This window comes from Pantherophis guttatus, chromosome 3, assembly GCF_059756535.1.
Source record: "Pantherophis guttatus breed Tessera chromosome 3, ASM5975653v1, whole genome shotgun sequence".
NCBI classification, from domain to species: domain Eukaryota; kingdom Metazoa; phylum Chordata; class Lepidosauria; order Squamata; family Colubridae; genus Pantherophis; species Pantherophis guttatus.
In genome coordinates this window covers 101,302,091-101,574,678 of record NC_142065.1, presented here as the reverse complement: position 1 = coordinate 101,574,678, position 272,588 = coordinate 101,302,091, and the positions used below count along the sequence as shown (strand labels likewise).

Sequence of the window (272,588 nt, the reverse complement as noted above, 5' to 3'; positions counted from 1 at the left end):
TTCGAAGGTCAAGGCGAAGGAGAAAGTGATCCGACCATGACAAGGGCTCGGTGACTATATCCCCTATCTCAAGATTACTCAACCACTCTCCAGAGACAAAAACCAGGTCCAGCGTGTTCCCCCCTGTGTGGGTAGGGCCATGAATTAACTGGGTCAGGTCCATAGCTGTCATGGAAGCCATGAACTCCGGAGCCACCTCAGATGTCTCACCCACGGACGGCAGGTTGAAATCCCCCATGGCCATAAGTCTAGGGGTGTCAACTGCCACCGTGGCGATGACGTTGAGTAGCTCGGGTAGGGCTGCTGCCACGTGGCAGGGAGCCAGGTATGTGATCAGCAAACCCATCTGTACCCCATGACCCCACTTCACAAGGAGGGACTGACAGCTGGCCATCTGAGGAACAGTGGCCTCCCTCGGTCTAAGACCTTCTTTAATAATAACCGCTACCCCCCCTCCCCTCCCCTGTGACCTCGGCTGATGAAATGCTAATTCTCCACGAGCTGCACTGGCTCCCTATTGGTCTCCAGTCACAATTCAAGGTGTTGGTTATTACCTTTAAAGCCCTACATGGCTCAGGGCCAGGTTATCTTCGAGACCGCCTTCTGCCGCATAGCTCCCAGTGAACAGTAAGATCCCACAGAGTTGGTCTCCTCCGGGTCCCGTCAGCTAAACAATGCCAGCTGGCGGGCCCGTAGGGGAGGGCCTTCTCTGTGGCTACCCCAGCTCTCTGGAACCAGTTACCTCCTGAGGTCCGGACCATCCCCACCCTATTGGCCTTCCGAAAAGCGGTGAAGACCTGGTTTTTCCAGCAGGCCTTGGGCCGTTGATCTCGCTCTTGTGATCTGGCAAGATCCGGCCATGAATGGTGTGAATGAGTTTTTAATGTTTTTAATGTTTTAATTTTTCAATGTTTTTTTTATAATTATTTTTTTAAATGTATTGTGAGCCGCCCTGAGTTTTCAGAGAGGGGCAGCATATAAATTATTAAATTAAATTAAATTAAATTAAATTAAATTAAATTAAATTAAATTAAATTAAATTAAATTAAATTAAATTAAATTAAATTAAATTAAATTAAATTAAATTAAATTAAATTAAATTAAATTAAATTAAATTTGGAAATGCTTTCTGAACAGGTGTCATTTCCACTAGATAGACTAGTCCAGTAAATCAACTCTACTGGAAGGCTAACACTAATTTTATTGATGTTGGATATAATAATAAAAACTTGCAAGTTCTGAACCTCCTCCTTCTTCTTATACAGGTAGACTTCAACTTACAACCATTCATTTAGTGACCTTTCAAAGTTACAACAACACTGAATAATATTATTTATCCTCACACTTAAATTTTTTGCAGCATCCCCATTGTCCATCATCAAAATTTGGTCTCTTGGCAACCAGCATGTATTTATGATGCTTGCAGCATCCCAGGGTCATTTGATTGCCATTTTCAACTTTCCCCATCAGCTTCTGATAAGCAAAATTAATGAGGAAAGACAGATTCACTTAATGAACACATAATTCATTTAACAACTACAGTAATTCATTTAACAATCAGGGCAAAAAAGGTTGTAAAATTGGGTATGGCTAACTTAACAAGTGCCTTGCTTAACAATGGAAATTCTGGTCCCAGTTGTGGTCATAAGGTAAGGACTACTTGTAGATCAATGAATTAAGGAGGCATCTGTCTGATCCACTTCTGAATGTTACCTCTTTTTGGACTTTAACAATGTTTCAGCCCCTTTTGCCTAGGTAATGCATCATGCATATCTCTATCAAGTTCATCTTCCTTATTCCTTACAACAGGCAATATTCTGAGTTCTGAGGCCACAATATTTGGTTTGTGGTGTGTGCCTGTGTTTGTGCAAGTGTGAATGAAAAAAATCCAGGGGTGGGTTCTACTTACCTTTACTATCGGTTCGCAATGGGGCCACACACACACGCTCACTTCGCTCGTGTGCGCAGAAGCGTTCTGATGACGTCAGGCTTGGTGGGCGGAGCCTCCCTCCGGTTTTATTACCAGTTCTATAGAACCGGTCCGAACCGGGGGCAACCCACCACTGAAAAAATCTATTAATTCTCTATGTACAAATGAAGAGAAGGAAGCTGATAGCATTCCCACTGTAGCAGGAAAGAACTAAGATTTAATTTTGCATGTGAAACAGAGTTTCCATTTTGCAGTTAGTTGTCCACTATATTTCAGCCAAAATAAAACTAAAATCTATAGCTTCTCACTTCTCTGGGAAAGAACAAACTTTTCTAACTTAAAGGTACTTTCATATGGAAATAAAGTCACTTTACAAGAGTCTAACTAGATTGCACATAAAGTCTTTAGTAGATTTGGGCTGATAAACCTAGTCTTTTCAGTTCATAGGTAATACTTCATGGCTTCAGACAAAAAATATCCTTCAGACAATAACCAGAATAATACAGGAACTCAGTCACCATGATAATTGGATCCCTGTCACCATTTGAACTAACTTGGGGTTGAATTGAACCTAGGTTACCAAAAGTGGCTTCCATATTTACCACAGTTCCTGCAGTTCTGTATACTCTATATCCCTCACCTACTTCAAAATTATGTTTGTACCACAGCTTTCATCTAAGAAGCACAAGATGTCTTTCAAATTTTGTTCCTTCTTCCCCCCTCCCCCACCTCCTCAAATCAACTAAGTGAGATAGGGTAAGGCAGACCAGTGAGTTTTAGATCAGAGAATGAATTTGAACCTAATCTACTGCATCCCTCATTAATCCTTAAACAACCCTTTCAAGCAGGCCAATATTGCCATCCTAGTGAGTTCACAGCAAATTTGAATCGGGGGGGATGGGCTTTTCTACTTACAGTTTAAATTCATCTCCTCTGTTCTATACCAATACACACATACAGTATCTATACAACTTGTGGTTCTGACAGCAAGGACTGAAACATGCACTAAATGCAGAACCATAAACCCCTCAATTTCAAGCAATCCTTTCTCATAAAGTAATAACTCTGCCTTCTCTTTTCTTCCTTTATTGATTGCTTCTACAAGCAGCACAAACCCTGTGTGACTGACGCCAGCTAAGTGACACATTTCTTTTCCAAAAGCTCTGTGCCACTGAAAAGAGGAAAACCTGTCATGGAATTGTCGAAGGAGGTTTCTGTGCCAAAGCTATTTAGGGATGATCCAACGGTTCATTTTTAATTTAGAAAGATGAAGCTAAATGAAATTAGTATGTAGTTAGGTTTTGTCTCTTCTGTGAAGCAAATTTTCTGGCATTTTAGTTGCGCAAACCTCCAATACATTTAAGAAATAGTGGGTTGTCTCCCTATATAGTATAGTTGCAAACCAGAGATATTGTGCGGTAGATAATAATGCTACTCTATTTGAAAAAAATAAGGCCTTGCTAATATTCAGTTAACAAGAGATGAAGACAAAAAACTATCATTACCTGCATGGAATAGAAGTGCCAATCATCTTATTCTTCACATGTTAAAATTCTACAAAATAGCCATGCAGATAATTCTCAACTTACGACCACAACTAAGCCCAGCAAAGGCTGTAGTTGTATATAGATTCAGCTAATACCGTGTTTCCCCAAAAATAAGACCCTGTCTTATATTTTTTTGAACCCTGAAATAAGTGCTTGGCCCTATAGCCACGCGCTCAAAAGCCCGACTGGGCTTATTATCAGAGGATGTCTTATTTGGGGGGAAATAGGGTACTACCCATCAAATTTACCTATACAAATTCATGTAGAACTTTGCAAATGTTCTGCCCCAGCTACGGACCCCAAAGAACGCAGCACACACAAAAACTGTACAAACCTTAGTTTACTAAATAAACCAGTTTTTTACAACAACGGCTGTTAATTAACTGCATTAACAGCCACCAAGAATTCAAAGAATAATACTGAAAGCTTACTGTGGTTGGCAGAATGCCCAGAAGCAATTTGCAGGAAGCTGATAAGATAAGCAAGACAAGACACGAAGGTATGTCAATGAAGTTGTTCCCTGCAAATTGCTTCAGTCGGTGTTCCTCCTTAAATAGGCTAAGGGAGTAGCCAATTAGCCCCAAGTCTTACTCTCAAGGAAACTTCCTCCTGAGGAGCCACTCCTGCCTTTTGACAGCTCTGCTCGCCCGTGCATCGAGAAGAGGCTCCTCCTCTTCGTCCTCCACTTAAGGGAGCTTCTGGAGGTTCTGAAGGCCCTGGCTGAATCCCCGCCTCTGGCACCACATCTTCTCCAGCCTCCTCATTGTCTGACTTGAGTGACAGCTGCACAGGCTGCTGGCGCAGCACCACACCAGCCTCCTCGCTGTCGAAATCAGCTACTAGCTGCACAGGTCACTGACGGGCCACAACAGCGAAGCATAACTACTAGAACACCATTGGCATTGACAAAATTAGATCAGTGAATTGCAAAATTCTTGGAACTGCTTACATCCAGTGACAATACAGGTAATCCTCAACATAGAACAACCATTGAGTCCAAAATTTATATTGCTAGGTGAGAAATGTGTTAAGTGAGCTTTGCCCCATTTTATGACTTTTCTCGCCACATTTGTTAAGTGAATCACTGCAGTTGTTAAATTAGTAACACAGTTGTTAAGTGAATCTGGCTTCCCCATTGACTTTGCTTGTCAGAAGGTCACAAAAGGGAGTCACATGACCTTGGGATACTGCCAAGTATTTATGCAACCATCATAAATATGAGTCAGTTGTCAAGCATCCGAATGTAAATCATGTGACCATGAAGATGCTGCAATGGCCATAAGTGTGAGAAATGGTCATAAATCACTTTGTTCAGTGCCGTTGTAACTTTGAATGGTCACTAAGTGAACTGTTGTAAGTCGAGAACTACCTGTACCTTTAACATGATGAAACATTTGCCCCTGTCCTTGAGAAGAACTTGATAGATGGATAAGAATGCCAATCCAGTCTAAACATCTGGCTAATTTTATCACCAACCGTAATAATTCTGTGATGATATCTTTAACATCATGAAACAATATCTGCCCATCCCAGATGCTTGGGAAGGACTCAATAGTTGGATAAAAATGCCAAATCCAGACTAAACACCTGGATGATTGTGCAATTAACCATAAATAAGCCAGACATGACTGTAGAAAAAATAAATATGGATAACTGACCTTAGAAGGTGAGAAAGAATATACAGAATTTCAAATAAAGATAGAGTGAATGTGCAAAAAGAAAGTAATAGTAGTGCCAATAGTGGAAGATGCATTTGGTGCCATACCAAAATATCTGAAAAAGCATTTGAATCAAGGGTGAAATGCTCCCGGTTTGAACAGGATCGCCCGATCTGGTAGCGATGGCAGCGGGTGGTTCGGAGAACCAGTAGCAAAAATCCCTGCGCGGCCCCCTCCCCACATGCCCACCTGAGCCGCGCGATCACCAGAGGCTGTTTTTTTTACTTTTAAAAGCATTTTAAAATGCTTTTAAAAGTAAAAAAAGAAGTCTCTGATGATTGTGCGGCTCAGCTGGGATAGTCAGAGGCTTTTTAAAGCATTTTTTTCTGCAACCTCTTTGGCCAAGGAGGTTGTAGAAAAAAAAAAAGCTTTTAAATGCCTCTAACGATCCCAGCTGGGTTGCCTGATCGTCAGAGGTTTTTAAAAGCATTTTTATAACCTCTTTGGCTGAAGAGGTTGCAGAAAAAAATGCTTTTAAAAGTAAAAAAAAAAAAAAGTTGGCCACCCCTACCCAGTCACATTACCCCCTCCCCCACCAAGGGGAAATAGAACTGGTAGGAACAAATTTTACATTTCACCACTGATTTGAATGCTATAGGAATGGGCAGAATCTCAATTCATCAATTACAAAAAGTTGCATTATCTAGAATAGCACATATGATGATGAGATCTTTAGCCATCCTAAATCTTTAGGAAGGAACCAATAATTAAAGTACCAAATCCAATCAGAACTAGCTGATGGTGATAACAACAATACTTGTATGCCGCCCTGAGTCTTCGGAGAGGGACAGCATACAAATTGAATTAATAAATAATAAATAAATAAATACTTCCATCTTCCTTTTCTCTCTCTCTGAAGTAAGGCTAGTCCTACTGGGAGAATGAATATTCCTGTTTTAAAAACAGCAATTTTTGGAAGACACCATAAACTGAACATATTATTTCATGGATGGTTCAAGGGTGGGCAAATCCTTAACCATCGTTCTTTCACCTTACTTTTCAAGAAAAAAAGATGGTAACCTCTTGCCCACAAGGCAGATACATCCTTACAACCCCTCACACACACACCCAAAAAATCGGAAGTTCTTTATTTAGAAAAATTGGTTCTGTATAGTGATGTCTTTCTCCGCAATGGAGAAGATGAAGAATTATGACTCATCACATTCTCCTGAACAGAGACAAATGCTCTTTTATCTGTACAGAGAAAACTTTAAAAATGAAGCAACGCTTTCTTCCTTCCTTCCTCTTTCTGAGTTATGCAGGGTCACAGGGTAAAGCTTTCGGCTAAAGTAAGGAACTTTGGCTTAAAGTACGGACAACTCCAGTGTATAGAAAGCCATTTTTTCCTGTGATGCAAAGCATTTTTTTTCTTCACTAAGATGTGTAATGCATCATTACCTCCCCCAGCAAGATGCAATTTCTCATGTGTTCTGTCAGTGTCTCATTATAAACAGTCAGTTCTGAATCTATCTAGCAAATGAGTCACAAGCTTTCTTCTCCAAGATTGCTACAGAAGCTTTGAGCAACTCAAAGGGAACTGCAGGTTTGCAAACTCATGTGGCTGTTGAAAATGCAACACCGAGTATGAATGGAGCAACTGAAGGAAGAGGGGGATTAAAGGAAAATCATATGAATATGACCTTTGCTTCACAGAGCTCTGCTGTCATCTGTATGATACAAGAAAACCAATATACGGATGGATAGTCCTCAAATTATGACCAGTCACTTAGTGACCATTCAAAGTTACAAGGCCCACCTTAAAAGTAATTACAACTCAATTCCAGTGGTTGGGCCTATGCACCATAGTCATGTGACCACATTTCAGGTGCTCAGCAACTGGTTTGCATTTATATTCATTTGCTGTATCCTTCAGTTAATGACTGTGTTTTATGATTTTGCTGAAAACTGGAGTTTGCTTTCAATTTTTGGCAAAAATACCCCATAGCAAGTGAGCATTAAGGACCCTAGCATCCCACTGTAATGAGGAACACCTAATTATCAACTATGATAAATCCAAAGTTTTATTATATCATATCATCAGTTTTCCAACAAATGACAAAGGCACAAGTGAAAAACTGATTCCTGGGAAACAGAGCAAATCAAATGGTTTAAATCTTGGATATCGTTATTTCAGGTTTTTGGGAAATTAACAGTCCAAGTAAATTATGTCACTTCTACTGTCCAAAAGAGTACATTAGCAATAACTAAATTTTATAGGCAACGGGGTTAATAACATTCCAGTGGCAATCCAATACTTTCTGGCTAAAACAGTTGCCCAACTATTATATGGATGCCATACTTGGGCCATACAAAAACCTAAGGATTTAGGAAATCATTTTCTTAGGGCTTATTTAGCACCCTAAATTGCACCCCTAATGTAGTCTTGAGGTTTGAAGTGAGTGTGCCAAGCATTAACGGTCAGGCCTGGACCAGGATGCTAATCTCAGGACTCAGAATCATTTTTGACACTACTGACCTGATGCCTCTGCTGTCATCAGACAGCTACCAATCTCACTGGCACCGTACTTATGGAAAGAGTTTTGCAGTCTTGGCCTCTCTCCAGAATATTTAAGCCAGTTAACTCTTGGGAGAAGCCAAATCAATAGCATAGAAAGAATTAGGGGCATTGATTGCCAAAATATTATCACTATTATTCCTGAATTCTATTGCAAAATGTTAGAGAGCTGTAAACTCTCTTCTGCGGGATATCTATACAATCTAATTCTAAGTAAATATAGATGGGCCTTTTCCAGAGTCTACTTTGACGGACTACATTGCTGGCAGGAAGCTTTGGTGGGATTCCTTATAGACAGTGACTTTGCCCATGTGGATCCAGGGAGATAAATCCTCTTGACCATATCTTCATATGGTGTCCTTTTTATGATGCCCCAGGAAGTGCTCTGATTGCCCCGGTCATCTTTACATTTTATATATAATAGTTTATGTTCCTTATTTCTTAACTGCCCATCTCCCTCAGAGAGGAGCTCCGATCATACTGATATTCATACTGATAAATTGTCTATGTATTATTTTTTTAAGAGATGCTAATTCTATACTCACATACCAGGTAGCCAAATATCTTTGTAAGGTCATGCAACCGATTTGTTGTGGAATGGAAGGACTAAAAAACATTCCCAGGTCAGTCAGAGACAGCTTTATTGCGCAAGGTTCAGAGCCAGATTTGTACCTGAAGCTTTGAACAAAGAAAGAACTCTGATACGATGGTTTTTATACATTTCTAAGAAAAGGATTCAGTGAGATCATACATTTTCCATATATGGTTAATCATGAGATCATACATCCGATTTTCCTTATATGGTTACATACACTGGATAATAAGTTCATCTAATTACTTAAAGCATTAATCTTAGTTTACAAAATTATCTTAGCCGCACAACTTTTCTTAAGTACTCAGAGTTGCTAATGGGAGAGTTACTACTGTCCTTGGGTAAATTTATTGGATTAAGTAACTCTTTGTAACATATAGGTCTTTGTGTCATTCACAGTTAGGTCACTCAGATGTTTTTCCATATGGCAGTCCTTTCCGTGACATCTAGGTCTCAGAAGATATATTACCACTTAAAGGGATTTAATTGTTTGTTAATGTAATTTCCAACAAGCACTTTCCTCTCTTATAATAATGTGAATAGATAGGGTCTCTCAGAGTTCATGTATCCAAGCACGTCTTCCCCTTATAATAATGTGAATAGAGAGGGTCCCCCAGAGCCCATATATCTGACTCTGTATGATTCCTATTTTATTCACATTATTTCTTTTATCTACATTATTCTTTATTTGCTATATTTACCTCAGATAGCACATGGTGTGTTTTTGTCTTATTGTTTTCTTCCCCACCCACCCCCGATAATGAATTCCTATGCCAAATCTTTTCCTATCGTAAAGGCTGATCAAAGTCCATAATAAAAATATTTGACTTGATTTAAAAATTGCAATACTAGAAAACAGCTGTTACGCTATTATAAAATGAAACTTTAGACCAAACATCAGCAATACGGGTAATCCTCAATTTATGGCGACAACATAGCCTAAAATTTATGCTGCTAAGTGAGACATTTGTTAAGTGAGTTTTGCCCCATTTTGTGACCTTTCTTGCCAACGTTGTTAGCGAATCACTGCAGTTGTTAAATTAGTAACCCGATTGTTAAATGAATGTGGCTTCCCCATTGATTTTGCTTGTCAGAAGGCTGCAAAAGATGATCACATGACCTTGGAACATTGTAATCGTCATAAATATGAGCCAGTTGACAAGCTGGCTCTGAATTTTAATCCCAGGTCGTGCTGTAAAGGTCGTGTGAAAAATGGTCACAAGTCACTTTTTCAGTGTAATTTTAATGGTTTTTAGTAACTTTTAATAGTTAGTAAATGAATGGTTGTAAGTCAAGGACTACCAGTATTGTCTGAAAGCTACCTGTAGAAACACAAGCAGCATATATTTATTTTCATGCTTCTTCACTGGATTCCAATTTACTTCTATGCCCAATTCAAGATTTAAAGATTTTAATATTTAAAGCTCTACATAGTTTGGCACTCATGTACCTCTGTGATCATTTCTCCCATCTAGAATCAGCCTATGCAGATTCATCCCAGGAAGAGTTCTTGAGGGCCTTTACTGCCCAAGGAGAATCAAGGTAGCCCTTTCTTACTGTTGGCCCCATGCTATGGAATATCCTCGCCCCTGAATCACAGGGCAACCCCATTTTATTTGTCTTTGACGAAGCTGTGAAAACCACCCTATTCAAGCAGAGTTTCAATGTGAGTGGTGGATTGGGCTATTTTGTAATTTTTTGTGGTATCTATGGTGGAGTGATTTATGGATTATTGTAATGGTCTGTGAGCATAAACTTGGGATATTGGAGGAAGAACCACAGTCTAGACAACCGTCTGAAAAGAGGAATCTGAATCTAAATAAGGGATGGAGATGGAGGAAGCATCTCAGAAAAGAACCATCCTAATTCTTCAGACTTGCAAATTTCTGTTACTGTATAACCTTATAAGAAAAGTACTGTTAGTATTCATGGTTCTGGTTTCCTGTCTGCGTTATCTCAAGGCACTAACATCAATCTGGTTGAAATACAGTGGTGTTGAAATGTTGTAATAAATACATATATACACGTGTTGTCGGTTCACATTAAAAATAGTATCAACATCTTCTAGTCATAATCTGGAGCACATAAATGATATTGCTTTGGCATCAGAGGTTCCAATTAGCTATTACGGTAAATAATACTGCTGGATATTTAACTTTAATATTAAAGTTAAAACCAGATTGTAAAATCAGTGGTAGTTTATCCATACAACAGTAGGGAAGTTAGACAACAAATCTAACCGCTCTTTAAAAAATCCAAAATTCAAAGTTTATTATATGTTAAAACAAATATTAAAACTGAAAGCTTGCTTGTAATGTTATGCTTTTTGTCTAACCAGGCACTTTCTATATCCTTGCATATCTTTATCCTTGCATATTTTATTGGCTGTTATATATAAAATTGTATTCACACAATTTGGATGTTGTTCATCTTTCTGCTTTCCCATGAAGAAAAAAAAAATCCATGGATAACAAGTGTAGTATAGAGCGACAAGATCTTGTCTGTTCTGAAAAAAGCAGCATGGAATAGAAATAACTGTTTGATATTTACAGACCTTATGAAACTGTGCATATGCAGTTACTTTCTTGTCAGAAAGAAAATGTAGATTTTCCCAGATAAATGTATTTTCTATTGACTAAGAAAAGGTGAAAGGTAAACCTTGAGTTATCTTTTTATAAAGCTATTTCACATTTGTAAGGCATTTATGTTAATCTGTTGATGGTAAAGATATATAGAATTGTGACATTTTCCAATAGCTATTTCAACCCATCAACCTCATTGGGTAGGCCAGTAATGGCTAACCTTTTCTGGACCAAGTGGCCAAAGCGTGTGTGTGTGTGAGAATGCACATGTGCATGCCCAACCCCCCAAAATGCAATGTGCGCACAGCCCTGTGCACATGCCCCACTCCCTGCGCATGCGCACATGTCCCCCCGCAGCACCCCGCCCCACGCAGCAGAGAGCCGAAGACCAGTTGGCCAACGGGAGGCGCGCACACATGCACAGTAGAGCTGAACTGGGGCGATGGCTCGCATGCCATCAGAAAGGGTGCTATGTGCTACCTCTGGCATGCGTGCCATAAATTTGCCATCATGGGGAAGGCCATTGCCCATAAGTGCTGTGGTGGCGCAGTGGTTAGAATGTAGTGCTGCAGACTACTTCTGCTAACTGCTGGCTGCCTGCAATTTGGTAGATTGAATCTCACCAGGCTCAAGGTTGACTCAGCCTTCCATCCTTCTAAGGTGGGTAAAACAAGGACCCAGATTGTTGGGAGCAATATGCTCTCTGTAAACCACTTAGAGAGGACTGTAAAGCACTGTGAAGCGATATATAAGTCTAAGTGCTATTGCTATCTCATCCTCTGTCATCCCCTTCTCCTTTTGTCTTCAGTTGTTTCCAACATCAGGGTCTTTTCCAGTGAGTCCTCTTTTCTCATTTGGTGGCCAAAGTATTTTTACATACATTGTTACTACCGTATTTACAGTATGTTTTAATGATGTAGTTTCACCAACTTACTTGTATCTCAGCTAGATTATTTCCAAGTCTAACCTGTGGTCCAGTGTATGCACATCACTTAGAATGATTGTATTTTACATTAATTTAGGGATCAACCTACCAATTTGTCATTGCTGCCAAATCCCCTCCCAAAGTTGCACTGATGTTGTAATTTTTAATGTGTAAGAAGAAAAAAGTTGTTAACACATGGGAAATAATTGTATGAACAGTACTAATTACATTTAATTTAAATGTAAATTAAATGTAGTTTGTGATAGCTTCATCCACCTTTGGGAATGAAAGGCAAAATGCAGTCTCCCACCTGGCAAATGAGGCATATTAAACACAATGAAGCCTAATCAGTCTTTCAAATTATAACTTCTAGTTCACCAAGTATTTTAAGCCAATGGATGTGTCCTATTTGCATGCCAGAATAATACATCCATATTACATCCAATTTGTTATCTGCCATGATTTACTGTATACATTCTGCATATTCTCCTTCAAAGCAGTAATAAAAAATCACCAGAATTTCGTAGTGGTACTTTTCTCATACAGACGGCTATTAAATCTTGTCATTTCTTAGAGCTGCTGAAAAGTGCTTTGTGAAGATTAGAGGGGCAGTTGCCCAGGGATGTATAAAACTTGTTTGAATTCTGTAGAAGAAAGAAGCATCTATTAACAAGTCAGGATGTAACAGTTAAAAGCTGCCCAGACTTCAACTTACAAGTGTTCCTGACAATAAAAATCATTACAACTTAAGAAATAATTCTGTGACAAGGCGTTCCATAGTTTAGGGGCACCATATAAGGGACAAACTGTTAAAAGAAAAATGTATCTGTGGCATTTTTTAAAAAACTCAATTCAAAATTCTGAGAAACAGGATACGTTCAATTTGATTAAATCTTATTTTGTAAAGCAATAGAACAGTAATCTTAGGGTCTTTTTTTCTCACTACGTGAAGCTGTATAACTGCAGCATGGTATCCATGGGAATCAATATTCTTCAGGATACTTGACTAATGCCTATCTGGCTCTGTGTTCTACTTCTGGTTGACAATTTGATTTAAACATTTTTAATGGGAATCTAGCATAGTGCAAAGCATTAGCATCCATCCTTATTTTTAGTTCCTAAAATACAACCGGATCCCACAAATGCCTTAAATGCATTATTAGAAAATAAAGAATAGTTAAGTGGTGCAGCCTAATACTTTCTTTTGATATTGTACCACAAGGGAATTCTCTGATAAAGTTCTGAAGTTTGCAGACAATATAACGATTTTAGGACTCATTTGAGACGCTGATGAATCTGCATATAGATGGGAGGTTAAACAAAAACTGGCCCTATAGTACATACATTATTTGCCTGTACATACATTATTTGTTTCCTAGTACAATTTGATAGCTTATTAGTAACCTTGACTATCACTAAGTGTTGTATCTTTTTATTCTTGATGAATGTATTTTATTCTCCTTATGTATACTGAGAGCGTATACACCAAAGACAAACTCCTTGTGTGTCCAATCACACTTGACCAATAAAGAATTAAATTCTATTCTACATAACAATCTGGAGCTGACCATACTTAAAACTGTTGAGGAGAGTGGATTTTAGGAGCCCTTCTATTTTACTGCCTCCTACTATATTCGACAGCACAGTAACAGAGTTTTTCCGTTGTATAATATCCCAGGACTTGAAATAGATGCTCAACATTAGAACCTTAATTAAAAAGAATGCATACAACAAAGAATGTTCTTCCTGCAGGAAGTTCAGACTGCCCCAGGATCTGTTTTACAGAGGAATTATTGAGTCTGTTATTTGTACTTCTATAACTGTTTGGTTAGGTACAGGTACAGACCCCAGCAGTTAAGATTGCGGAAACAATTGCAACCAGCCTGTCTTCCATAGACCTGTACATTGTTCGAGTCAGGAGAGCTGAGTAAATATCCACAGACCCCTCACATCTTGGACATAAACTGTTTTAACTCCTTCCCTCAGGACAGTGCTATAGGGCAGGGGTCTCCAACCTGGGCCACTTTAAGCCTGGCGGACTTCAACTCCCAGAATTCCCCAACCAGCAAAGCTGAAATCCGCCAGGCTTAAAGTAGCTCAGATTGGAGACCTCTGGGTCACCAACCTTTCGGATCTCAGGGACCACTAAATTCATAATTTTAAATGATGCAGACCACTAATATGATCTGCCTAATGACCGGCTGTGTGGGCATGGCAAGGTGGTCATGTGACTGGGTGGGCGTGGCCAACTCAATGTCACTCACGTCGAGGGGCACCTTGCCAGCCTCTACTTGCTACTCCTCGCCTGCCCGCCTGGGCTCTTTAGAGCCCCAACAGGAAGCAGTTGCTGGAGCTAAGCAGCCACCACGAGAAAGTTGGCAAAACAGCTGGCTCAATTCAAATTGGATATGACCGAGAAGGAGGCTTAGCAGAAGCACCTCACTGAGGACTACGAGCATAAGCTTTCCAAAGAGGGAAGACCTGCAGGAGTGCAAGGCCAGGTACTGGTGCCTGGAGGCTCAGCGTGCTGAGATGGTCAGCCAGTTTCAGGCCATGATGCAGTCCCACTGGAACAAGGTCCTCCAGCTCTTCGCCAGCAGCGACACTTCCCTCCAGCCTTCGTCCAAAGCCCCATACCAGGAGGCTGAAGCAGACCCCAAGTCGGAATTTCTGCCCCCCTCCGACCCACACAAAAAGACCCCAAAGGGGGAGACTCTCTGCAGCAGCATAAACATTCATTGTACGTATCCGGCCCAGGGGCCGTAGTTTGAGGACCCCTGATTTAGTGCAATATAAAAAATGCAAATAATTTTTCTGGAGACCACCAAAATTTTCTCATGGACCACCAGTGATCCACGGACCACCTGTTGGTGACCACTGCTATAGAGCATTGTATGCCAAAACTAGACACCAGGACAGTTTTTTCCCTTTATGCCATCACTCTCACTGTGGTATTGTTTATCTTTCTTGTCTTCTTTATTCCCGCTTTTATCGGATTATTCTGTTGCTTTGCATGTACACAGAATATTTTTGTACCAAATTCCTTGTGAGACTAATCACACTTGGCCAAATAAAGTATTCTATTCAATTCAATAATGTATCAATTACTCAGAAAAAGGAGAAAGATAAACCAGTAGTGAGACACCCCTTTAGGTGTACATGGACCGATATACATGTACTTTGTGACTGGCTGTGAGAAAACCACCTTTTGTGGTTAACACTTTGCAAGACCTTAATTGACTTTCCTTGAAAGTTCATTGAATAGAGCTTTGCAGCAATCTGTATTCAAGCAGCAATATCTGATCTCCAGGGTATGTGAGCAGGCACCAAGCATATGTGGGGAACATTTTAAAACACTGGCATTTTTTGACTCTGCAGCTCCTGCACAGTCTCTGGAAGGATGCATGTTAAGGTGTCTCTTATAAGTGCCAGATACTGGCAACACACACTGAATCATATTTTGCTCTCTGAATCTGGATTACTGCACGTTCCTATCACTTATTAGTCTTTCATGATTCTTATTGTTCTCTTTTCATTACTCTTTCTCTAAGTATACATTAGTAACAGGCAAGAAAACCACACTTTGAAAATTAATATTTAACAGTGACCATTTTATTATTTTTCATTTTACAAAAAAAGCAAGATATAAAAATGAGCAAAATCTTCCTAATTCCATTAAATGTAAATGGAATATATTAGCGATCTTTGCTCCAAAGTCACATTCAAGCTGCTTTCATTCTGGAATGCTCTACATCTTTTAGGAAACTCATGCCTTACTGTGTTATAGGTGATTTTTTTTTTCTCCCTGATCGACATCATCTTATTTAATACAACTTGGAATATGACCATAATAAGAGCAAAATTCAAGATCCTCTAGGTCACAGTACCTGAATACTGATCAAGGAATGTCTGCATTTTCAGATAAAACTATACATTAAATTGCTAGGGGGACAATATCAACTTAGCATCCCTGTGTGACATTTCTCTCATTGCTCCAGTATAACGTATAGAATCTGTGGTCCCACATTCTGGTATCATGAGTAATTTTTATGTTAATTGCACATTTTATGAGTTATGTACACAGGAAAACAGTTATCAAAGAGTGGTGCAAGAGGTAACTGGAAGTTAGAAATTAAGGGAAAATGTCATCCCAAAGAAAAGTTCTTTGGCAGCAGCCCCAGTCAAATGCAGTGTGTAGTTTTGCACTAATCCTTCTTTACACATATTACATTATCAAGAGGCAACTGTTAAACTGAATTCCCTCAAATGATCTCTGTTCCTTTCCTTAAATAATTCATTGCAACAGCAAGCGATTGTAATGAATTCATTACAAATGGTTGCATTCAATTGTTATAAAAACATTTACACAACAATGCACAAACCTTTCCATAGACCTTTGCTAGGTGGCATAACTTTTACCGTTTGATTAAAAAAAAAAAAAAAAGCAAGGTCCTGCTTTCCCCCCCCCCAATTTTAAAAAGCGATCCCACCTGCGACAGATTACATGGAATGCTGCCTGACTAGCTAAGGAATTTAAAATATTGATGTCAATCCCCGCTCAGAAAATCTATCTGAAGAGGGAAAGGCAGTGTCTTGTCATGATTTTCTGAAAATGTAGCTCCAATGCAAAAATTTGCATTTGTTATTAAAATCTTCTGTAGGTATCTTCTTAAAAACAAATTTTCATTTTTTTTTTTTTTACATTTATCCAACATTTCACAAAAAGTTTGATATGTCTATTAAGCCACAGATTATGAAAAAGCAAAAAGGCAAGCCAAGAGAGACAGATGCTACCCACAGGGCAGTGATGGCAATTGGTTTTTTTGGTCTTGTACCCAGCATTTCCCACACCCATGGCAGAAGGGGATTTTTCGCTGGACTTAAACTGTTTTCCTGGCAGTTAAGACGCGGACAATGGAACCTACACCTCCAGCAGCGAGAGCCTGCAAAACAGAAGAACAATCATACACACAGAGTAAATTTAATTATGGATGTTTATGAAATTTTTAATACAAAGAGGTTTAGAAAATTAGAAATACCAGCATTCCACACAAGAAACCTAGTATCATGGGGGTGGGGAAGAGAGATGGCTACACAAACAGCTTTACAATACAAATCACTGGCAGAATCGTGTCTGCTTTGTTTATATTTGCAGCTAAATCTCTTGCTGTAATGTACACTTAGTTCACTGTATAAATTGCTAATTGGACATATGCCAGCAATATTTAAAGAGCACAGAACATGCTCAATGGCATAATCGAAAAGTTTCTTCTACTTTCTTTAGATAGCAGTTCCTGTCACTTTTATTCAAATCATTCTTAATGTCGTACCAATGAATATGAAACTTTTTAACAACTGGGGGAAGCATTTCCATTCTCCTTGAATTCCCCCTCTCCTTCATTTTCTAAAAGCTGAAAATTAATTATCTGTAATAAATGTACATTATTTTACATTTCTTTTCATTGGTAATCTAGGACTGTTCTTGATTGGACATTATTTTCCAGCCTATGTATAATTTTATTTTTTACAGCTCTCCAACTCTTACATATATTTTCTTTTTGAAGTTCTGGGCACCGGTCTTTTTAGTTCTTTTATGTGACTTTTCCAGCTGTTTCCTATGTGAGGTTGGAAATGAGGTTTTCATCTCTTTGTTGGTTGTTTTTTTCTAAGTCCTCACATTATAAGACATTGTCATGTCTTAGTTCTGTTACTTCAGATTTCCCTAAAGCGTGTGTGTGTGTGTATGCCAGTGGTGAAATCCCAATTTTTTTACTACCGGTTCTGTGGGCATGGCTTAATGGGCATGGCAGGGGAAGGATAGTGCAAAATCTCCATTCCCACCCCACTTCAGGGGGAAGGATATTGCAAAATCTCCATTCCCACCCCACTCTGGGGCCGGCCAGAGGTGGTATTTTCTGGTTCTCCAAACCACTCAAAATTTCCACTACCGGTTCTCCAGAACCTGTCAGAACCTGCTAGATTTCACCCCTGGTGTGTGTATGTGCGCGCGCACACACACACACACACTTTAGGGAAATCTGAAGTAACAGAACTATGATATGACAATGTCTTATAATGTGAGGACTTAGAAACAAAACAGCAAACAATGAGTGAAAACCTCATTTCCAATCTCACATATTCAAATTCCGTTTATCCAATGTTGAGTAGAAGTCTTTCTGAATATGAAGAAGCTGAAAATGTATACTACACTTACCAACTCAAGAAAGTAATTTAGGGAGCTCATTAATAAGAATAAAGAAATCTGTCATCTGTGTTAACGTACCTTTTCATGCCACTGCAGCAAGACAGCGCTGCTGTTGTCAGAGGGACTCTCAAAACCTTTGTAGATATATTTCATTAATAGATCAACTCCATTTTTATCCAAAGATTGCACAGCTTTTTCAATATCATTGGCTTTGAAAGAGATGAGCACTTTCAGGACAATGCTCTCTGCACGATCCTGGAGACAGAAAGAAAGAGTCATACAGAAGACACCAAAAGCTAAAACTGACTGTCTGGAGATGTAGATTACAAACCAGTACACATTTATTTGAAATTAAGATACACTGAGCTCAAATACAGGAATGCATTAAGATATACTATTAATGTTTATCCTAAAATGTCAAATATATTCAATAAGCAGCAAGCAAAAAATATGGCTTATTGATGCAGAAATAACTAATATTTAGGAATCATTCAAGAACATATATTGCTAGACTTCTGATTATGACTTGTGGATGGCAGAAAAAGAAATAAAGGCATCCCATGGTATATTGAACAACAACCCAAATTAGACCATTCAATAATCTAATATTAAAAAATAAGATTAATATTCTCTTTCTTTCAAGCAACACTTCTTTGTACTAGGTATTACTTTTGTGTTAGATATCATTATTTGATTGTATGTACTAATTTCATTTTTAGTGCCGTTCTGGCCGAATATGTCCTTGAATCAGTCATTTGCTCTGATTTAGGAGTATGACTTATAAGTCTCACTGAAATCAACAATGCAGACTTTCACGAAGTACATATAGGATTGCAGTATGAAATCTCATGTTCGTAGATTGCATATAGGCCAGAAAGGTCCTTCCTTCTTTAAGATGGGCCTTGCAGCAAGAATTGGAAAGCAGTTATTCCCTACTTCTTGAGAAGAAAAGGCAATGAACAGTGCAATAACATTTATATTTCCAATGGAAATATATGGAAGCATATATTTATCATGCAATACCTTCACTGCACTTAGCTATGGCACTTATATTTTTAATGTGCTATTATTATACATTATTTATAATGCTAAAAACGTTCACATCCCCACTGAAAGTATTGTCAGCAACATCACCCTTTCTTGTGTAATTCTAGGAAAATGACACATTCAATTCAAAATTCATATTACTGTCATTTATATCAGCAAGATTACGATCCTTCCATATATAGTATCAACTCAGAAAGCTGAAAGTTATTTTTAAATGAAGCAAAACAAGCTTAGATTAACTTAAAGAATACAGAATTTAAAGCTGTTTAAATTTATTTTATTTAAATATGCTTAAATTTAATAAAGATATTTAAAGATTAAAAATACAGACCCTCAACACACAATTAAGAAACAGACAAACGAGAAATGATATCTGTTCTCTGCTCATGCTAAAATATTTTTTTAAATGGTCATGTTACATTAAGTCAGATTCAAGTAAGATTACTTAATACAGGTGGTCCACTTACTATCATTTTTAGCAACCATTTAAAGTTACAACAGTGCCAAAAAAAGTGACTTACAACTGCGACAGCATCCTACAGTCACGTAACTGTGATCTGCGTATTCAGCAACCATTGTGAATTTACAAAAGTTGCAAGCATCCCATGATCGCCATTCCCAACCTTCCCAGCCAGCTTCTAACAAGCAAAGTCAATGGGGAAGCCGGAAAGGAAGATTGCAACCTCAAGATGCTGTTGCAAGATGTCTCATTAATGTAAAAGGCCATATAATCGGCTGTGGTCATGTGATGCTTCACTTAATAATCATACTGTTTAACAACTAATTTTCTAGTTCCTATTGTGCTTTTAAATCAAGGGTTTAATTAAATCTGCTTGTTATTCTGTTTCTTCTTAAAATTAAGGCTACAAAACCACAAGTAAACCATGTTTACTTTAGATGCTTTATGGAAAATATTCTGAACTGCAGAATTGGTTTACCAATGGCTATTTTTGTAGTTTAAAAAATATCCAGTTACCATACCTTTACAGCTTGACTCTTTGTGTTAATTGGAGGATTCTTCAGAGCTGCCTGTAGGGCTGCCATCATGTTTCCTGTGAAGAGCAGTTAAGGCAAACTTGCCAGTTTTTAGAATCAATGTTATTACTAATAATGTATCACATTTCAAGTATTAGAAGTGCTTCAGACATATTAACTGGAATTTTTGTAAAAGCCATGTAAGGTGAGTGATTACAAGAGTTTTCTAGAAAATGTAAATCCTGTTCCAATTCTTGCACAAATTATATTAATTTCCTAAAAAAATATTATCATTTCACACTAAAGTCAAGCCAATATTACTTGTCAGCAATCATGAATTGCATTTTCCTTTATTGGAAAGACAGAAGATAAATATAACAAATTATCTTATATTTATTATTAAAAACCTCAAGAAACAAGAATTTGTTATAGAAAAGCAGCTTGCCAAATGCTTTTTTGTGAATTTGTGGCTTTCGGTTCAAATCTCAAGTTGATATATTTTGAAAAATGCCCCACTGTCCATTCTAAAAGTAGCATTAATTTACCATCATATCTTTAGGCAAGTATCTCTGAACAATTAAACAATCAACAGTATATTACTGAGATGTCAAAACAAATGTTGGCAGCTTATCAGTTTTCAACTGAAAATCCACAGTGCAACAAGATCCATAGATCTGAACCAGCAAAATACCACTGAACTGCAACTCAGCTATTAAACCATGAAACAACAGGAATACATTTTTCCAATACCTTTTGTTGCCTAGACTTACAAAACCATGTAATATGTACAAAGATAAGAATAGTTATTAGTATGATTAAAAACTAAACTTAATAAGCAAAGAAAATAACTGTGAACAAGAGATACAAAATATAAGAACCATACTTTTCAAATAACATATCAATGGGTTCTATTCCTATAACTTCTCTTATAGAATTAAGCAGCACTGTAAATGTAACTGTTTCTATAAAAAGAAAACCCCTGCAGAAGCCATATACTTCCTTTTCTGAGAAGAGGAAATGGGGAGACTATAATCAGGACTCCTCTCAATTTCATTACCTTGAAATCTATTAAATGTGTGCAAAAGTAAACTCCAAGAAAAATCCAAATGTAATAATTTGAAATCAGATTTGAAAATTCATGTCATATTAAGCAATTATTTTTTTCTCAAGCAGTAGGGAAGCTTATTAGAAAATGAAAAGCAAAATTTCACACAAATATTTAGACAAACATCTACATTATTTAAAAATGGCAATACTTCCAAATAACAGCATGATTTTTCATTTTAAGAAGTCAAGAATCAGGAATTACTTTACTTCAGTATTTCTTGGTGGGATATTAGAAACAACCCACATCTAATTTGAATTACTGCAACCTTATTTACACTAAACCTGTAGTTAAAATTGGACGCTGTAGTAGCATAAAACACAGTAACAGCTTTTTTGACTTTATAACCATAGCTTTCTTTCTTCTTTGAAAAACCTATGATGATGAACCAAAACATTTACAGGCGACTGAAGTTGGGTTAAATAACGAATTGCTCTAACCCAGACGCAGCATCTCCAGAGCAATAACAGGCAGAGTATCCAAAAGATTTTGCAATTCCCAAGCTACTAACGCGTATGCACCAAGACATATTCCTTGTGTGTCCAATCACACTTGGCCAATAAAAAATTCGATTCTATTTTATTCTAATCCCAAGTAAAAATAGCGTACTGTTTAAGTACCCTCTAAATTAAAAGCTCCAAGCAGCGATCCTTGCTCTGCTAATTCATAGGCCCCGTTCACATTGCAATTTAGATGGGGCGAGGCAAGGAGTGAACGAACTTTTCAAGTCCGTTTTGAGAGTTTGGACTTCAGGAGCAAAATCGAAATTAATTGAATAAGGAACTCTTTAGAAAAAACAACCCAACAATCATAGTGACACTATTGGGACGACCTCAATCAGGCTGCAAAAATCCGGACGGTCCCTGGAGCGCAGCGAAGACCCATTTCTGCGCTTCTTTGCTGCTCTCCAGAGATCGTGCACATGGGTCGGTAGATGTGGTCGCCGTAACCCAGGACGCTACTGCCCGTGCTGAGAGCGGGGGGGGGGGGGAATCTGCACTCGCAGTCCGTGATCGCCCTCCTGCTCCTTCGGACCCCACCGAGAATGACGTGCCCCGCCTGCCCGCCCAGGCAGCAGAAGGATATTGCCTTAGGCACGAGTCCACCTCGCCCTCGTCCGGCCCCACCTGCCCATCCCCGCCGTCCTCCTCATCCACGAACTTGTTCTCGTCGTACTCGTCCACATCGACGCGGCGGAAGCGCGCGGAGGAGACCGTGTGCTTCGCCATCGCCGCCTCCACCTCCGTCCGGCAAAGAAGCGGCACCAGCACCCTCCCAACCCAAAGCGGAAGAAGGAAGTAGCGGAACCGCGGACGCCGGTAACGCGCATGCGCAACGCCCGCCTGGGCCATTCTCGCCTTGTACGGCAAGCGGAGAACGCAACTTAAAGAGGGTTGGCTGGTTTGTTTTTTTTTTGGCCGCCTTATTGGTTACTCCATTTTTTGCTTCGTTTACTATTTTTTTTTTAATTTTTCCCTTGTTAGGGTAGCAGTTGCGCACGCGCAGTACCGCTTTGGGTTATGGGTGAACAGTACTGGGCGCGCCTTGAGAGCCATTTCAACCCCACCCTGATAGGGTCCCCGTGGCTCATGCGCAGAACTCTTGGGCGAAGTCGTGGGCGCGCGTGTCTTCGTACAGTGGCGCGATGGGGGGGGGGGGGAAGGTCGTTCGGTTTCCATAGAAACTGGGTCCGAGGGTGGGGAACGGTTCAGGTCCGCCGTGGTTAAATGAAATAGAATTGTAGCTGAGCGATGTTCCTGTCGGTGAACAGGAACAACGTCAACATTTTTGACATTGAAGAAATGTCAAAAAAAAGAGAAAAACCTTCCCGTCCCTCACTTCTGACGAAATTTGAAGTGAGTGGTCCAGCTACAGGGCCTGCTATAAAGAGAGACTTTTTAGGTAGTTAGATATCGCTCTTCAATGCAAACCTCAGATTATAATTACTGGAATATCCCCCCCCCAAAAAAAATATTCGTAAAGAACTACAGCTCTTCATATTGTTAGGGTTCACATGCTGCCTATGTTAGTTACAGTTCAATGAAAGATGGTGAAAATCTAATTTTATTATAAGGACAACAGAAAGCTGCCACAATTGTAATAGGAAAACAGCCTCCTTGAGTGATGGAAGTTCACAGCATGTCTTATTTCTTTTGCAACAGCATCCTTTCATGTTGTACATCCTATGGGGGGAAGAAGTTACCTTATAATCCACCCACCCCATTATTTGTCAAATGTATACAGCTGCCTCTCACAGATGGGTAATTATCAATACTGGTTACAAAAATTAAAATATTAACATTTTAAAAAAAGCTGTTATACTGTCATACAAATGAAAAACAAATACTACAGTCCTCAGTTTACATCATTTGTTTAGCAGCCGTTTGAAGTTATAATGGCACTGAAAAAAGTGACTTGCAACTAGTCCTTACACTTCTAATCGTTAGGACATCCCAATTGTCACATGTTCAGAATTCAGGCACTTGGCAACCAACATATATTTACAATGGCTGCAGCATCCCAGGATTATGGGTTTGCCATTTGCGACCTTCCTAGCTGCCTTCCGAGAAGCAAAGTCAATGGCATAAGTCAGATTCGCTTAACAACTGCATTATTCATTTAACAACTGCAGTGTGATTAGCTTAACCTTGGAAAAAAGTTCACAAAATAGGGCATGACTCAACTGCTTTCTTAGCAATGGGAATTCTGGTACCAATTATGTTTGTATGTCGAGGACTACCTGTATTCTGGGAACTGGGGACTCTTCCTTCAGTAAAGCCTGGGCTGTATCTGAGGGAAGCAGCAGATCTTTGCTCGCCACAAAAGTTTTCCTTGGCATAGATGAACTTCTTGGCCACATATTTTCTAAACATCTAGTGACCTGTATCCTAGGAAGCTGGGGAACAAGCCAGTTTTTCCACAACAGTCTTCAATAAAATCATTGAAGTCATCCAAACTCTGCAGGAGGTAATTCACCAATGTTCAGTGTGGGGAAAATCCTAAAGAAATACTGTTGAATCTCTTAAGCAATAATAATAGGCGTTTTCATATATTTTTCATGGTTGGCCATCTTAGTTCAATGGCAGAGGGTCATGATGAAATGTTTCCACACTACATTTTGTTATTGCTATTAAAAATGTACATATGTATGTCTTTTTCATCAAATCATTCTGGTTTTAATCTGCCATTTAAAAAAGAATAGCAAAAATACATAGTGATTTAAGGCGATAACAAATGAATTAAATTTAATTGAACATATAAATAAATTGGGGATGTGGGATTTTGTATGATTTAAGAGCAGAGACATTCCCTCTATTTAAATTACTGGTTCATCTCTTCCTAAATTAAGATAATGTGACTGATTCAGCAAATTAAAAATATTGTAACATCTTAAAAAGATAATTTTCCTCCAACTGTTTGTTAAGAGTAGAGGTTTTTATGTACTGAATTAAACTAAACCAAACATAAATTGGCCTATTTTCTAAAGTTCAATGCATTTATAAAAAGACACTAAGACGAGCATGATTGCTAGCTTCACTGAGATTTTATTTAATCCATTTCTCAGTTGCCTTTCATTATGATCAAGATTAGTTCACAGCACAACAATGGAACAGTCTACAAGAGCAAAGAATAATTTATAAAAAATACTTTAAAAGAAAAGAGGTTAAGCTATCATGCTTTAATTCATCTGGTTTGTGGCTCAGTCTCATGGAACTTCATGGGCTTTTCTGCTGCTTGCAGAACAGCCATCTCTTGTTGCCAAAATTTGTTTCACCTAGGACCTTCCTCTCATTTTGTTTATTTCTGATCTAGAATGTTTGTATGGATTTCAGTTTTAGAGGAACTTTCACAAGCTATTTTATATGTTAACACTGATTAACAGAAGCTAGAAAGCCATTTTACTGTAACATTCTTTATCACCCAAAATGCATTTTGAAAAATAATTACACGAGTTTATGTAGGAATATGCCATGCACAATGTTTTTTTCCACAAAGATGTTCAGTTTTGAATTGTTTATTTATTGCAGTCCATGACCAGAAAACAAAAAACAATAGAAAAAATTATTACCCAGTTCATAATCAATTATAGCAGTACCACAAAGATGGCAAATTTACAACACACATAAAAAAAAACCACTTGAGCCATACTATTTTTTCTTGTCTTAGCTCCTTTTTTTGAGAGTTGCCCTCACCTCAGCTATGTTTTTGTCCTAATTCTGACCATTTTATTTTAATGCATCCATCAACGTAACATCAAATGGTATCTTTGGCCTGAAAGAAATTTTCTATTGAAATTGAAAACAGAAGGTTACTGTCTAAGCGGTGACAGCCGCCTGAACCAAAAGTAAAGATTTTTCCATGCAGAATTCTCATAGGCAAACTTAATTGAAAGTAAGAATGTTACAAGATTGAACCATATTAACTCTTCTTTTTAGAATAAAAATAAATATTTATACATTAGGAACTTCTGATTCATTTTTTCATAGCTTCGTTGTGGTATGGCAAAGTTGATTTCTCAGATTTGGGAGGGGGGACAAGGGATCTATACTCTGATTTTAGGTAAATAGTCACTTAAAAATTCTTATCAGTTTGAGAAACAATCCTCATAGTTGCCCGTTGCTTTGCTGCTGTTACTGTAAATGAATCTGGTGGAAAAACCAAAGCTTGCTTTGCCATCTTCTCTTCAGCTGCTGGCAGTTGATACTCCGTGTCTTTTTTCCAATATACAAATTACATATGGGGGAAAATGTTCTTCTCCATACTCAACTCACTGCTGTATCTATTCCTTCCTATGAATTGCCCAGTCTTTCACTCCCAATTTTTTCTTTCTATAGCCTTCAAGCTCTGCAAATTTGTTGTTTGAAAGTTGTTCAGTAATGATTTCTCCCCTGTGAAGAGATCTTTCCTTTGGTATTACCGGTAATTTGCTTAATGACTCATTTAGCATGTTTACATGTCTGACAATGTTTCTAGGTTTCTTGTATAAAGGTGGCAAAGTATTAATAGGAGGTGTGAAATGAAATGGTGGCATTCCCATTGGAGGCAATCTGCTACTTGTCACTTCTGCTGGGTAGTTTGAAGTGGATAAGTAATAGTTTTGCAAACTTGGTGCAGCACTTGAAGTTCCATAAATTGGCTGAGACAAGGTGTTAACAAAAGGCAATTTCATTCCTGTTATACTGCGAATTTGTGTTGCGTTTTTTTTATCAGCCAGGGTTCTTATAGGCAAAATGGGGTGGTAGAATCTTGCTTGTGGCATAGAACTCACAAAATTAGAGAGTAGGGAATGCCAAAGTCCACCACAGAGGGGATTCAGTGTCACCTGAGGCCACATGCTAGCAAGGCTCTGCAAGGCTTCACAATTCCAGGTAGACACGGGGAAATCCTCCTCTGTGTGATACAGCTGTGAGAAATAAATGCAGAGTGTGATGTCTTGATGCTTCATTAAAAAACTATAAATTTTGCTTATGCACCCATGCTCTGCCTCATTACAAGGAGAATAATTTGAATAAAGAATTATATATGCAATGTTCTCCCAATTGTGTACAACTGAGTCTAGATAACCATCCATTTCAAATAGCATTGATTCGGGATGGATGTTGTATTCTTCACAGTTTGTAACTTGGCCCTTTTGAATTAATTTACCTGATACATGTCTCAACTCATAAAAGAGAAGGTGTTTATTTTGGTAATCTGTTGGCCCATATGGGAATCCAAAAGCCTTTTGAAATTCTGTGTAGGGAACTCGTGCTGCTTCCCCTGTTTGTATATGATAAGGACATTTAGTACAGTTTTGGCTCATTGTTAGCCAGTAATATGGTTTCACTATTGTACCTCTTTGTGCTAGGTGTTCTTGGCAAAATGGTATTGTTTCTAGGTCCATTACGTGTGAGAACCTTGAAAGCTGATAGTCCTGAAATACAGAAAAGAAATCTCTGAGTAGTTATTTCCCTGTTTTAGAAGTTTTGAAATTAAAATCACATCTGCATTACAAATCCAACCCAAACAAATATTGAACTCTATATGAGAAGAAATTAAGAACAGTTTCTGTTTTTATATTAATGAAGGGGTTGTTAGAGAACCCTAGACTCTTTATGTAATTGACCATTTCCATGGAAGCTAAGAAATATAAATTACTATATTTTGTATTTTAACATATATCCTGGAGCTGCAAAGCATTTCACATTTGTTTACAAAACATTGTGACAAAAGCATAGCAGCCACTTGCAAGTCTTTAAATCAGCTGTGTACTTGTGCAGCATAGTACACCTGTCCAAATATATCTATCCCAATAAAACTCCAAAAACATCATGTTTAATTTTATCAGCCTATCCCGGCTATAATGTTATTCTTTAAAATGGTTAGATTTTGTGAGACTGTTATGTCAATAGAAAAGGAAGGATTTTTTCCCAATCTTTTCACCAGCTGTGGCCTTTAAGAAGCATTTATATTCTTTGTAGTGTAGTAGAGTGTGTGGGTGTTTCTGCTCCCTCCTTGTGTTGCACCTTTGGATATACATGCAAACTGGAAAGCACAGGATGGATTACATATTGTGGAGTCCTTGGTGCTCTCTGAGCTTGTTTTTTTGCAGATATTTCATTACCAACTAGGTTAAATCATCACTGCTAGTCTTGAGTGTGGGGTTTTCTCCCTGTTTATATACAGCAGATTGCCCTAGCAGTATTGTTAGGGATGTAATTTTTCTTTCTGGTGGTTCCTTGATTATGATATTGGTTCCTGCTTGATAGTTTGTCTGGTGTTAATCCCTGCTTATCTGGATATTGGTTGCTGGAGAGAATGTGTTCAAGTCTTGTTTCCTTCTTAGTTTTTTAGCTTAGTCTTTTTGAATAGTGTGTAAATGTGGTTTATTTCTATATGACTATTGGTGGCTGACAAACTATTCTGGAATCTTCCAGGAATTCCCTAGCATTTTTGTATTTAGTTTGGTCTAGAACACCCACAGTTTCCAAGCTGAAACTATAATTTGTCCTTGTGTTGTGAGATTAAGAATGTTTTAAATCATGTTTTATGACTGCTATTTGGTGGTCATGGATGCGTTCTACTAGTCTTCTGCCTGCCTATCATGCATGGTAGCTTAATGTTATAGTCTTTATATTGTATAGTATAAGCAACTGGGTCTTTTAGCTTATTTAAGATGTTTTGGAGGGATTTATTTGATTTGCTATGGTGATACTATGTAATAATGGTATGTAGGAAAGATCCTGGGACATAGGGCAAAGAGCTAGGGAACAATCAGATAGAGAGAACATAGCCCACAGCTAGATAGTGGATGGGGCAAGATCTCAAAAGGGACAGTCCCTAGTTTCTTGAACTGTAAAGGAGATGGCGAGAGATTTTGGATTTACAAGATTTTGTTAATGTAGGTTTACAATAGAATTAGCTTATCTAGTCAGATTTCCTGTCTGGTCAATTTACTAAGGCTGACATGCTGTATGGTTGTAATACATTGTTGTCAGCATAGCACTAACAAGTCTCCAGATAATAGGTTAAGATTTCCATCTCCACCTTAACCCACAGAAGATATATAAAACAGTGTATCATCAGAAATGTATCAGTGTATCATCTCCCATTTATTGATGAGTATATTACAGTGGAGGCTCTTTAATGCCTTTGATCCTGTTCCTATTCCTTGATACAGAAGAGATGTTGCTAACTATTTGCATTAGAAGCTGGGGGAATTCCAAAACCAGCAACAATGTCCAGGAGCTCAAGAATAGATCCTGCTAGGCAGCAGTGTGGTCAGCACATAAGCAAGATCCAAAGCTTGCCCCTGGTGCCCAACTTCTCACACACAGGCATTCACAGTCTATCACTCCAGGAATAGAGATCATAGTTATAGGTAATTTTTCTCATACAACTATTTCTATATCCCCAGAATCAAGGCTGTTGAAGAATCCAAATCTCCTGGATCCAGAATTGAGACATCTTGTCTAGAAGAGGAATCCAACATCAAATTTTTGGTTGCCTTTTTCCTATCACTGCTAGACCTACATTTTCTGCAAGATACATTTATTGAAACTGCCTAAATTTGGCGCGGTGTGTGGTGTGGTGTGGGGGATGGTGATTTCCTCATCTAGATCACCCCCCATCTCCTTTTTACTACAGTAATTACAGAAGCACTTTCAACCTAAATAAATTTGCTGAAAACAAACACAAGACATTTTGGTACCAATTAAGAAATACAATCTTTATCAAAAAGACATTTTATAATTTTTTGAGATATTTTGCCATTTAGATATTCTCTGAAGAATAAGAAAGAAAGGAACTCTACTTTCAGTGCCCAAAATTTTACTTTTTGTTTTGTTTTCAACCCATTAAGGGTTTGGGATAGCATGCTGCTCTTTTATATATGATGCTGCTTCTGGAATTACTTATGCTATTTTCTCAGCAACATTTCTGGCTCCATTAAGACATCCCCGGGCTTCCTTATTCTCTCAAATATACAGTATATTTATTAGAGTATGATGATGGGAAAGGAACTGTGACCTCTCTGCCCCACCTAGACTTCTGTAGTAACTCACTATGTAATATATCCCACCACTTGACTGTAACATCAATTTCTTGATAAGTTACATTTGTATGTTTTTCATTTGGTGGAAAAATATTGGAAATTTACAACTTTTCCTCCATGGACAGTTAAATTGAGCAGATAAAAGCTGGCAAAAAAATTAAGTAGCCCCTTCTTCCACCTCTGAATCCAATTAAATGGGAAATTACCTTCCCCCCACATACATTATTGTAACTATTTGAAAGATTTTTTAACCCTGAACTCACTTGTATTCTTAAAGAGTACAGAATGACAAAATGTATATAATAAAATCAAAGCTTCCGAGAAATAAGATATGCTTTGTTGTTCAGAAACTAAGGAGAGCCAATTATATATGTAATATTGAGCTTTACTTACCGTCAAAATTTCTTGAGGCCAGAATAACAGTAACAGTTAATCTCAGCCACAGCCTTACTTGAATTACTGAATCCTATTTTCAGTGTCCTGAGAAAGAGAGAGAATACCTTTCTAACTACTTATTTCAGAAGACCTTAACTTGTTTTTAATAAATTTTCTTATAGCTTGACAACTTACATGTGCAGTGAATACATGTGTTGTATTGACAATTTCAAGTGCTAGGTTACCTAGATAGAAACAGAAGGGTTGTTCTTGTTTTTTGCTTGAAAGACTTGCTAGATCAGTTCCTGTGCCTGTTAGAAATTTGATCACTGTTGCCAAATGTATTCAGTAACATCAGTTTACATGAAGAATCACAACTTGGTGGAACAGGGCATGCATCGAATCATACTGTGTATGTGGATCTTATGGAACCCCATAGTTTATCGAGTGGCTGAAAGAGTTGAGGAGACATAAGAGACGCCTAGAGCGGTGATGGAGGAAGACAGAGCAAGACTGACACCCAGTACTACCTTATGCCAATACCTGTATTAGGCTTAGCTTGTGGTAATAAAGTGGTGAAATAAAATTACTTTGCCTTATTATATTGCAGGTAGTTACCCAACAGGTCTTTTTGGGGTAACCTTTTCCATCCTAGTTAAGAAGGAGCAAGGATGCCCTTGCAGGATTGCTGTGAGAAATATTCTTGGCATCTGTCAGATGAAGCTGCTCAACTTTGCTTGGACATGGATTCTGGCTGGGGAGAGATGATGGATACACATCTGAACCTTGTTAATCTGGGAGGAGTTTGAGCCAGTTGCTCTTGAAAAAGTGGTCCTTGAGGCTGTGAACTTGTTCAGAACTTTGTTCTGGATCGATGACCCTCTTGGCTAGTTGGGAGTTGGTTGGGTTCAAGCTGTGAGTAATGCCTCTTCGCGGAAAGGGTTGGTACTAACTGCCCTGAAGGAAACTTTGGTGTGTCCCACCCCCTCCTTCTCACGAGGTCATCCTTGGACCACAGTATCTTTTATCTAGTGAAAGTTCCATTTTGTGAAAGTTCCGTCTATCCGTTTTTTATATTTCTTCTTTTTGTCTTTCAGTTTATCAGAGTGTTCTTTATGTAGCCATGCTGCTTTCTTCTTGGATTTCTTATTTTTCTTTTTCAGTAGCATTGTGGTGGACTGGGCTTTTATAACCACAGTTTTCAGAGTTCTCCAAGTTTTTTGAGTTGCTTTCCATTTTAAGATTTTCATCCATGGAATCCTTCTCTCTAAGTTTGTTGAATTCAACTCTTTTACAGGCTAAGAAACTGCAGGTAGTCCTTGACTTGCAACAGTTCATTTAGTGATCATTTGAAGTTACAACAGCATTGAAAGAAGTGACTTATGATAATTTTCCTTACGTATGACAGTTGCAGCATCCCCATGGTCATGTGATTTACCTTTGGATGCTTGACAGCTGGTTTATATTTATGATGGTTGCAGAATCCTGGGGTCATGTGATAACCTTTTATGACCTTCTGTGAAGCAAAATCAATGGGGAAGCCAGATCCACTTAACAACTGTGTTACTAATTTAACAAGTTCAGCAATTCACTTAACAAATGTGGCAAGAAAAGTTGTAAAATGGGGCAAAACTTACTTAACAAATTTATCACTTAACAACATAAATTTTGGGCTCAGTTGTGGTCATATGTTGAGGACTACCTGTAGTTTGATTTTGTTCTTTTGCTTGTGTCTGTATTATATTGAATTCTATTGAATGAGGAATGGGAGCAATCATAAAATTCTCTGACAGGCCTTTGGAGACCATTTTTGTCAAGTTTTAAGGACAGGAAAGTTGGGAGGGGGGGAATCTTGTTTTTGTCCCAAATTATTTCCATATCAATTCTTAACACAACCCCAAACTTCAACAAATAACAATTTCAGGCAGTTGGGAACCTGCATGTGAGACATGGACAACCTAACAATGGAGTGTTGAATCTTTTGAAACCAGATGGGTTCAGTTTTCATACACCAGTCAAACACAGCATGTCATGGCTCACCACCATACATAAATCCAGCCTGTATATGGTTTTTCAACATTCTCTTGGCTCTTGCCAATTACCTACTTTCAGCTTAATGTATTTTACAGGATTATTGCAAGGGAGCCATATAGATTATCTTAGAGTTCTTTGGTATATGGATTGGATTAAAATGTCTGCAAAATATTACACATTACTGAAATAAGATAGTACTGAAATATGACAGCATTCCTATTTTCAGAACAAGTGATAAACTATATAAATACCAGGAAATTTCGCTATTTTAATTCAATCCATCATTAAAGCCTTCAGAGCAGCATAATTGAGAAATATGCCTACAAAACAATCTTCTGACCATCCAGTGAAATGATATGACTGGATATAAATTTTCCAAGCCGAATCTGTATATAATTTGTTACTAAAAAGCCTCCACATTTAATATAGAAATAACTTCCTCTGCAGCCCCAAAGGTGCTTTTTTTCAAGAGGCAACTGGACTTTCTGATTTTTCTTTGAAGATGTTTCACTTCTCATTCAAGAAGCTTCTTCAGCTCTGAGCAGATGGTGGGAAAAAATAGCACCTTTGGGACAACCATGACCTGGATGACTGAGAATCTCAATAGACATCCTCTGCAGCTTCTTAGAAAGATCGGTTTACACTTACCGTATATACTCAAGTATAGGCCAACCTGAATATAAGCCGAGGCACCTAATTTTACCACAAAAAACTGGGGAAACTTATTGACTCGAGTATAAGCCAGATAGGGGTTAATAAGAAAATAAAATATAGCAGAATAAGTACTGTAAATAAACGTACTGTATATCCAAGACCAGAGATATACCAGTACTTGTATTCAGCAATGTTTGGGCAGAGCAAGGGGGCGTGACCAAGCACAGGTAAGACTGTAAAGGCTACATCATTGGTCACAGTCCTGGAGAAGAGCGGGAGAAGAAGAGCGGCCACATCCGACATTCATCTGACAAGGATGTGGTGCGCCCCAGGTACCAGCACACAGAAGCAAGGAGGTTCTTGCCCAGTATGACACGGACAACACAGAGGCCGGCGTGCAGGAGAAAAGAAGAGCGGTAATATCAGCAGTTATCGGACCACCCACAGAGGCTGCAGGTGCCTGCAGATGAACAGAGAGACCGGAGAACATCCACACTGCACTGGAGAACAGGTAAGTGGGACCCTCACTCGAGTATAAGCCAAGGGGGGCTTTTTCAGCATAAAAAATGCAGAAAAACTTGGCTTATACATGAGTATATACGGTAAATAATATACAGGTAATCCTCGCTTAACAACCATTTAAAAATTATGATGGCACTGAACGAAGCAACTTACAACCCATGCCCAAACTTATGACCAGCATTGGGTAGAGCCTCTCCGGCAACAGCATTTTTGCTGGCAAAAAGGTTGGGTGAAAATGATCCTCATTATGGGACTTTTTAACCAGTCTGTCTGAGAGCAAAAGTACTGTCTGACGATTTGAGTTTTTTCTCAGCATTGTAGTTCCCTTCTGTGTAGAGAGGGGGCGTTGCCTTCCCCCTTCAGCAGGCAGGGTTTTTTTTATTCAAAAAATTAAAATACAAAATACAAAAAAAAACAGACAAAACTAGACCAAAAATACTTTTAAAATGGGAATTAAAAAAATAAATTTATAAGCTTCTACATCTATTTGCAACCCAATTGATCTGTCATACATTACATATATGAAAAAAAAATAATTAACAGGTTAAATAACAGTGAAATTAGTTCAAAGCTCACTGTCAATAGTCTGTTTTTGTAATTTACTCATAGAAAGTGTACACAGATTCTTATTTACCACAAATCACTCTGATCATTATCTGTGATCAGTCTAGGATCAAATACTCTCCTTTGGTTCTTAATAATGAAACCTTTCAGCAGGCAGTTTTCTCTCTGTCCACTTAATGACCTGCATGGTTGCTTAATGATTATGCCTGGGAAAGCCAGGACGCTGTCATAACGTCCAGTCAGGGCATGTGGTGATCAGCTTAATGACTGCTTCGATTTAAGACTTAAATTCTGGGCTGAATTGTGTATTGATTACGTGCCATCAAATTGATGTTAACTAATAGTGATGACATAAAGGGATTTTTTTCCCCTTCAGGATGATCTGTCTCCAAGATGGTCCTTTTGGTTTTCTAATGGTATACCCTTTGCCACTCTAATCAAGTCTATCTGTCTTGGTTGCCTTCTTTTACTCTTTCCTTCCACTTTACTTAGCAGTATCACCTTCTCTAGAGAGCTAGGCATATTAGCACTGGGTTTACACTAATCTATCCCTTTAGCACCTCATCCTAAGCAATAAAATATATGAAATGCGGAGCAAACAGGGAATGTATCTGCAGCAGGAAACAGTCCCCAATCCATCTTAGCCAACCAGACTAACAGACATTGATGCCCTTTTGTACGGAAGTGATGCCCACACTCATTTGTGGTACAGTCTCATTCAAGCCATCCTCCAGCAACAGAATGAGGTCTTGACCCCCAAAGTCCCCAGAGCACTCTTATTCACACATTAACTCTCCCCAAACTGTCACTAGGCAGCAGATTACCAGGAGGCACATGATGGAAAGAGCTTCCCACTGGGTAAGTGCCCTCTTTGCTACTGTGATTCTCATTAAAGGATAATGTTAAAGACAGCACACAGTGGCAATATGTATTCTTTTACTTATTTTGAAATGTGATAAACCAGCCCTGGAGTATTTGTGGACACCCTGCCTGTTTTGCCCAGTGATGCTCTAGACATCTGTTCAAAGTTCTGCCCTTGTGGGCAATGTCAAGAGGCCCCACTTTTACAGACCAACGGCCCTTCAAATGATGTCATTAAGACCCTAATGACACCCTCCTCCCCAATTAAAGCCAGAAAATCTCAACTTTCATTGCAGCTGCAACAGCCTTAGAAAGTCTCTGAGGGTTAGGGCTAGATTAAGAAGATAGAAACATCCACTTATTGATGACAGTCAGGGTTATGTTTCTTCAGGCAGATATTACGAGCAACCTGAAGGGCTTGAGCATTTAATGGTGACATCAGTAAAATTATATTGCTTTTATTTAAATATAGAAATACAGAACTTTGATTTATCTGCCTCAGCGAAGCATTCCATTGTACCATGGGGAAACTCATTCAGGTTTGCTCATAATATTAGTGCTGGGGAAACATATTTCTAAGGAAAGAGAAATCGGATTTTTAATAAGTTGACCAAGAGAAAAGAATTCTTAGTTCTTTTGTTTAAAAAGTTGGGTGCCAGTTTCTCTTGAGAAATAATCTTCTTTGATGTTGATTAGCCCAATCCTAGCCTAGAATGAGACAGAGAAAATAGAGAATTTGCTTTTCATTTATTAATATTTTGACATTTATTATATTTCATTTTTTTAGATTAGATTCCACCTTTTGTTCCAGAGATCAAAGCACATAGGTATTGAGCCCACTGTCTATTACCAGAAAATGAAAATATTCTAATAATACTACATGGATGCATGTATTTGTAGCAAACATCAGTGCTATCCTCTCCAATGTATACTATATACACAAAACTAATTGCAAGAAAGAATTTCTATAAATAAGCAAGTAGTTTTGGGTGGCAGAGAAAAACTGGAAAATGAATACGGTGTGCACTGCCCTCATATCTCTATGTTCAAGAACTGATCTTAAAATGTTCTTGAATGCCTCTTTGTTGGAGATGTTTTTGGAGCTGATTTTAATAGATTTGTAATTTTATCTATACTGTTTTTTTATGACTACCTTAAGGAAGTGTCATATTTTCCTTTTATTTTATTTTCAATAAAATTGATTTGAATTATGGATTGTGCTCTGTGTAATTTCTAAAGGGAAAGGAGGTTGATTTCCCTAGTCATCTGTATATTACTAAAACTCATTATCATGACCTTTTAAGTGGACAAAACAGTGCATTATAGGGCAAGAATTTTTGAATCAGAGTATTTCAAATGGGCTAATTTATAGAAAGTGTCCAAAATCCAGAACCCATGACTCCTGAGGGAATGAAATCTGGGAATATTGTGGCTGCTTCAGTGTTACTGGCTGCTGCTGTGCTCCTGCTACAATCACGTGATCTTCATTTTTGACAATCTGTGACAATTTTCTGTTTAGATGAAGAAATATATCTGAAATAATGACCCAATGAGGTATAGGTTGTCTAGTAAGTTCTAAAAGTTGCAGGGCCAGGAGGCTGCAGAGATTATGACATGATAATTTTTTGTTTATGCATTTAAAAGATTTGTGTGGCCACCCATCTTAATTAATTTTGGGTGGCTCACAACAACAAGAATAACTGTAAGACAATCATCACTACAGATACAAGGGAAAACTGAAAACAAAACTTTGAAAATACAGCCTAAAATTTTAAATTCAGTATGTCAAGGAATTAAGACAGTATGAATTCTGATCTCTTGATGAAGGGATGGAAAATCTGCAGGCTGCTTGTGGATCCTTTTCTATTAGGATCAAGCCATCATTACTTTTTAATCAAGTATCTTTTTATGGGTCAGTGAGGGATTTTTTTTCTGTCACTGGTGTGCAGATATAGTGCCTTAGATATTTTTCTACATTTTCAAATTAAATATTGGACATACCTCAGCTGCTCTATATTTAGCCTCTATGACTGCAGTTGAAACACATCAGTGAGGAACTGCAGTAGATGCTCACTCCTTTGACATTGTTACTGTGGTAGAAAACATTAAGAAACCTTTGGCGTGTCAGCATTCTCCTTGGCTATTTTCATCATGGCGTTCTTTGGAAGAAAGCTGACCAACTGACAAGCTCCATTTTATACACAATTTATATCTTTTATTGTGCCCTGAATTGCTTGTCAAAATGGTCACCAATTGCACTGCTATTTAAATGATGCATTTTGCATTTTCTAGTTTACTTTATTAAAAAAAAGTACGTTGTACTCAATAGTTTTCTAAATTTGTCTGAAATGAGCTACAGGGTATTTTATTGGGCTTCTTTATTAAAATATACAAGGGGGTGTTATTTGAAAAAAGAATGTGCTTTTGTTGGAATGATAAGTGATTTGCTACATGGTTTGATATTGTCCTACTTCCAAGCCCAGTGTGATAATTGTACAGAGCAAAGACAGGAGAGAAATTTGCAATGCCTGGATCTATAATGGCATGTTCTTGTGATGTCCTTAAAGCTCTCTGAGCTGGGTTGTTTTCTTGCAGAAGTTTCATTAGCCAACTAGATCGGCAGTCACCAACTGGTGGTCCGTGGACCACTGGTGGTCCGCGAGAAAATTTTGGTGGTCTGCAGAAAAATTATTTGCATTTTTTTATATTGCACTAAATCAGGGGTCCTCAAACTACAGCTCCTGGGCTGGATACATGCAATGAATGTTTGTGTTGCTGCAGAGAGTCTCCCCCTTTGGGGTCTTTTTGTGTTGGGCAGAGGGGGGCAGAAATTCTAACTTGGTGTCTGCTTCAGCCTCCTGGTGCGGGGCTTTGGGCAAAGGCTGGAGGGAAGAGCCATTAGTGGCAAAGAGCCAGAGGACCTTGTTCTGACTGACCATCTCAGCCTGCTGAGCCTCCAGGCACCGGTACCTGGCCTTGCACTCCCACAGGTGTTCCCTCTGCTTGGAAAGCCTATGATCATAGTCCTCAGTGAGGTGCTTCTGCTGAGCCTCCTTCTCAGTCAGATCCAATTTGAACTGAGCTGTTTTGCCAACTCTTTCTCGTGGTAGCTGCTTAGCTCCAACAACTGCTTCCTGTTGGGGCCCTAAGGAGCCTGGGCGGGCAGGCAAGGAGTGGCTGGGAGAGGAGGAATGAATTTCGGGGAGCTCTACTCTCATCCACCGGCTCTCCTCTCCTTCTTTTCCCGAAGGGGAGGTTTTTCAGCCACCAGACAGCCGATTTGCGCTGTCAAAGCGGCTTTTACGAAGTCACGGGGCTGGCGGTCTAAGGAGACCATCCACGAAGCCTGCGGTGCCAACTGGAAGTCATGTTATTTAGAAAGGATTCTTAGATTCTTTCTGATTTAATTTAGTATTTCCATGTTGATTTATCAATAACAGTTATTTCACAGTTTTTATTATTTTACAAAAACAAAAAAGCATAAAGATAGTCAATATGCTACATTTTATTGACATAATTACAGACGATGACATATTTTTTTAAAAAAATAATTTAAAATTAATGAGAAATAAGAGTTTCTATAATATTGCATTTCAAATGAAAGTATGTAACATCTATGAAAAAGCTGTAAAAAAGAGTTTATGTATATAAATGTTGTATGTTTATGTTTCATTTTAATGTGTTTACAATAAAAAATTAAAAAAGAAAGAAAGTATGTAACATCTCTCTTGCACTGAACAGAATAACAGAGTTGGAAGGAACCTTGGAGGTCTTCTAGTCCAACCCCCTGCTCAAGGAGGACATTCTATACTATTTCAGACAAACAGTTGTCCAATCTCTTCTTAAAAACCTCCAGTGTTGGAGCATTCACAACTTCTGGAGGCAAGTTGTTCCACTGATTAATTGTCCTAACTGTCAGGAATTTCTCCTTAGTTCTAAATTGATTCTCTCCTTGATTAGTTTCTATCTGTTGCTTCTTGTCTTACCCTCAGATGCTTTGAAGAATAGGTTGACACACACGCATACCTTCTTCTATGTGGCAGCCTCAGATCCTGGTAACTATGCCTATAACCATAATTTTTCTTGGCAAAAAGTTTGTCTTTTGTCTTTTCTTGGAATTTCTTTGGGATTTTTTAATGATCTCTGATTTCTAACCTGGTTAACTTTTCTAAGAAGAACCAAAGTCATCCAGGTGTTGCCACCTGCTGCATTAAAGATGTTTTAAAATAAAAGAATAAATGATATTAATATTTTAAAGATTTCCCCAAAAGTGGTGCATAGATACATTGAAATTTGAAGTGGGTTCCATCAACGTACTGAATGTATTCAATGAATTCACTTCTGATATAACATACAAGACAGGTTAATAAATGAGTACAGTAGTCTTCGAATTATAACCATTCATTTAGTGACCCTTCAAAATTACAAAGGCACTGAAAAAAGTGATTTGTGACTGGGGGAAAAGTGAAGTGTGACTGATTTTCACACTTATGACCATTGTAGCATCCCCATGGTCACATGATCAAAATTTGAGCGCTTGGTAACTGGCATATAATTATGACAGTTGGGTTCTGCCCCAGCCACAAAGAACACAGCACACACAAAGTCCATACAAACCTTAGCTTACTAATTAAGGACTACTAATGAGCTTTCTTAGTAGTTGTTCAAACACAAGTACAGTTTAAATGAGTCTTTTCTGAACAAGGGCTGTTACTTTAACTTCATTAACAGCCGACAAGAGTCCAAGGAATAATAACTCAATTCTGAGGCCCAGTCTTTCAGATAACCGTAAGTTTACTGTGGTTGGCAGAATGCCCAGAAGCAATTTGCAGGAAAAATGACAAGAGAGAAGCAAGAGCCGATCAGACATTTCTGGAGTCAATACACGAAGGAATATGAACGAAGTTGTTTTCTGCAAATTGCCTCAGTCGTCGTCATTCCTTAAATAGGCTAGGGGAGTAGCCAATTAGCCCCAAGCCTTACTCTCGAGGAGACCTCCTCCTGAGGAGCCATTCCTGCCTTTTGGCAGCTCTGCACACCCGTGCATTGAGAAGAGGCTCCTCCTCTTCTTCCTCTTCACTTCTTATGGGAGCTTCTGGAAGTTCTGAAGGCCCTGGCTGAATCCCTGCCTCTGGCACCAAATCTTCTCCAGCCTCCTCATTGTCTGACTCGGGTGCCAGCTGCACAGGCTGCTGGCGAATCACCACACCAGCCTCCTCGCTGTCGGAATCAGCTGCCAGCTGCGCAGACCACTGGCAGGCCACAACAAGTTGCACTGTCCTTGGGTCACGTAATCATCATTTGTGACTCCAACAAGCAAAGTCAAGGGGGGAAGCCAAATTCACTTCAATTTTTCTGGATAGGAAGACAGTTCAGATGAGCAAGGATCTGACCAGTTAAAGTGTGACCATCCCATATTAACCTTATTGCAGTACTACAGTAATAAAATATAGCAAACCATGACTACAGCTAGATGGCCTTTTTGTGGAAAGAGACAGGTAGGTTTATTATGAAGAGCAAGACTTGTAACAGGCAAAATGCTCAAAGTAAATACAGAAAACAGACAATCAATACTGTGGTAAAACAAAGAAAAACCGATGAGCTCTGGATTTTTACATTTTTATTTATTTTATTTCTATCCCACCTGTATTGGTTTTATAAATAACTTAAGACAGCAAACATACCTAGTACTCCTTTATAGCTCTGCAGTATAAAACAGACATAGAAATCTGAAGAATAATTCCTGAGAGAATATAGAGAAGAAAACCAAGGGTCAGAATATATGTTTTGCAATGTGAAACAATATAGAATCATCCTCATGTTGTAATGGAGTAATATCCCTATATCCATTGTTTTTATTTAATCGATCTGATTCTTTATTTTTATGAGACTTATCTTTTCTACCTTTGCACTTGTTGTTATCTTATGGTTTAGTGTCAGTATTTCCAAACATAACTCAATTGACCCAATATTAACATTTGATATATAATTTTAAAAGGAAATGTTTAAATTTCTTGAATTGTTCTAGGTAATCTTATATATCTTGCTTTTAAAAAAACACAGAAGAAAAGGCATTGGGAAAAAGTACAGTTTTTGCAGTCTTTTAATGGGTTTTAACATTTTGAGTTAATAGTACATTTTAATGCTTCCCGCCTCCCCTAAATTGTGCACTTGATGTATCATGGGATTTAAATTGTTTCTCATTTGCTGCTGTTCATGATGAAATGGATTAAATTGGAAGATGTTTTTGATAAATTCTGTTTCAGAAATTTATTCTTCCCAGTTCTTAATGGAAACTTGTACCCATTTTCAACGCCATCTGTTCAGCTGACCCAAATAACAGCTCAACTTTCATTTCTGTTTCCAGGCACCATGATCAATTGTATCATCTTACTTTCAGTCAGCTTTCTATCAATTTGCCTTTAGGCAATGTGTGCATAAACTAAAATGGTTACCATGAAAATTTTTTCTTTTTTTTAAATATAGAAAACATTATTATTGGATTATCCATGAATACAGAACTTGCACAGAGGTCTAAGACTATTATTGTATAAGACTGGAGATGCACTTATGATTTGATGAAGAATTACCGCAGGGAAAACTGAGATTTATGACCAGCCTGTTTACTTTTTGCCAAAGGTTAAGTTGTAGACTTTAGATGACATTGGTGTTGGCTGTGGCAAGGTATACCTTTGTATTATTATGCTTGGTAAGCCACCTCTTCCCCTTCCTGAAATGGCTGAATTTGGTTATCATAATCGAAAGTTTACTTTCATCATACCTTGCTTGATCATTGTAATGTCCTCCATGCAAAGCCACCAATGAAAGGGCTGCTAATATTACAGGATACTGAATTTGTATGATACCTGTACTGAATTTTTTTTTAAATTAGCACAAATTTAAAGTGTTGGCATTGATGTTTAAAAGGCTTAGAGAACACCCACACACATTCTTATAGTCACAATGCCAAGATGAGCTGCTTATAATTTTTTAAAACCTTGTCTGCACAACAGTCTCCAATCTGTTGCTATCCAGCCGCTGAGGCAGGCTGAAGCCAGATTAAACAGATCCACCAGTAAACTATGTTTCTCCCTGGAAAATGGAACAAGCTCTTCTCTAGATGAACATAGGTGGTGTTCCTCAGTTAGACAACTGAGATGCTGGAGATGCTGGATGTTTAGAAATGCTGGATGAGGAAATGTACGTACAAAATGTGTTATGAAAATGATATATTTTTAAAAGAAATATTTCAGTGAGGATAATTCAGAAGCACATCTGGCATTTTTAAGATGTCTAATTGCTATATATGAATTTTTTTTACTGGGTTGGCTCTAAATTTCTCATTGGCTGTAAGTACTTTAGATGATTCACAGAAGCATTTTCAAAGGCAGCTCAGCATACTTTGTGGATGTCTGCTCTCTATCTGTGTTTGATCCGTGGTGAAAAAATTGACAGATGTGTACATGGACAGAAAGAGAATTAGCAAGAACGTCTCCACAGCTGCACTGCTATGAAAGGCAACAGTTGGGAAAAGCAAACAGCCAGGAAGTGCCTCTTAAATGTTTAATCTCTTGCTCAACCAATGCTTTCTCAGCATTATGGACAGAATACTGAGGTATCTGGCAGTCACCAGAAGGATTTTGGAAATAATGCATTTGCAGTGCTTTCAAATATTTCCTTACTTTTTTAAAACAATGTAAACTTAATTTAGGACTAATGCTGCAGTTTGCTGCTTCAAAGTGTGGGAAACAGCACTCTTGATTGTAGCAGCTGAGTTCCAGGGATTGCATGTGGATTAAGGAAGAAGATTAGCTAGGTAGCTCTGATTTAATGGGATGGTGAATATGCCTCTAAGAACATAATAAATAAATGGAGTTCATTTTCTATGAACCTAGTTATTATTAGCTATGTCAGACATTCCCACCAGACATTAAACTGCTGAGTTGTTATTATCTTGAATATTTCATGTACTAGACAAGAACAAAGTGGGGGGGGGGACATCACATGCATCACATAAGAAGGGAGTCTAATAGCTTGCCTCAACCAGAGTATCATGATTTCAGATCCAGATCTCCTGTGGTAAAAAATTAACCATTAAGCATGTGCTTATTTGCCATCGAGGGAAGTTTTTTCCCCTCTAGCTATCATGCCCATAACTCTTTCACGACCACATTCAATTTTTCTTGAATTTGTTTTATCATTGTCCTTTCCTGCCGTGTTCAACTTTAATAGCATTGAATAAAAATATTTTCTTTGGCTTGGTGAACGGCTAAAGTTTAAAACCTGGGTTTGATCGTGTCATTCAGACATCACATTTATCTCCATTTCATGGCATCAGAGTTTTAATTCTGCTGTGGGTCACCATGGTTGGATTGTGTTTAGGGCACTTGCAGGCCTTAATCTGTCCCTATGTGTATTTAGTGCAATCATGTTTAAAATGCTGAATCCACCAGGGTCATTCAGTCGTGCTTTCTTTACACACGATTTAAAAATACAGTTTTGGAAAATGTATTTCTAGTCAAAGGGGGACTATTTGCAGGATCTCTTCTCCCTAAGGCAGGCAGGAAAGTTACAGCCCCCAGGTCACATAAGGGCCTTTGCTTGTCTCTGTCTGGCTCATGTAAATTCAATCAGAAATTGGAAATAAAATGTAAATAAGCTCACAAAAGGGGACAAGAGAAGAAGCTGAGTTGGGACTGGCTCTGCGCAGTTGCCATGTGCTCCTTCAGTCAGCTGGCAATTGTGGAAGGCAAGGAGAGAAAGTGCTTTTCTACACCTGTGCAATGCTCAATCTTCTCCTGGAGCAGCCTGAGGAGATGATGGTGGCAGTCATTGCATGAGGGGACCTGCGCTCGGCCACCCAGCGCTGTCTTGGTTGAAATACAGCCTTGAAAGCAAGTGGGTAGAGCGCAACCAGAAGCTATTGGTTCAGCCCTCCACAACAGTCCCAGGTTCTCATGTGGCCCCTTGAGAAGATTAATTGCTCACTCCTGCCCTAAATACATCCTACCAAATCAGATAAGGTAGGCATATTTCTAGTCCCTTCCCTTAAATGTTGCCATCTTTGGAAATAGTAAGATTCTTCAGATTGGCAAACAAAATGTAACTTTTCTGTATCCTCTGAAGTTCAGCAAGCTTCCATCCTTTTAGCCTACTGTAAGACTTTAACACTGACTTTCCTCTCAAGCATTGAGAGAAGATTACATGCACCCCTGGAACTGATGGACACCAGGTTTTTGTTGTTTTTAATGTTTTAATTGGCTGAGTCTTATAGTTTTAAAATGATTGTGTATGTTTTTAAATTTTCAATTGGAACGTACTCTAAGTGCCATAAGCAAGCTGAAATCCTGCCACTAGTGGGACATTTATGAAGACAATCTCAGCTGGATGTTGAATCTAAAGCAGTGAATTCTCTTTGGAAAAAGGAGAGACGATTAAAATAACCCACATACATTACAGAAATCCAATCCTTCTGATTAGAGTTCAAAAGCACTAAAGTATGGTTTTGGGGTCACTTTAGAGTTGGATGGATGGGGAGTCAATGAGTATAATCTAAATTCATACTTACAATGCACCCTTTTAAGGACAGAAAGCTTGAATATCTCATTTTATAATTGCTTTTTTGATTGTATTTTTATTGCTTTGGAAATAGTAAGATTCTTCAGATTGACAAAGAAGTTTTAAATATGATTGGAAAAATATTTTTAGGATTACAGGAAAAGGGTGTTCCAAAATGTTGAGGGTGGAATGTTAGAAAAAGACTAAGGATCCAGAGGGATTTGGAATAAAAGTTGGAAATTCATTATAAAATCCTTTCCATGGGAAACTATGGACATTTACATTCTTGGGGGTGGAGGGGTTCAAGGTTTGACACTAGAGAGCACCAGTAACAAAATAATGGATTCATTGGGAGATAAGTGTGAAAAAATTATTCAGAAGATCTTTTGAAGATTTCTGCTATTACTGAACGATAAGATGATTTTGTGGAAGAGAAACAAGCTTCCCTGGACAAGAATTAAAAGCCACGCTTTAAATGATAGATTATAAGGATATAGAACAAGACAAATTGAACCTACAAACAAAGCTAGTGGAAGGTTTAATGATGAAAAGAAATTTCAAATAGTAAACCAGAACAGTGGCCTTTTCATATTGGGTTTACAAAAGGATTTGCAAATAATAAACCAGAATAATGGCTTGTATAATGTTTTATATTAGATTAATAAAAGGGAACTATTATGGGGTATTATATGAAGGGGCTTAAGATCAAGATTTTTGGGAATAAGGAGAAAGAATATAAAGTGGTTTTATTTGATCAAGTTAGAATAGAAAGGCTGTTTTCTATTTTTAGTGGGTCTTTTAGAAAGGCAATTTTTAGTGGGTCTTTTATGGCTAGGATTGGAAGATTATGTTTTAAGGTTTTAGTTTTATGAATGAGAGTTCTATTTCTGGCAACTTTTAATCTTTTTCTGATTATGCAAGATGATATTTTTGGGTTTTGTTTTAATCATAAAGAGTTCTATGGATTATTTCTTATTAGATTAAATTTAATCCAGATGTGATTGTTACTGATAACTTTAATGGACTTTTGTTGATTTGGATGGGAGAGGAGTGTTTATAGAAACGTTTATAGAGAATGAAGTGAGGTATGGGCTAAAGAGATTGAACTATTTTATTTGTTCTGTTTAAAACCTGGCTCAAAAACAGTAACTGTGAGAGTTGGAGTCCTAGTAGACGATCACCTAAACATGAGCCAGCAGTGTGCAGCAGCAGCTCAAAAAGTTAATACAATCCTTGATTGTGTAAACAGAGGCATAGAATCAAAATCTCGTGAAATATTACTACTGCTTTATAAATCCTTAGTAAGGCCACAGCTGGAATACTGCAGCCAGTTTTGGTCACCATATTATAAAAAAGGTTTTTAGACTTTGGAAAAAGTGCAAAGAAGAGCAACTAAGATGATTAAGGGCCTGGAGATAAAAACATATGAATAACGGTTGCAGGAATTGGAGGTATTTAAAAACAGACTGGACAGCCATCTTGTCTGAAATGGTATAGGCCAGGGTTTCCTGCTTGAGCAGGGAGCTGGACTTGAAGGTCCTTTTCAGCTCTGTTCTTATTGTAAGGGATGGTAATAAGCTTTTCCAATTGTAAGAACTTGCTCACAAGAAGGAAGAAGATCCTTTTTCCTTTTTTTCCTTTTCTATTTTTTTCTTTTTAATCTTTTGTAATTTGTATTAGTTTTATCTATATAATGTATTTTTAATAAAATTATTATACAAAGGACCAAATAGCTTGTATTTTCTCTTGCCTCTTCTTTTTTAATTTATTATTATATTTTATAAAGTAACATTTCATGAAGGCTTTCCTTGCATCCCAAACTATTCTTATGGTTGTACCTTTATTATTATTTTTTTAAAAAAAACTCTTGTTTTTTTATAGCCCTCCACTATTATTTCATTCTGTAACATTATTTCACTTAATCTTCATCTGAAAGAACCGGGTTTCTCTTTAGAAACCAGATTTAGATTATGTAGCTCTCATAGACCACAATCCATTGCTGCCTATGATTCCTCCTGCACCTACCCTCTCTCTCTATCTTTCAGGCCCAAATCCGTAAAAGTTGTCCTTGCTCTTGTGTTGCCCTACTGAAGCATTTGAGCCATTTATTGAGATTGCTCAACATCATGAACAATTACAGGGCATATCTGTCAAGACCTTAATTTTATGGTCCAGTTCCCAGCATTTGTGAAACTTCAGATTGTCTTAATTTTTGGTCTTGACTTTTTTAAAAAAAAAAAAATAATGACTGCAAGTTCAGAATAAAAGCCAAGTTGGTTGAGACATTGAGAGATTTGTGAAGAAATCTGATGTGACCTTTTAAAAGGAAACTAGGAGAACCTTCTAATTTGATTGCAGCAACATTGTAAACGCAAGGTTTTTTCCCAAAAAACTCCATTCCCCCCCACACCTTCTAACCTCCCTCTTCCATCCCACTTGTCTTTTATTCACACTGCCCTGCTGTGCACAATTGTTGAAACAGAAGTTGCTATTTCTCCTACTGGGGTAAAAACAAAACAAAACAGTGGATTTACACTCTTAACAGAATCACTAGGACCAAATGGTAAATGGGCAGTTACTGCAGTTGTTTTCTTTGTCCTGGAGCTTGATGTACAGTTGGAATGGCTCAGCAGTGGATTTAAATCCCCCCCAAAGATTTAATAGAGCACTGTACAATAGTCTGTTTCTATTCTTTAAATTTAATTCCAGTAACAAAAGATGGGTTGAGTGATGAAATACATGAAATCTCAGGAGAAGAATCTATCTTAGACAGCCATGGAATGGAAGATTCCTCTCATCCCACACTCCAATTTTTAAGTATTTAATTGCAAAGTCAGTAAAAGGTATGTACGTGCATGTACAAAGCAGATTTTTTTTGCACTGACTTTTATTTCTCAGTAGAGACCAAGTTGGAGAAGAATCAAGCAACACATGGTTTTGGAACAGCTGGTGGAACAAAACCCTAAGCAGAATTCCGTCTCTAAAACTGTTGCCAAACTGTTGATTTTATTATCAGGCCAAGCTTTGCTTTATTTGAAACTATTCCCCAAAGTCACTACTCCAGTGTATATCATCAGTCAGGCTGGTGCCGTTCCTACATCTTAGCAGCGTTAGCTATTTTGCTGTGCATTCAGAATAGTTTGTGGGGTTTTTACTCCCCTCTGTCCACACATGGAACCACTCCCAATAAATAAACTGGGGAACGGGAACATGGACGATTTAGAAGTTCAATATTTTTAGATATATAGATACAATATAACCAGTGGTGGGTTGCCCCCGGTTCGCACTGGTTCTATAGAACCGGTAGTAAAACTGGCGGGAGGCTCCGCCCACTGACCCCGACATCATCAAAACACTTCTGCGCATGCGGTCCCACTGCGAACCGGTAGTAGTAGTAGTAGTAAAGGTAAGTAGAACCCACCCATGAATATAACCCTCCAAATGGGTGTAAACATAGAGTTGCAAACTGTTCGACAATGTACTTTTTTCACACAGTGCTGAACAATGGCTGAGAAGCAGGGTCTTCTTCACTGTACTGTATGTCTTTCAGCTTCTCTGTCTATATTCCTGTCCAGAAAAATCTACTCAAATATGAGATTGCATTCCTTCTCCAATGTTACAGTTGACTTTCCAGCAGGCACCAAAAAAAAAAATAAAAAATAAGTGACTGTTAAACTGCTAGTATGAAATGAATGATGTCTTTAGGAATGTAATAGAACAGAATGGAATAGAATGGAACAGAATGGAATGGAACGGCATAGTATAGAACAGAATCTCTTTAGATATAGTTCATGTGTTCTCATTTGCACTGTAATCACAAATCAGAAGCTACTGTGGGATGAGTTCTGGAGAGGTTATATGTGATATTCTGAAGTTCTTTTTGTACGTCTGTCTTGGATGCATGGAATGGAAACTATTCAGATAATAAAAATTACCATCCAAAAGTATAACTGTTATGCATACAGTATAAAATAAAATTGCCCCTTGATTTATTCTGAAAAAAAATCAGTTTTCTACTGAAATGTTATAATTACTATTTATGAATAATATGTTATGTATAGTTATGAAAAATGTTTCCATTTTTTTGTCTTTCTTTCCAGCCTCCAACAGATATTAAATTGGCATCCAATTAGGAATTAGGTTTTTTCCACCAATTTTCCCCGATTCATTATAATTTTCCTACCACTTTCCCTTCTGTATTTAATCATGGCTTGGCTTTTAACACATACACAGCTACAAATGTATTACTAATTCTGAATTTTGCAATGGGGTGTTACAGCAATGTTGAGGAATGTTTTTGTCCTGAAAACCATATATCACAATTAACAATGAGGTCATGGGTTTTATTTCTCAACTGTATGGATGCAGGCAACTATACATACTGTATACACTGCCTGTATCTGATGATGAATGTTGTAGCTGAGCATTATCTAAACAGCTACAGATTCTCTACCCTCAATGTAAAGAATTAACTCAGCACTCCTACTAGGTAAATAATCAATGAAATAACATCATCTTTCCATGATCTGTTCAGTTTTTGAATTGTTGCATTACAGATTAACTTTTTCCATGTGTTCGTTCTTGAATAAAAATTCAACATTTAATCTTCATTCCAAATATCATAGCAAAATAGTACATGGCCTACTGCCATTAAAGCCTTTTCTTTAGTAAACACTATAATGGTAGGATATACCATTTCAAAAGATGTTGTAAAGTTCTTTTATTCTATTAGAACTTCTCTTCTCTTCTTTGACCAAGTATGGTTGACCTGTAAACTCAACCCACATGCAGCCACATGTTCCCATTTTTTACTCTTAATCGAATCCGATTAATGCGATTAACTATGCTGAAAACTGATAGCAAAATGTTCTATTCTCTTAAGGGTTTGGGGGGGGCATGAACCTGGAGAGAGGGGAAAAATCCTTAACTCTTCCCCAGAAATAACTCAGTGTGAGATTGCACCACTTATTTTTATGAGTTCAGTCTTCTCCACAAATGGTAAGGACACCTGTTGCCTGTTGAAAGTTTGCCTTCTCCTGTGCTACCTATGAATAGGGAAAAACAGGACAACATGCCCTGGCCCACTCACCCCAGCCAACTTGCCACATCGAGACAAGTTGCTGGAGCCAACTCGCCATGGGACAACTCACCATGAGATAATTCAACTACGGGATAACTCAAAAGAGGGTCAAATAGAATTGCAACTAACCCCAGCCTCAAGGACTTCCAACTTGAGATGGTTCAAATCTAAAGCAAGACAAGACCCGCTGCAATTCACTTGTCCCTCTCTCTCTTTAGTTATTCTTCTCTGAATTGTCCTGTGGCAAGTTGTCACGGGCAAGTTGGTTATAGCAAGTTGGCTGGGGTGAATTGGCCCGGGGTAAGTCAGTCAGGGCAAGTTGTCCTAGACCTTGAATTGGTGCTACTATTTCCATAGTAGATCTTTAATATCATTTTATTTGGGTTTTGTCATTTATATTGAACAAATTTTTAAATTAATTGACTATTTTTTTTTAGAAACTGCTTTAGTTTCACCTTATGAAAATCTGGGTTCTATTAATTTTATATATCTAGTCTAGTTCAAAAAATGCAAACACACCTTACAAATAGGGTGTTTCATAAGAACTTAATTGAGGTACAGCATGTTTTTATATAGATAGACTTGATACATGTATTTACAAATCTTTTCAGTGAGGACCACCATGATTTCTTCAAGGATTGTCTGAGCCAATTACTGACAAAGAACTATGATTATTTTCTTCTGTTCCTGAGATTGTTTAAAGAAAGCCTCCGACAAAAGCCAAACATTGCATCAGAACTGTTCTTGTGAAGCAAGATTTCTGCCTATTGAAAAACTGGAAGACTGCCCTATATTAATTTCATAGTGAGAGTTTTTATTAACTCATCCTCTAAAAGCAAAAAAAGTTAAACCTCTAATCGTTGTTTTATAAACATATCATTTCTGTTAAATTGTTCCCGAAGATAATAGTAAATAGAAATGTGGAAGATAGTATACAGACATCAGTTTTACAGAGTCAGGAATATCATTTGGTTTCAGAATAGGTTTGAGAGTTAAATTGAGGTCCTGTCTTGACTGTGCCAATGTACTTATGACTGTAGCAGACAGCAGACCCATTTGATCTGAAAATGGATCCCTGAGATTTTAGGGACTAGATTGTTACTGTTTCAAAATAAATGCTTGAATTTATCCCTTGCCAGCTTTATCTATGTTTTAGAATGACTTGCACTGGGAATGTTGCCTGCCTAGAATTGTTAGATGTGATCACAATTGACTTCATAGATAAAACTGTCCATTGGCCTGTTAGCAAGAAAACCGGGGGCTTTATTATATGATTCATTAATAATTCCAAAGTCACTAATCCTATAAATATATCCCTGGGCAGCTAACAATAATCAACCGATATACCACTATTTATTTAAAGCTACACATGCACCGTGTAATTATGGTGCTAAAGAATTTTTAAAACAATACAAAAGAGCAGAAATGAATATGTTTAAAATAGAATTCATGTCCATTTCTAGTGGAAATTAGATAGGACAGGTAGTCCCTGCCATAACAGGAACATACAAAGATAGTAAAACTCAAATATAGATGATTAGATGATTTAGATAAATATTTAGGTAGATATTATTTTGAAATATGCCTTCACATAAATTTTATGTTAGAGTCGCAGGAAACCCCTCCCCCCCAAATACTATATTGTGAGAAAGATGAGCAGTGCACATGAGAATATATATAATTGTCTTCTGCTGGACCTTACCTGAAGCAATGTCTCAAAACTTGAAAAAAGGAATCATTTGCCAGGTCAGGTCCTAGGCAGTAGATTAATCGTTTGAGGCACAACAAAAAATAATCAGGCCATCAGCCAAGTACCTGCTGTTGCAAAAGTGAGATTTGCACAGGGAGTGATGGCAGCCAATCTGTGTGTTCCACCATTCTAGTTTGTCCTAATCAGGAGTCATCACTGTTTAGCAGCAGCAAGTGCAAAATTAGCAGTAGTAAAGCTGGAGAATTGCCAGTTAATGGGAGGAAATTCTGGACTTTTAGATGTTCCTATGTAACACTAATGGAAAAAAGTGCTGAATTAAATTAAAAGCTTTTATAGTAAATGATCTGACTATAATATTGAAATTCTTAGGAAAAAAATAATAACATATTTTAGACCTTGTTAGCTGCACCTGTTTCAATTTTAAAAGCAATGAGAGAAAAAATGAAGATCCTGTCTTATCCAAGCTAATTACTGAAGGCAGAAGTAGAATTGACTTGCGTGTGTCTTTTTTTAAAATCATCTATGGCTGATGTATTTGGTTCCTTTCTCAGTTCCTCGGTGAGCACATTTGCATGAATAGAAAACGCAAACAAACCTCCCTCCCTATAAAAGTCTAGCATGGACCTCATATAGCAATAAACGTTAATTTCCATATAGATATTTTTGACGTTGAGCGGAAAATGGATTGATGAACAAAGCTATCCATGCTAAATGTATCCAAACAAATAGCAAAGTTTAATTCAAAGTTAGCTTGGGTATATGACCTTCTCCTATTTCCTCCCTCCCCTTCAAAATCCCACTCAGTGGGAAAAATGCTTAGTTAGTGAACTTGATGATTTGAGACCACTGGTCATTGAACATAAACTTTGCTGTTTTTCCAAATATTTTTTTAGTAATTTGGTTTGAGTTAATACTGTGGATTCAGTTTACTTGGATTAAGAATTGACTCTTGTTTCCTTCAATTATCTTTAATAACTTGCCACAGATGTCCCAGTTCCGTGGGATTAGATGGTTCTGTGGAAGTTTGCCCTGTTTGTCCATAGGTTTCCAACGACCAGTTCAGATCAGAAGTGTCCAGGGCCATGAAGAAGACTCCACAGCTCACATGCTCAGGCCACTCTTGGGAGGGCAATATAGCCATAGACAAAAAGGTTTTAGGATCAGAGGAATCATCTAAAAAATGTTACAGAGGACAGTCAACTTCTTCAAACTTTTTAAACATTGTTTTTCTAAGTAGCTTGATATTATACCATCTGAAAATAACTAACGCTATAGAGTTAGGAAGCTGTAGATGATTGCAAGTCAACACAGTTCTATTAAATTAATTTCTATTCTATTAAATTCAAACTAACACTAATATTTATCATTAATTTCTATTACTATAATCTCCCAAATCTGGATTTTGGACCCATAGTTAAAGGGGTATAGATAGGTTTCAGCATTAGACACCCAACATTGCTGAAACCTAAGCATACACAAACATTTTGTACTAGTTTTACAGCAAGCCTGGTTTTGTACTCTCACAATATTCCCTTTTTCATACTGACTGTAAATCTACTTTATAAAGCAGAGGTATGTCAGGTTTATGAATCTTACTGTGCTATTTTTTCCCCAGTGGCCATGTTTATATACGGTATATTATAAAAAGAATTCTCTGAAAGTCCTTAAGTACAAATGGGATTTGAAAATAACAATTTTCTCCCTTTTTTTTTTAAAAAAAAGAAAAAGTAACATTCACTCATGTGAAATAAATATAACTAAACTAAGTGAGATTTTCTGCAGAGTGAAAATCCCAGGATTCAATTTTAATAACCTATGTTCTTTCCAAATTTGCTGGTTACATCAGTTTAAATTGTTCTAATAGAGTCAGAGATGTGTTTTAAACATATATTTTTGTAAATCCCATATTGAAAAGCTCTTGAAGTATATACTTTATTAATATGGGGATATAGTTATTCCTCTTAACTATAATTATATAATTACAGTGAAGAGAAATTAGATCATCATAATTATGGAGGTATCATTAACTGTGGGAGGACAAAACCCAGGATTGTATAAATGCCGATATAAAAGTTTACCTGAGGAAACAAAATTTTGGTGTTAGTAACCAACACAGCTCTAGAATATAATGTTGTTCATTCAAGACTGTTAATAATTTATTGTTCTATTGAAGCTGTGATAATTTGAATAGAAAAGATGATGACTACAAATATATTTTCAATACCATATGTAATTTAGGAACAGAATTCTCTCAGTGGTGCAAAATAATAAAATATTAGAATCCAGTAGTACCAAAACCATAAAAAATATCATCTGAAACCTTGGAAATGTCACAGTTACCATTTTACATATGAGTGCATCTTTTAGTTTGGTCCATTCCTGAACTTTTGAGGGAGCAGCAAAGGCAATAAAATAACTGTCCAGATTATACCTACATATCATGCTTCTATCCCAGGAGCCCTCAATCCCTGGTCCGCGGCCCAATGCTGGGCCACTGCCCATTCGGAACTAGGCTGCAGAAGTGGTGTGTGAGCGTGCACATGCTTGAAGGTGAATTTGTGAAAGCGGCGCATGTGCGAAACCATCCCCTCTCCCCCCGCCACTTCCACCAGTCTGCTAAGCCAGAATGGTTGGAAACCTCGTCCTACCCCATAGTGTTTCTAGGCCAATCATGACCATCAGGATGCTTCACATGAAACCCAGGAGTTGCTTCAGTTACCCAAGACCTTGAAAGCTATCTTGAAAGAGATCTCCAGACTGCAATGCCCACTTGTAATTTGTCATGGAACATTTAATTCAGGGGTGAAATGCTCCCGGTTCGGACCGGATCACCCGATCCGGTAGCGATGGAGGCGGGTGGTTTGGAGAACTGGTAGCAAAAATCCCTCCCCCCCCCATTGCCCAGCTGAGCCACGCAATCATCAGAGGCTTTTTTTTTTATTTTTAAAAGAATTTTTTCTACAACCTCTTTGGCTGAAAAAATGCTTTAAAAAAAAAAGCCTCTGATGATCGTGCAACTCAGCTGGGATCATCAGAGGCTTTTAAAAGCATTTTTTCTACAACCTCTTTGGCCGAAGAGGTTATAGAAAAAATGTTTTTAAAAGGAAAAAAAGCCTCTGCCGATCAGGCAAGTCAGCTGGGATCATCAGAGGCTTTAAAAAAAAAGAAAGAAAACCTCTGCCGATCAGGCAAGTCAGCTGGGATCATCAGAGGCTTTAAAAAAAAAGAAAGAAAACCTCTGCCGATCAGGCAAATCAGCTGGGATCGTCAGAGGCTTTAAAAAAAAAAAGCCTCTGCCAATCAGGCAAGTCAGCTGGGAACGTCAGAGGCTTTAAAAGCATTTTTTTAACAACCTCTTCAGCAGAAGAGGTTGTAGAAAAAATGGTTTTAAAAGTAAAAAAAAAAAAGTTGGCCACGCCCACTGAGTCATATTACACCACCACCACCAAGCCATGCCCACAGAACCGGTAGTAACAAATTTTACATTTCACCACTGATTTAATTCAACTAAACATTTTGCAATGAAACTTGATGTTGGTTTATTCTCCACTTTTAATACATTTATCAGTGTGTAGCATAAGAAATAGATTAAGTTTCTGTTGTTAGTTGCTGGGTTATTATTTTAAAACATGGGAGCATCTTTAATCAGATCAGTAATATTTGAAATCATGGGAAAGAGTGTTAGAACTTGAAAATTAGTACTAAAAGGTTTGAAAAATTTCAACTCTAGTCACTTTTTTTCAACTATATGAACAAAATATTTTCTAACCGATTACTTTTGTCCATCCAAATGTTGCTGTAAGTTGAAATATTGCAATAAAATCATGTAAATTGCTTAGAACTGTTTGGATAGAGCACGGTACAATTTATATGATACAACAGTGTTTTTCTTTACAATCATGTATGAATTTATTAATATATGTATTTGCGTGTGTTCGCTCATGTATACATACATCACATATTTCTTTACCTGACCACATATAGCTTTACTTTGCTTTTTGAAATTTGATTCATATTCCTTGTTAATGCTTGAGTGTTTTGGTTCTGATTAATAAAAATATAGAAAAGTAAATGAAATGAAATTGTCTTTTAGCTGCTGGTCCCATGAACTATTTTTGTGAAGTGGTCTCTGGAATGTCATTTAAAAGTTGGGCACTGCTTGCATAAAGAAGATATGTTTAAACACTTAAAAATCTGTTTTTCAGACCAACTTGGGAAAGTCAAGAGAGTCGAGTCAATGTGTATAGAAAGCAAGTAATATTTGCACAATTTCATTTTTCTTCCTTAGGACTTCAAGCAATAACAGCTGAACAGGGCTACCAGAATACAGAATACCTGAATTGGGACTTCCCAATGTGTGTAATCTTATATGTGTGAATTTTCATAATGATTAAACACCTTTTTTAATTATGGGAAAATGTGACAATCCTAGACCAGGCCAAGTCCCAAAAATGCCAGGGAGTTTCTAGAAGCCTGGCACTCTGTCAAATCAGCCATCAATACACACATAGACATTAATAACATTTATAGACCAGGGGTGAAATCCATCAGGTTCTTACAGGTTCTGGAGAACCGGTAGTGGAAATTTTGAGCAGTTCAGAGAACTAGTAGCGGACATTTTGAGTAGTTCGGAGAACTGAAAAATACCACCTCTGGCTGGCCCCAGAATGGGTGGGAATGGAGATTTTGCAATATCCTTCCCCCAGGAGTGGGGAGGGAATGGGGATTTTGCAGTATCCTTCCTCTGCCATGCCCATCAAGCCATGCCCCCAAGCCACGCCCACAGAACCGGTAGTAAAAAAAATTTAGATTTCACCACTGCTTTAGATTATGCAAAAGAGACAATCAACTGGCCCAAAAGAGAACAAAAAGACTTCAGGACCTCTCCACCAGTTATCAGCACCCAGATCAGCATAGGTTAACTCCAAGGTTTATTTATTTTATTTATTTATTGGTTCGATTTATATGCCGCCTTTCTCCGGAGACTCAGGGCGGCTTACAACAGCCTTCATACTTTTGTATATATCTGCTTAGTAGGGCTTTCGCCCCCCCCCAAAGCGGTGTTCTTTTTTATACAAAGTTAGCTTATTGCCCCTACAAACCGGGTCCTCATTTTACCTACCTCGAAAGGATGGAAGGCTGAGTCAACCTTTTAGCCTGGTGAGATTTGAACTTGCAGTAATTGCAGGCAGCTGGTGTTACTTAACAGTGCTTTAGTCTGCTGTGCTACCAAGGTTAACTTCAGACCAACTATCAAGTAAGCAACACCCCAACCAGTAAACAGCCCAACCAAAGAATCCTTTAAGACTGCTCTCACCCACATAGACAAGCAAATCAGCAGAATATAAACTGACAGCAAACAGCACTCCTTACTAGCACTGATGATGTCACCTAGTTAGGGTAATAAAACATTTGCAAGAAAACAAGCCAGTTCAGAGAGCACCAAGGATCCCTCACCTTTTTTAATTAATTTAATTAATTAATTTTATGATTTTTGGTCACTTAATGATTCTGTTGAATTGAATCTTCCATTGAAAAAAACAGTTTTTTGTATGTTTAGTTTTGGTTTTATCTATGATACATAAATGTTGGCTATGAGAGAAGGGAGCTTCATTTGGCCTCTGTCTTAAGCCTTGATTCTGCAAAAATGGAGAAATATCTTTATAAAATGATACTATATGAAATTGTTGCATATAGTTCTGCCTAACATAAGCATGTACTTATGTTTTTAAAAAACCACTGAAATTTCACAATTAAGTGAATAAATATAGAATTGGGGCATTCAATTAGTTAAAAGATACCTGAACCAACTGATCAATTGATGAAGTGCACCTTTATGTTTGAAAACATAATGTGTGTAGTTATGTCAAGGTTAAACATTATTCATATTGCTCAGACTATCCAGTCCAGAAGTTGAAGTACAATTCATGTTGCCTCTAAACCAAGGAAGTAAATGCACAAATTGTCATGTCTTTTATTTTTTATCCTCCACATGCCCGAAAAGATTTCAGTTTGTTTTATATGTGTTTTATATGTGTTATATTAAAGGTGGAAAAAATCCTGAAGTGATTTATCTTAGTCTGGTTTTCTTTTTCATTTCAAAAACCTGGCATTTTAACAGGTGTGTGTGGAGTTTTTATATCTGCTGTATCTATCAATATTTAAAAAAAATAAGTTAAGTAGAAATGCCTTGGGCATATTTGGGGTTAAACCTAAGGAGTATATTTGAATGTAGGAATGATTAGTAATATGCTGAAGAGTTGAATTGAAATAAAAAGGATAAATTGTAGTATTTAAGAAAACAATTGACAAAAAGAAAAGGTGGTCATTGGACTCCAAAATGACTCTGGGAGCTTACATAGTTAAAGGGTAAGAGGCAGAAAAATCAGCAAAGTATGAGTATGAGAAAGAAAATTTATTCTGTTATTGATTTATGTAGTGTATGACAAACTAAATTGACATAAACAATGGAATGTTTTGCATAACAATGGAGCAGGAAGTTAGTTTCTGAATGATGAAAATAAAGCATGCATGAAAATAAATGGAATGCTTAGCAAATGTTTCAATATTGAGCAAGCAATAAAAGAAGGCTGTGTGAATTCGCTTTGGTTGTTTAATATATTAATGGATAAATGTATCAGCAATGATGGTACTGTACAGATCTGTTGGTTGGGAATCTGAATGTATGAGAAATTTTCGGTGCAAATGTCACGTTTCTGATTTAAGAACTTGCATGATTTGCAAACAACATTAGATAGATCATACGAAGTAATGAGGACCTCGGTTCTGAAAATTGATGCATCAAAGACCAAGACTCTTGTGCTTGATAAGGCAAATGGAACAAACAATTGTAGACAATATATAAATGGCAAAAAAAAAAATGCACCTTGGCAAAATGGATGGAGAAATTTTAAGAAGTCTTAATGCTGGCATAAAGATAATAGGTAGTTGTGTTCTGTTGTTGAAAAAAGCTAAAAAAAATGGCTGCCTTTAAGAGAATGCTTCTACCTACTTTCTTATGTGGAAGTGAGAATCTGTTACGAGAAACATAAAAGTTGAATGCAGTGGGATGAAAGAAGAGAGTGTCAAGAATAAAATGTAGGCTGACTACAAAAGTGAATAACCAGTATGAAAGAAATACACTGTGGTTGTTTGTTCACCGAAAGAGGATGATTAATAATCAGATTGCAAAAGAAATTTATGAAGGAAGAATGAATGGACCTAAAGAAAGGGGAAGATCAAAAAAACTCACGGTTGAATAGTGCTAATGTAATCCTGAAAGAGAGAGAGGAGAGAAATCGGAAAAACAAAAAGGATGAAGCAGTAGATAGGCATAATAGAAGCAAGGCTGTTTTGAAAGAACAGAAAGGCGTGGACAGTTTTGGATCGATTGACTGATCCATTGATTATATATATTAATATGCCACCTATCTCCCAAGAATATACCACTTCACTTTAATCAACATTGGTAACATAAATCAGCTACAACAGAGCACAAAATTAGTTATTAAAGTAGTACCATCAGTTCCTTTTAAGCCAAAACAACTGCTGAATCCAAATAAGAAACAGTAGCCCAGATGTATTCTACAATCTAGGATAAAAATAAAATAAAATATCATAATGCAAATGTCTGCTTAAATAAAATAGTCAGCAAGGCAGTGTTTCACAGCTTTTCCTCGATGTCATGCCTGGTTAGGACCTTGACATCCCTTTTCAACATACTCACACAAATTGGTTTGAACAAGATGGCTGCTAAGAAACCATGAAACCATAAGGTCTCCACAGATTGAAGTTAACACATTGAATTGGGCTTTAAAACTTATTGGCAATCAATATGGCATTATATTGCAATAGCAACTCCCTTTTTCTAGCAACCAGGTTACTGAATTTTATACTACCTGCATTTCAAGTTGCCTTCAACATAGAACATATTTCAGCAGTCTAAACATGTGATAATGGGGGTGTAACTACCTAACAATCATTGGAAATGACACAGAGCCAATGTGTTTCTGGACAAATACTACCCTGTCCTGCTAGGATTTAAGCTTGTTTCATCTCTTTCCAGTCTTTCATAGCTGCCAAACACTGACTGAGAAGTTTCACAGCATCTCTGACCCAGCCTGGAGAAGCATTGGATAACTTTTTATGATCAGCATACTAATGATATTTTACCCTAAATATTTGGTAACATCTCCCAGTGCTTTGCATAGAAGTTAAAACTGCAAAGGCATTAAGGTTAGCTTGGAGTATCCCACACTCTAGCAAGCATGGGCCCAATTCTTCTTCCCCTGTAATGGTGGCACCCTAATTTTCCTGACAGTCCAGCAAGACACTGTGATTAATGCTATTAAAACCTACTGAGAGGTCTAAGAGGACCAGGAAGGTTGTGCTCTCTCCATCTAAGTCCTATGATCCACCAAAGTGACCAATGGTATTTTTACCCATTAACAAGATCTGAATTCAGATTGGTAGGTATCAGTGGTGAAATTCAATTTTTTTTACTACTGGTTCTGTGGCCATGGCTTGGTGGGTGTGGTGTGGCTTGGTGGGCGTGGCTTGGTGGACGTGGCAGGGGAAGGATACTGCAAAATCTTCATTCCCACCCCACTCTGGGGCCAGCCAGAGGTGGTATTTACCGGTTCTCCAGAACCTGTCAGAACCTGCTGATTTTCATCCCTGGTAGGTATCCAATCTACTCACTCATTCCCTACACATTCATCAAAACTTTCCTTCCTCTGAAGGGAAGATTGGAGACTTGGAGGAAGTTGTCTAATATAGCAAGAAGAAAAGAGAACCCCTTAAAGGGTTAAAGGGATGGTGCAACCTCCTTCAGGGTTAGTGGCACCCTGTCTTCCCTCAGAGACATGAATCATGTTTCAGCAATAGAATACAGGTAGTCCTTGACCTATGATCACAATTGAGCCCAAAATTTTCATTGCTAAGCAAGGCAGTTGTTAAATGATCTTTTTGCTACAGTTGTTAAGCGAATCAGTTCAATTGTTAAATGAATCATGCGGTCGTTAAGTGAAAGTGGATTTCCCCATGGACTTTGCTTGTTGGAAGCCAGCTGGGAAAGTTAAAATGGTGATCACATGACTGTGCAGCTATCATAAGTACATGCCAGTTGCCAAGTCCCTGGATTTTGATCACATGACTATAGGGATGCTGCAGTAGATGTGAGTGGGAAAACTGGTCATGTCACTTTTTTCAGTGCTGCTGTAACTTTGAACAGCCATTAAATGAATGGTTGTAAGTTAAGGGCTACCTTTATGGAGTATAATATATAATCCTATTGCATAATGGTTTAAATGCATGATGAGAGGAGTAAGTTAACTGAGCATCATTGACTGTTAATGTATTAATTTAAACTAACAAGTTTTCATCGTTTGGGAAACCAGCAACACATGTGCAGGATGTTTTAATATAATTCATAGTCATATTTCTTGTTTCTGCATTCTTTTCTGGCTCTAACTCATCCAGTAGGGTTGGAGATCATGCCTAAATCTTCCCCTGAAAAATACCATTTCATAAACAGAGCATTTTCTCTAATAATAAGAATGGCAATTATTCTGTGTTATTCTATGTACACTTTTAAGTTTCAGTACTAAAATGGTATTTAATCATACCCTTCTCATTTAAGCAAATGTTCCATATAGGAGTAAATATTTATCCAAATTTGAAATAGCACCAAAACTTGTGAAGAAGGTTCCCTCTTTTGTGCTTGCTTGTATGCATCTGCATAAATGATGGACCATGGTTAATGATGATTCCATCAATAAATTAATCTTCTCATCATTCCTATCACCCATTTTCTCCCACTTATGACTGTATGACTGTAACCTTGTTGCTGGTAAGATTTATATTGGCTGTTTCCCTATGACTATCATTAAGTGTTGTACGTTATGATTCTTGATGAATGTATCTTTTCTTTTATGTACACTGAGAGCATATGCACCAAGACAAATCCCTTGTGTATCCAATCGCACTTGGTCAATAAAGAATTCTGTTCTGTTCTGTTCTGTTCTGTTCTGTTCTGTTCTGTTCTGTTCTGTTCTGTTCTGTTCCGTTCCGTTCCATTCCTATTCCTATTCCTATTCCTATTCCTATTCCTATTCCTATTCCTATTCCTATTCCTATTCCTATTTTATTCTATTATTTGCATTTAACGCTTTAATAAAATATCCAGGATAATTCACTAGGACACTAGTAAACAATACTAAGCTACTGTTTATTGTTTATTTATGGCATTTCTATTTCAACCAATAATTTTTGTAGGACATTGTATGCATTTCGGCCAAAATCTAAATACATTAATAAAACAAAACCATGAAAATATAAGCTAAATGAACCATAAAATCAAACTAGCACTAAAGGATACATTTATATTAAAATAAAGCAGGAAGTGTCAAGTTGCTGCCCCATACCGGGGCCCCTTTTATAGCCTCACATCCTTGCAGTGTCAAATTAATTAATTAATTATAAGAAATTGGATTTCACCACTGTAGGAGACCCTTTGGTTCCCTCACCTACCCTAATTCTAGTGGGATAATGCAGATTTATAATGGTCTGAAGACATTTTCAAAGATTTAGAAAAACTTCATTTTTTAAACTACTAATAATAGATGATTTTTTTTCTTTTAAATTAAATGCTTTCATAATATAACTCAGATGATGTTTCTTTTGGGAATCATTATTCTGGGTTCTGGCTCTATCTGCAGCAGTTATCATATTGTGAAGAATTGGTAAATCTTTTACCAGCTCTATCTATCCCACTTACGCAATTCCTTTTTTCAAAACTGGATGTTAGATCACAAGATAGTCTGCTCCTGGTAATGGGGCTCATGATTATCTATAAATCTGAAAAGCTTTGTGACTCCGAATCTTTGAAAAGTGCTCTACCAAAGTACTGTGTTTTCCCGAAAATAAGACCCTGTCTTATATTTTTTGAACCCTGGAATAAGCGCTCGACCTTATTTCCATGCGCTCAAAAGCCCGATTTGGCTTATTATCAGGGGATGTCTTATTTGAGGGGAAACAGGGTATATTAAAAGAATTTCTAAAGTATTTTAATTAGCAAACTAGGATGTTATTTTGAAATAGGCAATAATATGTTTGATAACTTTAAATAACCAAAAATTCTCTTCCAATAGCAATTAAATTATGCAGCACTGTAGTAATCTTATTTTTACTCCACCGTCAAAAATACAACTTTCCTAGAAGTAGTTCAGTCAAGTTTTGAGGATCATTCTCTCTCCCTGAAATATGCTTTTTTGAGATTTACTCTAGATTTTTTTTTATAAATCTGCTTACATAACAATTTGCCACCAAAAATAGGATATAAAAATAAGATAAGATAAAGACTTCCCTTGTGCAGTCGTATGCGACTCTAGGGGGCAGTGCTTATCTCCAATTCATAGCCAAAGAGCCAGCATTGTCCAAAAACACTTCCATAGTCATGTGCCCAGCATGACTATACGCCAGAGGAGCACAGAATGCTGTTATCTTCCCACTAAAATAGTACCTATTTATCTACTTGCATTTGCATACTTTCAAACTAAGTTGGCAGGAATTGGGGCAAGTAACAGAAGTTCCCTCTGTCACATGGTAATTGGTCTCAAACTGCTGACCTTCCGGTCAACATGTCCAGCATCTTAGAAACTGTAGAGCATTTCTTTAGTTTAACTTGGTCCTCTAAACAAATATCTAATATACCTCAAGAGCACTGAGTTGGTCAAGATTTCTTTAGAATGTGAATGGCAAGCAACAGGGAGAAAGCAGAACTACTTAACTCATTTTTTGCATGTCTTTACACAAAAGGAAAAAACAGTTCAACCTATCAAAAACAGCATCACAAAAAACAGATTAGGAACACAAGTTAAAATAGGAAAGAAAATGGTAAGTGAACATCTGTTCACCCTAGACAAGTTCAAATCACCATCAGTACCAGATGGATTACACCCCAAGGTTCTGAAGGAACTGGCAGATGAGATCTCAGAAACACTGCACTATATCTTTCAAAGATCCTGGAGCATAGGGGAACTGCCAGAGGGCTGGAAAAGAGCTGACGTAGTTCCCATCTTCAAAAAAGGAAAAAAAACAAACAGATCCAGGAAACTACAGACCTATCAGCCTGACCTCAATACCAAGGAAGATTCTGGAAAAGATAATCAAGCAACGAATCACCGAACATCTAGAAGCAAACAAAGTAATAACCAAAAGCCAACATGGGTTTGTCAAAAACAGATCATGCCAGACTAATCTTATTGCATTCTTTGACAAAGTGACAATATTAGTGGACCAGAGGAATACTGTCAATATAATTTACTTGGACTTCAGTAAAGCATTTGATAAAGTAGACTATAACCTACTACTAGATAAAGTAGAAAAATGTGGGTTAGACAGCATCACCACCAGATGGATTCGTAACTGGCTGACCAATCGCACTCAATGTGTAGTCCTCAGTGGAACTGCATCTACATGAAGGGAAGTATACAGTGGAGTACCCCAAGGCTCTGTTTTAGGCCCAGTACTCTTCAACATCTTCATCAATGACTTGGATGAGGGGATAGATGGGGAATTCATCAGATTTGCAGATGACACCAAGCTGGCAGGAATAGCCAACACTCCAGAAGATAGCCTCAAGATACAGAAGGATCTTGACAGACTTGAACATTGGGCACTATCTAACAAAATGAAATTCAACAGTGAAAAAAGTACGGTTCTACATTTAGGCAAGAAAAACAAAATGCACAGGTACAGTATATGTGGTACCTTGCTCAATAGTAGTAACTGTGTGAGGGATCTTGGGGCGCGAGTGGACAACCATTTAGATATGAGCCAGCAATGTGCAGCAGCTGCCAAAAAAACCAACACAGTTCTGGGCTGCATACACAGAGGGACAGAATCAAGATCACATGAAGTGTTAATACCACTTTATAATGCTTTGGTAAGGCCACACTTGGAATACTGCATTCAGTTTTGGTCGCCACGATGTAAAAAAGATGTTGAGACTCTAGAAAAAGTGCAGAGAAGAGCAACAAAGATGATTTAGGGGACTGGAGGCTAAAACATATGAAGAACGGTTGCAGGAACTGAGTTTAATGAAAAGAAGGACTGGGGAGACACGATAGCAGTGTTTCAATATTTCAGGGGTTACCACAAAGAAGAGGGAGTCAAACTATTCTCCAAAGCACCTGAGGGTAGGACAAGAAACAATGGGTGGAACAAGGAGAGAAGCAACTTAGAACTAAGGAGAAATTTCCTGACAGTTAGAACAATTAATAAGTGGAACAACTTGCCTGCAGAAGTTGTGAATGCTCCAACACTGGAAATTTTTAAGAAGATGTTGGATAACCATTTGTCTGAAGTGGTGTAGGGTTTCCTGCCTAAGCAGGGAACTGGACTAGAAGACCTCCAAGGTCCCTTCCAACTCTGTTATTCTGTTCTGTTCTGTTCTGTTCTGTTCTGTTCTGTTCTATTCTATTCTATTCTATTCTATTCTATTCTATTCTATTCTATTCTATTCTGTATTCGTTCAGAATGTAAAAATGGAAGCTTGGTACTTATTTATTTATTTATTTATTTATTTATTTATTTATTTATTTATTTATTTATATTTATATGCCACCCTTCTCCTGAGGAACTCGGGGCGTCTTACAGAAATTAAGACAATAAAAATGGTAAAACAATAAAAATAACTACACAAACAATCAATTTAAAATCCATCCAATTAAAACCACCCATCAGATCAGCAAATTTGTTGGAAAAACCATGTCTTCAGCTCTTGGCAGAAAGAGCGGAGGTTGGGGGCCATCCGGAGCTCTGTGGGTAACCCATTATGAATATTGGTTGGTTTTCATCTTCTCAACAGTAAATAAATATGTTCATATAGTGTGGTAAGCCACAATTTTAACCATAGTTTGTTGATTAAACTACCGTGAATAAGGCAGAGTTTGTAAACACAGTTGCTCAATTTGTTTACTATGCTAATAATAATATAATAATATAGCTTACTTGTTGGTGATTCAGTGCACTGTGAGAATTTTGATCATCATTCTTTGCAAAGCATACTGAATCAAAAATAAGCACATTTTAGCTTAATGGGCTGTAAGACCAACCAAAAAAAAAATGCAGCTAGTTTACAGTTCTGACTGTCATGGACCGCTTCCCACATTGGACTTAATTAAGTGGGTAAATGTGATGTATAAACATAATGTCACTGCATGTTTTAATTTAGGTTTCCTAATTGAAGATGCAAAAATTAATTTCAGAATTTAAACTATGTTTAATCTGTTATATAACTTGGAAAAGCCAAACGAGCTTAACATACATTACAGCATCATAAAACTAACCTTTTGAACAAGCTAAACTTTTTGGAAGGAATAACACCCATATAGCTAAAATAGCTCCTTTAAAATCCGTGATTACTGGAATGGAATGACTAAAAATTAAGCCAAGTGATTGTACTTGGAGGAAGGGACAAAGTCCCTGTCCTCTGAGCTAGGCTAAATATAAGGAACTTAGAAGTAGGGAATGGAAGTTCATTCTTAAACAGAGAGGGCAAGACAGAAGAGTTGCTAAAAATTAACTTTTTTTTGTTTTTTTGTTTGCAAGCGTGAGCAAAAATATAGTCAATGTAAGAATATAGCACATAAGTTAGCTTTTTGCATCTGTGGTTTGCTGTGTTAAAAGAGAAATAGTAGGCTTCAACTTACTTCAGGAATGAGTGATGAGGCCAGAAACTGCCTTCCATGAGTTTTGAAGCTGGAGGCCAGCTTTTTTTTTTTTAATGGATAGATAACTATGCTGCGCTATCACTGTTTATATATACAGTCACTTCTTCTGTCCTATTATCATTTGTAGTCAAACAAGTTTTACAAGGATCTGTAAATGAATCACAAGCCAATAGTGGCTTATCATACCAGCTTTAGTTCTGGGAAAGACAACTGTCTTTTTTTCTAATCTCAGTACTGTATTAAGTGTATTCAGAGAGTGCCTGTTGCATAAGAGCAAAGCCTGATTTAATCCAGGATTCTCTTCCTATCATGTCCAAGCAATGCTTTTAGAAAGTACATATGAAGAATATGAACATAGTAACATTCATGTTCCTTTACCAACTGATATTTGGAAGCATGCTGGAATTGGAGATAATATAAATACATCCTCAGTAGAAGCTTCAGTAACATTGTCCTCCCATGATTTTCTTTAATTGGCCACTTTGATATCAGTGACCATCAGCATAACTTGCATTGCTCGCCCCACTTAAGCTATCTATAGCTATAATAGGTCAGACATTCAAATAGTGAAAAATGCAATAACCAGATGAGTCACAGAGGCACATCCAACTCCATGCATATTGTATAAATGTAGAAACCGATACGCTTAAGAATATGTATTAATGCAAATGATAAGGTAACATAACATTCCCTTGGACAACCTCTGTAGTTTTCTTGGCAACAGAAGGGACGTGATTTGCCCACTTGTAAATAATTCAGTCTTGTGTAATGCATTCCTGAAAATATGTTGTTTAGCAGATAAGTGGCATAATTGCCCAATCTTCTCCTTACTATTTTTATTTCTGGCCTGGGTCCTATGTCTTCAAGCGTTCCACCAGCATTAAGAAAGTCAGTTATTTAACTTTTCTTATTCTTTCATCTCTCAGCTAAAATTCCTGGGATCCATTTGCTCTTCAAAGCCCAGGAATGGGGCAAGAACGCAGCTATCTGTTCTTGCTCTCAGAATCAACTAAAAGCATCTGCTTTTCAGGACAACATCCTATTGAGCAATTATGTGGGGGAAAATGCTCTAACTTCTGCACAATCTTCATGGGTAGCACTAAGGTTGCACATATTTCATTTTACAACTTTCAATCTTCTTTACGCTAAGTGCACAATACAATACACACTTGTGTATTGCATCTTAGTTAACTAAATATCGGTTTCATTAAAAGTCTTTATAAATCTTGATTTCTCTGGCGAGTTTGGAATGGAAATTCCTCCATCCCATTGCAACTGCCAGAAATGAAATAAGCCTGGATATCTGGAGATGATACATTTTAGCTTAATGAGTTCCCTAAATGTTCTGTTTCTAAGTAGGTCCCATGAAACAGTAGCCAATTGACATAACTGTATAACAGCAATAGCATTTAGACTTACATACCTCTTTATAGTGCTTGACACACTCTCTGAGCAGTTTAAAAATGCCCCCAACAATCTTATTTCTCATTTTACTGACTTTGGAAGTCTGGAAGAGTCAACTTTGAGCCGGTCAGAATCAAACTCCTGGCAATGAATAGAGTTTGTCTCCAATTCTGCAAATTACTACATTGTAACTACTATGCCAACATGGCTCACATGCCATGGTATAAATGCTGTGTCAGGATTCCAAGTAACACCCCTAATGAAAGAAAACTCCAAGGCTTGGATTTCCTCAAAGTTACTTTATGTCATATTGGCACATCTGGGAAACCCCGAATTTGAAAGCTTCCAGGTTTTCCCCACCCAAGTGAAAGTTCAAGTCCATGCCCAGCATCTTCATGTCCATCACATGGTCCAATCATCCACCATCCAAACTGAAGACACCTCCCAGTCATCCGACTCCAGGTACCAGGGCATTGTGTCCTTGACTCTCTGAGAAAGGAATGTTATTTTGACTACATATCATCTACACTCTATGCATCCCATTTCCCATTTTCCCACAGAAGATGATGTGGCAGGCCTGAAGGCCCAAACATAAAAGATGGCTTCCAGGTCTGACATGCTGTAGATCTGTGTTTCCCAACCTAGCCATCTTTGGGGATGTGATCCCAGAATCCCCCAGCCAAGATGTACAGGCTAGGAAACATTATCGTATATCATTTTTTTCCTACCTCACTATTATTATACAAAGAGAAAAAATGTCTGCCAATGACTCAAATATTCAATATAATTCACATAATACCTATTAGTTAAAATATAATTAATTACATATTTATGGTTTAGTCCAAAATAATGAATTTGAATGTAAATACCATAATTAAGTCTCCCATTCCTGAACACAGCTTAGAATCAAAGCAAGTAAGTGACAGGTGCTATGAGGGTGGAGAAGAAATATGAACAGAGATGTTAAAGTTTTAGATTAGCAGAGAAGACTATGATAGTGATATGATTGTCTTGTTGTAAGTTCAGCAGTTTCTCTACAATGCTGTAACTATTACAGCAGATACTAAGCTCTTTCTCCAGGTCATTGTGGGCATTTTCTTGATGACTAAATAACTGAGAGCATTTGGAAGCAAAGACACAAATGTTCTGTCCCATATTTCTGTTTACATGCTTGTATGTGGAACTTGCCTAGAAAACCTTTAGGTGACGAAATGCCTAACTGGAAGCATATGTAAATATATTAAGTGCATATTTATTAAGGATCACCCATAATTATAATCAATGTATTAAGTGGATATGGAAATTCATCTGGAATTAGGACAAGTCTATTAGCTGTTCAAAATATTAAACAGCAATAGCGATAAATATTTAACATGTGTGATATGTAATTTACATGAACCCAGGGAAAGCAGTAAAATAAAATAATTAGTTTCAGTATCTTTTGATTAGTACCACAAATTTCCATCTGGTGAATTAACAGACTTCATAATGTCATTATAGTATTATCTACATTACTGTACATTTGAAACAAAATATATTGCTTAAGCTAGGAAAACATGGTCTTCCCAATTAGGTATGTTGGACTATAGCTGCCAAGGTACTTAGTTTTATTGGAAGTTGTAATCAAATAACTGAAGGCTGCAAGTTTTAGGAGAAAATAGTCTATTTCAAAAATAGGCAACCTTTTCGGATTGCAGATTCTAACTGCATGATCTCACATACAGTAGTGGTATAGGACCTGGATACCTTCGAGACCGTCTGCTGCCACCAACAACCTCCCACCGACCGGTGCGCTCCCAGAGAGAGGGCTTCCTCAGGGTGCCATCGGCCAAGCAATGTAGACTGGTGGCCCCCAGGGGGAGGGCCTCCTCTGTGGGAGCACCTGCTCTCTGGAATCAACTGCCCCCAGAGATACGAAAAATTCAAGACCTCAGTGCCTTCCGCCGTGCCCTGAAGACCTTCCTTTTTCAGCAACCTGGGCTAGCTTAATGCTTTTTAAAAGTTTTTAATATATTTTGTTATTGTTTTTAACTTTGGGGCCAAATTTATATATATCTTTTTAAATTGCTTTTAATATTTGTATTTATGTTTTTTACTTTGGCTGTACACCGCCCTGAGTCCTTTGGGAGAAGGGCGGTCTATAAATTTAATAATAAATAAATAAATAAATAAATAAATAAATAAATAAATAAATAAAGGACTGGCTTTGGGAAAATTCTAAGCCACCTGTCTCCTCCTATAAATTCTTCAAAATTGGTCTTTCTGAATGCAGTCTCTAATGGCTTTAAGTCTTCCACATTTTCTTGCTTCATCAGCTATTTTGCCTGACAATTAGTAACATGCCAGACAAAAAGTATTTTAAAACTGAAAATATTTTTCCTCAAATGGCTTTTTGGACTAAAGATGCACAAACTCTCATTATTCTTTTTCCTTAATCCAGAATGTTTCTGTAACATTTTATAATTATTGTTTGGTCATAAGACAGAAAGTTCAAATAAATAAGTAAAGGGTAGACAATTTTTTTAGGCCAAAGGTCATTTTGTGGGTTCACATAATTGCTGCCATGGGAGAATTTCCTGTCCATAAAATGACCATCATTCTGGATGTTAGCAGTTGCAAAATATTCATTTATTAAAAGGGAATTTGCTGAAGATACACCCCTCAATTTACTTTTGCCCTCCTCTAAGATGCTAATCATTGCCTTTCAATTTACTTCTTTCTTTTTCATGGATAAGGAGCTTCTAGTCACCACTTTGTTTATGTTCAGTTGTATATGCCTTTAGTGCATGTAAATAAACATGCTGCAGGAAACTGGTATTATGCATTGGTGTAGACATCTTGTTGTCACTTCTAGTAAAGTTGATACAGTACTGCTGCTACTGGTGAAAGGGTATACAGATAGTCCTCAAATTACCACAATTGAGCCCAAAATTTATGTTACTAAAATGAAAAATTTGTTAAGTGAATTTTGCCCCATTTTACGACTTTTCTTGCCACATTTGTTAAGTGAATCACCACAGTTGTTAAATTAATAACATGGTTGTTAAGTGAATCTGTTTTCCCCATTGACTCTGCTTGTCAGAAGGTTGCAAAAGGTGGATTACATGACTGCTGGATACTGCAACTGTCATAAATGTGAGTCAGTTGTCAAGCATCAGAATGTAAATCATGGGATCATGTGGATGCTACAACGGTTGTAAGTGTGAAAAATGGTCATATGTCACTTTTTTCAGTGCCGTTGTAACTTTGAACAGTCACTAAATGAACTGTTGTAAGTCAAGGACTACCTGCGTAAGATTCTGTGGCATGCAAGTTAAAAAGATATAATTCAGGATAGGTTTGAGCAGTAGTGGGTTGCTCCTTGTTCGGTCCAGTTCTTGCGAAGCGGTAATAATGGCGGCGGGAGGCTCCACCCACAAGCCCCAACGTCATCACTCACGATCTGTGGATGTGCAGAAGCGCACGCACAAGCGAAGCAAACCCCCGCATGTGCTCCCGTTGTGAACTGGTAGTAAAGGTAAGTGGAACCCACCCCTGGGTTTGAGACCTTATTTGAGCTGCACCCTAATGAAGTAGGTAGTGCAAGTAAAACTATTGTAAAGTATACTCTTCTATCACTTGACAAAGCAGCTTTGCAAAGATCATTACAAGGTCCAAATTTGTAATAAAAGTATCCAAGTTGCTATTCTATTAATTTCATAGCTAGTGCATCATTTAAAACTAATCACCAGTTTTAATCTCCTCCCTCATTTTTCCCCTTCCTATTCCTTTTCAAAAGACTCCCCCCACCCCTATTTCTACAGCAGGATCATAGGTTTCTATTTCTCATCTAGCCACTTAACCAGCTTTTTAATCAAAGTTTGTATAATATCTCTGCATTCCATAGGGTGCAAACCATATGCTTGCTTTCATCAGGGTCATTCCCCCCCCCCAGGTTACTTTTTATTTTCTGGGTGGACATGAGGTTACCCACCACCCCCCAGTTGGATTGGCAAGAAGAGACCCACAGAACTCAAAAGCCTCCTTGCAACCTTGCCTGCTACACCTTGAGTAAACTAACAAGAGTAGGCTAACAAGAGCCGAACGTTTTTCAGATTGGCAGAATTCATCCTCCAGGGCTGACAGGCGAATTTCATTAACTCTCCTGAATCAGCATCCCCTATTCTGGCGTCCACCGGACTTTTAGGGCTTCAACTCCCCATAATCCATGCCGATTTGAGCCATTGAAAAGGCTTTCAGGCTGGGGCTGTCTGACTTGAGAGCCCTACTTAGCTATGCCTCGTGGGAGGAGCGTCCGTCGTCCCCATTGTCAATTTCTACTCCGGGTCACTCCGTTGCAAACTTCTCCGGGAGAAAAGAACTCCAGCTCGCTTCAGACAATGGCAGTTTGTTTAAGCCTCATCTTTCACCCCCGGGCTCTTCGCGTCGCTTTTGGTTAAGGAAAAGTAGAGGAGGAAAGGAAAGAGATGCCTTAACTTCGGCCAGGCGACCGAATTTCAGAAACTTTGCCTCAGCCAAGGGAGGGTTCGCCGAGCTCATTGGAGGATGCTGGCTTCATTTGAAGCCTAGAAAGAGTTCACAAGCATAAACAGGAAAGCCTTACATCACTCTTGTGTCTGTGTGTGTAGGGGAGGAGCCCTGCCTGCTCTCCACTCGCCACTCTTTGTGGTCATGAATTGAGCGGAGAGCGCAAGGGAGAGAGAGAGAGAGAGAGAGAGCTTCGCCTTTCAAGCCAGGCGAAGAAGTGCCTGCGAGAGGATTGATTAGAGCGGGGTTCCTACGACTCACCATGCCCCTTCGGAGCGCTGAGGAGAAACCCAAGGATGAAATTGCTTTGGAGAGCTAAAATGGTAACCCCACCACACACACACACACACACACAAAGCTTCCTTGCGTTTCTCTGCACAGGCAGAGGGATTCCTGCCTTTCGGGACGCCGAGGTTTTACTTTTTGAGAAGGGAAACCGCTCGGGCGAAGATCTGGTGCTGACTTCCCAGGGGGAGAAAAAAAAGATTTTGAAGTCTTTTTTTTTTTTTTAAAGAAAAAAAAAACCCCTGCGACTTAGTGCGAATTCGAGTTTGGAAACGCCGCCGCCTGCAATCTAATTCTCCTTCTTAACTGTGGGAAAGAACGGCGGGGGGGGGGAGGGAGAGAAAGGAGGGAAATGAATGAGTTAATAAGCTTTTGTAAGCATCTCAGAGGCTTTAGTCCTTCGTCAATCAAAAAGAGTTATATATGTGTGTGTGTGTGTGTTTTAGAATTGTTTATTGCAGTGATTAAACTGTAACCGTACAGCAAGTATCGTTACGCTATAGTATCCTGAGCCCTTTCAACTTTCTGACATGCTATTTTTTTAAAAAAAAAACAAACTTTAATGGGGTTCTGATAAACATTATCTGATTTTCTTCTCAAGTCCTGATTTTCTTTTCTTTTTAAAAAAAAGCTGAAATAAAGTCAGCTAATTGTTCTAGAGTTCCTGCAATCTGAAATGCCTGTATAGCTTTTAAAAGGTGCAGCTATTGGTGCTGTTTAAATGCTGACGATAATAGTTATTGGCGATATTATGTGTGTGTGTGTGGGTGGGGGGGGGGATATTTCCTTATGAAACGATACCGCAGAACTATTTGAAATATGTATAAATCCTGGGTAGGGTGCCAGAGAAGTTAAATGGAAATGCAATTACCTTGCTATTTATTCTAGCTTTTTCTCCATTGAATAGCTTGTAGTTTGGGGGAGATTTGGAGTATTTTTTTTTTTTTTTTTTGGTATGCCGGTTGTCCTTTGGAAGGTCTCTTTTGAAACAAATTGTGGAGCGGCTGGCCCAAACACGAGGCAAATGGGGAAAATGACTTTGTTTCTATTATTATTACTACTAAGAAATCCAAGCATTTCCTTTCTTCCTGTGGCAGAGCTCAATCCAAGACTGGGGTGAAGAGATAGAGGAAGGAGCAGTTTATCATGTTACCCTCAAAAGAGTACAGATTCAACAAGCCGCCAACAAAGGAGCAAGATGGCTAGGGGTGAGTGAAAATGCCACTTTGGCATCTTGTAAAAGTGCTTAGTGGACTTTGGAGTCCCAGCTGAGAGCTGCATTCCAGGCTGCTGCCTGCCTATATACTATGCATTGTGCTAAAGCCGGGTTTTCACATTAAAATACTTTCTTCATACTGTGTGGGGGAAGTGTAAAGTAAGGATCAATGTTACTTTTGGCCATATAATACATTACCACAGTTTCAGAACAAATAGAATTTTGTTTTTTAAGAAGATGGGGGAGTCCTCAGTAGTAGTTGAGAGGCTTTAATGCAGATGTTCCAAAGTTTGTGCATGTGTTGAAAAGCACTTGTGAATTACTTGTGAATTACTGCCCTTCAAAGTTAGTACCGGTAATTCTGAGCGAGGTGGACCAATTTTCATTTGCTTTGCTCCATATTATCTTCTTTTAATAATCATGAGAGGACACTTTGGTAAAAAGCTGGCTCTGGTTTGGCAGTGCCTAGCTGGGAAACTTTCTGTGGGACTTCTAAACACATACTTCTAAACACTCTCTGAACACATAGTGGATACAGATAGTATTTGACTTTCAACCACATTTGAGCCCAAAATTTCTGTTGCTATGTGAAAAAGTTGTTAAGTGAATTTTGCTCCATTTTATGACCTCTCTTGCTATAGTTGTTAAGTGGATCACTGCAGTTAAACTTGTAACATGGTTGCTAAGTGAATCTGGCTTCCCCATTGACTTTGCTTCTCAGAAGATCACAAAAGGTGATCACGTGACCTGTGACATTGCCATAAGCCAATATCCAAGCGGCAAAATTTTGATCATGTGACCATGGGGATGCTTCAACAGTCATAAGTGTGAAAAATTATAAGTCACTTTTATAAATGCCATTGTAACTTCAAACAGTTACTAAATGAATAGTTGTAATTTGAGGACTACCTCTTTGTATGTGTCTTCCTTTGATTTTGTATCTGCAGTTATGTTTGTTTGCCACTAATATGTTTTAAAATGGCAAGGTTATACTTTTCTGATAAATCAAATCCAGATGTGTATGTTTAGTATCAAGCTGTGCTTTACAGAGTGAATCCAAAGTTGGGATTAAATGGCAACAATTCCATTGGAGCAATGAGATACAATTTAATTAGATGTGGCAATATATTTTATAGTTGAGCCAATTTTCTTTCAGTAGAGTAGAGCAAAGATACTCTGAATTTACTTCCAGCCAATGTGGTATATACATTTGAATGTGGGATCATTTCTTGAGAAAAAAACCCATACAAATACTTAGCTAAAAAGCTCCCTGGGTGAATTTGATTTTTCATTAACTTTCAGTCTAACCTACTTGGCAAGATTGCTTTGAGGAGGACATGAAGACACCTGTGTATGTTGTCTTGGCCTCATGGAAGAAAGGGAAAATATAGACGTAAGATACATTGTTAGTGACTCAGAATCCTCATTAATTCAAGATTGATGGAAAATTGCTTACAAGATTATCAGGATTAACAAAATATCCAGCATGAACAAAAACAGTTGTCAGATGAAATGTTTCATCTTAGTTTCTTGCTGACTCCAACAAGTTGGGATTAAGAAAACAGTATCTTTACCTGTCTGCATTTCAGCGACAGTGTTAATTTAGAGAAACTAAGACTGATTGTTTTTGAACTATTACAATACCGCATCCTACTTGAATCATGACTCTCAGGAAGGATGGCCTGTACCAGGGAGACCCAGCCTGATGGACACATTTGAGATTTTAAGAATATGTGTATACTCTCACAAAATAACTTCAGAGGAGGCGTGTCCATTCATAAAATGGCCACCATAGCTAATTTTAATATTAGCTATCTGTCATTCCCTCTTCCCACTTGACATTATTGTTGCTTGTTTTTGTCTTCTTTTGGTGCAGATGGGTATTACTTCCAAAGAAAGTGCTGGGCCCAGCTGTATTTTTTTTCATAACAAAGCTTGTAAACCATTAAGATAAGAGCTTGGCAATTTACTTTGCAGGATGCCACTTCCCACAGTTTAAAAAAATTCAATGGGAAGCCTGATATGAATGCAAGTTGCATGCACAATAATGGAGATTATCTTGGTGTCCTAGATGCAGGGTATAAAAGCAATGGAGGAATGGAATCACACCTTACTCCTGTGCTCCCATACCAGCTCTGAAACTTTAGGATGCAATGCATAGATGTCAAAATTAAATAGTGCTGTGCAGGCTTTTATCCTTCTTTTGGCCCATATATATTGGAGGTTTATGCATGCAGTGAGTTACTATGAAAAAGTGGCCAATATGAGTATCTCAATGAAGTAGCTATAGAATGAGTATTTGATTTTATATACAGCCATATCTGAGTAAGTCTTACATGGTAATTGTGGGGTTTATATTAATTTTATCCCACAACACACACATACACAAACAAGTTTGTGTATAAAAAACCCAAACCCTTGGAATTTTTATTATCTTGTATTGAAAAAATTGTAGGCCAGACTAAAAATTGACTAAGGCCAGACTAGGTAAGAGTAGGCAAATGTTTTAAGTTACTGAACACACTTGAAATCTTGTGGACATTCTTACTAATGACTTGTGGTTGAAGAACTTATACACTTATAAAATGGAACCTATTGGTAGATTTAACCACTCACAAAAGCCTCATTTATCAAAAGAGAAATTGTGGTTGCTTTCTGAGATTTTCTCATTTGGATAGGCATTATTGAAAATAAGATGATCCTGTAAGCTAGTTAATTTATTTCAATATATACCTGTCAATTCATTACTGACACTATCTTGAAATATCATTTAAACACATCTTAGATTTTGTACTATGGTGCAACCAAGTAGGATCAGCAAATTTTGCAAAACTTATAGACTGTGTTGCTAGTTTCTCCTTTTTCATATTCTGAAGGAGTACAAAGTGTTCTTAGCAGAACGGATGAATTCAAATCTGCTTCCTTCGGTGGCAGATTTCCCATCAATGCCTTCTGTTTATAGGGAAAAAATAGTTTTTTAAAAATAAAATATTTGCATATTTTTCACAGATGGCAGTTTTTGCTAGGGCACAAGGCCACCAAGAGTGCTTGTATGTCCACTAGGTGAGAAGCTTTATTTTTTGTATGAAGTTGCAGGAGAGAATTTGAAAAGACCCATGATGGCTGATTTGGGATATGAAGAATGCCAAAATGTTTAGCTAGTTCAACATTAATAATTTTGGAAGGGCATTGTGATTTTATTGAAGGCAATTCAGTCCAATCACGTCATTCTGAACCCAAAATAATAGTGCTACTTGGAAGAGCAATCCTCTCTCCCTCTTTTAGGAAGAACTTCATTTGACTCTTCTGATTTTCTCATTCTGGGCTGGAGGAACAAACTGTCCAGTGAGAATGCATATCTGCAGCCAGATTGATTTGTATCGGCTTGTAAAATGTGTGTACAACATGCCAAATCCCACTGACTCCTGGTGAGATAGCACATTGAAATGAGACCCTGAAGCAGTGGTGGGTTTCCCCTGGTTTGGACCGGTTCTCAAGAACCGGTAGTAAAACCAGCGGGAGGCTCCACCCACTAACCCGGATGTCAGCATAGGTGATCTGTGCGCGTGCTCCCGATGCGAACTGGTAGTAAAGGTAAGTAGAATCCATCCCTGCCCTGAAGTAATTGGTGTGGGGGAGAGGGAGATAGAAGCAACAGAGGGAATTAAGATGAGAACTTCATGTCAAGTATGGAATGACAGTGGGGAACATAGTTAAAAGTTTATTTCTAGAAGAAAATTCTCCATTTAAGACAGTTTTCTTTATATTAGGATCACCTCTACTTTCTACTGTAATATATTATTCCTTCTCATACTTAGCTTTAATAGAAGCAACAGAATTTCAAGAGAATAACTAATTCTGAGATCAGCAATTCACAGTACCTGGACTAAATCCTTTAAATTTTTTCATTTTTTTCTTGCCACCAATCCAGAAGCAAGAAAGATAGCTTAAGTTGGCTTAAACCTGCTGGAATTCATTTTGGAGAGCAATAAAAAGAGGTCGGGCCCAAACTTTTGCACACAATTCTTAAAAGCAGCCCACCATAAAACTAATCACAGTTTGTAGTGATGGTGCAAGGATTTTGTTATTCCTTTAGTTGATTTAATTCACTGTCAGCAATACTTAAAACTGGGAACTGCTAGTTTCTGCTTGGGTCAGCAAGGGATTTTTTTAGTATAGTTTGAAATTTAGTCTTGTTTCTTTGAAAGGTTTCATTTCCTAGTCCTCCATAATCTACTGTTCCAGGAAAATAACTGCTTTTATCTTTGTGAAGCTAGACATTTCTCTCTCCTGCTCAAGTTATATGCAAAATAGCCAACTATATAAATATAGCTATACTTTAGGTACACAAAACTCATGAGGGAAAAAATATCAACTTTTCAGTTGAGCAGAAGATAAAATAAATGATTATAGATTGATTGATAGCTTTAGAATATTTAGAAGTTGGTAATGCCTCAATAATCCTTTTTTGTAGAATAAATTATCATTGTAGTTATTTTTCACAGTGTGGTATGAAGAGTTATAATTTGAGAGCCTGTATAATCTTGTATAAGAGTTGATCCACTCTACCAATAATTGGATTCTGTATGATGTTTATTACAGGCAGATGCCAATAACACAAATGCTCTCTTTCTAATGGAGGTATTGTTCCTATTGTTAAGAACTTCAAAGGAAAAGTTTATGGGTGGTCTTTCTTCATACACTCCAACTATCTTTTCCCCCCCAGAGATGTTCATGATATCTTTGTTCCATAAGGTCTATCTGCTTTTCAGGAGGAGGTCTTGTGACTGTCCCCTCCCTCTGATAGACATAAAAAATGACTGCTTCAGGTTTCACTTCCCTGTTGACTAGAAATCTCTCAATGGCCCATTGACATATTTATTCTAGATGAATAAATCAGTCCGTGCATATTATGTCACAAAAATGTTAGTGTTCTCTCTTTCCTACTTAGATACTTTGTGGTGCTTCATTTGATTGTAAAAACATATTTGCTTAGTCTCACTACACTGCAAAACCCAAAAATGTATTAATGCATTATTAAATTAAGTTAATACAGTTAAGGAAAAACTATCAATGCATGATAACATATACACACTAGGGACAGCTCAATTATTCAGATCCTGAGCCATCCTTTTCCTAACCTGCAAAGCTGCTCATACAAAGGTAGAAGAAATAAGTTTGTTTGACAGAATTTAAAATCGCTACTGTATTTGAGTTCTTTGATATACTGAGATTAAGTGTGGTTGAGCTGAAAGTATTCAACAATACAATTAGTTCTGTTATGATTTTAAGTAGTTTTATACAAAGGAAGCTGTTGTCACCTTGCTAATACTGCCTTGCTTTTGAAACTTTGATAATTTGTTGTAGAGTAAATAAATTCACGGAACAGGAAAAGAGAAGTTTGTAATGTGGAGAGAGAACTCTTGCTTATTGTGAGGACAAAGAAGTTTATAAACAGACATGAGGGTTCTTGTTTTCAGCTTTGAAACTGTATTTAAGGCTGTGCTTCCCACCACAGTCTCTCTTGGGTCAGATATGTTTATTAGTGTGTGTGTATTTTTCAAGATTTCCTGGGCATACCAGTTTAATCACGAATTGTGCCTTGCATTTCTTGCAGTTTGACACTGACAGACTGAACTTTTTGTGACTAGAAGAGATAAAATATGGTATTTGAGTAGATATTAAAGACAGGGTTCTTTTTCATAGGCATTGAAGAAAATTTCCTTTATGAAGTGTATACAAGTAGATTATTTTTGCCACATTTATTGCCACAAGATTTTAATTCTCCAAAACAATTTCACATAGGGAGAATCGGTGAAAAGCCAACCATCATATGAATGAAAGGGAAGGTTTCATTTTCCTTGTTCCATTCATTTACAGCCTTTCTTTCCTTTCTCTTTAGCTTTTTTTGCCCCATATCCCTTATGAAAACTGAAAGTGTTTCCTGGTTCCAAAGCATTACTCTTTTAGTTGTTTCAAATAGTTGAGAGCTGGTTGTTGGCATTAAGGTATTGGACTAGGACTGGTGAGAACTAGGGTCAAGCATTCACTTAACCAAGGAAGATCCCTGGATGACTTCAGCCCAGTCATTTTCTCTTAGCCCATCCTACCTCATTAGGATGCTAAATTAGGGATACATTGGAGGAAGGAGTGCTATGCCTTGACTGCTGGAGAGAGGTAGCATATAAATGGAAGAAATACCGTGTTTTCCCGAAAATAAGACCGTCTTATATTTTTTTGAACCCTGAAATAAGCGCTTGGCCTTATTGCCATGTGCTCAAAAGCCCGATTGGGCTTATTATCAAGGGATGCCTTATTTGGGGGGAAAAGGGTAGTTACCTTAAAACAGTAAAGAACAGGGACCTGTAATTTTTGTTTGTTTGTTTCTCATTTCCTTCAATAGTGTTCTGCTGGTACTTATTCTTGTCTGTCTAATACCATTTCAACCCACACCAAAGTTCCAGTCCCCTGTACTTTTTTCATTATCTTTGGAAAAAAATAAGAGTTATTCGGGCCAAAATTACAGTGAGGAAGTTCTGGTCTTCTTTTTAGTAAACTCAGGAGTTAAGATTCAAGTTCTACTATATGCAGAACTGTACCCTCAGTTCTGTTTCTTGGACCTGATAGCAACTGAGTATGTTGCAATTAGTTTTTAGAGCACCACAGTACAGTTAAACATAATAGGATACTTCCCTTAAATAGCAAAGCTTGTAACTGAGAGATGTTTGGTCCCTGGAGTGAGAAAAATGCATATTTGTAGCATAATGACCATGTATGAATTTGAAGCTGTTGGTTTATGGGCTCTTGGAAATAAAATGTTTTCTTTGTTCAAAATAGTTCCCTGCCTTCTGAAAACATTGAAAGAGAGCTGTCCCGATGGCCTCATTATAGCGAAAAGGTCTGTGAAAAGTTCATAGAGAACTGTGTTAAGCCACTTTTTCGTCCATAGAGTGGAAGCCAGCTTTCCATCCCTTTTGTGCCTTCTAAGATGGCTCCTTAGCTGAGGTCATGTAACTAGAAAGCCTGCCAAGAGCAAAAATGTTTGCAAGTAATAGCAGTTCTCCTCTTCCAATAAATAAATTGACACACAAATGTTGAATTCCTGAGCCGTTGTTTTAACCATAGTATTTCTGGTTTTATACTTGTAAACTCTTCCCATCATGTTTTATTGTACAACATCTTTGCATGTACAATTATAGAAAAATTTTGTCATCTCTTTGGAAATTTAGCATGGATTAGAAATCTCTTTTTCCCATTCTGGAATGCTTTTCAAGAGCAAAATATCCAGAAGGTTATTCGAGAGAAATAAAACTTCTCATAATGTTCACCTTTTCAGGAAGATAAAAGTTTCACTCCACCCCATTGTCCCCTGCCTTTAGTAGCAATAAGCTTATGTTTCTTTAGAGAGGTGAATGTGGGACATAGATCACCCTTTCCCTGACTGGGCTGGGAAGTACATAATGCGCATTTTGCAAGGCCATTTAGTAATTTTTTAAAAAGTGGAAAAGAAATAGGGATATCCATTAATGTAATACCAGATCACAGTTCATTCCTGACATTGTGTGGGAAAGAAGTAAGAATTCCAGAAATTAATGGGCCACAGCTACATGGATTTACCAACTTTTGCATTCTTACCGTATCAAGGAATCATGGTGAATCCGGATCTCTTTCACATCTGTCATACTTGCCAGAAGGCATTCCCAACTATGTTATACTTAGGCCTGCAATATATCCCTTCCTTTGCCATGCTCTACCCCTAGCTTGGTTCTACCAAAATCTTTTGTAGAGTTCCAGCAGAAACAACTGACCTATCATATTCTACACCCCTGGAAAGTGTAGAGTATGATAGGTAGGCATTGTTGCATTCTCATAGATTGGGTGCCCAACACATCTGTTTCCTACTGGAGGGAAGCCTTAGCATCATTTCTGATTAAGTCAACAGTGCTATTTATTCATTGTGCAGTCTATTTAATTTCCATGATTTCCATGCCCTACTTTTAGACTTTGTCACATGTGCAGTAATTTATTTATTTGGAAAATTTATATTTATATTTATATTATACAGTGATTAAAGGAGACTTACAGGAAATAAAAACACAAAATAAAAGAAATAAAATAACAGTAAAATAATAATGCACACACACACACACACAGAGTAACAACACACACTCATACCAGCCATTTAATGGACTCCATCCCGCTCTGGGTTCCCCAGGCCCGCACGTCTTCAGGGCCTTCCAAAAGAATGTCAGAGTGGGGGCCAGTCTAATTTCCAGAGGGATGATGTTCCAGAGGGAGGGAATCACCATGGAGAAGGGCAGCCCCATTACTATTGTAATGTACATGTACATGTAAGTGTGTAATAATGCACCAAATCTATTTAACTGCATAACTATGTTGCTTGTCCAGCAGCTAAAATGTTTTATATATAAGTACGTGGACTCTGTATACTGTATATGTTTACTTCCCTCATGTTCTCATCATATGCTAAATAATAACAATAGTTATTCTAAATAAAATATAATAAAAGATTTTTGCTTGTTTAGGCCTGGTATCAGTTCCAGAATTTCAGAAAGTCTTAGGCAAAGCAACCTGAATGAAAATTAAATGTGTGGAAATGCAGGTTTCTGTCACTTTTTGTGGTGCCTTAGTTGCCCTGCAGAAATGGAGAATGATAGTTTTGTTGCAATCAGAAACCATTAATTAATTTTGGAAACTTCCAGTCTTCCAGCAATTGCCAGTCTACCCACACTTAGGATATACTTAGGAAAAAGGATGAATACCAAATGTTTCTGATTTATTCCTCCATCTCACTCCATATATACCGTACTTATTCTCAATCTAATTCATCATCACTCTTCTCCCTTTTATTTCAGTTTATAACTCATCCAATATTCTTTGCTGCTCTTGCATTTCACATTTCCATCTGCAGTGCTAGGATGGCATGAAAGAGCAAAATCAAATTACATTAAAGAAGTGCAAGTTTTTGCCCAAAGATCTCTGCTACTCAATCATTGTTATACTTGGTTTGTTTCTTTTCAGTGTCTTAAATAGCCCTCCCCTCCATTCAGGGCTATGTGTAATTGTCAACTTATCAACATACATGTTGATTCTGGTTTTCAGTTGGACAGTTTTGTTGGCATAACATGAGAAAATATAGGAGGCCTTTTAAAAATATCACATATTAATATTCCATAGCCTATTCACATTCCTGGGAAGCAATGTGCTCCTTACTGTTATATCAAAAGCCTACCCTGAAATGAAATTGATTCCTAGATGAAGTTGCTAGTCTTTTTTTTTTATCTGATTGAAGTCTTTGAAGTGGATCAGCATTAAAACCCAGCAGCACAGTCCTATAGATGTATATTCAGTTATAAATCTGTTCGATGGTGTTATAGTATTATTGATTACTTCTATCAAATACTTCGTAAAATAAGTATCCAAAATAGTAAGAATAATGCAAAGAGAAAAAGTGGGTAAATAATAAAGTCATCTAACCTTTCTTACGGTAGGAGTGTTCTGTTTTGATAGTGTTTGCCCAGCAAACATCTAGTTGAAACATATTTGGAATCATATTCCTTTCATTTAGATTTATAATAGGCTTACAAATAGTTTTTCCCATGGTTGAAATGAAAACTGGCCAAGGCAGTTAAGTAGAAATTAGAGCTTCAGCTTTATGGTACTGTTTGTTTGTTTGTTTGTTTGTTTGTTTGTTTAAGTTATACTTTGCACCTTTTCACTGTGAAGGGCTCCACAGAACATGTAATAAAATGTATATAAATACTCATATATAAAGCTTAGAGGAGCAAAAGACTAAACCCTACTGTATTAAAATCATAAACAAGATGTAGAAAAATACTGGGCTCATGAGAAAATAAAACATTTGTTTGCTCCTAATTTTTGTAAACTTTTCTTCAAAGCTGATCCATAAGACATCTAAGGTTTGAGACTGGGATAGACTTCTCTTGCCTGATGGTCTCCAGATATATTAGCAAGGGATTCTGGCATTGTAGCCCTCAAACATCTAAAAGAATCAGATTGCAAAAACTGTGTTCAGGTATACTTAAATATATATTGTAAAGTTTAATGAAGATGGGTTTGCTAGAGTTTAAATAAGACTAATGTAGAACAGGATTCAAGGACAGTACACATTAGCAGGAAGGGAACTGACTTTCTATAACAGGCATAGTTGGTGTTTGCAGTACCTAGGAGAGTTCCTAAGGAAGACAACTCAACAATGGTTAGATCTTAACTGTGAAGCCAGCTGAGGGCCCAAGCTCCTCTTATCAGTCAAAGGTATTTAGGTAGCTAGTTAGTTGATAGCTAGTTAGCTGATAGTTAAAGATCAATATCTGGAGGACTCCAAAGTGAGGATGGTTTAGTTCTGGCCTTTCCCCCACATTAAAAAAACCTTCATAATTATAACTTTTATCCTATGTTTTATGTTTTGAATGATTATGTAAGATACAGTTCTGAAAAATATAAATATGATTAGTTTGCAAGCTATTTCTCAAAATCATCAAACTTTAAATAATTTAGAAGAAGCCGCTGGAATTAATACAGAATCCCTCTCCATATGACTTAATGAATCCCTTGTGCTACCAAGGGATTTTCTTCTTTTTCGTACATGCAGTACCTTCCTTTTATAAGTCATAGGATTGTGTGCTGCAATTGTATTTTTTTCAGCTACATATTGCCTTTTATGGCTAATACATTATTTTTAGACAATATTCCCTGATCTTTTGATTTCTCAGTTTTTAATTAGGAAACTCATAGGTTGCCCTTTTTGCCAGTTTATTAGAATGCGACTGCTATTTCAACTTGAATAGGAATGTTTGAAACTAAAGAAACTAAACCAATGCAATTAAACTTGACCAAGGAGATGCCATCAAGGTGTGAATTTAGTGTAAGGCTAAGGAGCAAACTACATCCTTTTCTTTCTTTTTTAAATTTTATTTATTTAAAAATACAAACAAAACAAAACAAGTAACAACAAAACATACAGAACAGGTAAACAAAAATTCAATATACACCTTATCAAAGTTGTCGCAACTGTAATCTATGTTCTTATTTGTGCTTTTGACTCCTCCTTGTTTTGGTCTATTCTCTTATATCTATCTTTGTAGTTCACTGTTAACCTGCATTAGTGGTTTGTGTTCCTATCCCTATATTAGGTCATTCCAGTCACTTCCTAATCTTTTTTTCCTTTTCTATCTTTCAACCAAATGTACCACTTCTCCCATACTAAATAATAGTCATGTTCCTCTTTTTCTTGTAATTCCTTTGTGAGTCTGTCCATTTCTGCACATTCCATGATTTTACTAATTACTCTTATCTTCTGTCATTACTCTTCCACTTTTGTGCAAAAATTATTCGTGCTGCTGTTATTATATGAATGATTAAATTCTTTATTTCCTTTTCATATTGTCCATTTATTATATCTAGTAGAAAGGCTTCTGGCGTCATTTCTATTCTTTGTTGTGCAATTTCTTCTATTTGTGTTCTAATCATTTGCCAGTATTGTTTTGCCTTTGGGCAGGTCTACCACATGTGATAGTAGGTTCCTTTAAAACTACATCCTTTTCAGTGCAGTAGTGAATCTTGAATCATTCCACTAAATGTACGTCTATGGAAATTCTCAATCATCTAGGTCAAAGTTTCTCAAATGTGCTTTTTTTGTTTTTTCCCAAAAGGCAACTGAATTGCTTTTTCTTGAGGAAGAAATTTTGCTTCTCATCCAAGAGGCTTCATTGGCTCTGGCAGGATGGTGGGACATGGAAGGAAGGACTGTTAGAACTATCCTGCCCTCCCTCCACCATCCAGTCAAAACTGATGAAGCTTCTTGGATGAGAAGCTAAATGAAAAAAACAGTTCAGTTGCCTTTTGGAGGAAAAAAGACACATTTGAGTCTGCTAAATGTATCGTTTAAAAAAAAACACAATTGATAAACAAAGCAAAACATTTATATTGAATCCTATCTCAATTAGGAAAAGTCCAATTTAACTGTCTTTTGAGTTTATTATATTTTCATTGTGAAGAATATCTTCTGGACAAAGGAAAATAATTTATCTCCTATATAAACAATGCATGTAGAGATTACATTACCCAATGCATGTAGAGATTACATTACCCAGAGAAGTTAATGCTCCTTCTTCAGATAACTTCTCCAGTTATCTGCTGGAGGGGAGTTGCAAATTTCTTGCCCTTCCAGCTATTTTTGATGGAAACTATTTCATGCATACATGGCATGTGTCTCATTTTGTGAACCATATTTCCTCTCTGGCTCTGTTGGTTACCAAATTGTAGTTGGTTATTTGTTTGATTATTGATATCCATGCATATAGTATGTTTATAATCACTGTTGTTTGTTTGTTTGTTTTCTAGAAAGCCCCTTAATAATGCAGAAAACTAGCAATTGCAAATTAATTATTTTAATCTTTTAAGTTAGTACCATTGCTTTTCATAAAATTCTATTTTACATTATACTATTAGTTCTTTAGTTAACAATATCAATATGAAATAGTTTATCTGCAGGGGTTTGTGATTATTTATTATTTCACATTTTTTATTTTCCTTTATTCTGTAGTTTTATTCAAATTATATAAATTTTGAATACATTTACTTTTATCTCAAAGACCTTAAATATACAGTCTTAGTAGTATTGATATCATGATGTGTATGGTGTGTTCTATAATCTGAATTGGTAGTATGGTGTGTTCTATAATCTAAATGTGTAGTATTTATGTTAGACTATTTTATCTTTTAATGATATGTTATGCTGGTCAATTACTAAAATAAAAATACTACTACTACTACTACCACCGTACTACTACTACTACTACTACTACTACTACTACTACTACAGTGGTGGGTTGCTCCCGGTTCTGTCTGGTTCTTTATAATCGGTAGTAAAAGCGGCCGGAGGCTCTGCCCGGACGTCATAATTGACGATCTGTGCATGCGCAGAAGAGCATGAGCGTGAGCAAGGCAAAAGTGCGTGCGCGGTCCCGTTGCAAACCAGTAGTTAAGGTAAGTAGAACCCACCCCTGTACTACTACTTTTTTTTTTAACAAAGTTTATTTTCATTTTTAAAAATACAATATTTTACATATTTACATACAAGGTTATTGCAATTAACGTACACAAATCTGCACCTATACCACTAATACAATCCATTTCATTGCCCTCTTTTTTCTTTCACCCAATTATACCATAAATTCCAACATTTGTAATAATCAGAATCTTTTTGGTTCCTAAGTAATTTCGTTAACCGGTCTGCCTCTGCGCATTCTGTAATTTTCCAAATCAATTTATTTTCTGTGGGTATTAATTCGTTTTTCCATTCTTGCGCGTATAGTATCCTAGCTGCAGTAGTGATGTGGAGTCCCCTGTACTACTACTACTGTTGCTGCTGCTACTGCTGCTGATTGAGTATAAGGGCAGGATATGAATAAATAGAACAAGCATTCTATATTTAATCACAGAAACCAAACTATAAATTTGCATGTTGCTAGCTACAGTTTAATATGCACTACTTTTCATACTGTTTTTGTTCCTTCTTAGAGTAGCAATCAAATGTATGAAATAGAAACAAACCAAGCAGTGTCTATTGACAAAGGAAGTTCTAAAATGTATTTCATGCATAATCAAAGATGATTAGGAATTTCGAAGGCATTTCAGTCGGTCATCATTTTTATCCCCCATTCCCGCCCTGTCCCCACCCACAATTTTCAAAGCCAGGTGTAACATCAAGTTCATTTCTTATGATCTCAGAACTATTGTTGACAATAGTCTGGGTTTGACAGCTTTGGCTCCAGTGGAGCTTCAGGTCATCACTTTAGGCTGGATTTCGAGCCAAAAGAGGCCCACAGCTTCAGCTGCTAGCTGCTTGAGGAAGCCCTGCTCCAAATCCAGAGCTGTTCTGAGCAGCTTCAAACTGCTGTTCCAGCTTTGGCTGCTTTTACTAGGCTCTGGAGGCAGCACATAACTACCAGATGGCCCTGGCCCCCTTTCTGCCTCCGATGCAGAGCCCTCGTCCGAGCCTTCCCCAGACTCCAGGACTGGCCCATGTTCCTCCCCAACCTCCTCATTGTCTGAATCTGCTGCCAGGTCTGCTGGCTGCTGGCAGGCCACAACAATACCATATAGATAAAATCTTGCCAGACTAAACTAATACAGGTAGTCCTTGACTTAGAACAGTTCCTTTAGTGACTGTTCAAAGTTACAACAGCAATGAAAAAAGTGACACGGCTGTTTTTCACAAATATGATAGTTGCATCATTCTCATGGTCATGTGATCAAAATTTAGATGCTTGGCAACTGACTTATATTTATGATGTTTGCAGTGCCCCAGGCTCATATGATCACCTTTTGTGACCTTCTGATAAACAAAGACAATGGGGAAGCTAAAATCTCTTAACAACCATGTTACTAGCTTAACAATTGCAACTATTCACTTAATCACTGTGGTAAGAAAGGTGGTAAAATAGGGAAAAACCTCTCTTCCTCTTTCTCCAATCTAGCTCCAATCTTGCCTCTTGTCTCATCCACTTCCTTGGTGGGGAGGAATCACTCTCTTCTTCCTGGGAAACTGCTGTTTCAGTATAGTTCATCACACCTTCTCCTACTTTGTAGACACAATCCAGAAAAAGAACCCTAGTACCACTTCCAAACTCTGTTTCAGCTCCAACATTCCCAACTCCGGTTCCACTTCAGTTCTGGAACACAACAATCCCCTCCCCCCGTGAATTATGTTCTTGATCCAAAGCTTGGAGCTATAATCACGCCTTTACCTATTCAGACTTGTATGACTGTCAAGGAATACTTTGAACCAATTGTTCAATTAGTGCTTTGTCTCCTGAATTAGAGCAGCACTCAAGTTAAGCAAAGACATGAGCATTCAAAATTAGATATGTTGTAGGGAAAGGCATGAACTTTATCAAAAAAAATAAGAATGGCAGAGCTAAGTAATATAAATCGGAAGCGACTCAAGATCAATTAAAGTGAGAATTTTATCTCATAGTCAAATTATGGACATCACCCCTTGATGATGTAGGTCAGGGTTGTCAAACTCATGATGACATGTTGTCACATGATGGATCGCAACTTTTTTCCCCTTTGATAAAATGGGGGTGGTGGTGGTCAGCGTGTGACGCATCTGGCCCGTGGGCCGTGAGTTTGACACCCCTGATGTAGGTAGAACAATTAACCTGAACAATTTTAAAAGAGAATTTACCAAATTCACAATATGTAAGACTGAGGCAGAGGGACTGTTAGTGCTGACTTCTGAGGGACATGAGAAGGATCCTGTTGCTTTTATGTATTTCCCACTGGCACATGGTTCTACCACTTTGATGGTAATCCAATAGCACAATTCTTTTTGCCCATGGTATTTGAGTAGCCAGCTTTTCTACCTAAATCTCTGACTTTTATATATAGAGATGTTAAAGTGATACATTCTTTTTCTTCATTGATCCAATAATCCAATCAAAGCTCTTTCAGAGATTTAGAATGTCCCTATGGAAATGATTGCCCTAGCCTTATCTTTTTTTCAGTAGATCATATGGAGGAAAACTTCCTTTATGGATGATTACTTTGGATTTAAGGAAACTTTTCCTTAAATCTCCCTTGAGGGAGATGGGCGGTCTAGAAACACGAAATATAAATAATTAAAAGTTCTTATCAATTGATTTAAATTAATCCTCATACACTGGCAATTACTCAAGACACAGGTTTAATTTAATTAATTGATATCAACAGGCTGCTAACCATTACAGGTAGTCCTCGACTTACAACAGTTCATTTAGTGACCGTTCAAAGATACAACGGCACTGAAAATAGTGACTTAGGACCATTTTTCACATTTACAAATGTTGCAGCATCTCTATGCTCATGTGATCAAAATTCAGATGCTTGGCAACTGACTCATATTTATGACGGTCGAAGTGTCACGGGGTCATGCGATTCGCTTTTGCGACCTTCTGACAAGCAAAGTCTACGGGGAAGCTAGATTCGCTTAACAACTGTGTCATTAACTTAACAATTGCAGGGATTCACTTAACAACTGGGGCAAGAAAGGTCATAAAATGGGAAAAAATTCACTTAACAAACACCTCACTTAACAATAATAAATTTGGGGTCAATTGTGGTCGTAAATCAAGGACTACCAGTACTGATTTAGATTGTTCATATAAACAAACTATTTGTAAAAATTGGACCCCCAAAAATCAGTGATCAGGGACTCTCCATGGTAATAATTATAGATATACTGTAGGTCCTGTAATCCAGTTTGTGAACTATTCAGTGTGTAGATGGCTATAGGATGGAGCAGAAGATATTAGTTATTCACCTGTGTTTATCTTTCTGATGGAGCATTAGGCTAGGGGTGGGGAGGAATCACTCAGTTGGAACAGGTACTTGATATTGCTTTTGCTAGCCTAGCTCACCCCCCCACCCCGCCGCCCAAATGACATTTGGTGGTTGAAATGCACTGATTTATTTGAAACTGGTAGTTTTATTTTTTGAATTAGGATCAAGGCAAATGGTCTGATGTTCGGCCATGGAATGTTAACAACAACTGTAGTAAGCAAGGAATTGCTAATTCAAGGCAGTCATTTGCATAGTACAACTGTAAATGAGCTTGTTGCATCTTCTATAGCAGACATGTTTCATAATAATTTCATCCATTTCTGCACGACTTCTGTTATATGAGAAGGAAAGCAATTGTCCCATAATAATCGCCTTCATGTTATTTATTATTACAGAAGTATCTCCCAAGTGTATAATAATACATTTCACTGAATCTACCATGAATTTCTTACATAAAGACAAAGTGTAAAGCATGCCAGACATTAAACTGCCTATTGTGAATAAAGCCCAGCTCATCCTGAATGTTTCAGAAATTTGTCATGATGATATGCTGAAATTAATTCCACATTTATTAACTTAAACTAACATTGACATGAGATAGGGAGTTAATGAAAAAAATAAAATCCTTTTTCTTCTGAAATGTCCTTAAGGGAATCAAGATCTATTAAGTGAATTATTGCAATATACTTTACTAACTTAGATCAAGGTAAAATGTGAAGTTAATGAAACACAAAGCTTTTTTTCTTCTAAAATAACCCCGAGGAATTCAAGATTTAGTGAATTGTAGCAATGTATTTCTCATCTATATAATTTTTTAATTATCCTTTTCTCCCACACCCACTTATTTTCAAAAGTAAAATGTAAAGTTCTTTTGGACTTTGTGGCACCATTTCCTATGTGCCATCCTTCTCCAAGCCCCAGAATAGCAATTCATGGAAAACACATTTTCTGAGAAATAGGAACTGTCGAGTCAGCAGTGAGGATGAAATCAAGGGGGCTGGCAGAGGATTTGAACCCACAGCTTTGTAGTCCGGAGCCAAGACTGCTATCTGTTGAACAGCAGTTATGTTAATTAAATGTGGGTATTCCAAGTACTTCCTTAGAATAATATTATTACTCCTGATCCTTCTATTTTTCTTGAGCAGATTTAGTGCTGGTCTGCTTTCTTCATGAACTGACTGCAGATGTTTTCAATTGCTCCTTAATTTTTGTTTCATGTTCTTATACATACAGTAGCTTCTCTTGTAATTCCATTCTATATTGCTCTTATGGTGGTTATCGAGCAAATAGATGTTCCTGTCAAAAGCACTGCCTGATGTTCAGGTATAAGTCATCTCTTGGGTTACAGATTTCCAAAACAATATTCTATTATTTAAGGCATTTAGCAATAATCTTGCCCCACGAATGGAAATCCCCTGCACTGTAATTTACCAGCTCTATAAAGAGCTGAATTGCACATTTTGAAATGAGTGTGCCTTGTTTTGTTAAGCAGTTTGATTGAATTGCTACATCATGAGGGTTATTATTAATAGGTTTGCTATACATCTTGATTGGCAGAACATCTGTTATCAAATTAAATGTAAATAATACTTTTTTTCTAAATCATTTAATAACTTCCACATATAACTATTTGAATTACCCTTTGGGCCACTCACAATAATATTTGGGAAGAGTTGCAATAGAAATAGTGCTCAAGAACTAAAAGATGTATTTCTGTGATGAAAAATACACACATTTGTATTTACCAATATATAATTCCTAGAAGCATTCTCTATTTGAGTAATGTGGGCTGGTTTGGTTTGATCTTCAGTTGTACCTCCATCTCTTTGGGAGAACTGAAATAGGAGATACAAGCAGAGGGAGAATTGGAAAGAAATTAATGGAAAAGTAGAGGAATAAAAATATGAAAAATATAAGGTGTGTGTTTTTTCCTATAACTAGTTTTTTGTTTTGAAAACCACTGCTATTAGTGGCTTTAGAGTAAGTGGACCAAGTTCATCTGAACTATTTTCAGGCCTGGAGTTAATGTATACTTAAAATAGGATGAACTTCTTGAAGGATGTAGTATATGTATATAATCAAAATGAAGTAAATAAAAATATGTCTTAATCTTTTGCTTTCACTGAGTAGTCCATCAAAGACATAAACCACCTGTTGTTTTGAATATGTAGTCTGTTTAGACAGAGTAGTGTGGCACCTAATTGACTATGAAGTATTTAGACAGATGTAATTATGTGGCACCTAATTGTGTTCTTGGAAGCACAGACATGTTTCTAATTGTGCTGCAGAATCCACCCATAACGCCATATTGAGTGTTTCAGCCTGCTGCTCGTTTGGCCATGTTCTATTTGGCTCATTTGTATATATAATCAAGCAAGGAGACTTCCATCTTTCTGCAGACCAAAACAGCTTTCTATTTTGAAAAACAGCATCTGGAAAGAAAGAGAAAGAGCTGAGAAACCATATTCACGTTGCAAAATCCTGCATCTTCATTGATGATGAAACACTCAAGTTTATGTATTTGCCCTGGTGACATCTCTAGAAGGAGCAAGGCCTTCTTTTACTTTTTAGGGGGGGGGTTAGGGGGATTGGGATTTTAAAAGTCAAAATATCCTACCAGCAGCTTAGAATCATAACACAAAAATAAATGTTTTCCATTAAATTTCAAGATGTGATCTTGGGAGCTTTGATACTGCATGTGATCCAGTATTTTACAAATTAATCAGTCCAATCAATCATTCAATCAATTGGCAGATAAAAAATAAAGGTTATGGAAGGTTGTTCTTGCATGCCAATTTTTTAGGTGTCCACATGTATACATGCTATAGCATTGTTAGCTAATCCAGCTGTACCAGACATAATATAATTAGGTTAAAGCAATGATTCTTCTTTATTTCCTGAAGACAATTTCAGAGATTGGAATTAATGGAATATATTCCAATAATCTGCCCTGTAATAACAAATTTGCTATAATGCTTAATATACATAGAAATTTATCAAAATCTAACCTAAATTATAGGGTATAGAAATAATAATACCCTAAATAATTAATTGAAAAAGGCCTGCATCACATTGCCTTTTAAATGTAATCCTGATAAAAATGAAACAAGATTATAACCTCTCCCAATATCATATTCCATGAAAGTACATATGGATAAATGCATATACATTCTCATGACGTTGGATTAAAACAATGCAAGCATGAGTAGACAAGACTACAGAGAAATAATCTGTCAACTATATAGAATTATATACCATTTAGCCATCTGAGAAAAAGAAATGATAGAGATGAGGACATCTCAATTTGCATGGGTGCCATCATATCAGTGCTGCTCATAATCTTAAAACAGATGAAGACAATGAATCTGATGGAAATTTTGTGTAACAAAATATCAGTTTTGTACAACTGTTAAAACTTCCACTCGTCATCTTGTATGTTGAAATGCCAATGTCCTATGAGCCTTATCTCTTAGTTTTAGCTTAGATTCATGTGATACCTAAGTGTGTGTTGGTTGACATACAGCATGTCTAATTCCTTTGCATTTTTCTGTAACAACAGAACAGAATAACAGAGTTGGAAGGGACCTTGGAGGTCTTGTAGTCCAACCCCCTTGGACACCCTATACCCTTTGGCACAAATGGCTGTCCAGTCTCTTTTTGAAAAGCTCCAGTGATGGAGCACCCACAACTTCTGAAGGCAAGCCATTCCACTAGTTTATTATTCACAGTGTAGTGTCCAGTGGGAAAAGATTGATCTAATAAAATGTGCAGTATTGTGTTCTTTAGTCACTTGCCTCACAACTGGTGCAAAACAGAACAAGGACATAGAATGCTTGGAAATCGTGAATAAGTTTCACTGATTGCACATCTGTTACAACATGGGAAATCACGAGTTATTCAATGAGTTTTGTTGATAATTTTGTATTATGTATTATGGTAGTTTGGCTGTATAATTGCGCAATCTGGTAAGAACATTTCTTTATCATCTATGATTATAATGAAAAGTAAGAACAGATTCTAGAGTGAAAGCCAGGTTAGACACTTGCAATACTACCAACAAAGAGACCTGGAACATTTTAAATAAAAGTGCATTTGTCTAATAATTCTTATTCCAGTAGGCTGGTCTGGCCTAACCTCCCTTTTAATTGCTTTTAAATTTGTTTTATAAATTGGGGTGTTTTAAATTTGTTCTGGGCCAAAGTATTTAATGTATTTTTAAATGGTTTTTTAACGTTTGTACTATGTGTATTTTATCTTTTGGCTGTTCACTGCCCTGAGTCCTTTGGGAGTAGGGCGGTATATAAATTTAATAAATAAATAAATAAATAAAATAATGCTTTGGAGCCCAAGATACCAAGTGCATTATTCTGGCTGTCCAATATATAAGTACATGTCCTAGAAAACCTTTTGTATTTTTTCAATTAAATAAATGCACTGACTTGGTCAGTTTTATTATTGATTATCAATTTATATGCTGCTTCAATTATGAAAACAGTTTTATGTCAGGAGGAATGAATAATATCCTTGAGGGAATGGACTTTTATTTTGTTGCAAAGTCTATTCTAGCTACTCCTCCCTTTCCGCATCTTCTAAATTCAGAGGAACTCTCTTATCTTTCACAGGTTAAACAAATTGTTTCCGAATTTCCTGAGTAAATCTTTTCCCTTGCTTTTCTCTTTTTAAAAGTGTTTTTTGTTTTCTTGCTACAATGCTTTCTACTGTTAAAATACACCCTTTAATCTCAAACCAGTGCCAATCTGGTTGATCAACATTGCAGTAGATTTGAATAATACAAGTTTTGTGCTTTTGTTATGCAGTGTAATTAATAGGGGCAGCATCTTTTAAGATCTATCCTAGACTCAAGAGACATATTTACTCACCTGGAATTACTCTGTTTCTACGGATTTTATAGTAGGTGAGCAGTTTAGCAGCCATAATGCATTCTTTGAAAGGCAGGAAAGAAATGTGGCAATTTTCAGAGAGAATGGAACTGAACATTTATAACTCGAACATAAATATGTTGACATATTGAAAAGTTTTTCATAAATGTCACAAGGCTACTCATGTGTCTCATAGGAGCGACACTGCAGTAACAAAGTAATTCATACATCTATGTAAAATATAAATCTTTACTTTCAATTGTGACTTCACTTTACAAAAATTCTTTGCGTCCTATGTTTTATTGTTCCAGGAAGATGCAGGAGTAACATTGGGTTTGCTACCAGCATCTGTTATTTTATAGCTTATGACCTGAGTTTCTTATTTAATTTCTTATTCATATATCTACAGTGAAATTTCAAATAAAACAGCCAATCAATCCACAAGAATAACTTAAACAAGTAGCTAGTCTAAAACCTTCATACTTTAGGAAATACTATCAACTTCTGAAGTGATCGCGACTCAAGATAAAGAAACAGATTTTTTTTCCAATAGATTCTCTCTAGTGGTGAAATCCAAATTTTTTACTACCGGTTCTATGGGTGTGGTGCGCGTGGTGTGGTGTGGCTTGGTGGGCGTGGCAGGGGAAGGATACTGCAAAATCTCCATTCCCATCCTACTCCTGGGGGAAGGATATTGCAAAATCTCCATTCCCACCCCACTCTGTGGCCAGCCAGAGGTGGTATTTGCCGGTTCTCCAAACTACTCAAAATTTCCGCTACCAGTTCTCCAGAACCTGTCAGAACCTGATGGATTTCACCACTGATTCTCTCTTTGATGTAGAGGAAATATAGTAGGTTGATGAGGATCTTCAGAGGACCCCTGCTTTTGATGACCATAACCCTTGTTTTTGATGACCCCTGCTTTTGATGACCATGAACAGAGATATTCTTGGAATCTAGAGAACGGCACCTTCAACTGAAAGCATGATTATTAAAACATCATTGGTTTACATTCCTATATCAATCTATACTAGAGGTGTTATTCAGCTGATTTGTATCGGTTCACCTGAACAGGTAGCGGAAATCGCTGGTGGGCCCACTCACCTGCCCCAGCTGTATGCTGTCCTATTTAGGCACGTTTGGTTTTTTTTTTTTGAAAATTTTTTTATTTTAGATTAAAATAAAAAAACAACAACATAAAAATATCATCCTTACAAACAATTATAGACAGCATCTCAATCGGTTAAAATCATTTCGTGCTTACAATTTTCCAGATCTCATCATATAACAATTATTCTTTACTTGAACTGAAGATAAATATTTAAACATTTCATATATGCTATCTCGTCTCCATACTTTTTTGTCAAACCATTGATAAAATATCTCCCATATCAAATAATATTGTTTATCTTCCTGTTCTCTTATTTCAAATGTCAATCTACTCATTTCAGCACAGTCCAACATTTTCATAATAATTTCTTCATCAGTAATTATCTTCTCTCCTTTCCAGTTTTTGGCAAATACAATTCTGGCCGCTGTTAAAATGTTCACAATTAAGTATTGTAATTCTTTATTAAATGTCTTTGGTAAAATTCCTAATAAAAATATTTCTGGTTTAAAGTCAGTATGTCTCTTTGTCATTTTTTCTAACCACGTATGTATCTTAGTCCAAAATCTCCTTGCTTCCATGCATGTCCACCACATATGGTAATACGATCCTGGAGTTTGATGACACTTCCAACATTTCTCCGATTTTTTCTTAAACATTCTGGCTATCCTCGTCGGGGGTAAATGCTATTTAGTCACATTTTTGAGGCTGGGCGCATATCCCGAAGGTGTCCAAGCAAGCAAAGCACATGTGCGGAAGGATGTGTGAATGTGTGGACCCGTGCACGCTCACATTTGCAAACCGGTAGGGAAAGTAAGTGAATTCCTCCCCTGATCTATACAACATATTTGTGATATGCTATATGGAATCCTGAATCATGTACAACCAACTCTTAACTAAGCATTCATTATTATCTTTGATTTAGTCAAGATCCACAGAGAGACATTCCTTCACTCTTTATTATAAGGTTGATTATCCTATTGTGGATTTGTGATCAAAACTCTGAGGCTGTGAAATTCCAATTTGGTGTGAATACCCCCACCAAAGAAATTAATATACTGTATCCTCTGAAATTTCCTTTGTCTATCCTGATGTTGCTGCATCTTCCCTTCAGCTTTTCAAGGTAGGCCAAACCAGGAAACTCACAGGAAGGCCAGTAGTGGGTTGCCCCCGGTTCGTATCGGTTCTATAGAACCGGTAATAAAACCAGTGGGAGGTTCCGCCCACTGACCCTGACTTCATCAGAACGCTTCTGCGCATGCGCAGAAGAGTGCACACACATACACACGAAGCAAGCACATCAGCACAGCCACGTTGCGAACCGGTAGTAAAGGTAAGTAGAACCCACCTCTGAGGAAGGCTATATTCATTGAGATAGGCTATAACCGTGATGGCGAACCTATGGCACGCGTGCCACAGGTGGCACGCATAGCCATATCAGTGGGCACGCCAGCTCAGCTCTGGCGCGAATGCGCGCGCCGGCCAGCTGATTTTCAGGCCTTCTGGGTCCACCAGAAGTAGGGAAACAGGCTGTTTCCTGTCTCCGGAGGGCCTGGGGGAAGCTGGGGACAGCAAAAAATGTCACTTCCTGTCCCACCGAGAGTTGGGAAATGGGCCCTTTCAGGCCTCCGGAGGGCCTCCAAGGGAGTGGGAAAGGCTGTTTTCGCCTGTCCCAGATGCATAGAGAAGATCTGGAGCCAGGTAAGAAAGAAAAATGGGCCTACCAGGCCATCGCGTGCCAGGAGCGGGGGGGAGGGGTTGCATGCGTATGCGCAGGGGCGGTGCATAGAATTATGGGTGTTGGCACATGCCCACGCGAACCTCCCCCATCCCCCCCTTCTGGCACGCGATGGCAAAAAGGTTAGCCATCACTGGGCTATAATAACAGAATCTTGAAAGTCTGATTGTGGTTCTCTTTCTCTCCCTCTTATACCTCAGTGAGTCATAGTGGAGTTAGTCTCCCTCTCTTCTTAATACTATCTCCCTTCCTAGGACTTAAGGAATGTTTCTGTCCTCTTGATTTACATAATGATTTGCTTTCCTCTACACTTCTTTGTTCAGTTGAGTAGAAAATGAAATTCTGCTACCTTCACTGAGCTTGGTCTCAGAGATAGCTTCCCCATTTCTTAATTGGCAGCTCTCTTTTACCTCTGTCACCATCCAAAACAGATTTTGACTGGGGAACTGCAAGATTAAAGGGACTTTCCATTACACCTGCAGACTTTTGGTTGCATGACAGTGAGATAGATACCTTTTGTATTGCCACATACCCCTTAAAACAAAACTTTTGTAGATATAAATTTCTATATGCATGTGAACAAAGGTATGGGTGATAGATTTGGTAACTGATTCTTCTTAAGGATGGCTAGTATGTCTCAGGTTCTGACAATTGCAGATTCAATTGGTGGTGGTTTTGTTTAGAGTTATTAGTAGCATAGTTCTGACACATTTCTAATTATTTGTAAAATTTCTAGTCTATTTCAAAATTGGATATTCTGAAGGTAATGGCATTACTGCTCTTACTTACAACGTTATGTCTGATGTTCAAATATATTTATTATTATTATTTATTAAACTTATTTGTCATCCATCTTGTTTCAAAGCATCTCTTCATCCATCTTCTCTTAATTGTTAAAAAACTTGTCTGGTGAAATCTAAGTAGTCTGTATTTATATTGTAGATGCTGTTTCCTGTTGAGATCAGCATGCCCTGTTCTATGCATGTAGTGCTTTGGCTGATCAGATTAGTGTGAAGGATCTAAAATACTAAATTAACTATGGTGTTTTCTTCAAACTCAAGGTTGTTTTCAAAAATAGTTAAAACTACAGTACTGTGTTTAAAGAACTGAAAATTCTATCTGTCAAAAGACAAAAAGAAGCCATGCTAGCCAACTAAAAAACTTTACCCCTTGCAATTGCTTTCAAAAATCAGCGAGGTCTGGGAAAGATACATCTCTGAAGAAAATCTTATAGCTTTATCTAAGTTAGTATTTTAAACTGATGCTTTAAGCAATTAGCAGTCTCCCCTTTTCCTTAAGGGAAACAGAGACAGAGAAGAAATTCCATCCCATTGTTTTCTGGAGGAAAGCTTTTACAGTAATTGTTTCATCAAACAATTTGGCACTGATTACAGTTATCATATGTGGTTTTACCTTACACGTCTTTACTATCAAGATACATATAGTCCTTGACATATAATTGTAATTGAGCCTGGAGTTACAGTCATAACTCACTGTGGTCATAAGTCAAGGTATCACATGACTGGATTCAAAATTATGACTGTTTTTTATGGTGATTATTAAGTGAATGTTGTGGTTGTTAAGTAGGCACCACAGTTGTTAAGTGCATTTATTTTCCCCTATGGGCATTTTTTGCCAGAAACTACAGGTAAACTGGAAAAAAATGCACGCAAATTGTGTCCATGTGACTCAGTAGTGGGATGCAAATCCCAGTGCTACTGGTTCACTATTGGTAGCACGCGGGTGTGCGCGCTTGCTTTGCGAGCGCACGGCGCTTCTGCGCATGCGCAGAGCATTTTTGATGACATCTGGGCAGGTGAGCGGAGCCTCCCGCCACCGCCACTATCAGTTTGCCTGAACTGGGATGAACCGAGAGCAACCCACCACTGATGTGACTATGGGACACTGCGAACAGCCATAAATGTGAGCTGGTTGCCAAGAACCCAAAATGTGATCACAAGACCGCAGGGGTGTTTGCGGCTATTGTAACTTTGAAAATGGGTTGTAGTTCTGGGGTGGTCACTAAGCCATTGGTTATAAGTTGAGGACCACTGAACTGTCACTAAGTGATTGGCTGTAAGCTGAGGACTACCTGGAAATCCACTTTTTTTTCTTTATTATACCAGCAGCTATTAAGCAAATGTATATATATATATTTAAAAATAAACCAGTAGGAGTCCATGATATTCCTGTTAACATTTCATAAAGCTCCATTACATTTGAATGCTATTATTAAGGATACAAAACGTATTTATTTTATTTATTTGACAGTATTTACAGCTCAACTCAATCCCAAAGGGCTCTTGGTGGTATTCAACATTCTACAATACCAAAACTAAATAATACATACCTAAATCAGAACAATATCAAAAACAAAAATATAACCCCAAAGAATACCAAGAATGGAACCTCAAACAAAATCCAAGATAGGCACTCAGCTGTGATTAAAAGGAATAAAACTACCTTTAACTTGCTTACTCAGCAAGGGGGAAGGAGGCTGTACATACTGTACTTCTGAGGGAGAATAATCCATAAAATTGGGCTGTTAGAAACAAGATTTGTCTCAGCCATCACTTTAATCTGTATATTACATAACAGCATGTTAGAATCCTAAAACATTGGAAATAAAACCATTTCACTGGAAATAGAAACACTGATCAAATTTAAAAGTACCTTTTTAATGGGAAGAATGTTTGGTTGCCTTTATCTTGCAGCCGGAAGACAAAATAAGGATTCTCCATGTAGAGGGTACATTCTTTTGGTGATGGTGGTAGTAGCGTAATTTTTGAGATAAAAGACACATACAGGCAATGACTTGATTCCAGTTTATTGTAAAGAAATGGGGAAATTTGCTGCTATTCTCTTCCTGTTTCCTTCTTCCCTGGAGGCAATTATTTTTAGTCGCTTGAATCAGAAGGAAAATAGAAAAGGAAATGTTTCCTTTGCCCTGGACTGTAATAAACACTTCATTGCCTTCAATCAGTTTCTCTTAAATGGCTCTTAAAAATCTGCAGCTTGCACAAAAAATGGCAGGCAATGCTTTTGGTCCTCCCAAAAGGGCCAAAGACTCAACTGCATTAAGATGTCTTTCTCCTCCAGCCTGGTACTTATATATCTCTCTCCCATTCTTGCATTTCCATCCTAGCTCCAGCCTCACATGCCTTCTTCCATTCCCCTTTAATACAGGGAGTCCTTGACTTACAACTATTTGTTTAATGACCATTTGAAGTTACAATGGCACTGAAAAAAGGGACTTATGACCGTTTTTCACATTTATGACTGCTATAGCATCTCCATGGTCATGTGATCAAAATGCTTAAGCAACTGGCTCATACTTATGATGGTTGCAGTGTCCTGGGGTCATGTGATCACCTTTTGTGACTTTCTGACAAGCAAAGTCCATGGGGATTCACTTAACAACCATGCTACTAACTTAACAACTGCAGTGATTCACTTAACAACTGTGACAAGAAAGGTCATAAGGGAAAAATTAACTTAGCAACTGTCTTGCTTACTTTAGTAACATAAATTTTGAGCCCAATTGTTCTTGTAAATCGAGGATTACCTGTATAATCCCTTCTTCAGAGTGACAGTCAAGTTCTAGACAGAGTTTGCATAGGAAATTTGTGCCTTCCAGACATAAGTGAATATCAAGCTTAAAACAAAGCAAGCACTTAGACTTGCTACAAGGCACTGAGAATGTTGCTTCAGCAGACTTTTGCATTAAACTGATAAGCCTGCACATATTCTGTAATGAGGATCCTCTTTTACCTTTCTTCATCCATTCCCTCTCTTGTAATCTCACACTGCGATGGCCGTGATCCACATTTTGAGAAACAGTGGTTTAAAGAGTTGGAAAAGAAGAGCTCCATGTATACTCCTATATGGTATAAAGTTTTATCCTTGAATCAGAAGTGTTGTACAGCTCTATTAAGCATGGAAACTACAAGGCAACCCAGTGTTCCAGTTTTTATTCCGGAAGTTCTCCCCATCTTCACATTCTGTATGTCGTTGACAGAAAAAAAACAAAACCTTTTTCTTAAACATGTCTGCCTCCATTTATTTATTTGTTTGTTTGTTTGTTTGTTTGTATGTTTGTTTGTTTATTCATTCATTCATTCATTCATTCATTCATTCATTCATTCAATTTGTATGCCGCCCCTCTCCGAAGACTCAGGGCGGCTCACAATGCATTCAAAATCATTGCAAAAACCATTTAAGAATTAAAAACATTAAAAACATTAAAACTCATTCACACCATTCATGGCCGGATCTCGCCAGATCACAAGAGCGAGATCAACGGCCCCAGGCATGCCGGAAAAGCCAGGTCTTCATCGCTTTTCGGAAGGTCAATAGGGTGGGGATGGTCCGGACCTCAGGAGGTAACTGGTTGCAGAGAGCTGGGGCAGCCACAGAGAAGGCCCTCCCTCACGGGCCCGCCAGCCAGCATTGTTTAGTTGACGGGATACGGAGGAGACCAACTCTGTGGGATCTTACCGGTCGTTGGGAGTTATGTGGTAGAAGGCGGTCTCGAAGATATTATTAGATTGATGAGTGAACTCACTTATTTTTGTGAGTCTTCTGCCTCATCATTTTAAATTTTTTATTTTCTAAAATAGATATGCAATTCACTTAAAAAAAACTTTAAAAAATAGAAAAGAGACCAATTCACACAAACTAAAAATACAAACTTCTGTGTGTGTGTGGGGGGGGATGTACCGTATCTTATATCAATAGCCACTGGTTTACTCGTCTTCTGCTTCATCTTACAGTATATTCAATGCAGTGACCAGGATTAAATGAATAAATGGTTTGTTGGGTGGACAGAAATATGTATCTCTCATACAAGAGTTGCTTCTTTATAATTGGAGACAGAATAGAGCCATAAAATGGATACCCATAGCCTTTAGGGCTAGACAAAATTACCCTATAACCTCCAGGATTACTAATTAGAGAACAACTTGTTTTCTATACATTATTTATATACACAGCCTAGGCTGGTTAGGAATAAGTGACCAGACTGCATTCATCTCACAGCGGATTGTGTTTTGGCCCAACGGGGCACTTGAGAAAACTTTCCTAGATTTTTACACATGGATTTCAGACTGTGGTATCAGGCAAGCAGCAAAAGCATTTGTGAGAGGACATATACTCTTAATCAGATGTGTTCGCTTTCACTGGAGTAAATGTTCTGCCTACAGAACATTTTCATTCTGAGATGATTGTTATCAGTGATTGCTCTATACACTTTAAAGATAGAACTACTTGTTCCTTTGAGAAGCATGTGTTCTCTTAACCCTGTTTTTTTTTTTTTTTTTTTTTGATGCAGAATGAATGCAGGGATAGAGTGGGTAACAGAGGAGACTGCTCAGTGGATGGAAGTGTTTTAACCTCTCTTTGATTTATTAATCCTCTATTGCAAATCTTCCTTCTCTGAATCTGCTTGCTATGTTTTTCAGTCTCTTCATTGGTTCAGTTTCTCGGTATCACTTCTTGGCTTGTAGAAACAATTGCATTTGCAGAAAATTTTTGTGGTCGCACAAAAATTGAGACTCACTTTCCTGTCATCTTTCTCTTGATGGAGGAATACTGACAGATTCCTATTTGCATGGAAATATGAGAAAGTATCATTGAGGTTAGAAGGATTTAGCTTTGGAACACATATTCATAGGGTTGGGCTATTAATTTGTTTTTTTTTTACTCTGAGGAAAGTCAGCTATTTTTAATAGAATAAAAGTAGTCCTTGACTTGCAACCATTCATTTAACAGCCATTCCCTTAATAACAATTTTAATTTAATTTTATGATCTGCAGGGGGCTAGTAGTCACCTAAGGCTGAGGGACCTTTAAAGAAGAAGTCTGGAGTGGTGTGGTTGAATGAGCAGAAGATTACAAGAAGGGGGATGTTGATTGATCTCCCCCCTTCAATCTTCCCCCCCCCCATCAGACCCAGACCTAGTATGGCCACTCAGCTCAATTTAATGATCCCCTGCTTTGCCACCCCCACCTGAATATCTCTCCCTCGCTGTGTTACCCCTGTTGTTCCATCAGCAATTACTCCGTCCTTTTGATATACCATCCTACCCCTTTAATTCCATCCCGGCTTCCACGGATATTGAAGGGAATGAAGACACAAACACTATGAATCCTTGTTTGCCCCCTGATTATTTTGTTGGGGAACGGACCATCTTCTCTTAATTCCTTTTGGACTCTGGACTGGTCATCATGAGAGGGTGGCCATTGAGACCTTTATTCCCCCCTGGACAGAATTGTAATTTTCAGATTTCTCATCGCTATGAGAGGGCGGTTATTGTTCTAGTATGTTGGTGCTCTACATAACATCTTCTTCCCCTCTACTATGACCTTCTCCAACACCTTCAGAAGATTGTCTCTCATCCCCTCCAGCCTTTTCTTCTGTTTACGGTGTACTCAGCTGCGGAACTCCTTGCACTGCGAGACTCCCCCCTCTCGCAGGTTTGGCCCTCTCAACTATCGAGGGCCGCCCTTGATGACGGGTTTTGGAACCCCGAGAGGTGGTACGCTAAAAAACGGAGGCTCTGGGGTTTTTTAAATAGATTTTTAGATCCAATTTTAAGGAGATCCGGGAGGAGGGTGGTTTTTAACAACAAAAATGAGACTGGGGGGGTCTCTTAAGGATCAGCAGCTTTGCCATTCTGACGGTCCCAGCGGATTGGGGGGGGTTGGGAGTCATAGAGAATGTTTGGAGAGGGGTGGGACATTCTATACCTGTGATGGTGGGATGGGGCAGAAGAAATGGAAGTAGGGGTCGGGAGCATCACACCAGATGCATTCAGGTGGTGACTTGCTTCAATTACCCCTGCTCACCCTGCTTTCCTGGGGATGCGAGAGCGAGGGACCCTGGTCTCCGTCTGGTATATGTGAATGCCAGGTCCGTGGTGAATATTGCCCCCCTCATATGAGATCTTATTGATGAGGAGGGTGCGGACCTGGCCTGTATCACGGAGACCTGGTTGGGGCAGGAGGGGGGAATCCCTCTCTCTGATTTATGCCCCCTGGGCTTTCATGTGCTGCACCAGCCGTGACACCAGGGAAGGGGTGGGGGGGTGGCGGTGGTTCTTAGAGAAAGTCTTAGTCCTAAGGAGGTCACTGTCCCTCAGATCGGCGGGTGTGAGTCTCTTCTATTGAAGTGGGACCCTGGAGTTCAGTCAGGCTTGTTGGTCACATACCTATCTCCCAGCTACATTGCCACAGCCTGCCCGCACTGCTCGATGTCTTGACTGAAGTGGCATTTGAACTCCCCAACCTTTTGGTTGTGGGAGATTTCAATCTGCCTTCGATCGGCGAGTCATCTGAGACAGTCCGGGAGTTCATGGCCTCCATGGCAGCCATGGACCTGACTCAGGTTATTCAGGGCCCAACTCATAGGGGAGGACACACACTCGACCTGGTTTTTCTCTCTGGGCAGTGGATAAATGGTCTTGGTAGGGGGGAACTTTCCATCGCCCCCCCTGTCATGGACCGACCATTCCCTCCTTAGACTGGACTTTCAATCTGCCAACCCTTGCCGCTGGGAGGCAGGACCCATAAAATGGTTCCGCCCCAGGCGCCTGATGGACCCAGAGAGGTTCTTGATGGAGTTTGGGACATTCCCCACCTCTCAATCTTGCGATTCAGCTGAGGCTCTGGTGGCATCCTGGGAACGGGCGGCTACCGACGCATTGGACCGAATTGCACCTTTGCGGCCTCTGACCTGGCACAGATCCTGGGTCGCTCCTTGGTTTTCCATGGAGCTCCGGGAAATGAAATGTCGGAAAAGATGCCTAGAGGAGAGTTGGAGGTCCTCCCGGTCTGAATCTGATCGAACACAGTTAAGAACCCATATTAGGTCTTATCTAGTGGCGATGGAAGCGGCGAAGCGAGATTACTTCGCCACCCTCATTGCATCTGCAGAAAACCGTCCAGCGGCCCTGTTTCATGTGACCCGCTCCCTCCTCAATCAGGGAGCGAGGGAAGACCCTTTACACGGCAGAGCTGAGGATTTTGTACAGTTTCTGCATGATAAAATCACTCAGATCTGGATCGGATTGGACTCTGACCGGGCAGAATCCAATGGTGAGACTAGGGTAGGTCTTGAGAGTAATATCTGGGTTGAGTTTGACCCTGTTTCTGTCAAGGAAGTGGACAGGATTATGGGTAAACTTGGTTCCTCCACTTGCTTATTGGATCCTTGTCCCTCCTGGTTGGTTTCAGCTGCCAGGGAGGTGACTAGAGACTGGATCCAGGCAATTGTCAATGCTTCGTTGAAGGAGGGGGTCTTCCCTGCCTCTCTTAAGGAGGTGGTGGTTCGACCTCTCCTCAAAAAGCCTTCCCTGGATCCAGACTCACTTAATAACTATCGTCCTGTCTCCAACCTTCGCTTCATTGCAAAGATTGTTGAGACTGTGGTGGCGCAACAGCTCCCACAGATCCTGGAGGAAACAGAATACCTAGACCCATACCAATCGGGCTTCCGATGCGGGCACAGCACGGAAACGGCATTGGTCGCTCTGGTGAATGATCTCTGGCGGGCTCGGGATGGTGGTTGTTCCTCCATCCTGGTCCTACTTGACCTCTCAGCGGCTTTTGATACCATTGACCATGGTATCCTACTGCAGCGACTTGTGGGGTTGGGGATGGGAGGCACTGTTTTACAGTGGTTCTCCTACCTCTCAGGTCACTTGCAGTTTGTATGGGCGGGGGGGACAGAGGTCCACCCCAAGGCCCCGAAATTGTGGGGTGCCTCAGGGGTCGGTTCTCTCCCCCCTGCTCTTTAACATCTATATGAAGCCGCTGGGTGAGATTATTCGTGGCTTCGGGGTGAGGTATCATCAATATGCTGATGATACCCAGTTATACATCTCCACCCCAGACCACCCCAGCAATGCCCTTTCTGTGATGTCCCGTTACCTGGAGGCGGTGCGGGCCTGGATGGGTAGAAACAGACTCAGACTCAACCCCTCCAAGACTGAATGGCTGTGGATGCCGGCATCTCGGATTTCAGAGGCCCCATCACTTTTGATGGGTGGGGAAAAACTTGCCCACGGTGATAGGGCTCGCAACTTGGGTGTCCTCCTGGATGCTCGGCTGTCCCTAGAAGACCACCTGATGGCCGTGATCAGGGGGGCCTTCGCACAGGTTCGCCTGGTGCGCCAGTTGTGCCCTTTCCTGGATCGAGATGACCTTCGCACTGTCACTCATGCCCTGGTTACTTCCCACTTGGATTACTGCAATTCCGTCTACATGGGCCTGCCCCTGAGATGCACCCGGAGACTCCAGCTGATCCAGAATGCAGCCGCACGGGTTGTTACGGGAGCTCCTCGTTACTCCCATATAACACCTCTCCTGCTTGAGCTGCACTAGTTACCAGTGGTTCTCCGGGTCCGCTTCAAGGTGCTGGTTCTCACCTATAAGGTGACTTAGGTCCGGGATATTTGCAGGACCTTCTCCTGCCTGCCTCCCACTGTCCTGTTTGCTCACATAGGGCTGCTCTCCTCAGGGTTCCGACGGCGAGCCAATGTCATGTGGCGGCACCCAGGGGTAGGGCTATCTGTGGGTGCTCCTACCCTCTGGAATGAGTTGCCTACCAAGCTCCGGACGGCCCCTGATCTCCGCTCCTTCCGTCGGGACCTGAAGACTTGGCTGTTCAAGCAAATAGGCTGACTCTGATTCTATTAGTTAATTTGGTTTAAAATGGGATTTTGTTGTACATGTTTTTAACTTGTGTTCGCCGCCCTGAGTCCTTCTGGAGAAGGGCGGCATATAAATACATGAAATAAATAAATTAATAAATTAATAACAGCCTCAGAAAGGTTGCTTTGTGGCCTGTAAAACACTTCTGACTTTTATAAAACATTTCACACAGACACACATAACACATCACATGTGATCATGCACTTATGTTCTGCAACCTGTTTGCACTTGCAAATGGTTGCCAAGTACCCCATGACCATGTGCTCTTTGTTTTCAATCTTCTTTGCTGGCTTCCCCAGAAGCTTAATGGGGAAGCCAGCAGGAAAACCTTCAAGCTTGCTGCTGCCGCCTCCTGAGAGAACTCCCTCTCTTCTTTGATGGCTGGCTGAAAGAACTGCCTGCTGAAGGATTTCAGCTCCAGGCCAATCCAAACAGTCATAGAGCTGAAATCTCTTGGCAGGCAGCTTGTTCAGCCAACCCCCAGAGCGAAAAACTACTCACCGAAGGATTTCAATTCCATATATGCTTGGATTGGCCTGAAGCTGAAATCCTTCAAAAGGCAGCTCTTTTAGTCAGACCCTCTTGATTAGACTGGGAACTAAAGCAGGATTTTCAGCTCCTGAATGGTGAGGCAGCATAGTAAGCTAAAGAATGTGACATGCCTCATGGGAATTGGGGGCTGGCACATACTGCCACATATGAGTATGTCTCTGTTCAGGGGTTTAAAATCTTTTTTTTTTGGCAGGGAGGATTTTCAGCTTCTGAGCAGAGACATACTCACATGCAGCCTGCATCAAACCTCCTACTGTCTCCCCCACATCCCTGAGGCACTCTGAGCTCTTTACCTGACACTTCGATGACTTAATGACAGGGAAGGTTGGAATTGCAGTCATTGACTAAAGAAGTCACAGGCTGTCTTGCTTAATGACTGCTCTGCTCAACAACTGACATTCGGGTCCCAATTGTGGATGTAACTCAAGGATTACCTGTAACTATATATCTTTCTTATAATTATATAGACTTAGAGCTGGCAACCTTTTTACTGCTAAACACCACATTTTCATGGGAAGTAATATATTGGGGCAGACCACATGAGAGTTATAGTAGAGTGGAAAAAGCAAAAGGAAAAGTTGGCAGAGCTACCTGATCTTTTATAATATGCTTCTTTCCTTTTACCCCCTCTTTCTGATATACCCTTCTGTCTACCTTCCAACGCATTAGATTGGATTAGATTGTCTACCTTCCAACGCATTAGATTGTCAGAAAAGTTAGGAAAAGGTAAAAAATAGCCTCCAGGGGAAAAAAAAAAGCTTAGCTCTAAGCTGTCAGTCCTGATATGTTCTTGGAGAACTGAGTAGCCTACATATTCCTATCACATTATTTTAAGGAAAAAATGTTGCAAGAGAGTTGTAGTTACTCTTTTAAAAAGCATGTTAAATGTTTACCAGATATTTTAACCCACTATTGGAAAAGTTGAGACAATTTGGTGTAGTGGTTAAAGCTAGACTAGAAACAGGGAGACAAGTTCCACATTAGGGACAAAGTCAGCTAGGTGATCTTGGGCCAGTTTCTCTCTCTCAGCCCTAAGAAGGAGGCAATGGCAAACCACTTTCAAATTATTGCCAAGAAAATTCCAGTGACTTCTCCAGACAGTTGCCAGGAGTCAAGACTGACTTGAAGGCACTGAAAAAACCCACATTCTAGATACTGATTTGGAATAGTAGAAACACATAACAGGTGAAGAGCATTTCCATGGAACTTTGAGTTAAATAACACTGAAATGTGAAAGTAAGAAGATAATCCTTCAAAAACAACATGACTTTTCTTGACCTTCAAGGAGGTATCATATGTTCTTCATTCTTAAGTCCTGCTGATGGAAAATTGCCCTTCAGCTATAGATGTGCCCTTTGAAAAGCAATCAATGTGGTTTACTTGTAGGTGGACAGCTGGCCAAGAAGCAAACCCAAAAATCCCCTCTTGTTTTCAGGAATCATGTCAGAAAAGAGACAGTCTCTGATTGAATCCAGATTGAGCTGTTTCCTGTTAGCGTGCTAACTCAGCCTGCCGTGTCTTATTCCACAAGTCAGTGTTATTGAATGGTTGCCTGCCAAGGCTATCTTAAAAATTTGGGGGCAGAACTGCTTTAATAACGCAGACCAAAATTATGCCTTAGATGTTCCTTCAAATGACTTCAAGCATATTGTTGTTGGTAGCTGATAAAATGTACTTTTATTTTTTTAAGCACACAAATGCAAGGAAACATTTTTAATGTCTCCCCCACAACTGTAGCATTCCTTTCCTCTAGAGAACCATCAAAGCCCAAGTCTGAATACTTTCGGGAAGAGCTTTACTCAAGTTTCTGTTTGACCCTGAATAAATAACCAGGTTTGGTAACTAGAATTCTGATTGGCATTTTGGGGTGCATGCATAGGGCGGGTCGGGTGCTATTTCTAACAAGCATTACTGGACAAAGTTATAAACTGGAACTAATGAATTAAATGGGAATGTAGGATGAAGTATATCAAAAGCTTATTGGAATGTTTTTATTTGATTGATTGATTTATTTAGAAGATTTATATGGCCACCCACTCACTTTCAGTGACTCTGGGCATCAGTATTAAAGCCACATTATGATTTTTATTTCTACAAAGAGAAGAAATACAGAAAAATAGGGATAAGATACAGAAGAAGAAAAAAATCTCACAGGTTAGTTGCATACACATTTAATCACAGACCTAATGGCTTGATAAATTTTATGGAGATTGTGGCATGCAAAGAAGGAATCTTAATTCCTGTCTCTGCTGCAGTAATCATGACTGTCTGCAGTAAAAATTACTGGGAAGCTGGTGGGGGGGGGAAGCACTTTTTCAGACTAATACATTTTACCAAAAGGCATTCATTAGATGCATGGGATGGCTGGGCTGTTGTGGATTTTTTTTGTTTGTTTGATTTATATGCCGCCCTTCTCCGGAGACTTAGGGCGGCTTACAATGCGTCAAGCAATAGCCTTCATACTTTTGTATATTTAAATTTAAATTAGGATGAGGTGGGAGGAAGGGAGGAGAAGACAGGTTATGCAGACACAGGTTACATGTGCAAGAGAGTACAAGTATCTTATAAATTCACAATTGTAATGTGTTACAAACCCATTGTATTTGTTGAGAGGTTCTGAAATTGCCTGAAAACCTTTGAGATATATGAATGAATCTCATTTGATGGTGGTGTTAATTTTTTCCAAAATGGTTGCTTTTGAAATCTACAATAGAAAGTCCTCTTGTAAGGAGCTGAAATGCTCTGATATTATGTTGTCCTTGTTTTTGAGCCCTGATGTCAAACTTGTGTTTTTTAATTCTTTTGTACAAAGTTTCCTTGTTTGTCCTACATAGAATCCAGAGGAGGATTGTTGGCAGTTGGGGGCATACAGTATATTACATTGGAGGAAAAGCATGTGAAGGCTTTTAATTTTGTATATGAAATTGTTGAGGCAGTTGTGAGTGCTGTTGGTGTAGATGTGGAGGCAAATAGACATCTGGATTTCCTGCAGGGAGCGATCCCCATGTTAGCACCATTCTCCTATTTCTTATTGCTTGTTAGAATCTGCTTCAGGTTGGATGCCTGCCTGTTGACTGGAGCCGAGATCCTTTTCCCCTCAATTTTGACAGAATAAAAATTAATAAACAAAGAGAGTGAGCATTCAGGAAGAATTACTGGTGCTCTTTGAAGTATTAAGCAGAGATAATAGTTGTATGAATTTGCACATACTTGTAAAATGTGGAAAGCTGTGTTCTATGCTTTTATGGTGAAAGGGTGGCAAAATCTTTCACGTTGCTTTTCTCATTTTGCCATAAAAACAAGCATGGAAAGTAGCTCTGCACCTTTTACAATTACATGCAAATTCATACATTTGCATACAATAGTGACTGTATTTCAGAGGAATGGAAAAGGCCCTTTCACTGGACCCATACCATCTTGATGCTGTGGCAGAAATTGGAGAATTTCTGCCACAGAAGAGTGAGGTCTTTGAGCTTTTCTCAGTTGGATTTCTCTCTTATAACATATGCATGCATGCTCTTCATAATCTTAAGTGCTAGTGATGGGTCTTCTCTTGAGAGATTGTTTGTGTCTTCTAGACCTCACTGCCTTAAAATATTGCCTGATAACATTTCTTTTCCAGAATCTATTACACTAAAGGAATGGACATATGTGTCCCATTTCTAGGAGTACGTTCTTGTAATCAAATTTATAAAATAATTTTATGAAAAAAATATGAAAAAAAATTAAATGTCTCAACCCCTAGATATTGCCTAATTACTTATCTACTCCCTTTTTCTTCCTTTCTTTCCTCTTTTGTTCTCAGTTGCCATCTTCCCAGACTGGTTTATTCATTATCTTTGTGGAAACTACATTGCTGGAAAACAAATTTGCACACAAAGTTAGCCTCATGGTTAGCTGTTTATATGAACAGCTGCCCATGTGGTTTGGCTCAGCGATACATATGCCAGGTCAGCTTCTTTATAGATTCATCTTTATGCATACATTTAATTACTGTGTCTGACACACACACACACACACACACAAAATCATCCCTGCTATATGATACAGATATATTGAAATATATATATTTCACTAAGATATGCATACCGAAACTTTGTTTCACAAACAAAAGTGGCTTTTTTTTTTAAAGTAAAGACAGATGAAAAATACTACTGCAGAATGCTAGCTCTGCCTCCTAATGTTTGGTGAAGTATTGACTTCTTCATTTCCTTATATTTATGGGCCAGGTCATGCTATCACATTACTGGGGTTGGACTAGAACACCTCCAAGGATCCTTCCAACTCTGCTATTTTGTTATTCTGTTACTAGTTTCCAGTGAGCTGGAAGTTGTGAGCTCATTTTGCTAGATGCTTAAATGTGGAAGACTGTCTTCTGCAGACTTAGAATGACATTTTATTTATTCCAAATGAGGAATTTTTGAAAGTTTTTCATGCCTGATCTTCTAAGTTATCTTTGATTCCTGTAGAAAAATAATATAACTCTTTTGCACATATTCAAATTAGTTATGACTATAGAATAATTGCTTTTATCTGATGAAATACTCTACACCATCCTATTAATGGATTAGGGTTCTCTGTACTTTTTTTCTTTCATAATTCATTGCAATGCAGATTCCTTATCCATCTAATTTTTTGAAATGAGATCTTACTATGCTGAACCACTGGAGATAAAAAATGCCTGCTAGTAATTTAACAAGAATGAAACTAGAAAGTACAATATAGTGTCTGATCCCTGAAATACAAACAAGGGAGGAATGTAACATTGCAACCATAGGTTTATTTGGATTATCTTGGATTTGGGGGTGAAACCTGGGATGCCTACAATCATGGTAAAATAATAAACTCCTAGATTTATTTTAAAAAGAAGAAAGAAAGCTTGGGGGAAACTTAGCTCTTCAAGAAAAGAAACATCATGATTAAAATGTTTCTGCCTGGTTTCAAGCCAGTGAGCTTTGCGATGTTGAGCGAAGTTCTTTATCATTCTGAGATGTAAAATATATGTGTGGATGGAATTAAGCAGCTCAGGTAGGAATGTTGCTAAATGGTAAGGAAGTTAATGTAATTGTTACAAACCCATCTGCTCTCTTAAGCTCATCTTGAATCACAGTGGATTAGTGAGGGTATACAGCCCTTGAAAGCTGTTGACCCTTCCTTAGTCAACTGTTATCCTACATCCTCTGACCCACAAAATCTGCAGAGTCCAAATTAGATCTCTCAGAATTCATAATGATCAAAAGATGTTTCAGTTAGTCTATTTGTTTCATTATTTGTTGTTTGCTTCACTGTATGAACCTAGCTGCTCTGTGGTTTCACTTCTCCAGGTGTTTTCAAGTACCAGCTCTATTTTGTAAAGCTATAAATCTTCAAACCATTTCATCACCCCTGAAAAGATATTGTGTGGCAGTGTTATTTCTACCAAGAAGAGCTTATTAATTCCCCCCCTTTCCCCCCTTAATTTGTCTATTAACCCAGGTTGAAGGGGACCAACTTCCTCCAGGACACACTGTCAGCCAATATGAAACCTGTAAGATCAGGACAATAAAGGCAGGTACTCTAGAGAAGCTTGTGGAAAACCTATTGACAGCATTTGGAGACAATGACTTCACCTACATCAGCATATTTCTATCAACATACCGAGGATTTGCATCTACAAAGGAAGTTCTGGAATTGCTCCTTGATAGGTAAGCTATGAAGAAAGGATATATATTTAATAAATTGTTCAGATACTTTTGAACTAACAACATTCACCAATTTGCATCACATAAAATGGTATTTAAAGGCCAGTGCTCGGACAGACTAGCACAATTCAAAGCACACTAGCGATGTCTCCTCGAATGGGGATGAAACGTTTGCAACCAAATTGCCAAGCTCAGAGCTCAAACCAACAGCCCAGCTACCAACCTGAGCTACTAATATTCAAGTACATTTCAATCATTTAATAAATTAATTAATGTAAGAGTTGTTTAAAACAATGGTGTGTTTTCAAGCGATTATGCTGAGCTGTAACGTTGGTAGATTAGGATTTGGTTCTGAACATTGATTTTAAAAGTAAAGGTCTGTCATTTGCTATTCCAGTTTCATAATCAAATCTGCATCTTATTCTGTTCCCAGTATGAATTCACAGTGGGAATTTAACACTATGCAATATTTAGCATCTCAAGTATCTCAATGTTTATTCCTCAAAGAAAATACAGAGTTCTTGTTCTTTGAATAGTAAGAAGACAGAAAATAGGTTTGGTTTTAGAATGTAGCTTTAATGCTGAGTCAATCTATATGTCTGTCTTTTTATATGTAATATTTTCTCTCCATTTTTAGACATCCATCTTTATTCTATGTCCTTATTTTTAAAAAATGTCTGAAACTTCATGCCAATGAATTCAATAGATCGTTGCAGACAGATTTGCAAACATAATCCAAATTTCTGGTTTCAATAAATGTAACATGTTTAAGTACTATTGATTAAATAGTGAATTAGGCAGAGGTCCTCAAACTTTCTTGATTCATTATGCCCAATTTTTTCCAGAAATAATTAGAAGTAAATTGATTATTTTAACTTATCCTCTGCACTACATCCAGAATGTACCTTGAGCTTCTGGTTCATGGCAATATTATCACAGTACAACAGTATAGGAGTGAATGACACCTTTATTTTGCAAATCACTCTCCTTCTCATAAATCAGTGGGAACTTTAACTTATTTCAGGGATGTCAAACTCGTGGCCTGGGGGCCGGATGCATCACACACTGGCCATGCCCACTCCTGGTTTAGTGAAGGGGAAAAAAGTTGCGATACATCAGGTGACAACAACGTGATGTCGCGAGTTTGACACTTGTGCCTTATTCCATGTGAGGGTGCGGATAGCTCCATCCATTAGGCAACTCTACACAGAAATCAACCCTGGCAGGAGTCCTTAATTCCTGGGGATGTGTCATCCCAACACACTAAGTTTTTTTACACTTAACACTAAAAAAATGAAATCATTGGGCGCCATCACATTTTATTCTTTGTCTTTTCCCAAGGAATTGTGGTAATGGAGAAGTGGGTGAATATGTGTGTGTGTGTGTGAGAGAGAGAGAGAGAGAGAGAGAGAGAGAGAGAGAGAAAGAAAGAAAGAACTTTTCATTCTCATAATGTTTTCACCGTACTTATTTTTTTTAAGTTACCATGAAGCTGAAATCTTGTTATATTTAGGGTAGAACTTCTGTCTCCTGTTTTACTTTCTGCCAGGATTGTTTTGAAAATCAGTGTCTTCTAAACAATGGAAGAAAAGATAACTGTATTGTCTTACAATATTAACTTTGTCCTTGCAAGGAAATAACTTTTCTGGCCAAGGTAACTAAAGTAACTTCTTTCTATTGCCTGCTTTGCTTTTTTTTTTTTTTTGCATAACTCATGTGATTTCCCATGGTTTGTATTGTAAAACAAGAACTGAAAGTTACTTTAAAAACAAAACAAGTATCAACAAGCATACGAATATTATCAAAGAGTTCTCTGGTAAGGATGGCTCCTCTGTGGAAACTTTCTGTTTTCCCGAAAGTGCATTGCAAAGCAACAGGAGCTGTCTCTATGTTGTCCTGATAAGGCTTGAACTTCCTGTGGGCAAATTTGCCTTACTCAGGCTGACTGACTGAGGCACAGGATCGGGGGTGGCAGAAGGCAGCTTGTACTGCAGCTGTGCATTGTTGTTCTTGCTTTGTAGTTTAACAAAGAACATCAGTTTGCAGACTATCAATCCAGCACTTTCATAAAACACAAAGCTATATATAGTAGTATGTTCACTCCCTTCAGATGGGAGTTTAAGGAGTGTCAATGGAAACATGAAAAGAGAAGCACTCTTCCAGTAACAGGGCAGGAACCTATCTACCAGCTGTGATTTGGAATGCTTTGGGGACAAACTGGAGGGCTTAGAGTGAACTTCGGGATGGGGGTTGTTTGCAATTAAGAAATGCAGTGAAGCAGTGTTTTAAGATTGGTTGGAAAATACATTCCACAAATAAAACTAAATTCTAGTTCTCATCAGCAGTTGAGGTTATTCCTATCAATAGACAAATCTATAAAAGATTCAGTACAGGTAGTCCTTGATTTACAACCATTCATTTAGCAGTGATTCAAAATTACAATGCACTGAAAAAAGTTACTTCTGACTGTTCATCGCACTTACGACCGCTGCAGCATTCCCACAGTCACATGATTGAAATTCATGGGCACTTGGTGAGCAGCATGTATTTACAAGGCCTGCAGCATCTTGGGGTCATTTGATTGCTATTTGCAACTTTCCCAGACAGCTTCTGACAAGCAAAGTCATGTTTGCAAATCATGGGTTAGGAAGTCAGGCTTTGTAATGGGAAATCAGCTTCCCTAATCAAGAAGTAGAGACACTCATACAGATACTGTATATAAATTTCTCTAGAAGTATTGCTAAGGGAAGAAACTAATTTAGGCAGATTTCTAAGAAGCTAATTCACTGTAAGGCTGAACTGTAACTGGTCAGCTGTCTAGTAATTAAGGGCTCAGGCTAGAAACCGAGAGACTGAGTTCTTGTCCCACGTTAGGCATAAAAGCCAACTGGATGACTTTGAACTAACCATTTTCTCTCACCTTACTGGTTTGTTGCTGTGGCGAAAATAGAAGGAAGAGTATTAGGTATGTTTGCTGCCTTGGGTTATTTATAAATAAATAATAAAAAAATAAAATTAAAAAAATAAAAATTAATTAATGATGCTTTGGAAACATTGGAGGTGTGTCCTGTGTTAGACATAGGTTTTTTTTCTGGCCACTAGGTATTCTTGCTATTATTTAATTTCCCTGTAATTTATTCAGCCATTTTTAGAATATATATATTTCCTAATCTGACAATTGAACATAACTTCAGAAGCAATACCCTTTTAAATAATTCCTCTGTAATGCTCAAATATTTATGGAGAAAAAAAATGCTTTTAAAAGAAAACAAAAGCCTCTGACGATCAGGAAACTCAGCTGGGATCGTCAGAGCTTTTAAAAGCATTTTTTTACAACCTCTTCAGACAAAGAGGTTGTAGAAAAAATGCTTTTAAAAGTAAAAAAAAAAAAAGTTGGCCATGCCCACCCAGTCACATTACCCCCCCACCAAGCCACGCCCACAGAACCAGTAGTAACAAATTTTATATTTCACCACTGGGTTGAACCAATACCCACAGTGATTTATAAGCAGGGGTGGGCTGCTGGGTGTTTGCAGGGGTTTGGGAGAACCTCTAGCTAAGATTCTATGCAGTTTGGAGAACCCCCAAATCCCACTCCTGGCTGGCCCCTATACCACCCCTCTCAACCCAGGAGTCCACGCAGCCCATTGGATGTGCACGAAGGCTCAGGGAGGGCAAAAAACAGGTCGACCAGAAGTTCAGGGGAAAAAAGTTCGGGAAATGGGCCCATTTCTGGCCTCCAGAGGGCCTCTGGAGCCTGGGGAGGCCATTTTGGCCCTCCCAAAGGCTCGAGGGAAGCCTCCAGAGCCCGGGGAGGGCAAAAGTAACCCCCCCGCCATGGTGCAGGAGGCCGACTAGGCCACGCCCACCAAGGCCACACCCACCCAGCAATTGGGCAGAGAACTCCTTGCTAAAATTTTTGAAGCCCCTGTTTATAAGCCTAGTACTTTGGTGCAAATGCAGAATTTAAATACATTATATTTGCCCATACTCTGTCAATGAAATCTATATTATGGATAAAATGTTGTATTCATCTTTTCTTGGAAGCAAACGATCCCAAGTCCTTCTTTAACATGCTAATCAAGTGACCAAATGCAGGAATGCTGGAGTCTTATTGATGGTTGTCAGTCTTTCTCCCTCTGTGTGTTTTCTGCATATGACCAACAAATGCAGAAATATGTGAACAGATAGTAATTTGTAAAGGCCTTGGTATTCTCTGAGCTTGGTTGTTTGCTTGCAGATGTTTCATTACTCAACTAAATAACAGCAATGTGACTAGTGTGACTAATGCAGCACTGATGGTGTTACCTAGATGGGTAATGAAACATCTGCAAGCAAACAACTAAGCGCATATTTTCTACTATTGGAGACAGAAAATTAAAAATGCATTTCCTTCCTTCTTTACAATTTCCTGAATTTTAATCTTATTCTTTAGTTGGGAAAGTTACACAGGTAGCTTATGAATATTACTACTACAGGTAGTCCTGGTTTAATAACCACAGTTGGAACCAGCAACTCAGTTGTTAAGTGAAGTGATCACTAAGTGAAATCTCAATTGTGCTTATGATATTATTTCCTTTGCTTAACAGACCTGTGAAAGTTGTAAATAGGAGGATTGGTCATAAAGTTGCTTTTTTAAATTACCATGGTAAAGTATTGCTAAATAAGGATTACCTGCATTACAGAGGTGGGTTTCAGCAGGTTCTGACCAGTTCTGGAGGACCGGTAGCGGAAACTTTGAGTAGTTTGGAGAACCTGTAGTAAAAATTCTGACTGGTCCCGCCCCCATCTATTCTCTGCCTCCCAAGTCCCAGCTGATCAGGAGGAAATGGGGATTTTGCAGTAACCTTCCCCTGGAGTGGGAATGGAGATTTTACAGTATCCTTCCCCTGCCATGCCCACCAAGCCATGCCCATCAAGCCATGCCACACCCACCAAGCCACACTCATAGAACTGGTAGTAAAAATTTTTGAAACCCACTACTGCTGCATTTCTAAAATAGTGAAGACATGACATACCAGAAAAAGTGATAGACATTGTTTGTTGCAATATTTTCAGGATCAGACTCAATAAGATCAACAAGAGTTAAAGATTTAACTATATATTCTTTTATTTACATTAGGCATTCTATATTCACTGAATATTCACAGATAGAAGCGGGGGAAATGGTGTAGGTAGCTCCTTATATATACAATGGGTGGAGCTATATGTGGGAGTGGTGAATTATGAATACATTAAGAAGTGAAGAATAAATTAACCCCTGATACCCTGTCTGTACACTATTTACACATTGGAGAATAAGGCATTTATATCTGACAAATCCCCCTCTAAATGCCGATTCGTTATACAACACCAGTTACATTCAGATTCAGGACAATACAAAACATACAACTTAGAGGTTAAGTATCTATGTTGTTTAGAAGGTAAAGGCTTCGTTAATATATCAGCTAATTGTTCTGAAGTGTCACAATGCACTGCTTTAATAAATCCATCCTGAGATAATTGTCTCACATGTTTAAATTTTATATCTATATGTCTGGACCTTTGTCCAATGGCATCAGATCTAGATATTTCAATGGCTGCTTTATTGTCTTCATGCATAACAAAAGGCAGAGCAGGTTTTTTCCAGACATCTGAAATTAAATCATTAAACCATACAAGATTATTTGCGGCCTTGGATAAACAAACATATTCCGCTTCTGTTGTTGAAGTAGCCACTAGTTCTTGTTTACCAGTGTACCAGTAGACTGGACAGTCATTTAAGAGAAATACATAACCAGATGTGCTTTTTCTGCATGAGGTGTCTCCAGCCCAATCTGCATCTGCATAACACGTAAGCTTTGGTTCTTTAATATCATTAGGTTCTAACATTAAACAAAAGTCTAGTGTACCTTTTAAATATCTTAAAATTCTTTTAACAGCTTCCCAGTGGTACATTGTTGGTTTGCTGACATGCCTAGATAATAAATTGAGTGGTAAAGTGATGTCCGGTCTAGTCCAATTAGATATGTAAAGGAGTGAACCTATGATTGATCTATAGAATGTATTATCCTTGAACTCGGGAGAAGATTCATCAGAATTCCTTAGAAAGTCAGTTTGCATAGGGGTATCACAAGGTTTGGCATTGTTTAAGTTGCATTTATTTAAAAGATCTATGATCTTATCTCTCTGGGTAAGTTTGAATCCCCCTTTTGTCTTATTAATTTGGACACCAAGGTATTTGTTTACCTTGCCTAAAGATTTCAATGAGAAATGTTCATTTAGTTTAGTTACAAAAGTTTCTCTTCTTTCCTTATGTTTTCCTATGTATAAAATGTCATCCACATAAATCAATACAAATTCAACGTAATCATCACCCCTCTTGACAAAGAAACAATTATCAGCAGTGGTAGCGTTGAAGTCCATGGTCTTAAGTACTTTTACTAAACAATCATACCATCGTTTACCAGATTGTTTTAGCCCGTATAAACTCTTGTTTAACAACCAAGTCTCATTTTTGTTTGTGTATGGACTATGAGGTGCTCTCACGTATATTTCTTTATCTAATTTTGCGTGTAGGTACGCAGTCTGTATGTCATATTGGAATACATCTAGATTGAGTGCTGAAGCTACCACTAGAGCTGTTTTGACACTCTCTGTTCTTACAGTGGGGGAATACGTGTCAGTATAGTCCTCTGGATATTTCTGTGCATAACCCTGTGCAACCAATCTAGCTTTGTATAGAGTATTTCCTCCCTCTAAATTCTTAATTTTATATATCCATCTGGTACCAATAATTGTCTTATCTTTAGGTGCAGATGCAGGTGTAAATACATTTAGTCCTTGTAAACTTTCCATCTCTTTCTTCATTGCTAATTCCCATTTTTCTTTTTCTTCGTGAGGAAGTTTTAACACTTCCTCGTATGTATTGGGTGTTGTTGGTTCACCATTCATGTGCATTACATAATCCTTGTATTTATTTGGCATTTGATTTCTGGTGTTTCTAATGATTTTCTCTGGTTTACTATCGTTATCATGCAAATATCTTGCTTCCTTTTTTGTTAGTGTATCTGTCTTTATTTTGAGTTGGCTATTTGTCCAAGTTTTGGTTTTGTTTTTATATTTGTTGGTATTTTGTTTTTCTATAGTCCCTTTCTCATGAGATTTTGTATCTTCATGTTTATTTGGGAATATCTCATTAAGATGTAATTTAGACCAGTTAGCTTGTTCATGGAACACAGCTGTTCTGGAGACTATAAATTTGTTGTTACTATCAATGAATCTGTATCCTTTAGTGCCAGTCTCATATCCCATAAATCTGAGTCTCCTGGACACATTTTCTCCCTTTCTTCTTAATTGTTTAGGTATGTGTACGTCTGCTGTGACTCCAAATATATGCATGTGTGCTAATTTTGGTTTTCTATTATACATCACTTCATATGGTGTCTTATTTATAATGCTGGACCATGTTCTATTTTGTGTGTAATTTGAATAATGTAAGGCTTCTGACCAGAACTGTTTGCTTAAGCCAGCATCTTCCAATGTGCATCTAATCATGGTTTGTAATGTGGAATTTTTTCTCTCTGCAATCCCGTTTTGGAACGGAGAAAATGGACTAGATGTGTAATGTAACATTCCTTTGTCTTTTAACCATTGTGAGAATTCTTTAGACATGAATTCGCATCCTCTGTCTGTCATAATTTGTTTTATTTTGATGTTGTGTTGTGTTTCTATGCGTTTGTAAAATTCTTTAAATTTTTGAAATGTTTCATCTTTGTGTTTTAGTGTGTAAACAAATCCATAGCGGCTATAATCGTCCACTATTGTCAGGAAGTAACGTTTCCTATAAGTGATTGATGGAGTTAATGGACCAACTAAGTCCATGTGTACTAAATCAAAAATTTTGTTAGTTGATCTGGTAGATTTTCTTGGCCTGGGACTAGTTTTTAGTTTTGTAGATTTACATACTGAGCATTCCAGATAATTTTCACAATTCTTTATTTTAACACCTTCTGCGTGTTCAGTCATTTTTTGCACTACAGGAAAACTGGCATGTCCTAACTTCCTATGCAATATGTGAGCACACTCATCATGAATTGGTTTACCTATCTTTGGTTTCTTATCGTTGTGTGTATCTGTGTGATCATGAGATATTTTACATTCATCATTGTCACTGTTGCTAACATTCTCATCATCTATTTCAATACAATCTTCCATATTTGAATCAATGTTATGTAACCATTTTTCTTTTGTTATTAGGTAAGGTAGTCCTCCTTTAGTCACCACAGTGCCTACATTTATTTTATTCTTTTCCAAAGTTGCCTTTCCTTTTGAAAAAACAATGTTAATGTCAGAATCTCTGCTTAGTTTTATGGCACTTAATATGTTATGAGGTATTTCAGGTATTAGTAATACCCCCTCTATTTTTCCTAAACCAGGCAAGGTTACATTTCCTCTACCTAATACTTGAACCTTTTCTTGGTTAGCAACCTTAATTACAAATTTATCTTCTGCAAATGAAGACAATATACTTTTGTTATTAGTGGTGTGATTAGTTGCTCCAGAATCAATAAGCCAATTATTGTTCTCACTTTGTTGTGTGTTAGTGTTGTCTTGTTTATTTAATCCATTCAGTGAACCAGACTTTCTATCCTTTGAATTGTCTCTGCCCCCTCTATTCTCTCTGTGATTTGGTGGGCTCCTATATCTATGCCTTTCTATGGAAGGCTGTCTATAATCGTGTTTGTTTCTGTATTCTGATCTATATCTTTCTTTTAAGACTTTTGGGCAATCTCTTCTATTGTGTTCCCTGGATCCACAATTATGACATTTAAATGTTCCACTATATTTTTCTTGAAAAGCTACTTTCCTATATGGTTTATGTTCTGTGTGATTGTTAGAACGATTCCTTCTAGAATTATCTTCTGTTATCAATTTGTTAGATAGACTTTCTATGGATAAATACCCTAGATTGATTGTGTCTAAATGTGACATGAAATTGTCCCATGATGGGTCAAGTGAGTTGATAATGACACTTTTCATTGTTTGGTCTGAAATCACTTCCCCCCTTAAATGCAGTTCAGCTCTTATTTTGTTCAAAGATATTAAATGTTCACTTATGGAAACCCCTGGTTTTATCCTAGATGAAAAGAAGTCTTTAGATATCCTTGTGGTGGTGGCTACACTGTCACTGTGAAACAAATTAAACATGCATTGAATAATTTCTGAAACAGTCAAATTTGGCTTAATGCTGTGATACATTGCAGGAGACACACTAGATATTATTAAGAAAAAAGCTCTATGGTGTAAGCAATCTATTTTTAGTGTCCAAGGTCTTTTTGGGGGACTAGTGATAAAAAACAGTAAGTTTTCCTTCATAAAGACAACCTGGAGCTGTTGATACCATTCTTGTAAATTAATGCCATCAACCCTTAGTTTTGGGAAGTCACTGGGTAAATTTCCGACATTATTGGGTCCATTACTTACAACCTGAGGTAGTCCGTGGTCTCGTAAATGCAGAAAATTGCAAAACGGCATGGGGATGCTCGCTACGAGTCTGCATGATCTTCTCTCCTGTTCATGTCTTCCCGGATCGTCAGCGTAGTTTCGCGCATGCGCGTTGTCCATTTCTTCTTCGGCGTCGTCGTGGAAGGTTCTCCTCATTGCGGCCCGCTCGTTCTGCTCCTCTTCAGATGAGTCGGTCTCTGGTTCGACTTTGGGCGTTCTGGCGACGGTGGCTGTTCTTCTTCTTCTATTGAAAGCGTTGGTGCTTGCTTCGGTCTGCGGCGTAGGGCGGTATCGGCAGGGCTCTCTGGGTTCCGGCGTCAGCGCTCTAGTAGTCAGGATGGGAGCGGGCAGGTCTTGAGGCATTGGCTTGCTCGTTCGCTTTTTTAGTGTCTTTTTAGTAATTTTCAGTTTTGGCCCAAATGCAGCAAAGAGCGTTTTCATCGCTGATTTTATTTGGTGTTTTGTTGGATCTTCCTCGCTTTCTGGTTCTGATTCTTCTGAGGTGTTTGAATCTTCCTTTTCGTTTTCGTTGTCCGGTAATATTTTTCGCGCCAGAAATTTTGAATCGAGATTGCTGATTGGCTCTTCTTCGTTCATCTTGGAGGCCGGTTGAAACCAAGATGGCTGCCATTCAAATTTTTGCGCGGGATCATCGTTTTTCTTCTTTGTAATGATTTTCTCCGCAGTCATATTACTCACTATTTTTGGCTCTTTGGGTTTTTCATTGGTGATGTTTTTCTCTCTCGCTGCTCCGCTGTTCTTTAGCATATCTTGGAGGTTCGCGATGAGGCTTTCATCATTCTTCTGGCTTTTTAATAGTTTTAATATCTCTGACCTGAGTTCGTTATTTTCTATTTCGATTTCCTCCTGGTCATCAATTATTTCTTCGTCTTCAGTGGTGTATTCTTCGGATTCTCTCGAAATTGCATTCGTGGATTCGTTGATTATTTCTTGTTCCGTTTCCATTTCTTTGCTGTAGGCCCTGGTGTTGGGCCTATCTTTCTTAGACATTTTAAGGCTTTTTATTGAGTCAATTAACCATCCTCTGCTACCAGTTTGTTGCAATATTTTCAGGATCAGACTCAATAAGATCAACAAGAGTTAAAGATTTAACTATATATTCTTTTATTTACATTAGGCATTCTATATTCACTGAATATTCACAGATAGAAGCGGGGGAAATGGTGTAGGTAGCTCCTTATATATACAATGGGTGGAGCTATATGTGGGAGTGGTGAATTATGAATACATTAAGAAGTGAAGAATAAATTAACCCCTGATACCCTGTCTGTACACTATTTACACATTGGAGAATAAGGCATTTATATCTGACATTGTTATTATTATTACTCTTGTTATTGTGTGGATAGAATCTCTGTGTTGTGGATGAGTTAGCCCATGCTAACTTAGCTTGGCCTTGATTGCAACACAAATCATATGTCAGGTAATTTTGGAGAGAGAAATTTCCTTGCTCTGTCATTTATAAGCTGTTCCTCAAAAGTTTTCTGATTTTTAGTTCTTTGCTATATTTTGTTTTTTGAGATGTTGATATATTTAATTATCTCTTTCCCACTGCCTCCCCAACTCAAAAGTAATAATCAACTTCAAGAGTCATTTTGGGGGGGAAATTTGGCTGAAAGAAATACAGATTGACATTGAAATCTTGACTTAGATTTCAACAACTGCCAAAGTGATATAGATCTAAGATTATTTCTAGAAATATAGTAGTAATAATAACTGAGTACATTATTTCTAAACTACCTTCAAATAGTGTACTTTGCCTTATTTTTCACAGTATTTTTTTTTTTTACAATTCTAAAAAAGCTTACAATTTTTTTAAAAAGGAAAAAGATACAAAAAATAGAGAATTCTCATAAGGGGTAGCAACCAGGGAAAACAAAAATTTCTTCTAGTGGAATTTAAACAGCAGAATTTGATGAGGTTTTGATCTCGGGAAGTAGGGGATTTCAGCAGTAAGGAACATGAAGATACAAACACAAACAAAAAAACCACTAGGATTTAGAGAGAGAGAGAGAGAGGCATAATAAAGACAGCAAATATAAAATAACTACAACCAAACAATATCGTGAAGTTTTATTTCCTGCTGGAAAATAAGAACCACTACATAGCAGAAAAAAGGGGGAGAAAAGATGGGCAATAAAAGGATCAAGAGATATGTAATATTTAAAATAAGCAACAGCAAATGAAGAGATTTATAGGCAGGCTATCCAGTAACTAGAGAGAGAAAATATATGACAATCAGGTAAACACTTAAATCTAATTGGATGTTTTTGTTGATGGCATTCTGTGTTCAACAGAACAACAGATGGGAATGATGGGCTTTCAAGCAAAAGAAAATGGGGGTGGCTGCAGTTGGGAAAAGGGGAAGGAGAGGGTCTTTTCAGTCAAAATTTGCTTATTTGTTATAAGTCTGTTTTTACTCCAGCTGCTGTTTCTATGTGTTTTGTTTTTCTGCTGTTTCCCCCCCTATATTTTATGTTTTAAAACATATACTGTTCAGTCATGAATTTGAGATGAGGAAAGGAAAGGAAAGGAAAGGAAAGAAAGGAAAAGTATCCAGTTATCCATTGTTAGAATCTGTTCTCAGCATATTTCTTATTCATAATGTTTCCTTTTCTAGATTTATTTAGTTAAATTTGTGTTCACTTATTTGGCTGATGTATATCCATGAAAGTTTTTTGAGGGAGGATGGGTAGCCTTTGAGTCCTGGCATCTGCCTGAACATATCACTACACTTCTCTTGACAACATTTTGGAAGTGGTTTACTATTGCATGATTCCTAGGGCTGAAAGTGACTGGCCCAAGGGCAAACAGCTACTTTTGTGCCCAAGGCGAGACTAGAATTCACAACCTCCCCGTTTCTAGCATGATGCCTTAACAAATACACCGAACGGGCTCTCATATAAAACTTATAAGCAAACATGTTTTCAGTTTTAAATATTGCAAGTTCTTATAGTTATTTCAGTTCTTGCTTGTGAAGAAGGCACAGAAGAGGCCGTACTTCCTGAGAATGCTCAGGAAGATAAATCTATCTCAGCATCTACTTCTGTCCTACTATCGCAGCACCATTGAGAGTGTCCTGTCATACGGCATTCTTGCATGGTATGGGAGCAGCTCTGTAGCGGACCACAAAGCTCTACAGAGAATCATTAAAACTGCCAGAATATTATCGGACTCCAGCTACCAGCCCTGGACAACATCTTCGAATCTCGCAGTTTGAGGAAGTTGCATAACATTCTCAGAGACTCTTCCCATCCTGCTTACAATCTTTTTGGACTGTTGCCTTCTGGCAGAAGATACAGAACAATTAAAACTCGGACCATACGTTTTCTGACAATGACAATAAAGTTTATTATTATTATTCTTAAGTTACAGGATTCTTGTCAAAAGTTAACATTTACTACAGTATTTATCTTCCTTTTGAAAAAAAGCCCACATAAATAGAAAAAGATATATGAAAAATCAGGTTGAAGAGATAGGGGTTTTTTTTTGTTGTTGTTGTCTGATAATGCCACATGAATGAAATTTATACAGGAAGCCAACAATTTACAAACACAATTGAACTCAGAATTTGGTCGCTGTAGTCACCATATAACTGGACTTGATTTTACAACCATTTTATGACAGTTGCTAAGTGAGTCACCATAGTTGTTAATTGAGTAATATGGCCGTAAGTCCAAATCCAGTTTGATAAATTGGCATTTTCATCAGAAAATGGCAAAATATGATCACATGACTTCAGGATTCTGCAGCCAGGCAGTAAATGTGAGCCAGTGGCTTAGAGTCCATTTGGGGGATGCATCTCTCAAGGATGTGCCCATCTAGATCCTGAGTGTGGTATCTTCTGAGACTCTAGGGCAGGGTGCAGGGGTGGGTTCTAATTTTTTTTACTACCGGTTCTGTGGGTGTGGCTTATTTTGTGGATGTGGCTTGATGTTCATGTGACAATTATTTAGGATTTAGCAGAGGTACTGGTCTACCAGGCTTTTAACTGCTTGCAGAACTGTACCAATCTACCCATTTATTTTTGCAGGCACTGATCTACTCATGTATTTTTGCAGGCACGGTCTACTCATTTGTTTTCTTTTAACACTGATCAGCTGTAGGGCGGCCCTTTGAACCCCTGTAGCAAGAATTTAAACAGTTTTTTTTCCCTCTAGCCATCAGCTGGGACTCAGGAGGCAGCAATAGATTGGGGGTGGGGCCAAATAAAAGGTAAGAATAACACGGGGGCTGGGGGGCCGGGGCCGGGGGGGGCAGAACCGGTTCGGTGACGTCAAATCATCACTGCTACTGGCTTGGCGGAACCGGGCCAAACTGGGAGGAACCCACCACTGGCAGGGTGGGGATATATAGGGGTCAACTTATTTTCCAAAGCACCAGAGGCCAGGACAAGAAACAATGGATGAAAATTAACCAAGGAAGGAAACAACCTGGAATTAAGAAGAAACTTCCTAACAGTGAGGACAAATAATCCATGGAATAACGTGCCATCAGAAGTTGTGGGAGCTTTATCACTGTAGGTTTTTAAGAAGAGACTGGATTGGACAGTCATTTGTCTAAAATGATACAGGATCTTCTGCTTGGGCAGGGGGGTCTCCAAGATCCCTTCCAGTTCTATTCTAATTGATTGATTGATTGACTGATTGATTGATAGTGTTGTCTGAGAGTCTTAATTGCTTTTGGGGTTGCTTTTCCACAAACAGCTAGACTTGAAATCTTACTTGTGAAACCATAAGGATTAGATGGGGTTGCTGCTTATGTGTCACCTTCAATACTATAAACTCAAGATGGTAGACTTCTCTAATTCTCCCTCCTATTTTCCTCACAACAGCAACTCTGTGAGGTAAGCTCAGGTGAGAAGAATGACACTCAGCCAGACCTTGTAGTCTCCTTGAAACTACTCTCTTAGTTTTAGTTTTTAGTTTGATTCCTTAACCATTAAACTGAACTGGTTCTCTTCTACTGTAGGAAGAAAACAGAATAAGGTTATTTCATCCTTCCCATTTTTTCTGGGGCTTCTTGGATACTTATCACATAGCTGTATTAAGCATTATTGCAGCACTTATGAAATTTATAGTTTTACATTTCTGGAATGCAAGACAACTTTAGGTGGATAAGCATCACTTCTGAGTAGTCATAATAGGTCTAGGATTTTGAGTGGCATTTAGATGTCTGGCATTTATAATCTCATTAAATTTTAACAAGTGGAAGGTTACAATCTTAGATTCATTAATCTGTAAATTAATTTTGTTGCATCTCATGGGGTTATTTAAGACTTAAAGGGTTTATTTCAGAGTAGACATTTATATGAATGTGTGTGTGTATTTTGTTAAGCATATCAGACTCACCTATAATGGGTTTTTAAAAAATTTATATTGACCTACACATTGATCATCCCTTCCACTAGCAAAAATGTCCTGATGAAAGCCTGCTTTTTTCTCTACATATAAAACTGAATCTGCTTTTAAAAATTCTTTCAAAAATCAGGCTTTATTGGATGTAATAGGCATCAGAGGAAAAGATGAATGTACAGTGCACATGTGTACATGTTAATACTAATGTTTTGGATTGCTCTACAGAGTTTTTTTTATTATTTAAAAGAGTTATGTGGCCACTCATCCTATATACCATAGCATTGAGTGTTCTCAAAAACACAGATTTACTTACAATGACATTGATAGAGGCTGAAATACTAATCCAGTTAGCAGTCCTTTCTTCCCAGTGCTTCAGACTAAGCTCTCCATTTTCCAAAAGGTATTTCCAAAAGGATCATAAGCCATCTGCACATTTATAAAGATTTGAAACTTATGTATTCCTGAAAACAAAATTGCTCCATTAAGAGGTGGCAATTATGTTCCTACTACTAGAGAAACCAGCCATTAAATGCTGCGTAAAGCTGATTTATGCTTCTGAAATTGACCTGGACTAAATTTAAATGTTGAAATAGGCACTGATGGATATGCATCCAGAATTGCACTACTTCTCAAGTACTATCACTTTTCACTTTATCCTGAATGCATATTTTTTCAAGCCTTTTATTAAGTATTCACCCACAATGTAGCAGACTCGGTATTTTATTGAGTATATCCTTGGCAAAGGCTATCTAACAGGAATCTGCAGTCAGATTCCAGTATCTGAAGCAATCCTTCATAAAATCAATGTTCTGTATATTTTCATTGTTCAGTTTTGAAAGCAGTACATTTCTGGCTGCATATATTGCATTCTCTGTGCCATGCACAGAAGTGGTGAAACTTGATATTCCCACCATGTCTTAGTGGTAAAAGCAAAGGATATAATTTTCTTTTTTAAAGTCTTCTTTGTACTACAAGCAAAATGTAGATCACGTCATCAGGAGAGGATATGCTAAAATCAAATTCATAGGGACACTGCATAAGGACAATAAAATACCATTTACTGTGAAAAATATTAACATTATTGGTACTTCGTTCAAATTCAGCATTGGCGGAAACAGATAGCAAGTTTAACACTCAATCATGTAATTTCAAATACGTACATTATTATGTGTGAGAATGGATTTAGCAGGTTTTCAACCTTTGTTCTTACCATGGTGGATCACTTGGCTTTTAAAAGTTCATTCTGAATCAGGATTTTACTTTGTACATATTTCTATTAGATTTTATTTCACTTTAAAACTGATATATGCCTGTATCCTTTGGAATAAAGAAGGTTTAGCTGTATAAATAAACGCAGTATGGATGTATGATCCCCCCCCCCGCCGAGAATCTATTTGTGCCATTCTCTTTATTTTCTAATATTTGATCATAAGAAAAATTATGACTATATAAATGGGACATAACATAGGTTCATTATTGTACTATAAAAATCCTAACATTCGAACTCTTCTTACATTTTCTTTTTTAGCTTATATCATGATAGAATTTTAGTTGCTCTAAAAGTAAATTTGTTTAGATGTTCTCAATCAGTTCTTACAATTAATAACTCACACAAGCCTTGAAAAAGATATATGAGTTTGATTGAGGATAGAGATGTAGTAATGGGAAAAGTTAAGGTCAAGTATAAAGAGAAAAGGTCTTCTCCTAGAATGAACTTCTGGATTTGGAACCAGGATTCTAAGAAGAAAATCTTTGAGAAAAAATGGGAAATCTCTAGGAACTTAATGAAAAAAGGACTTAAAAGAAAAAGATTTACAAACTTGGGTGGGCTGTTTGTTTATGCCAAGGGGAGGGAGACAGGAGAGTTAAGGAAGCTGATTCAGGCATTGGCCATGTTAAACAAGGATCCAAGACAAATTATATTTTGGATGCACACTGAGAAAAGGAACTGTGGCAAAATCTCTCTTAGCTTCTTAGGCCAGCCTTCTTTATTAGTCAGAAGAAGGCTGGCTTAAGAAGCTTAAAAAAAGATTAGCTGATCGATAGTTAATAGCTGTGCTCACTGGGAATTCCAAGAATTGTTTTTAAAACATTTGGAAGGTATCAGGTAGAGGAAGACTAACATAAGGATTAGATGTTCACTACTGGAAGAAAGTGGAAAAGAAGAAGTAGTTTGTAGGATTGACAGATAAGAGTTAGCCACATTTCCCTGCTAAGTGTGGGTAATAGGGTTGGAATCCAATACATCTGGAAATTGTCAGATCAAGGAAGACAGGACTGCTGTATCCTTAAGAGCTGTATATATCAATTGAATGCTGTTTATCCTATTTCTTAAAGCTAAGGATGTTATGAGGCCCAGGAAGCATATGGTATAGGATGGACAAGGAGAAAAGATCAAATTCCGGAAGTGGTGTTAACTTTTCTGCTACAAATTAAGTACTGAGTTCAAAGCACTTCCTAATATCTAAATCCTTAGACACAGCTTTCCCCGTTTTATTTTTACTCACTGCCTGATAGTCCTATAATTCTTTTGCCTTTAGATATGGAAATCTGGAGATCTCAAACTGTGAAGAAGATGGGAGCCAGAACAATACGGAGACCAAAACAGTACTCAGGAAGTAAGTGTTGCATTTCTCTGAACAGCAAGAATCACAGCCAAGGTTGAATACCGAGAAAAGGATGTGGTCAGTATTCATCTGGAAATTATACACAAATCAGTTTATTACACAAAGGAATGTAGGAACTTTGTCACAACTCTATGAAAGATCAACCTCTTAGGAAGACGAGAAGTTAACAGTCAAAATAAAACCAAACATAGAAACTAGAATTAGTAGATAAAATATTGGGCATTATCCAACCAAATTAGTTCCAATAAGTAGATTAGGAAATACACGCTTCAGCATTTCCCATTGAAATGAAGGACTTAAATATAACTGTTACAATAGACATAACTTTATTCTATTCTGTACATTTACTTAACTAAAATTTATCGTACATTTTATGTTTAATATGAGAATGATTTCAGCATTGTGCTTGAAGGATTTCAGTCATCTCAATGCAAAATTTCACTGAAACAGAGTTATTGCATTTATGACAAATCAAGCTAGAAGCTGTTTTTAACTATCAGCCCTATAGAAAGGATATCAGGTTGAAATAGAGAACATTTTTAGTTTTAAAATGTACAAGGATTCTTTTCCTATAGTTGGGTTTGCTGCACAGGCAATCATCAAGAGGACGATTAAGCATAATTTCAGAGTCACTGTTACTAAGAGTGGTTCCATTTTCACCAGTCTGTTAAATAGAACACACGTGGTGGTATGGGTCATCATGCATGAAACAACTTTAGCTTTTCCTCTTCCTCCCAAATATGCATGTTTCAATGTATGAGTGATTACTTCTCTGAAATAGGGACAATCTGTAAGCCTAACAGGATGTGAAATGCTAATGATGGTCTTGATATATACAAAATGTAAATTGCCTTGATGTTCTGCTTTCTCTGCAATACTGTAATTTCCAAAATCACTCTCGGTATGTATAATACTCCTTTCTTGTCCCTCATATTATGTTTCAGTCAATTTTATTCACTTCACAAGTTAATAGTGTAACATAAGTGGCACATACTGTATATCTCCTAGCACTCCAGCCCACATTCATCCATCGGATAAAACAGATTGCTATTTTCAAAAGTTCATCCCAGAGTAAGCCACTCTCTTTCTTTAGGAAAATCAAGGGAAAAGACTTGCACTTGTTCAATTTTCATCTATAACCCTATGAATTTAGTATGATTGAGGGAGAAATAATTCAGTGAGTTTCATTGCTGAGAATACTTTTTAACCAATCCAAGTTTCCGAGCACCAATCTCAGAACAACAGTGTACTGCCTATAAAACTTAAACTTCTTACAATAAACAGAAACTTGAGGTTCCTGCTCCAGCATCTGAAAAGGCCCATAGTCTGATTCTTTTGTCCCTTCAGAAAAAGTAGTATGACTCTGAGCTAATTTATTAACCTTTCAGGTCTTGAGAAATGTCCTGCCTTGGCATTGACACAATGTCTTTTTTGGGTTAGACTTTCTGATTTTTCAATGCCTGGCAGAAAATAGTCCCTGCATTATTCTCTCCCTCTGCCCTTTTGTCATGAAGTACTCATTGTAGCTCACAAGATAATTTAAGCTATCTCAGATATGCCAAGGGGACTTTGGCATAAGATGGTGGAGAGATAAACTGGCTTGGCTTAGCTCCAGCCTATGCCATTGATTTCCTTCTGGTATTGGGCAAGTCTTTTGATCCTTGTATAATTTTTAAAATCCAGCTATAAAATTGAACTAGATTATTGTAGATACCTATTTTTCCTTCTCTGAGACATAGTGGATATTGAATTCCCTCGTCCTTGTCTCCTACAATTGCCCTCCTTTGGGAAATGATTTAAATTTTATCTTTGAAAATATATCTTAACTTTTTGCACTTCTGTGGCCACCAGTTATGGTATGCAAACATCAACATAAATATTTTTTAAAGAAGACCCAGGATTATGTAGGCAAATGATAATCTAAATAACTATTTTTTTTAAGAAAAAGAGACCTAGGAAATTAGCTTTTAGATGTAGTAATTAGTTTATCAAATACTAGAATCTTTGATGGTAAAATTGCAGGATCACTCTGGTTTTGTTTTGTTTTTTTGGAAATATCATTGCTTTTGATTTTGGTTTTAATGATGCACTTTCCAGTTAGTAGTTCTTCGTGGTCAGGATTTCGTTGCCTTTGTCTCCTGTTAATTATTCCTCTGGTAAAGCAAGGTGTCCTCTTTCACTGTTATATAAATAATTGCATCAAAAGAATGGAGTTAGTTGAAGCAACCACTGAATGAATGTGAAAGACTTCTTTTACCGCCTGGGAAATCCACAGTGAGAGCTGTTTTAAGTTTTGTTTGTGTTGAGTACAATCAACGTTCATTCTAGTAAAGGGTAAAATAACAAAAAAAAAAACCCATTGTGGCTGACCTAAGGAGAAAAAAGGCCAAATAGTGACAATTAAGAGAACTGGAAAATTGGGGAAGGTTCCAAAACAAGCCAAATTACTTGCACAATGGGAAAAGAGAGGAGTGAGATCATAGTGGTTTAGTACAGTCCACATAAATGCCAATATCATGAAATTATAGAGACCTATTATAACATGCATCCTTTCATCTCAGGAGCCTAAGTGTGTTTTCATTTATTTATTTTTTTGTATGGGGCCATATTTTGGCCTAACTCCTTGCAGAATATTTATTGTTGTAGGGAGTGGACGAATGTAGGATTCACTTTAGTAACTTTTTATATATTCTGCAAAATTGCAATGAGTAAGATGATGTGATGGTTTTTAGTTTTATTCAGTGAGTGCCATTATGTGCAGCTTTTAATATGTCACAGTTTGACCATGTTTTCATTGACCAGTTTAGCCCTGATAAACATGGCTGCCAAATGGATGATTGTATTTTTTTGGTCTCATTTAAACCCAACAAAATCTAAGTTGTTAATAGTTGAGCTCCAAGCTTCTAAATCTTGGGGTTTTCCTCTCCTGGCCTCGATTGTTATGTTTATATCTGTATAGACTTGGATTACAGAGGAGCTGGTGAAAGATTTTAGATTTCCACTTAAAAAGCACAGTTTTCCGAAAGTATGACCGTGATTCCACATCATTTTTTCAAGAAATAGAAGGTAAAGTGTTAAAAAAAAAATTAAAAAGTTCTCACCAAGAAGGAAAGATTTCATTTGGTTAATTTTCTGTTTAAGATCTTGGAAACTAGCTCTGTCTGTGTTTTTAGCTGGCAGAAACAGGGAGTTACTTTTCAGGGACATTAAACATTGAGGCTGCTACAAGGTTTGGCCTTCAATCCAGGCTTTTCCGGAAAGCTTTCCTCCCTAATGTGCTGATTAAACAGTCAGCTGATGGGAGGCCAGTAAGTTATAAGGGCAGTCTGCATAGCTTGTTTTATTGCCTCCGTGTTGATTGACATGAGTTTGTAGGGAAACTCACAGATTACTGTAACTTTGAACTCTACTAAGAGTGCAGCCACGTGTCTTATCCTTAATAATACCCACATTCTGAGTGGAATACAAAGGGAGAAACTTCACACCTTCCAAACAATGAAGTATATTGTTTGCTCCGGGCTGACATGCTTGTACTGTCCATGGAACTGATAACATGCCTCTCATCTTGTCAGGGCAAGCCTGGCTGGAACGATGATAAAGCTGACACAAAGCTATCATGAAGCAAAAGTGTCTTCATTTTCTTTCCTAAATAGGCAAGCCACAGAACCCGGTGAAATGCAATAAGCCATGTGAAGTCAGCGCTGGGAGCATCCGCCTTCCAGCGCTGCCTTTAATTCTACGGACCCACCCCCTAATTAGCCACGGTTATCCCCCAATTATTCCATTTCCTCTATGTTAATCCCCCGCCAGCAGCCAACATCCGGCATAGGTGGCTATGGTTTGTGCCGAGCCATGTTCCCTCCGTCCGATCTGAACTTTCCCCCAGCGTCCAGAACCCCGCCAGTCTTGTGAGGGCTCATCAGCTGTGCTGCGGCAGTCTGCTGCCCGAGACATGGTCTTAGAACAGCGTAGTGGAGCAAGGGTTTCCCGTCTCCACCCAGGTCTGTTGCCAATCATCTGGGACCATCTGAGAGGCACAATAGCTCTCCGGCACCTCCCACGCGTTGGTAGGTGTTGTCCCGGTCGGTTGTTACTGTCCCTGCCACTGTGACGGCTGGCACCCTCACCCATCAGTGGCTCGACATGCCTACTCCACTGAGTTAGCTGCAATCTTATCTCCTGGAGAAAGACTATCACTTTCTGAATAGAGTGGTCACTTACACATTTCTGAAAAAAAGTTCACATACATTTTTGTTACAGTGATTTCTATGATTACTTCTCTGCAAATAATTGTTTGCAAATTTATACATGGAAAGTTTACCTATACAGACTCAGACTATATAGACCCATGAGAAAAACAATGACTAGGGGATCATTGTAAATGCCGAGCTTATGCTTTGTTAACTGTTGACAGATAACATCTAAGCTCCTGTTGCCCATTTTTATGGCTTTTCTGCCTTTAAGTACAACTTAGATGAGACAGCTCTTCCAGCTGACAGCACCTTTAAAAAGGAAAGCCTGCTCTATAAAGGATACAGCCATATTGATTTAAAGAGACGTTAGGAAAGAGTACAGAAATTCAGTTTCATGTAACATACATACCGTACCCCAAAATAGGTTTTGCAGATTTTTGAGACAGGATTAAACATACTTAATACTGTAAGTATTAAATTTAAGGCCATAAATAGTTATGTAAGTAGACACTCATTCCCTAGTCACCTTCAGACTGGCCTATTGCAGTGTGCTTTACATGGGGCTGCCCTTGAAGAGTATCCTGAAGCTTCAGTTGGTACAGAATGCAGCAGAGCGAGCTACATTAGCTGCCAGTTTGCTTCCAGGTCCAATTCAAGGTGCTGGTTTTAACCTTTCAGTCCTTCTTGGCATGGTAGTGGTTATCTGAGGGGACTGCCTCTCTCTGGTTACATCAGCACATCCTACTAGATCTGCAGGGTAGCCATGTTGCAGGTACATCAGCTAGAGACTTTCATTAGGTGGGTCCTAGGAGATGTTCCTTCTCTGTTGTGGCGCCCCATTATAGAACATTCTTACTCCCAAATTAGATTAGGTTCCTTTAGATATTCCATGAAGCCTCAAGTCATGGCTATGTTGTCAGGCAACTGGAGACTTGCACAGATGGCTCCATTTTTGAGATGGCCATTTTTATTCCCCCTTTGCTATGGTTTGTATTTTTACTTCTATGATATTTATTAATAAGTTTTTAAAATTTTGTTCTTATTGTTTTTATCTGATTGTTATTCACCATTCAGAGTCACTTTTGGTGAGATGGGCAGCTATATGAATTTGATTAATAAAATAAATAAATAAAATAAACCTCTGTTGATGAAAATTTGTACACTATGAATCAAGTTCTCCAAAACTTTCATCAATGCTTTTTTAAAAGCTATAATCTTTTTTCCCAGTTCTGCACATTCCTTTCACTAATGCTAAGCCAAATTATTGTTATTTGGGGAGGGGCTGTTAGAATTCTTTGTTACCGAAACCTTTTGAAGCGCATTGAGACAGCGCTTCCTGATTATGGAACTTCCAGATATGTGGACTTCAGCTTCTAGAATTCAGAGCAGTAACTTTGCTGGCTGTTGAATTTGGGGAGATGAATCCCACATTTGGAAGCACCCCATAGTGGAAAATACTGCATTCATAAATGAGGATTAGGGCACAGCATTAAGATTCTCTTTCACATTCTTGGACAATGTTCTTCAGCCTTGTGGCATCCAAATGGGCAGGATTACAGTTCCCAGTATTCCCAGCAGCATGGGAATTTGTCCAGGCTACCCAAAATTGATAGATGCTATTCCTTAATGTATCAGGAGGTTGCTATATAAAGGCTTTGCTAAGGCACAATGGTCTGAGCTTGGAATGTGCACACTGTAGAGAAAGAGAACAAGACTGAAGTGTTTCCCATCCACATCACATGTCAGTAACAATTTGTTGATGGGACTCTTGTTTGACTAGTACTTTTCTGCTGTTCTTTGCAGTGTGCATTTCGTCACAGTGAGGGCTGTTGAGCTTAAAACAGTTAATACTACAGGATTTATATGGTTTTTGTTTTCATTCGGCATTTCCTTTTCAGAGAATAACAAGAACAGTCAGTCTTTCAACTTCAGTTGTACTTGCTTGCTAGTATGCATAAGAGACCTTAGTTACAGATGGAAATCTAGGGCAAGCCTCCACTTGATACTGAGAATGTGATTCAGCCCTGAAATTCTGCAAGAGCTGAGATTTTTTAGCCCAGAGTATTGGAACAGAATGCTACAAAGTGTGATGTTTAAAAGTTAGTTTTGTGTGAGACTAGAGGAAGGAGATTTTTATGTACCTTTCTTATTCCTTTACTTTGGGTAGCAATTTTGGGGGACATGTTTATATAGCTGATTTGTATCAGTTTCACGGTGCAGCTGACTTGGCTTTCCTAAGCACATCTTATTATTTATTTATTTAGTTTGCAATATTTATATCCTGCCTGAATCCTAACAGGATTCTGGGCAGGTAAGAACAAGATAAAACATATAATCCAAAAACCAAACCAAAAAAAGCCAAAAATCAGGACAAGTCACCATGAAATAATTAAGGGTTGAAAGCATGTTCAAACAAGTAAGTTTTAACTGATTTGAGAAATGTAAGCAGGGTTGTGGTAATATGTAATTCTGGGTAGATGGTATTCCAAGAAAGGGGGGGGTGTCACAGGTTTTAATCTGAGTTTGTTTGATCCTATCCAGATCCTCAAAGCCTCCAGATATGGTTCAGAATTTCCAGCCTGGCTTGAGCTGGCAGTATATAATTGTGTTGTGGCCTGTTGGCTGCTGGCCCGTCCAGCAGCTGAATGAGATGAGGCGGCATGGGAGTCAGGGCCAGCATCAAGGCAACCTGAGAACTCTGAGGGGGAAGAGGGAATGCAGCTGTCAGAGATAGAGGCAGAGGCAGAGCCTGGGCCTTCCATCAGCCCAAAGATAGAGAGTCAAACCCCTCCCCCCAGGTCTGGAGCTGGCTGATGAGGAAGAGGAGGAACAGCTGGGTCCAATGCCTGACACACAGATGCACAGAAGGCAGAGGAGAGGAGAGCAGTGAAAATCTATGGGCCGATCCTTGGGATAGAAGAGCCACCGCTGCTAGCGAAGCCCCACCCTAGCTCTGGGGGATAAAAGGCGGGGGGGCCGAGATGAAGAGGTGTGGCAGACAACTATTCATCTCCTTGCTGGACAGACTTGTTAGCCTGCTGTGTGAGAGAGAGAGACTTCTTGCCAGGGCTGCTGGTGCTCCTAATGAAGGAAACATTTATTTAACCACAGAGGGTTTGTCAAGTTTAGGAGCCAGATCAGAACAAATCGACTGTCATCACATAGCGATGACATCTCACCCCATATTAATGGATGATCTCCCACATCCATTCCATGATCATCAATTGCTCTTCGGTAGTTGACCAGCACTCAACACCATACAGTGCTACTGAGCAGATCATCACTTTATATACTTTTAGTTTTAGGTGAATTGATAAATGCCTATCGGAGAACACTCCAATAACCTCCTTCCACCACTGCCATGGTATTTTCATCCTTGCATGTACCACCATTTTGCTCTGCAACTAGGATCCTAAGCAATTGAAGGAGTTTGGCTTCACTAGATCTTTGTTACTGACCTGAATGATGGAGGTGCTAGGGCTAGTCTTTAGATACTCCTTCTTCTTGATATTGAGGTGCAAATCAAATTGGCTGAGAAGCTTATTCCCTGTCTGGATACAGTGGAGTAGTTCTTCCCTGATGGTAAACTGTGAACAGGACATTGTTAGTATGGAGCAAGGCCCAGGGAGGACTCAGTGATGCAGGCCTTACATAATGGTATCCATGATGAGAATGTGCAATGGTGGCAATAATGCCAAGCCTTGGTGCACACTATATTTCACAAGAAAACAGTCAGAAAGGCTGGAGGTAAATAATACTTGGCTGCTGGTATAAACATAAAGCACCTGGACCCATTTTATGAGTGCTTTGGGCATAAATGGTCACAAAGTGCATACCATCTCAGTTGATGCAAAACGTGATCTATTTTTTTTTAAGATTGCGGAAAGCAAGTGTCATGACTTCTGTTTGCTATGCTTCTACATGAATATATGAGCCACCAAAATGGCACTGGTGAGTCTCAAGCCTTTGACCAAACCCTACTGATTGATACTGATTTCAACAAGGACATGGAGGTGCTGGTTGAGTCCAACACATTGTTACCTTTTAGAATGATCTCAGAATTATCGCACCATTGATTTTAACCTACTTTGGGTTTTTAAGTTTTGTTGCATGACCTGGAATATAATGATATCGATGTAGCTGACTGTATATGATGTATTTCTGTTTTGCAGTGCCATAGCCTCAATACTGAGAGCCTGGTTAGACCAATGCTCGGAGGATTTCCAAGAGCCACCTCATTTCCTTTGTTTGCAGAAACTGCTGGATTATTTGACCAGGATCATGCCAGGCTCGGACCCTGAAAGAAGGGCACAGCAACTCTTGGAGCAGTTTCAGAAGCAAGAAGTAGTAAACAACAGTAAGGATATTCTGCAAATATTTTAACAACTACTTTTTATAAGGAAGCAGTCATTGCACTGTTTTCGGCATTTATTATGCTGTGATATCAGTTGGAATACAGTAGGGGGAAAAAAAGGAATAGTGGATTGTAAACTTTTCATTTAGTGTGCTTGGCGAATCAGTTTTCTGACTTTTCTCTGTAGGAAGGTGAGGAGCCGAATGCTTCTGCCAAATTCCCTAACATTTAAAATGCTGCTTTGAGATGATTATCAGCTTAAGTGCAGCTTGCAAGTTTTCAAAATAAATTCACCATTGCTCTGATGTTTCACTTAAAATTGGTCTCTCCTGTGATCCAGCAGCAGATTTTTTTTTAATTATTATTATTTTCCTTTGCTTCTTTCATGACAAAGGAAGTGTCTGTGACTGTTTTTTCCTATCTGAATGGTCTGGTGCTGACATCCGAGGACAAAAGGAAAATTTACGTTAGCAGGTCAAAATGCCACTGGAACAATTGTGAACAGTAGTGACACTGGAATGCTGCTTGCAGTGTCAGGACTGATAAATAGCCTTCCCCCTTCCCCCAAGACAGAAGGTTTCCTATGGGCATAATTAGCATATCTAGAAAGCCATTGGAATTTGCCTGATGAACACAACCAAATGAATGTCCAGTTTTCACAGAAAAGTAGTAGGAAATGGATAGGAAATGATAGTACGCAATAAGGAATGAATGCAATAAACTTCAGAAATTCTTTCCCCTTTGAATATTATCTATCTGAATGTTGCAAAATGTACAAATTATACAATTAGTCATCCTTGGCACCAAATAAATGGACTTTTTTTTTTCTCCCAAAGGAAAAATGTAAATGGTTCTTCTCATCCGAAATTTCAAAATCTCCTAGGGTTGTTAATTTGTACCTAATGAATACATATATCAAACAAAGGAAGTCTAAATGCTGAGAACTATAATTAGCTGTTTACAGAATAAAAAGTTCCCACAGAAGTTCCTAGGCACAGCAGATACTCTAGGTACAGAAGCCTTGCCTCTTGCCTTCTTATTGGAAAAAAAAAGGAACATTATTTCAGCTGAATCTAAGATGTTATCAGTGAGAACCCTCAATCCAGATCTTCATCACATAAAAAAAAATTAAAAGTTGATGCAAATTTTACAGAAAAAAAAAATACAGGAATTGCTATAGCTTGTGTAATATCTAACAGCAATGGTCATCTCAGAAACCAGATGCTGTAGACCAGTGTTGGCTAACTTTTTTGCCATTGTGTGCCAGGAGCAGGAGAGTGCCGGGGGGGGGTCATGTGCATGCCCACACCCATAATTCTATGCCCCCTGCGCATGTGCGCCCCTCCCGCTCCTGGCACGCGATGGCCTGGTGGGCCCATTTTTCTCTCTCCCCAGGCTCCTGTTCTTCCCCAGCTCTGGATTCCCAAGGATTGTGACACACACCAACGGTCCTTATCAAAGTTATAACATACCAAAAATAAGCAAAGTCCGGCAAAGGTTAGCAACCAGCCCAGAAAACAAGATACTCTCCAAAATGCTCTGTAATAATTACACATTGTTTCCAGCAAGAAATTACTAACTGCATGCGACTTAAATAGGCTAAGGGAGTGGCCAATTATCCTCAAACCTTACTCTCGAGGAGACCTCCTCCTCCTGAGTAGCCACTTCTGCCTTTTGGCAGCCCTGCATGCTCGAGCATTGAGGAGAGGCTCCTCCACTTCGCACTCTACACTTGAAGGAGCCTCTGGAGGTTCTGAAGGCCCTGGCTGAGTCTCTATCTCTGGCACCACAACCTCTTCAGCCTCCTCGCTGTCCGATGTAAGCACCGGCTGCGCAGGCTGCTGGTGCAACCCCACACCAGCCTCCTCGTCATCGGGATTAGCCACGATCCGCGCAGGCCGCTGGTGGGCCACAAGAGCTCCAGAGCCTTTCTAGGAGACTGGGGAGGGCAAAAACAGCCTTCCTCACACACACACTCCCGGAGGCCCTCCGGAGGCCGAAAACTGCCCATTTGCCAATTTCCGGTGGGACTGGAAGACCCGTTTTTTGCTCTCCCCAGGCTCCAGAGCCTTTCTAGGAGTCTGGGGAGAGCGAAAAAAACTAGACACAAGGACAGTTTTTTCTCAAAAGCCATCACTCTGCTAAACAAATAATTCTCTCAACACTGTCAAACTAGTTACTGAGTCTACATTACTATTAATCTTCTCATCGTGCCTATCACCCATCTCCTCCCACTTATGACTGTAATCTTGTTGCTGGTATCCTTACGATTTATACTGATTGTTTACTAATATGATTTGATTGCTTATTTGTTCCCTATGACTATAATTAAATGTTGTACCTTATGATTCCTGACGAATGTATCTTTTCTGTTATGTACACCGAGAGCGTATGCACCAAGACAAATTCCTTGTGTGTCCAATCACACTTGGCCAATAAAGAATTCTATTCTATTCTATTAAAATCATAATCATAATCCTGTTTTTTGTCTCAAACTACTCTTCAGCACAAGATCTAACTTCAATTAGACTTGCATGAGGTAGGATGAGAGGAAACATTTAGTCAATTTTCACAATACATTATATCCTGACAGGTGAGATTCATGATATATTTGCAACTGAAGAAGGAACAGAGAATAGTGCATCAGAAGAATTTTCTTCTTTCCCAGAAGACCTAGTAGCAGAACAGTTAACTTACATGGATGCTGTAAGTATAAACAGATGTATACTTTTTTGTAAGCATACATACAGATTATGATTCTGAAGTGTTTGTTTTATTTATTCCTTAAATTTTTATTTAGCTTTCCAAACATATGGTATCCAAGACACTGAACAGTCAAATATAAACCAACAATCAAAATATAAAAACAAGCCGATGAAACATCAGAAAACTAATGTATACAATTTTAGTTTATGCAAACAGCTGATTTACCATATGTAACATTTTTATACCTCTTTGGAAAATGTGTGGGGTTATTTCTATTGTTTTTCCTAGCTGAGATAAAATTGCCCTTTATTCTCACTGATTACATGATAAAGTGGGTTGCTAAATTGTTTCATCAGTTTTCCTGGTATGCTCACTGAATGAAGAAATTGTTAATTATTAATCAGATTTATATCACCCATCTCATCAAAAGCAACTCTGGGAGGTGCACAACAATAAAAGAAAAACAACAAATGTAAAACACTACAAATACAAAACACAGAAACCTGTATTAACGCATACCATAAAAGCAAAACATAGGCAAAGGGAGGATAAAAACCACTTCAATAATGGAGCCATCTAAATAAGTATCTAGGTTAATTTTCTTTCATTTGGGAAATTTGCACATCCAAATTCTATAACTTTTCTTAATAGTCTTCTCTATTAAAGATTGTGCAGTTATTATGTACCTTTTTTAAAACTTGGCATCAGTTTATGACAAAACCAAACAACATTTGGTTGTAACCAGGGGTGAAATCTAATTTTTTTTGCTACCGGTTCTGTGGCCGTGGCTTAATTAGTGGGCGGGGATTGGTGGTAAGGTGACTGGGAGGGCGTGGCTTGTTGGTCAGGTGGGTGTGGCCAAGTCAATGTCACTTCTTTGCCCTTTTTTAACCTACAAAACACAACACAACACAATTGGCTCACCCACAATATAAAAGCAGCTGTGCTAGATCCAAAATGGCCCCTGCAACAAGCAGGAACCTCACACAGCCACAAAAGGCCCAAAAAACCAACTTTCACACTTTACACACACACAACACAACACAACACAACTGGCTCACCCACAATGTAAAAGCAGCTGTGCTAGACCCAAAATGGCCCCTGCAACAAGCAGGAACCTTACACAGCCACAAAAAGCCCAAAGAACCAACTTTCACACTTTACACACACAAAATTCCACATACAGCTTTGTGAGATTTTGTATGTTTGTGTAGTTAGAGTGAAACACTACAGAAACATACTAAATCTCAGAAAGCTGCATAAATATTATTTTATTTTATTTTTATATAAAAGCAGCTAAATTTAAAACTTCCTAAACTTTAAATGGCTAGGTCGAAAAAAAGAACAACTAAAAAAACCCCCAATTAACTACTGTATTTTTTTAAAGCTCCCAAAGGGGAAAAAAACTTACCTAATAGAACAGGGGTCTCCAACCTTGGCAACTTTAAGACTTGTAGACTTCAACTCCCAGAATTCCTCAGCCAGCTTTGCTTTGCTGGCTGAGGAATTCTGGGAGTTGAAGTCCACAACTCCCTGCCTGCTTGATTGCAGGCAGGGAGATTCAGTTGCTTGCTGATGCAATGGATTGCAGGGATTACAGCAAGGCGTTGCGACCAGCAGTTAAGATAAGCAAGCTGAGGAGGGGCGGGGGAGGGATTTTTGCTACCAATTAGCAGGCAACTCAGCTGGGATCTTCAGAGCTTGGATCATCAGAGCCATTTAAAAGAGAAAAAAGTTTTTTTTTTTTTACATGGCTCTGGCGATCCAAGCTGAGTTGCCTGATTAGCAGGCAACTCAGCTGGGATAGTCAGAGCTTGGCTCATCAGAGCCATTTAAAAGAAAAAAAAGGCTCTGATGATCGCGCAGCTCAGCTGGGCATGGGGGGCGGGGGCAGAGATTTTTGCTACCGGTTCTCCGAACTACCCGCCGCCATCGCTACCTACTCGCCCGAGCCGGTCCAAACCGGGAGCATTTCACCCCTGGTTGTAACTATTGTTTAAAATACATAATACTTGGGGGAGAGTATTTTTTTGCCTCCCCCCCCCGCTTTTCATTTCCTTTTCTTCTTAGCTTCTATTTTAAATTTTTAAACTTTCTGTTTCTTTAAGATTAAATATTGTTTTGATTATAAACTAAAAAAATTTAAAAAGATACTTAAACAATACTTTCTTAAAATATAGTTTTATAACAGCATTTGATAAAAACAACAACAACTAAGTTACAGTAGAAAACTGCTGATTTTTTAATATTGCAAAATTATTGCAAAGTTTAGGGCAAATAGTGAACCAATAGTGAACCAGTTAAATGGCTCCTTAGACATAGATCGTTCTTTGTAAAGATTGATCAAAGCAAGTTTGTGTATGTAATATGTTTATCTATACTAATTGTCATCTGTTACTAATTGTTGATGGCTCACTAGTCCATTTTGTTGTGCTAGATGGTTTTCTGCAATTGGAAACTGATAAAAATGTTCAAAAGAATTGCAGAACTTTGCATGAAAGTTTAAGTGGATAGCATTAGATTCAATCCAAGGCAGTCCATGGACTGAATTTTCAAATACTTAGGAAAGCCATGTTCTAAATCTATTTTGTTTTGCTTTTTTTCTCTCATTTGACTTTTTTGTTACAGTGACGTTCAGATGTGGAATGATAGCCTTAATAATGTTTTGTTAGTTCAGACTTTGCGACAGGCCACAATTAGTGCAAGTATTGGTTTGCAAAACCATTTGAAATCCTTTTATTACTCTGGTTATTTGATTAACTGTAAGACAGTCTGTTAATTACAGTAAATTCACAGACTAATTATGTTTTACAGTCTGTAAAACCTAATTAAGCTTATATAACTATAATCTAGAAAAGCATTCAAATTAAGTGAATATATTTTGAAATATTATATTTCAAGGAACTTTCTGTTTTCAAATAATGTAGAGCAAGCAGTATTTGCTCATTATTCATGATTAAAAAGCCTCATGTCTCACATACATCGTTGACCTGTTCTAAATCATGTTAAACATAGTTAAGTGAAATAAAATTCTAGATGTGTATATGTTTAACATTTTGCAGGTAAATCAGAATTCAAGAGTTTGAAAAAAAAATTTTTTTCATCAGCAAAATAAATTTCTCATAAATTGGATAGTGTCAGTCTTAGTTATCAGTGATCTATCTCAGGTTATATTCAAGCCAGCTAAAATGTTACCATGTTTATGAACTCAGAATATGTCTTTATGAAAATTGATTGAAAGAAGTTTTAGTTAAGTGGACTGAATTCCCACTATTTGATACTTTTTGAACCAGTTTGAACCTTTTTTCTGTACGGCTAATAGATGGAATTAAGTAATAAAAGGTATTCAACTGTTAAATTACTCCTAAAACAAATTGGCAAATATTGAACTTGGCTATTTAATTTCCAGCAGGCAATTATTGTAGAATATTTAAAAAGCATTGACTCATCACTCAGTCCTCATACAACCTTATAAATTTTAATAAAATTAAGGAAACAACAAATATTTCCTCAGCAATATAATAGTATGGATGAAATTAGCTAAAGGAATACAAGCATACATACGTACAAAATATTTGAAGTAATGCTTTAAATCCATGGCCTTAAAGTTGTTCATTGATAGTGGATCATATAACCCAATAATGCACATGCATGCTGCTCTTTGCATTTTATGCAACACAGTAAAACACTATTAACGTTGCAGGAAGAGCTGTGCCACATAAAATAACACATGGGTTGCAAATGAACAGACTATGGATTTGCATTGGGAGATTTATGTCCCTAACTGTTGCTTTTTGCTGGGTTTTCTGTCTAATTCCCAAGCAGTGCCCTATGTGGAAGTTATGAGCTACAAGAAATCAAGGGCTGAGTATCCTGCAGTGCTGACCCACTGTATTTCTAGACACATTTCCCTTTCAAACTACCCTCTGCTCTGCTATATTTGTTGCATTTTGGTATTCGACCATTCACAAACTAGAACCATGGCAGATTTACACTGTTTCAAATAAGTTTTTGTTGCATCTCTACCTGAGTCATTCCTCTGAGGCTATATGTTGAACAATGGAGAGGGAGAACTCTTCCTTGTGAACACTGTACAAGTAAATATTAGTTAAGTTTAAATTGATTCTTGTATTATCTCATGATATTTTTGTTTGCTTACAGTACACTATTCTTGAGTATAAATGCATGCCCAATAAATATTACTGCTACTACTTCTGTTATTACTTCTACTAAAAAAGACTATTGCTGTCTATGAAATTCAAGGGGAAAAGAGATGTGCCTTTTGTTAGAAAGGTTGGAATGACTGCCATGTTGTGTATTTCAACACAATATGTCTAGTAGAAATAAGTCTTATAGCCTTGACATGATGTTTTATGTGTTGTTCCAGACACTGTTTAAAAGAGTGGTGCCACACCACTGTTTGGGCTGCATCTGGTCTCAGAGAGATAAGAAAGAAAACAAACACTTGGCTCCCACCATCAGAGCTACTATTGCACAGTTCAATGCAGTCACCAAATGCGTCATCAGGACCATTTTGAACGGCAAGGAGCTGAAAACGCATCAGCGCGCCAAGATCATAGAGAAGTGGATCAATATTGCCCATGTAAAGACTCATTTTGTTCCATCTGTCTTCTTGCTATTCATACAAATGCTGGATTGTGTGTGTGTCCGTGTCCATTATAACATGCATAAATATCAGGATTCATCTGATCCCTATCTTTGAGTGTTTTTTTCTTCCCCCAATAATATGGAAAACAGGTAGACTAGCTTTGGGCATAGCATTTCAGATTTCCTTGGAAGTTCAATAGAACAGAGTCAATTTTCCCTGGATGGTAGAAAGGCTTTGATATTTGTTGATCAATTTAGTTTGGGAAGTAATTCCAATTCTTTCCAGTCCCAATACTTTCTGATTGCATGTCTGTCTGTCTGTCTGTCTGTCTGTCTGTCTGTCTGTCTGTCTGTCTGTCTGTCTGTCTATCTATCTATCTATCTATCTAATTTACTTACTTACTTATTTATTTACTTATTTTATATGCTGATCATCCAAAGTGACTCTGGATGGCGTATACGGTGCTTTATGATCTGAATACGGACACTTCATGTGATAACAATGTTTTGCATAGATTACATTTAGTTATTTTCACTCTCTATACACATTTCAGTTGTGATGGTTGGAAACTATAATATTAAAGATCAAAAGGTAAAGAAAGCAAGAATACAGTAACCCTAGAAGGTATTTTCAAGTCCAGAAAAAGCAACATATTTTTAAAAAAAGAATTGGTCAATGTTTATGTAGTTGACAGTTTCCTTTTTTAAAAAAATAAGAATTTAGAGCAACAATGCTCCTAAAAGAGTAACTGAGCAATGTGTAACCCTTCTCTGTTCCATTTTCACTCCCTTTATAGGAATGTAGGATTCTTAAGAATTTCTCCTCTTTGAGAGCCATCGTTTCAGCACTTCAATCCAACTCCATCTATCGGTTAAAGAAAAGCTGGGCATGTGTTGCAAAGTAAGATCAATATCCCATCTATTCTTGGGCAGTTGCTAGTTATATCTCCCTATAAGTTTCTGTAGCTTTTGGGACTTGGAAATCTGTAATTTACAATTCCTGTAGAATTGTTGATGGGCTGTTGCAGATGGGGTGAAAACTGAAGGCAGTCAATAATTAGCAAAAATGAGATTTTTAATTTATAACTATCAGTTATAAATTGGCTCAGAAGCATCTCTAAGGATGCCTAATTTAGCTGTTGATATTACTATTTTTCTACAGTTCCTCAAATACAGAACTATCTGAAGTCTCTCCAACTTAAGGTGTGTGACTCAGACTAGGGACTCCATCCTCGGCCAAGGAATCTCTGGATGATTTTGGCCAGTCATAGTCTCTCAGCTTAGTCTACTTCAATGACTGTTGTGAGGAAAAGAAGCAGTTACTCTGCTTTCAACTGCAGAGTAAAAAGTGGCATATAAATGCTTGCATTTCAGAGAACCTAGAAGCCTGGGGGATGGATTGGCTGTTGCATCAAAAAAAATACCGAGAGACTACAATGAGCTGCTTCTTGTTTAACATTATAATTGGAATTATATTCTCCTTGCTTAGACAGTAACCTAAAAGAAGAGATGTAATTGGGGATTTGCCTAGGTCCTAAATCTGAGAAATCTCCTTACAAGATAATACCATCATCACAACCAAATTTTAAATTAATGGAGCAAATTGTCATTTAACTTACTTCAGGAAAACTGAAAATCTTAAAATCATTCCATTTTCTTTTGTGCAGAGATAGAACATTAATGTTTGAAGAACTATCAGAAATCTTCTCAGATCATGACAATTATTTGACAAGTCGGGAGCTGCTAATGAGGGTGAGAAGCAACAGATACTTCAGTGACAGTGTAATACTTTACAACTGCAGTGCTCAGTTTTTGCTAAATAACTACCAATATATACTACTAATCTGTGAATAGGTATGCTGGTAGAAATCCTTTGAGTGTCAAAGATTATCTTAAGTCTTGAGCAAGCAGTTCTCTATTTGTGAACATATGTATATGTTTAATTCAGCGGTCCAATTTATGAATGGAAAATAAATGTTTCGTGTATTAGCAGCAATATCAAAACAGGCAACAGCTGATATAAGATGCAGGAAGTCCTATTTTGGTTTTACTGAATGGCCAGTCTGAGAATTACCTTTCTTGGCTTATGAAATCTAATAGGAAGAGGCTGCCCATTTCAATAGCAATAGCACTTACACTTATATACCACTTTACAGTGCTTTTACAGCCCTCTCTATGTGGTTTACAGAGTCAGCATATTGCCCCCAACAATTTGGGTCTTCATTTTACCCACCTCTGAAGGATGGAAGGCTGAGTCAACCTTGAGCCTGGTGAGATTTGAACTGCCAAATTGCAGACAGTCAGCAGAAGTAGCTTGCAGTACTGTACTCTTAACCACTGTGCCACTGTGGCTCATCATTGAATCTCACTGATAGAGAGAAAAAGAAAATGGTTTTAGCCTCTTGGAAAGAAATGGTGATCAGGCTGCTTCTAAAGATGCCAATTTTGAATTTGGAAGATAAAAATAGCTATAAACTACCATGTTTCCCCAAAATAAGACCCTGTCTTATATTTTTTTGAACCCTGAAATAAGCGCTTGGCCTTATTGCCATGTGTTCAAAAGCCCGATTGGGCTTATTATCAGGGGATGTCTTATTTTGGGGGAAACAGGGTAGATGACAATATTCCCTTCCTAGGCAAGGACCTTGAATGGATGGTAGCTGATCAACTGCAGACTTTCTTGTATAAAACTGATTTTCCAGATCTATTTCAATCCACTCTCAGATCTGGCTGTGAACTATCTTGGTCATCAGATCTGCCTCTAGGTTGACCTAGCTAGGAAAAAGACAGACAGAATTTGACACTATTGTTCCTCCTGGAACTCTCAGAGGCTTTTGATACTATTAAGCATGATATTACCCTGGGTAAGCTATCAAAATTGAGGGATAGGGGCACTATGGTTCTACTCTGACCTGGATGCTTTTTTCCAGAAAAATTTTCTGGGGATTACTTTCCTGCATCATGATGGTTGGGTTATGGAGTTTTATTCCCTATGTTCTTCAAAATCTACATAAAACCACTATTAGAAACCACCCATGGACAAAATTAACCTGCAGGATTTCCATGAAACTGTTTTTGGGATACTTAAAAGCAGATGGCTTTCGGTGTGCATGGATTTAAAAAAATAAATGGGATTAGCTATGCAAAATGCAATATTTTAAGAGAAGTTTCCTTTTGATTTGAAATTGAATCAGACTGCTAATATTGAAAACCTAAAGGTCATTTGAGTGATTTTTAAAAATGTTTTGTTAGAGAAAGCTGGCAAGGATTGAGATGCATCTGGTATGAGATAACTCATCCCAAAGGAAATTATCTGAATATTCTGTGCTCTTCCACTGAGACAGAAATAAAAGATGATAACTGTGAAAAGTCATTAAACTGTTTAGAGGTAGTTACAGGAAAAAAATGACATGTAAAATTGCACAAAAAGTGGTACAAATGTGCAGTATATATAATCTATTCCTTGAAAAGCCAAAGGCAATGTGAACTGAATTATTAATGAGAAAAAAGTATGCCAACTGAGGAAAAATACCATAAGTGAAATTATTGCAAACAGGGTATTTTATTTATTTATTTTGTTTATGATTGAATAGATCTCTTTAGTCAATTGTATTTAAATGCAACCACTAAAGCCAATGTAACAATAATGATGTACAACAAGAACTAATTCAATGTATAATTAAAGTCAAGTATTGTAGCTGATCACAATAAAAAATAATAATAATGATGCTCTTGGTAACCAGAGCTTAACAATAATCAACTCTTGAAGGCTTTCTGGAACGGCCTTTTAAGAGGCTGCAAGGCCATGAGAATTGTGGTTATTTTTGTCTTGAGAGGAATGGAGCCCCTACAGAGAAAGTTCATTTTTGGACACTTCCAATTGTACCTCCTGAATGGTTGGGATTTCATCAGACATTCTCTGTACCCATTGACTGTATCTGCAAAATCTATATGGGATGGTGAACTTGAAGATGCCCAGGATCTTTGATTATATTCAGAATGTATAAATAGCTAATACTGCACCTGCAGAAACTGTGTTACTAGCAATATTGAGTTTCATTGATAACTGTATAGGCCATTATGCTTTGCTCCAATTGAAGTTAGCAAGTGGTTTTCAAAGATGTAAATTGAACTACTACACATAGTCCATATAGGAGATGTCAACGGTATGAATGACAAATGTCAGCACCTCTCAGATAAATAAGGCTACAATTGGTATACCTGCCAAAGCTGAGCAGATCCCCATGGTCATGGCCTTCATCTGGAACAGGAACTGTGATTCCAGGAAATGTGGCCTGTTCACCTCAGCAAAGCATAAAGAGGTTTAAAATTCGAAAACCAGCAAGCTTCTGTAAAAATTATCATTCCAGCTTTCTAGGGTTAAAACTCTGCATGTTTCTTCCCATCTACATCTTGATAGTCTCCACAGCTCCACAGAAATGCTTGTTTGCATCCTCTATTCAGCCCATGATGGAAGATGTACAGTTGAATATCATCCACAAACTGACATTGCATGACAATATTAATCTATCTGTGTTGTAGATCATTAAGTGTAGAGCTGATAAAAAGCTAAATCTTCTATGAATTAGTACTGAGTTGTATCTGAGATTTCGAGATGTAAAATTATTGAAATACCTGGAGCAGTAATCACAGGACAATGAAGTTCTATCTGCATACAGTATTTATAGAAAATTACCTTGAATGTCTAGAAAAGTCATCTTTAATTTTAGAAAATGCCATTTCTAAAAATACAATGATTTATTGTCTTGTAAGTGAGGGTCAGAAGGCTATCTAATTTTCTAAGGAAGTTTGGAGATTATTTAAATGCATACAATTGATTGGAAAGCACATAAAATTTTCAGGAGGATGACAGCATCATTAAGTTAAAAAGCAATGTAAAGGAAGCCCATAAAAAGCGAGGGCATTTTAAAAACATTCTTATTAAAGTGAACAAAAAAAGAAAGATAAAAACAGAAAATCAAGATAACAAGACAATATTTTTTTTAAAAAAAGAACAAATTACTGACTTTTAAAAAAAAATCATCATGCACTTGAGAAGACATATCCCTCTGTAGTTATACAGAAAAACAAGTTAAAACATGACAGTAAGTTAATTTTAATCTGGTTCCAATGACCAGATCATATTGTGAAATATGGCTTCTGAAATCATAGTGTTACTGGTAAAGTGATCCCCAAGGCCTAAGTTGTTGGAACACAGAAACACTTTCATTTCCTGACCGTCTCCTTGTTAGTCAGCAAAGCAAAAATATTAGTCACATCATAATGTAAGTGTATAAGGAAAAAAAAAAGATCATTATATAATGGAAAGAAAAATGTTATTAATAACACATAGGTTGAACTGTTTACATATTGGACATCTGGACAGTTAAAACATATTAACTGTCCAGAAGCAGGAAGGTTGTGATCCAGATGTGCCTAATTCAGAGAAAATTGGAAGTGAACAAATACTTTACTTGGCTCAGAGGTATTTTGCATGTCAAGTTTGACTTATATTTTGGAGCAAGCATTCCTCACCTTCAGGAAACTCTTGAAACATTTTTGTGTGAGCCTTTTTATTAATTTATCTTTTTGGTTGCAAGATGAGTCACATGTCTTTTCAGCTTTTGGGAAAATGACGTAGCATTCAGTTCGCATGGGAAATGTTTGTGAGCCTGTTCTATGGCCTTTTCCCATTCATTGCCCTTTTATTTTCATCACAGGAAGGAACATCTAAATTTGCAAATTTGGACAGCAGTGTAAAAGAGAACCAGAAGAGAACCCAGAGACGGCTTCAACTGCAAAAAGATATGGTAACTCTTTCTTTTACATTTTTAATCATGAGATGCTCGGGAGATCCAGGAGGGCCTTATTCCTCTCTTTGAAAAAAATTACAAAAAACAGCTATAGCAAAGATAACTGTTTTAGGATTTACCCAAATACAAACAAAATGGTTAAATTCAAGTTAAATCAAATTAAAATAAAATTAGGAAATCACAATTTCTCACTATGTGAACCAGTATATTCAACCAAGTCTTGAACATTTACTTAACTTTTTTTCATAGCTTCAAGAAAAAAAATGCAATCAAAAGATAATAGTGAACATAAGTTACTAATGGTGGATGAGTTCCTTAGACCAGAATTTTTAAGACACACTAATAATAGAATAATAATAATAATAATAATAATAATAATAATAATAATAATAGAATAATAGTTGATCAATTACGTTTGAATAATGCCTTAGATACTTCAACAATCAGATTTGTGTGGAGAAAATTTGAAGTTAAAATTGCAGCTAAAGTAAGCTTTCCTTGAGTTCCATTCTTTGAACTTAATAAGTTTTTATGATTTTATAAGATTTTTTTCCTGTTTTTCAGACTGTTAAATGACATATTTAAATCTAATTTGTGTATTTTTTTCACTTCCCCAAAAATTGCTTCTTTTCCTGTATTCTATAAACATTCTAAAAACAATGTAGGTGTAATAAAGTGTAATAAAGAAGACTTTATTACACTTGCAATAATACATTACCAATTTGATCATCACTTTTTCTTCCCCTGTAAAAATAAGGTGACATTAATTTTACAAGTGGCAAGTCATTTTATTTTTATGAATATACGATTTCCCCAAAGCAAATTGCTTACAATGGCAAACAACGTACTGTATAAAGGAAATAATATGCTGGTATAAACCATAAGGGGAAAGAAACAGAGAGGAGAAATACAAACATAAAAGTTCCTTAATGAAATAGTGAGTAGCCTCAATAAATCTCTCAGGAGAGGCCATTCCACAATATTGTGTTCTATTGAAATAGCTTCATTCATTTCCTGTCGGATCACATTTGATGTATGAATGGTTCATGCAGCTTAGCTCAACCAGCCAGAAAAGCAGCCACTGCTAGGCCAGAATCCAATTGCTTCTTCACAGATGGACATGTCAACATAGAAAAGATCATGAGGAAATAAATATATGTAGGAAGAACTTGGTATAGAAATCTGGACTATAGAGGGCTAAAGATCCCTGAACCACATAGAAGTTTGAACTGGATCCAAAGTCAAAAAGCACTTAATGAATCAGAACTAGGTTGGTTAATCTCTTAATGCTTTCATTCTGCTCAGGGTGTAATGCAAGGCACTGTTCCTTATCTTGGTACTTTCTTAACGGATTTGACAATGCTTGATACGGCTCTCCAGGACTATGTAGAGGTAGGTTTGTAACACTCACTCATGCATACTGTAATAGTTTTGCCTTCAGCATGTATTTGTAAAGCATCATCTCACTAGGCACAGACCAACCATAGGACTGTAATTAGGAAATTGAACAATTGCTAACAATTATAAAACTGAGTTTACATTATTAGAATCCTCCCAGTTTAAATCCCATACCTTGAATTAAAACAAATTTAAGGGTAGGTTTGCACAGGTTTGTTACCGTGGGTAAAACCAGATCTATATGTACAGGATAGCACATACCAGTGTTTGTTTTTAGACTAACATTAGCAGAATTTTGTCCCAAATTCCACATTTTCTTTGGAATAAGTTATGTTTTGATTGTAATATATGGAAGCACAGATCTCTTGAACAGGGACTTTCTTGCAAAAGGAAGAGTAACCAACTATGTCTTGGTTCAACAGGAGACTTTCAGAAAAACACTTCAACAAATAAAGTGCATGGGTATTTAATTGTGTCTGAAATAATCATGAATTTTTTTCAAATGTGTTCATTAGGAGAATGATATAAAATGTTATTCAAACTATGAGCTGAAGAGACACACAAAAATGAAATTGGAAAGATGTTTCCATAAAATATTAAATAAGTATTGTGGAAGGAAGGAAAGAAGTCATCTGCCACATGAGGGATTTTTGTGTAATGTTTTATGTTTATAGTATCTCAAGACTTTATAAATTAGAAATAATGTTCTAATGCATTAGGTTAGAGCTGTAGTCAGGATCTGCCATTATGTTGGTATGTAAAAATTTTCTGTTGATAATTGTGAATATAGTACGTAAGTGATGGACTGATTGGTTTGATTATTAAGTGGGGTTTACTAAGAGTTATAACCTATAAATGAATTTTAAAATATGATGGTAGAGGACCCAAAAGGGTAAATACACAAACATTTGGAAACATTCAACTTATTTTTTTGTTGTTGTTGAAAGAATTGGCCTGGTTCTGTTCAGTTTTTAATTCAATTCTAGATCTTAGCTGCAGGCTCTCCCAACCAGATACCCTTCAATATCATGTCCTGTTTTGTATCTCCTGGAGGGTGAAAATGTGTATATGGGTTATGATTGTTCCATAATGTTGGGATAAATTATATTGTTTTTAGTTACACTTTTAGTTTTTAATTTCATTTCTGTTTGGGAGGTCAGACCATGAGCTTTGAATCAGATATAATTGACTAAGGAATTTTTGAAGACACCAAGTTACGGAAGGCTGTCTTAGTGCTTATCTACAAGCCCAGAATATAGTAGCTTAACCATTATCTTTCTTCAGAAACATTCACTTATGAATCAGTCCACCCGAATGCTGTGGTTATTCTTCCTTTGGAACTATCCCAAGAGTTTTATCGGGTACTTATGCTGCCAGTTTTGGGACAATAGTAGAACTCGTTGCTACTGTTCCAGGCTTTGAAAAAGCATAGCAGATCTTGCTTTATTCATGCCTTTAACTATGTCTTAGTGTTTGATTGTACTGGCTGATGGCACCACACAAGAACTTCCCCTTTATTTAATGAATTCAGTAAAAAATGGCTCTATGCAAAGAAGTTCTGGATTCAGTTTTTATGACAGTCCCCAAAGGATTGCAGCAGGATTGCTGAATGCTCATTGCTTAGATTCTTTCATGGGGAAATACATGTACAAATTTATTATTATTACTGTACAAATAAATGTACACATGCATTTGTAAGAATCTGATGTTTCAATTACTAGAGACTTACACAGAACATTTTGGGAGGCAAAATAGATTGATCTTAATCACACATGTGGGCAGAATTTTTGTTGTTCCTGTAGCCTCATGATTCAAGATTCTTGCACTTCAGCAAGCTCTACATTGTGCATACATTTATAACTTGTGTAAATTTTGCCACATAAGAGACTACAAACCCAAAGCTAGCTAATGTCTTCAAGTTAAATTTGTTCTCTGCAAAGTCCCAAATCATCTGTGGGAAGAGAAGGACACCCTGCAGCTGTAAAGAAAGCAGCTGGTTCAAGCTAATAGGGATGTACATCAGCATTAGCATAATTAAATCATTGTAAAGTGTGGAGAATATGTACATGTTTTCAAATTATTGAAGGAAGTTTGGCTGAGAGGCCATGATTGATTTGCATAGTGAGATTTAAAAGCATCTTCATGGAACCAGTCTTGAAAGTTTTGGCCTTTTGGAAAATTTGTTCCTTTGTAGCCATTTTTATTACCCCCATTAAAAATGCAGATTTTGTAACTTTGCAATCCATTTCTTTATTTTTTTGCAGGGAGGGCTAATAAATTTTGAGAAGAGAAGGCGGGTAAGCTTGCATTTTGTTTCCACCATTCAGTCACAATTTAATGGTACACTGAAATCTGAGGATTTATTTATTGTTTTTAGAGAGAAACAGGAGACAATGTAACTACAGAGCTTAACATTTTCAACCAGAATTGTAAAGCAAGTTCCAGGAGAGACAGAATATTAAACGCAATTCCTCTCAAGTACAATTTGCCCAATTTATCCTTTTCTTCATCGGGTTGGCTGTATAATATGCCTCCACATAATACTATATGTTAAGCACATCAACATAGATGTAGGAATGTTTCAAGATTACAACTTTTTGTAAGATTCTGCATAGCTTTTCCCCAGAATACTGTGCTGTTACCTGAAATCTCACAAAACGTTCACATTCTGTCTTGAAATCTCACAAAATCTTTAGCAAGAAATCCAAATCTTGCAAAAAAAAAAAGAAAGAAAGAAAGAAAGAAATTACTCTTCCATGAGATTTCAGCCATTAATTTTTTTAAAAAAATGAAGATAGATAGATACCATCTAGGAAATTGCATGTTATCATCACCGTAATTATAATAGCCAATGTAAAGATATTTTCAATCAACCTATCTAGGATATATCATTCATTTAAAATACTGATTTTTGAAAAACAAACTCAGTGTATCATAAAAGTAGTATGGGCAGTCACATGGATTCAAGTTATTGTATTTTTAATAAAAGATCATTTTAAGATCAACACATTTTGAAGGTTTTAGTAGTCAATGGAAAATGTCTCACAGTCAGAACATGTTTTTATTCTTGTGAAACCTCTCTAAAATGCAACAGGGCATTGCCTCGCCTCTGCTACATCATGCTGACCTACAGCAGATGAAGAGTAGTACAAGTTTTTAGGATTTATGTGGCTGGATGGGCATTGGGCAAAATTTGTCCTGCAGTTCAAGAGACCAGTTATTGTTGTGCAGAGCTAGTAAAGAGAAGAGGAGGCAAACAGAGTTTCTTTGCCTCTAGTAGGTAGAGATGAGGGCTCTTTTTGCATCAAGCAAGTACAGAGTTAAAACCAATGACTTCTACCCATGTTGAAGATCATTTCTCCGTCTCTTTAACACAAGTCTTAAGAGGGAGTTACAGGCTTGGTACACTTGCAAAAGTTTGCCGGGTCTCCTGTCGTGGTATGTGGGAAAGTTAGTTTTTGAACCCTGTGTGCTCCACCGTTCACCCAAGTTTCCAGATCATCAAGCAAGGAACATTCTTTAGGTTCATCTGAAAGCATAGAGACTTTGCAGTGAGATTATTATACATGTAAAGGTGGAAAGATTTGAGACTACCCACTATGGAAGAATGGATGAAGATGATGGAACTTGCTGCTATGACCAAATTGACTTCTTTGATAAGAGAAAAGACATTATCTATGATTATTGTTGACTGGGAAGCCCTTATAGATTTTTTGTGTGTGCATAAAATAGGATTTATGGTTTGATGATTAGGAAAAAAGATTATAGAAAAAATAAGAGTCATGTGGTAACCACTGATTAAGAGGTAAATGTTGTAACTGCTATAAAAAAAATAACTGCTATAATAACTGCTGTAAAAAAAATCAGACACTATTTTTAAATATTTTTGTCATCTTTCTGCACTTTTGGCTTTGCTTTCTTTTTTCTTTCTTTTCTTTATTCTATATTAGTTTTGTTAGTTTTAAAATTTTAATCAAATTATTTTTTTAAAAAAAAGAATAGATGCTTAGTGCCATTCAGAATCAAATTATGTTATGCTTGTCAGTGAACTTGTCATGAGTTCTTCAACATCTCTAATTATCCCACATCCTTCTGCTCTTGACTGTGAGACAGTCTATATTGGGCTTCCTTTTTCCTTATTCAGATTGCCTCTCTTGTTCCATTATTATTTTTTTCAGGAATTTGAAGTAATTGCTCAGATTAAACTCCTACAGTCTTCCTGTAATAGCTACTGCATGACTTCAGACAAAAAATTCATCCAGTGGTTCCAGAAACAGCGGCAATTAACAGAGGAAGAAAGGTAAGATAAAATTTTGATTTGTAAGGCAGATTTTTTTTTTGCATAATCCAGATCTTTCCTTATCTCCCTTATCATCTGAGATAAAAGAACAAAACCGTATTTTAAAATTGTTGTGGAATGCACAAGACATTCAATCAGCTTTGAAATGTATACTAGAAACACACATGCTGCTTTCACAGAGAGGGGTAAGTATGACCCTGTACTTATGTGCAATGCACATACATACACACACACACACAAGGCAAAGCTCTGATCACTTGTTTGGGGCTGCCACCTTGATTTTTTTGGACCAGCCCTGAAGAAGTATAGAGCTCTTCATACCATTACGCAGTGAAGAATTCCAAGTACAGTCCTAGAGAGGTCTATGGAGATTCTCAGTCATCCAGGTCCTGGTTGTCCCAAAGGTGCTTTTTTTCAGGAGGCAACTGGACTTTCTGGTTTTTCTTTGAAGATGTTTTGCTTCTCATCCAAGAAGCTTTTTCAGTTCAGAGCTGAAGAAGCTTCTTGGATGAGAAGTGAAACGTCTTCAAAGAAAAACCAGAAAGTCCAGTTGCCTCTTGAAAAAAAGCACCTTTGGGACGGTCCTAGAGAGGCTAATCCTAATTTGGGTGATGCTATCTGGGAGCCTTGTAGCAATTTGTTATTATGAATTCAGTATACAAACATACTAGAAACAGTGGTGCGGGAACCAGGAAACCAATCACTTGCAAGATGGTATCCTTTGTACCCTGTAGGACGATATTCTTAAATTTATCTTTCTCCTAAATGCTTTTTCCTCTGACCCAAGATCTGATAATTTCACCACCTAAAGCAATCTATCTTGATCTTTTTATCCCAGAGGAACCCTTGAAATAATTTTTAGGTCAAGAGAACCTTTACATAAAAATTATTTTGACAGCTGCTTTTTTTTTTTTTGCAAAAAATGCAAACATGTCACAAGACAATGAACTTTTAGCCTACCCAACCCATGTTGGCTTGCAATATTTACCACAACAGCAAAGTGGTTGGCCAACAACTGAGTCATGGCACATAATGATTCCCACCACCGCAAGTGCTAATATTGCATAGTGCATAATATTTTTAAAATGCTATTTTTTTTCCAATCATGATCTCACACAGAACCCTAGTTGAGAAAGGCTGAGCTCAAGGTTTATTTTAAGCCTTCCAGACTCTTCAACATTCTTTTGTTAAAGCTGAAATGATCGATCAAGGTAGTATCTGTTAATAAATTCTGACTTTTGGCTTCTCTAAAAATAGCCAGCCAGCATTTACAGCAATATGCGGCTATATATAACATATGAAGTTGTCTTTTTATATCAACTTCCTTTTCCCGTGACATTTTGAGTTTCACTAAACAGGTGCAAAGCTTGTTTTTTCCTCTCTTTCTCTGATGTTGCCATAGTTGAATTTTAATTGTGAGCCCAAAAGGTTAGATTTCAGTATGCAGAGTAGCAATTGCATTTTATGGATTTTATTTACAGATCTAACTCATTACAGAAAAACCTGCCATGTACATGTCTATGTTTCTATGCACTGTTGGTTCTCCTCTCTTCTTTTTAGTGCATGTTTGGAATATAAGGGCAGGGATGCATTTTACTTGAACGTTTATTTGTTCCCACTCAGTTCTGGTGCTCAGAATTTAATCTGCTCATGGAGTTAGAATACATTATATTAGAATATAGAATATATTGCATGTATCTTGAAAAGCATCCATCTTGGGTCATACAGAAATAGGATCCGAGGAAGAAGAATAAACCCAAAAAGTATCCAAGTTTCAATATAACACAAAATATATCTTCAAAAGGAGGAAAAAATTAACCCTGCAGTTACATGTAAAACTTATTGAATAACAGTGTTTCTCAGTCTTGGCAATTTTAATACATGCTTGCTCGGGAATTCTGGGAGTTGAACATTTCTTCAAGCTGCCAGGGTTGAGATAAACTGGAATAACTCATACTAACATAGCTACTTAATTTGAAGTAATGTCTACATTAGATATAAAATATTGTTCCAAAGTAAAAAACAAAACAAAATACCTAGTTTTGGATTTAATTCAGTTATTTAATTTTATGGTAGCAGTATTTTATGCTGTTCTAATCTGAAGGCAATCTCTAATCTTCCAGTTATGCCCTTTCCTGTGAGGTTGAAGCAGCCATCGACACAACCACCACATCCCCCAAACCGCGGAAAAGCATGGTGAAACGACTGAGCCTGTGAGTTTGAATGGGGAGTGAAGCAGGAGTGAAATGCTACTAGTTCGCTCCAATTCGGGCGAACCGATAGTGATAAAAACTACCGTAGTGATAAAAAAAGCTACCAGCTCCTACGAACCATTATTTCCAACGATCAACTGTGCTGCGGGGTTTAGCTTTGCTAGAAAACAGGAAATCCTACTTTCTAACAAAGCTAAATGTCGCAGCACAGATGATCCCTTCCCTTGCTGTTCTACTTACCTTCCCAAGCCTTCTTTTGGCGTGCATTGTGCACACGCTTGCAGTGCGTGTTTGGTGCACAGTGCGCATGTACGTGCATGCAGCACGCATCTGGCGCACACTGCGCATGTGCCGCCAGCGAACTGGTAGCAAACCAGTTCAGATTTCACCACTGGAGTGAAGGTTGGGAGCCTGAAGAACTGAGGGTTGTTCTCTGGAGAGAACATCTGCTCTCCTGGTTCATGGGGAAACTCATGTGCAAAACCACACTTATACCTGTGCAAATGAACTCCCCTGTTATTACTGCAAATCCTTGCTGAAAGGAAAGGTGTTTGGGAGCATAGCCATTTCAAAAAGCTTCCTCCCTTGTTTTAAAGGCAGGTAAACAATTCATCCTATTTAAAATAGAAGATATCTCTCTAAGCCTCAGGAGGGCTTATAGTATTTACCTTATATCATGATACCCAACTGAAATTCATTTGCAAGTTACGCTGTTCTAATCAGCTTCATTCTTCCATATCCAAGGGAATTAATAGTATAACTTTAAGAGTCATTAACTGAAATAAACTGTTTTTCACAGATTTAAACAAAGAAAAATGAGTGTGAATAATCAAGCACTCTAATAGAGACTCCCTCACCTGCAACAAAGCTTGAAAAGCTAAATAAATAATGCTTCCCTGACACACACTCTCCCTCCTTCCCTCCCTCTCTCTTTAAATGATTTTATTTAAAGGAATATATCCCAATATCATTTCATTATCATGGTTAGATTTTTTTAAAAAGTTTTTTATTTTTCTACAAACATATCATTGTGTGAACAGTGTGGGACCAGAGTGTCTTACATTTTAGTACAAATAAAACAATATTCTTCATATTTAATACAATTAACAATCTTATAAAATGTTAGTAATAATACACATTTTTGTTGAGTTATAATCTTTCCTTAATTATTCAATATTTCAATATATTATTTTATGCCAATCGCAGTATTCTTAATATCACTCCTTTTACTACAAATAAAATACCAATAATCATATTTGTTGTGTCTAACAGACTTATATAATTCTAATAGTAATATACAGCTTTGTTATGAATTATAGTTTTTGTTTGATGAGTTATATAATTCTAATAATAATAATACACATGTTTTGTTGAATCTTTCATTATTATCTTGTTCAATAATTCAATATGTTGATTTCATGCCAATCAAATTCTACATATCGTTCCTTTTACTACTGATAAATTGTTGATAATTATATTTGTTACATTTTAATTAACTCATATAGTTATACTAATAGTACACATATTTATACTAAATTTATAATCTTCAATCTTTTGCTTATTCAATATTTCTATGTTATTTTTATAGTTACCATATTATTCAAACATATTCAAAATTATCATCATTTAAGAATCTAGGTTCCCTTCTTATTATTAATTCACCTTAAAATATATATATTACATTAATCCCTCTTTCTCTAACTTCCAACCCTATTAACTTGTCTCACTATTACTTTTAAGAAGTATTCCCCTTTTTTATCCATCATCTCTCACCCACGTTAAAGTTTTAATTTACCATTTCTTAGCTTGTCTCCCTGGATCTTCTATCTGCTTCCATTGTTTGGCCAATCCTCTTAAATATTTCTCCCTTCTCTACCCATTGTCTAAGTTTCAAATTATCTACTCTTACCCCTGTTTCTCTCCCAAAAAAGTCTTCCTGCAGTTCCAGTTCCTATTTAACTTCCCTTAAAATACTCTCCCCTTGGTTTATTTCATCAATCATTCTTATTAATTTTTTTTATCTCCTTTTTGTCATGTCTTCTTGCTTGTTGTTTTGTCTGTTCTATTTTTTCAGCTGCTCTTTCAGTTAACTCCTCCTCTTCCTGAGCGTCCTGGTTTCTCCTTGTCTTTTGTGCCATAATTTCCAGCTTTTCATCTATTCTCTGCATTTTATTCATAATCTTCTCACATCTTCTTGTCAAAGTGTCTTTAACATCCTGGATTAACGACTCAATTTCTTCCCAAATTCCACTCATTTTTTTATTTTTGTTTTGTTTTGTTTCTTTTTGTCCAACTGTCATGGTTAGATGTTGAAGCAAAATCCTTTTTTCTATTCCCATCCCACCCTATATTAACAATTAACAATCTGCCATTGCAATCTTCCTTGCAGGAATTTAAATCAAATGTTGCAAATGAAGAATAATTGACAGGAGCCTCAGTGCTATTTAGAATAATAAAGATAATCTATATTAGAAAATTGATATAAGGTGTATGTGGTTTTAATGAATTACTATAAATATAATATATAAATATATATATAAAAATAAGCATGGAAAGAACTCCAGCTGCAACTACCACCCATGTTTATTCATAATTCCCAAGGAAATTGATATAGCTGTATAGCTTTCATCAACCAAGGCTGCAATAATATATCGACTCCCCTGAACAAAATTAGATACTCACCCACCTGATTTTTATTTTCTCAAGATCTCAAGAATACAGAACAGGCATGCACTCCTTATGACCCATTAAGACTCCCACTTTCTTTCAAGAGCACAGTAAAACTCCAACATTTTCTACCTGTTGGGAACTATATATAAAGAAGTGGGTTGCCTAGCACTGTGATAAACCTCAGGCAGAGAGCATCTTTCCTGGATGTGCAATAAGTTGACTGGTTGGATACACACCTTCAATTCACATCTCTTACAACTGTTCCCTGAGTTTCGTATCTCTTGCCTGTCTCCTCTGAAGTTATCAAGAATGTGGTTACAAGGAATAACATTGCAGGATTGTGCACTTCAGATCTAGTTGTCTTGCTTTCTGTGTATTGTCTCTACTCTTCACCAACACTTTGCCCTCTTTCATTTGTTGTGTTGAGACAGTTTATTTCTGGGACCTGATGTGATTGCTAATAGCACGCCTACCAAAGAGCAGCCCAAGTCCGTACCAAGTGGGAGCTCCGGGGAAAGCATGGATTCGGTCAGCGTATCATCCTGCGAGTCAAACCATTCTGAATTGGAAGACATCTGCATCACTCCTACGGATACCCCTGATGAGGCCCAAAAGAAAGTATGAGCCAGAAAGACCATTCTTCATTTCCAGGAGGAGATATTGGGATTAGAGCAGGGATTTTAAAGTCATCACACCTCCTTTTAGTGTAATCTCAATGGAGACAGCTCTCTTAAAAATTCAAAGGCCAAAATGAAACCAATATAATAAAACTTTGGGAAAGGTGGATTTATTGTAATAACATACAACTAAAAGGTTCTTCACACCTTCCATGCCTCTCCCCAAGGGGAGGGGGTACATCTCCAGTTTGAAAAATCATGGATTAGAGTCTACCTGAAAACATTGGCTGTGATGCAGAAACTTTTCTACCCAACTTTCTTCCTGGTGTAAACATGGGATATTCGTCTGAAACATATTTCCAATTAAGTCTTGGGTATTTATGAGAAGGGGATTCAGATCCTCGTGGGAAGTGAATGGAGCATCCTGCACTGCACTAGCAATCACACCCAGTGGGTTGACAGCCTTGTTAGAGGGTTTTCATTTGCTGCAGCAGGAGAAAGCCAGATTCTGGTACAATGAACATGCTCAACGACTTTGTCAGCTGATTTACAGGGGCCCCAGTTTACCCTCAATATGAATCTGAAATCATTTTGTCTCCATCCATCTCATCTCTCTATAGGATCAAAGTGAGCAATCTGTGAACCTCCAGATATTGCTGAATTGTAATATACAGTATCTCTCACCATTAGGAATGTATTTTAGTAATTATATAGCCGGTCAAAAGTTTCTGCACTCCTGGATCAAGTTATCAGTTTCCTGAGACAAGAACAACAAAGGAGTCCTTGGTACTCTCACAGTTTGGTTGGTTGGTTGTCCAACTAGATAACATCATACCTACTAGTGAGTGAATGTGTGTGTGTGTGTGTGTGTGTTGCTGTCTGTTTATATATAGTAGCTAGCCTAGCCAGTATTCCTAGGAATATGTGGTTTTCTCCATGGTAGTTCCTTGAGTAGGGCATTGTTTTCTGCTAGATTGTTTGTCAGATGTTAATCCTTGTTTATCTGGGTGTTGATTGCTGGAGAGGATGTGTCCTGGTCTTTTTGTTTCCTTCTTAGCCTTTTCATTGTCTCTTTTGAATGCTGTGTAAATGTAATGTATCTCTACATGTCTATTAATGGTTGATTGATGTCTACAAACAAACGACTAAGCTCAGAGAGCATCAAGGACTCCACAGTTCAACTCTGAGATTTATATATGTTCTTTGACTGAAGCAAAAGGAACAAAAAAGTGATCTTGGAAGAAAAGTAATGTTTCTGTGTTGAATATAACCCGTAAAACTTTATAAAAGGCCCTCCTACTCTACAGGGGAGAGAACTTCAGGTTTAAAAAAACAAAAACAAAAGGAAAGATTTTCTGAGATTGTAACTATAGCTGTAGCTGTAGAATGAACTAACAAAAAAATGGTAGATTCTGCCATCTGCTGGTCAGTTCTAAATTCAGGAAATAACAATTTGTTTGAAGGCATCTTATGTTATATATACTTCTTTTCTCTCAGAGTATTTAGTACAAGTATGCAAAGAAATAAAAAGCTCAAAAGAGCAAGTCTGTCTTAACTTGGACTATTGTTCAGTTCTGCCAGTGGTGCAATTCAATATAAATTCCTTCATTGGAACTTACGTTAAATATATGTGTATCAGATTGCTACATCCAAAAGAGCTGAAAATTCTAATTATATCTACAAAGGATTGGCAGGATAACAATTTATAGTGGAGGCAAAGTTGTACTGACCAAAATATTGGAACTTTTTTATCTCCACGTGATGCTGTGAAAATAACCTTAAAGTTTAACTATCAGCTTTGGATGGTAGCTAGTGGTGGGGTTGTTTTTCTTTCTTTTTTTAAAAAAATCCTCAGTTTAGAAACTACTGTAAATCAAATAGATATTTTGATTTGTCTTTTATGACTTCACTCCTTAGCTCACAGAGTCCTCCTCCTCTTGTTCCTCCATCCACTCCATGGACACGTCTTCATCAGGAGTATCATCCTTCACCAATGTCCTTGTGTCTCCTCCTTCTCTGGCCAGCAATCCCAGAATCCACAAACGCTCCATCTCTGTCACCTCCATTACCTCAACAGTCTCCTCTCCTGTTTACAACCAACAGAACGAAGACACCTGTATCATCCGTATCAGTGTTGAAGACAATAATGGCAACATGTATAAGAGCATTATGGTATGTCATGAGAACTGTGGTTATTTATAAGGGGCTGTATCACCGAGATACCACAATTTGAGAAATGTTCTCAAATCCCGAATCATTCATGCAAAAATTCACAAATTCACTTCCTATTATCTCCCTCAGAGGACTCCTGTCAAAAATCCTAAAGCTCTTCTACCAATCACTATAACAATTTCTGACATGCTGAATAACTTTGCTTTTTTTAACATGCATTTCTTCCAGGGCTCTTCAGAGCAAATTGTAGGGCATTTTAAAATGTAGTTTTTCTACCTTTTTGGTCCATTGCTTAAGCATACAATAGCAAGTACCTAAAAAGAAAAGATATTTTGTGTAAGACTTGTTGGAAAGATGATTTGTGTTAAGACTTGTTGGAAGAGATGACAGTTTTTTAAAATCCAATAACCAACCAATCAACTCTAGATAATCTACTACATGGAACTCGCTATAGTCAAAAGTCAGATACTGAGAAATACAGAACCGGAAATAGCTAATTTAGTTTTTTTTCCTATAGTCTGATCTCTTTATTAGCTACACTATCTGAGAATTCTGGGAATTATTATTTATTCAATTTATATCCCGCCCTTCTCCAAGTGGACTCAGGGCGGTGCACAGCCAGAACTAAAACACATATCAATACAAAATTTAAAATTATTAAAAGAATTAAATAACTGTGGCCCCAAAATTTAAAACATTAAAAACTAAAACCCAATTGACAATTTAAAAAGCTAAAAAGACTAATTATAATCTCAACATATCTGAAGAACATCAAATTCTTGTAAATTGATCTTGTTGGATATTAACAGAGTTGGAAGGGACCTTGTAGGTCATCTATTCCAACCAATTTAGTTACATAACTCTCTACGTTTTATGTATCTGTGTGTGTATAAGCTACGTATTACATGACAAAAATGGCAAAACATATCAGTTAAAAGAAAAAATAGTATTTCCCATTACTGCACCATCAATTTTTGTACCACTTCTTGCAAGATGATTGTACTAGCTATCTAAATCACCATTCTGCAGATTTATGTGAATGCCTAGAAATAATTTGCACTGAATTAGCACAAGGAGATGGGAAGACAAAGAACTCTTGTATGCTACATTGATTTACAGTTTCTGATCTGCCTTCTTTCAAGCAAGGTTTTGACTTATATAGAATCGATATTGAATCAAGAACATATACTGTAGGAGCTACTGGAATTCCTCCTTTTAAAATATTTGTCTCTATAGGGAATTTGTTTTTAATATCAAATCTCTCTAAACAATAATGTGAGCATTCTAATTAGGGGCTGTTGATCAAAATACAGTCATCGCTCTTGGTTGTAAAAGCAATATAGCAGTGCTTTTGTATTTCCCTTTTTTGTTGCAATCTCCACTGGTTTGTGCAAATAGTTTTACTACTGGTGCAGTCATATACAAAGACAATCCAAAGTGTAAGATGGGATCTCTCTTTCTTTTTGACTGAGTGGAGGTGCTGATCGATTTTTTTGGGCGGGATAACACATAATTGCATTTCTTTTTATCAAGCTGTTTGAACCAACACATTCCCCAGCAGATTGAACCAGATTGTTTGTAGCTAATTTAAGAAAGAGATTTCTCCAGTGTGTGTAAAAGACAGCTTCCCCTCAGTGCATCAATACAAATTTCTCAGGATACAAAGCCACATATTGATTAAACGTATTGTACTTCACATCCCTAGAAAAGTACATAAATAAGCCAAATAATTCAAACATTTAATTAAAACTAGTTAATTGTTGCTGCCAGAATAACAAAGCTAAGCTTTCCCCAGATTTTAGATGTGTTATTCTTTCTTTTTTTCCTGGTCTAAAATTGGAGGCATATATTTTTCCCAGGACAAGGACCAGACGAACTTCTTCCCTCCATCTGTTGTCCCCTTTCATGCAGTGGAAACCCCTAAGTAATGCTTTTGGGAGATCCTGAAATTCTTCCCTCCTTTCCCCTGTTCAATATCAGGGCCCATAATAATAAGTGTGATGTTAAAGAGCCCTAACAGGGAGCAATAAATGACTTAGTTTTTCCATAGCTACTTCGGTTCTTCTCCCATCACACGGTTTGGTATGTAACTCGCAGCAGCGTTAAGATTGTACTCTACTGTAAATGCTAACTCAAGGGAGAGAAAAAACTCCTTTCATGAATAACATTAGCTGCAAAAATAACTGTTTCTCTCAGTCAACTGTTTATTATTATTATTCTTGTGTCATGCCCGTCATTGGAAGCTGGCAATCATGTTGGTAATCCTATTTTTGTCAACAGCCGTATGAAAAAGTGCTGCTGAGTTTTGTCCAAACCAGTTCCTTAGGTTTTGAAGCCATGATGTTGTTCTTCTGCCTGGGCCTCATTTGCCTTCAATTTTTCCCTGGAGGATTAAGTGAAGGATGCCGTATTTTTCTGGGTGTCGCAACACATGTCCAAAATACTTTAATTTTCGCTTTTTAATAGCTTTGATTATTTCCGTTGCTTTCCCAGGTGGCTTATCACCTCCTCATTTGTGATTTCGTTAACCCAGCTTATATGTAACAGTCATCTGTAAATCCACATTTCAAATGCTTCTAGTTTCTTCAAGTGGTTTTCTGTCAGAGATCAACTCTCTACTCCGTAGAGCAGGATAGAAAAGATGTAATATCTGACAAGCCTGATTTTCAGTCTTAGGCTTATGTAGCAACTGTTTATGTAGCATTCTTATTTGACGAATCCATTCAACTGATATTTCTTTCCAAAAAAAGACAGCTCGGGGCACTAAGATTTAGGCAATCAAAACATAAAGCCTGCCTGGAATCCAGATGTGGAAGGCCTCATTGCAATCTGTTCTTTCTTTCCAGTTAACTAGCCAAGACAAGACTCCTGCTGTCATCCAGCGAGCGATGTTGAAACACAACCTGGAATCAGATCCTGCTGAGGATTATGAACTTGTGCAGGTCATTTCTGAGGACAAAGGTAAGAAAAACAAGACTTGTGTTTGCTGCTTAGGAAACCAGTTATTTTTTTCCCCCTGAAGACAAAGGGCTCAAGCCATGTCTCTTGGGTGTTTTAATTTGCAAATGTAGCTGAAATTAATCCATTCTATCAGATCTGAACTTTAATATCTTAAAAGAAATAGGCAGTTGTGGGAGAGGGTTGCATTTTTAAAACACAGAGTGAGATCAAGGGCCCATAAGAATGCCCCACCTGTACAGGTAGTCCTCACCTTACAACCACAATTGTGTCCAAAATTTATGTTGCTAAGTGAGACATTTAAGTGAGTTTTGCTCCTTTCTTGCCACAGTTGTTAAGTGAATCTGGCTTCCCATTAACTTTGCTTGTCAGAAGGTTTCCAAGAGTGATCACATGACCCCAGGACACTGCAACCGTCATAAATATGAACTAGTTGTATCTGAACGTTTATCACATGAGCATGGGGATACTGCAACGGTTATAAGTGTGAAAAATAGTCATAAATCACTTTTTTTCAGTGCTGTTGTAAGTTTGAACAATCACTAAATGAATTGTAAGTTGAGGACTACTTGTATTAACAATTCTTAGTCCCGTCCATCTTGGAACCCTCCATCTTTCGTAATTTTACAATCTGTTTTTATATTTTAATCTTAAATTATTCAGTTTCTAATTTTTTTATACACACACACATACGGTTCAGTACTGGGGCCCAGTAACATATTGGACTCTGTACTGGTGGACCACAGGACTAAGGTTGTTAAGAATCACATTTTTCATTCTTTCAGTTATCTTTGGTGTATCCAGCTTTCTTCAACATTCATTCTCAATCAAGAATGACAGTCTGTCACATAGTCATCATTGTGACAAATGGCTTAGCAGACAGTTTCTTACAAGTGTTTAGGTTTACTAAATACCATTGCAGCTTCAGTCACAAACCACCCCTTCTATCCCTAATTGGAAAAAAGCCACTAGTGACTTTGGGCCAACATTGAAGAATAGCTGAGCCATTTATGCTGGAAATTGTGCACCAGTTTTGCTTACAACTGTGTAATAGTATTTTTTTTTAAATTATCTTTTAACTTTACCTTTTTGAAATGAACCAGGTGATTGGCACTGTCCATATTAAAATAATGAAGGACTTTATCAGCATTCTTGAGCTCAGTAAAATGGAGTGTAACTCGAGAGACCAAGCTAATATGAGAACTGCAGTCAATTGCCATCCCCATCTCGTGATCAAGGTGTGCACTGTGTTTTAGTTAGTAACAGTCAGTGCACTGCCCTGTGGTTCAATGGGGCCCTTTGGTTTGTACAAAAAACTTGAGAGAAGTCAAGGTAATATCCTGTGTAAATTGTGTTTCATTTTGCCTTGATAACTATGATGTGATAATTATCTTCTCTTCTCAGACCCCCTACATTTCCATTATTATCTCTTTGAAAAAAAAAGGAAATCTTTGGAGCTGTGTTGCTTTGCTTCCTGCTGTTTCCTTAGCTTTTGCTTCCGTGCACCCCTGTAAATTTTGGCTTATTAGTATTGCTAATTGGAGTCATTATTTCCAACTTGGCCTAGGTGGCTTTTCTCAGTCCCCATTTTTCTTTTTAATTCATCGGAACAGTAGGTTTATTCAAACCTCGGAAATTAGGTGAAAAAGGTGCCAGCATGTGCTAATCTGCAGTCATATTCAGTCAACCATGCTTTATGGCTTTTAGCTGAGTGTATCCCAGCCAATTTAGTCAATAAATCATAGTTAAACAAATCATGGCTTAGTTTAACAAGGGAACCCTGGCATTGGGTCATTTTTGTTGAGTGCAGCTAAAATGACTGAAAAAACACACAAAAAAATGTCTCTGGTGACATCACCATGCTGCTGCATAGCATAACCTTTGAAGGCCACTGTAATGATGATGGTGAAGCAGTGAAGCCAGCAACCACAAAAATTGTTGCCAACTCTGGCCTAGAGAATGATGGAAGGGAGGTAAATAACAAGATGAGCTTCTGTTCCCTGGTGGCTTTTTTCAGTTTTGTAATAAAATAAGTGGGGTGAATGTTGAGGGAGAGCAGAAGCTCACCCCACAGAAATGTATCACCAGGTGAACTCCAGTGTATCACTAGCTCCATAAGCAGAAGTCTTTAGATAGATTAATTTTAGAGCCAATGCATAAAGGTCCTTTCCAAAGTGTGTTGATGAAAGCAAACCCTCCCCCAAATACACATTAAAGCATAAGTCAAGTTGCAGTCTTAGTGAGGCTGTATCAAAGGACTTCTGGGACTAAGTGCAAATGTGTATGCACATAAAAGAAGTATGGCTCAAGTGGACCTTCTCCTACAGGCAAATGGAGGAGCCCACAAAACAGCTACAGTATGCCAAACATTCAGAAGATGTGGCTGTTTCAGTGCTTGGAGGACGGGTGGGCTGGGGTGCTTTGCTCATTTGCATATTTTGGAGCATATGGTAGAAAATTTTGGATAGCTCTATTGGTTTTCCCGCCTTCAAAGAATAAGGAAACCTCCTCTGAAGAGCTGCATCCTTAATGATTGCCCAAACTATCTTGATGACATGAATATGTAGAAGTATGTAGGTAGAAGGAGCCTGTCCACCATTTGTCACAATTTTTTTCTGCTCTTTCCAGAACTGGTCATCCCAGATAGCGCAAACGTCTTTTATGCCATGAACAGCCAGGTGAACTTTGACTTTGTCCTGCGGAAGAAAATCTCCCTAGACGGGCAAGTGAAACTGAGAAACCGCTCCAGCTTGACTCTTCCCAGGACCAACAGGAGGGGCTGCTGGAGCAACAGAAACAGCAAAATTACCCTTTGAGGGTGGATCAGCCCAACACTGAAGAGGTGGGCTTGAAGGACCATTGCAGAGACTACCTACATGGAGATGAACGTGTCAGTATTCAGCTTTGGAGAGTACAAAGCTAACACTTGCTATAAATAAGCACACATTTAGTTAGTTACAGAGAACAGACAAACAGGTCCTGAATGGATTTGTACCCCGTAGGCACTTTTTCCCCCTCCCTTTTACACCCATTCCATGAATTCAAAGCCACTTTCTATTGGGAAGACAAAGAATATGCTCCAGCTGATGCTCCAGCCTTACCACAGACTCTTCGCCTCTTCTCAGTTTTGACAGTATTAATTTGGAGTGTTTTAGATGCGCTTTTATAAATGGAAGAAGGCATTTTAATCACTTGTGTTCTTACCAGAGGCGAAAGAGCATCAGACTAACCAGTGGCTAATGACAGTGCCGGGAGAGGACTGGTAGAGTCGGGCTGCTTTGGTAGAGGCAGCCCAGCTTCTGAAACAAGGGGAACTAGCCTTGTCTTAAAATTCTCTCCCTGCCATTTGTTTTTAAGTCATCCCAGCTTCCAGTCCTTTTAGGCATGCTGGAAGAATTCATTTCCTGCTCCGGGAGTCAGCTATTCACCCATGACTATATGAATGCACACCACTTGCTCTTAATGCCACTATGTTGTTTTCTTTATGCTTTGCTATTTTTTTTTTAAATTGGGTGAATGTACGTATGCAGGTATGTGTGTGTTTGTGTGTATATATATAAATATATAAATATATAAAAAGTCAAAATACATTTCCTTGGAGTGTGCAGTTTTACTCCCCTTTCAGCTGTGGAGCTGTTTTCCTGTATTCAGCCATATTGGCACTCTAGTAAACTATAACAGTTATGTTTTATACCATACTCAGTCTGAGAAACAAAGCAAAACAAAAAAATAAATAAATAAAATAAACCTGCTTAATACCCATTGTTTGAAAAGAGCCCAGATATTTTTTGTGGTTAAAAAATTAAAGAATCCCTCTCCCCCCCCCTTTTTTTTTAAGAATTCAGCCATTAATTTATATATATATAAATACTGCTTTAGTTACTGTACCTCTTTGCCTCACAAGCCTGGTTGGTTGGAATGAGGAACGAGGTATTGACTTTTTCAAGGGTCAAGTTTTCAGTGATGATATTAATCCTTCAGAGCTCACACAACAGTAGTACAATCAGAGAAATGTTGAAATGAAAGTAATAATGTTGGTACCAATTATAAATATTTCAAACATGGGTGGTAAGGAAGCTTCTTCCTCATAGCTTTTTTTCTGATTATCAGCTTTAGTGACCAACAGGGACATCCCACCACCTTCCCACCTCCGCCTTGCAGTCTGCTGCTATATCAGCTGTTTCCTTTTGAAGGCCAGTTAGCATTCCTCACATGCATACAATCCCTTCTGTAGGTCTCTTGTAAAGACCAAACAGAGTTACAACTTTCACCCAATTACCGTAAAGCAGACTAAATTGTACTAAATTCAATAGTATTCACTTGTTTGTAACAATATTTATGACTGTAAATTTACATGGAAGGTTTTTTTTCACTTAATTTGCAACCTCAACTTGAACGTATTACTAGGTTTAATTGGGTTCACTGAAAATCTATCATACTCCAATTCAGAGTTCTTTCCGTTCTTCAAAGAATACTACTGTAAAGAAAGTAATGCATAATCACACTCAGGGCAGTTTGTAGGTTATTAGTTGCACCATCATAGAAAAAATAGAGAATTGGCACTATAAGTAACACCTACTAAATACTTCAACAAAGCATGTTTTTCAAGCTTTGTCCATGTAGGAAAGGGAATGGGTGGTTGAAGCACAATAACATCTAGAAGCCAGAGAGTCAGTAGTCAGAAATGAACCAGCAAAATAGTTTTGCTTTTCTTTGAAGAAGAATGGGATGAGTCTCCTTCAGTTCCCATTGATATGTTTGTATGTGTGCACATGTGTGCATATATTTACACTGGGATGAGGTCGAGGTTGTGTGGGTAGAATTAAGATTGCTGCATAGCAAAATGAGATATATGAAGCCTTTTTGTTGAAAATGGTTCACCAGTTTCGGCTTTGTAAAGCTAATTTTGCTATAACTATTTAGGAGCTTAACCCCAGTCCAATTTTAAATGAACACTTATCAGATTGTGATATATTTGCACTATGTAAAATCTTCAATTTCAAATGCTTTATATGTTGAGCCACTTACTTAAGTTCTCCGTATTATTGTCTACAAGAGATTGTGAGTGTGTCAGTATACTGCATATATATCTTACTCTTTGTTAGTCAGATGCAGGCAGCAATAGGTTACTTTGCAAGGTAGTCTCTAGATTAGGGACCCTAGCCTGCATGTAACAGCATGAGTTTGTTTGAGCTCTGAGTTTCTGGTATACCAATGAAAGAATATAAAACTAACTGGTCCTGAAGTTGCATAAGGAGGGACTGTTACTTGCGGCATGCATGGTATAGCTAAGCTGACTTTTCTAGTGTACACCTTCTCTGTCTTAATTAACCAACACCATGATAAGCAAAAAGTGTAATACATGTAGGCCTTTTTGATGTTGGTTATGGCAAATAGAAGATTTAAATAAAAATGTGTAGGTGGGAAGAACATGAAATAAGTGAAAGAAATATAAGTATGTTGGGCATTTGTGAAACTAGGAATGGGGAAGATGTCATCATTTGTAACAGAGGTACTATAGTCAGATTTTTTTGGGTAATGCTGAAGAATTCATGCAGGGAAGGAAAAGAGCTAAAACATATGACAGAAAGTATGAATTGGTGTCATATGTTACATTGTGGGTACAGATGAAAATAAGAACCCATACACTAGGAATAGTTGAATGTTATACTTCAGTGTACAATGGTAGCAAAAGAACCAGCAATGGGTTTTGCAGTCCATGGGCAAGGAAAGAAAGAAAGAGAAAGAGAAAGAAAGGAGAGAAAGAGAAGAAAGAAAGAAAGAAAGAAAAAGAAAGAAAGAAAGAAAGAAAGAAAGAAAGAAAGAAAGAAAGAAAGAGAGAAAAAAAGAAAGAAGGACAAAAATAACACAATGACTGAAAAGCAGACATAAGAGGATGTGGAACCTGCTCAGAAAAGAGTGAAAACAATTTTGTTTGTTACACAAAAGTGTTTGGAAACTAATGGGAAGAATGAAAAATAATGCTTGATGGACTAATAAAATGAAAAGGGCTGGGAATGAGAAAAATGCTGTGAAATATTGAGAAAAAGATACATTACAGATATTCCTCAATTGATGATCACTCATTTTGTGACTGCTCAAACCTGCAACAGTACTGGACAAGTGGTACTTTTAACTGGTCCTCAGACTCTGTCATACAATCCCTGGCTGGTACTCAATTCACAGTTATGACAACACGGAGTCCCACAGTTATGTCACCATTTGTGAGTTTCTTTGCTGGCCTTGAACAATAATGTCAATGGGGAAGCCTGGAGGTGGCAAATGGCAACCATATAATACCCTTGCTTAATGACCCAGGGTGATTCGCTTAATGACAGCCCCAAGACTGCTGGAGTTGTCACCGAGTGGTGCAATTCCAGTCCCAATTGCCATCATTAACTGAGGACTATCTGTATAAAGATAGGTAAAAAAGTGTAACTAAGAGAGTAAAGGAACACTAAGATTAAAAATATAGCACAATTCAGATGGAAATTAAAACCTTGTTTGAAATGGCTGAAACGAGCTAAATAAAGAGCTTCAAGGAGAGTGAATGGAATTAAAATTGTGATGTCATGAATTGGTATGGAACTGAATGGAGGGAATGCCAAGAGTAATAGAGATTTATATGGGAATTCCTGTATATCAAAGGGTGAAATTTAAATGGATGTGAAAATTATTAGCATGTAGGAAAAGGGACAAAAAGTTAAATTAAATGTTGTGAGAACATTGAATAATAAGGCTTGAAAGTGTATTAATATAATTGGCGAAATATTAAAATATGCATGTGATCTTTTTAGTAGGAGTGTGTAATTTTGGCAGCATATTTGGGAAGACTGCATTTGTGCCTGTTGGTTGGAAGAATGTGATTGCTTTCCTGTTCAGAACTAGCAAAGAATGCAAAACACACAGCAGGATTATCTGTTGAGTGTTGTTAGGAAGGTGGAGTGGCAGCAGTCTGACTGAAGAGCAGCAGAAGGTGACAGTGAGGAAAAATTAGGGAGCCCCATGTGGCTATAGGTTGGGCAGTGGTGAATATGCAGATCACATTTTTATGGAGTCCTTAGTGCTCTCTGAGTTTGATTCAAGGTCTTCAGCATTTCACGGAGAAATATGTAACAGCAATATGTGAAGATGTAATGCTAGCTAGTGTTTCATCATGAGCAGGGAGTATTACCAGTATTACAAGGTGTTATCACGTTGGTTGTTTAGAATATTTATAAGGGATGTTTGAAGTGATGGAAGGTGTGTGTTGATTTGAGACCTAAACATACATCCAATTTCATATTCAGTTACTGTCACATTATTGGGTGAAAAACTTTATGATGATGCAACAAGAAGCATGAAGCTAAACACTAATCTGACAACAAAGTACAGGGAAAATGAAGTTAATAATTGCAAGTTTTGTATAAATGGTGAAAAATCTGCATTGAGTAAATGAGTTTGTTTACCTTGGTAGAAAGTTTTCTACAGAGAGGGAAATGGATGGGAAAATGTTAGGAAGTGCAAATGTTGGTAGTAAAAAAGATGGTGGGTGATTTTGTAAAGAATGAAAGAAAGAAAAATAGCTATGATTTTTTTTCCCTCTGGGAATTGGAGAGGTCAAGAGAAAAAGTAAGTTGAATGCAAGGGGAAGCTTTACAGTACCAATGCAGATAGGGTCAAGAATGAATGTTAATCAAATATAAAATGAATGTAAGATTGAATGACCAGTATGAAACATGTTTTGAGGCTTTGTCATGTACAGAATATGAATGAAGATCAAATTGCAAAACAAGTATGTGAAGGATAAATGACTCAAGGAAAGGGAAAGATCAAAAATGTTGTAGTTGGATCAAGCTGATGAGCTTAAAAAGAGAGAAGTTAAGTTTAAAGTTCATTGGGTTCTTTGGTTCCATTTCATTGATGGGCTACGTAACTTCTTCAGAGATGACAAGCTCAGGGAAACCCTGGTACCCACTTCAACCCTGAGCTACATATATATTTTTCACTGTTGGGAACAAAAGCTTTGACAACAAAAGTCAATGTGTAAAGTAAGGCACATGAGTAGGGGGGAAGCAGGAATGGTTTCTGAAGATAGAAGGATACTGTGGGATATAGTGGTGGTAGGGAATCTATTTTTATCTAGTTCTTTTTCTTATTCCATACATTTTACTTATTTGTCTATTTCTGACTTGTTTTGTGTTTGGCATAAGGTTGCTCACTCTGGGATAGAAGAATTTGGTATGTATGTATGTATGTATGTATGTATGTATGTATGTATGTATGTATACAAATATTTATTAACAATAAGCTTTAAAAGTATCCAGACCCTGAATGAATATTCAGAAAACCAAAACCCATTCTCTAGGTTTTCTGGTGAAAAATAAGCAATACACATAAGAGTTAAGTGGGTAAGTATATGCACATATTCACACTTTGTATTTATCTGTAGAATTAGCTAGATTTTTTATATTGTTATGCTTGTGCTGACCATTTTTTCTAAACAAAGACAAGAATGATTAACAATTGTTGTATAAAATAGTCTTTTATCCCTATGATTTAACCTATTCATTGAATCTTTATTAAAAGATTTATTTTTTAAAAAAACTATCATTATAAAAATAAAACATTCAATTCACTTTCACTATCTAAACTTTGTATATAGAATTTTAGATCTAACACAGATTAGAACAATAATCACCTCATCAATTCCAGTATTTCAAGAATTACTTTACCTCTTGATTTGGTAGGGCTTTGAATAATGAATGCAGCTGGGTTCTGAATACTAAATACTGTACTACAGAATTATAAGCTTCCAGTCCTATGTGGGGAGTATAAAATAGGATCCATCACAGCTTACAAAGCCTTTTTAGCTTCTGGTTGCTAGGATAGGAGGAATGTTTGATACCAGACTCTCTTTCTCAATTTATTCTCTCCTTCCCAATTCCAATTAGTATGAGAGAAAAGTTAGATACATAAGCCCCAGTCCACTTTAGAGGATTAATCCATTTCTGGAACTTATTTAATGGATGAAAGATCTTGGGACCATGTGATCCGAGGCAGCCTTTGTTCTGTTCCCTGCACCTCCCAACATTTTCACACCTCCCTACTGCTGGCATTAGATTTCTGCCCACATGATTATCCATGTGTTGGGGGTCTCCCAAATATGCTGAAACTAACTCAGGGAATTTTTATCCAGTCTCTGGACAAGCTCGCTAGGAACTGCAGTTACAATACATCTAGAAAGCTGAAGCAGATTTATAACTGTTTGCCATAATAAACATATATAACTTTACTTCTGACTGATGAGAGGATTTTGAGTTGGTTCAAATCACCCCTCCTGACAAATTTTCATAGTATCACACAGGTGGCTTAAAAAAAACGCCTTCCATTATTTCAATGATTTTTGCTAGCATAGCAATCTTCTGTACCTGTCCATCACCCTTTCTTTTAAGAAACTGGTTATTCATTTCCTGGTATAAAACATATGGTGCTAAAATTGTAGGGATATAGATTGCATAGAAAATAGAACTGCTTCTTAAAAGAACCCAAAAGGGATCAAAGAGGTATAACACCCTCTTCTTTAACACATATCCCCTCTGTTAATTATTCCTGACGGCAGCACATTTTATGTTCTTTCTTTCCCCATTTGATTTCTATAGGCCTGTGCTACTTCATCATAATGCAAACTGTTTCCAAAAATGTATTTTGAACTACCACATTCCCCCCAATTATTGTTTTAATGAATTGTAATAGAAGAGGAAAAACGAAGCACAGCATACATCAACGGTGTCAAACTCACATTGTCACAGTGGCGTCCCGTGATATATCTGAACTTTTTCCCCCTTTGCTAAACTGGGCATGGTCGTGGCCAGCGCGTGACACATCCGGCCCATGGGCAATAGTTTGACAGCCCTGGAATACATGAAAAGCCTATTTTGCCATTATATATCATCAGGTACAGACTTGGAAATTCAGATTTTTTAAAAAAATCCCTCTGCCTCTCATTATTTTTTCTGTTGCAATTCCACCAACCTGGTCCTAAATTATATGCCCCATTATTCCTGTGAACATTGGGATTTTGTTTTTAAAATTATATAAAGTATAACAAAAAATGACCATGAGGGCTTTTTTTAATTTGGGACATGGTAAGGGAACATTGGAAAGTACTAGAATCAGGTTGTTATTGTTGGATATAATGTAATGTAGTACAATAAAAGTGTTACAGGGCAGCAAGTGATATTGGAGATCATCTATACTGTAGGTTCAGGATTCAAAGCATTTCTTTAGATAAAGTTTCAAACCAGTTTCCTATTCCCACAGATCACTCCAGACTACGATGCTATGTTAAAGTCATAAATAAATGACCAAGACACCAAATCATTGCACTCATTGCTATATATATTATCAGACCAGCTGATAAGCTGCACACGTGTCTTTTAGAAAAACATACAATTGTACTGTTATTTCTTCTAAAAACAGCAATTCCTGGGTAGAGTATCTGTAGCAAGTTCAACACATACAGATTCTTTTGATTGTCTTTTTAAACATTTTGGTTCAGAATGCTTTTTTCCTATCCAGCTCAGAAGTCTACATTAGCAAAAGAAAAAAAACCCTTGAAGTAAATGAACACAGGCAACTTTTATGGGGGAGGGAGGTGGTTCTAAAAATGCAGACTTTGCATACGGAGATGTTGTTCAGTGGAGCGAATATTACAGCTCATTTCAAATGGTGGAGTTCGAGCATCGTAAATAGAAAAGACTGGCCACGTGTCCTTCAGTATAGTTCACATGCAAATGACATCAAAGAGACACAATGATTACATCAAAACACTTAATACCATCAGATTTTTCAGGAGTTGGAAAAGGAAATTATTATTTTCAAATCCATTATTCATCATTTATCTCCATACTCTCAGTCTGAATTTACAGATGTGGGCTGAAATTCCTCCTCCTGTCATAAAAGCATAAAGCATAAATGACAGAGCTTTACTGCAGGCAACAGTACCATTTGTGACTGAAAGTGTGTCTCAAAACTATCAATGAGTATCCTGTTTAAAAGGATATTTAACCTTTACTCTTCAAATCCAGTTTGTAGTGGAACCTATCCACCTGCTAAGGAGTCCTTGATGCTCTCTGAGCTTGGTTGTTTGCAGACATTTCATTACCTGACTAGGTAACATCCTCTGATTATGACACCCAGGATTCCACTGTTCAGCCCTGAGCTACATATATTCTTTTCTATCAGGATGCACATCGCCCCCAGCTTCTGGTTGGGAGTGAGGAAGATCTATTTACAGGCTGTTCAATTCTTAGTTTTCCATTTAGTAGAGATATTCACTAAATTTCATGAAGGTGTGAAGGATAAAGTTGGAAAACTCTTGATGAATATTAAAAATTAATATTAAAAACTCCAGAAATTCTCATGACAAATGAGTTGTTGTTCATAGCTTATGATTAAAAATGAAACCAATAATGTCAGTGGGAATTCATATGGTGAATATGAAGGAAACCTTGTCCATCATCTGATAATTTCAAGACATAAAATACTAATTAGCATTTAACCTTAGAAACGGGGAACATTCTAACATTTCTGCTTCAGAATATGGTTCACAAAATCAAAACCAGCAAGAATTCAGGCAATGCAGCAGACAATGGACCAATAATCAACACAGAAAAACTTGGTAGACCCTTCCTAACTCTTGTATATATTACTTTTTATAAATACAATAATTCTACACCAAGAATTGTAGAAAGACGTTGCTTGAGGAACCTTTGTCCTGAGTATAGCCTCATTTCCTTTTAGAGTCCTCCAGCAGCTCTATAGAATTTCCTTTAGTACAAGCCAATCAGCAAAAACCAGGGCTCCTTTCAATAATTTGTTTTAAAGTATACTACTACCCTTGATTCAGTCACGCACCCTGCAAAAATGAGACAAGCCCCTGCTTAGTTCAAGTAAGTCATATGAAACTATTTTGCCAAGCAAGATAGCGTATCAGTATCTCTGTAGAAGTTCTAGAAGTCCCACTGACGTTTCCAGTAACTTGTAGCTGATCCTGTTAACAATCATAGCTCATCTCTGGTGGATGACGCATCAAGGGAAGGTCCAGGTGGCAAGGCATTCTTGTTCTGGGCATCTTTATGGATCTGGCCCTGTTGCCGTGATTTCCGGGAGAGTGTCCTGTCCCAATCAGTGGCCAGAGTCTCATTGTCCCAGATTGTGGATGTCTCTGTGTCACTGAGGTAACCTGGTTGTCCAGTGTAGTGTGTTGGATAGATCAGCAAAGGCTCTGCAGAGAAAGCTTTCAGATCTCTAGGTTCATAATGTTCCATGTATTTGGCACTTAAAAAAGAAAAGGAAAGAAGTCACTCAGAAGAAAGGGGTTACCTCATTTCCAATTTAAGTCTTTTTGATATATTTTATATCTCACAGCAGGACAAACTTATAATGATTATAAACTGAGTAGCCCATTAAAGATTCTCCTATCAATGTTGTAAATCTATGTTCACACCCCTCAGCTTAAACATCTAGGGATACTATATTGACGTACTTTATTTAAGTGTTGGGAGGACTGGTATATTTTCTACAATTATAAGCCATCTCTCAACATAAAGGCCTTACAGATCAGCACTGTAAAAATAAACATGCCATACATGGTCAATAATTTTAAAAAACTGGGGAACAAGAAGAAAGTTCAACAATAACTGTAAGAATGTATTGACAGAATTCACAACTAATTATTAAGCAAAGGTGTAACATAAATTAGTGTACAACTAGCAAGGAAACCTCTTCCAAATACGTTTTCCCTTATTTCAAATTTTGATTGAAAGAAATGTAATCAAGCTTTAATGTGAAATACATTCACCAACTAAAGATATCAAAAGATATCTGAAGTTATCATTAGTCTCCTCATAAGATTACTTGGCCTTATTAAAGCTCTTCAATATCCCTTGAAATGTATATGGAGATGCAATGATTTGAGCTTCCAGCTGGAATATGGCAGCAAGACCATTTTGGTCATCTTAGTAGATGACGTATATGGGAAACCCAAAGGGACAAATGCAGCTCTTGATTCTCTTGGAGGCTTTCCGTATTATCAACTAAGGTTCTCTTTAAGACTCGCTGGGGGACTAGACCTTGTGAAGGACTGTTCTGCAGCAACTGCAATTTTCCATACCAAGTCCAGAAGGAGATGTTGGAGAACAACAGCTCATGATTTAGTTATTAACTATGGTATCTCAGATAATTAAATCTTGACCAGAATTTAGTACTCTTGCATGTACCCTTCATTCAATAATGGGATGGATGATTAAGAATAAACTGAAATTAAACCCAGAAAAGACAATGTGCTGTTGCTCTACAGGAATCTGGACTTTGAAAGGGATTATACAACTGAAAAAAAATAGTTCTGAGATCTGGGACTGATCACTGATCCTCAACTGGCACTGGCTAAGCAGATGTAAGGGAGCGTTTTTATGTAATTTTACTTAATGTACCAACTGCAAACTTCCCCAAGCCGGTTATGTTTAGCAATAGTTAGCCATGCCTTGGCTTTTCCTAATCTTTACAAACATTCAACATAATCTTTACAAAACATTCCATGTTTTGCCCATGAAAAGTGCCTGGAAGTGACAACTGGTGCAAAGAAAAGCAGGATCCCTATTCCTGCTAACTTAACTGCCAGGGATCAAAGATCCACAATGTTTGGTGTTTGCTTAACAGGAACAGCTAATCTGTAAAGCTATAAACAGCCCTCTATCTTTAAGGTTGGTGGGAAAAGCCTTCAGAAAATATTCTATGTCTAAATATTCAGAAAATATGTCAGAAGCCCAGTCACCTGCCATTCTCCCAGGTTGTGGAACACTTTTCTTAGCCTTTCAAAAATCGTGCCAAATGCCATCACTTTTGTCATACTTTAAGTTACTAGACTAGAATTAATATGATCTTTAATTACATTCCAATTTTATGTTAAAAGTGTTAATTTTGTCAAACTGCCATGAGGGTCTGCATGAAAGAAAATAGATATACAATTATTAAATTAAATATAAAATGTGACTTTGGTTTCATATTCCCAGAAGCAATGTGCCTGATACAGATGGGCTCTGCCCACAAAGCATTTATATCAGGGCCTATCATTTCCAATACACATAAAACAGCAGTTTGTAGAAGGACTGTTGATAATAGAATCAACACCAGCTGTAGGAGGAGTGATGTTCAATCCCCACTGAAAAGTATTCCATAAACCTGAAGCTCCAAAACCACTACAGGAAGCATTTAGTGATAAGAAGATAAATATTGCTGCTGAATGCATCATAGTATAAAGCTAGCCTATACCTAATGCAAGCTATACCATACAGTAATTACAGCCAATAACCTACACTGGGTGCTTGTTGTACATGACCGGCAAAAATTCATCTACAGGGAGCATCTTGCTGAAAGGTTGAGCTCCAATTAGCTTCTGAGCTCCTTGCAAGGAGATCGCATAGCCTAGTGTCCAGTAAGAGTAATCAGCTTCCACAAGATTCATCACATTGGGTACAGCCTTTTCTGGGCGCTCCACCTGCATCCGTTTCCGACCTATATATCTACATAGAGAGAGAAAGTTGAGTCATTGAACCCATATGCTATTTGCCGATATGATGTGGCATAGAAACATTTTAAGCTTAGCACCTTGGCGCCAGCTTCTCTGGCCAGACGATCACCAGGATCTTCATGTAAACTGTCTTTTGAACTAGTAAGAATTAACAACATTAAAAAAAACCAGACAGATGTGGAGTTAACATAAAAGCTTCCCAATTCCTGCGCTGAATCAAAGGTCACTTGGCCCAATATTCACTCCCTACAATGGGATCCTGCATGTAGACAAGTGATGGCGAACCTTTTTGGCACCGAGTGCTGAAAAGGGAGTGAATGCATGAGTGTCTGGGCAGCAACCTGGAAGAGGAGCTGCCCAGGGCACATGCGCATGTCCAAAAATGAACTTCCGGTTTCAGCTACTGAATTTCTGGTTTCAGCCAGCTACTGTTCTAGGTTTCTGGCATGCATACGCATGCGGCAATCAGCTGGCTGGCGCGCATGCTCATGCAGGAAAAGGGAAGACCAACTAGAAGAACTTCTAGTTTCCGGCACTGCCACATGCAGAAAGGCCAGATGACTGTCGCGTACGCATATGCACCAGAAACCTGGAAGAGGAACGGGTGACACTGACAACAGGCGACATGGCTCTGCATGCCACTTCAGGCATGTGTGCCATTGGTTCGTATTCACGGATGTAGACAATGGATGAAAAGCACTGTCCTACTTGTATAGCCTAACTGGGACTGAAAAGATGATTAGGTATAATATACAGATGTTGTGACTAGCAGCCATTGGTAAAAAGTGAGTTTTGCCCCATTTTACGACTTTTTTTGCCACAGTTGTTAAGTGAATCACTGTGGTTGTTAAGTTAGTAACCCGGTTGTTAAGTGAATCTAGCTTTCCCATTGACTCTTGCTTTTGTCAGGAGGTCGGAAAGATGATCACACAACCGTATGATCCTGCAGCTGTCATAAACATGAGCCAAGTACCTGAATTTTGATCATGTGACTGTGGGGATGTTGCCATGGCTGTAAGAGTGAAAAAATGGTCATTAGTCACTTTTTTTCAGTGCCATTTTAACTTCAAATGTTCACTAAACAAACTGTTGTACATTGAGGACTACCTTCATTATGAGACAAAAACTTCTCCCTATCTAATTTTTTTCACTCTGAGACTTTTAGAACCCGTATTTCATATTTCTCCTTATCTTCTCTTTTATTTCGAGGTTTAAATGCCCCCAAATGTGTGGCCTTTCCTTAATAGGGAGCATTCAATTCCACGGAAGGGAAGACACTCAGAAGCAAGATTAGTGGATTATTACTTACATAAGATCCCAGTCAAGCTGTCCTCTCTCAATGTCATCCATTAACTTTGTGAGCTTCTTTTTGAACTGATGCTCAAAGCGTACATCATCTTCGATGACTAGGCACTTCTCCATCTCCCTGCTTACTATCTTAAAATAACAATTTGAAATAATTCAAATTAAATTCAGACAATCTCTCGTGCTCTAATCCAGGGGTCTCCAACCTTGGCAACTTTAAGCCTGGCAGACTTCAGTCAACTTCAGGCTTAAAGTTGCCAAGGTTGGAGATCCCTGCTCTAATCCCCTCATGGCTTGGCTGCTGGAATATGCTACAAGTGGGGCTGCCCTTGAAGTGCACTCAGAAGCTTCAGTTGGTCCAGAATACAGTGGCACATGCATTCACGGTCATAGTCCCAAGTGACATCTTTGCTTTGTGAGCTGCATTGGTTGCCAGTATTTTTCCAAGATCATTTCAAGGTGCTGATTATGTCCTATTAGTTCCCTATATTGCATAGGGCCTGGTAACTTGAGGGATTTCTTATTATGTCCTGTAGCAGCCTTAACAGTTTGATCTGACGTGAGTTGGCATGCTCAGGGTCCCTTCAGTTAATTAATCTCATCTGTCAAGATCCAGGAAGCATGCCTTCTGGAATAAGGTTCCTCTCTCTAAAATCCATGTGACTCAGAAAGAGTTAAAGACCTATCTGTTCTGCTGGGCCTTGGATTAGGGTGCTTGGGGTTCCTGTTGGATTCGGCTAACCGAACCCTTCTTCAGTTCTTGTTTTTTTTCTACCCGTTTAATTTATTTCATAATTATTGCACTATATTTTCATTCAGTTTGGTTTTGTTGTATACTTTCTAGAGTTGGGCTGGGGTTGGGTAGTGTCTAAACTGAATACGTTCATTAACCATCATATTAGAAAAAGCTATAATAAAATTATCCCATGAGTTGTTTATCTGTGGTAGCCTTCTCTGGAAGAATGCAAGTGGACCAGTGGAAATGCCTGTCTTCCAAGAGCTCCATCATCATGAGTCTATCTTCAAGATTTGCAAAAAGGAGGGAACAGGAGGGGAGAAGAGACGGGAGGGGAGAAGAAGTGTTTCTGCCAATTACAATGAAGATAAGCACATTTTCGTTACCTCCTTCCATATATAATAGTGGCTAAGGAAACAGCCAATCTCTCCTCTGGTCAGCACTCTGGAAGAGTATGGATCCTGGTAACCAGGAAGCATATCTATTTTTAGAGCTTTCAGCTGGCTTGTATTCAGCATCCTGAAAGAGACAGTGATTAAATTCCTTAGCCGCACATTTTCAAGATAGAAAGGAAAGCTACAACTTATTAAGAAAAACCCAGAAGGCGGTGTATCTGTACAATGTGTAGCAAGGAAAAAAAAAAAAAACCAACTCCCTACAGATAGAAATCAATGCAGTTTGGCAAAATAGGAATTATTACTCTTTTTTCTAACATAGCTTTCAGCTTTCAAAGTATTGTTTTTGTAAACCAATATTTTAAAATAATTATTTTTACTTGCAGTCAAAAGTGGCACCTCACAACACATTTTACAAGATCTCATTTGTGAACGCTTTGGGCACTCCATAAGAATGTGGATTCTGCCTTGCAGAGTAATACGAAATGTACATGATTTGACCACCGAAGGAGAATTTAGCTGGGTTTGTAGAATTCTTATAGGGAATTCAGCAGACAAATTTGTTTCTTAGGTGAACAACAGTGTAATGAACAAGAAAACATGGTTAAATTTGATTCTAGGATACTAAAATTCCCCAGTTTTACAAATGAGGAGGAAAGTGTTGATTATTTAAAGACAATATGAAAATCTTTTGTGTACAAAATACTATTTTAAATAGCTAGTGGTGGGGGACAAATATTTTTGCTCTTTAAAGAATTTAAAGAAGATGCTCAATTGAGAATTATCTATTATCTGACAAATATAAATCACCATATATCTGCACACACACAAAAAAAACTTATTAAGGAGAAAGTAAGCTTCTGATCAGTGTCTCAGGGAGAAAGGTAGCAGGCAATTATTTTGCAGAGCAAGAATGTTGTTGAATCGAGCTTGATTTAATGCTCTAGTCTTCCCAAGCGTAGAGATACACAGCATGGCTCAAATTTGGCAAAGCAAGTCACTGGTAGCATCAAGGCTGGAGTAGAAACAATGCGGTAGAGATAACTAGAAGGAGTTGCCTTTATCAATGGGTGCATCTCACACCTACCGATGTTCCCAGGGAAATAATTGAGAAATAGTTGATAAATATATCCCTAAAGTACAAACAGTACTTTATTCCTTGCAGTCCTTCAACTAGGTGGCCCCAACACCCCTTCCCCTCCCCCCCCCAATTTTACAACTCCATGCCAGGCAACTCAACTCACTTTCCATCCACAGCTTCCACTAGCTTGACTTCAATTTCCTGTTCGTATAAAGTCCACAACATTCGATCCCGTCTGTCTTTCCGACGCTTCAGATTGATCATAAAAATCTACAAAAAAAGAGACTAGAAGCATGGAGGAATACCATAAGAATAACATGTTCTGTTTTCCCCCACCCCCCTTTTAAGTTTTATTGACAGCCAATGCTAAAATATAACTTGCCATCTTGGAGGGGGAGAGAATTGCTAATTCAATTTCAAGGAAAATGACATCCCCCTATATGGGGATGGGGGTCTGAAGCCAGATTTGGTGACTTTGGTAACTAAATCTGAGATTGTCTATATGAGGGTTGCATTCTTTGCCTTGAGTTCTTGTTTGTGTATGAAAAAAGGAAAGTGTGTGGCTTTTTAATTATTCTGCCAGACTTACTAACAATTATCCTGTCTTAACTCTGAGTTCATTCTATGATGAAAAGAAAAAGAGATGAGCAGAAGGTAATAAGGTCTGAGCTGCTCCCTCACACATGTAGTCTTCTGAGGCAAGAGTATTATTTGTGCATGTGCAGGCAGTCAAGCAAAAAAGAGCAGCCTTGACATAGAGGGAGTGAAAGTGAGTGAATATCAGCCTCTGCTCCCTTCTAATTGAATGAACTGTGATTGTGTGGGAAATAAAATAAATGCAAGGCTATCTCAGCAAAGATATTACTGGTGGATCAGGGTGGACTGAAGAATACCACACCACAATGCGGCTAGTTCAGAGTAGATTGACTAGCTTGTAATAAATGCATTCTCAGTAGAATTGTACCTGGAATTTGGAGTTGAACAGCAGACCCTTATTGCTAAATGTGGGGGCTTTAAGAACTAAGAGTCAGGGCTGACTGACAAACCCACATAAATGATGGATATCAGAGAAGGGATTCCAGGAGGATTAAATCAACCAGCAGAATTATGTTGTGAGTGTGCAGAAGAAAGTAAGTTTGAAGATGCAACATGAGTTCAGTTAGGCAGAACATAACTTCCTTCAAATAAGGCTGGAAAATAAAGTGTGAACACAAATAAGATGAAATAAAAAAATAAGATTAAAATAAAAAAGTAAGACAGACAGACTAGGTTCCACATATGGTACAGCTAACACACAACCAAACAGCATCCCTACATTTTAACCAGGCAAATCAGATCAATGGCGACCTCTTAGAAATCCAGATGCTTCAGGTTAAAGGCAAGTTGCCATGATATTTGGGTTTTATCATGCTCATCCTCTATTATCTTCCCCAACTGAAATGCTTTGGATCAGGGGTCTCCAACTGAATTCTGGGAGTTGAAGTCCTCCAAGGCTTAAAGTTGCCAAGGTTGGAGATCCCTGCTTTGGATGACATAGGTTATATTTGGCAAATAAAGAGTCATGCAGAGTACAGGTAATCCTTGATTTACAACCATTTGTTCAGTGACTGTTCAAAGTTACAACAGCACTGGGAAAAAAATGACTTATGGCCACTTTTCACACTTACAATCATTGCAGCATCCCCATGGTCATGTAATCAAAATTCAAGCATTTGTTAACCAACTCAAATTTTTGATGGTTGCAGTGTCCAGGATCATGTGATCACCTTTTGCAACCTTTTGACAAACAAAGTCAATGAAGAGGCTAGATTCATTTAATTACTGTGTAACTAATTTAACCAATACAGTCATGTGGCAACTGTGGCAAGAAATGCCAAAAAATGGGGGGAAATGGAAATTTTGGGCTCAATTATGATTGTAAATCTATAGGACTACCTGTACTTCTTCATCTAATTATGTGGCGAATCCCTATATCAACAGTTTTCAGATGAGTGGTAATCCTCAGACTGGAATACTCATGGGTTCCAGGAAATGTAATTCAAAACCAATGATGCAATATTTGCAATGAGGAATTGCCAGAAAGGCATAGATTAAGTATCATCATACAATCAATTTTCTCCTAAGATCTTTTTCCATAGCACATTTAAGAGTAAAACAAATTTAGAAAATTGATTTTTATAATGCTGATCTACAGCAGATACTAAATCCCTGCTTGCTCTAGAAAAAGAAATCAGCCTTTTGTATAGCAATAGCAATAGTACTTAGACTTATAATACTGTTTCATAGGGCTTTACAACAGTAAGTGGTTTACAGATTCATTCTATTGCCCCCAACAATCTGGGTCCTCATTTTACCGACCTGGGAAGGATGAAAGGCTGAGTCATATTATATTCACTGTATTCTCTGGACCACCACTGAGCTCTCTATACTGTATGGGATGCGTTGGTTTTTACTTCCCATCATCCCCAACTAACATATTTAGACACATTTTCTAGGAATGATGGTAGCTGAAGCTCAACCATCTGGAGATCCCTAGTTTAGGGATCTGAAGTGAGTCATTCAATATTGGAAGTTATTGAGGTCTGTGTTAAATTTCTACTGGATTTCGCCTCAGCCTTTTCCACTCTAGTAAAAACTGACATGCCTTCTTTCTTGCATTACCTCATCAAATCCCATCTTCTCAGGGTGTTTTGGAGGAACTGTGACAAACTTGGAGGGTTCAATTGGAGGATGGTCAACTGGAAAAGATTATGAACATTCATCCTATTACATTACAGTAATGCTGACAGTTTTTAAATGTATTCATGCTTTGAATAAAACAAACTTGAGTTCTGTATATTGCTGAGCAACGTAGCTGTCAGGCACTAATAAGTAGCATATAGCAAGAAGAATTCTTCCTTAGTTTTAAACATACTCCTTTGTAAGTATAGTTAGGCTATTGCTACAGCAAAGAAATAAAAGCTTATGAATAAAGCAGACCATGCAACTCTTTTTCAAACAATGGGCTGATAACTGGGTAAGCATTTTGGGCCAAGCCATGATTGTTTTGACCATGGCATGCAAAACATTGACTCAGCATGCTAAGTCAATATCAAACTATAGTGTGGTTTAACATGGGTGTATGTAGCCTCTGATTTGCCACCATTGCAAAACTGCTTCAAAGCAAGGGTAGAAATTAAGCCAGACAAGGGGATCCTGCGAGCCAATGGCTGTAGACTCATTATAACATGCTTTGTATGTTTCTGACCCAATAATAGATGATGCAATATTGAAATATTTATGTTGTCATGATCAAAATCAATGTGGCACATAAATAATAGGGCTACTATATCTAGGTGGCAAAACTCCAGAGCATAGACTTATAGTTTGCTGCCATCTAATGGCTGGCCACTTTTAATAGCTATTTTTAAAATCTATCTAAAAATGAATTAGCAGTTTATACAGAAATATTTTTTTAAAAGTTCTTCAGATAATCAATGTGGATTATTTTCCATCCTGATATCATAATGGGACAGAGGGGTGGGAATGTTTGTTTCCAAAATTTATTCACTGCCCAATAGTTACCATAATTAGAATACAATAAAATCGCAAAATCCATATCATTGGAAACCAAAAATAGTAGGGCTGTGAGTGGGATTCAAACAATTTAACAACCGGTTCTCTGCCCTAATGATTTCTTCCAACAACCAGTTCACCAAATTGCTCAGAAAGGTAACAACCGGTTCTCCCGAAGTGGTGCGAACTGGCTGAATCCCACCACTGGCTGTGAGGCCAAACATGGAACTTACTCATCGCTTCACTCAGCACATGAACAATATTGTCCGCTTCATCTTCTAGCATCTGGTGTGGCTTCAGCGGCACAGGAAGGTAACCATAATGTTCTCTGTTGCAAATGTACATCTGAATGTCTGGAAAGAGAAGGGACACTGGAGATGTAGGAGAAAAACTGTGCTCATTAAGAAAGGATGTTCCCATGGGGCTCTCGTCTGTCTTTTTGGGCGAGTCCTAAACTCCACCTTTCTCAAGATCCTTCTAAAGGATCAATGGCTGCACAGTCTCTATAACATGGCCGAGCTGTCCCCTCTGCTATTCATACACATTAAACATGACACTGAACACAATTAACAGATCTCTGCTCTCTGCCTCATTGATGCAGACGAAAGAAAAAGGCAGCAGGAGGAAAGGAGTTACAGTACAGTAAGCCTATGAGCAATTACTCTATTGTTAGATGTGTTGTGGTTTTTACTTTATATTTCAACTTCTGTAAGCAGCTCAGTGTCAATCAGACTCAAGCAGCGCAAAATTAATTAAAAGAAGAGCCTCCCCAACAGAGCAGTGCAAGAAAGTGGAGGGGATAAAAATAAAGATGGTTGAGTTTTTGATAATCTCTTGGAAAGAGGGCAAGGAAGCCACAATGGCTTTAACTCTGAAAGAACATAAATTAAGAAGAAAACAAGCAACAGAGCTGCCAAAAGAACATGCCTGAAAATGGTCCTTTTTATTTTAGGAAGCTTGCTCAAAAAAAAAAAAATCTACCCAAGAATTTTGAAACACTGGAGGTTTTTAAGGAGAGACTGGAGAATTTGTCTGAAATGATATAGGATTTCAGCTTGAGCAGAGGGTTGGACTAGAAGACCTCCATAGTCCCTTCCTATTTTGTTATTCTGCTCTGTTATTTTATCCCATTTCTTTTACACAGCATGACTGCTACAGTCACTGATGCATCCACACTACGGTTGAGGAAAAGTGGTTTTTAGATCCTTCAGCCAATGACTTCATTTAACAAATGATGTCTTAAGGCCTTGGATGGAAAAGTTCATAACTTTTAATTTGAAAGATGAGCTTCCAGGTCAGCAGGCATATTGATCTTCATAGACAAACAATCTAGTTTGCTTTCCTGTAGCTTTACATGTGCCAGATTAACATCTTGCTTGTAATGCCAATTACAACTAGACTAACCTCTGTGAGGAGTAATTGTCTATCCTCATTTCCTAATGAACCTGAATGCATTGACCATGTTTGTACAATGTCCTTGGTTGTGTTCAGGCTTTGCATTTTCAACCGGCGATGCTAAAATATAACCCCTTGTGAAGCTCCCGAGCTACCAAAACATTGGGCACAGGACTCATCCCAGCATCATCATCCCCAACTCAGAATGTAAGAGCCTTTAGAAACACTGGGCCCTTGATGGAGAGGGCTGGGCCAAAGAACCAGCTGCAGCCTGACATGCTATTTTTGTCCCATGGGTATGCAAGATGTGCTCCAATACACACCTGTCCTTTCTTTGGTTCTTGGGGCTTGGCAGGGGAACTAGAAACCACTGAAACCAACAAGGGAAAAATAAAACATGTCCCAGTTACTTCAGTGGGCTGAAAAATCAAAGCAGCAGTTAAAAACTTCCAGAAGACGCAAGTTAAGAAGCTGCAGACAAAACAAAGTGCATTCCCAGTATGAAGCTGAAAATAAATTGTAGCTTTTTAAAAAGTTCTGTCTTTTTTTAACCAGCAGGGAAAAGAGAGAGGAATTCAAGCTTGGTCATCTGGTCTACTTGTGGCCCACTTTATTAATAACAGAAGCATTTTCTGACATTTTAATGTCACAGGGTTGTTTGTGGAGAGAATTATTGTGTGTGTCTGCTCCTTTACAATCTCCATACTCTCAACCAAGCAGCTGACTACAATTCTTGTCAGTTCTCAGTTCATCTGTTAAATGCCATAATGGAGAAGAGGTGAAAATATTTTTCACGTATCTGGTGTCCTCATTTCCAGCTTCATATCTATTTTCTCTTGTAAAATCCTCCTCCCCGTCCTCAATAATAATAGTGTGTTTTAATTTGTCAAGATTCCATCTATACATGAGGAGTAATAAGTATTTCTATTACTCAAATAGTGCTGAAATTTATTTATGATTTTTTTATTACGTTTTTAAAGCTCTCTTTATGTATGATAATGTTACAGGATATCCAAAACTCTCCTGAACTCACAATTTTTAAATGTGGTTAGTCAATGGCTCCTTACCAGCTTGGCGACTTGAGAAGGCAAGAACAATGATATCATCAAAGGTCCAGGTATAGTCTTGGTGTGGGGGATAAAATGCCAGTTTATCTGATGCCTCTTTTCTCAGATCAATCAAGAATGTGGAATGTATCATTGGGACCGCAAAGCAACCAGTTCTCTTCCATTCCCTGATTAGAGGATAATCTGGTGTCCTCTTGTAATAGCCCTAAAAAAAGAGTATACAGTATTAAACTCTTCTTTTAAGTCTCTTACCTATAACAAATGACCTTGATCCTGCTTTCAATGTATTTATTCAAATATCTGACCATAAGATGAAAGCTATCTAAACTATTGTTACATTCAACACAGAGTATATGTCAGGCTCCCTCAAACCAAGGAAGACATGTTGTGATTCTTCCAAGTAGATTTCTTTACTGTTTCTCACCTATAGACAGAATCTTGCCAAAGTAAAGTATGCTACCATTCCCACAAAGCACATACTCTGGGAACTATTAGGCAGTTGCATCTTCACTCTCTTTCCTTCATGCAAACTATCTGAACTGAGTTGTCCCTTGCTCCTCTGGAATGCACTCCTTTCTTCATGGAAATCCGGATAACATTCATCACATCATTAATGATGGGATTCTCCTTTGGTTAAGGCAAATATTTATAACATGCCCAATAAATGTTATCCCCCTCTAGGTAGCTCTACTTGACACAAACTGGCAATTATTTTGTGCTAATTATGTGACTAGCTCTTTTAGTTATATAAACAGCTATCTAACAATGCATTCTAGAAACACAACTTTCCAACAATGTTCCAAAAGGCAAAGGTATCATGACAAAAACAGAGAGATCTGAAGACTATTCCAAAATATGACTTACAAAAATAGTTGAGCTGAAACAGAATTCTGGTGAAGAATCAAGATGTTTTCTCTCTTTATTGACCTGTTTTAGCTATCTCTCAACGGTGTTCTGGGACTTAATCAGGCTGTTCCTAGTTCATAGGAATATAAACCCAGAAATGTACGCAAGCCAAGTTAACTAGCCAACATCATGCCAAACAGAAGAAGGTTTGGCTTCCTGTTCCATAAAACGGTTGACACATCCTATTCCAACTGCACATCTGAACTTAATATATAAATCAGCAGTTAATCCCCAGAAGGGAAAATCATAAAATAAGAGTGAAGTCACTGGACTGAAAGTACAATATAAAAACTGGAGAAGGAGAAGGAGAAAAATATGGTCCCCAAGTTGCTACTATATTTTAAGACTCTTTCCTTAATGGCTTAATTTTACTGCACAACACTATTTGTATAAGATGCAGTTAAACAGCTTTGAAAGAATGGTAACATAAATTTGTAGATGAGACTCTCCAGGCTGGACAGACACAAGTATATGGGCCTTCAATCTGATTCACCAGAGTTATCTTTCATTCATATGATTTGTATCTCATTCATTTGTTAATCACATTCTTGTTTTTCCCCTTGAGGATTGAAAAAGAAATCCAAATTCTCTTGGATTCCATCTGTTTTCCTATGTTCATGTATCTTGTTTAAATAAATAAAACAGTAACAATACTTGCCTGAGGTGTCATTCCACACCAGAAGTTAGAGTAGAGAGCTCGAGATTCAAGCATTGGGGCCACAAGAGTTTTATTCTCTGCTATCATTAGATTCAATACTTCTGGGTTTGTCAGAAAATTGTCAGTATCGATGAACTAGAAAAATGGGAAGGAAAAAACGTTAATTTTTATCCAACTAAATTCTACTGAAAATAAAGCAGTTGTGATGTCCTTTTAATCACAAACTGGATTTTAAAAGCTACAACTTTTTGAATTCTTGTGAAGCAGCAAAAAAAAAGAACATAATGAAGATATTTCCATCAGAAATCTATCATCAGAACTTTGGTGAGCTTTTTACAAAATGGGCAAAATCTATTTACATTTCACAAAAGGCACACATAATGGGGAATTAAGAAAATCTGTGAGATACAAGAAGGGGCTAGTCAAAGATGTCCTGTGTCACCATTGTTATTTCCAATGGTGACACAGGACATCTTTTGAAATATTGGATAGAGATATAAGGAGAGATAGGAGAATTGTTGGAGTGAGGATTAAAAGAGAAATTTATAAATAACAGCCATATATGGATGACCTAGTGATAATCTTGGAGTATACATTGGATGAAATAGAAGTATTCCTTACAGCAACAATTAAACTGCGTGAGGAGGGGGGTTGGACTAGATGATCTCCAAGGTCCCTTCCAACTCTGTTACTGTTACTTCTATCATTAAGCAAAGAAATCATAAAATACTGGGTTTCTGCATCACGTAGTGACTGCAATCCTGGCATTCCTAGTTACAGTGAACTGAGAATCGTGGGGAAGGAAGGGAGGGAGGGAAGGAGGAAAGGAAGGAAAGGAAAGGAAAAGAAAGGAGGGATGGAGGGAGGGAGGAAGGAAGGAAGGAGGGAAGGGTTTTTAACTTACCATGATGTAGTCAGACCACTTTTCCCTTGCAGTTCTCAGAGCAGCCTGCCTTAGTTTCATCACATGAGTGAATCTGGAATTTGGCCAGTGCTTTGGTCCAATTTCCTCTGGGTAAAACCTAACAAATGAAGAGAGTAAAAGAAATCTGTGTTTTCTGCCCTGCTGAGTGTGATTTTTTTTTCTTAGCTCAGTATTTTAATTAAAAAAAAAATCAGGTGGAACAAATCTAGTCAGTCACCTTGAATGCTCCCAAAAGGTTAGAGCAGAAAACGTGAATGATGCTTCTGAGCAAACACTTCCAAATTTATTCCTGGAGTGTGTACCAAAGACTTACTGGAACATACAGCTTCACTGCACTGCTTGTCCTATATGAGTACTTCTGAATGACAGAGAACTGTACATAAATATGTTTTTTTTAAAAAAATTCCATAGGCCTAGCACTCTAGATTGGTACATCACACATAGGTTTGCATGCAGAATTCCATCCAGGGGTGGACCTTTACAGGATAAACAGCTTGATAAAGGATTATGAAAAGTCATAGACAAAAGATTGTTATCAAACTGCTTATGAAGAGAGAAAACTCCATATAGAAATACCACCAGATGCACAATAAATGATGGGATAACCATCATTTGCACACCCCATATTGTACATTCCCAGAAATCACTGGCTGACCAAGAAGCAGAATGTGGGTTACTTCTTTTCTAGTCTGATCCAGCAGGGTAAAAGCAACATTTTTAGATCTCTTTTCAGCTGACACAAGCTTTGCTGGTATTTTCTTTACCAGGGCATCCATTAATACCAAAAAGCTAACCACGCCACTGAGCTGTAGTGGCGTAGTGGTTAGAATGCAGTATTGCAGGCTAACTCTGCCCACAGCCAGCAGTTCAATCCTGACCGCCTCAAGGTTGCCTTGCCCTTCCATCCTTCCGAGATCAGTAAAATGAGGACACAGATTATTGGGGGCAATATGCTGACATTATAAACCAATCAGAGACTATTGCTTTGATCTGCAACCTCTACATCTGAAATTAATTCTACTTGCTGCCTGTAAAAGAGGCCTGTGCAACACAGGTTGTAGTTTTTTTTAATCTTTCAGGCTCCTTCTTTGCTATCAGCAACAATAAAGCAAGAGAAATTTTTAAAGATATTCTTAAAATGCAATTCTCTCTGCATTTATCTAGGAGTTTGTAGCACTGAGTGCAACGAGCTTGCTTATGAATAGCTATTGTACAGCTAGTTGTCTTATATCAGGGGTCCCCAACCCCCAGTCCATGGACTGGCACCGGTCCATGGCATGCCAGAAACAGGGCTGCGCAAACAAGTGAAGGCTCATCCGTGGGATGCAGGCAGCATACAAAACCACATCCCCTCCGATCTTTTGGTGCCCAAAAGGTTGGGGGCCACTGCCTTATATTATTCCACCATTACCTACAAATTTGCATCAGTGATTAACAAAACAGATTCTACACACACAGCTAAAGTTTATCTGGTCTAGGTGGTCCTGTTTGTTTACTACTACTTTCCGGGAGAGACAGAAAATTACTGTGAGGCAAACCTCAAAAACAAAATTACTTTCAATATCCTGCTTAGGCATTTTGAACAGGAGATGTGTTCTGTAGTAGTGCCAGGATTTGGCACGGAAGCCTAGCACGGCAAATTTTCCTGACAAATTTCTGCTCTAGATTGAAAGCAGCTAAGAATATAATATGAGTCATGCAAGATCAAAGCAGAGGCCTTTCGGATTGAAATTCAGTTCCCCCGAATGTCTTCTGGAATTTCCGAAGCAAAGATTTGTGGCTCCCAATGCTGGTGGCAAAATATAATCAGTTGATTAATGGCCATTGGTAGCCTTACCGTCCACAGCAATAGCTTTATTCTTCAGTTAAATAATTATTAGAATAAAGCTGTGTGTGGATTTTATTTAAAAATTTCAGTAGAAATTCAGAATATAATGACACAACAGAGAATTGCTAATTGCAGCAGCATCCATTGGCAGTAAACAGGGGATCAGAGAGACACAAAGAGTATTGTAGATTCACAATGCAAGCCTCATTCCTTTCTCTACACCTGTTGCAATGTTACACTGTTTGCCCCAAATGGATATCTCTTGAGACACACTGTTACCTCCCTGCCTTTGCCATTTTGATAAAAGCCACAACATGTCATGTTTTTCAGATGACACATGGTTTGCTGGTGTTTTCTTCACCAGGGCATACGTTAATACCAAAAAGCTAACCTCACTACTGAGCACTGACACATATAATGCTGGTGGAGCTGTGGTGGCGCAGTACTTAAAATGCAGGCTAGCTCTGCTCACAGCCAGGAGTTCGATCTTGACCGCCTCAAGGTTGCCTTGCCCTTCCATCCTTTACTGATATCAGTAAAATGAGGACCCAGATTATTGGGGACAGTATGCTGACATTATAAACCGTTCAGAGAGTGTTGTAAAGCACTATGGAGCAGTATATAAGTCAAAGTGCTACTCCTATTGCTACTGATATAGTAGCAGGAATCAATAATCAGGAACACCTTACTCTGTCTAAATAACTCTCCAATGTCCTGTGCTGAATTAGACCAACTTTCTTAGAACACCAGGGCCAATGGAGAGGTATAGTTTAGAGGGCAATATACTGTTCTTCCCTCCCTCCTGCCGAACAAGATAAGAACTTCAAAGTTGAGCTACAGCTGAAACAAAGCTCCAAAAACCATCTTTTTCTCCAAACAGCCAATCAAACTAATCCTTGGAGTTGTCCAGAACTCCCCCACTGCTGTAGCCAGATTTGGAAAAGACCATTGGCACATCTGACTGGACTTCATGGAGGTAACGTGAATCAGATACCATTTCTGGAGGCAACTCTGTGTTGAATGAAATAGCTAGTGGGGAAAAGGCAGGCAAAGAGATGATTATGAAATCCCCCATTTTTCCCTGCACAAGGAAAATGCCTACTTGACAACCCAATAAAACCTCTGTTATGTGTATGGTAGGGAGCCATCTAATTCTCAATTCACCACCCATTAAGCAAGCATCAGGAGGATTCTAGGGAGAGGAAAACCCACCTATTTTCAAAATATGTCAGGTCAGCCAAGAATTTTAATCCCAACCTGCATTCCCAAGCTTAATGTGCTGATACTTGTTCCACCAAGTAACTTAGAAATTGCATTTCTTCACTACAATACTTACTGAGGGTCATCCATTGGCCTCCATTCAACATAGTGATAGAGTTTTTGTACGTTCTTCAGCCATTCTCGCAGCATGGCGGTTGTGTTGTCAATGTTATGATCAGTGGCCACCCTAAGGAGAAAGAATAGGCATAAAAAACAATTACTTGCATTTACACCCTTTCTAGAATAGAATAGAATAGAATTCTTTATTGGCCAAGTATGATTGGACACATAAGGAATTTGTCTTGGTGCATATGCTCTCGGTGTACATAAAAGAAAAGATACATTCGTCAAGAATCATAAGGTGAACACTTAATGATAGTCATAGGGAAACAGTCAATATAAATCTTAAGGATACCAGCAACAAGGTTACAGTCATACAGTCATAAGTGGGAGGAGATGGGTGATAGGAACAATGAAAAGATTAATAGTAGTGCAGACTTAGTAAATAGTTTGACAGTGTTGAGGGAATTATTTGTTTAGCAGAGTGATGGTGTTCGGGAAAAAGCTGTTCTTGTGTCTAGTTGTTCTGGTGTGCAGTGCTCTATAGCATTCTATCACCTCTTCCAAAAGGCAACTGCTGGCTACCAGCAGCTACACTATTAAGACTTTCCTGAAAAAAGAAGATATACTAGACAGCACCTTCTCAAGGGCACTAACCTCTGCAGCAGCATTTCAAAAGGATATTGACAAGAATCAGAGAATCCTAGAGTTGGAAAAAGCCATTTTGTCTATCTCCCTGCTCAACACAATAATCCAAATTAAAACATTCCAGACAGATGACTGTCTAGTTTCTGCCTGAAAATAACCAAATCAAGGGGAGCCATTCCGGGTCATTAGTTCTAATGTTGAACTGTTCATAGTTCACTGGGTAAGTTTTAGTTTTGCATACTAATAAAGGTCAGGATAATTCATCAGTTGAAACAAAGTAATTAGGTTTTGTCCAAACACAATACCATTAACATTTTTAACAGACACATGCTCATATTCATATATTGTTTATGCTTGTGAACGCTGTGTGAATTAAACTAATAACCCAAAGGCAGGGCAGAGAGAGGGGCAAAGAGTAAAACTCTGGTAAGGACTGCTCATAAGCCCAGGATTTCCACATCTGACAAATAAGGCTGACATAGATCGAGGCCTGCAGCTACTTTGGCTTAGGACCTGGGTACTTACGAGATCGCCTTCTGTTACCGACAGCCTCCCACCGGTCAATACGTTCCCACAGAGAGCGACTCCTCAGGGTGCCGTCAGTCAAACAATGTCGACTGGCGACCCCCAGGGGGAGAGCTTTCTCTGTGTGGGCACCTGCCCTCTGGAATGAATTGCCCCCAGAGATACGGATGATCCCTGACCTACGTGCCTTTCGCCATGCCCTCAAGACCTTATTGTTTCAACAAGCTGGGCTGGCCTAAACATGAATTTTAATGGTTGTTTTAGTTTTTAATAAGACTGGGGCCAAATTATTTAATATATTCTTAAATTGCTTTTAATTTTTTGTATATATGTGTTTTAGTGTTGGCTGCGCACTGCCCTGAATCCTTCAGGAGAAGGGCGGTATATAAATTTAAAATAAATAATAAATATAATAAATAAAAGGTACATTTCTCACCAATCCACTCTGATGAGGGCACCCAGTCCAGAAAATCATCTCTTTCTATTCTGCTTGAGGACGCATTCCATATTATTTACCTCCATAGTTCTACAAGATCAGAATAAACTAGTGGTGTCAAACTCGATTTCATTGAGGACCTCATCAGAGTTGTGTTTGACCTCAGAGGGCCGGGGTGGGCGTGGCCAGCTTGATGTCACTCATGTTGGGGGTGCCTGTGGCAGCCTGAGCGAAAATGGGCTCTTGAGTTCAGTTTTTGCCTGCAACAGCCTCCTCCGATTCTCTACCAGAGAAAACGGAGCTCAGGAGGGTCGCCTGCAGTCCTCGTGAGCTGTTTCGATGGCAGAGGCACCACAGGTCGGTCCTTTGCTGTTTCCAAGGCGGCCCTGCAGGCCAGAACTAAACAGTCGGTGGGCCAGATCTGGCCCCCAGGCCTTGAATTTGACACCCCTGGATTAGACCAACTAAGGACAGCCCTTTATCTTTTTAAATCTGGCAAACTCTTTAAAGTGACACATAGTGAGCCAGAATATGATTGGTTCAGTTATTCCACACACACCCTAATTTTGAAACACCCTTCCCAGACACAAAGACAGTTGGTCCTCAGCCTGATAGCTCTACAATGTTGAGAAAAATGGTTTTGCCCAGGGTTAGACTTCATACTATTTTAATCAGCTTTGGTTGATCCTCTTTTATCCTATCCTATCCACAAGTAGTTTATAATATTTTAAAACAGAGGGAGGGAGGGAGAGAGGAAGGGAGGAAGGAAGGAAAGAAGGAGGTTTAAAGTCAAACCTGGTCCATGTTCTGATTATATATGAAAATATCTCTTGTGACAGCTAGGAATATATATCTCCCTATCAACAGAAGACAGTCCATGACTCTAATCTTCTTTATCATTTAATAGGATCTTGCAATTGAATTCTGTGGATTTAAGACCTGCTTACGGAAAGCGAAACCTTTTAAACTGGGGAGATGACAGCAATTTAGCTAAGAACAACTCAATGTAGAAATATAAATATACCAATTCCAGCATATCACCCTTTCTGCGTTATTGAAATAATAATTCCCCTGCTTCTTGGTATGGGGAAATATAGATGTAGAAACTTTTACTGAAGCAAAAAGAAAGAAAAAAGATAAAAAAAAAAACCCTACAGGCACATCTGTGCTTCCATTTAACCTGCCAAGCAGAGGACAGAGATTATGAAAACAACACAAGGCTTACACACATGTTCTCTTCATGGGGGTGGCAGAAAATTTCTGGGTCATTTGTGATGTTATGTGAAAATGCTAGAATGGATAACTTGTCCAAGGAGATGAATACATTCACTGCAAACATTATGAAATTTAGAGGAGAAAACAAAAAAGGCTGTTGCCAATTTGGATTTTGCATCTTCTTTATTAAAAAGGAATAACAAATGGGATCGCGTTTTCATTTTTCCTTCACACTTTTTCATATTTCATATTTAGGATATTTGATTAATGGCCCATTGGTAGCCTTAAGATATTTGCCTCCTAAAGCTGCAAGTAATTAGGCACAAGATTTCAGACCTAAATTTTTGAGAGGTCATTTTTTTAAAAGTCATGACTCTAGCGCTTGTGTTAGAAAATATACTCCTAAACAGATGAAGAACATTTCTACAAGCCAAAGTGTTGTGAAATATTTTTATTTAAAAGCAGTAAGCACAAATGCTTATACTCCCTTTATATCAAATCTATACACACACATCCAAATTCTTCTACATTTAAAATTAGTCTTTTTTTTTTCTTTATGGCATACAATCCAGTTTTACTAATCATTCTTGTAGCCATCATCTCTTGTTTCCTAGTTAGTACTCGCTGAAAAGAAATAAGAAAGAGGGGAAGGGAAGGAAAGGGAAGGGGAAGGAAGGAAGGAAGGAAGGAAGGAAGGAAGGAAGGAAGGAAGGAAGGAAGGAAGGAAAGAAGGAAGTTTTTCGAACAAGTTGTTTATAGGAGACTGACAAGTTAAAGCATGATATCCAATCAGATATTTATTTTACTGAAAGGTAACTAAAAGAAGAGGAACATTCTTATTTGGCAATAAAATGGCTGACAGTAGCAATTTTGTATTTAACAAATAGAGCATTATGACATCTAGATAATATTCAGCAAATCGGTCAGAGAATTAACGAAAATATTCCATGTGTACATCCCTGTTTTGAGCCTCTGCTTATTTGCTTTGTGACTCGTGTCAGGGAGCAGAGAACAGCCTATTTTGCTATTTTTTTTATCCTGCTAGGAAAACTACCTTAATTTCTACCAAAAGAAACACTTTGTGCTTCCTGATTTCCAAGATTAAGTACCACATTGTGGTTTATGCAGAACAGGGAGAGAAAACACCCCCCTAATACAAACATAAATGTTTATTCCCCTATTTCCCCAACATAATATGAAATGCAATACGCTTATTAGTTTGGGTAGGATATAGGATACACAAAAAATGTGCTCCACTAATTATTGTGGGCAGAGAAACATTACAGAAAAACAGTAACATTAAATTCCAGTACACCTGCACATCATAACAATACCAAACAAAATTTCGAAGGTTTCAGTGATACAAACAAAGCAATCACTATGACATTTGTCATAGGGTGAGAGGGTGAGCAAAAGGTATGTTTTCAATATTTTGTTACACTTTCAAAATACCATATTTTTCCTCATTGGGGGGGGAGGATCAAGATTCAGGATTCACCTTCTATTCATAGCAGGAAAAGTTTCAGTTAGATATTTTTTAAAAGTCAAAAAATTATATGTTTCAATTAGAGGAACCTCTTTAGATTTGCTCCAGAGAATAACACATGTGCTACTCTGGTTACTATAAAGGATACTCCATACAATTATTTGCTGCATGTTTTACCTCACTTTAAAGATACTGACAAACAAGCATTAACAATCAAAAGGTATTATGCAGCAATTATTTTGCATTCTCCTTAGTAATGGAAGGAGAAATGAAAACTGCAGCAGAAGCAGTTTATGTGGGAAAATATAGAAAACTTGCCAATGGAATACAACTCACAAATATAGCTCACGCAAACCGTAAGATTCTAGCAACCACACAGTGATTGCACAACAGAAGACTTATGGGGAGGTGCATCTGGCCAACAGTAGTCAGATTTCTAATTCTAAATGAACAAATATGTAATACAGATGCCATAAAGAAAAAATTAATAACAGGATCAAAACTCATAATCCTCACTCAGAATTGCCAACAGTTTGCTTCACCGAAGAAAAATAATGCTTCCTCGGAATTAGAAATTTATATGGCTAGTCTTCTAACTCAGCCAAGGAAGCACCAATCTAGCCTTCACTACTGGACAACTTCCAGATGTGTTGCAACTACATCACCCAGAATTCCCAATCAATACAATATCATTGGAAGCTCTGAGTTTATTAACTACGGATCAATTTTTTTTTTTTAATTTGATTTATATGCCGCCCTTCTCCGAAGACTCAGGGCGGCTTACAATGTGCTCAGCAATCATGTTCATAGTTTATTAACTATGGATATTGCTCTGCTTGTTCAAGTGTGTGATGTGTGAATCTAGTATCAGAAGCAAACTTAGAGAAGACAGGGATTTCATTACTGTACCATCCCTATTGCTGCAAATCTTCCCACATGGCATGGTGAAAGGCTGGTCTTACTTGTCCAGGTACCTCTCCAGATTTACTGGTAATATCACAATCAGGGGCATCCACAATGAAATGATTTTTTTAAAAACAACCTCAAGATCATAGTTGATGTCCGTCCCTTTTTGTGTGCCACATGTCAGAATTAAAAGGGGTGGGTCTTCAATTGTGCAGACCTCAACTGTACAATTGAAGCCCCACCCTTTTTAATTCTGACCTGTCGCACACAAAAAGGGATGGATTTCAACCATGCAATCGCAATCACTATTTTCTCTTTGATTTTTTTATTTTTACCCCTTTCCCTGATGTCTCCAATCATAACATCTCAGAACTGTTATCTACACTGGCATTTTCTACAAGTCACTTAAGAGGTGTAATTTTTCCAGGTTTCTGCAGGGTAAAAATTGCCAGTTGATTTTAGGAATAACAAAACTTTATTAAAATTGTTACAGAGAAAGATAAAAACAGAAACCAAAATACAGAAAGAAAAAAAGAAAAGAAGAAAAAGAGGGAACAAAGCCAAAAGTGCACAAAAGAAAAAAGAAAGAAATGCTAAAGTAGTTTCAAATTTTTATAGCTATTTTAAATGTAAATATAAATTTACCTCTTACTCTATGATTGCATCATAATTTTTATTTCTTCTATAATCATTTTTTAAATAATCAAAACCATAAATCATAAGTTCATCTTTTTCTGTTTCATCCAAAAAGTTTATAAAACTTTCCAGTCAACCATAAAATTATCTAACGTCTTTTTCTCTTATCAAAGACACCAATTGGCCATCTCTGCAAGTTCCACTCATCTTCAGGACCCATTCTTCCATTGTGGGTAATGAGCCCGGTGGCGCAGCAGACTAATAGCCTGTTATTATCATCTAGCTGCCTGCAATTACTGCTAGTTCGAATCTCCCCAGGCTCAAGGTTGACTCAGCCTTCCATCCTTTCTAAGGTAGGTAAATTGAGGACCCAGTTTGTGGGGGCAATAAGCTGACTTTGTATAAATATATAAAAGTATGAAGGCTATTGCTTAACGCATTGTAAGCCACCCTGAGTCTCCGGAGAAGGGCGGCATATAAATCAAATTTTTTTAAAAAATGCAATCTCCCTGCAATTTACCTAATTTTAGGAAACTCTTAAGGCAGATATCAGGGGGGGAAATGCTGCACTGAATCTGATATGCACAGATTGTACTTAATTTACTTTCAAGGCCCTTTTAGTCTGCTTGTCAATGAGACTAATTTCAGTCTAAAGCTTCCTTTTCTCTAAGGAGAAACTAACAGTTTACTTACAAACCTCACAGTATGTTAATGTTGACTTTCTTTAAAGCAAGTCTTCCTTCATTTCATAGTTCTCAAGGTGACAAATTCCTTTAGACACTCTGCTCTTAATCTTACTTTCCTCTTGAAGATCTATTCTGACAAGGAGAATGGTTCTCAGAAGAGAGTTACAGGGGGGGGGGATGCTTTAAAAACTCATAATTGCAGGCTCAAATACCAGCCTGTCACTATTAGCCTTCCTATTCTAAATGATGTATGTAAAGAGCATTTTTACTCGTTTACTTTTCCTCATCAGGCATTCTCCAATCTGATAGCATAGCTTCAGGTAATTGAAGTAATCAGGTAATTCACTGTCGGTAAATATTTTCAGGAATACCAGTCCCTGGGGCTTTTGAAAAATCTATCTAAATTTTTTGTTTCAAAAAGCAAAACCAAACAAAGGCACACACGCCTTTTCTATCAGTCGTGCAGCTGAACCAATAATAGACCCTGAGTGATTGAACAATGCAGAATAAAGACACCAGCCAGACATATGGATCGGGGTGGGTTCTACTTTCAGTTCTGACCTAGGCTTCCCGCGTCATTAAAACATACGACTAGTCCCAAAAACCTCTTTTATTGCAACAGCTGTGAATTCTGTTCATTCACAGATGAGTCCCAATTGGTTGTAAAGAGTCCTTTGGGAGAAGTCCTTCAGGATAATCACCCACCTTTATCTCCCTTGACCTGCTGCCAAAGACCTAATTGGCAAAGCCACATGGAGTTCAGAATCAAACAGAGCTTCAAGTGTTAAGCTGAACCGAATGAACAAACGTTGCTTCCTGCAAAGGCCCACGTGCCTTTGCTCCTCTTTTAAGTCTTATGGGAGGGGCCAATCATCTCCCAGCCCTACTCCCGAGTCATCCCTTTTGCTTTAACTGTTCTTGCCTTTTGGCAGCTCTGCACATGCGCACACTGGGAACAGGCTCCCCCTGTTCCTCTGCCTCACTGAGGTCGGACTCTGGAGGCTCCGGAGGCAGCACGTACCTCCCAGATGGCCCTTTCTCTGCCTTTGACGCAGAGCCCTTGTCCGAGCTTCCCCAGATTCCAGGACTGGCCCATGGTCCTACCCAGCCTCCTCACTGTCTGACTCTGCTGCCAGCTCCGCAGGCTGCTGGCGGACCACAACACTTACCTCCACTACCGGTTTGCAACTGGAGCACGAACTCTACACATCTTAAAGCTGCCAAGGTTTGAGAAACCCGGCTTTAAGAGTTTGGCCAGGGAGGAGCCTATGGATGTCATGCCAATCACAATGCATCTGCTACCCCACTAATCTTGAAATCCTGCCAGGTAGTGAAATTTTGCAAAAACACACCATTCTTGCACAAAATCTCACGAAGGTTTGGCCATCTGTATGTATATTATTATTATTTGATATCTATACAATGTGTATTTAATTACTTACAAACACTAATTCAACATATTGGCTGGGGGAACTCTGGGAGATGACATTATAAAGGCATTAAACACTGCATTAAAGTTTAAGCATCTTATGAAGATATTTTTTTTAAAAGATACCAGGAAAGATAAACAAGCACAAAATCCTTTACAACCAATATATGTACTGGGGTGAAATTCATCCGGTTCTGTCCGGATAGCACAATACGGTAGAGCCAACTGTGCGAAGCTGCACTCACCCGCATGGACGTCATGTCGTTCCTTTATTGTGATGATTTTCAGCCTCTGCGTGGTGTGCACACATTTGCGAACTGGTAGGGAAGGTAAGTGAATTTCACCCCTGATAGGTACCCATGCTTAACTCCCTCTCTTCCCATCCCAACTCATGATCAATATTGCAGTTTTCTTGAGGCAGTTCAGACTAATAGTCAGAGGCATCCACGGGATTGGATGCTTTCGTCACAATGACAACAGCACAACCCCTAGTGCACTGCAAGCTCTCTCCCTTTTGCATTTGCATGCAACATCACACCATATATACAAAAGGGCAGAGCTTCTTAACATCTGTTTTAGTGAACCTTCAGGTTCCCAGGCCAAGAGTGGAAACCAAAATATCACCTCTCCCATCAGCTCCTCAGTGCCCTTACTCTTACAGCTCATCACAAAAAAGTGCAATAAATTACACAAAGGTAAACATTCTGCTGTAAATATATATCTGCATAGATTCCATGTACAATTAAGTTCACACACCTTAGAGCTACATAAGCATGGTTCCAACAGATAAGAGTATGTCTATGTATATCTAAGACTGCAAGCGAGTAGACCTTGGTGATCTAATCAGAATCGGGGATTGGCTAGCACAGCAAGAGAAACATTGCCAATCAGTCCGTTTTAATTCTGACGTCAGTTATATTCCTGTGGTACAGCTTCTTGGAAAATTACCTTAAGAAGCAGACAAGGCATAGTTAGTTCTTTAGCCCTCTGCATTTCTAAACATGACTCTGCATTTTCCTCTCTTGAAAGGTACGCCTGTCTGATGAATAAAAAGGCAGAAACAAATTGAGTCTACACTAACTAAAAGCATAGATAGAGGAGCAAAATGATGAATTATTATGTTACTGGAAGTGGAGAATACTATGACTACAAAACATTGTACCTAATGGGCTTATCTACCTAAAGTCATAGTGCTTTTGATAGTGGAGGAAATTTCACAAGAAGCATGTCCAAAATTACTATCTGGAATCCTTCTTTTATTCTCCTCAAAGCTCATTCCTTTTAAGGGTCTGAAGGACTTCACAAATTTGCTTTGTAATAGCTCGCTTTCTTTTTTTCCTCATTCTTTCTTACACCTTGTCTGTCGAAGAAGCCTGGGGGAACAGGCTGAATTTTGTGCAATTATGTTTTCAGTTAAAGCAGCCCTTTGCTATGGATTGAACAGTGTTAGTAAATCATGGAAAGTAGCAACAGCAACAGTTTTTTTCTTGCACAATATTTTGGGGGGGGAGAGGAGATTTGAGAGGGCATTACATGTGAGAATAAAATGCCTCTGGAGTCTATCCTTAAAACCTCTCCTGAATGACCTTTAACACCAAAAGCTATTGAAATTTAATGGCAAAACATTTGATACAATTTTGGTTCTTGCAGTTGATTATTTATTATTAAAAGTTAGAAGTGGAAGTAACTTATCTCCTAGCCTCATGCTTCCATTTCTGGTATTATTTTAAAAATAAATCAATTTTATTGATCATGCTGTTAGAATCAGCCATTTTGCCAGCAAACATTGTCAATCTATCTTGGGTTTGCTTGAGGACCAAAAACGGTGTATTGCGGGGGCGGAGGGGGACGACTACACACAGTCTTTGAGCCACAACTGTCCACCTTTGCACAAAGCTACGAACCACAGTTTACAAACCACAATGGTGGATTCATACAACACTGTCAAACAAGCTTAATGGTGTGTGAATCAGGAGTGGGTTTCACTTACCTTTGCCACCGGTTCGCATGCACAGGTCGTATTTGATGATGTCCGGGTGGGTAGGCAGAGCCTCCCGCCGCCACTGCTACCGGTTTGCCCGGACCGGGGTGATCCGGTAGCAACCCACCACTAGTGTGAATGATTAGACTTTTAACAGATAGGCCAGTCTTCTTCAACCCTGTACCTGCTAGCAGTGTTGCAGTACAATTGATATAAAGATCTTTCCTTATATGCTAAACTGAAGCACCAAATTCTGAATCTTATAAACTTTCACATACAACAATGAAGGACATAAGAGATATTTTATACAGGGCTTTGCAGTGGGAAACATAAGTCAGTTTCAGATCCATCCCCACTGTATTATCTTCCAGAGTTTAACAACTCATTCTTTAATCTTTAATCTAACTCTTGATTCTCCAGCCTCATTCTTGACTTTGTGCAAGAATTTGCACTGAGGTCAAGTATCTCTAGTAGCAAGATTCCATAGATTAAAGAGAAGGACTAATTAAATTCGCTAAGCAGCAGAGATTTCATTCTCTGAAATAATATCTACTAGAAGGAAGCATATATACTAGGGCTGTTGTATCCTCTGAAAGGCGTGGCATGGCTGCTCCAAAGCACCCTGCCCCAGACCCTCTCCACATGTACATTGGCTGGCATTCCCAAGCTTTCAGCGAAAATATGGTATGTGCAGACACATGCAGATGACCACGGAGCATCTTCAAAACAGCTGTGCTAAGCCTTGTAAGACTGTGTCAATGCTTCAAAGAGAAAATGCTTTGCACAATCCTAACATTTTCCACAATTTCCCCCAAACTGTACAATAAAATTTCCACAACATGTGTTTTTTTACAGAGATGCATAATAAAACTATTTACCACTGAAACAATGAAATCCAAACTCACCACCCCCGAAATATATGAACTAACCTGGCCAGTGGGGAAAAATTCACTCTATTAATTAATCCCATCCTATTTTTGGTCAAATAATGAGGCAATCTTCTAGGTGACAGAAGTTGGTGTCAATGTTCCATTTTTGTGTTCTTACTAAGATTCATGTTTCAGACATGGAAAATTGTCACAGATTACAGTGGTCTTCAGGGCTGGTCAAGGACCTTGTGTCTATTAATTGCCAGACTATTTGGTATAATGGACTATCTTACAATTGAGTCACAAAATATTATGGGATATGTCGACTACTAAGATCTGCCCTAGACCAGCAATTCCTGAATACTTTGGTCTCTGAACACCTTTACGTTCTTAAAGATTACTGAGGATCTCAAACACCTTTGGTTTATGTGGGTTATGTCTATCAATATTTACTGTATTAGAAATTAAAACAGAAATTTTAAAAGTATTTATTTATTTGACTGAAAAGGTGTCAGGGACTGAGAACCCTGCCCTGGATTATTAAGTAAATCCAGATAGGAATAGAGAGGCTATTCTTACTTTCAGTGGCAAGCGGACCCCATGATTAATGTCATGAAACCAAGGAAACTTAAGAATGAATAGACAACTGTTTTTACCATTCAGCTGCACAGGGATCTGGTTGCAGAGATTATTAGGCGGTTCTCCAGATTAAACAGAAGAGAAAAATTGTTTCTTAATGTTACACAAAAGAACAGCTTTGTTGAAGAAATGAATGTCATTTCATCTCTTTTGGGTTGAAATGCTGTACAAGTGCTTCTTAACAATAATGGACTAACTTGCACCTGTTTTCCGCAAAGCTGAGTTTGCCAATATCCCTTTCCTTCTCCTCTCATCAGAATACCAAGTCTGCTGAATGAATCCGTTTATTTATTTCTATCCAGATATTTATTTATTTTATTTAAAATACTCTACCCATCTTTAAACTAGAACTCTGAATTTTGATTTGTATATTTAACATATTGATATAACTACACATGATTCTGGGCAGCATACAATTAAAAGCATTATAACAAGTATCAAAACACTTTAAAAACAATGGTTATATACAAACAACCAAGCCATAAATTAGCCAATAATATTTTAGTCTAATGAGTGTGTGAACTGACCCATATAGTTAGTCTATAATTTAGTGTAATGAATACAACCATAAAATTGGTCTGAGTAAACTACAAGTCCAGAGGTATATAAGTCATGTAAACACAGTCAGTAAGATACCTTCTTCCACCAGCAAGTCAACTTAGGGGAGGAGAAATAAAATGGCAACAGCTGAATGGGGGCAATACAGCCCAATAAGGATGTCTATAAGAGCTTGGCAGGGGCATCTTGTTGGATCGTGCTCACGGTCTTAGCAAGCGTTCCCTTGCGTGCTATAAATAGCAAATTTGAACTCCAATAGATCATAGGAATTTTCTCAGCATGATCCCTGTGAAGTAACTCGTTTAGGGAACTGGAAAGTGTTTCTTCAGTTTTTGACTCACTTGTGAAAGTTTCTTTCATCAGAAAAGAAGGATGTTACTCCTGATATGAATAGAAATGTAACAGGTAAATTGTCAGTTCTCTAATGCTAATAAAATATATACATATATCTAAAGCCTTTAGCCAGTAAAGATTAAACTCTAACAACTATCACTCTTTTTTTGACATCATATTTTAGAGACGCAGCTCTGCAAAATTCCAATTCCAATTCTATGCTCTGCTGTGCTATTAGGCAATCTCATTATTTCATCAGCCACTGCCCATGGATTCTAAATATATTTTTGCAACCTCTGCATGTAGTTTCACTTCTTCATTCCATACTCCTGTAGAATCCATACTGTATGTATTATGATATGTGAATGCCTAGTGTATATGTACTTTTGTATTGCAAAGATTCCTCTGGGATCCCCTATAAAGTGCTTAAGCTCTCAAAAACAGGTATGCCACAAAGAAAAGAAAAGGCCTCCAATTACAGACCACCTTTGCCGCACCCAGAATTTGCTTGAGATCATCAAAACTCAGCCCCATTTTTCAGGATATTAATATTAATGGATGACTGCATGCTCAAACTTTTCCTGCCATGAGCCTAAGCTTATCAGATTCAAAGAAAAGAGGCAACAGTTATGTCACTTGTGTTAAGAAATTAAAAGTTTCAGGAATAGGAGGGAATACAAAAAGGACCAGGAACCAGAAGAAAATCTGGGCAGAGAAACATCTTAGGGCAGGGGTCCTCAAACTTGGCAGCTTTAAGACTTGTGCTAAGCTGTCTGGAGAATTCTGGGAGTTGAAATCCACAAGTCTTAAAGCTGCCAAGTTTGAAGACCACTGTCTTAGGGGTTAAGAAGATGCAGGGATATGTTTGCGTGAGGAGCATTTTGGATGCACATTTTGTGTGATGTTGAAACAGTGAATAAAATAGACTAAGTTAAGGTTGTTCTAGACAGAATTGAAATGTAATTTTGGAAGGGTGAGTGTGTATGTGAGAGACAGCATGTGGTTTCTTTGCAATATGAAGGATTCAATAGAGAGGTTGTGTTTTTTGGATGAGAACCTGTCTTGTATGCAGGTTCTAGGGAATGTTATTTATCTTTCAACCTTAACAGTAAGCCTTTCTTTGAACTAGATGTTATGAAACCGGCTGTGTCCTCCATGGTAACCATTTGGTAAACATTTATTCTCTTATGACAGTCATTTCGTGGTCGCAGCCTTGACAAACTTTTGACATGTTCAAATGTGTTCCACAACCCCAAAATATTCTAAAGAAGTTAGGAAAAGCTATCTCCTGCTCTAGTCTAGGTTGAATATTCTCTGCCCCCTCTCAATGTGTTGAATTCAATACAACTGACAAAAAAGACCTATTGTAGCGGTGGGGAGGAATAAGATACTAATCTCTAGAGCTAAGCATACCTGAAAATGATTTAAAATGATTCTGGATTTCATGGGAGCATGGTGCCTCTTCCTTATTCACTGACTAGTTTTCAGACTTTTGCATGAGTCAAAAAAAGATGCTACGAATTTAAAAACTTACAGTTGATGAGACTTCTAAATCAGTATCATATATACTCAGAGACTTGCAGAAGCTTGGTAGAAGTCAGCTTGCCTAAAGTCCAATCAGCTAGGCCAGAGCCATGGCGAAACATTTCAAACTATGAGCCCCACTTATCTCAGTCAACACCAATATTGTTTTGTTCAGTGTACTTTCATCTCTGGTAATTACTATTTTTATTTATTTATCTATCTATATCCTGCCTTTAATATTTTTACAAATAACTCAAGGCATTGAGCATATCTAACACACCTTCCTCCTCCTATTTTCCCCACAACAACAATCCTGTTGTGAGGTGAGTTGGGCAGAGAGAGAGAGTGACTGGCCCAAGGTCACCCAGCTGGCTTTCATGGCTACCATAGGGCAGGGCTTGAACTCATGGTCTCTAGCTTTCTAACCTGATGCCTTATCCACTAAAACAAACTGGCTTTCTTTTAGTGCCACTTTATCATCTTGGCTCTAGGGAATCAATTCATTTTTTTCTCCAGAACCCATTAACTGAAATGGCAGATGTATCTGAAAGAAATCCTGTGTGGTTTTATGTGCATTTTTCATTAACATATGTATTTCTGTACACACCCTCTTTTAAAACACATTGGTCTACCAATTGGGTTTTCCTTTTTGTTAATGAACGCCATCACAGAATTCTGAAAAGAATGAACTTCAGAGCCCAAGTATATTCTAAGTAGCACGTACAATTAGGAAAAACAAATATGGTTAATCCTTATAAATCCTGGCCCACACAAAGTTCTATTCCATTCCCTGTTTATTATTAGAAATTTGGATTTAATGGAATGATTCTTGGACAACTGAGACAAAGAACAAAAGGTCAAAATTAAATATGATATTAGACCAATAGTATTAATGAACAATATAGGGAAATTAAAAATTATCCTAAGATTTTTAGATTCACTCCTGCGCTCCTTCTTTCTCCCACAACATTTACAATTAAAGAAACATATTTTTTCAAGTTTCTTTTTGGCATTCCCTGTTATTTTAAATTGATTTTTCAAGGACCAGAAAATTTGCCATTTGATAGTTGAGAAGAAAAAATACTTGTAAAGGACTATTCACACAGCTCAAAGATAATACTTAAAAGATTATCCAGTGATCCAAATTAATTGTTAACAGCTTTAAGGTTGATTCAGCCTTCCATCCTTTCGAGGTAGGTAAAATGAGGACCGGATTGTGGGGGCAATAAACTGACTTTGTATATAAAAGAACACTGCTGGGGGGGGGGCGAAAGCCCTACTAAGCAGGTATATACAAAAGTATGAAGGCTATTGCTTAATGCATTGTAAGCCGCCCTGAGTGTCCAAAGGGCGGCATATAAATCGAACCAATAAATAAATAAATTATAGTTTTTTTAAAAAAGTATCACTTATTTTCTGATAGCTGAACTCTAAGATTTCACTTTAACACAATAGCTACATTGTGTGTTTACTATTCAATGTTATTCATACCTTTAGGATGTTTTGAATTGATAGGAAAAGCACCAAGTTAATGCCACACAAGGGATTGGTAAAATAACATGGAAACAGACCCCAATATCAACCTCTATACTATATTACGTGCAAGAAAGAAATATCCTTGGTACCTTGCATACAGAATATGTTTACCTAAAACTGGACTCTTTGGAGGGAAGTATACAGAAGTAAATTTTCAGTTTAACAGACTGCAAGTATCCATTAAATCCAAATTGGATTCTATATATAGGTATACTTATGATTGGTATTTTATGCATGCATATTTTACCTATATTACAGGTATTATTTTACCTATATTATCTATATTACAGAAGCATATACCATATAGATATATTTTGTCCACTGCATCAGAAATCTGCTAAACCATGATCTGCTAAATAGAGGATTGGCTGTATGTACTGAAATGTAATTCAACCAGTACTAGGATCAAAAAATTATGCATTCACTTTACAAATTCACGGGACGTATGCATTTGACCAAGAATTGTCATGAAATAAACATGCTAGAACATAGAGCATAGAATACAAGTGTTGTGGAAGTCTTCTAGTCCAACTCCCTATTCAAGCAGGAGACTCTATATCAGTGATGGCAAACCTTTTTGTCGCCGTGAGCCGAAAGCGCGCGTGTACACCCATAATGCAATGTGCACATGACCCCCGTGCCCTGACCCCCAGCTCATGCAAATGTGACCCCCCTGCATGCGCCCCGCCCACTGCGCATGCGTGAGCAACCCCACGTGCTCCCCACACATGCATGCATGACCTCCCCCCATGCATGTGTGATCCACACACACGCTCCCCACCCCCACCCATGTGCAAACATCTCCTGCATGTGCGGCAGAAACCCGAAGACTAGCTGGCCGGCAGGGGGCACACGCACATGCGCGGTAGAGCTGAGCTGGGGCAACGGCTCGTGTGCCCACAGAGAGGGCTCTGCGTGCCACCTGTGGCATGCGTGCCATAGGTTCACCATCACGGCCCTATATCATTCCAGAAAAAATGACTGCCCAATTTCTTCTTGAAAATCTTTTGTGATGGAGCACCCACAACTTCCAGACATATTCTATTAGTTAATTGTTCTCACTGTCAGGAAATTTTTCCTCAATTCTAGGTTGGATCTCTCTTTGATAAGTTTTCATACATTACTTCTTGTCCTGATCTCAAGTGCTTTGGTGGATAGATCAACCCCCTCTTCTGTCTGATACCCTCAGTCCTCAAAGAACTGCTATTATATCACTCCTAGTCATTCTTGTCATTAGACTAGGCATACTTAGTTCCCTTAATCTATGCCAGAACAACAGAAATCATGTTGGGTTAAAACAGTGCAGAGGCAGGCCACTGCTAAACATAATAAGCAACAAGCAAAAATAAAATAAAATTGGAACTACAATTCTCCTCAGCATTCAGTTCTGATGGACACTCATTTGTAGACAGGGGAACAAGGGAGATGGGCAGGACTCCCAACGTCTTTCTATAAAGTGGATTTTCAACAAGTCCTGGGATTGCGACCAAACCACACACATCCAATGTACAGAGAGTGGAAATACAATCAGAACTGGCCCTCCATCTTACATTTATCACCTACTAAGCTAAAGGCCCTAGATGGGCTTCAGAGAAGCAGTAATTTCTTTGCAAAAAGAACTGTGATCAGAGAAGACAAGTTTTCAGCAAGCCGAGAAGAAAAAAAACAGAAAAGATATTTAAAAGTAACCTAACTCCTTTCCCCAATTCTAATCCTCAACAGTGATCACTAATACAAATATATATCTTGTTCTTTAAACACTTGCACTCACCAGAGACCCATATTAGGAAAATTTCCATGACAAAACCATTATCAACCATCTTTTGACCTCTTCAAGCTCTCCTTCAAGTCTCAGGTATACAAGATGAATTCTGGCAATAAACTTTTTTGGAAGCAGTTCCTAGAAGCTGGAGGCTGCCAAGCAGACAGCTATGATCTCACCAAGCTAAAATAACAACTCCTTCGGAGAGTCAGTCTGTTTTATTGGTCAAGCAACCAACCTCTTCATTGCCAGAAAGGAACCTCTCTATCTTACCATCCCTCTCTATCTTACTGTTTACATTAATTTTCAGATGAGACCCAAAATAATAAAAATATACCGTACCTGATGAAGGGAAAGAGAAGAAGAAAAAGGAGGAAGAAAGAAAGAAGGGGACCCAGAGGTGTGTTGTGTTCAGAAGCACTTGCTGAGTTTGTTGTTTTTGTTTTTAATGTTTAAATGTTACATTTTAATTAAGAGTTGTTATATTTATTTATTTGCTCATCTCTAACTGCATGTGCTAGGAACTCCTTGCAGCAAGGTGGCGCCATAGAGCAATGCTTGGGGCCATTTGCTCTCGCTGGCAAGAGGGACAAGGGACCACTGTAGTGGCAAGATAGCAAGAAGAGGCTGACAATGGTGCCAGATAAGAGGCCTTTGTAGAGGCCATTGGCGTCATCTCAACGCCAGGGAGGGATAGAGTTGGAGGACCAGCATATGGGGCCCTGGGCCAGTGCGGAGATGTATGCAGTTGAGATTTGTATTGTTGGTGGTTGTTCAGTGTGGGTAGAGATTTTGTTGGGGGGTGAGCCTGGGACAGAGTAGCCAAGGGGGAGGATGGATTGGGGAGGGATGTGAGAGTGAGAGGTATTATTGATACTGTGATAAGCAGAGGGATACATGGTAAGAATCTGGGGCTGGGCCAAACTCAGAGATGCCAGGAACACTGTTTGAGAGTGATCTTGACATCTGGCCCCCAGCATTCACTCTGAGGACTAGGTAGACAGATCCTTGATAGCCCTGAGCTCCGGCTGCTGCTTTTGAATGCCAGCTTGGTGCATAATAAATCTGCCCTCATCCATGATTTGTTAATGAAGGTGCCAACCTGGCATACGTAACTGAGACTTGGGTAGGCCTAGAGGAGGGGAGGTCTTCTCTCAGAAATATGCCCACCTGGGTTTCAGGTTTGGCATCAGCTACAACCTCAGCAAAGAGGTAGAGCTGGGTGGCTTTTGCCATCCACAAGTTAAATGTTCCACTCAGAGTTAACTGGATGATCTTCTCGATGCCTATCTACTGCTGAAAGAGCAGGTGGGAGGTGCGGCCAAGAGGACCTTTGCTCAGGTACATCATATGCACCTGTTATGCCTTTTCCTCAACTGGAAGGCTCGTCAGTCATTCATTCATGCCCTGGTCTCCTCATGATTGGATTACTGCAATGCACTGTACATGGGGCTGCTCTTGAAGACTAACTGGAAGGTACAGCTAGTTCAAAATTAGTGGCACAAGCAGTAATGGTATAGTATGCCCATGTTCCAAAAGCTGCATTGGCTGCAGTTGGCTTTCAAGTGCAATTCAAGGTGCTGGTTATTACCAGTCAAACCCTGGATGTCATAGAGGGCCTGGATATCTGATAGACTGCTTCTTTTTTATCTATTTTTGCTGCCCCCCACCCTCTAGAACAGTGTCCCTTCAGACATAAGATCCCTGTAAAAGATCCCAGAAAACTTTGATGTCAGGCCTGGGTTTGATGTTCGTACTTATTCAATGGCCCATTTTGTTTGGATGTTTTTGTGGTCTATTAGATTATTTTACCATGGGCTGCCTCTGTGATTCAATGTTTTAGTTGTTTTTATGTTTTTCCTAGTTTTGTAAACCACCAGAGTCCACTGGAGTTGGGCAACCAATACATTTAAATAAATAAAAATAAAAATGTCAGGCAAGACTTTTTTATGCTCAGACTAATCTTTCTCCTTTTCAAGTTTTGTACTTGCATATGAGATATTTAAATGGCCCTCAGTTTTACTGAATTACCTTTGAGTACCATAGGTACAGCTACAGAAAGAAATCTTAGTCAGGTTGTTCCAGAAATCTGATAACTGCTTATGAAAGGCACAAAGGATCATTCTAACCAAAGCAATTTTCTGTTCACGGTTCATGTGATTCACAAATAAAACAACAGAAGCCGCTTTGGTTAGGAGGACAAGCTCCCAGGGAAAACAGTAACATTTTGCTCCTTCCCCCCTCACCCCACTAATAAACCTCAGTTTTACACTTAACTTTACAGTTTCATGCGGAGATGACCTGTCCCATGTTTACATGATTAATTATGTTAGTCTTCATATCTCCAACTCAGTCTACAAGAAAAATTCTGGCACATCCCTGAACCATTCTTTTTTTCATCTGAAGTTCAGCATTAAAGCAATTCCAGAAGATCTTGTTCTGGACTCTTTTCTTTCTTTTCTTTCAATTAGGTTGCACACATTAACTCCGACAGACTTGTAGCTTCCTTTGTGCTACCTAGATGGATTCTTGTAAATTCCAAAAGAGAGTGATTTGAAACGAAGGGTGAATTTTGTTTCTAGATGTAATTAAAAATATGCAGAGTGGCAAACTAGGTACCAGAATTTGGGGAATCTACCTAATATCTTGTCACAAACAAAAGAAATCTGCAGGTTGAGCAGATTTTGTTGAGGGCAATGAATTGAGCGAGGTCATGTGTCACTCTACAAGTATGCCACTAAAAAGATGAGAGGACATCACTAGTCAGTGAAATTCCACAAATGATTTCCTGGGTAGCTCAAAGGTTTTGACGTTTATCCATAATGAATGAACCTATACAACCAAGGAGTCTTTTTGACCTCTGGAGGCTCTGGAATCAATGCAACTATTTTTAGACATGTAGAAGCCCTTAGCTTAATTCCAAGTCAAAAGATAAGTGACAAGCCCAATTTTGACTACCTAAAACACATGGACCCCTGCAGAAAAGTATAACATGAGCCAGAGTATAACATAGAACTGTAAAATGTCTTAAGGAATAGAATCACTTAAATCTGGAGAAATTCTGGCAGTGAGAACAAATAATCAATGGGATGAGCTGCCTCCAGAGATTGTGGGTGCTCCATCACTAGAGGCTTTTAAGATACTGGACAGCCATTTGTCCAAAATGATATAGGATCTCCTGCTTCAGCAGAGGGTTGGACTAGAAGACCTCCAAGGTCCCTTCTGATTCTGTTATATTAAGGGTAAATGACAAGAATTCTTTACAAATAGAACCAAATTTAACAAGCTCCTGTTAAATTTGGTTCTTTTGGAACCAAATTCTTTTTGGTTCTTTTTTCTAAATGCAGAAAATTTTATAATGTAAAACACCCAGCATCACTGGGAGTGCAGGGAGGAAAGAAGGAAGGACAAAATAGTTGAATTAAAGCTTAAACAAGAAATAGCCAATGAAATTGTATTGAGCCAAATACAATTTGGCATGCTCCAGAGATTGCACTACATCAGAAGGACTGGAAACAGAATTTAGAAAATACCCAGTGTTATAACGAACAAGAGCAACTTTGGGGAATATGATAATGCAGATATTGAAGCAGGATCTGATGTTCTACTTCATTCCACAAAATTTCTCACACTGGTCCAGCAGGTAACAGCAGTAGTACTTAGATTTATATACCACTTCACAGTACTTTACAGCCCTCTCTAAGCCGTTTACAGAGTCAGCACATTGTCCCCAACAATCTGGGTCTTTATTAAATCTCATTAAAGTAAATTAGGAGAAGCACTGACGAAACAAATGTAAAAATTGGAATAGCATACATTTGTAGCTGAATACATGTTCAGTAAACACAATCTGCTACTTTGCTCTCCTTTCGCCTGCTTTATCATACCTCTTTTATCTCAACTAACAAAGGTTTGGTGTGCTCCAATGCTGTTCAGCATCTTTGTATCTCCAAAAGGTTTTTAGGACAGACTTCCTCAACTTAGATGCCGTCCAGATACTGTATATGGACTGAAGGGGCTGAAGTTTACCTATCTACACACACACACACACACACATATATATATATATGCGCTAGACTAGAGAATGAGAGACAAGCCAGAGCCTCTGCATCAGGGGCGAAATCCAGCAGGTTCTGACAAGTTCTGGCAAAATGGTAGTGGAAATTTTGAGCAGTTCAGAGAACCGGTAGCAGAAATTTTGAATAGTTTGGAGAACCAGCAAATACCACCTCTGGCTGGCCCCAGAGTAGGGTGGGAATGGAAATTTTGCACTATCCTTCTTCAGGAGTGGGGTGGGAATGGAGATTTTGCAATATCCTTCTTCAGGAGTGGGGTGGGAATGGGGATTTTGCAATATCCTTCCCCCAGGAGTGAGGTGGGTATGGAGATTTTGCAATATCCTTCCCCTGCCACGCCCACCAAGCCACACCCACAGAACCGGTAGTAAAAAAAAATTGGATTTCACCACTGCTCTGCATAGTATTGAATTTGGACACCAGGTAACTGGACCTTATAAGAATGAAATCCATAGAGGAAGGTCACTGGGTAAAATCACATCAGGAGAGAACAGAGAGGCAGAGGACAAAAAAAAAAGTAAAGAATGTAGGTAAGTTTCATTCTTTTGCTATAACAGTTATAACAACACTGCCCTATTCTACAGAATGAAGGGATACTTTAAGAATATACTTCGTTATTTTACATACACAGTTTGGAAGGAAGTATATCAAGAGCTAAATCCAATAAACTGGATGCTTTGTTATTAAATTTTCCTAACCACTACAAAAAGGCTGATATACCAAGCAGATACATGGTTCTGCCTGACAGAGTCCTAGCTTCAGACACAGGAAATTAAAGCTCTACTTTCCAGGTTGCTTGTAAGATTCTCCTGCATTGATTTCCAGGAACAAAAGCGACCCCTTTTTTAGCTCTTCCTGCACTCATATTCAACTTCTTCCATCAAGCCCAATTTATGCCTTCTCCAATTACAAAAGCAATCCACCTCTCCGTGGTTGTTGTGAGACTGGAGGAGCTTCACTATCAATAATCCATGAAATCAAATGCCTAGCAGGGAGAAGCATCATGTATCAAAGACAATGTATCTATTTCTTGGAAGAACATTAAGCCCTTCTTTAAATAATAAATGATTGACAATTTGATGTGCACCTTTTAAAAACTGTTTCAAACTAAAGTCGATATGATTAATATGATTAACTTCTCCCCAACTTATTGCTTCTGGAAATCTGCCTTCCATAAGCATTTTTCTTTCTGAAACATAAATGGGGGAAAAAAGAGGAAGCAACAAAATTAAGGCTTAAATGTGCCAAATTTCCACTTTAAAAACTGACCCTCATGTACCCATGCGTTTTGTTTTGCAATTGTATAGTGAAAACCCAGCCTCTCTCCTCAGTGGGACATTTTGCCCTTAATCGACAGTACACCACAAAAGAGATATTTCTCAACTTGACTTCCCTAACACTAACCCTAATCTTGTCTTCTGTTTTGTAAGCAGCTACTGTGCAACCCAAAACAGCAGAAAGTTTGATCCTATGCACAAAGAGTGATCATCTGCCAGCCACAGCTCACAGCAGCCTTCCATAGGTTTCAGAATTGCAAGCTACAATTTGGCCATTCTGCAAAGAATTAAGAACAGATTGCAGCCACCAGCAACCTCTGTCTGCTGGAGAATCAATGAAAACATGGGAGGAGAGGGAAGAATTAAAAAAAACAAAACACCATACTTTTAGCAGAGAGGAAAGTAACGTGTGTCTGGTTTATTACAACATTAAAGAAAACCCAAATATCTATCATTTATTTGCATTTGCAGCAGTGGAAAATAAATCTTTCCTATACTTAAGGACAGCTGTCTGGGTATTTGGCTACAATTATAATTCCCACATGGCCTTTTAGCACTTCCAACAGATTTTTGAACCAGAAGGAAAAGGCTGCTTAGAAGGAGAATGTCAGACCAGGATTAGGGCTGTTTTATTTATTTATTTCTTACAAACTCTGTCTGGAGAATTTAAAATTCCTATGAAAATGCAGACATTCACCAAGATTCTCTGGTTTAATCTCTAGAAGGCAATTTGGACAAAATTACTGGGCCTTGAAATAAAACTGCAGTATGGATCATTGGATTCTACTTAATTTTTAAAATAGGTCAAAAATTCCAGGACAACTGGCAATCCATACATAACTACAGACAAAAAAGACAGTAAAGAATGACATAGATTTGATGATGGAAATGCAATGTAATTAGTTTTTATTTACCTTTGAGTTCTATTAAACAGCGATATAAATAGTTACACTTAGTTTTTGTTTTAATTATGTCACAAACATTATTCCAAAGGGTGGAAATTTAAAATACTGCTTCAACTTCAAATCTATTCTGAGTTGCCACTAATGTTTTGGAAGACTTAAAAAGATTGCTCACTAGGGCACACAAGTTACAGAGTTACAGTGAATGGGGGGAAATGTCTCATCTCCAGTTTCTTCACATCACTCTTAAAAATTCCTCTATTGTACTTCACTCTACTATATGAGCCTTAAATTTTATACCCATCAATTATGGAGGAAGCTCCATTGAATACTGGTAGTCTTGACTTATGACCATAGTTGGGACAAGAATTTCCATGGCTAAGCAAGATAGTTGTTAAGTGAGTCATTCACAATTTTACAACTTTTTTTTTTTTGCAATGATTGTTAAGTGAATCATGAGGATGTTAAGTGAATCCAGCTTTTGCCATTGATTTTGCTTGTGGGAAACCAACTGAGAAAGTCCCAAAGGGTGATCACATGCCCTGAGGATGCTGCAACCGATCACGTGACTATAGGGATGCTGCAATGGTTATAAGAATGAGGACTGGCCGTAAGTTATCTTTTTCAGTGTTCTTGCAATTTCAAACAGTCACTCAAAGAAGGGTTATAAGGCAAGGACCACCTTACAGTGGAATTACTTATAGTTTTAATTTAGAAAATAAAGGAGTCATGCAGGATGTCACTTTTATTTGGGAAGGTAAAAAAAAAATTGGATTGATTTAAATCTTTCCTCCTAGGAAAAAATGCTTTTATCTCTGGGCTTTTGAATTATTCCTTTTGATTTGTCTACCATTGAAATGTACACAGGCATTGTGGTCCTTGTCATCTTTCAAAAATCTATACACAAACTAGTATTTTCAACAATTGAAAATGTGTCCATTTGATATGGAAACCTGCAACAAAGCAAGGTAACTCAATTAAATTCCGCTTTCTTGTATATTACAATCATAGCTGTGCATAAGGCAATAGCCGATGTTTGAAAGGAATTTATCTTTTGCCCTTGATAATTTCCAGAATTATAATCTGGATGTCTCTCAGCACAATCTTTTAAATTCCATTAGTTCAAAGTATCTAAAGAGTACAGAATATTGTTACAAGTAACTTAATGGCAAGAAAGCTGATGTGAGTGGATAATTATAGTATGTCACTGATGATTTTCTGACATACTCAGAAGTCCTTAGAGAAGAGTTTTCAGATTCCTAAAGTGTTGCTCATATTTTTAGCAAAAGAATGTGATTATATTTGGAAAGTAATTTTAAAAAAACTAACTTGTTCTTTCTTCCCAAATCTTCAATACAAACATTTGTTAAAGTTAATAAGCATCTTTCCATCCTAAAACAGGGACACAAATGTTTTAAAAAAGCAGAAAGCCCATAAACATTTTTTCTTTTCAGTTTGGATTCTATCAACCTGCAACCATTATTGTGGTCATATATCAATCATATTAACTTGAGAAAATATATATTCAGTGTCCTTTCTAACAAAAAGGCTCCTCAGGGTAGATATTCATTTCCCTTACTTGAATTCAACTACAAGTGATGTTTCTTAAGAGCCAGTTTGATGCAATGGTTAAAGACCAGGCTAGAAGCTAGGAGACTGTGAGTTTTAGTCCTGCCTTAGCCATGAAAACTGGCTGGATGACTTTGAACCACTTACTCTCTCTAGGCTATGACATTCAGGTCTATCAATCAATTCTTGCCACTACCAAATGGCTCAAGCTTTGGTTGATCTGAAAAAAGCAGACCCTTCATTTGTGGGAAAATGCTAGGAAGGGGGAAAAAGTGCTGCACACATCTGTTATACAATATATAAAATCCTGGACATATAAAAAGTAAATTAAATCCTGATTAGAGACTTCTGCCAAGGAGGGACAAGCCACATGCTCTACCCTAGCCAATAGCCAACTTTGGTACCATAAATGCTGTTTAGCCAGCCCATCTCAGCTTCTCATGCTATGAGTAAACCTCCTCTCAGAATTCCTTATCCAATAATGGCCATGTTGGCAATTCTGAGAATTCAAAATCCACATATTTAAATGGAGGCCAGGCTGTGAAAGTTTAATTTTAAGGAATAGGTTTATTACAAGGGGCAACAACTGCTGAATCTTGTCTGGTTAGTGGTTTGCTGGAAGTCTAAAATATTCTAAGCTGTACCTATGTTGCCATCACCTGCAGTTATATTTCCTGAACCAGCACATATTAAGTTATACTTAACTGAACTCTTTGCTTAGAAATGATTTGCAGTTATCTAAAAAAGCTAGCAAAGCAGTTCCTTCACAAAAACATGGGGAAGTGTTTTATAATGAGTTAAAACACTACTGCACCTAGCTCAGAGGTTAAAATTTCTCCAGGGTTTCTCATGTTAGTCTTTGCTAATCGTAATCCAAACTAACTGGGGTTTAACAAATTTCTTTTGTATCTAAGCTATCATTGAGCTACAACTGCCTTCTCAATGTCATGTAGCAGTGGCAAAACAGGATTGTCATTTTCAGCTATAAAAGCCTTCTGAGCGCATAATGTCTTTTTCTGAATATGTAAAGCAAAAAATTAAGACTGAAGCATAATGGAGCATATGCAACGTGACTCTTGATTTAGAAGGCAAAAGCACACAGTACTTTCTTTTCTGATTGGAAACTACTTTGATACGCTAAGGAAAACAACATGGACACTAACTGCAGTCTGTTAAAAATGGTGGTTGGTTCATACACAAGATGAGAGAAGCCATCTCTTGACAGAGTGCATGATTCAGAATGGCCTCTGTCATCTACAGCTGGAGAACTAAAATGTTATAGTTACATGCAGGGGGCATTTAGTCCTTTACCAAACCATCATTGTCAGAATTGGCAAATTACTGGCAACCAGACTACAAAGTTTCACAATCTGCTCCTATCTGCCATACTTCCCATATAGACCACCTTCCCCACTGCTTATCTTTTGCATTTTCCAGGTCAGAGAATAAAATACTAAATGGGACTATTAAAACTCCAAGGTACTGGCTATTTTACAGGCTCCGAGAACTTTTTTCCAAGACTTGAAAACATTTTTAATAAGGACCGAGTACCAAAAAATTGAGCCTGTTTTATTGCTTTCTACTTTTTTTTTTCCTTTTTGAGGGATAGTCTTGCTAAAGTGAGGAGCCCTTAATCACAGGAATTCTCTCCATTTGTTAAATCATTAAAACCTGCAATTATCATGCTAAAAAAGATATCTTCTTTGACTTGAATCGTGTGCCCTAGCAAATACAAATACAGTGGTATGCCACTGAACTCTACAATGGTCTGCAGTGGCACATGTTGGCTCCATTCCACAGTCACAGGATTAAGGATTATACCTCTGGTTCACAACAAGGAAACAAAGGAAGAGTAGAATAAATAAAATCAGTTTGCCTCTCAGAAAGGAGAGGAGCAATTAAAGAGTTTCTGGCTTTCTTCTCTGCCAGAAAGAATTATACTCCATTCAAACTTTTGGACTTGGGACCCCTGAAGTTAAGAGAAAGTTATTCCACTAACCCAAGATGGGTGGTTAGATTATGAAACAAATGAGAAAAGAGAGTTGGTTTGTGTTACTACATCCACTCAGTTGAAGGCAGAATAGACAACTTCAATATATTGTTCCTAATGTTCCAGCTCAGCACTTCTCATGAGCTTTTCCTCAGAGATTTGTGATCTGGCCAAAGACCAGCAAAGCACCAGTCACATGTCTTAAACCTGCATCACCAAGAAGGTATCTTTCATATTAGCATATAAACCTATACAGTATTTGGAGCTGACAAAGTAGAAGACTTAAAGGCTTCTACGTTTCTTTTTGTAGTGTATATGCATGTACACCATTAATTATTAAATTATAAATTATTAAATTGAATCCAAGAAATCTCTTCATAAAGCAGCAACTGGAAAACCTAAAACTTAAGAGCAGATCCAGCCCGGTATTGGGAATAATTCCCTGTATTATCATTCCTGAGTACCGGTAGCTGGATTCAGCAGAAACTTTTTATCCACAGGCTGCCAAACTGCCTTTCAGCAGCCCCCAGAAGCTCCTCCAGCCTTCCTTTACAAATACCTTTCCTGGGGGGATTTCAAGTGCAGGCAGTCATAACTTAATGTCATGTTTGGGAAAGGGGGGTGGGGGTGGGGGTTGAAGAGATCACTTCTTCTCTCCAGTCATACAAAAGACATTCCCATCTGGTCTCCTTAAATCAGGTATAAACTGACATTATAGCCCTCTCGCAATATACACTGCTCAAAAAAATAAAGGGAACACAAGCAGAAGACATCCGAGATCTGAATGAATGAAACAGCCTTATTAAATACTTTGTTCGTTACATACAGTAGTTTTGTGTTCCCTTTAGTTGTTTGAACAGTGTATAAACTACTGTATGTAAAGAGCAAAGTATTTAATAAGGCTATTCCATTCATTCAGATCTCGGATGTCTTCTGCTTGTGTTCCCTTTATTTTTTTGAGCGGTATATATTATTGTAGGGGAACAGCCTCTATCTTAAAAAGCAGGAATCTAACATTAACAGATTATATTAAAAGGGGCTTGCTTCATAAATCTGCCTTATCTCCTCCCTTCAGTTACACTTAGCCTATTATCTTTACAATACATTTTTCATTCAAATCATGGATGATCCCTTATCCTTCCTGCCACCATACTACCGGAGGATCATTCTTATCTCATTGTAACCCCCTGCTCTTAAAAACTTCATTTGAAGATTCAGAGCAAGAGGTAGACTAGTTCTTTCAAGTAGAAATAGACTTAGACCAAGTCTCTTCCCCACCCACCCCCCACTCCCATCAGTTAGCAACCATACCTGACACACAGGCGGCATCAATTCCTGGCCGTCGCTCAGTCTCTCTTGCATCTTTTGACCACCTATCTGGAAATAACTTGGGGGAAGGATCCCCCCGCGATGTTTTCAAACCTCCCCCCCCCGCCTCCCTCCTGATCTCCACTGAATCCCTTATCCGATTCTTCTCCGGCGGCGCGTTTTTGGCAACCTTACCAGATGGCGATCCGGTGCTTCGGGTAGCGCAGCCTCTCCAGGCAGCCGAGGAAATGGGGCAAGGAGCGGGCAGCGTTCCTGGCGAGGATGGCCAGGAAGACGGTGGGCTTCTGCAAGGCGGATTCCGGCAGGGGGGAAGAGCTGGGCATCGCCGCCGCTTCCTCCGGTGTGCCGGAGACACAGCCGTTGCCCTTCAGCCAGAGCGCGAAAGGGAAATGAAGCAGAAGCAAGAACAGGAGCCGCCGGCGCAACGAGGCGGCGGAGAAAGCCGGGATCGCAGCCATTTTTCGCGGGAATGGCAACTTCGGACAGGGCTAGTGAGAAGCTGCTTCTTGCGGACCGGCCGCTAAAGCGACAGGAGAAGCAAAGAACTCCCGGCGTACCTGGAGGTCCAGCTGCACGAGAAAGAGAATAGAGCGAGCAGCAGAGCCGCTCCAACTAAGACGCGCTTCTCTCCCCCCCTCCTTTCTTTTAATTATTTGCTCGAGGAGGGGGGGGCAGTTCTGCTTTTGCCAAAGGCGGATTGGTGGCGGCGGCGAACCTGCAGCCAATCCTGAGCTCCTCGCTAACTCTTGGCGCAAATCAAAACAAACAATGCGTGCTCTCTCGTTCTTCCTTTCCTTTCTCTCCGCAGTCGCCCCAAGGTCCCGGGAATAATGCTACTATTGGAACCGGCCAATAACCAGCAAGAAATGGACCATCCAGGGCATCTGGCTAGCAGATTGGTGCAATCGTTTTGGAAGTCCTGAAGAGCTTTTCATGTATTCATGTATGTATATATTTCATTCCATAAAGGTACAGTGGTCGTCTTGAATTATAATGCTTTTTTTTTTAATTAAAAAAAATATGGGAGGGGGAACCGTACTCTCCCCAGCTTTCTGGTGTTCTGCCTGAAAGGCGTCCCATTGATATATTTCTAATGCCACCGATATATTTCTAATGCAGTGGCGTTAGTATTTAATAGAAACGTATAAGGAGAGAAAATAAAATATTTACAATTTCTCCTTTATTTTGCCAAGGATTTACATCTGATACACTTTTGTCTGAAGTGAGAAAGGAAAACAAGAAGGATAATCCAGCGTGTTTGTGCACTTCTGCAAGTAGTTCTCATCTTCTCAGCCTGGAAAGCATCTGTGATCTGATTCACAGGAAATTGAATCCCACACAAATTTGTTCCCAAGTTTCTCATTACCCAGTAGTATGCAACACAGGTATAACAGTGCTCACCTAGGAATAATGCTATCGCACTTGATGAAGTCTTCTCAGAATTTACAAACTCACTTAACCATCTTCTAGCAATCGCATGTATCCGCTAGAACTGATCGCTCACAAAATCTCTAAAATACAGCTCCAGGATGTGCATTTAGACAGCATATAAAATTTAATTGGACCCAAGTGCACATTGACATAGGGCTGAAGCAGAAATGGGCTCCCACCCATTTGTATGTCCAGCAGCAACTGTACAACATCTAGGTTCTTTTCCTGAAATTATCTAGAATACATAAATAGGGGTCATTAAATGAAGATGATGATCTAGAATAGATGAATAAATCAAAGAAAAAAATAATTCATATAATATAGTATGACAACTGGTGCAATATTAAAAATCCATGCAGTCTGCCGGAGGAAGAATAGGATGGGAACCAAAAACATATTTTTTCTAATTTATATAGAAAGTTTAAAACAAATGACAATATGATCTCTTCTATTCCTCACCAGTTAAGATTAATAAGAACAAGTTCCAGAAAACTTGATGTATTAGGGGCAGTTACCAATGTTACAGCAGCATAGGTGGTATATATTTTATTATATTGTACCCCAGCTATTCTTCTATCCTCAAATATCCAGTTTGAAGCACAGCCATAGTGACGCAGTGGTTAGAATGCAGTTCCTAAGGCTACACTGCTCACTCCAGGAGTTCAATCCTGACTGGGTCAAGGTTGACTCAGCCTTCCATCTTTTCAAGGTGGGTAAAATGAGGACTCAGATTGTTGGGGGGCAATGCTGACTCTGTAAACCGCTTAGAGAGGACTGTAAAGCACAGTGAAGCAGTGTAGAAGTCTAAGTGCTATCGCTATTATTGTTTTTTGAAATTAGGTCCCACTGCAGCAAATTTTAACACTGCTATTAAACCTGAGTTGTTCTCAAGTAAATATAATTTAAAATACAATTCCCCACAGTATAGCAAATAAAGAGAGCTCATAAAAAAATCTTAAGTCATAGTTCACTTAATCATAATATATTGACTAAGGCACAAATGGCTTGATTTCTATGTGTTAAATCATAAAATCAGGGCTTATACAGAATTCCTGTATCCACATTACGTATTAAACTAAAATTAATCTTATCATAGTTTAGCAAAGTCCAGCCAAATTGTTAAGACACTTAGATTCAGATCACTAAACATCTCAAATATAATTGTTCCTGCAAGTAGCAGTGCATTTAAATATATGAAGGATCCATTTTTCATCAAGTGGAATGTAATTTTATCAAATCTGTAAGATGCTATCTTTCTCAAATTTTATTTTCAATTAATATTCTCTGGAAGCACAACAGAGTCTTTTCAGCATTTCCATTAATAGGAGTAATTTTAGGAAGCACTTAATATGTTCCAGAATTTCATACTTGTAACACAAAATTGAAATAACTGAATACTCAGTTTCTTTCCATTCTTGTAAAAGAAGTAATGAAAGAATGAACAGATGTTCTTTATTACTTTTTTCCTCCAGTTGAACTCAGAGAAGATCCCAAATTGTTTCCAGACAGATTTAATCTTCCAATTTCTATTGAAGAAAAATACAATTTAGATTCATTGATAGAAATGTAATAAGGATAATAATAGCAAAAAATCTGTAACTCCAAGAGTTTTTTAAAAAATATTTTCTGTTAGATTTTTGCATTGATATTCTTTAGTTGATATAAATAAATTGATGATGTATAAATTCAATTTGAATTAAACATATAAGCCTTACATTCAGTCTTACAATTGTAATGCATTTGATTTGATTTAGTATTAACAGCATTGATTAATATGTTCCCAGACAGATCAGTGGAAAAAGCTATAAAGAAGAAATGTGTGCAAAGAACAGAAAACAATTTTAAAAAAACCCAGAAGTTTAAGAAAAACTCTGAAATATCATGGCTACTTTTATCTGTTAATATACAATTGCCCACCTCATTCACTATTTATTATTGGGGGAAGGGAATCTACATTATATGGGTTTCCATTTGTAACTCACCCATGTTTTGTCACTCACTGTCTATGGAGGAAAATAGAATAGCTACGTGAGATCTCCTGACTTGTGATGCTAAAATCCAATTGTATGGAAATATCTCACCTATTAAAACATAAATGTATGGGTGCTTACCTATTTTCAAATCTTTTCATTGGTTTGCAAACATCTGCAAACATTCAAAACTGATAATCCATATTTCAATGGTCATTCCAGTGTGGAAAGAACATTCAGAACACATATTGCTTACATTACGTAAAATTCTAGAATCCTTAAAATTCTAGAATCTTTACAGAAAGATCCCTTTCTTTTCCACATTATCCAAGTCATTTTAAAAACTGTTTCTCCTGTGCTGCTTTCAGAGATGTTCTGTTCAGTTATTTTGTTTCACATTCTACTGATGTCAAAGAGTCACTTGACAAGTTAACATTTATGCACAATGATAAAAGTGAAAGTCATAAAAGTTAAAATCTTTCTCATCATATGATAACCATTATTTAGATGAAGAAAATCTGTGAAATTTTCCTTTCCATAAAATCCTTCCAAGCAGTTCAACTATTCATTTGAAATACCTTAAAGGTATTAACACAGCAATCCCTCTATCAAACTTGAAATAATATCAATATTTTATTGTTTCCTCGTATGATTTGTTTGCTTATTAGTATACTATGACTATCACTAAGTGTTGTATCTTATGATTCTTGACAAATATATTTTATTTTTTTCTTTATGTACACTGAGAGAATATGCACCAAAGACAAATTCCTTGTGTGTTCAATCACACTTGGCCAATAAAGAATTCTATTCTATTCTATTCTATTCTATTCTATTCTATTCTATTCTATTCTATTCTATTCTATTCTATTCTATTCTATTCTATCCTATCCTATCCTATCCTATTCTATTCTATTCTATTCTATTCTATTCTATTCTATTCTATTCTATTCTATTCTACTCTATTCTATTCTATTCTCACCTGTAAGTTTATGGGATTTAAAATTATCTTTTGATATTAGTAGTAGTCTCAAGTAAATAGTCAGAAATATTTACATCTACCAATAAGGACACTTAAATTTAGTTGCTTGAGAAGCCACATCATGCTGCTTAATTATAACCAGCACAGTAATTTAATGGATTGTAAGAGAATTTAGTGCTAGACTCCTAATTCTAATGCATTTGAGGTACATAGATTTATCTCATTCTCTGTTGTCTCAAAAAAAATATGAGTGTCTTGCAAATCAAGAGCTGCTAAAGAAGGCTTTTTTTAAAAAAAAATCGGAATCTGCAAGAAGAAATTAAAAAATGACGAGATAAGAAAGCAAATATTCTTAGGAATGACACGTTTGCTTGCTGAAAAGTGGAACTCTGGAGCTCGTTTAAAAGTTTGGCGGAGGAATTATTTTGTTGCAACACCAACCGGAACGAAGCTGAATGACACGCGAATTGGGAATGGAAAAATCGGAGAGCGACTGCGGAGACGGAGCAAATGAGCAGGGAGGTTCGGTCGCTGGATGCTCCGGGTTTTTTGATCAGGGGGAGGAAGCCTCAAAGCCCGGGAAATGGGCCCTTCGAGAGGATTGGCTGTCTACTCATCCTACGGTTAGTAGAAAAAGAATCGGGGGAACAGAAAATCTCCCTTCTGATATCTGGCTTGCCCATCTATCGATATCTGTAGCAAAGTAGGGCTCTCGTTAAAATTCCTAGGAAATCCATCATTCGTTTATCGTAAAGCCCAGAGCTGCAGCTCGACAGCTCCAAGGATGCTAAAATAAAATGTAGAAATATAGTGTTGAAAAAAGGTGAGCTGTTATGAGTAATAATTTCTTAAGCCACCTTAAAGAAATTAAAGAAGTACAAGGTATAACAATAATATACTGTCTTAGAAGGGAAGAATGGTGTGTATGTACCGTAAATAGAATCCTGCAAGAAAGTTTAAAAAGTAACTTAAATGCAAAATAACTTGTTTTACGTTGGACTCTTGATCAATGCAAACTTGAAGTGGGCATTCGATGTTTCTCAGTCTCCAGCAAAAAAGGAAAATAAAAGAATAAATGTGCAGAGATGGATTTTGGAGCTGGAGGATCTTGACCACACCACACATTATGTCTGAGGACCAGGGGTGAAATCCAGCAGGTTCTAACAGGTTCTGGAGAACGGCTAGCGGAAATTTTGAGTAGTTTGGAGAACCAGCAAAAACGACCTCTGGCTGGCCCCAGAGTAGGGTGAGAATGGGAAATTAACAAGCCTAGTGAGATACAAAAAGGGACACTGATGGAACAGTGGAAAAATATATAGTTAAAAGGATTGAAATTTACCAGGAAAACCAGGAAAATTTGAGTTGTTCAAGGTATGTGGAGAACACATACTTTGGATAGCAAAGGTGACAAACAAGCAAGTACTGAAGCATATAAGACCAGACTTACTGTATCACTGTATCTCAAAAGTCTGCCTTACTTATTTTGGCCATGACATGCACTCAAACTCACTGGAAAAGGCAGTTATCTTCAGAATGATCATAGTAAAAGGAAACAATGCCACCAAAAAATACAGTATATATAGATACTGTATTTAGTATCTGTAATGGAGACCAGCCAGAGCATAAATTGAAACAAGCCATACAGGATCAGAAAATGCAGATAGAGCTGGTCCGTAGCATCACCAAAAATTGGATACAATTGAATAGATAACCATCATCATCATCTAAAAGAGAGCTTTTATAAAACAATGTACTTGCAGAAGCTGACCAGGTTGAGCCCAAGGGAAGGATCAAGCGCACCATCAGTTTGGAACAGTGGTGAAATGTAAAATTTGTTACTACCGGTTTTGTGGGCGTGGCTTGGGGGGCAATGTGACTGAGTGGGTGTGGCCAACTTTTTTTTTTTTACTTTTAAAAACATTTTTTCTACAACCTCTTCGGCTGAAGAGGTTGCAGAAAAAAATGCTTTTAAAAGCCTCTGACGATCAGGCAACTCAGCTGGGATCATCAGAGGCTTTTAAAAGCATTTTTTTCTACAATCTCTTCAGCTGAAGAGGTTGTAGAAAAAATGCTTTTAAAAGTTTTAAAAAAAAGCCTCTGATGATCGCGCGGCTCAGCTGGGCATGGGGAGGGCGCAGGGATTTTTGCTACCGGTTCTCTGAACCACTAGCCGCCATCGCTACCAGATCGGATGATCCGATCCAAACCTGGAACATTTCACCCCTGGTTTGGAATCCCTTTGCGCCCAGAAGAGATCTAAATTCATCCCGCCTTGCAGTCCAGTGACTTAACTACCATCAATTTGCCTTGACTGTTAGTAGTTCCGATACTTGTTTAGGGGAAGCATGAAAAAAAACTTGTACTCATTTTGGATCTAACCCTGACTGCCAATTTATTGTTCCTGACTGTATTGTTGGTATATGTCTCCAGAAAAATTGGCTAGAATGTACAAAGATACTTCAAATTTGTGTTGGAAATGTGGACAACATGAAAAGTCATTTTGTCATGCCTGCTCTACTTGTAAAAAAAGCTAGAAATTTCTGGGTTCAAATATATATATACTGATACAAAGAATTTTAAAGACAAAACATTCAATTGAAACCTGAGCTTTTCGTGCTGGGATTAATGGACAGTAAATTAAAAGAAGAGCCACAGAAGATTATGTTTATATAGTATATGATACTGATGCAATATATGCCAAATTAGGAAAGACACTGAAATACCCAGAATGAAGAATGGTTGGTGAAGATGACATAACTAGCAGAGAGGGCAAAATTAACTTATTTGATTTGAGAGCGATCAACAACTACATTTATTAGTGACTGCAAATGCTTTATGGACTTTTTGCTGAAAAAAGAAAAATGAATTTGAGATTTATGGTCTGAAGACTAGAAAGGGTAGTTTATGGAAAGAAGGAAATTATGATGTAATTTTAGAGAGAGGGGGCAAAATATAAATGCATTTATAGCTGTCAAGAAAATTGAAAGCTGCTTCCTTATAATTTCTTTTTTCCTACCAGTATTTTTTTTCTTTATTTTCTTTTGTGGGTTTTATTGTTAAAAATTCTTCACTGGAATTGTAAATTCAAAATATTTATTTCTAACAAATGTTTTTAAAGTTATACATATGTAAATTCACCTTGACAATAGTTCTTTTTATGAATTTAGATTAACAAGCAGGTTTTTTTTGAGGTTATGTATATGTAAATTCAGAGCCCTTGATAATACTTCTGTTTATGAATTTAGATTAACAAGCAGATTTTTGACAGAATGCAGAACTCCCATGATCTATTGCATTACCATAATAACCCCTTGTTAGGTCTTTGCTCTGTTGAAAGGGCACTTATTTTGCTGTTTTTATAACACAAATAATCTGAGGGGTAGGGATGCATTAGTGTGTTCAAGCTTATAAAATAAAAGCTTTATAATTGAATTTCTTTTAGACTTTAAATTTTTAAGACATGGAAGATTTTTTTCTTTAAAAATTGGCTGAAGCTTTAAACTGTGCCAGATGTGGATAAAATTTGCTATAGCAAGGCTGTTGTTAGATATTCATATATATACAGTCAGGATAGGCTGTGTCTGAATCTGGCAATTTATTTTGAATTATGCATGCATGTCAAAAGAAAATAAGATTTGACAATCTTGGGCCCCTTTGATGGGCAGCTGGTGGGAAATCTGGATGTCATCATCATGAAATCAACAACAGTAATAAAATGCTCATTCCTCTATTCCCTATTGGCATGAGCAACAAAAAAAGTATGATGGTATTACTAATTTAAGTACTTTGACATTTAATGTTTATTAGATTTTTATTCTGCCTTTGTTACAGCGGAAAATGCAGATAGTTTTTGACTAACATCAGTTCACTTAGTGACCATTCAAAGTTAAAGCAGCACTGAAAAAAGGGACATGACCATTTTTCACACTTATGACTTGCAGCATCCCATGGTCACATGATTTACATTTGGCTGCTTGACAACTGACTCACATTTAGGATGGTTGCAGTGTCCTCGGGTCATGTGACCCCCTTTTGTGACCTTCTAAAGCAAAGTGAATGAGGAAACCAGATTCACTTAACAACCATGTTACTAATTTAACAACTGCAGTGATGCGCTAAACAACTGTGGCAAGAAAAGTCGTAAAATGGGGCAAAACACGCTTAACAAATTTCTCACTTAGCAACATAAATGTGGGGTTCATTTGTGGTCCTAAATTGAGGACTACCTGTATATACAAATACTCCTTCCTTCTAACAATAATATGCTAACTTTATACTTTTGTCTGGTTTTCTGCTCCAGATTTTGAGCTCCAGATGTTGCTTAGGGTCTAGTAATGGCTCACATCCCAGTTTAACAAGAGACACACACTCACCTTGGGCCCAATCCTTCCATGTCTGGATTCTGGCACAATCGTCTATAACTTCTTCCTGTGCCAGGTGCTAAGCAAAGCACAAAAATAAATCAGTTCCAGCCCAGAAGCTTAAGACAGAACTAGACCTGTTTTATGAACCATTGGTGCTTCTGCAGTAAATTATTCCCTGCGGCTACAGTTTTTGGAGGAAAGTTTTATTGGCATTTAAAACACAATCTGCAAGTCTTTTAACAGACTTCATCTAGCGTTAAATATTTTCACTGGCCTTTTCCCCCGCCCCCATTTTTTTTTTTTTTTTGAAAGAACTTGTGTTTTTTCTTGGAGTTCTGTCAAAATAAAACCCTCTGCAGTTGATGGGAAAATACATTCAGGGGTTGTAGATACAATTCTGTTTGGGTTTTGTTGCATAGAGTATCATTTTTGAGAACTTTTGTTAATAGCTTTTACATCTATTGCTGTCCATTGTCTCCATTGTTTCAGTTCACAAAAATGATGTCATTGGAAGTGGCTGACAGCAGAGGGGTATATGCCGCTTTCTTAGTTTACTTGGACCTTCTAGAAGGTAAGTTAGTGGAGATACTTTAAAGGGTACTCTGTAAGATTATGTGTGTGTAAGTGCTGTGGTATGCACAGTATTTACAAACATTAAGAATAGTTTTCATGTGATTCATGAAATCCCTAGATTTCTACAGCTACCGGACAATAGCTGTGTCCTATTGAAGACTGGGATTCCAGTTATCTGAAATGACTACAAGTCCTCCCAATTTTAGATTCCCTGGGCAAATCTTAACACTGCATATACAAGTGAACCTACATGCACATACACCCAAACTACAGTCCTGTGAAGTTTGCTTCCCTGTGTTAAAAGTAGGGGAGATACTGGAAATTGGAGTAGTTGGAGTGTCCACTCACTTTAAGCACCTTTGCTTGTGAATTGGAGAAAAAGTATTAGTATGTGCTTCCCTGCTTATATGAGATGGTGCAGGGGCTCTGCGGTTGAGATGCTGGGCTGGAAAGCTGGCAGCCCAGGTTCGAAACCTGAGCGCCATGTGACGGGTGAGCGCCCGTCCTTGCATCAGCTCCTGCCAACCTAATAGTTCAAAAGCATGCAAAGGCTAGTAGATAAATAGGTACCATTTCGGTGGGATGGTAACAGTGCTTTGTGTTGTCATGCTGGCCATATAACTATGGAAATGAGTAAAATCTGCAGGGACTCTTTTACCTTACCCTGCTTGTATTGCTCTTAAAGGAGTCTGTTAGGCTCTAAGACTGCTTCTGAAGAATTGCCTACCTGCCTCTGAAGAATGCCATGAACAATATGATGTCAAGCATACATACATAGTGCCCACTCATTCACTATGCACCCAATGGGTGGAACACAGTATGCTCTATGGCCACTGACTGATTACCACTCCTGCAATCACAATATAGCACACACACAGTTTGGATTACTTGAGTAGGCCATAGCATGCAATCACATATAATTAGCACTTTTAGGGGCAGAGGGCACCCCTGCAAATTCTCTGACATCAACATACTCATGATGAAGGGATTCTGTGGCATCCAGATGTTGCTAAACTATTTCTAATATCTGTAGCACACATAGCAAATCGGGAAGGGTGCTAGAAGAGATCAATTATTTGGAGGGCCACAGGTTCCTATTCTCTGGATATAGTCAGCAAAAACTCCTGCCAAACTTCTGTATTTGGATTGATTTAGCTTACTAAATCGGATTACCTTTTTCTGAAAGTTGTTGTGAAATTAAAGAGAAAGAGAACGAATGTAGTTGAGGGAAGAGAGCGAGGCAGATGTAATTAATCCATATCTTGAGGCATGTAAGTACCTAATTGTATAAATGCTGGCTAGAACATTGAGGTTCTTCAATGGAAAAGTTATCATCACTGTTTCATAGTTCATTCTGGTTTTTGTTATTCTCTGCTATACCTTTCAGTTAGGAACTGGCACGAGGTATCCTTCACTGGGCTAGCAGAGTTCCAGCTGGTGTGCCTCCATGGACGTGAGAAAGAAACCGAACCTTTGCAGGTAGTGGTGCCAACTCCTGCCCAGGTATCATTCAGCCATGAGAGGTGAGTGTCTGTAGAAGGCTGATGTTGTATTATTTGTTTATTTTTGCAGTTATATCACACTTGATCTAAATGGGAGCTCTCTGAGAACTCACAGTGGTATGACCATGTCTCAGGAGATATTTTCTTATTTCATTTTGGAGTAGGAATACTATCACCGGGTAACTGAAAAGCTTCAACCATAGCTGAAAAGGAAATTTAGTCTGGATCTTCTTGGTTCAGACACAGCACCTTCATTACTACACTGCATTAACTGGTTTCTAAGCAAAATATAGTTTAGCCGTGCTCAAGATTGTTTGTATATTACAATTTTGCTTTGTGTTGCTTCATAAGACCTTAGAGCAGGCTTTCCCAAACTGGTCTCTGCTGGTTGTGGTGGGGTGCAGTTTCCAGAAAAGCCAGTCAGCCTGGCCTTCTGTCTTGCCAAATATTTTCCTTCCTCATTTATTAGCTGCTTCTAGCTTTTAAGCAGCTTTTCTCAATATATTGGCTTCCTTCCTTCCTTCCTTCCTATTCTCTTCCCTCATCAAGTACGGATAACAAAAGAGGGGAGTTTACTCATACCAGTACTAGCCTTTCTTTCTTTGGGTGAGAGAGAAGAAGGAAAAAGCAACAAATCTATCAGGTTTTCTGAATATACTCATTGAGTACCCAGCATACAGAAAACCTTTACAACATGTGCAAGTGGAAAAGTTGTCCCTGCAAAACAGAGATTTGTAAACTCTAATGTGGTACTTGATCCTTCTAGTAATTGAGAGGTGATATGTGAGAGGATGAGTAGAAAGATTCTAGTTGTCTTTATTTTCAAAATTAAGTAATAAATGTTGCCTTATAGTAGGCTTTTTCATTCATGCTCTCTCATGCTTTTGCTGTTAATAAAATTGCTACATCCAAAGCATTTGGGGCTAATCTTCAGATGAGTGTGAGAAGGTGCAGTTTTTTTTAAAAAATAGTTTATTACAAGTTTTTTTAAAATACAAAACATATCCCCAACTAATTAAAACATATTTGCAACCTAAATAAAATTAAAGAACATAATTACTATAATTATAAACAGAAAACAAGGAAAATAGAAAAAAATGAATAATATAAACATGCCACGTAAAACTAGTGTTAAAGAAGATACGGATATTTCAGAGTAAAAAGAAATAAGCACTGTTGTAAAGTGCCATGAAACCTGTGCCAAAGAGAAACAATCATTTATTATTTTAAAAAATGCCTTTTCAAAAATGGGAAGAGTATACATCCGCTTCTTAATACCTGGAATAATAGTGCTTTTCACAAAATTATTCTCTTAGTAATTTCCCATATTTAATACAACCAACATTCCCTAAAAGCAATCAAGTCTCGTCTGGACTATTGTAACACTCTCTACATGGGGCTCCCCTTGAGGTGCACTCGGAGGCTCCAACTGGCGCAGAGTGCGGCCGCGCGGGTGGTTATGGGAGCAACGTGGAGCTCCCATGTAACACCTCTCCTGCGCGAGCTGCACTGGCTCCCGGTGGTCTTCCGAGTGCGCTTCAAGGTTCTGGTTACCACCTTTAAAGCGCTCCATGGCTTAGGACCTGGTTATCTACGGGACTGCCTGCTACCACCAATAGCCTCCCACCGGCCAGTACGCTCCCATAGAGAGGGGCTCCTCCGGGTGCCGTCGGCCAAACAATGTCGACTGGCGGCCCCTAGGGGGAGAGCCTTCTCTGTGGGGGCACCTACGATCTGGAACGAGCTCCCCCCGGAGATACGGAGGATCCCGGATCTGCGCACCTTCCGCCGCGTGCTTAAAACGTTTTTATTTCATCAAGCTGGCCTGGCCTAAATCTTCTCCCTTTTAAAATTTTTAAATTTAAATTTTAAACACTAATTTTAATTTGTTTAATTATGGGATATTTTTAATATTGAGCCAAATTGTTTAATCTGTTTTAATCTATTTTAAATTTTGTATTCCTGTGTTTTATCTTTTGGCTGTTCACCGCCCTGAGTCCTTCGGGAGAAGGGCGGTATAGAAATCTAATAAAATAAAATAAAAATAAAATAAAATAAATAAAATAAATAAAATAAATTTCTGGGTTTTAGAAAATAATTCAGCGTAACATTATTCTAATATATATAAGTAGTTTGATAGGAACAGCTCTTAATGTCAACCATGTTAACACTTTCTCCTAAATCTACTAATGATGTTCATTTAATAATAAACTCATAAAATAATGAAGGTGCAGGTAATGTGAAAATACGTATTCCATTTTCCTCTTTCCCACTGGGACATTCATTTTTGGCCCTACAGGGCTTTTCAAGTAGAAAATCAGCTTGCCCATCTGCATTGTCCTGCTGGTTCACCGCAGAGCTTGTCAAAATCCCCATTCATGGCAGATGCGCCATACAATGCTTTCAGTGTATTTACAGATAAAGAGCTTCACAGTCTGATTCCTTTCTCTGTTCCTTTCACAAATAACCTTTGTAGAATGAATTCCGCCCCAGCAGTGATGCCTGAGGGCGTCAGAAATGCTGACTTCCTTAGTGCCAGAGATAACTTCCCTTATAGGATATTCACATAAATCATAACCAGAGAGTAGTATGTAGACAGTCACCTCGCACATTCCTGTTTCAGGTGAAATAACAATGACATCTTTGCTGCTGCCTGTCTGTTTTTGTTTTTGGATTTTTTTTTAACTTGGTCCTAGTTAAAAAGAGAATATGCCTGTATTTAAATAACTGCGGTGGGGCATAGAATGGGGCATTGAGGTTAGGCATTCAAATTCAAATTCACACTCACAACTATATGAACACAGCTGGCTTACAGTATGTGGATAAGACTTGGTGGAAATGAGAAAGGATGCAAAATACATCACAATTGAGCCCAAAATTTCTGTTGCGAAGGGAGACGTTTGTTAAGTGAGTTTTGCCCCATTTTATGACCTATCTTGCCACAGTTGTTAAAAATGAATCACTGCAGTTGTTAGTAGCACAATTGTAAAGTGAATCAGGTTCCTCATTGACTTTGCTTGTCGGAAGGTCTCAAAAGGGGATCACATGACTCTGGGACATTGCAACCATCATTAATATGAGCCAGTTGACAAGTGTCTGAATTTTGGCCACGTGACCTATTGTTGTGGCCCGCCACAACAGAGCTGGCAGCAGATTCAGACAGTGAGGAGGTTGGGGAGGAATATGGGCCAGTCCTGGAGTCTGGGGAAGGCCCTGACGAGTACTCTGCATCAGAGGCAGAGATGGGGCCAGGGCCGTATGACAGGTATCAGCTGCCTTCGGAGTCAGACTTCAGTGAGGCAGATGAACAGTTGGAGCCTGTTCCCAGTATGCACATGCACAGAGTTGGCAGATGAAGGGAACAGCTAAGGAACAAGGGCCGACTTGGGAGTAAGGCCACAGGTGGATGATGAATGGCCCCTCCCATAGGGAATAAAAGAGGATCGAAAGGGCAGGGGTATTTGCAGGAGACAATTAGTTCATTCCTGCATTCTTGCCAAGTATTGCGGCGTCTGAAAGATATCGGCCTGGCCATTCTCCAAGCCTGATAAAAGTCAGTAATTGTGAACTATCTTGAAATACTGTGAGAGAGAAAAGACTTTGCTGGAGAGGAATTCACTGTAAATTAAATAAAAGGGGTTTATCAGGTGAGGACTCAGCTTCGTGCTGCTGCGAAAGCCTAGGTCAGAACACCTATGACAGTGATGGTCGTCTTGTGCCAAAAGCGGGGGAGAGTGGGGGGGTTGTGCAGGCGCGTGCACATAATTCAATGCACCCTGCCCGCCCCCGCATGCGTACGTGACCCCTGCGCTCCCATTTTTGGCATGCCATGGCATGAGCCCGGTAGGCCTGTTTTTCGCCCTCCCCAGGCTCCAGAGGCTTTCTCGGAGCCTGGGGAGGGCAAAAACGGCCTTCCCCACCCCCTAGAGGCCAGAAACGGCCTGTTTGCTGACTTCCGGTGGGCCCAGAAGGCCGGAAAATCAGCTGGCTGGCGCACGTGCGCTGGAGCTGAGCTAGGGCAATGCTTGCACCGATATAACTCTGGGTGCCACCTGTGGCATGCATCATCATGGACCTATGATCTATCACGTGACCTATGACCATTTTGATCACAGGGATGCTGCAATGGTTGTAAGTGTAAAAATGGTCGTAAGTCACTTTTTCAGTGCCATTATAACTTTGAACTATTACTAAACGAATGGTTATAAGTTGAAGATTATCTGTAAAGGAATGAGTTGATTCTTGCCATTTTGGAGATTGAATGATAGATTTGATTTCTGACACTGACATTGGACACTGGACACTAAGGGGTATGGACAACAGTGAAGGACATTTGGGTAGCACAGTTCGGCAAAATTGCAGAGATTTGCAGATTTCCCACCCCTAAACTAAAAGCTTTGCAGAATTTGATGGGAATGTCCAAGGGTGAATTGACTTTGTGACCTCATGGTCACATCCATGCAGCTTCTTTAGATAGCATGTAAGTGGTTTGTCATTGCTGCCTTTTCATCCCTTTCTAAATACCCATCTCAGCTTTTGAGATCTGCAGCGTACAAGTTTACTGGAATAACAAAGAGGAGCAAATAATTGATATGAAGTGAAAGAGGTTAATATAACACTGTTATGTGTGAATGTATGGGTTAAAATACTAAGGCCAGAACTTGCTTTTTCATTTCTTACAATGTTTGAAAAAAGTTTTTGTCACTCTGGGTTAGAATCACTTTGTACCAAAAAACCCCTCCCACTTAATTAGATGTCTATGGAGATTCTCAGTCATCCAGGTCATGGTTGTCCCAAAGGTGCTTTTTCAAGAGGCAACTGGACTTTCTGGTTCTCCAGTTTCCTTTGGCTGAAAACAGTTAACCAAACAAGTATTGTAAAGATACACCTTCCATATTGTTCATTGCCTGCTATTGGCATTTAGAGCGACCATTTCATGGTCTTGGCAAATAGCTGGGTTTTTTTTTACCTTCAGAGCTGTCATTAGCCAATGGCCATTGACAGTGCAACTGTATCAAGAAGTATTGACACAGGTTTTCAGAGGAGGGAGCCAAAGGATGACCTACAATACCTGACAATGTCATCAGGCAAACTGCACAACATATACACTTGCATCAGGTGTCTGGATGCCAGTATATAATGGCAGCATTCATATTATTATGCCATTTTGACACAATGGTGATTTGTTGTAGATACAGTTGGGTGGTGTGGAACCTTTTAATAGACGGGTGTCAAAGTTGCGGCAATACGTTGCTGTCACGTGATATATCACAAAGTTTTTTCACTTTGTGGAACGGGTGGGCGTGGCCTGTGCAGGCCGCCAGTTTGACACCTCTGCCTTATTATCTCTAGAATTTGGATACATAAGTATTGTTAACTTTGCTTTCTGTCAGGTCTTCATTATAATAGATGCAGTCCTTAGAAAAAAAATCACAAAGCTTTTAGAAACAGAGCGTGGGCATTATTAATTCAGGGCACAAGCTGGATTGTTTTCAGGTGAAATTTAAATGAGATGGGCTTCAGTGATGACTTTTGTACCTTCCTGCCATTTTTTCCAGGTTAAGACAGATCATGAAGAGCACAGGCACAATGCAGGCGAAATCTGATTCCCCACTTTCTATCACACTGGCAATAGTTGAAACAGACTCTACAATTGTCTACTATAAATTGACAGATGGTTTCGTAATGCCAGATCCTCCGGATAGTCCTGCAGATGCAGACAGCAAACAAGGGAGGAAGAAGAGAAAGAGGCTGTTGAGATGAAGGGGAAGCGGATAAGGATTCTCTGGATTCTTCTAATGGAAATGAGTCTGATATTAAAAGGGGCAGCTCGGAGTTGGAACATTTGTTTGAAAATCCCCACTAAAGCTTGAGAATTGGCAAGATATTCAAGTTTGCTTCTTGTGACAAAGTCAGACGTCAAAGATGTCACAGACCAGTTCTAGAATCTGTCTTCTGTTCACAAGTAACATCAACAGTGTAGCTGTATTTCAATAAACCATCTTTTTTGGAATGAACAAGAATTCTACCTTTTATTCCTCAGGCAACAGTTGCCCTAATAAAGGTACTAATTTTATAAAACATCTGCTTATTCCAATGAATTCCTTTTTGTGTATTACAATAAAGTACTCACAGTCCCTGCTGTATTCACTCGCATGATTTCAGTCTCCTTGCAGAATAAAGAATTGTGCGGCCAAGTTTGTTATCTTTCACACTCATATAACAAGTTTTCTCCCTTTTTTTCTGGTTCAGATGTAGAGTAGCTGAAAAATATGACTTAATGGTACTGATAGTTGCCAGTAATCCCAATACCACAATCTTTGTTTGGAGATGATGCTCCAGGAACCATAAGAAATATTATATAGCACAATCCAATATATGTACCTGTATCTTCTACCTTTTTAAGATTTATTGCAAGAATCTTGCATAAGAGGAATGGAATTATCATCTCCTGATAAACAAATTAAGATCAGGTTGTGATGGTAATGAATACATATAACCTGGGTTGGATATGTTGCATAATGGCAATTCTCCAAGTTTGGATTGTAGACATTTGCTGTCCCAGCTAGGTAACATCATCAATGGACTAGTTTTGAAGTATAATAGTGTAATACTACTACAAAAGTAGTGGGAGAATATTCTTTTTTTTTGGTCCTTATGTTGCTGGTGTGGTATTCTTAGGTAGAGATAGGAAATGTCTTGTTTAGCTAGGTGATGGTTGAGTGCTGTGTGAGAGGGATAATGTTGCTGTGACTTGAGGTCTTGTAAAATCTCCCCTGCTATGCAAGTACAGAATACAGAATTACAGAGTTAGAAGGAACCTTGGAGATCTTCTAGTCCAACCGCTGCTCAAACAGGAAACCCTACACCATTTCAGACAGATGGTTGTCCAATCTCTTCTTAAAAACCTCCAGTGTTGGAGCACTCACAAGTTGTTCCACTGATTAATTGTTGTCACTGTCAGGAAATTTTTCCTTATTCTAGGTTGGATCTCTCCTTGATTAGTTTCCATCCATTGATTCTTGTCTTGTCTCTGGGTGCTTTGGAGAATAGGTGGCCCCCTCTTCTTTGGGGCAGCCACATAGATATTGGAATACTGCTATCATGTCACCTCTAGTCCTTCTTTTCATTAAACTAGACATATCCAATTCCTGCAACAGTTCATCATATATTTTAGTCTCCCGACCCCTAAGCATCTTTGTCGCTGTTCTCTGCACTCTTTCTGGAGTCTCTATGCCTTTTTTTCTATTCTACTAACATTTACACCAATACTTAAATGTCTGGGTAAATACAAAATTCCCAAAAGAGATGCACACCATTTCTTTGAAATAATCAGTGTAAGTCAAAGTTACTTTCAATGCCCCTTCATTCCCAGTAGAGGGCATTAACTCCCATGATCCTTATCTCTCAAAAGCTGGTCAAAGAGCTCCTCACACAGGTTGGGACAAATTAATCATTTGTCAAATTATCTTACTTTGGACGCAATACGTGAAAACCTAGCTCTCTGGAGAAGGCTTTCATGGTGGGAAAGGTGGAAGAAAATGTAAGAAGAGGACAACAACAAGAGGTGATACACTAGTGTTGGGTATTTGTTTATATCTTTTCATAGGTCTCTAGTTGGGCAGCATGATGGCTCAATGGTTAAGATGCTGGGCTTGTCAGATGGAAAGCCAGCAGCCTAGATTCGAGATCTGCCCTCTATAGGAACTATAGAGGGCAAGCACTGCCCTCTATAGTTGGCAACGGCTAGTGGAGTAAAATCTATAGGGTCTCCTTTACCTGTCTAGGTCCCTAGTTAGCTCTTTTCTGTTGGTACCCTACATAGGATTTATATCTGTTGATTGCAGCTTGCTGAGAATGGTATACTTTCAGCAGTTTGGCTTATTCCCATGTGCCTTACTCGAAGATTTTTTAAAATTGAAAATGGTTATAATCAGAATATAGGTAGTTCTCAACTTACAACCATTTGTTTAGTGACCATTCGAAGTTATAACAGCTCTGAAAAAGTGACTTATGACAGTTTTTTACACTTATGAGCATTGCAGCTCCCCATGGTCACATGATCAAAATTCGGACACTTGGCAACTGGCAGGTATTTATGATGGTTGCAGTATTTCTTGGTCATGTAATCCCCTTTTGCCATCCTCTGATAAGCAAAATCAATGGGGAAGCCAGATTACTAATACTAATTTAACAATTATAGTGATTCATTTAACAATTGTGGCAAGAAAGGTCACTTTACAACTGTCTTGATTAGCAATTGAAATTTTGGGCTCAATTGTGATCATAAATCAAGGATTACCTGTAGTTATTCTGTAGGTTATAGAGCCAGTCTGGTCTAGTGGTTAAGGCACCAGATTAGAAACCAGGAGATTGTGAGTTCTAGTGCCGCCTTAGATATGAAAGCCAGCTGTGTGATTTTGGGGTAGTCACTGTCTCAGCCTAACCTACCTCACAGGGTGGTTGTGGGGAAAAATAGGAGGAGGAAGGGCTATTAGGTATATTCATTGCCTTGAGTTACTTATAAAATAATAATGGCAGAAAATAAATAATTTAAAAAATCTAAATAATTAGAATGTTAATGTATTCCAAGATGTCTATTTATGGTTTTTTAAGGCTCTTGGATTTTTTTCTTTTCGAGCTTTGCTTTAGAAAACAGATACGTGTATGTTCACAAAACCTATTAAATATGTTCAGAGGTTTAAAGACCCACGCAAATTAATTTTCAATTAATCTTACTTATCATTTCAAAAGCAGCAGGAGAGCCAAAGAAAGGCAAAGGGCTAGGAGATTTGATTCATTTTATTAACTTTATGTATTCTGCCCCTGCAAAAATCCAAGGAACTGCTAGATGCAACAGAGAGTTAAGATTTTTCTTTATTTTGCTGTTGTCATTTAGCACTTACCGGATATTTGCAGCCCAGATCCAGTAGTCTTAGTCTATATAATTAAAATCTGAGTCTAGAGAGCTCATGCAAGTGCTACTGTTAGCTGTGTTCTAATCTGATATTTGAAATCAGAGTTAATTGTAGCAATAAAACACATTATTTTGAAGAATGCTTGTAAGATGTATATTACTGCAAAACTCATTTGACTTAAGTGGGACAACCTTAGCACTGTGCGAATGTGCTTCTGATGAATCATGCACATGTTCTAATAAATTTTCCAAGTTAACTTTTCTGACTTTTTCCTCCCTTTCTGTAAAACAGCAAATTTAGCTCTAAAATAACAATCTCTGTGTGTGTCCAGTGACCTCCCCCCATCTCGACAAAGTACTGAAGCTGTTATGTAATAAAAAAAATAGCTATGCTCTATTTGACAACAGTCCCTGTATTTATTCTGGACTCTGCTATTAAATATGTAAAATAAATTTTGCCTTCCACTTGGCCGTAGAACAGTAGCTAAACTATCTCTGAGAAAATATGGGGCAGGAAGTGGGGTGGGAGGGGGAAAAAATAAGACTTTAACAATATCAGTCTGTGCTAGCCTACTTAAAACTAAAACCTATTGACTCCAATAGAATCCAGGCATCTACTGTATACGTTGGACTGTGCAGTGGACGGTTGCCTCCGGTTCTATAGAACCTGTAGTAAAACTGGCGGGAGGCTCCGCCCACTGACCCTGATGTCATCAAAACGCTTCTGCGCATGCGCAAAAGCTTCTGTGCTTGTGCAGAACAGCGTGCATGCAAGTGAAGCGCGTGCATGCAACCCCATTGCGAACCGGTAGTAAAGGTAAGTAGAACCCACCCCTGGGACTGTGGCCTCAATTTTTTTTAATGGAAGATTGATGCACAGTGTTAAATAATGTGAAGTTCTACATTTTATCATACCCCAGTGGCAAGAGGCTCCTTCGTTTTGAGGAACACTTGCATTCTGGGCATGGCTAGTCTAGTGAAGAGAAGGACCAAGAGAGACATGATAGCAGTGTTCCAATATTTGAGGGGCTGCCCCAGAGAGGAGGGAGTCAAGCTATTTTCCAAGGCACCCGAAGGCCAGACAAGGAATAATAGATAGAAACTGATCAAGGAGAGATTCAACCCAGAAATAAGGAGAATTTTTCTGTCAGTGAGAACAATCACCAATTGTTGATTGTGGGAGCTTCATCACTGGAAGCTTTCAAGAAGCGGCTGGACTGCCATCTCTCAGATATGCTGTAGGGTCTCCTGCTTGGGCGGGGGGTTGGACTAGATGACCTACAAGGTCTCTTCCAACTCTGTTAATCTGTCAAACATTTTGCTCTTAATGACAAAACTTGCATAATTCATAATTCCATGCCCATACTTCTCTAGTTTGAGAATGTGAAGGTGTTGTTCATTAAACATGGCTGTTTCTTAAAACTCATTGGAGCAGCTGCAAACAGTGCAAACAGTTTGCAGTGCAAACTGCAAACAGTGATGTAGGAGGTTTTACTTACCAATTAGTCACACTTGATACCTGAATTTCATTTTGCCACAGTAAGGTTTTTGCATCATTTTTGCCTGCTGTTTTTTCTCCCTGTGCAGTCGAAAATTGTTAATAAATTCCCGGGCATCAGCTACATTTTTTATTTATTTATTTTATTTTATTTCCAATTTATATACTGCCCTTCTCCCTGAGGACTCAGGGCAGTGTACAGCCAGAATTAAGAACATGAAATACAAATATTAAAAAACAATTAAAATATATATAAATTTGGCCCAAAAATTAAAAATCACAAACCAATTAAAACATTTAAAAATTTCTTCTTAAGCCAGCCCGGCTTGCTGGAAAAAATGGGTTTTAAGGGTATGGCGGAAGGCACTGAGGTCTTGGATTCTTTACATTGGCTGTGAATTCTCAAGTTGTATTCCCATAATATCTAGAGCCACTAGTCTAGGGAAAGAAAGATTCACTGACTTAGGTACAGGTTATGCTGGTGTAATTATAATACTTTTTTCTAACAGAACATCTGCTATGGCTCACCAAAATCTTTTATCCAAATATGTGTTATCTACATACCACTGGCAAGAAAAAAAAATCATCTTGTCACCTAGCTAATGCTGAAATTAAAGTAAAATGGAGTGAATGTTGGTGGGAAAGACCCAGAACTTAAATTTCTTTGTTATAAGCCTTTCTTGGTAGGTGGTGTGACCCCGGCCCCGGAGGCTGATTTATCTTCGCATGCTGATTTGGAGGATGATATGGAGGAGGAGGAAGCTGTCACGAGCTATGTGCCAGAGGGGCCGTCTTCACTGGTGAGTCAGCAAGAACTGACAGTTGCTGACGTGCCTATGGACCCCAGCCAAATTGAGGAGGAAACGACGAGGGGGAGCCCCTATTGGATGCAAGAGAGAGCCGTAGGAGACATCATAGAGAACAGCTATTGCCACATCCTAAGAGGTGTGGTCAGGAGACGTAGGGCCACACCCTACAAAGTATAAAAGGGGTGTGACTGGGCTGGAAAGGCGTGGTGAACAATTTGTTGGTGTTTTGGATGCAGTGGAGTTACAACTGTTAGTTTGGAGTTTTTGACAAGAGTCTGCATTCCTGCATTAGCCTGCTGTCTGTCTGCCAAGACCTTTGGAACATTGCCCAGTAACTATTGGACTGATATATACTTTGGAAGAGAACTATTTATTAAAGGGCCAGCTTCAGTTTCTCTAGCCTGCGTTTGTTACTGCCGGGCTATTTGAGCCTCTGCAAGGCCACTCATGGGAGTGGACAGAACAGTAGGTTTCAAAGTTGTTTTTCTTTCATTCCAAAAGAACCATTCACTTTTTTCCACATTTTGTTCCACTAAATTTGTCCATACTTTTGAGTTGAGTGGCATTGGTGCTTAATGTGGTGCAGTGGTTAAAATGTAGTATTGCAAACTAACTCTGCCGACTGCCAGCAATTTGATTCTCACCGGCTCAAGTTTGATTCAGCCCTCCATCTTTCCGAGGCTGTTAAATGAAACCCAGATTGTTGAGGGCAATATGCTGACTCTGTAAACTACTTAGAGAGGGCTGTAAAGCACAATGATGCGGTATATAAGTCTAAGTGCTATTGCTATTGCCAGTACGGTACTAATGTCTATCCAGCTACAGGTTCAAAGGATAAATGGCCAAGCAAAACAGGTTATTTATTGATGAATGTTTGATTTCATGTAAATTGCCTGAAATGTTTTACTGATAGTGTTTAATCAAGAACGTTGCTTCATTTGTGTCTCAATTTCTGAAATAGTCAAAATTGTTCTCTCCTGCCTTGTAGTAATAAAGGCATGACCAAAAGTAGGGAGATGATACCCTGTTCCCCCGAAAATAAGACATCCCCTGATAATAAGCCCAATTGGGCTTTTGAGCGCATGCGCTAAAATAAGCCTCCTTCCCCGAAAATATTTAAACACGGAGCTGGAAATCAGGTAAGACAGCAAGAAGAACCCCATCTTGCTCCATGTGCCCCAAAATAATAAGACCTCCCCAAAAATAAGGCCAAGTGCTTATTTCGGGGTCAAAAAATATATAAGACAGGGTTTTATTTTCAGGGAAACATGGTACAGTGTATAAGTAGATAGAAGAGAGATCCCGTGTAACAAGGAGATCAGAAGCACTGGTGATTACTTTTAAGCAACGTATGACTATAGCAACATTAAACTAAAAAGATATGTTTGAAATATTTTCTTGACTCACTACTGCAACCTCTCATTTTGCAATGGGAGATTTTATCCAATTTTAGCTTGCACTGTGTCAGCAACTCTTTTCAACTTGAAACATATAGAATAACAAAATTCAAAGTGTTCCAAAGCATGTCTTTTAGAATATACTTGGTTTACCATTTGTCTTCTCCTACTACAAGTAGGAAGAATAGCTTTTTAATAGAAAGAGTTACATCTGAATAGAGTCAAATTTACATGCTTTTTTTCTTTCACAAAAATTAAACATATGATTCTTTGTATACACCAGAGGGCGCTTTTACACAAGTATTTCAAATCATAATACTATTTTAATAGTAATCATAGAGAAATCATCCAATGTAAATAAATTGGACGCTTTCAGTTCATAGACAAGCATAACAAAATACCAAAACACATGAAAGTGAACCATAGCAACAATGGATTGTGAATACTTGAAGTGTTTCGGTTCACACAATAAATACTTCCTGTACCAACTGTTTTTCAGAATGTCTTCTGCTGTAATATCAGTAAATCTAAAACAGTCAGATCTGAGCTGCAGAGATTATAGAGTACCAAACACTAACCCTTTGCTACTGTCTAATGGTCATTCAGATTTTTGCACACCAGATCTGGTACCCTTAGAAAACTGCCAAACAGGTCTGGGAAAGAGAATTAAATTCTCTTTTTAATTAAAAAAATATTTTCTGACTTCATTAAAGTGTAGGATTTTTTTTCCAAATTCAAGACAAACACTAACAAAATTTAAACAATCCAAAATCATGATAAAAATAAAAGAATCTGAAAAGGAGAATAAAATTTGGGAGATGGGTTCCTTTTCTCTTTCTTACACATGGAGAAAGGGGGGGGGCGCGGATACATATGTGATCAAATATAAGACTTTAACAGAAAAGTTTCTTGAGGGAATTGAGGATAGAATGACAACTGTACCGTGGTTTGTAATATGTTTGTTTCTTGTATTATACAGTATTGGGCCATATCAGTTGCTATTGTTATTAAAAGGAAAAGGGGAAAAAACGTTAAAAAGGAAAACTGAAGACATTTTTTGTAAAAGAATGCAAAACTGAATGATACACACCAGAAGCAAGAACATTCCTTGTGCAGGGTTGGGAAAACCAAAGACTGAATTATAGCTCCAGACTTTCTTAACAACTTCAGTGCTAGCTGGTAACGTGTGGTCTGGCTGGGGATAGTTCAGATACTTTCTCAAGTCTCCATTACATTTATGTCAGCTCTAAAATGCAGACCAGACCAAGAAACAAAAGCCATATTGGTTTAAAACTCCTTTTATTGGAAGAGCTAGAGGAACCGAATCATCCAACTCTGAATGTGCTCTCATTGTGTCCCCCCCGCCCACTCAGCCCCCTTATTTTAATCTTTGTGTGAATTAGGCAGAGTCTGTCTGAAGCATTTTCTTAAGTTTGTCTCTTGGAATGAGCTCAAGTCTGATTGTTGCCTTGGTAACAAATCTTCCCTCTGTCCTTTAAGGCCATTCTCTATGCCCTCCATATCTTGGCTCCACAACCTGGCAACCAAAGACAGCAATCTACCAGACTGGGCTTAGAAGCCTCCTTAGAAAAGCAAAACGAGCAGCTGCAGCAGAGTGGGGTTCCCTCCCCCCCCCTTTTTTTTTTTCCAGAGGGAAAGGATACTTGCTTCTTGTGAAAAAAGAACAAAGGTATACAGGGCCGGGAGATAATTTCCTGTGAGACTGAGGACCAGAAGGATGGCAAGGAACATTCTGGTGAATAGGATCTTTGTATCCAATTATATGCATCGTGGCTACTGTTCGGTGGATGGGAAAACTCATCTATCCTTCCCACCATTTTGCAAAAATACCTGTAACATATTTTCAAAGGGCCACCAGCCCCAAAAAGGCTAAGAACTTTCTGGCAATCTCCCCTTTTTCTCCTGAATATTGGTGTGCTGAATTTCTTATTGTCTTCATTCCTGTGTTTTTTGCTGTTGCCTTCTCTATTATTGTTCATGTGATTCCAACAGGTAACATCCTAATCAAACAACCTGTTTTTTAACAACCTGCTTTTGGTCCATCTGTTTTCATGCCCTTCTGGTTGTGACTTAGGGAAGTAATTTATAGCCCCATAATATATTTTTTTTTAAAGGGACGCGGTGGCTCAGTGACTAAGACGCTGAGCTTGTTGATCGAAAGGTCTAATCCCTAGTGCCACGTAACGGGGTGAGCTCCCGTTACTTGTCCCAGCTTCTGCCAACCTAGCAGTTCGAAAGCACGTTAAAAATGCAAGTAGAAAAATAGGGACCACCTTTGGTGGGAAGGTAACAGCATTCCGTGTGCCTTTGGCGTTGAGTCACATGACCACGGAGACGTCTTTGGACAGCGCTGGCTCTTTGGTTTTGAAACAGAGATGAGCACCGCCCCTTAGAATCGGGAACGACTAGCACATATGTGCAAGGGGAACCTTTACCTTTACCTTTTTAATATTTAAAAAAAGAAGAAGAAAAAGCAAAAAGAGCAATATGTGCATTCCAAAGGTCCTTGCATGTTTTGAGGATTTTTCCACAATCGTGTTGAAGTGGAGACTTATGAAATGAAGTACAGGTAGTCCTCAACTTACAACAGTTCATTTAGTGACCATTCAAAGTTACAACTGCACAGAAAAAAGTGACTTATGACAATGTTTCACACTTTGCAGCATCCCCATGGTCATGTGATGAAAATTCAGACTCTTGGCAACTGATTCATATTTATGATGGTTGCAGTGTCCCAGGGTCACTTGATCACCTTTGCGACCTTCTGACAAGCAAAATCAATGGGGAAGCCAGATTCACTTCACAACCGTGTTATTAATTTAACAAATGCAGTGATTCACTTAAAAGATTGTAATAGGGCAAAACTCATTTAACAAATGTCACACTTAGCAACAGTGGGACTTGGGACTCAGTTGTGGTCATACATCGAGGACTACCTGTAGCACATTTCTCCCTTTTTCTTCCTTTTGGTCCAGAGTCTCTCTTTCTATTGACCTCATAAATAAAGGTAAAGGTTCCCCTAGCATATATGTGCTAGTCATTCTCAACTCTAGGGGGCGGTGCTCATCTCCATTTCAAAGCCGAAGAGCTAGCGCTGATCGAAGACGTCTCCATGGTCATGGGGCCAGCATGACTAAACACCAAAGGCACACGGAACACTGTTACCTTCCCACCAAAGGTGGTCCCTATTTTTCTATTTGCATTTTTTACATGCTTTCAAACTGCTAGGTTAGCAGAAGCTTGGACAAGTAACGGGAGCTCACCCTGTTACGTGGCACTAGGGATTCGAACTGCTGAACTGCCAACCTTTTGATCGACAAGCTCAGCATCTTAGCCACTGAGCCACCATGTCCCTTGGCCTCATAAGAACAAGCATCAATTTCAACGGGCTTCAGATGCTGTAAACACTATCTGAATATTTTGTTATGAATTGGAGCGAACAATTTGAGTTTTCTTCTCTGTTCTTCATTTCCTACCGAGTTCCTGAATTACTTATTTCAAAGCAGAGTCATGGTGGTCTCTTTCTGAAACACCCACTCTGTAGTTCCCTTGGCTATCTTCTTACCCTGCTACCCTGCAGCGCAGGAATTTTTATATACCTTGGTGTCTGGTGGTGATGTCTTCTGTCTAGTTCATAGGAGATGGCAAAGGAAACAAATTTCTCTAAAGTTTACTTTCTTTTAAAGTATTGGCAGAGCCGAGGTGGCGCAGTGGTTAGAGTGCAGTACTGCAGCTACTTCAGCTGACTGCTAGTTCAGCAGATCAGCGGATCAAATCTCACCAGCTCAAGGTTGACTCAGCCTTCCATCCTTCCGAGGTGGGTAAAGTGAGGACCCAGATTGTTAGGGGGCAATATGCTATTTAGTATACTGTCTTTGGTGTAAGCCGCCCAGAGTCCTCGGAGAGTGGGCGGCATAGAAATATGAATAATAAATAAATAAAATAAATAAATATTGGACCCTGAGTTCATGTTCCTAAGTGCTTATGCTCACACTCACTAGCTTCCGGTGCTGAGAGTGAAATTGCTTGATCGTGTAAATTAATTTCATATAGGGACACAATCAGGGGTGAAATCCAGCAGGTTCTGACAGGTTCTGGAGAACCGGTAGTGGAAATTTTGAGTCATTCAGAGAACCGGTAGCGGAAAGTTTGAGTAGTTTGGAGAACTGGCAAATACCACCTCTGGCTGGTCCCAGAGTGGGGTGGGAATGGGGATTTTGAAGTATCCTTCCCCTGGATTGGGGTGGAAATGGAGATTTTGCAGTATCCTTCCCCTGCCACGCCCACCAAGCCACACCACACCCACCAAGCCATGCCCACAGAACCAGTAGTAAAAAAAATTGAATTTCACCACTGGACACAATCCTGTTGGACCTTAATCAAGGAAACAGAATAACAGAATAAGAGAGTTGGAAGGGACCTTGTAGGTCAAGTGCAGAGGGGCTGAAGAGATTGTGCAGGTGGGAAAGTCTTGGCTTGTGGGAAGCTGGCAGAGAATGCCTGCAAAAACACAATTGAATTTACACTTCTTGTTGGTTTCCAAAATAACTTGTCAAGGAGCGTTGAAAATAGCGATTCTGACGGACTACAGTGGAATGGTGCATTAAAACAACCACAACTTCCCCAAATTTCATTTCCACAGGAATAATGGTTTCTGGCTTTTTATAAATTAGCCCATTTGAGGTACCTTGGTTCAAAAATCGTTGCTTTAATTTTACTATTTAAAAATTGATGCACCATTTCACCCAATTGAAAATTATAAGTAGACAAAAAGACATGAGAGTTTTAGTAATATATAGATTTAGGGCTATCCTATCTGGGCTGCAAAAATGCAAAATAAAAAAAACATTAGAAGGGATTTATCATACTTAACTGGAAAACAATTTCATCTGGACTCTTTTGGGAAGACAAATATACTTTGAAGAATGGACTTGTTATATTTAACCAGATAACAATTGATAAGAGATGGTATTAAGAAGCAAACATGGATATTTGATCCAGGACAAATCGGTGTTAACCTTTAGCAAGAAGAACTTGCTTCTTTTTTAAATTATTGTTCTACCTGTGAACTATTTTGTCATTAATATAGTAGATAGATGACAGGTTAATAATGTGTAATTAAAATTAGTAGTCTAAAATTGGGGGGGGGCTGTTTCGTAAGGTGTGGTAAACAAATACCACTGTAATATATTTATCACTATTCAATTAGAGGGGATAATATATGTATATGCACTAGTGTTTCTTAATGCACCTTTTAAAAAATGTTTGTTTTGTTGTTTTTGTTAAAACATTTTGGAGTTTTGTATTTTAACTTTTTTTGAGTAAAATAAAAATAGAATAAAAAAACTATTAGATAGCCAGAAAGGGTGTTTTTTAAAAAAAATCATTTCCTACCATTCAGCAATCATCTTGATTCTGCAGCCCAAATATGGCAGCACTTATTTTCCAAAACCAGCACAAGGGATGTATCTCTATCAACAAGTGCCAGTTTTGGATGTATGAAGGAGAACTGTTGTTTCTAGAAGCATATAGTTGGCCTCTGTTGAAGAAGAAAATCCAATCTGATCTTTTTGTGCATTGCCAGTAATTAAACTAACATAGGCACTTTTTAAAAAAAGAATAGAGCTGGAAGGGACCTTGGAGGTCTTCTAGTCCAACCCCCAGCTCAAGCAGGAGACCCTATACTAGGGGTGTGAAACTCAAGGCCTGGGGCTCGGATCTGGCCTGCGAGGCCTCCCTGAAACAGTAAACGACCGGCCCACAGTGCCTTTGGCAGCAAAAATGGAGCTAGGGAGGGCCATGTGCAGCCTTCCTGAGCTCCGTTTTCGGCTGCAACAGCCTCTGCAACACTCTGCCAGCGAAAACAGAACTCGTTTTTTAGTGGGAGAGTGCTTGGGCCACCACAGGTGCCTCCGACATGAGTGACGTCGAGCTAGCCATGCCCACCTTCCCCCCCCAAGGTCAAAGACACCCTGATGTGGCCCTCAATGAAATCGAGTTTGACACCCCTGCCCCAGTGGTGGGATTCAGCCAGTTTGCACCTATTCGGGAGAACCGATTGTTAACTTTCTAAGCAGTTTGGAGAATCGATTATTGGAAGAAATCTTATTTTGTTTTTTCCACTTTACAGTGGAAGGGAACATTCTGGTGGTGTTTCTAGCCTAATCTTTATTGCCCTGTTTACAGAAACTGCCTCTCTGGTTAACCCTTATTACATTGTAACAGCTAAGGCAAAGTGCCCATCGATGAGAATGATGTTGAGTTGGCCATGCCCACAAGGTCACATGACCACCTGGCCACGCCTACCCAGCTGGTCATTAGGGCAGAGAACCAGTTGTTAAATTATTTGAATCCCACCACTACCCTGCCCTATACCATTTCAGATAGATGGCTGTCCAGTCTTTTCTTAAAAAAGTCCAGTGATGAAGCACTTACAACTTCTGCAGGCAAGCTGTTCCACTAGTTAATTGTCCTTACTGTTAGGAAGTTTCTTCTTAATTTCATATAGCTTTTCTCCTTGATTAGTTTCCATCCATTGTTTCTTGTCTTGCCTTCTGGTGCTTTGGAAAATAAGTTCACCCCCTATTTTTTGTGGTAGCTCCTCAAATACTGGAATACTGCTATCATGTCATGCCTAGGTCTTCTTTTCTTTAGACTAGCCATGCTCAAATCCTACAACGGTTCTTCGTATCTTTTAGTCTGTAGGCCTTTAATCAACTTTCCTCTGCACTTTTTCCAAAGTCTCAATATCTTTTTTGTAACGTGGTGACCAAAACTGGATGTAGTATTCCAGCTGTGGTCTTAGTAAGATTATTTCACATTCTCCATTTTTTTTTCACATTCTCCATAAGTAAGTTTGAAACATAGATATTACAGAGAAAAGCAACATTCTAGGCGTGATGGGAGAAAAACTTTTGAGAGGAAGTCTCTTTATTTTATCTCAATTTAAAATACCCTTCTATTCTTAGTTACCAAAAGATATTTTAAAATCTCTATAGATCCTCTGCATATAGAGAATTAATTTGTTAGCTCTCTGTCCCAAACACATTTTTATATTTAATTGAAACAAACTTTCTAGCATCCTTATACTCATCTGAAGAAATGTAGTTTACATACTCTATGATATGATTATATAACCAGATTATATATTAATTGTTGCACACAGTTATATTTACTGTTTGAAATTGTGCAGAAGTTTCCTGCAATCTTCTGTCTTCCAGATCGTTGGACTTCAGTCCCTGAATCCCACAGTCACATGTTCAACACTTCTGGAGGTTCCTAGGAGGTTGAAAGCTTTTTTTAATGCTTACATAACACTTAAGGCTGCCACTGTAAAGACAAATACCAGAACTCAAGGACAATGTAACCTTCCAAAATAATACTTAGAGTATGTTTGAGGAAACACAGGGAAAGATGATCCCATGCAACACACACACACACACACACACAATTGCTACAAATTGCACAATTTGAATACAGCATGATTTTCCAACGGACTAAAGCTCTACCAATACGTTACTTTCTAAAAAGGCATTCTTAGCAGCATATTTAATCTGCAACTCAATCAAGCTTAGTCACCCTATCTTCATCTTCACCTCAACCAGCTTAACTGCATCCAGATTATCTCATACCTTAATCTTGGCTCTCTACCCTCTCCACATTTACTCTTCCCCAAATACATGAAAAAGCTGGATGCAATAATAAGAATTCCTATTGAGGCAGCAACAGGCCTCAATGTTTGGGGGAAATGCTTTCACAACTGATGGATAGTTCCTTTGTATGCTGCTGGTGAACTCATACAATTCTTTTTTACTGGGAACCATGCCCATAGTCTGCAGACACACACAATAAGCCCAGTGCATAGGTCCTACAGAAGTTTGGGGTCTGCGAAAATGTTAAAAAGAAAACCCTGTGAAATCCTGAAAAGCAACAATAAAATCAAAATTAATATATCCTGAAACTAAGCATATATTAAAATATTATATAAAATAAGACTCCTTTATTTGATAGAGTTATCATAATTTATTCTTTGCAATCAATTGAAGAATGTAGATCCAGGGGATATCTTAAAACCCTAAAAATTACCATAAAGATAAATGTATCTAGGGCCTACCCAGAGATTAATGCAGCCCTGTTTCCAACTATGTTCTCCGATCAGAGCATGGTTCTCATGATACAATGATAATTTCAGGTACAATTTAAGGTGCTAATGTTAACCTGTTAAGCCTTCCAGGGCTTGGCATCTGGATATCTGCATGACTATCTCTTATAACTAGAATTGACCCAACCCACTGGATCCTTTAGGGAGAAGCTACTTGTCAAGATTGAACCAGTGGGCTTCTTCCAAACCATAATGCTTTTCAACTTGCAAAGGAACTGGGTGGAGGAAAGGGGAAAATGGTATGCCGAGAATGTATGCGGAGATCATGAGAGCATGGAAACCATCAAGGTCACCACTGCAGGTGTTGGAGAAAGAGATGGACTGATCCCATAACAAATGGACATCTCATAATTGGATAATGTGATCACCCAGGGTTGGGGAGAAGGGGAAGCTATTGTTTAACTAGGCAAGTATTTGCGCAGGAAATATGTTTCTTCAGTACCAATATGGTGTATCCAATAAAGTTTTACTTTTGGGAATTCAAAGCTCCTGAGAGTGTTTCCTTGTTTTGGGTTCACTAGTCAGAGAGATGACACTACTTCTGGATCTCCACTTATAAGAGGTGAGGGGACTAAACTGATGATTTGAAACAGCTTCCTGATGAAGATCATGCTGGTTTACTTCTTGTTGACTTTCAGAAAGATGTTGACAATGGGGTCATTTTAGAGGCCATTCTCCTAGTTTAAGAACTGCGAGACTTTGAAATTTCTTTTAGTTCTTTTACTTCTTTCTCATTGACTGTTAGTATTATTTTCCTTTCCACATTTTATGATGTTATCTTTTAGTCATACTATAGATATTTTTACTTTTTTCTTATGCTATATACTATAGGAGTCATCAAGTATGATTAGATTGTAGTGGGAAATAAGTCTAATAGATTAATAATATGAAAATTGTGCTCAGCCCTAACCCAATATTTACTGCCACTGACTTTGAGTCAATTCTTTCCCCAGTCTGTTGAGTTGGCATTTATGGATTATAAAGCAAGAACAATGAAGCCAAGATTAAAACATAAGTGCACAGTGTATTTTTTTAGTCATTTGGGTAATGCCAGGTAAGTGCTGAATTTGCTCTAATCCACTCTTCCCCAGTCAACATAAAATTTTGAGCGTTGTTGGCCTAATAGCTTCAGGTTGGAGAAGGGTGGATTGAACTACAACAGAGGAAAAAGTGGGCACGTGGACAATGGGATGCTGCAACCAGTTGTAAGTATGAGTCCAAAGTGTAATCATATGACTGTGGGAGGGGGGCAGCAGTCATAGAACAATTAATCAGCAGAACAACTTGTCTCCAGAAGCTGTGAATGCTCCCCAACACTGGAAGTTTTTAAGAAGAGATTGGACAACCATTTGTCTGAAATGGTATAAGGGTTCCTGCATGAGCAGGAGGTTGGACTAGAAGACCTCCAGGGTTCCTTCCAACTCTGTTATTCTGTTATACTTTCAAGGATGAGACATAACTAGCTTTTTAAAAGTCAATCACAACTTTGAACGGTAGTCAAATGACCACTTGTATGTTGAGTTCTACCTCTAAAGAAATACAGCATTAATTAATTTCTAGTAGCTCAGTTTAGTATATGTAACTTTCACATGTTTAAGTGGCCATCCTTGGCTTTATTTTTAAATTTTAGTCTAGCTATAGTGTGCATGTGTGTGTGTGTCTGTGTGCGTGCACAAACATATGAGAGAGGAATTAAAGGGAGAGAGGAAAAGAAGGATGGGATGAAGAATGGATAAAAGGTAAATCATGATGATTTTTTAAAAATGGGAAGATGCTTCAGCTTGCTGGTTTGGGCAGACGGAGGGCGGGAATCTTCTAAAAATAACTCACAACACAATCCCTAAAGGCTTAAAGCACCATCTGGAGACATTTAGAAAAGAACCAACCGGCTGACGTAGGAGGCACAGAAAGATCAGAGTCTACATCAAAGAAAATGACATTTATAATAGTGCAACGATGGAATTTTAAAATGTGTTATATGGATTGTGAGCTTTTTAAAAGTAATCACCTAGAACATCTTCATTGCTGAGGTTTGCATACCAGAATCTGGAATTCATATAGGATGCAAAATAAGTGAAGATACTATTCTATGTATATTGTAAGTCAGAGAGGTGCAGAACATAAGCAGAATGACTTGCACCCAATCATCAATGTGTTGATAATAGTAGCAACAAAATATTCCTCCCCCCCCACACCTCCCAGTTCTAATGTTGAACTGAGGGAGTTGTCATGGGGGAAGCTAAGAGAATTTTTATGTAGAATAATTATGGGGGGGGGGAATTTGTTAGTAAGGCTATCCATTCTCAGTCCCTGAACTCAGAACACTGCATCTATTCTCTAAAAATGTTTTTAACCTGTCTGTGTTAGAACTCAGGATTCTGCTAAAAAGCAAAATAGATCCATTTTATAAATGGATACAGTATATCCATACAGTATAAAATCTCTTCAACCTAGTCTACATTATATGCTCTCAGACCCATTCATTTATATAGGAGCATTAGGTATCTGTTATCTTCCTGAACCACTGATGTCTAGATAACATTCATCAAGTCATCCACTAAAGTCAATGGGACAAAATGTGGAGCCACACAGAAACCTCACCTATAGACAAGCAGCTTTCCAAATGCTTAGCTGTGGTTATTGCTTTTTATAGAGTTACTGATTACATTTATATATTATAACAGACAGTCTTTACTTTTTTGTTCATTATTGTCTGTTTAACACACTTATTGTAAGACATTCTAGTAAACAACAGCAGACAGAGATCTAAGGGATAAGTTAATTACATAGAATTGTGTGGCAGAATTAGACAATTTGAGGCTAAAGTTGTGCAGACACTTAGCTAGCATCAGCCCCACCAACTACAATGGGATTTACTTACTTCCAAACAGATATTGTTTAAAATTGCACTATTAAACTCTAAAGGAAACTCCTCAGAGGGTTTTTTTTCCTGGCTAAGAGTTATCAGTTCCTGGCTAAGAGTTATCAGTAAAGATCAAATTAATTAGCCAAATAAGTATTTTTCTGTCCTGATCTGGTGGCTAGATTTACATTAGAAGAGACCTTGAAGGTCTGTAGTCCAGGCCCCTGCTCAAGCAGGAGAACCTATACCTGTGATGGCAAACCTATGGCACGCGTGCCCAAAGTGGCATATGGAGTCATGTCGCCTGGCATGTGCGCCGTCGCCTGTTCCTCTTCTGGGTTTCTGGCTCACATGTGCACGTGACAATCAGCTGACCTTTTTGCATGTGGCAGTGCTGGAAACTGGAAGAGCTGGTCTTCCATTTTCCTGCATGAGCATGCACGCTGGACAGGTGATCATTGCACGCACATGCGTGCCAGAAACCCAGAAGACTAGCTGGCTGGCATGCATGTACCCTGGGCAGCTCCTCTTCCGGGTTGCGGCCCTGACAAGCATGCACGCACGTTCCCTTTTTGGCACTCAGTGCCAAAAAGGTTCGCCATCACTGACCTATACCATTTCAGATAGGTTGCTGTCCAGTCTTTTCTTAAAAACATCCAGTGATGGAGTGCCCACAATTTCTGCAGGCAAGCTGTTCCACTTCACTGTTAGGAAGTTTCTCCCTAATTCCAGGTTGCTTCTCTCTTTGATTAGTTTCCAACTGTTGTTTCTTGTCCTGCCCTCTGGTGCTTTGGAGAATAATTTGACTTCTCTTCTTTGTGGCAGCCCCTCAAATACTGGAATACTGCTATCATGTCACCACTAATTCTTCTTTTTGTTAGACTAGCCAAACCCAAATCCTGCGTATGTTCTTCGTATGTTTTAGTATGTTTTAGATTAGAAGAACACTTTCTGAAATAATTAGCTGAGATAAAGGAACTTTAGAAAAATAGATGCAAAAGGATAAATAGACTTGCTTATAGTCTTTTTAAAATGTCATTGATAAAAATTGCTGGCCTAATGAGTAATTTCATACATTTTTGTTAATCTATCAATTAAATCAAATAAGCCTACAATCCTAGAGAGTAGACCTTATTAAAATCAATCTTGCTTCTAAATAAACCAGCTATGGTTCTGCTGGGAAAAAAAGACTTTAATTATACAGATTAAGGCTGCTAGTTCTGAGATGCAGAAATTCACAATGAGTGCTAGGTGGGAACAATGCTTAATTCTTTAGTGTATCTAATGGTCCTTTGCTTGTTGTTTTGTATTGTTTTTTGGCAGCTCAGCACTGGTAGACTAAGAATACATACAGCTGAGAAAATGAACTCCAGTCCCTTAGTTCTGTGTAGTTCTTCACATCCTGCTTCTGAACTCAAAAGTAATCTTTGTGCTTGGAAATGTGCTTGTGTGGTCCTTAACCACATTAACATATTTAACAAAGTTTGAACACAGAGAGAACTTCTTAAGCAGGACTTGTAAGAGAACAGCTAGAAATCCCAAGTGATCCCTAAAATGTGTTGAATATCATCATTCTGTAATTAAATGGAGAACTCTCTGAAAACTTTACTCATAAATAACGAGGCGACAACTTCCATTCCATTCTGCCTTGTGTAACATAAGGATAATACAGGTTTATAACCATAACTGAGTCTGCAATTGCGGTCACAAGTCCTATGGGTTGTTAAGTGGGTCATCATGTGACTGCACCTAATGTATGAGCTTTTTTTTTTGCAGCAGTCATTAAGCGAACTGCCAGTTTCCAACAGAAAACATCATAAATCATGGTCACATGACTTTGGGATGCTACAAACAACCATAAATGTGGGCCAATTGCTGAGCATCCAAAATGCAGTCACACAACCCAGGGTGGATGACCATTAGAATCTGGATTGTAAGTAGCTTTTTTGGAGGGCCATAATAAATTGAGAACTACCTGTAATGTGAAACATTGGAAAGTGTACAATATTTCTTCTGGTTGTTGCTGGAGATTCATCTAGAAACAAGATCGTGGTATTGGGAATACTGGAAACAGGAGGTGCCATTAAGTGAAGTTTTATTTTCCTGGTGAATAAACTTGGTTGCACAATTCTTTCTTCTGCAAGGGGCCCACAATTAAGCAATTTAATACAGCAGGGGCTGTGCATAATTTATTGTAATTCACGTAAAGAAATTCATTGGAAAAAGCAGGCATTTTATCAAATTAAGCATCTTCATAAGGCAATTGTTTTTATCAGAAATAAAAGGTACAATTCTCTTTTATTCCAAAGGCTGCCTTTTTGAAATATAGCTACAATTTTGATGTTACTCATGAATAGAGGACAGAGTCTAGAATTTGTCTATGACATTATAGAATTACAAGTGGCGGACTTGAATATTTTGCCAATTTTCAAGCTTTAGTGGGGATTTTTAAACAAATGTTCCAACTCCTTGCTAATGCCAAACTGATTTACATTAGAAGAGTCCAGAGGATCCTTATCCACTTCCCTTTCATCTCAACAGCTTCTTTCTCTCTCTCTCTCTCTCTCTCCCCCCCCCCACCCCTCTTGTTTGCTGTCTGTATCTTCAGGATTGTCCGGATGATCTGGCATTAGGAAACCATCCATCAATTTATAGTAGACAATTGTAGAGTCTGTTTCAACTATTACCAGGGTGATCAAAAATGGGAAATTCAGGTTCCCAGTCAGCAGATCACGTGCACTTTTGTGATCTTCCTTACCAAGAAAAAAAAATCATCAGTTTTGCCCATTTCTTCATTTCAGTGTCATCTGAAATCTAACAAAAACCCTGAATCAATTGTGCTCCCAAAAGCCAGCTTGGCATAGGGATCAAGGCCCCAGGCTAGAAAGTGGGAGACCGTGAGTAATGCCTTATGGCACAAAGGCAGCTGGGAACTTTGGACAAGTCACTCTCTTAGCTATAGAAAGCAGCAGTGGTGAACAATTTCCCAAAAGTTTGCCAAGAAAACTGCAGGGGCTAGTCCAGGCAGTTGCCAGGAGTCATGACTGATTTGAAGCCCTCACCCCAACCATACCCTCATTCTGTTTCTAAAGGTTGTGTGACTTTTTCCAAGACAGCATATCATCTCTTATAGTGAAGACCTGCCAGAAAACAAAGTTGACAACACTGACTTGAATTAATCATCCCCTGGAGATCTAAAAAGCACAACAAGCCCAGCTGTGGTTCTTAAATCTGTTTGCTGCCTGCACAGCTATTAAGAAAGTAGCAGGTGAAGTTTTCTAAGGACTGAGATTCCCTTGCGAAGTAAGGGGAAAGTAAAATTAGCAACACTAAGCTGCCACAGTTCTAATGAAATGAGATTGTGTCAGTTTCCCTTAATACAGGAAGAACATAGAACATATCCAGTTTATATCCTCCCATAATTTAAAAAAAAAAAATCTTTTCCAGCATGAAAAATTTACCAATCTGATTTTTGTCCTAATAATTCAGACTTATCTGCAATTTCTATCTATTACCTTACAGAGAACAATTTTGTCTGATGTTCTCCTTAGATGTTCCTCAGATATTTATAGACTGCTATCCTCTTAGTATTTGCTTTTCTAGACTATATATTGGAGTCTTCAAACACTACAATTTTTGTAATTTCCCTTGAATGAAGAAAGCACATTATATTTTTTCAGTACAATAACTTCTACCACTATCTGGATGTAGCATACATTGATAGAGATCAGTTTTTAACTGATAATGTAAGTGGTGTCCATCTGCTTTCCTTCACTCCTTATATCGATTAACTTCCTTGGCATTTGTTAAAATTTACTTTTATCTTTACCACAAGAATTTCAGAGTCAAAATATTCAATCCATTTTAGAAACTCATACTTGTTTTGACATCTTTGAGAGTGGCTTCATTTTTCATAGTGGGAAACACTTTGTCATCATGGTAGAATAATGTTGTATATTAATGTGTCATCTTCCAGGGGTGAATTTGGAGAGAAGCACTGTAGTCACTACAGGGAATATTATGTGACAAAAGTTAAATGAGCCACAAAAACAGTTGGCTGATTTTGCATCATTCAACATTTAGCACTTTTTAGAAAATCTGCTTTTCAGTTTTAAAAAAAACATTTGCTCTCTAAAATTCACTTCTTTCCTCAAATTATCCCCCTTCCTCCTTTTTTAAAAAAATTTGTAAGTGTATCATTTAAGAATGTCTAGTCTTTCTTTTCACTTTTAAGCAGCCTCCTCATATTGAAGCACTCATTATGTAAGGTTGTACTTAGTCAAAATTAAGCATCTTTCTTAACCTATTCCTCGAGATCATTAAAATAATAAAATATGACATCATTGCTTTCAAGAGGTTTCCATTGGCAATGCTGTACCATTACAAGTAATCCTCAATTTACAACTGCAACAGAGATCAGGAAATTTGTTGTTAAGCAGTGAGGTTGTTAAGTGAGACACCATGTGACCACACCTGGTTTTTACAAAGTTTTTTGCCATGGTCATTAAGCAAATCACTTGCAGTTATTAAATGAGACCTGATGTAATCACAAGATGACTTGCAGTTGCCATCTTTCCCATTGACTGCTGCCAAAAGCTGCAACTGTAATAAATGTGAGCTGGTTGTCAAGTATCCAAATCACAATCATGTGGACACTGCAATGGTTATAAGTACAAGGACTTTTTCCAATGCCACTGTAACTTTGGTCACAAAACAAATAGTTGTTAACGGAGGTTTACCTGTATCCCAGTGGTGAAATCCAATTTTTTTACTACCGGTTCTGTGGGCGTGGCTTGATGGGCGTGGTGTGGCTTGGTGGGAGTGGCAAGGGAAGGTACTGCAAAATCTCCATTCCCACCCCGCTCCAGGAAAAGGATATTGCAAAATCTCCATTCCCACCCCACTCCTGGGGGAAGGGTATTGCAAAATCTCCATTCCTACCCCACTCCAGGGAAAGGATATTGCAAAATCTCCATTCTCACCCCACTCTGGGGCCAGCCAGAGGTGGTATTTGCTGGTTCTCCGAACTACTCAAAATTTCCGCTACTAGGTTCGTCAGAACCTGTCAGAACCTGCTGTAGCCTGATTAGATGGTCCTTGACTTTTAAGGCAATCTCATTTTGTTCAAAGAGAAAAATAAACATAACAACAAAGTCTAGCCCAAATTCTAATTTGGTGCAATGTACTTTTTTTTTTTTTAGTATAGTATAGTTTATTGAATAGCCCGAAGGCCTTTTCAAACAAAACAGAAAAGAAAAAGGGAAAAAGATAAAACAGTTACAAAAATAGCAATCTAAAAATATATGATAGATGACATTAAAATTTTACAATATCAAATTTCAATAGCTAAGTTGCCAAGACTAGATAACCCAAATAGGATAGCTCCTCTCTAACTGAGCTCATTTTCCTTACAATCGATAAAATGTTTTTTGATATAACTGGCTCGTATTGCCGTCATTCTTTTAAGGTATCGAGTGATCGCTCTTACCAGGGGAGGAGAGTCAGCCCTCAACAGAAATGCTAATTTTTGGTTTATATTCCAGTGGGGAAATTTATTTATAATTGGGGACAGATATTGTTTTCTTACTTCTTGATAGAGACTACATTCGAATATTATATGCACCGTGTCCTCCATGACGTTTACCCCACATATGCATATTCTTTTGTCATACGGGATTTTCCGATAGCGGCCGAATCTAACGTTGGTATCTAGAAGTTCGAATCTAAACTTAACAAATAACTGTCTCTCCACTGATGGCATTTCTAAATGTAAATACTTTTCCAGAGTGAAAGTTGTTTTAACTGCTGTCAGCAGTTTAAGGGAATGATTAGTTGAAAGGGTTGCCATGTCCATTTGCTCATGTATATCTTTAATCCGTTGTTTAACTTGGTTCAGTGTGTCACACAACGGGAACCCTACACCATATCGGTTCAATATTTCTGACAGCCGGGTTAGCCAGGAATACCTTTGAGGATTTGAAATCTGCTGTTCCTCTAGACATATTTTAGGGAGTCTGCTGGCATCCATCTGGGTCATTTTTAGCCAGTAGGCTACCGCCCTAGTGATTGTATAGGTGTACAGTGAGAAATGTCCCAATTCAGCTCTGACGGCCGCAGCTGAAGTGGAATTGTTTACCCCAAGCATCCTCCTTAACAAATTATTTTGAGTTCTCTCTAATATGGGGGCCTCTGTAAGACCCCAAATTTCAGCACCATAGAGCATGATCGGAACAAGTTTAGCCTGAAAGACTTTACGAAGAGGTAAAATGGAGGTCGGTTGGATTCGTTTACTTAATTTGGATACAAGGCTTGCTCCTGCTCTGACCTTTTGAGAAAGGTATTGATGGTGCGGAGTCCAACCTCCTGCACTGGAAAAAACAATTCCAAGATAAGTATATTGGGTAACTTGCTCAATTTTTGTGTCATTAATCTGCCAATTGTGCTTTTTATTCTTATTGCCAAAGACTAAAACTTTTGATTTAGCTACATTTATAGTCAAGTGGTTTGCAGTACAGTAACGTGTGAGCTTGTCAAGGAGTCTCCTCATTCCTATTTGGGTTCTAGAAAACAACACTAAGTCATCGGCATACATTAATACGTTAATAAATCTAGAGCCTATTTGGGGGCTGTGCGTCAGAAGATCATCCAGCTGCGCTGGGATATCATTTATATAAAGGTTAAAAAGAGTAGGGCCCAGCAGGCAGCCCTGCCTCACTCCTCTAGTTGTCGGTATGCTGTTTGTTGAGGCCCCATTTGCTGCATATCTGACTCTAATTGCCGTATTAGTATAGAGAATCCTGATCAACAAAATAAGTCTGGGCTCCATCCCCATAACTTGTAGTTTCCTCCACAAGTGGTTCCTATCTATAGAATCAAAAGCAACAGTAAGGTCAATAAAGGCGGTATACAGTTTTTTCCCCTGGGTCTTGTATTTATTAATTAAATGGGAAAGGACAAAACAATTGTCTATGGTAGACCTACCTGATCTAAAACCTGCCTGCTCATTTGCCAGAATTTCCTTATCCAAGCACCAGTCCTCTATTTTATTTAGGAGATGTTTCGTATACATTTTTGAAATTATATTAAGAAGACTGATGGGTCGGTAGTTGGATGGGGCAGCTCTGTCACCTTTCTTAAAAATTGGAAAAACTATAGCTAACCTCCACCCTTCAGGGATTATCCCTACTTTATCGATATAAGTAAACAGTGCTACCAGCACCGGTACCCAAAAGTCAATGTTGGACCTAAAGAGTTCAGGAGGCAACAAGTCCTCTCCAGGGGCCTTCCCGGCCTTTAAGGATTGAATTATATGCTTTACTTCGGTAGGGGTAACTGGTGTCCATTCCGGACATTTCCTTAATTCTTGCTGGAGGATATCCAATTGCAAGACATTTGTTGTATTGTTACCATCAAATAAAGCAAGATAGTGCTTCTCCCATTTTACTGCTGATATATCAGTGTCCATAAATGGGGAATGTTGTTTTAATATACCGGCTATCTTATGCCAAAAGATCGTAGGGAATTGGGATTTCGCTGCCATTTCTACCTCTTTCCACATCCTGGTGTTATAGCTACTTTTCTTGTTTTTCAGTAGGGATTTGTATGCTCTCCTGAGTTGAACCATATTTGAATAATCACCTTCCTGTCTGGATCGGTTAACTTTCTTAACTGCGGCTCTTAGATTTGACCTCAAGTTATGGCAATCATCATCAAACCACTTTCTAGAGATCCCATCTACTTTTCTATTGTTCTGGATCATTAAGTTCTTAAGAGTAGAAGTTAGCTCTGTATAAGCTGGCATTGGGGTGTTGTCTCTGGCCTTAGATTGGGAGATTTCCCTTGCTAGGTGTCTGGCTTCGTCTGAGCCCAAATAAGTGGTGACAGATTTGACATCAAGTCTGTGCCAATATAACCTTTTATAGTTATAAACCCGGCGTTTGCTAAGGTGTCAATTTCCTCTCTTGAATGAGGCCTAACTTCTGAAGAGAGTGAAACCAGAGCCGTGATGGGAAAGTGGTCACTTTCCTCTCTAAATATAGCTCTTACTTCTGAAAAATGGTGTACTAAACTAGAGGAAGTGCAAATATAATCGATAGAGGTTGAGGTTTTGTTGGACGAGAGAGTATAGGGATATATATACCCATCACTCGAGCCACTAAGTACTGGTGCAATGTACTTATTTAACACAGTTTCACAGACAATTTAAAATGGCCTAAGCTTCATACCTAACTGGACTTAGTGGTGATTCTCTTAAGCTTCCTGTCCTGTGACTCCACCCTTCCAAATGAGGCAAAATGTCTGGCAACTAAACATATGTCATTCATTCCTTTGGTTAGAATATAAATCGCCTAACAAGCAAATTGGTCAAATAAAAAGCCAAAATTACATATACTGTATGTATTTCATTCATTTCTTTGTTCATTCATTCATGATTCAATCAATCACTCTATATCAGGGGTGGGCAACTGTGGCCCTTTTACAACCTGTGAACTTCAACTCCCAGAATTCCTGAGACAGTCAAGCTGGCTCAGGAATTCTCGGAGTTGAAGTCCACAGGTCATAAAGAGGCCCTATTTGCCAACCCCTGCTCAATATAGTCACCCATCTCAAACCCATGACTCTGGGCAGCTAACAATGAATAAAAACAAGATAAAAACTTTATAACAAAATGGTAAACAAGATAAATAAGGTAAACAATGTGCGCTACAACTAACAATAATTAGCATATCCAGGGCCCCAGGTTCAGCAACAAAACCAGATCTTCAAGACCTTACCAAAGGCCAGCAGAATAAGAGCAAGTCTGGGATCTGGGTAAATAATATTTCAGAGAGTAAGTGTTTCTTCCTGGATCCTGTCAGATGACACTCCCTGACAGGCAGTCCCCACAGTATACCTCTCGGGATAAGTAGATTTTAGCTGGAGAAATGATGAAGTGTGAGAGATGGGGGGATGGCCAGTAATTAGTAAACGCAATATATTAAATGTTTAAAGGCTTATTAGAAGTGTAATTTTCATTAAGTCCTTATGGGAAATGGTGCTGGAAAAAGAAAGATAGGTAAATTACTTGAATTCAGTTGAGATGGGGAAAAATCTGGGGGAAAGCATTTCAAAGTCCTGAAAGAAACTCCTTAATTAATTAATTTTGAAGGAGATTGTATTATGGATAAATAAATAGAAAACAGTTTGGGATGTTATTTCTTTACATGGTGAATGCTGCAAGGTTTATGCTAAGTATTGGAAAGAAAAAGGGATGCCGACTGTTGAAGAATAGACTTTAAAATTGACTGAACTGGCAGAGATGGCAAAAATAACCACATTGATTAGAGACAATGGATTAGACATGTTAATAATATATTTGTCATGTGTCATTTTTTGTACACATGTTTTTATTACTATTTTTTGGTTGCTGTTTGTAATTGATACTTTATTTTTTTTTCTTTTCTTCTTTTTCCTTTATGCTGTATTTTAACTTTGGAGATAAAGAAAAACATCGGAATTTTTTTTAAAGAAGGTTGTGACAATCAAGATTCTACCCAGACCTTCCTGAAATCTCTGAGGTTTTTGCTTACTTAGTGTTACCAGCTCCAAAAGGCTCAAAGCTCCTGTTATTGGTTGGTATATCAACAATTATGACGATGTTAAACTGATCTTTCTCAGAAAGGAACCCCTTGAATTCAGGAGCAGTATTTGCAATCATGGTGGCCTAGTGTAGTATATTGTCTCCTAACAGGTTTGTCTGGATCTATTTAGTTAGCTGTTTGGATATCAGTGAACATTTTTTGTATTTTTGCCAGGCTAAACTATATTAATCCTTGGAATTAGTATGGTTGCGTGCCAAGATTGTTTTCATTTGGTTTTGACTTACTGCATATTTTACAGTTTTAACTTTTATCCTTTTGTTAAGGCAGGACAAAATTTAGTGAATAAGCTCTTTCTACAGAATTCTGCCTTTATACATAGACAAAAAAGAGGGGGGGGGGGAATTCCTTGTTTAAACTACTGATTTACAGCATCAGCAGGGCGGTCTGACAGCTTCACTTTTATCTGTCTCCATGAAGCAGACTTGTCTTGTCTCCAGGCAAGGTTTATACAGGCCTCAGCCCTCTATTTTTCACGCTGCAAAACATTGGTAAAAGAATCAGGACAAGATGTTTTTATGTCAGCTACAATCACTACTGTGGCCGTCAGGACTGGGTTCCACGAAGATCAAAAATGGGGGAAGTCTGAGCAATGCAGCGATCAATAGACTATTAAAACACTTGTTCCCATAACCCCTAAGTGGGCAAAAGGATGCATCAGAGGTGGTATTCAACAGGTTCTGACCAGTTCTGGAGAATCAGTAGCAGAAATTTTGAGTAGTTCGGAGAACCGGTAAATACCACCTCTGACTAGCCCTGCCCACATCTATTCTCTGCCTCCTGAGTCCCAGCTGATCGAGAGGAAATGGAGATTTTGCAGTATATCCTTCCCCTGGAGTGGGGTGGGAATGGAGATTTTACAGTATCCTTCCCCTGCCATGCCCACCAAGCCATGCCATGTCTACCAAGCCACACCCACAGAACGGTAGTAAAAAAAATTGAATCCCACCATTGGGGTGCATCATAGGGCAAAGCTTTTCAACCAAGGTACCTCAGATGAGCTAATTTACAGAATGTGCCCAAAATCTGGGATCCAGGACTCTCATGGAATTGAAATCTAGCAAATTTTATAAAGTATTTTAAGACATAAGCATAGCCATAGAGCATTTTATGACATTATGTCATAAAACATTTCCTGGAATCAACTCCTAATGTTTGACTGTACTATACAATTCAATGTGGGCTACGTTCCAGGAAGATACTTCTCTGAACATCTCCCTGAATTTAAAAAAAAATAAAACTTTTCAAATACAACAAAGCTCTGTCATTGTTGAAGGCATTAAAGAATCTGGTAAAGAAATATTTCTGAAATGATGACCCAACAGGTCCGTGATGGCGAACCTATGGCACGCGTGCCACAGGTGGCATGTGTAGCCATATCAGTGGGCACGCCAGCTCAGCTCTGGTGCGCATGCGTGCACCGGCCAGCTGATTTTCGGGCCTTCTGGACCCACCAGAAGTAGGGAAACAGGCTGTTTCCTGCCTCCGGAGGGCCTGGAAGGTGGGGTGGGGTAGGGAAGGCCCGTTTTTCTTTCTTACCTGGCTTCAGATCCTCTCTATGCATCTGGGAAGGGCGAAAACAGCTTTTCCCACTCCCTTGGAGGCCCTCCAGAGGCCTGAAAGGGCCCATTTCTCAACTCCCGGTGGGAGAGGAAGTGACATTTTTTGCTGTCCCCA

General features: G+C 38.2%; 5 protein-coding genes and 1 long non-coding RNA gene across 7 annotated transcripts; 3 read left to right on the top strand and 3 right to left on the bottom strand.

Moving 5' to 3' along the window:
- Window positions 1-15,399: 15,399 nt before the first annotated feature.
- ARPC5 (actin related protein 2/3 complex subunit 5) lies at window positions 15,400-22,459 on the bottom strand. The gene is made up of 4 exons (XM_034409637.3): window positions 22,228-22,459; window positions 20,043-20,115; window positions 18,093-18,269; window positions 15,400-16,752 (listed from the first exon to the last, which is right to left on the bottom strand). Exons 1-4 carry the CDS (start codon window positions 22,368-22,370, stop codon window positions 16,690-16,692), a joined length of 456 nt encoding a protein of 151 aa, XP_034265528.1. The 5' UTR covers window positions 22,371-22,459; the 3' UTR covers window positions 15,400-16,689.
- A 407-nt stretch (window positions 22,460-22,866) lies between these two features.
- On the top strand, window positions 22,867-30,635 carry LOC148114705 (uncharacterized). The gene is made up of 2 exons (XR_015733189.1): window positions 22,867-23,043; window positions 29,039-30,635. It is a non-coding gene; the product is annotated as an uncharacterized LOC148114705 (long non-coding RNA).
- Window positions 25,818-27,046, bottom strand: APOBEC4 (apolipoprotein B mRNA editing enzyme catalytic polypeptide like 4). The gene has a single exon (XM_034409636.3). It carries the CDS (start codon window positions 27,023-27,025, stop codon window positions 25,922-25,924), a length of 1,104 nt encoding a protein of 367 aa, XP_034265527.2. The 5' UTR covers window positions 27,026-27,046; the 3' UTR covers window positions 25,818-25,921.
- Window positions 30,636-71,446: 40,811 nt separating the features above from the next.
- On the top strand, window positions 71,447-172,320 carry RGL1 (ral guanine nucleotide dissociation stimulator like 1). 2 transcript variants are annotated; one of them, XM_034409635.3, is made up of 18 exons: window positions 71,447-72,022; window positions 73,082-73,192; window positions 113,032-113,240; window positions 130,642-130,719; window positions 139,094-139,278; window positions 141,869-141,981; window positions 146,369-146,584; window positions 147,387-147,490; window positions 148,257-148,341; window positions 152,310-152,399; window positions 153,708-153,794; window positions 156,065-156,097; window positions 157,979-158,100; window positions 160,224-160,313; window positions 163,415-163,601; window positions 165,704-165,772; window positions 168,619-168,733; window positions 171,359-172,320. In XM_034409635.3, exons 1-18 carry the CDS (start codon window positions 71,996-71,998, stop codon window positions 171,544-171,546), a joined length of 2,109 nt encoding a protein of 702 aa, XP_034265526.2. In that variant the 5' UTR covers window positions 71,447-71,995; the 3' UTR covers window positions 171,547-172,320. The 2 variants fall into 2 exon arrangements, with proteins under 2 accessions (XP_034265526.2, XP_034265525.2); XM_034409634.3 differs by having other exon boundaries at window positions 165,518-165,772.
- Window positions 172,321-179,092: 6,772 nt separating this feature from the next.
- On the bottom strand, window positions 179,093-227,554 carry COLGALT2 (collagen beta(1-O)galactosyltransferase 2). The gene is made up of 12 exons (XM_034409629.2): window positions 226,960-227,554; window positions 198,490-198,600; window positions 195,305-195,422; window positions 194,401-194,535; window positions 192,837-193,041; window positions 190,608-190,727; window positions 189,481-189,557; window positions 186,983-187,089; window positions 185,730-185,862; window positions 184,612-184,739; window positions 183,088-183,294; window positions 179,093-181,051 (listed from the first exon to the last, which is right to left on the bottom strand). The coding sequence occupies exons 1-12, from the start codon at window positions 227,241-227,243 to the stop codon at window positions 180,775-180,777; spliced, it is 1,902 nt and encodes a 633-aa protein (XP_034265520.2). The 5' UTR covers window positions 227,244-227,554; the 3' UTR covers window positions 179,093-180,774.
- Window positions 227,555-227,590: 36 nt separating this feature from the next.
- TSEN15 (tRNA splicing endonuclease subunit 15) lies at window positions 227,591-243,753 on the top strand. The gene is made up of 5 exons (XM_034409631.3): window positions 227,591-227,728; window positions 227,979-231,791; window positions 236,022-236,103; window positions 237,493-237,628; window positions 243,166-243,753. The coding sequence occupies exons 2-5, from the start codon at window positions 231,624-231,626 to the stop codon at window positions 243,368-243,370; spliced, it is 591 nt and encodes a 196-aa protein (XP_034265522.2). The 5' UTR covers window positions 227,591-227,728; window positions 227,979-231,623; the 3' UTR covers window positions 243,371-243,753.
- Window positions 243,754-272,588: the final 28,835 nt, after the last annotated feature.

Excerpts from the sequence above, each read along its gene's own strand:
- ARPC5 (XM_034409637.3), bottom strand. The coding sequence starts at position 22,370 with ATGGCGAAGCACACGGTCTCCTCCGCGCGCTTCCGCCGCGTCGATGTG. Across the intron at positions 18,270-20,042 it reads CAAAGAGTCAAGCTGTAAAG|GATCGTGCAGAGAGCATTGT; the intron begins GTATGGTAACTG and ends TTCTGTCTCCAG. Across the intron at positions 16,753-18,092 it reads TGCTGCAGTGGCATGAAAAG|GCTCTCGCTGCTGGAGGTGT; the intron begins GTACGTTAACAC and ends TCTGTTTTGCAG.
- APOBEC4 (XM_034409636.3), bottom strand. The coding sequence starts at position 27,025 with ATGGACCTAGAAACAATACCATTTTGCCAAGAACACCTAGCACAAAGA.
- RGL1 (XM_034409634.3), top strand. The coding sequence starts at position 71,996 with ATGAAATTGCTTTGGAGAGCTAAAATG. Across the intron at positions 139,279-141,868 it reads GCAAGAAGTAGTAAACAACA|GTGAGATTCATGATATATTT; the intron begins GTAAGGATATTC and ends ATATCCTGACAG. Across the intron at positions 163,602-165,517 it reads CTGATGAGGCCCAAAAGAAA|CTCACAGAGTCCTCCTCCTC; the intron begins GTATGAGCCAGA and ends TTCACTCCTTAG.
- COLGALT2 (XM_034409629.2), bottom strand. The coding sequence starts at position 227,243 with ATGGCTGCGATCCCGGCTTTCTCCGCCGCCTCGTTGCGCCGGCGGCTC. Across the intron at positions 183,295-184,611 it reads CAGCTTGACTGGGATCTTAT|ATATATAGGTCGGAAACGGA; the intron begins GTAAGTAATAAT and ends CTCTCTATGTAG. Across the intron at positions 181,052-183,087 it reads ATGTACAACAAGCACCCAGT|TGCCAAATACATGGAACATT; the intron begins GTAGGTTATTGG and ends TTCTTTTTTAAG.
- TSEN15 (XM_034409631.3), top strand. The coding sequence starts at position 231,624 with ATGACACGCGAATTGGGAATGGAAAAATCGGAGAGCGACTGCGGAGAC. Across the intron at positions 236,104-237,492 it reads TTACTTGGACCTTCTAGAAG|TTAGGAACTGGCACGAGGTA; the intron begins GTAAGTTAGTGG and ends TATACCTTTCAG. Across the intron at positions 237,629-243,165 it reads GTATCATTCAGCCATGAGAG|GTTAAGACAGATCATGAAGA; the intron begins GTGAGTGTCTGT and ends CATTTTTTCCAG.